The sequence below is a fragment of the Haliotis rufescens genome, unplaced genomic scaffold (assembly GCF_023055435.1).
Source record: "Haliotis rufescens isolate VD_foot unplaced genomic scaffold, xgHalRufe1.0.p SCAF_148, whole genome shotgun sequence".
NCBI lineage: Eukaryota > Metazoa > Mollusca > Gastropoda > Lepetellida > Haliotidae > Haliotis > Haliotis rufescens.
In genome coordinates, this window is record NW_025963833.1 from 1 (window position 1) to 277,968 (window position 277,968).

Below are 277,968 nucleotides of genomic sequence, written 5' to 3' on the forward strand. Positions count from 1 at the left end.
GATCACAACATTGTTTCACTGAAGGTTGATCTCAGTAACATAGAAAAGGGTCCAGGAGTTTGGATTTTTAAGAATCAGCTGTTAGAAGATGGTATGTTTTATAATAAAATTCGTCATATTATTGAGGAAGCAAAAGTATGTCCACTTTTTACATCAGAGCCACTTATGTGGTGGGACAACTTGAAATATCAATTTAAAAAGTTTTCAAAATCTTATTCAAGCAAAAAAAGTAGACGGGCAAAAATGATTATTACAACATTCAAAATAAACTTAGAATTGAATATCAAAAATTAGCTTCAACACCGGGGTATCAATCTACACAACTGTGTGATTTAGAACATAAATTAGAAGAATATGACACCAACACCTGTAGGGGTGCTATCTTGAGATCAAAAGCACAATTTACTCTTGAATCTGACAGATGCACTTCTTATTTCTTAAATTTAGAAAAGTCAAAACACCAAGCTAATTCAATCAAAGAACTTATAACTGAAGATGGAACAACGATACGGAATACAGAGGACATTATAGACGCAGCACAATCATTTTATGCCAAGTTATATACAGATGAGGGATTTGATCAAGTAAAAGAACAAGTAGTTGTAAATATGATTCAGAAATCGATTAATGATGAACAAAAAGTTAAATGCGATCTTCCCATTTCTGAAAAACAGTTGACAGAGGCACTGAAAGGAATGAAACATAACAAGACACCAGGTCCAGATGGTTTAACTGTTGAATTCTTCCTCAAGTTTTGGGAGATTTTATGTCCTCTTTTCCATCATGTTACACAGAGTATCTTTGAAGAGAAGGAATTATCTCGTTCTATGAAAACCAGTATTATCAGCTTATTCTATAAAAATAAAGGTGATAAAAGAGATTTAAAATGTTACAGACCCATTTCACTGATCAATGTTGACTGTAAATTAATATCACGCACATTGTCGCTTAGACTCAAGTCTGTAATGTCAGATATTATCTCCCCCGAACAATCCTGCTGTGTACCAGGGAGAGACATTGCACACAATTTACATTCGGTCAGGGATGTAGTTGATATAGTGGATAGTGAAGATAAAGATGCATTTTTAATTAAAGTAGATCAAGAGAAAGCTTTCGATAGAGTTTCAAATAATTACTTGTTGGATATTTTACAAAAATTCAATTTTGGGAATAATTTTATATCCTGGATTAGAATTTTGTATACAGACATTAAAAGTTCAGTCAAGTGTAATGGACATTTAAGTCCATATTTCAAACTATCCCGTGGAGTAAGGCAAGGGGACCCGATGAGTTCCATGCTGTTTGTGCTTATTTCTGAACCATTAAATTTGTTAATAAAAGAGAACCCACATATTCAAGGCATCAACATTGGCAATGTTTCATCTTTAATATATCAACATGCCGATGACACTACTATTACAGTGTGCAACTCACAGTCAGTGGAAAATACATTTGAAACAATTAAATATTATTGCGAAGCAACTCAAGCCAAGATCAATTTACAAAAGTCGGAGGTGTTACTTCTTGGTAAAGCCAAGTTCAATAAATGTAACATTAGTCTTCCCGTGAAGGTTAAAAAAGATTGTGTTGAACTTCTGGGAATATATCTTGGCTCTGACTTGGCCACTTGTGAGACACTAAATTGGACGAAAAAGATAAATAAAATTCAAACTCTACTTAATTCATGGATTCAACGTCAACTCACACTGCAGGGCAGAGCCACGGTTTTAAACATCCTCATTGCCTCTAGATTATGGTACTCCTTTACAGTGTTACCAGTGCCACACTGGGTAGAAGTAGCCTTTTCCAAAATGTTTTCAAAATTCTTATGGGTAAATAAAAAGCCAAAAATAGCAGCTGTGACATGCATGGGCAAATGTACAGAAGGTGGTTTAAATATACCCAATTTGTGCCTTAAAAAGTATGCTTTAAGATTGAAACTGTTAAAAGCTTTCTTAGATTGTAAATTAGACTCATTATGGAAAGCAACTATGTCTTTCTTCTTTTCAAAATATTTAAATATGGGATTACAATCAAACATACTATGTTTAAAGTTTGACAAAAAAGATATGTTGCATGTAAATCCTTTTTATGCTGAGTTGTTGCTTGCCTGGGAGGACATCAGTAGTGGTAAGAGAAGCAAACCTACCACTTTACCGGATATAATGTGTCAGCCTTTATTCAACAACCCTCTAATTTTGTATATGAACAAAACTTTGTTGTTTAAATCATTCATTGACGGTGGAATCACTTGCATAAAAGATATTTGCTATGAAGTTATACCACAATTTTTGTCACCTGATAATATTGTTGAAATTGTACAAGAAACAATACCTGATGTTGATGTGGCCACAATCAAGAATGGTTATGCTGTTATTTTATATGCGCTTCCAACAGATTGGAAACAGATCATATTGTCTGATGATGTCATAAATCCTCCTTGTAAAGAAATACTTTGTCCTATAGCGAACGAAGATGTATCAGTGCAGCTGTTTACGGTGAAATATTGTTATGAAATTTTCAGAACAAAATATTTAAAAAAAACAGTTGCCATGAATTGGTGGAATAATATATCTCTTGACATCAACTGGAAAGATGTTTGGGTTAATGTGTATCAAAATGACAAATCAGCCGAATGTATACAACTAGATTTTAAGATTGCCCATAACATTATTTACACATATGACAGACTCAGCCAATTTGGTTTGACAGACACAGATATTTGTCCAGTTTGTCAAAATGAAAAAGAAGATGTTCTGCACTTGTTCATCTTCTGTAAAGAGTTATCGTTCTTACAATCACTATTTGTTGACATCCTCACTGATGTGTGTCAAGGTACTGGGTTCACTCTTGGACAATTCTCGCTGTGGTTATTGTTTGGATTTCTTCCTGAGAGAAGTGTGTCGGCAAAACCATTGTTAGATATACTGTTATCAATTTATCGGTTGGCAGTATTTAAGAGAAGAGTTGGTACAGTCTCTTTTCACATTAACACATTTTTCAAATCCTTGGTAAAAAGACATCTCACATTTCTTTTGTATCATTACACAAAAATGAAAAGATTGCATGTCTTTATTCAAAAATACATAATGTCTAATGACCTCATCGAGTTAGATGGGAATGACATTCTTTTGAAACATCCTCTTGATTAGCTCAATTATAAGTTACTTATACTATTTCATTTCACATGAAAGCTTTTTTCAAATCTTTCATAAAGTGTCATTTTAGTTGAATGATTGTTCACTTTTGAAAAATGAATCAATTACAAAGTTGTGTGTACATAATCAAATGTAAAAATCTATTTCTCATATTTCTATCTTTAGAATTAAAATGTTAACCACTGCCACCCAACTTCTGTGATACCCTTTTTATCTTTGTGGTGGCAGTGTCAGCACTGTCTGCGTTTGTATTATATTCCTGTGAATAAATTTTATCAAGAAAAAAAAAAAAAAAAAAAAGGCGTTGGACCATATGACACTTCCGGAAATGGCTCCGAAATGTGTTTGGGACAAACAACACATACTCTTTGCTCTGGGGCGTTTTATCTACTTATTATATTAACCCGACACATGGCTCCACATTTTCATTCCAGAAGGCATCAGCACGGTGGCCGAGTGGTTAAGGCGTTGGACTTAAGATCCAATGGACGTATGTCCGCGTGGGTTCGAACCCCACCCGTGCTATGTTGAATACTTTTAATGTGTGAACATTGACATAATTTACTTGGCGTTTTTTATTGTAAATAAATTTCAGTCACTGGTACAAACGTCCTTCAACGTCTTGTCAGCATTTTATTTATTTTTTTGAAAAATGCTAAAAAGATTTTGCGAGCTTGCCAGGATTCGAACCTGGAATCTTCTGATCCGTAGTCAGACGCGTTATCCGTTGCGCCACACGCCCCATGAAGGAGTGTACTTCTATTTGGACCTTTTCTTGGTGCTACTTCCACAAACCATTGTCTGGCCTCCTGCACGTCACAAATCTCTTATGTGCTATTATTATAGCACGGCTGCAAATACCACCACTTGTCCAAGGCATTTTGCAGAAACAAAAGGCATGTTTATCGTGACAATTCCATTAACGAACAGTTCGATGACAAACAATAAAACGAACGTTCGAGCGTGCCAGGATTCGAACCTGGAATCTTCTGATCCGTAGTCAGACGCGTTATCCGTTGCGCCACACGCCCAAGGTAGTGTTCTTGTGGTTCTTTGTCAGGAGGAGTTCTCAATTTACCAAGGAATTGTAATCACAACACAACTGTTACGAAGAGGCATACGTCATTGGTAAAGAAGCAAATCACAGGAAGAACGAAGAGGTGTTTCCAAAGGTATCTGAGAAAAATAAGAGGTAGTTCATTACTCCAAACGTAAGACAGGGCAGTTGAATTTGCACATTCATAAGTCAACAATGATACAATGCGATTCGACATAGATACTAATTTGTGTACCAGCAGCAGCTGATATCACCAATTTTTGTGAAGATTCCAGTTTAGGGTACATAGTGTCCCAGGACCATATGACACTTCCGGAAATGGCTCCGAAATGTGTTTGGGACAAACAACACATACTCTTTGCTCTGGGGCGTTTTATCTACTTATTATATTAACCCGACACATGGCTCCACATTTTCATTCCAGAAGGCATCAGCACGGTGGCCGAGTGGTTAAGGCGTTGGACTTAAGATCCAATGGACGTATGTCCGCGTGGGTTCGAACCCCACCCGTGCTATGTTGAATACTTTTAATGTGTGAACATTGACATAATTTACTTGGCGTTTTTTATTGTAAATAAATTTCAGTCACTGGTACAAACGTCCTTCAAAGTCTTATCAGCATTTGATTTATTTTTTTGGAAAATGCTAAAAAGATTTTGCGAGCGTGCCAGGATTCGAACCTGGAATCTTCTGATCCGTAGTAAGACGCGTTATCCGTTGCGCCACACGCCCCATGAAGGAGTGTACTTCTATTTGGACCTTTTCTTGGTGCTACTTCCACAAACCATTGTCTGGCCTCCTGCACGTCACAAATCTCTTATGTGCTATTATTATAGCACGGCTGCAAATACCACCACTTGTCCAAGGCATTTTGCAGAAACAAAAGGCATGTTTATCGTGACAATTCCATTAACGAACAGTTCGATGACAAACAATAAAACGAACGTTCGAGCGTGCCAGGATTCGAACCTGGAATCTTCTGATCCGTAGTCAGACGCGTTATCCGTTGCGCCACACGCCCAAGGTAGTGTTCTTGTGGTTCTTTGTCAGGAGGAGTTCTCAATTTACCAAGGAATTGTAATCACAACACAACTGTTACGAAGAGGCATACGTCATTGGTAAAGAAGCAAATCACAGGAAGAACGAAGAGGTGTTTCCAAAGGTATCTGAGAAAAATAAGAGGTAGTTCATTACTCCAAACGTAAGACAGGGCAGTTGAATTTGCACATTCATAAGTCAACAATGATACAATGCGATTCGACATAGATACTAATTTGTGTACCAGCAGCAGCTGATATCACCAATTTTTGTGAAGATTCCAGTTTAGGGTACATAGTGTCCCAGGACCATATGACACTTCCGGAAATGGCTCCGAAATGTGTTTGGGACAAACAACACATACTCTTTGCTCTGGGGCGTTTTATCTACTTATTATATTAACCCGACACATGGCTCCACATTTTCATTCCAGAAGGCATCAGCACGGTGGCCGAGTGGTTAAGGCGTTGGACTTAAGATCCAATGGACGTATGTCCGCGTGGGTTCGAACCCCACCCGTGCTATTTTGAATACTTTTAATGTGTGAACATTGACATAATTTACTTGGCGTTTTTTATTGTAAATAAATTTCAGTCACTGGTACAAACGTCCTTCAAAGTCTTATCAGCATTTTATTTATTTTTTTGGAAAATGCTAAAAAGATTTTGCGAGCGTGCCAGGATTCGAACCTGGAATCTTCTGATCCGTAGTCAGACGCGTTATCCGTTGCGCCACACGCCCCATGAAGGAGTGTACTTCTATTTGGACCTTTTCTTGGTGCTACTTCCACAAACCATTGTCTGGCCTCCTGCACGTCACAAATCTCTTATGTGCTATTATTATAGCACGGCTGCAAATACCACCACTTGTCCAAGGCATTTTGCAGAAACAAAAGGCATGTTTATCGTGACAATTCCATTAACGAACAGTTCGATGACAAACAATAAAACGAACGTTCGAGCGTGCCAGGATTCGAACCTGGAATCTTCTGATCCGTAGTCAGACGCGTTATCCGTTGCGCCACACGCCCAAGGTAGTGTTCTTGTGGTTCTTTGTCAGGAGGAGTTCTCAATTTACCAAGGAATTGTAATCACAACACAACTGTTACGAAGAGGCATACGTCATTGGTAAAGAAGCAAATCACAGGAAGAACGAAGAGGTGTTTCCAAAGGTATCTGAGAAGAATAAGAGGTAGTTCATTACTCCAAACGTAAGACAGGGCAGTTGAATTTGCACATTCATAAGTCAACAATGATACAATGCGATTCGACATAGATACTAATTTGTGTACCAGCAGCAGCTGATATCACCAATTTTTGTGAAGATTCCAGTTTAGGGTACATAGTGTCCCAGGACCATATGACACTTCCGGAAATGGCTCCGAAATGTGTTTGGGACAAACAACACATACTCTTTGCTCTGGGGCGTTTTATCTACTTATTATATTAACCCGACACATGGCTCCACATTTTCATTCCAGAAGGCATCAGCACGGTGGCCGAGTGGTTAAGGCGTTGGACTTAAGATCCAATGGACGTATGTCCGCGTGGGTTCGAACCCCACCCGTGCTATGTTGAATACTTTTAATGTGTGAACATTGACATAATTTACTTGGCGTTTTTTATTGTAAATAAATTTCAGTCACTGGTACAAACGTCCTTCAACGTCTTATCAGCATTTTATTTATTTTTTTGAAAAATGCTAAAAAGATTTTGCGAGCGTGCCAGGATTCGAACCTGGAATCTTCTGATCCGTAGTCAGACGCGTTATCCGTTGCGCCACACGCCCCATGAAGGAGTGTACTTCTATTTGGACCTTTTCTTGGTGCTACTTCCACAAACCATTGTCTGGCCTCCTGCACGTCACAAATCTCTTATGTGCTATTATTATAGCACGGCTGCAAATACCACCACTTGTCCAAGGCATTTTGCAGAAACAAAAGGCATGTTTATCGTGACAATTCCATTAACGAACAGTTCGATGACAAACAATAAAACGAACGTTCGAGCGTGCCAGGATTCGAACCTGGAATCTTCTGATCCGTAGTCAGACGCGTTATCCGTTGCGCCACACGCCCAAGGTAGTGTTCTTGTGGTTCTTTGTCAGGAGGAGTTCTCAATTTACCAAGGAATTGTAATCACAACACAACTGTTACGAAGAGGCATACGTCATTGGTAAAGAAGCAAATCACAGGAAGAACGAAGAGGTGTTTCCAAAGGTATCTGAGAAAAATAAGAGGTAGTTCATTACTCCAAACGTAAGACAGGGCAGTTGAATTTGCACATTCATAAGTCAACAATGATACAATGCGATTCGACATAGATACTAATTTGTGTACCAGCAGCAGCTGATATCACCAATTTTTGTGAAGATTCCAGTTTAGGGTACATAGTGTCCCAGGACCATATGACACTTCCGGAAATGGCTCCGAAATGTGTTTGGGACAAACAACACATACTCTTTGCTCTGGGGCGTTTTATCTACTTATTATATTAACCCGACACATGGCTCCACATTTTCATTCCAGAAGGCATCAGCACGGTGGCCGAGTGGTTAAGGCGTTGGACTTAAGATCCAATGGACGTATGTCCGCGTGGGTTCGAACCCCACCCGTGCTATGTTGAATACTTTTAATGTGTGAACATTGACATAATTTACTTGGCGTTTTTTATTGTAAATAAATTTCAGTCACTGGTACAAACGTCCTTGAAAGTCTTATCAGCATTTTATTTATTTTTTTGGAAAATGCTAAAAAGATTTTGCGACCGTGCCAGGATTCGAACCTGGAATCTTCTGATCCGTAGTCAGACGCGTTATCCGTTGCGCCACACGCCCCATGAAGGAGTGTACTTCTATTTGGACCTTTTCTTGGTGCTACTTCCACAAACCATTGTCTGGCCTCCTGCACGTCACAAATCTCTTATGTGCTATTATTATAGCACGGCTGCAAATACCACCACTTGTCCAAGGCATTTTGCAGAAACAAAAGGCATGTTTATCGTGACAATTCCATTAACGAACAGTTCGATGACAAACAATAAAACGAACGTTCGAGCGTGCCAGGATTCGAACCTGGAATCTTCTGATCCGTAGTCAGACGCGTTATCCGTTGCGCCACACGCCCAAGGTAGTGTTCTTGTGGTTCTTTGTCAGGAGGAGTTCTCAATTTACCAAGGAATTGTAATCACAACACAACTGTTACGAAGAGGCATACGTCATTGGTAAAGAAGCAAATCACAGGAAGAACGAAGAGGTGTTTCCAAAGGTATCTGAGAAGAATAAGAGGTAGTTCATTACTCCAAACGTAAGACAGGGCAGTTGAATTTGCACATTCATAAGTCAACAATGATACAATGCGATTCGACATAGATACTAATTTGTGTACCAGCAGCAGCTGATATCACCAATTTTTGTGAAGATTCCAGTTTAGGGTACATAGTGTCCCAGGACCATATGACACTTCCGGAAATGGCTCCGAAATGTGTTTGGGACAAACAACACATACTCTTTGCTCTGGGGCGTTTTATCTACTTATTATATTAACCCGACACATGGCTCCACATTTTCATTCCAGCAGACATCAGCACGGTGGCCGAGTGGTTAAGGCGTTGGACTTAAGATCCAATGGACGTATGTCCGCGTGGGTTCGAACCCCACCCGTGCTATGTTGAATACTTTTAATGTGTGAACATTGACATAATTTACTTGGCGTTTTTTATTGTAAATAAATTTCAGTCACTGGTACAAACGTCCTTCAACGTCTTATCAGCATTTTATTTATTTTTTTGAAAAATGCTAAAAAGATTTTGCGAGCGTGCCAGGATTCGAACCTGGAATCTTCTGATCCGTAGTCAGACGCGTTATCCGTTGCGCCACACGCCCCATGAAGGAGTGTACTTCTATTTGGACCTTTTCTTGGTGCTACTTCCACAAACCATTGTCTGGCCTCCTGCACGTCACAAATCTCTTATGTGCTATTATTATAGCACGGCTGCAAATACCACCACTTGTCCAAGGCATTTTGCAGAAACAAAAGGCATGTTTATCGTGACAATTCCATTAAGGAACAGTTCGATGACAAACAATAAAACGAACGTTCGAGCGTGCCAGGATTCGAACCTGGAATCTTCTGATCCGTAGTCAGACGCGTTATCCGTTGCGCCACACGCCCAAGGTAGTGTTCTTGTGGTTCTTTGTCAGGAGGAGTTCTCAATTTACCAAGGAATTGTAATCACAACACAACTGTTACGAAGAGGCATACGTCATTGGTAAAGAAGCAAATCACAGGAAGAACGAAGAGGTGTTTCCAAAGGTATCTGAGAAAAATAAGAGGTAGTTCATTACTCCAAACGTAAGACAGGGCAGTTGAATTTGCACATTCATAAGTCAACAATGATACAATGCGATTCGACATAGATACTAATTTGTGTACCAGCAGCAGCTGATATCACCAATTTTTGTGAAGATTCCAGTTTAGGGTACATAGTGTCCCAGGACCATATGACACTTCCGGAAATGGCTCCGAAATGTGTTTGGGACAAACAACACATACTCTTTGCTCTGGGGCGTTTTATCTACTTATTATATTAACCCGACACATGGCTCCACATTTTCATTCCAGCAGACATCAGCACGGTGGCCGAGTGGTTTAAGGCGTTGGACTTAAGATCCAATGGACGTATGTCCGCGTGGGTTCGAACCCCACCCGTGCTATGTTGAATACTTTTAATGTGTGAACATTGACATAATTTACTTGGCGTTTTTTATTGTAAATAAATTTCAGTCACTGGTACAAACGTCCTTCAACGTCTTATCAGCATTTTATTTATTTTTTTGAAAAATGCTAAAAAGATTTTGCGAGCGTGCCAGGATTCGAACCTGGAATCTTCTGATCCGTAGTCAGACGCGTTATCCGTTGCGCCACAAGCCCCATGAAGGAGTGTACTTCTATTTGGACCTTTTCTTGGTGCTACTTCCACAAACCATTGTCTGGCCTCCTGCACGTCACAAATCTCTTATGTGCTATTATTATAGCACGGCTGCAAATACCACCACTTGTCCAAGGCATTTTGCAGAAACAAAAGGCATGTTTATCGTGACAATTCCATTAACGAACAGTTCGATGACAAACAATAAAACGAACGTTCGAGCGTGCCAGGATTCGAACCTGGAATCTTCTGATCCGTAGTCAGACGCGTTATCCGTTGCGCCACACGCCCAAGGTAGTGTTCTTGTGGTTCTTTGTCAGGAGGAGTTCTCAATTTACCAAGGAATTGTAATCACAACACAACTGTTACGAAGAGGCATACGTCATTGGTAAAGAAGCAAATCACAGGAAGAACGAAGAGGCGTTTCCAAAGGTATCTGAGAAAAATAAGAGGTAGTTCATTACTCCAAACGTAAGACAGGGCAGTTGAATTTGCACATTCATAAGTCAACAATGATACAATGCGATTCGACATAGATACTAATTTGTGTACCAGCAGCAGCTGATATCACCAATTTTTGTGAAGATTCCAGTTTAGGGTACATAGTGTCCCAGGACCATATGACACTTCCGGAAATGGCTCCGAAATGTGTTTGGGACAAACAACACATACTCTTTGCTCTGGGGCGTTTTATCTACTTATTATATTAACCCGACACATGGCTCCACATTTTCATTCCAGAAGGCATCAGCACGGTGGCCGAGTGGTTAAGGCGTTGGACTTAAGATCCAATGGACGTATGTCCGCGTGGGTTCGAACCCCACCCGTGCTATGTTGAATACTTTTAATGTGTGAACATTGACATAATTTACTTGGCGTTTTTTATTGTAAATAAATTTCAGTCACTGGTACAAACGTCCTTCAACGTCTTATCAGCATTTTATTTATTTTTTTGAAAAATGCTAAAAAGATTTTGCGAGCGTGCCAGGATTCGAACCTGGAATCTTCTGATCCGTAGTCAGACGCGTTATCCGTTGCGCCACACGCCCCATGAAGGAGTGTACTTCTATTTGGACCTTTTCTTGGTGCTACTTCCACAAACCATTGTCTGGCCTCCTGCACGTCACAAATCTCTTATGTGCTATTATTATAGCACGGCTGCAAATACCACCACTTGTCCAAGGCATTTTGCAGAAACAAAAGGCATGTTTATCGTGACAATTCCATTAAGGAACAGTTCGATGACAAACAATAAAACGAACGTTCGAGCGTGCCAGGATTCGAACCTGGAATCTTCTGATCCGTAGTCAGACGCGTTATCCGTTGCGCCACACGCCCAAGGTAGTGTTCTTGTGGTTCTTTGTCAGGAGGAGTTCTCAATTTACCAAGGAATTGTAATCACAACACAACTGTTACGAAGAGGCATACGTCATTGGTAAAGAAGCAAATCACAGGAAGAACGAAGAGGTGTTTCCAAAGGTATCTGAGAAAAATAAGAGGTAGTTCATTACTCCAAACGTAAGACAGGGCAGTTGAATTTGCACATTCATAAGTCAACAATGATACAATGCGATTCGACATAGATACTAATTTGTGTACCAGCAGCAGCTGATATCACCAATTTTTGTGAAGATTCCAGTTTAGGGTACATAGTGTCCCAGGACCATATGACACTTCCGGAAATGGCTCCGAAATGTGTTTGGGACAAACAACACATACTCTTTGCTCTGGGGCGTTTTATCTACTTATTATATTAACCCGACACATGGCTCCACATTTTCATTCCAGAAGGCATCAGCACGGTGGCCGAGTGGTTAAGGCGTTGGACTTAAGATCCAATGGACGTATGTCCGCGTGGGTTCGAACCCCACCCGTGCTATGTTGAATACTTTTAATGTGTGAACATTGACATAATTTACTTGGCGTTTTTTATTGTAAATAAATTTCAGTCACTGGTACAAACGTCCTTCAACGTCTTATCAGCATTTTATTTATTTTTTTGAAAAATGCTAAAAAGATTTTGCGAGCGTGCCAGAATTCGAACCTGGAATCTTCTGATCCGTAGTCAGACGCGTTATCCGTTGCGCCACACGCCCCATGAAGGAGTGTACTTCTATTTGGACCTTTTCTTGGTGCTACTTCCACAAACCATTGTCTGGCCTCCTGCACGTCACAAATCTCTTATGTGCTATTATTATAGCACGGCTGCAAATACCACCACTTGTCCAAGGCATTTTGCAGAAACAAAAGGCATGTTTATCGTGACAATTCCATTAAGGAACAGTTCGATGACAAACAATAAAACGAACGTTCGAGCGTGCCAGGATTCGAACCTGGAATCTTCTGATCCGTAGTCAGACGCGTTATCCGTTGCGCCACACGCCCAAGGTAGTGTTCTTGTGGTTCTTTGTCAGGAGGAGTTCTCAATTTACCAAGGAATTGTAATCACAACACAACTGTTACGAAGAGGCATACGTCATTGGTAAAGAAGCAAATCACAGGAAGAACGAAGAGGTGTTTCCAAAGGTATCTGAGAAAAATAAGAGGTAGTTCATTACTCCAAACGTAAGACAGGGCAGTTGAATTTGCACATTCATAAGTCAACAGTGATACAATGCGATTCGACATAGATACTAATTTGTGTACCAGCAGCAGCTGATATCACCAATTTTTGTGAAGATTCCAGTTTAGGGTACATAGTGTCCCAGGACCATATGACACTTCCGGAAATGGCTCCGAAATGTGTTTGGGACAAACAACACATACTCTTTGCTCTGGGGCGTTTTATCTACTTATTATATTAACCCGACACATGGCTCCACATTTTCATTCCAGAAGGCATCAGCACGGTGGCCGAGTGGTTAAGGCGTTGGACTTAAGATCCAATGGACGTATGTCCGCGTGGGTTCGAACCCCACCCGTGCTATGTTGAATACTTTTAATGTGTGAACATTGACATAATTTACTTGGCGTTTTTTATTGTAAATAAATTTCAGTCACTGGTACAAACGTCCTTCAACGTCTTATCAGCATTTTATTTATTTTTTTGAAAAATGCTAAAAAGATTTTGCGAGCGTGCCAGAATTCGAACCTGGAATCTTCTGATCCGTAGTCAGACGCGTTATCCGTTGCGCCACACGCCCCATGAAGGAGTGTACTTCTATTTGGACCTTTTCTTGGTGCTACTTCCACAAACCATTGTCTGGCCTCCTGCACGTCACAAATCTCTTATGTGCTATTATTATAGCACGGCTGCAAATACCACCACTTGTCCAAGGCATTTTGCAGAAACAAAAGGCATGTTTATCGTGACAATTCCATTAACGAACAGTTCGATGACAAACAATAAAACGAACGTTCGAGCGTGCCAGGATTCGAACCTGGAATCTTCTGATCCGTAGTCAGACGCGTTATCCGTTGCGCCACACGCCCAAGGTAGTGTTCTTCTGGTTCTTTGTCAGGAGGAGTTCTCAATTTACCAAGGAATTGTAATCACAACACAACTGTTACGAAGAGGCATACGTCATTGGTAAAGAAGCAAATCACAGGAAGAACGAAGAGGTGTTTCCAAAGGTATCTGAGAAAAATAAGAGGTAGTTCATTACTCCAAACGTAAGACAGGGCAGTTGAATTTGCACATTCATAAGTCAACAATGATACAATGCGATTCGACATAGATACTAATTTGTGTACCAGCAGCAGCTGATATCACCAATTTTTGTGAAGATTCCAGTTTAGGGTACATAGTGTCCCAGGACCATATGACACTTCCGGAAATGGCTCCGAAATGTGTTTGGGACAAACAACACATACTCTTTGCTCTGGGGCGTTTTATCTACTTATTATATTAACCCGACACATGGCTCCACATTTTCATTCCAGAAGGCATCAGCACGGTGGCCGAGTGGTTAAGGCGTTGGACTTAAGATCCAATGGACGTATGTCCGCGTGGGTTCGAACCCCACCCGTGCTATGTTGAATACTTTTAATGTGTGAACATTGACATAATTTACTTGGCGTTTTTTATTGTAAATAAATTTCAGTCACTGGTACAAACGTCCTTCAACGTCTTATCAGCATTTTATTTATTTTTTTGAAAAATGCTAAAAAGATTTTGCGAGCGTAGTCAGACGCGTTATCCGTTGCGCCACACGCCCCATGAAGGAGTGTACTTCTATTTGGACCTTTTCTTGGTGCTACTTCCACAAACCATTGTCTGGCCTCCTGCACGTCACAAATCTCTTATGTGCTATTATTATAGCACGGCTGCAAATACCACCACTTGTCCAAGGCATTTTGCAGAAACAAAAGGCATGTTTATCGTGACAATTCCATTAAGGAACAGTTCGATGACAAACAATAAAACGAACGTTCGAGCGTGCCAGGATTCGAACCTGGAATCTTCTGATCCGTAGTCAGACGCGTTATCCGTTGCGCCACACGCCCAAGGTAGTGTTCTTGTGGTTCTTTGTCAGGAGGAGTTCTCAATTTACCAAGGAATTGTAATCACAACACAACTGTTACGAAGAGGCATACGTCATTGGTAAAGAAGCAAATCACAGGAAGAACGAAGAGGTGTTTCCAAAGGTATCTGAGAAAAATAAGAGGTAGTTCATTACTCCAAACGTAAGACAGGGCAGTTGAATTTGCACATTCATAAGTCAACAGTGATACAATGCGATTCGACATAGATACTAATTTGTGTACCAGCAGCAGCTGATATCACCAATTTTTGTGAAGATTCCAGTTTAGGGTACATAGTGTCCCAGGACCATATGACACTTCCGGAAATGGCTCCGAAATGTGTTTGGGACAAACAACACATACTCTTTGCTCTGGGGCGTTTTATCTACTTATTATATTAACCCGACACATGGCTCCACATTTTCATTCCAGAAGGCATCAGCACGGTGGCCGAGTGGTTAAGGCGTTGGACTTAAGATCCAATGGACGTATGTCCGCGTGGGTTCGAACCCCACCCGTGCTATGTTGAATACTTTTAATGTGTGAACATTGACATAATTTACTTGGCGTTTTTTATTGTAAATAAATTTCAGTCACTGGTACAAACGTCCTTCAACGTCTTATCAGCATTTTATTTATTTTTTTGAAAAATGCTAAAAAGATTTTGCGAGCGTGCCAGGATTCGAACCTGGAATCTTCTGATCCGTAGTCAGACGCGTTATCCGTTGCGCCACACGCCCCATGAAGGAGTGTACTTCTATTTGGACCTTTTCTTGGTGCTACTTCCACAAACCATTGTCTGGCCTCCTGCACGTCACAAATCTCTTATGTGCTATTATTATAGCACGGCTGCAAATACCACCACTTGTCCAAGGCATTTTGCAGAAACAAAAGGCATGTTTATCGTGACAATTCCATTAAGGAACAGTTCGATGACAAACAATAAAACGAACGTTCGAGCGTGCCAGGATTCGAACCTGGAATCTTCTGATCCGTAGTCAGACGCGTTATCCGTTGCGCCACACGCCCAAGGTAGTGTTCTTGTGGTTCTTTGTCAGGAGGAGTTCTCAATTTACCAAGGAATTGTAATCACAACACAACTGTTACGAAGAGGCATACGTCATTGGTAAAGAAGCAAATCACAGGAAGAACGAAGAGGTGTTTCCAAAGGTATCTGAGAAAAATAAGAGGTAGTTCATTACTCCAAACGTAAGACAGGGCAGTTGAATTTGCACATTCATAAGTCAACAATGATACAATGCGATTCGACATAGATACTAATTTGTGTACCAGCAGCAGCTGATATCACCAATTTTTGTGAAGATTCCAGTTTAGGGTACATAGTGTCCCAGGACCATATGACACTTCCGGAAATGGCTCCGAAATGTGTTTGGGACAAACAACACATACTCTTTGCTCTGGGGCGTTTTATCTACTTATTATATTAACCCGACACATGGCTCCACATTTTCATTCCAGAAGGCATCAGCACGGTGGCCGAGTGGTTAAGGCGTTGGACTTAAGATCCAATGGACGTATGTCCGCGTGGGTTCGAACCCCACCCGTGCTATGTTGAATACTTTTAATGTGTGAACATTGACATAATTTACTTGGCGTTTTTTATTGTAAATAAATTTCAGTCACTGGTACAAACGTCCTTCAACGTCTTATCAGCATTTTATTTATTTTTTTGAAAAATGCTAAAAAGATTTTGCGAGCGTGCCAGGATTCGAACCTGGAATCTTCTGATCCGTAGTCAGACGCGTTATCCGTTGCGCCACACGCCCCATGAAGGAGTGTACTTCTATTTGGACCTTTTCTTGGTGCTACTTCCACAAACCATTGTCTGGCCTCCTGCACGTCACAAATCTCTTATGTGCTATTATTATAGCACGGCTGCAAATACCACCACTTGTCCAAGGCATTTTGCAGAAACAAAAGGCATGTTTATCGTGACAATTCCATTAACGAACAGTTCGATGACAAACAATAAAACGAACGTTCGAGCGTGCCAGGATTCGAACCTGGAATCTTCTGATCCGTAGTCAGACGCGTTATCCGTTGCGCCACACGCCCAAGGTAGTGTTCTTCTGGTTCTTTGTCAGGAGGAGTTCTCAATTTACCAAGGAATTGTAATCACAACACAACTGTTACGAAGAGGCATACGTCATTGGTAAAGAAGCAAATCACAGGAAGAACGAAGAGGTGTTTCCAAAGGTATCTGAGAAAAATAAGAGGTAGTTCATTACTCCAAACGTAAGACAGGGCAGTTGAATTTGCACATTCATAAGTCAACAATGATACAATGCGATTCGACATAGATACTAATTTGTGTACCAGCAGCAGCTGATATCACCAATTTTTGTGAAGATTCCAGTTTAGGGTACATAGTGTCCCAGGACCATATGACACTTCCGGAAATGGCTCCGAAATGTGTTTGGGACAAACAACACATACTCTTTGCTCTGGGGCGTTTTATCTACTTATTATATTAACCCGACACATGGCTCCACATTTTCATTCCAGAAGGCATCAGCACGGTGGCCGAGTGGTTAAGGCGTTGGACTTAAGATCCAATGGACGTATGTCCGCGTGGGTTCGAACCCCACCCGTGCTATGTTGAATACTTTTAATGTGTGAACATTGACATAATTTACTTGGCGTTTTTTATTGTAAATAAATTTCAGTCACTGGTACAAACGTCCTTCAACGTCTTATCAGCATTTTATTTATTTTTTTGAAAAATGCTAAAAAGATTTTGCGAGCGTAGTCAGACGCGTTATCCGTTGCGCCACACGCCCCATGAAGGAGTGTACTTCTATTTGGACCTTTTCTTGGTGCTACTTCCACAAACCATTGTCTGGCCTCCTGCACGTCACAAATCTCTTATGTGCTATTATTATAGCACGGCTGCAAATACCACCACTTGTCCAAGGCATTTTGCAGAAACAAAAGGCATGTTTATCGTGACAATTCCATTAAGGAACAGTTCGATGACAAACAATAAAACGAACGTTCGAGCGTGCCAGGATTCGAACCTGGAATCTTCTGATCCGTAGTCAGACGCGTTATCCGTTGCGCCACACGCCCAAGGTAGTGTTCTTGTGGTTCTTTGTCAGGAGGAGTTCTCAATTTACCAAGGAATTGTAATCACAACACAACTGTTACGAAGAGGCATACGTCATTGGTAAAGAAGCAAATCACAGGAAGAACGAAGAGGTGTTTCCAAAGGTATCTGAGAAAAATAAGAGGTAGTTCATTACTCCAAACGTAAGACAGGGCAGTTGAATTTGCACATTCATAAGTCAACAGTGATACAATGCGATTCGACATAGATACTAATTTGTGTACCAGCAGCAGCTGATATCACCAATTTTTGTGAAGATTCCAGTTTAGGGTACATAGTGTCCCAGGACCATATGACACTTCCGGAAATGGCTCCGAAATGTGTTTGGGACAAACAACACATACTCTTTGCTCTGGGGCGTTTTATCTACTTATTATATTAACCCGACACATGGCTCCACATTTTCATTCCAGAAGGCATCAGCACGGTGGCCGAGTGGTTAAGGCGTTGGACTTAAGATCCAATGGACGTATGTCCGCGTGGGTTCGAACCCCACCCGTGCTATGTTGAATACTTTTAATGTGTGAACATTGACATAATTTACTTGGCGTTTTTTATTGTAAATAAATTTCAGTCACTGGTACAAACGTCCTTCAACGTCTTATCAGCATTTTATTTATTTTTTTGAAAAATGCTAAAAAGATTTTGCGAGCGTGCCAGGATTCGAACCTGGAATCTTCTGATCCGTAGTCAGACGCGTTATCCGTTGCGCCACACGCCCCATGAAGGAGTGTACTTCTATTTGGACCTTTTCTTGGTGCTACTTCCACAAACCATTGTCTGGCCTCCTGCACGTCACAAATCTCTTATGTGCTATTATTATAGCACGGCTGCAAATACCACCACTTGTCCAAGGCATTTTGCAGAAACAAAAGGCATGTTTATCGTGACAATTCCATTAAGGAACAGTTCGATGACAAACAATAAAACGAACGTTCGAGCGTGCCAGGATTCGAACCTGGAATCTTCTGATCCGTAGTCAGACGCGTTATCCGTTGCGCCACACGCCCAAGGTAGTGTTCTTGTGGTTCTTTGTCAGGAGGAGTTCTCAATTTACCAAGGAATTGTAATCACAACACAACTGTTACGAAGAGGCATACGTCATTGGTAAAGAAGCAAATCACAGGAAGAACGAAGAGGTGTTCCAAAGGTATCTGAGAAAAATAAGAGGTAGTTCATTACTCCAAACGTAAGACAGGGCAGTTGAATTTGCACATTCATAAGTCAACAATGATACAATGCGATTCGACATAGATACTAATTTGTGTACCAGCAGCAGCTGATATCACCAATTTTTGTGAAGATTCCAGTTTAGGGTACATAGTGTCCCAGGACCATATGACACTTCCGGAAATGGCTCCGAAATGTGTTTGGGACAAACAACACATACTCTTTGCTCTGGGGCGTTTTATCTACTTATTATATTAACCCGACACATGGCTCCACATTTTCATTCCAGCAGGCATCAGCACGGTGGCCGAGTGGTTAAGGCGTTGGACTTAAGATCCAATGGACGTATGTCCGCGTGGGTTCGAACCCCACCCGTGCTATGTTGAATACTTTTAATGTGTGAACATTGACATAATTTACTTGGCGTTTTTTATTGTAAATAAATTTCAGTCACTGGTACAAACGTCCTTCAACGTCTTATCAGCATTTTATTTATTTTTTTGAAAAATGCTAAAAAGATTTTGCGAGCGTGCCAGGATTCGAACCTGGAATCTTCTGATCCATAGTCAGACGCGTTATCCGTTGCGCCACACGCCCCATGAAGGAGTGTACTTCTATTTGGACCTTTTCTTGGTGCTACTTCCACAAACCATTGTCTGGCCTCCTGCACGTCACAAATCTCTTATGTGCTATTATTATAGCACGGCTGCAAATACCACCACTTGTCCAAGGCATTTTGCAGAAACAAAAGGCATGTTTATCGTGACAATTCCATTAACGAACAGTTCGATGACAAACAATAAAACGAACGTTCGAGCGTGCCAGGATTCGAACCTGGAATCTTCTGATCCGTAGTCAGACGCGTTATCCGTTGCGCCACACGCCCAAGGTAGTGTTCTTCTGGTTCTTTGTCAGGAGGAGTTCTCAATTTACCAAGGAATTGTAATCACAACACAACTGTTACGAAGAGGCATACGTCATTGGTAAAGAAGCAAATCACAGGAAGAACGAAGAGGTGTTTCCAAAGGTATCTGAGAAAAATAAGAGGTAGTTCATTACTCCAAACGTAAGACAGGGCAGTTGAATTTGCACATTCATAAGTCAACAATGATACAATGCGATTCGACATAGATACTAATTTGTGTACCAGCAGCAGCTGATATCACCAATTTTTGTGAAGATTCCAGTTTAGGGTACATAGTGTCCCAGGACCATATGACACTTCCGGAAATGGCTCCGAAATGTGTTTGGGACAAACAACACATACTCTTTGCTCTGGGGCGTTTTATCTACTTATTATATTAACCCGACACATGGCTCCACATTTTCATTCCAGAAGGCATCAGCACGGTGGCCGAGTGGTTAAGGCGTTGGACTTAAGATCCAATGGACGTATGTCCGCGTGGGTTCGAACCCCACCCGTGCTATGTTGAATACTTTTAATGTGTGAACATTGACATAATTTACTTGGCGTTTTTTATTGTAAATAAATTTCAGTCACTGGTACAAACGTCCTTCAACGTCTTATCAGCATTTTATTTATTTTTTTGAAAAATGCTAAAAAGATTTTGCGAGCGTGCCAGGATTCGAACCTGGAATCTTCTGATCCGTAGTCAGACGCGTTATCCGTTGCGCCACACGCCCCATGAAGGAGTGTACTTCTATTTGGACCTTTTCTTGGTGCTACTTCCACAAACCATTGTCTGGCCTCCTGCACGTCACAAATCTCTTATGTGCTATTATTATAGCACGGCTGCAAATACCACCACTTGTCCAAGGCATTTTGCAGAAACAAAAGGCATGTTTATCGTGACAATTCCATTAAGGAACAGTTCGATGACAAACAATAAAACGAACGTTCGAGCGTGCCAGGATTCGAACCTGGAATCTTCTGATCCGTAGTCAGACGCGTTATCCGTTGCGCCACACGCCCAAGGTAGTGTTCTTGTGGTTCTTTGTCAGGAGGAGTTCTCAATTTACCAAGGAATTGTAATCACAACACAACTGTTACGAAGAGGCATACGTCATTGGTAAAGAAGCAAATCACAGGAAGAACGAAGAGGTGTTTCCAAAGGTATCTGAGAAAAATAAGAGGTAGTTCATTACTCCAAACGTAAGACAGGGCAGTTGAATTTGCACATTCATAAGTCAACAGTGATACAATGCGATTCGACATAGATACTAATTTGTGTACCAGCAGCAGCTGATATCACCAATTTTTGTGAAGATTCCAGTTTAGGGTACATAGTGTCCCAGGACCATATGACACTTCCGGAAATGGCTCCGAAATGTGTTTGGGACAAACAACACATACTCTTTGCTCTGGGGCGTTTTATCTACTTATTATATTAACCCGACACATGGCTCCACATTTTCATTCCAGAAGGCATCAGCACGGAGGCCGAGTGGTTAAGGCGTTGGACTTAAGATCCAATGGACGTATGTCCGCGTGGGTTCGAACCCCACCCGTGCTATGTTGAATACTTTTAATGTGTGAACATTGACATAATTTACTTGGCGTTTTTTATTGTAAATAAATTTCAGTCACTGGTACAAACGTCCTTCAACGTCTTATCAGCATTTTATTTATTTTTTTGAAAAATGCTAAAAAGATTTTGCGAGCGTGCCAGGATTCGAACCTGGAATCTTCTGATCCGTAGTCAGACGCGTTATCCGTTGCGCCACACGCCCCATGAAGGAGTGTACTTCTATTTGGACCTTTTCTTGGTGCTACTTCCACAAACCATTGTCTGGCCTCCTGCACGTCACAAATCTCTTATGTGCTATTATTATAGCACGGCTGCAAATACCACCACTTGTCCAAGGCATTTTGCAGAAACAAAAGGCATGTTTATCGTGACAATTCCATTAACGAACAGTTCGATGACAAACAATAAAACGAACGTTCGAGCGTGCCAGGATTCGAACCTGGAATCTTCTGATCCGTAGTCAGACGCGTTATCCGTTGCGCCACACGCCCAAGGTAGTGTTCTTGTGGTTCTTTGTCAGGAGGAGTTCTCAATTTACCAAGGAATTGTAATCACAACACAACTGTTACGAAGAGGCATACGTCATTGGTAAAGAAGCAAATCACAGGAAGAACGAAGAGGTGTTTCCAAAGGTATCTGAGAAAAATAAGAGGTAGTTCATTACTCCAAACGTAAGACAGGGCAGTTGAATTTGCACATTCATAAGTCAACAGTGATACAATGCGATTCGACATAGATACTAATTTGTGTACCAGCAGCAGCTGATATCACCAATTTTTGTGAAGATTCCAGTTTAGGGTACATAGTGTCCCAGGACCATATGACACTTCCGGAAATGGCTCCGAAATGTGTTTGGGACAAACAACACATACTCTTTGCTCTGGGGCGTTTTATCTACTTATTATATTAACCCGACACATGGCTCCACATTTTCATTCCAGAAGGCATCAGCACGGAGGCCGAGTGGTTAAGGCGTTGGACTTAAGATCCAATGGACGTATGTCCGCGTGGGTTCGAACCCCACCCGTGCTATGTTGAATACTTTTAATGTGTGAACATTGACATAATTTACTTGGCGTTTTTTATTGTAAATAAATTTCAGTCACTGGTACAAACGTCCTTCAACGTCTTATCAGCATTTTATTTATTTTTTTGAAAAATGCTAAAAAGATTTTGCGAGCGTGCCAGGATTCGAACCTGGAATCTTCTGATCCGTAGTCAGACGCGTTATCCGTTGCGCCACACGCCCCATGAAGGAGTGTACTTCTATTTGGACCTTTTCTTGGTGCTACTTCCACAAACCATTGTCTGGCCTCCTGCACGTCACAAATCTCTTATGTGCTATTATTATAGCACGGCTGCAAATACCACCACTTGTCCAAGGCATTTTGCAGAAACAAAAGGCATGTTTATCGTGACAATTCCATTAACGAACAGTTCGATGACAAACAATAAAACGAACGTTCGAGCGTGCCAGGATTCGAACCTGGAATCTTCTGATCCGTAGTCAGACGCGTTATCCGTTGCGCCACACGCCCAAGGTAGTGTTCTTGTGGTTCTTTGTCAGGAGGAGTTCTCAATTTACCAAGGAATTGTAATCACAACACAACTGTTACGAAGAGGCATACGTCATTGGTAAAGAAGCAAATCACAGGAAGAACGAAGAGGTGTTTCCAAAGGTATCTGAGAAAAATAAGAGGTAGTTCATTACTCCAAACGTAAGACAGGGCAGTTGAATTTGCACATTCATAAGTCAACAATGATACAATGCGATTCGACATAGATACTAATTTGTGTACCAGCAGCAGCTGATATCACCAATTTTTGTGAAGATTCCAGTTTAGGGTACATAGTGTCCCAGGACCATATGACACTTCCGGAAATGGCTCCGAAATGTGTTTGGGACAAACAACACATACTCTTTGCTCTGGGGCGTTTTATCTACTTATTATATTAACCCGACACATGGCTCCACATTTTCATTCCAGAAGGCATCAGCACGGTGGCCGAGTGGTTAAGGCGTTGGACGTAAGATCCAATGGACGTATGTCCGCGTGGGTTCGAACCCCACCCGTGCTATGTTGAATACTTTTAATGTGTGAACATTGACATAATTTACTTGGCGTTTTTTATTGTAAATAAATTTCAGTCACTGGTACAAACGTCCTTCAACGTCTTATCAGCATTTTATTTATTTTTTTGAAAAATGCTAAAAAGATTTTGCGAGCGTGCCAGGATTCGAACCTGGAATCTTCTGATCCGTAGTCAGACGCGTTATCCGTTGCGCCACAAGCCCCATGAAGGAGTGTACTTCTATTTGGACCTTTTCTTGGTGCTACTTCCACAAACCATTGTCTGGCCTCCTGCACGTCACAAATCTCTTATGTGCTATTATTATAGCACGGCTGCAAATACCACCACTTGTCCAAGGCATTTTGCAGAAACAAAAGGCATGTTTATCGTGACAATTCCATTAACGAACAGTTCGATGACAAACAATAAAACGAACGTTCGAGCGTGCCAGGATTCGAACCTGGAATCTTCTGATCCGTAGTCAGACGCGTTATCCGTTGCGCCACACGCCCAAGGTAGTGTTCTTGTGGTTCTTTGTCAGGAGGAGTTCTCAATTTACCAAGGAATTGTAATCACAACACAACTGTTACGAAGAGGCATACGTCATTGGTAAAGAAGCAAATCACAGGAAGAACGAAGAGGTGTTTCCAAAGGTATCTGAGAAAAATAAGAGGTAGTTCATTACTCCAAACGTAAGACAGGGCAGTTGAATTTGCACATTCATAAGTCAACAATGATACAATGCGATTCGACATAGATACTAATTTGTGTACCAGCAGCAGCTGATATCACCAATTTTTGTGAAGATTCCAGTTTAGGGTACATAGTGTCCCAGGACCATATGACACTTCCGGAAATGGCTCCGAAATGTGTTTGGGACAAACAACACATACTCTTTGCTCTGGGGCGTTTTATCTACTTATTATATTAACCCGACACATGGCTCCACATTTTCATTCCAGAAGGCATCAGCACGGTGGCCGAGTGGTTAAGGCGTTGGACTTAAGATCCAATGGACGTATGTCCGCGTGGGTTCGAACCCCACCCGTGCTATGTTGAATACTTTTAATGTGTGAACATTGACATAATTTACTTGGCGTTTTTTATTGTAAATAAATTTCAGTCACTGGTACAAACGTCCTTCAACGTCTTATCAGCATTTTATTTATTTTTTTGAAAAATGCTAAAAAGATTTTGCGAGCGTGCCAGGATTCGAACCTGGAATCTTCTGATCCGTAGTCAGACGCGTTATCCGTTGCGCCACACGCCCCATGAAGGAGTGTACTTCTATTTGGACCTTTTCTTGGTGCTACTTCCACAAACCATTGTCTGGCCTCCTGCACGTCACAAATCTCTTATGTGCTATTATTATAGCACGGCTGCAAATACCACCACTTGTCCAAGGCATTTTGCAGAAACAAAAGGCATGTTTATCGTGACAATTCCATTAACGAACAGTTCGATGACAAACAATAAAACGAACGTTCGAGCGTGCCAGGATTCGAACCTGGAATCTTCTGATCCGTAGTCAGACGCGTTATCCGTTGCGCCACACGCCCAAGGTAGTGTTCTTGTGGTTCTTTGTCAGGAGGAGTTCTCAATTTACCAAGGAATTGTAATCACAACACAACTGTTACGAAGAGGCATACGTCATTGGTAAAGAAGCAAATCACAGGAAGAACGAAGAGGTGTTTCCAAAGGTATCTGAGAAAAATAAGAGGTAGTTCATTACTCCAAACGTAAGACAGGGCAGTTGAATTTGCACATTCATAAGTCAACAATGATACAATGCGATTCGACATAGATACTAATTTGTGTACCAGCAGCAGCTGATATCACCAATTTTTGTGAAGATTCCAGTTTAGGGTACATAGTGTCCCAGGACCATATGACACTTCCGGAAATGGCTCCGAAATGTGTTTGGGACAAACAACACATACTCTTTGCTCTGGGGCGTTTTATCTACTTATTATATTAACCCGACACATGGCTCCACATTTTCATTCCAGAAGGCATCAGCACGGTGGCCGAGTGGTTAAGGCGTTGGACGTAAGATCCAATGGACGTATGTCCGCGTGGGTTCGAACCCCACCCGTGCTATGTTGAATACTTTTAATGTGTGAACATTGACATAATTTACTTGGCGTTTTTTATTGTAAATAAATTTCAGTCACTGGTACAAACGTCCTTCAACGTCTTATCAGCATTTTATTTATTTTTTTGAAAAATGCTAAAAAGATTTTGCGAGCGTGCCAGGATTCGAACCTGGAATCTTCTGATCCGTAGTCAGACGCGTTATCCGTTGCGCCACAAGCCCCATGAAGGAGTGTACTTCTATTTGGACCTTTTCTTGGTGCTACTTCCACAAACCATTGTCTGGCCTCCTGCACGTCACAAATCTCTTATGTGCTATTATTATAGCACGGCTGCAAATACCACCACTTGTCCAAGGCATTTTGCAGAAACAAAAGGCATGTTTATCGTGACAATTCCATTAACGAACAGTTCGATGACAAACAATAAAACGAACGTTCGAGCGTGCCAGGATTCGAACCTGGAATCTTCTGATCCGTAGTCAGACGCGTTATCCGTTGCGCCACACGCCCAAGGTAGTGTTCTTGTGGTTCTTTGTCAGGAGGAGTTCTCAATTTACCAAGGAATTGTAATCACAACACAACTGTTACGAAGAGGCATACGTCATTGGTAAAGAAGCAAATCACAGGAAGAACGAAGAGGTGTTTCCAAAGGTATCTGAGAAAAATAAGAGGTAGTTCATTACTCCAAACGTAAGACAGGGCAGTTGAATTTGCACATTCATAAGTCAACAATGATACAATGCGATTCGACATAGATACTAATTTGTGTACCAGCAGCAGCTGATATCACCAATTTTTGTGAAGATTCCAGTTTAGGGTACATAGTGTCCCAGGACCATATGACACTTCCGGAAATGGCTCCGAAATGTGTTTGGGACAAACAACACATACTCTTTGCTCTGGGGCGTTTTATCTACTTATTATATTAACCCGACACATGGCTCCACATTTTCATTCCAGAAGGCATCAGCACGGTGGCCGAGTGGTTAAGGCGTTGGACGTAAGATCCAATGGACGTATGTCCGCGTGGGTTCGAACCCCACCCGTGCTATGTTGAATACTTTTAATGTGTGAACATTGACATAATTTACTTGGCGTTTTTTATTGTAAATAAATTTCAGTCACTGGTACAAACGTCCTTCAACGTCTTATCAGCATTTTATTTATTTTTTTGAAAAATGCTAAAAAGATTTTGCGAGCGTGCCAGGATTCGAACCTGGAATCTTCTGATCCGTAGTCAGACGCGTTATCCGTTGCGCCACAAGCCCCATGAAGGAGTGTACTTCTATTTGGACCTTTTCTTGGTGCTACTTCCACAAACCATTGTCTGGCCTCCTGCACGTCACAAATCTCTTATGTGCTATTATTATAGCACGGCTGCAAATACCACCACTTGTCCAAGGCATTTTGCAGAAACAAAAGGCATGTTTATCGTGACAATTCCATTAACGAACAGTTCGATGACAAACAATAAAACGAACGTTCGAGCGTGCCAGGATTCGAACCTGGAATCTTCTGATCCGTAGTCAGACGCGTTATCCGTTGCGCCACACGCCCAAGGTAGTGTTCTTGTGGTTCTTTGTCAGGAGGAGTTCTCAATTTACCAAGGAATTGTAATCACAACACAACTGTTACGAAGAGGCATACGTCATTGGTAAAGAAGCAAATCACAGGAAGAACGAAGAGGTGTTTCCAAAGGTATCTGAGAAAAATAAGAGGTAGTTCATTACTCCAAACGTAAGACAGGGCAGTTGAATTTGCACATTCATAAGTCAACAATGATACAATGCGATTCGACATAGATACTAATTTGTGTACCAGCAGCAGCTGATATCACCAATTTTTGTGAAGATTCCAGTTTAGGGTACATAGTGTCCCAGGACCATATGACACTTCCGGAAATGGCTCCGAAATGTGTTTGGGACAAACAACACATACTCTTTGCTCTGGGGCGTTTTATCTACTTATTATATTAACCCGACACATGGCTCCACATTTTCATTCCAGAAGGCATCAGCACGGTGGCCGAGTGGTTAAGGCGTTGGACTTAAGATCCAATGGACGTATGTCCGCGTGGGTTCGAACCCCACCCGTGCTATGTTGAATACTTTTAATGTGTGAACATTGACATAATTTACTTGGCGTTTTTTATTGTAAATAAATTTCAGTCACTGGTACAAACGTCCTTCAACGTCTTATCAGCATTTTATTTATTTTTTTGAAAAATGCTAAAAAGATTTTGCGAGCGTGCCAGGATTCGAACCTGGAATCTTCTGATCCGTAGTCAGACGCGTTATCCGTTGCGCCACACGCCCCATGAAGGAGTGTACTTCTATTTGGACCTTTTCTTGGTGCTACTTCCACAAACCATTGTCTGGCCTCCTGCACGTCACAAATCTCTTATGTGCTATTATTATAGCACGGCTGCAAATACCACCACTTGTCCAAGGCATTTTGCAGAAACAAAAGGCATGTTTATCGTGACAATTCCATTAACGAACAGTTCGATGACAAACAATAAAACGAACGTTCGAGCGTGCCAGGATTCGAACCTGGAATCTTCTGATCCGTAGTCAGACGCGTTATCCGTTGCGCCACACGCCCAAGGTAGTGTTCTTGTGGTTCTTTGTCAGGAGGAGTTCTCAATTTACCAAGGAATTGTAATCACAACACAACTGTTACGAAGAGGCATACGTCATTGGTAAAGAAGCAAATCACAGGAAGAACGAAGAGGTGTTTCCAAAGGTATCTGAGAAAAATAAGAGGTAGTTCATTACTCCAAACGTAAGACAGGGCAGTTGAATTTGCACATTCATAAGTCAACAATGATACAATGCGATTCGACATAGATACTAATTTGTGTACCAGCAGCAGCTGATATCACCAATTTTTGTGAAGATTCCAGTTTAGGGTACATAGTGTCCCAGGACCATATGACACTTCCGGAAATGGCTCCGAAATGTGTTTGGGACAAACAACACATACTCTTTGCTCTGGGGCGTTTTATCTACTTATTATATTAACCCGACACATGGCTCCACATTTTCATTCCAGAAGGCATCAGCACGGTGGCCGAGTGGTTAAGGCGTTGGACTTAAGATCCAATGGACGTATGTCCGCGTGGGTTCGAACCCCACCCGTGCTATGTTGAATACTTTTAATGTGTGAACATTGACATAATTTACTTGGCGTTTTTTATTGTAAATAAATTTCAGTCACTGGTACAAACGTCCTTCAACGCCTTATCAGCATTTTATTTATTTTTTTGAAAAATGCTAAAAAGATTTTGCGAGCGTGCCAGGATTCGAACCTGGAATCTTCTGATCCGTAGTCAGACGCGTTATCCGTTGCGCCACACGCCCCATGAAGGAGTGAACTTCTATTTGGACCTTTTCTTGGTGCTACTTCCACAAACCATTGTCTGGCCTCCTGCACGTCACAAATCTCTTATGTGCTATTATTATAGCACGGCTGCAAATACCACCACTTGTCCAAGGCATTTTGCAGAAACAAAAGGCATGTTTATCGTGACAATTCCATTAACGAACAGTTCGATGACAAACAATAAAACGAACGTTCGAGCGTGCCAGGATTCGAACCTGGAATCTTCTGATCCGTAGTCAGACGCGTTATCCGTTGCGCCACACGCCCAAGGTAGTGTTCTTGTGGTTCTTTGTCAGGAGGAGTTCTCAATTTACCAAGGAATTGTAATCACAACACAACTGTTACGAAGAGGCATACGTCATTGGTAAAGAAGCAAATCACAGGAAGAACGAAGAGGTGTTTCCAAAGGTATCTGAGAAAAATAAGAGGTAGTTCATTACTCCAAACGTAAGACAGGGCAGTTGAATTTGCACATTCATAAGTCAACAATGATACAATGCGATTCGACATAGATACTAATTTGTGTACCAGCAGCAGCTGATATCACCAATTTTTGTGAAGATTCCAGTTTAGGGTACATAGTGTCCCAGGACCATATGACACTTCCGGAAATGGCTCCGAAATGTGTTTGGGACAAACAACACATACTCTTTGCTCTGGGGCGTTTTATCTACTTATTATATTAACCCGACACATGGCTCCACATTTTCATTCCAGAAGGCATCAGCACGGTGGCCGAGTGGTTAAGGCGTTGGACTTAAGATCCAATGGACGTATGTCCGCGTGGGTTCGAACCCCACCCGTGCTATGTTGAATACTTTTAATGTGTGAACATTGACATAATTTACTTGGCGTTTTTTATTGTAAATAAATTTCAGTCACTGGTACAAACGTCCTTCAACGTCTTATCAGCATTTTATTTATTTTTTTGAAAAATGCTAAAAAGATTTTGCGAGCGTGCCAGGATTCGAACCTGGAATCTTCTGATCCGTAGTCAGACGCGTTATCCGTTGCGCCACACGCCCCATGAAGGAGTGTGCTTCTACTTGGACCTTTTCTTGGTGCTACTTCCACAAACCATTGTCTGGCCTCCTGCACGTCACAAATCTCTTATGTGCTATTATTATAGCACGGCTGCAAATACCACCACTTGTCCAAGGCATTTTGCAGAAACAAAAGGCATGTTTATCGTGACAATTCCATTAACGAACAGTTCGATGACAAACAATAAAACGAACGTTCGAGCGTGCCAGGATTCGAACCTGGAATCTTCTGATCCGTAGTCAGACGCGTTATCCGTTGCGCCACACGCCCAAGGTAGTGTTCTTGTGGTTCTTTGTCAGGAGGAGTTCTCAATTTACCAAGGAATTGTAATCACAACACAACTGTTACGAAGAGGCATACGTCATTGGTACAGAAGCAAATCACAGGAAGAACGAAGAGGTGTTTCCAAAGGTATCTGAGAAAAATAAGAGGTAGTTCATTACTCCAAACGTAAGACAGGGCAGTTGAATTTGCACATTCATAAGTCAACAATGATACAATGCGATTCGACATAGATACTAATTTGTGTACCAGCAGCAGCTGATATCACCAATTTTTGTGAAGATTCCAGTTTAGGGTACATAGTGTCCCAGGACCATATGACACTTCCGGAAATGGCTCCGAAATGTGTTTGGGACAAACAACACATACTCTTTGCTCTGGGGCGTTTTATCTACTTATTATATTAACCCGACACATGGCTCCACATTTTCATTCCAGAAGGCATCAGCACGGTGGCCGAGTGGTTAAGGCGTTGGACTTAAGATCCAATGGACGTATGTCCGCGTGGGTTCGAACCCCACCCGTGCTATGTTGAATACTTTTAATGTGTGAACATTGACATAATTTACTTGGCGTTTTTTATTGTAAATAAATTTCAGTCACTGGTACAAACGTCCTTCAACGTCTTATCAGCATTTTATTTATTTTTTTGAAAAATGCTAAAAAGATTTTGCGAGCGTGCCAGGATTCGAACCTGGAATCTTCTGATCCGTAGTCAGACGCGTTATCCGTTGCGCCACACGCCCCATGAAGGAGTGTGCTTCTACTTGGACCTTTTCTTGGTGCTACTTCCACAAACCATTGTCTGGCCTCCTGCACGTCACAAATCTCTTATGTGCTATTATTATAGCACGGCTGCAAATACCACCACTTGTCCAAGGCATTTTGCAGAAACAAAAGGCATGTTTATCGTGACAATTCCATTAACGAACAGTTCGATGACAAACAATAAAACGAACGTTCGAGCGTGCCAGGATTCGAACCTGGAATCTTCTGATCCGTAGTCAGACGCGTTATCCGTTGCGCCACACGCCCAAGGTAGTGTTCTTGTGGTTCTTTGTCAGGAGGAGTTCTCAATTTACCAAGGAATTGTAATCACAACACAACTGTTACGAAGAGGCATACGTCATTGGTACAGAAGCAAATCACAGGAAGAACGAAGAGGTGTTTCCAAAGGTATCTGAGAAAAATAAGAGGTAGTTCATTACTCCAAACGTAAGACAGGGCAGTTGAATTTGCACATTCATAAGTCAACAATGATACAATGCGATTCGACATAGATACTAATTTGTGTACCAGCAGCAGCTGATATCACCAATTTTTGTGAAGATTCCAGTTTAGGGTACATAGTGTCCCAGGACCATATGACACTTCCGGAAATGGCTCCGAAATGTGTTTGGGACAAACAACACATACTCTTTGCTCTGGGGCGTTTTATCTACTTATTATATTAACCCGACACATGGCTCCACATTTTCATTCCAGAAGGCATCAGCACGGTGGCCGAGTGGTTAAGGCGTTGGACTTAAGATCCAATGGACGTATGTCCGCGTGGGTTCGAACCCCACCCGTGCTATGGTGAATACTTTTAATGTGTGAACATTGACATAATTTACTTGCCGTTTTTTATTGTAAATAAATTTCAGTCACTGGTACAAACGTCCTTCAACGTCTTATCAGCATTTTATTTATTTTTTTGAAAAATGCTAAAAAGATTTTGCGAGCGTGCCAGGATTCGAACCTGGAATCTTCTGATCCGTAGTCAGACGCGTTATCCGTTGCGCCACACGCCCCATGAAGGAGTGTACTTCTATTTGGACCTTTTCTTGGTGCTACTTCCACAAACCATTGTCTGGCCTCCTGCACGTCACAAATCTCTTATGTGCTATTATTATAGCACGGCTGCAAATACCACCACTTGTCCAGGGCATTTTGCAGAAACAAAAGGCATGTTTATCGTGACAATTCCATTAACGAACAGTTCGATGACAAACAATAAAACGAACGTTCGAGCGTGCCAGGATTCGAACCTGGAATCTTCTGATCCGTAGTCAGACGCGTTATCCGTTGCGCCACACGCCCAAGGTAGTGTTCTTGTGGTTCTTTGTCAGGAGGAGTTCTCAATTTACCAAGGAATTGTAATCACAACACAACTGTTACGAAGAGGCATACGTCATTGGTAAAGAAGCAAATCACAGGAAGAACGAAGAGGTGTTTCCAAAGGTATCTGAGAAAAATAAGAGGTAGTTCATTACTCCAAACGTAAGACAGGGCAGTTGAATTTGCACATTCATAAGTCAACAATGATACAATGCGATTCGACATAGATACTAATTTGTGTACCAGCAGCAGCTGATATCACCAATTTTTGTGAAGATTCCAGTTTAGGGTACATAGTGTCCCAGGACCATATGACACTTCCGGAAATGGCTCCGAAATGTGTTTGGGACAAACAACACATACTCTTTGCTCTGGGGCGTTTTATCTACTTATTATATTAACCCGACACATGGCTCCACATTTTCATTCCAGAAGGCATCAGCACGGTGGCCGAGTGGTTAAGGCGTTGGACTTAAGATCCAATGGACGTATGTCCGCGTGGGTTCGAACCCCACCCGTGCTATGTTGAATACTTTTAATGTGTGAACATTGACATAATTTACTTGGCGTTTTTTATTGTAAATAAATTTCAGTCACTGGTACAAACGTCCTTCAACGTCTTATCAGCATTTTATTTATTTTTTTGAAAAATGCTAAAAAGATTTTGCGAGCGTGCCAGGATTCGAACCTGGAATCTTCTGATCCGTAGTCAGACGCGTTATCCGTTGCGCCACACGCCCCATGAAGGAGTGTACTTCTATTTGGACCTTTTCTTGGTGCTACTTCCACAAACCATTGTCTGGCCTCCTGCACATCACAAATCTCTTATGTGCTATTATTATAGCACGGCTGCAAATACCACCACTTGTCCAAGGCATTTTGCAGAAACAAAAGGCATGTTTATCGTGACAATTCCATTAACGAACAGTTCGATGACAAACAATAAAACGAACGTTCGAGCGTGCCAGGATTCGAACCTGGAATCTTCTGATCCGTAGTCAGACGCGTTATCCGTTGCGCCACACGCCCAAGGTAGTGTTCTTGTGGTTCTTTGTCAGGAGGAGTTCTCAATTTACCAAGGAATTGTAATCACAACACAACTGTTACGAAGAGGCATACGTCATTGGTACAGAAGCAAATCACAGGAAGAACGAAGAGGTGTTTCCAAAGGTATCTGAGAAAAATAAGAGGTAGTTCATTACTCCAAACGTAAGACAGGGCAGTTGAATTTGCACATTCATAAGTCAACAATGATACAATGCGATTCGACATAGATACTAATTTGTGTACCAGCAGCAGCTGATATCACCAATTTTTGTGAAGATTCCAGTTTAGGGTACATAGTGTCCCAGGACCATATGACACTTCCGGAAATGGCTCCGAAATGTGTTTGGGACAAACAACACATACTCTTTGCTCTGGGGCGTTTTATCTACTTATTATATTAACCCGACACATGGCTCCACATTTTCATTCCAGAAGGCATCAGCACGGTGGCCGAGTGGTTAAGGCGTTGGACTTAAGATCCAATGGACGTATGTCCGCGTGGGTTCGAACCCCACCCGTGCTATGTTGAATACTTTTAATGTGTGAACATTGACATAATTTACTTGCCGTTTTTTATTGTAAATAAATTTCAGTCACTGGTACAAACGTCCTTCAACGTCTTATCAGCATTTTATTTATTTTTTTGGAAAATGCTAAAAAGATTTTGCGAGCGTGCCAGGATTCGAACCTGGAATCTTCTGATCCGTAGTCAGACGCGTTATCCGTTGCGCCACACGCCCCATGAAGGAGTGTACTTCTATTTGGACCTTTTCTTGGTGCTACTTCCACAAACCATTGTCTGGCCTCCTGCACGTCACAAATCTCTTATGTGCTATTATTATAGCACGGCTGCAAATACCACCACTTGTCCAAGGCATTTTGCAGAAACAAAAGGCATGTTTATCGTGACAATTCCATTAACGAACAGTTCGATGACAAACAATAAAACGAACGTTCGAGCGTGCCAGGATTCGAACCTGGAATCTTCTGATCCGTAGTCAGACGCGTTATCCGTTGCGCCACACGCCCAAGGTAGTGTTCTTGTGGTTCTTTGTCAGGAGGAGTTCTCAATTTACCAAGGAATTGTAATCACAACACAACTGTTACGAAGAGGCATACGTCATTGGTAAAGAAGCAAATCACAGGAAGAACGAAGAGGTGTTTCCAAAGGTATCTGAGAAAAATAAGAGGTAGTTCATTACTCCAAACGTAAGACAGGGCAGTTGAATTTGCACATTCATAAGTCAACAATGATACAATGCGATTCGACATAGATACTAATTTGTGTACCAGCAGCAGCTGATATCACCAATTTTTGTGAAGATTCCAGTTTAGGGTACATAGTGTCCCAGGACCATATGACACTTCCGGAAATGGCTCCGAAATGTGTTTGGGACAAACAACACATACTCTTTGCTCTGGGGCGTTTTATCTACTTATTATATTAACCCGACACATGGCTCCACATTTTCATTCCAGAAGGCATCAGCACGGTGGCCGAGTGGTTAAGGCGTTGGACTTAAGATCCAATGGACGTATGTCCGCGTGGGTTCGAACCCCACCCGTGCTATGTTGAATACTTTTAATGTGTGAACATTGACATAATTTACTTGGCGTTTTTTATTGTAAATAAATTTCAGTCACTGGTACAAACGTCCTTCAACGTCTTATCAGCATTTTATTTATTTTTTTGAAAAATGCTAAAAAGATTTTGCGAGCGTGCCAGGATTCGAACCTGGAATCTTCTGATCCGTAGTCAGACGCGTTATCCGTTGCGCCACACGCCCCATGAAGGAGTGTACTTCTATTTGGACCTTTTCTTGGTGCTACTTCCACAAACCATTGTCTGGCCTCCTGCACGTCACAAATCTCTTATGTGCTATTATTATAGCACGGCTGCAAATACCACCACTTGTCCAAGGCATTTTGCAGAAACAAAAGGCATGTTTATCGTGACAATTCCATTAACGAACAGTTCGATGACAAACAATAAAACGAACGTTCGAGCGTGCCAGGATTCGAACCTGGAATCTTCTGATCCGTAGTCAGACGCGTTATCCGTTGCGCCACACGCCCAAGGTAGTGTTCTTGTGGTTCTTTGTCAGGAGGAGTTCTCAATTTACCAAGGAATTGTAATCACAACACAACTGTTACGAAGAGGCATACGTCATTGGTACAGAAGCAAATCACAGGAAGAACGAAGAGGTGTTTCCAAAGGTATCTGAGAAAAATAAGAGGTAGTTCATTACTCCAAACGTAAGACAGGGCAGTTGAATTTGCACATTCATAAGTCAACAATGATACAATGCGATTCGACATAGATACTAATTTGTGTACCAGCAGCAGCTGATATCACCAATTTTTGTGAAGATTCCAGTTTAGGGTACATAGTGTCCCAGGACCATATGACACTTCCGGAAATGGCTCCGAAATGTGTTTGGGACAAACAACACATACTCTTTGCTCTGGGGCGTTTTATCTACTTATTATATTAACCCGACACATGGCTCCACATTTTCATTCCAGAAGGCATCAGCACGGTGGCCGAGTGGTTAAGGCGTTGGACTTAAGATCCAATGGACGTATGTCCGCGTGGGTTCGAACCCCACCCGTGCTATGTTGAAGACAGGGCAGTTGAATTTGCACATTCATAAGTCAACAATGATACAATGCGATTCGACATAGATACTAATTTGTGTACCAGCAGCAGCTGATATCACCAATTTTTGTGAAGATTCCAGTTTAGGGTACATAGTGTCCCAGGACCATATGACACTTCCGGAAATGGCTCCGAAATGTGTTTGGGACAAACAACACATACTCTTTGCTCTGGGGCGTTTTATCTACTTATTATATTAACCCGACACATGGCTCCACATTTTCATTCCAGAAGGCATCAGCACGGTGGCCGAGTGGTTAAGGCGTTGGACTTAAGATCCAATGGACGTATGTCCGCGTGGGTTCGAACCCCACCCGTGCTATGTTGAATACTTTTAATGTGTGAACATTGACATAATTTACTTGGCGTTTTTTATTGTAAATAAATTTCAGTCACTGGTACAAACGTCCTTCAACGTCTTATCAGCATTTTATTTATTTTTTTGGAAAATGCTAAAAAGATTTTGCGAGCGTGCCAGGATTCGAACCTGGAATCTTCTGATCCGTAGTCAGACGCGTTATCCGTTGCGCCACACGCCCCATGAAGGAGTGTACTTCTATTTGGACCTTTTCTTGGTGCTACTTCCACAAACCATTGTCTGGCCTCCTGCACGTCACAAATCTCTTATGTGCTATTATTATAGCACGGCTGCAAATACCACCACTTGTCCAAGGCATTTTGCAGAAACAAAAGGCATGTTTATCGTGACAATTCCATTAACGAACAGTTCGATGACAAACAATAAAACGAACGTTCGAGCGTGCCAGGATTCGAACCTGGAATCTTCTGATCCGTAGTCAGACGCGTTATCCGTTGCGCCACACGCCCAAGGTAGTGTTCTTGTGGTTCTTTGTCAGGAGGAGTTCTCAATTTACCAAGGAATTGTAATCACAACACAACTGTTACGAAGAGGCATACGTCATTGGTACAGAAGCAAATCACAGGAAGAACGAAGAGGTGTTTCCAAAGGTATCTGAGAAAAATAAGAGGTAGTTCATTACTCCAAACGTAAGACAGGGCAGTTGAATTTGCACATTCATAAGTCAACAATGATACAATGCGATTCGACATAGATACTAATTTGTGTACCAGCAGCAGCTGATATCACCAATTTTTGTGAAGATTCCAGTTTAGGGTACATAGTGTCCCAGGACCATATGACACTTCCGGAAATGGCTCCGAAATGTGTTTGGGACAAACAACACATACTCTTTGCTCTGGGGCGTTTTATCTACTTATTATATTAACCCGACACATGGCTCCACATTTTCATTCCAGAAGGCATCAGCACGGTGGCCGAGTGGTTAAGGCGTTGGACTTAAGATCCAATGGACGTATGTCCGCGTGGGTTCGAACCCCACCCGTGCTATGTTGAAGACAGGGCAGTTGAATTTGCACATTCATAAGTCAACAATGATACAATGCGATTCGACATAGATACTAATTTGTGTACCAGCAGCAGCTGATATCACCAATTTTTGTGAAGATTCCAGTTTAGGGTACATAGTGTCCCAGGACCATATGACACTTCCGGAAATGGCTCCGAAATGTGTTTGGGACAAACAACACATACTCTTTGCTCTGGGGCGTTTTATCTACTTATTATATTAACCCGACACATGGCTCCACATTTTCATTCCAGAAGGCATCAGCACGGTGGCCGAGTGGTTAAGGCGTTGGACTTAAGATCCAATGGACGTATGTCCGCGTGGGTTCGAACCCCACCCGTGCTATGTTGAATACTTTTAATGTGTGAACATTGACATAATTTACTTGGCGTTTTTTATTGTAAATAAATTTCAGTCACTGGTACAAACGTCCTTCAACGTCTTATCAGCATTTTATTTATTTTTTTGGAAAATGCTAAAAAGATTTTGCGAGCGTGCCAGGATTCGAACCTGGTATCTTCTGATCCGTAGTCAGACGCGTTATCCGTTGCGCCACACGCCCCATGAAGGAGTGTACTTCTATTTGGACCTTTTCTTGGTGCTACTTCCACAAACCATTGTCTGGCCTCCTGCACGTCACAAATCTCTTATGTGCTATTATTATAGCACGGCTGCAAATACCACCACTTGTCCAAGGCATTTTGCAGAAACAAAAGGCATGTTTATCGTGACAATTCCATTAACGAACAGTTCGATGACAAACAATAAAACGAACGTTCGAGCGTGCCAGGATTCGAACCTGGAATCTTCTGATCCGTAGTCAGACGCGTTATCCGTTGCGCCACACGCCCAAGGTAGTGTTCTTGTGGTTCTTTGTCAGGAGGAGTTCTCAATTTACCAAGGAATTGTAATCACAACACAACTGTTACGAAGAGGCATACGTCATTGGTACAGAAGCAAATCACAGGAAGAACGAAGAGGTGTTTCCAAAGGTATCTGAGAAAAATAAGAGGTAGTTCATTACTCCAAACGTAAGACAGGGCAGTTGAATTTGCACATTCATAAGTCAACAATGATACAATGCGATTCGACATAGATACTAATTTGTGTACCAGCAGCAGCTGATATCACCAATTTTTGTGAAGATTCCAGTTTAGGGTACATAGTGTCCCAGGACCATATGACACTTCCGGAAATGGCTCCGAAATGTGTTTGGGACAAACAACACATACTCTTTGCTCTGGGGCGTTTTATCTACTTATTATATTAACCCGACACATGGCTCCACATTTTCATTCCAGAAGGCATCAGCACGGTGGCCGAGTGGTTAAGGCGTTGGACTTAAGATCCAATGGACGTATGTCCGCGTGGGTTCGAACCCCACCCGTGCTATGTTGAATACTTTTAATGTGTGAACATTGACATAATTTACTTGGCGTTTTTTATTGTAAATAAATTTCAGTCACTGGTACAAACGTCCTTCAACGTCTTATCAGCATTTTATTTATTTTTTTGGAAAATGCTAAAAAGATTTTGCGAGCGTGCCAGGATTCGAACCTGGAATCTTCTGATCCGTAGTCAGACGCGTTATCCGTTGCGCCACACGCCCCATGAAGGAGTGTACTTCTATTTGGACCTTTTCTTGGTGCTACTTCCACAAACCATTGTCTGGCCTCCTGCACGTCACAAATCTCTTATGTGCTATTATTATAGCACGGCTGCAAATACCACCACTTGTCCAAGGCATTTTGCAGAAACAAAAGGCATGTTTATCGTGACAATTCCATTAACGAACAGTTCGATGACAAACAATAAAACGAACGTTCGAGCGTGCCAGGATTCGAACCTGGAATCTTCTGATCCGTAGTCAGACGCGTTATCCGTTGCGCCACACGCCCAAGGTAGTGTTCTTGTGGTTCTTTGTCAGGAGGAGTTCTCAATTTACCAAGGAATTGTAATCACAACACAACTGTTACGAAGAGGCATACGTCATTGGTACAGAAGCAAATCACAGGAAGAACGAAGAGGTGTTTCCAAAGGTATCTGAGAAAAATAAGAGGTAGTTCATTACTCCAAACGTAAGACAGGGCAGTTGAATTTGCACATTCATAAGTCAACAATGATACAATGCGATTCGACATAGATACTAATTTGTGTACCAGCAGCAGCTGATATCACCAATTTTTGTGAAGATTCCAGTTTAGGGTACATAGTGTCCCAGGACCATATGACACTTCCGGAAATGGCTCCGAAATGTGTTTGGGACAAACAACACATACTCTTTGCTCTGGGGCGTTTTATCTACTTATTATATTAACCCGACACATGGCTCCACATTTTCATTCCAGAAGGCATCAGCACGGTGGCCGAGTGGTTAAGGCGTTGGACTTAAGATCCAATGGACGTATGTCCGCGTGGGTTCGAACCCCACCCGTGCTATGTTGAAGACAGGGCAGTTGAATTTGCACATTCATAAGTCAACAATGATACAATGCGATTCGACATAGATACTAATTTGTGTACCAGCAGCAGCTGATATCACCAATTTTTGTGAAGATTCCAGTTTAGGGTACATAGTGTCCCAGGACCATATGACACTTCCGGAAATGGCTCCGAAATGTGTTTGGGACAAACAACACATACTCTTTGCTCTGGGGCGTTTTATCTACTTATTATATTAACCCGACACATGGCTCCACATTTTCATTCCAGAAGGCATCAGCACGGTGGCCGAGTGGTTAAGGCGTTGGACTTAAGATCCAATGGACGTATGTCCGCGTGGGTTCGAACCCCACCCGTGCTATGTTGAATACTTTTAATGTGTGAACATTGACATAATTTACTTGGCGTTTTTTATTGTAAATAAATTTCAGTCACTGGTACAAACGTCCTTCAACGTCTTATCAGCATTTTATTTATTTTTTTGAAAAATGCTAAAAAGATTTTGCGAGCGTGCCAGGATTCGAACCTGGAATCTTCTGATCCGTAGTCAGACGCGTTATCCGTTGCGCCACACGCCCCATGAAGGAGTGTACTTCTATTTGGACCTTTTCTTGGTGCTACTTCCACAAACCATTGTCTGGCCTCCTGCACGTCACAAATCTCTTATGTGCTATTATTATAGCACGGCTGCAAATACCACCACTTGTCCAGGGCATTTTGCAGAAACAAAAGGCATGTTTATCGTGACAATTCCATTAACGAACAGTTCGATGACAAACAATAAAACGAACGTTCGAGCGTGCCAGGATTCGAACCTGGAATCTTCTGATCCGTAGTCAGACGCGTTATCCATTGCGCCACACGCCCAAGGTAGTGTTCTTGTGGTTCTTTGTCAGGAGGAGTTCTCAATTTACCAAGGAATTGTAATCACAACACAACTGTTACGAAGAGGCATACGTCATTGGTAAAGAAGCAAATCACAGGAAGAACGAAGAGGTGTTTCCAAAGGTATCTGAGAAAAATAAGAGGTAGTTCATTACTCCAAACGTAAGACAGGGCAGTTGAATTTGCACATTCATAAGTCAACAATGATACAATGCGATTCGACATAGATACTAATTTGTGTACCAGCAGCAGCTGATATCACCAATTTTTGTGAAGATTCCAGTTTAGGGTACATAGTGTCCCAGGACCATATGACACTTCCGGAAATGGCTCCGAAATGTGTTTGGGACAAACAACACATACTCTTTGCTCTGGGGCGTTTTATCTACTTATTATATTAACCCGACACATGGCTCCACATTTTCATTCCAGAAGGCATCAGCACGGTGGCCGAGTGGTTAAGGCGTTGGACTTAAGATCCAATGGACGTATGTCCGCGTGGGTTCGAACCCCACCCGTGCTATGTTGAATACTTTTAATGTGTGAACATTGACATAATTTACTTGCCGTTTTTTATTGTAAATAAATTTCAGTCACTGGTACAAACGTCCTTCAACGTCTTATCAGCATTTTATTTATTTTTTTGAAAAATGCTAAAAAGATTTTGCGAGCGTGCCAGGATTCGAACCTGGAATCTTCTGATCCGTAGTCAGACGCGTTATCCGTTGCGCCACACGCCCCATGAAGGAGTGTACTTCTATTTGGACCTTTTCTTGGTGCTACTTCCACAAACCATTGTCTGGCCTCCTGCACGTCACAAATCTCTTATGTGCTATTATTATAGCACGGCTGCAAATACCACCACTTGTCCAAGGCATTTTGCAGAAACAAAAGGCATGTTTATCGTGACAATTCCATTAACGAACAGTTCGATGACAAACAATAAAACGAACGTTCGAGCGTGCCAGGATTCGAACCTGGAATCTTCTGATCCGTAGTCAGACGCGTTATCCGTTGCGCCACACGCCCAAGGTAGTGTTCTTGTGGTTCTTTGTCAGGAGGAGTTCTCAATTTACCAAGGAATTGTAATCACAACACAACTGTTACGAAGAGGCATACGTCATTGGTAAAGAAGCAAATCACAGGAAGAACGAAGAGGTGTTTCCAAAGGTATCTGAGAAAAATAAGAGGTAGTTCATTACTCCAAACGTAAGACAGGGCAGTTGAATTTGCACATTCATAAGTCAACAATGATACAATGCGATTCGACATAGATACTAATTTGTGTACCAGCAGCAGCTGATATCACCAATTTTTGTGAAGATTCCAGTTTAGGGTACATAGTGTCCCAGGACCATATGACACTTCCGGAAATGGCTCCGAAATGTGTTTGGGACAAACAACACATACTCTTTGCTCTGGGGCGTTTTATCTACTTATTATATTAACCCGACACATGGCTCCACATTTTCATTCCAGAAGGCATCAGCACGGTGGCCGAGTGGTTAAGGCGTTGGACTTAAGATCCAATGGACGTATGTCCGCGTGGGTTCGAACCCCACCCGTGCTATGTTGAATACTTTTAATGTGTGAACATTGACATAATTTACTTGGCGTTTTTTATTGTAAATAAATTTCAGTCACTGGTACAAACGTCCTTCAACGTCTTATCAGCATTTTATTTATTTTTTTGAAAAATGCTAAAAAGATTTTGCGAGCGTGCCAGGATTCGAACCTGGAATCTTCTGATCCGTAGTCAGACGCGTTATCCGTTGCGCCACACGCCCCATGAAGGAGTGTACTTCTATTTGGACCTTTTCTTGGTGCTACTTCCACAAACCATTGTCTGGCCTCCTGCACGTCACAAATCTCTTATGTGCTATTATTATAGCACGGCTGCAAATACCACCACTTGTCCAAGGCATTTTGCAGAAACAAAAGGCATGTTTATCGTGACAATTCCATTAACGAACAGTTCGATGACAAACAATAAAACGAACGTTCGAGCGTGCCAGGATTCGAACCTGGAATCTTCTGATCCGTAGTCAGACGCGTTATCCGTTGCGCCACACGCCCAAGGTAGTGTTCTTGTGGTTCTTTGTCAGGAGGAGTTCTCAATTTACCAAGGAATTGTAATCACAACACAACTGTTACGAAGAGGCATACGTCATTGGTACAGAAGCAAATCACAGGAAGAACGAAGAGGTGTTTCCAAAGGTATCTGAGAAAAATAAGAGGTAGTTCATTACTCCAAACGTAAGACAGGGCAGTTGAATTTGCACATTCATAAGTCAACAATGATACAATGCGATTCGACATAGATACTAATTTGTGTACCAGCAGCAGCTGATATCACCAATTTTTGTGAAGATTCCAGTTTAGGGTACATAGTGTCCCAGGACCATATGACACTTCCGGAAATGGCTCCGAAATGTGTTTGGGACAAACAACACATACTCTTTGCTCTGGGGCGTTTTATCTACTTATTATATTAACCCGACACATGGCTCCACATTTTCATTCCAGAAGGCATCAGCACGGTGGCCGAGTGGTTAAGGCGTTGGACTTAAGATCCAATGGACGTATGTCCGCGTGGGTTCGAACCCCACCCGTGCTATGTTGAATACTTTTAATGTGTGAACATTGACATAATTTACTTGGCGTTTTTTATTGTAAATAAATTTCAGTCACTGGTACAAACGTCCTTCAACGTCTTATCAGCATTTTATTTATTTTTTTGAAAAATGCTAAAAAGATTTTGCGAACGTGCCAGGATTCGAACCTGGAATCTTCTGATCCGTAGTCAGACGCGTTATCCGTTGCGCCACACGCCCCATGAAGGAGTGTACTTCTATTTGGACCTTTTCTTGGTGCTACTTCCACAAACCATTGTCTGGCCTCCTGCACGTCACAAATCTCTTATGTGCTATTATTATAGCACGGCTGCAAATACCACCACTTGTCCAAGGCATTTTGCAGAAACAAAAGGCATGTTTATCGTGACAATTCCATTAACGAACAGTTCGATGACAAACAATAAAACGAACGTTCGAGCGTGCCAGGATTCGAACCTGGAATCTTCTGATCCGTAGTCAGACGCGTTATCCGTTGCGCCACACGCCCAAGGTAGTGTTCTTGTGGTTCTTTGTCAGGAGGAGTTCTCAATTTACCAAGGAATTGTAATCACAACACAACTGTTACGAAGAGGCATACGTCATTGGTAAAGAAGCAAATCACAGGAAGAACGAAGAGGTGTTTCCAAAGGTATCTGAGAAAAATAAGAGGTAGTTCATTACTCCAAACGTAAGACAGGGCAGTTGAATTTGCACATTCATAAGTCAACAATGATACAATGCGATTCGACATAGATACTAATTTGTGTACCAGCAGCAGCTGATATCACCAATTTTTGTGAAGATTCCAGTTTAGGGTACATAGTGTCCCAGGACCATATGACACTTCCGGAAATGGCTCCGAAATGTGTTTGGGACAAACAACACATACTCTTTGCTCTGGGGCGTTTTATCTACTTATTATATTAACCCGACACATGGCTCCACATTTTCATTCCAGAAGGCATCAGCACGGTGGCCGAGTGGTTAAGGCGTTGGACTTAAGATCCAATGGACGTATGTCCGCGTGGGTTCGAACCCCACCCGTGCTATGTTGAATACTTTTAATGTGTGAACATTGACATAATTTACTTGGCGTTTTTTATTGTAAATAAATTTCAGTCACTGGTACAAACGTCCTTCAACGTCTTATCAGCATTTTATTTATTTTTTTGAAAAATGCTAAAAAGATTTTGCGAGCGTGCCAGGATTCGAACCTGGAATCTTCTGATCCGTAGTCAGACGCGTTATCCGTTGCGCCACACGCCCCATGAAGGAGTGTACTTCTATTTGGACCTTTTCTTGGTGCTACTTCCACAAACCATTGTCTGGCCTCCTGCACGTCACAAATCTCTTATGTGCTATTATTATAGCACGGCTGCAAATACCACCACTTGTCCAAGGCATTTTGCAGAAACAAAAGGCATGTTTATCGTGACAATTCCATTAACGAACAGTTCGATGACAAACAATAAAACGAACGTTCGAGCGTGCCAGGATTCGAACCTGGAATCTTCTGATCCGTAGTCAGACGCGTTATCCGTTGCGCCACACGCCCAAGGTAGTGTTCTTGTGGTTCTTTGTCAGGAGGAGTTCTCAATTTACCAAGGAATTGTAATCACAACACAACTGTTACGAAGAGGCATACGTCATTGGTACAGAAGCAAATCACAGGAAGAACGAAGAGGTGTTTCCAAAGGTATCTGAGAAAAATAAGAGGTAGTTCATTACTCCAAACGTAAGACAGGGCAGTTGAATTTGCACATTCATAAGTCAACAATGATACAATGCGATTCGACATAGATACTAATTTGTGTACCAGCAGCAGCTGATATCACCAATTTTTGTGAAGATTCCAGTTTAGGGTACATAGTGTCCCAGGACCATATGACACTTCCGGAAATGGCTCCGAAATGTGTTTGGGACAAACAACACATACTCTTTGCTCTGGGGCGTTTTATCTACTTATTATATTAACCCGACACATGGCTCCACATTTTCATTCCAGAAGGCATCAGCACGGTGGCCGAGTGGTTAAGGCGTTGGACTTAAGATCCAATGGACGTATGTCCGCGTGGGTTCGAACCCCACCCGTGCTATGTTGAATACTTTTAATGTGTGAACATTGACATAATTTACTTGCCGTTTTTTATTGTAAATAAATTTCAGTCACTGGTACAAACGTCCTTCAACGTCTTATCAGCATTTTATTTATTTTTTTGAAAAATGCTAAAAAGATTTTGCGAACGTGCCAGGATTCGAACCTGGAATCTTCTGATCCGTAGTCAGACGCGTTATCCGTTGCGCCACACGCCCCATGAAGGAGTGTACTTCTATTTGGACCTTTTCTTGGTGCTACTTCCACAAACCATTGTCTGGCCTCCTGCACGTCACAAATCTCTTATGTGCTATTATTATAGCACGGCTGCAAATACCACCACTTGTCCAAGGCATTTTGCAGAAACAAAAGGCATGTTTATCGTGACAATTCCATTAACGAACAGTTCGATGACAAACAATAAAACGAACGTTCGAGCGTGCCAGGATTCGAACCTGGAATCTTCTGATCCGTAGTCAGACGCGTTATCCGTTGCGCCACACGCCCAAGGTAGTGTTCTTGTGGTTCTTTGTCAGGAGGAGTTCTCAATTTACCAAGGAATTGTAATCACAACACAACTGTTACGAAGAGGCATACGTCATTGGTAAAGAAGCAAATCACAGGAAGAACGAAGAGGTGTTTCCAAAGGTATCTGAGAAAAATAAGAGGTAGTTCATTACTCCAAACGTAAGACAGGGCAGTTGAATTTGCACATTCATAAGTCAACAATGATACAATGCGATTCGACATAGATACTAATTTGTGTACCAGCAGCAGCTGATATCACCAATTTTTGTGAAGATTCCAGTTTAGGGTACATAGTGTCCCAGGACCATATGACACTTCCGGAAATGGCTCCGAAATGTGTTTGGGACAAACAACACATACTCTTTGCTCTGGGGCGTTTTATCTACTTATTATATTAACCCGACACATGGCTCCACATTTTCATTCCAGAAGGCATCAGCACGGTGGCCGAGTGGTTAAGGCGTTGGACTTAAGATCCAATGGACGTATGTCCGCGTGGGTTCGAACCCCACCCGTGCTATGTTGAATACTTTTAATGTGTGAACATTGACATAATTTACTTGGCGTTTTTTATTGTAAATAAATTTCAGTCACTGGTACAAACGTCCTTCAACGTCTTATCAGCATTTTATTTATTTTTTTGAAAAATGCTAAAAAGATTTTGCGAGCGTGCCAGGATTCGAACCTGGAATCTTCTGATCCGTAGTCAGACGCGTTATCCGTTGCGCCACACGCCCCATGAAGGAGTGAACTTCTATTTGGACCTTTTCTTGGTGCTACTTCCACAAACCATTGTCTGGCCTCCTGCACGTCACAAATCTCTTATGTGCTATTATTATAGCACGGCTGCAAATACCACCACTTGTCCAAGGCATTTTGCAGAAACAAAAGGCATGTTTATCGTGACAATTCCATTAACGAACAGTTCGATGACAAACAATAAAACGAACGTTCGAGCGTGCCAGGATTCGAACCTGGAATCTTCTGATCCGTAGTCAGACGCGTTATCCGTTGCGCCACACGCCCAAGGTAGTGTTCTTGTGGTTCTTTGTCAGGAGGAGTTCTCAATTTACCAAGGAATTGTAATCACAACACAACTGTTACGAAGAGGCATACGTCATTGGTAAAGAAGCAAATCACAGGAAGAACGAAGAGGTGTTTCCAAAGGTATCTGAGAAAAATAAGAGGTAGTTCATTACTCCAAACGTAAGACAGGGCAGTTGAATTTGCACATTCATAAGTCAACAATGATACAATGCGATTCGACATAGATACTAATTTGTGTACCAGCAGCAGCTGATATCACCAATTTTTGTGAAGATTCCAGTTTAGGGTACATAGTGTCCCAGGACCATATGACACTTCCGGAAATGGCTCCGAAATGTGTTTGGGACAAACAACACATACTCTTTGCTCTGGGGCGTTTTATCTACTTATTATATTAACCCGACACATGGCTCCACATTTTCATTCCAGAAGGCATCAGCACGGTGGCCGAGTGGTTAAGGCGTTGGACTTAAGATCCAATGGACGTATGTCCGCGTGGGTTCGAACCCCACCCGTGCTATGTTGAATACTTTTAATGTGTGAACATTGACATAATTTACTTGGCGTTTTTTATTGTAAATAAATTTCAGTCACTGGTACAAACGTCCTTCAACGTCTTATCAGCATTTTATTTATTTTTTTGGAAAATGCTAAAAAGATTTTGCGAGCGTGCCAGGATTCGAACCTGGAATCTTCTGATCCGTAGTCAGACGCGTTATCCGTTGCGCCACACGCCCCATGAAGGAGTGTACTTCTATTTGGACCTTTTCTTGGTGCTACTTCCACAAACCATTGTCTGGCCTCCTGCACGTCACAAATCTCTTATGTGCTATTATTATAGCACGGCTGCAAATACCACCACTTGTCCAAGGCATTTTGCAGAAACAAAAGGCATGTTTATCGTGACAATTCCATTAACGAACAGTTCGATGACAAACAATAAAACGAACGTTCGAGCGTGCCAGGATTCGAACCTGGAATCTTCTGATCCGTAGTCAGACGCGTTATCCGTTGCGCCACACGCCCAAGGTAGTGTTCTTGTGGTTCTTTGTCAGGAGGAGTTCTCAATTTACCAAGGAATTGTAATCACAACACAACTGTTACGAAGAGGCATACGTCATTGGTAAAGAAGCAAATCACAGGAAGAACGAAGAGGTGTTTCCAAAGGTATCTGAGAAAAATAAGAGGTAGTTCATTACTCCAAACGTAAGACAGGGCAGTTGAATTTGCACATTCATAAGTCAACAATGATACAATGCGATTCGACATAGATACTAATTTGTGTACCAGCAGCAGCTGATATCACCAATTTTTGTGAAGATTCCAGTTTAGGGTACATAGTGTCCCAGGACCATATGACACTTCCGGAAATGGCTCCGAAATGTGTTTGGGACAAACAACACATACTCTTTGCTCTGGGGCGTTTTATCTACTTATTATATTAACCCGACACATGGCTCCACATTTTCATTCCAGAAGGCATCAGCACGGTGGCCGAGTGGTTAAGGCGTTGGACTTAAGATCCAATGGACGTATGTCCGCGTGGGTTCGAACCCCACCCGTGCTATGTTGAATACTTTTAATGTGTGAACATTGACATAATTTACTTGGCGTTTTTTATTGTAAATAAATTTCAGTCACTGGTACAAACGTCCTTCAACGTCTTATCAGCATTTTATTTATTTTTTTGAAAAATGCTAAAAAGATTTTGCGAGCGTGCCAGGATTCGAACCTGGAATCTTCTGATCCGTAGTCAGACGCGTTATCCGTTGCGCCACACGCCCCATGAAGGAGTGTACTTCTATTTGGACCTTTTCTTGGTGCTACTTCCACAAACCATTGTCTGGCCTCCTGCACGTCACAAATCTCTTATGTGCTATTATTATAGCACGGCTGCAAATACCACCACTTGTCCAAGGCATTTTGCAGAAACAAAAGGCATGTTTATCGTGACAATTCCATTAACGAACAGTTCGATGACAAACAATAAAACGAACGTTCGAGCGTGCCAGGATTCGAACCTGGAATCTTCTGATCCGTAGTCAGACGCGTTATCCGTTGCGCCACACGCCCAAGGTAGTGTTCTTGTGGTTCTTTGTCAGGAGGAGTTCTCAATTTACCAAGGAATTGTAATCACAACACAACTGTTACGAAGAGGCATACGTCATTGGTACAGAAGCAAATCACAGGAAGAACGAAGAGGTGTTTCCAAAGGTATCTGAGAAAAATAAGAGGTAGTTCATTACTCCAAACGTAAGACAGGGCAGTTGAATTTGCACATTCATAAGTCAACAATGATACAATGCGATTCGACATAGATACTAATTTGTGTACCAGCAGCAGCTGATATCACCAATTTTTGTGAAGATTCCAGTTTAGGGTACATAGTGTCCCAGGACCATATGACACTTCCGGAAATGGCTCCGAAATGTGTTTGGGACAAACAACACATACTCTTTGCTCTGGGGCGTTTTATCTACTTATTATATTAACCCGACACATGGCTCCACATTTTCATTCCAGAAGGCATCAGCACGGTGGCCGAGTGGTTAAGGCGTTGGACTTAAGATCCAATGGACGTATGTCCGCGTGGGTTCGAACCCCACCCGTGCTATGTTGAATACTTTTAATGTGTGAACATTGACATAATTTACTTGGCGTTTTTTATTGTAAATAAATTTCAGTCACTGGTACAAACGTCCTTCAACGTCTTATCAGCATTTTATTTATTTTTTTGGAAAATGCTAAAAAGATTTTGCGAGCGTGCCAGGATTCGAACCTGGAATCTTCTGATCCGTAGTCAGACGCGTTATCCGTTGCGCCACACGCCCCATGAAGGAGTGTACTTCTATTTGGACCTTTTCTTGGTGCTACTTCCACAAACCATTGTCTGGCCTCCTGCACGTCACAAATCTCTTATGTGCTATTATTATAGCACGGCTGCAAATACCACCACTTGTCCAAGGCATTTTGCAGAAACAAAAGGCATGTTTATCGTGACAATTCCATTAACGAACAGTTCGATGACAAACAATAAAACGAACGTTCGAGCGTGCCAGGATTCGAACCTGGAATCTTCTGATCCGTAGTCAGACGCGTTATCCGTTGCGCCACACGCCCAAGGTAGTGTTCTTGTGGTTCTTTGTCAGGAGGAGTTCTCAATTTACCAAGGAATTGTAATCACAACACAACTGTTACGAAGAGGCATACGTCATTGGTACAGAAGCAAATCACAGGAAGAACGAAGAGGTGTTTCCAAAGGTATCTGAGAAAAATAAGAGGTAGTTCATTACTCCAAACGTAAGACAGGGCAGTTGAATTTGCACATTCATAAGTCAACAATGATACAATGCGATTCGACATAGATACTAATTTGTGTACCAGCAGCAGCTGATATCACCAATTTTTGTGAAGATTCCAGTTTAGGGTACATAGTGTCCCAGGACCATATGACACTTCCGGAAATGGCTCCGAAATGTGTTTGGGACAAACAACACATACTCTTTGCTCTGGGGCGTTTTATCTACTTATTATATTAACCCGACACATGGCTCCACATTTTCATTCCAGAAGGCATCAGCACGGTGGCCGAGTGGTTAAGGCGTTGGACTTAAGAACCAATGGACGTATGTCCGCGTGGGTTCGAACCCCACCCGTGCTATGTTGAATACTTTTAATGTGTGAACATTGACATAATTTACTTGGCGTTTTTTATTGTAAATAAATTTCAGTCACTGGTACAAACGTCCTTCAACGTCTTATCAGCATTTTATTTATTTTTTTGGAAAATGCTAAAAAGATTTTGCGAGCGTGCCAGGATTCGAACCTGGAATCTTCTGATCCGTAGTCAGACGCGTTATCCGTTGCGCCACACGCCCCATGAAGGAGTGTACTTCTATTTGGACCTTTTCTTGGTGCTACTTCCACAAACCATTGTCTGGCCTCCTGCACGTCACAAATCTCTTATGTGCTATTATTATAGCACGGCTGCAAATACCACCACTTGTCCAAGGCATTTTGCAGAAACAAAAGGCATGTTTATCGTGACAATTCCATTAACGAACAGTTCGATGACAAACAATAAAACGAACGTTCGAGCGTGCCAGGATTCGAACCTGGAATCTTCTGATCCGTAGTCAGACGCGTTATCCGTTGCGCCACACGCCCAAGGTAGTGTTCTTGTGGTTCTTTGTCAGGAGGAGTTCTCAATTTACCAAGGAATTGTAATCACAACACAACTGTTACGAAGAGGCATACGTCATTGGTACAGAAGCAAATCACAGGAAGAACGAAGAGGTGTTTCCAAAGGTATCTGAGAAAAATAAGAGGTAGTTCATTACTCCAAACGTAAGACAGGGCAGTTGAATTTGCACATTCATAAGTCAACAATGATACAATGCGATTCGACATAGATACTAATTTGTGTACCAGCAGCAGCTGATATCACCAATTTTTGTGAAGATTCCAGTTTAGGGTACATAGTGTCCCAGGACCATATGACACTTCCGGAAATGGCTCCGAAATGTGTTTGGGACAAACAACACATACTCTTTGCTCTGGGGCGTTTTATCTACTTATTATATTAACCCGACACATGGCTCCACATTTTCATTCCAGAAGGCATCAGCACGGTGGCCGAGTGGTTAAGGCGTTGGACTTAAGATCCAATGGACGTATGTCCGCGTGGGTTCGAACCCCACCCGTGCTATGTTGAATACTTTTAATGTGTGAACATTGACATAATTTACTTGGCGTTTTTTATTGTAAATAAATTTCAGTCACTGGTACAAACGTCCTTCAACGTCTTATCAGCATTTTATTTATTTTTTTGAAAAATGCTAAAAAGATTTTGCGAACGTGCCAGGATTCGAACCTGGAATCTTCTGATCCGTAGTCAGACGCGTTATCCGTTGCGCCACACGCCCCATGAAGGAGTGTACTTCTATTTGGACCTTTTCTTGGTGCTACTTCCACAAACCATTGTCTGGCCTCCTGCACGTCACAAATCTCTTATGTGCTATTATTATAGCACGGCTGCAAATACCACCACTTGTCCAAGGCATTTTGCAGAAACAAAAGGCATGTTTATCGTGACAATTCCAGTAACGAACAGTTCGATGACAAACAATAAAACGAACGTTCGAGCGTGCCAGGATTCGAACCTGGAATCTTCTGATCCGTAGTCAGACGCGTTATCCGTTGCGCCACACGCCCAAGGTAGTGTTCTTGTGGTTCTTTGTCAGGAGGAGTTCTCAATTTACCAAGGAATTGTAATCACAACACAACTGTTACGAAGAGGCATACGTCATTGGTAAAGAAGCAAATCACAGGAAGAACGAAGAGGTGTTTCCAAAGGTATCTGAGAAAAATAAGAGGTAGTTCATTACTCCAAACGTAAGACAGGGCAGTTGAATTTGCACATTCATAAGTCAACAATGATACAATGCGATTCGACATAGATACTAATTTGTGTACCAGCAGCAGCTGATATCACCAATTTTTGTGAAGATTCCAGTTTAGGGTACATAGTGTCCCAGGACCATATGACACTTCCGGAAATGGCTCCGAAATGTGTTTGGGACAAACAACACATACTCTTTGCTCTGGGGCGTTTTATCTACTTATTATATTAACCCGACACATGGCTCCACATTTTCATTCCAGAAGGCATCAGCACGGTGGCCGAGTGGTTAAGGCGTTGGACTTAAGATCCAATGGACGTATGTCCGCGTGGGTTCGAACCCCACCCGTGCTATGTTGAATACTTTTAATGTGTGAACATTGACATAATTTACTTGGCGTTTTTTATTGTAAATAAATTTCAGTCACTGGTACAAACGTCCTTCAACGTCTTATCAGCATTTTATTTATTTTTTTGAAAAATGCTAAAAAGATTTTGCGAGCGTGCCAGGATTCGAACCTGGAATCTTCTGATCCGTAGTCAGACGCGTTATCCGTTGCGCCACACGCCCCATGAAGGAGTGAACTTCTATTTGGACCTTTTCTTGGTGCTACTTCCACAAACCATTGTCTGGCCTCCTGCACGTCACAAATCTCTTATGTGCTATTATTATAGCACGGCTGCAAATACCACCACTTGTCCAAGGCATTTTGCAGAAACAAAAGGCATGTTTATCGTGACAATTCCATTAACGAACAGTTCGATGACAAACAATAAAACGAACGTTCGAGCGTGCCAGGATTCGAACCTGGAATCTTCTGATCCGTAGTCAGACGCGTTATCCGTTGCGCCACACGCCCAAGGTAGTGTTCTTGTGGTTCTTTGTCAGGAGGAGTTCTCAATTTACCAAGGAATTGTAATCACAACACAACTGTTACGAAGAGGCATACGTCATTGGTAAAGAAGCAAATCACAGGAAGAACGAAGAGGTGTTTCCAAAGGTATCTGAGAAAAATAAGAGGTAGTTCATTACTCCAAACGTAAGACAGGGCAGTTGAATTTGCACATTCATAAGTCAACAATGATACAATGCGATTCGACATAGATACTAATTTGTGTACCAGCAGCAGCTGATATCACCAATTTTTGTGAAGATTCCAGTGTAGGGTACATAGTGTCCCAGGACCATATGACACTTCCGGAAATGGCTCCGAAATGTGTTTGGGACAAACAACACATACTCTTTGCTCTGGGGCGTTTTATCTACTTATTATATTAACCCGACACATGGCTCCACATTTTCATTCCAGAAGGCATCAGCACGGTGGCCGAGTGGTTAAGGCGTTGGACTTAAGATCCAATGGACGTATGTCCGCGTGGGTTCGAACCCCACCCGTGCTATGTTGAATACTTTTAATGTGTGAACATTGACATAATTTACTTGGCGTTTTTTATTGTAAATAAATTTCAGTCACTGGTACAAACGTCCTTCAACGTCTTATCAGCATTTTATTTATTTTTTTGGAAAATGCTAAAAAGATTTTGCGAGCGTGCCAGGATTCGAACCTGGAATCTTCTGATCCGTAGTCAGACGCGTTATCCGTTGCGCCACACGCCCCATGAAGGAGTGTACTTCTATTTGGACCTTTTCTTGGTGCTACTTCCACAAACCATTGTCTGGCCTCCTGCACGTCACAAATCTCTTATGTGCTATTATTATAGCACGGCTGCAAATACCACCACTTGTCCAAGGCATTTTGCAGAAACAAAAGGCATGTTTATCGTGACAATTCCATTAACGAACAGTTCGATGACAAACAATAAAACGAACGTTCGAGCGTGCCAGGATTCGAACCTGGAATCTTCTGATCCGTAGTCAGACGCGTTATCCGTTGCGCCACACGCCCAAGGTAGTGTTCTTGTGGTTCTTTGTCAGGAGGAGTTCTCAATTTACCAAGGAATTGTAATCACAACACAACTGTTACGAAGAGGCATACGTCATTGGTAAAGAAGCAAATCACAGGAAGAACGAAGAGGTGTTTCCAAAGGTATCTGAGAAAAATAAGAGGTAGTTCATTACTCCAAACGTAAGACAGGGCAGTTGAATTTGCACATTCATAAGTCAACAATGATACAATGCGATTCGACATAGATACTAATTTGTGTACCAGCAGCAGCTGATATCACCAATTTTTGTGAAGATTCCAGTTTAGGGTACATAGTGTCCCAGGACCATATGACACTTCCGGAAATGGCTCCGAAATGTGTTTGGGACAAACAACACATACTCTTTGCTCTGGGGCGTTTTATCTACTTATTATATTAACCCGACACATGGCTCCACATTTTCATTCCAGAAGGCATCAGCACGGTGGCCGAGTGGTTAAGGCGTTGGACTTAAGATCCAATGGACGTATGTCCGCGTGGGTTCGAACCCCACCCGTGCTATGTTGAATACTTTTAATGTGTGAACATTGACATAATTTACTTGGCGTTTTTTATTGTAAATAAATTTCAGTCACTGGTACAAACGTCCTTCAACGTCTTATCAGCATTTTATTTATTTTTTTGAAAAATGCTAAAAAGATTTTGCGAGCGTGCCAGGATTCGAACCTGGAATCTTCTGATCCGTAGTCAGACGCGTTATCCGTTGCGCCACACGCCCCATGAAGGAGTGTACTTCTATTTGGACCTTTTCTTGGTGCTACTTCCACAAACCATTGTCTGGCCTCCTGCACGTCACAAATCTCTTATGTGCTATTATTATAGCACGGCTGCAAATACCACCACTTGTCCAAGGCATTTTGCAGAAACAAAAGGCATGTTTATCGTGACAATTCCATTAACGAACAGTTCGATGACAAACAATAAAACGAACGTTCGAGCGTGCCAGGATTCGAACCTGGAATCTTCTGATCCGTAGTCAGACGCGTTATCCGTTGCGCCACACGCCCAAGGTAGTGTTCTTGTGGTTCTTTGTCAGGAGGAGTTCTCAATTTACCAAGGAATTGTAATCACAACACAACTGTTACGAAGAGGCATACGTCATTGGTAAAGAAGCAAATCACAGGAAGAACGAAGAGGTGTTTCCAAAGGTATCTGAGAAAAATAAGAGGTAGTTCATTACTCCAAACGTAAGACAGGGCAGTTGAATTTGCACATTCATAAGTCAACAATGATACAATGCGATTCGACATAGATACTAATTTGTGTACCAGCAGCAGCTGATATCACCAATTTTTGTGAAGATTCCAGTTTAGGGTACATAGTGTCCCAGGACCATATGACACTTCCGGAAATGGCTCCGAAATGTGTTTGGGACAAACAACACATACTCTTTGCTCTGGGGCGTTTTATCTACTTATTATATTAACCCGACACATGGCTCCACATTTTCATTCCAGAAGGCATCAGCACGGTGGCCGAGTGGTTAAGGCGTTGGACTTAAGATCCAATGGACGTATGTCCGCGTGGGTTCGAACCCCACCCGTGCTATGTTGAATACTTTTAATGTGTGAACATTGACATAATTTACTTGGCGTTTTTTATTGTAAATAAATTTCAGTCACTGGTACAAACGTCCTTCAACGTCTTATCAGCATTTTATTTATTTTTTTGAAAAATGCTAAAAAGATTTTGCGAGCGTGCCAGGATTCGAACCTGGAATCTTCTGATCCGTAGTCAGACGCGTTATCCGTTGCGCCACACGCCCCATGAAGGAGTGTACTTCTATTTGGACCTTTTCTTGGTGCTACTTCCACAAACCATTGTCTGGCCTCCTGCACGTCACAAATCTCTTATGTGCTATTATTATAGCACGGCTGCAAATACCACCACTTGTCCAAGGCATTTTGCAGAAACAAAAGGCATGTTTATCGTGACAATTCCATTAACGAACAGTTCGATGACAAACAATAAAACGAACGTTCGAGCGTGCCAGGATTCGAACCTGGAATCTTCTGATCCGTAGTCAGACGCGTTATCCGTTGCGCCACACGCCCAAGGTAGTGTTCTTGTGGTTCTTTGTCAGGAGGAGTTCTCAATTTACCAAGGAATTGTAATCACAACACAACTGTTACGAAGAGGCATACGTCATTGGTACAGAAGCAAATCACAGGAAGAACGAAGAGGTGTTTGCAAAGGTATCTGAGAAAAATAAGAGGTAGTTCATTACTCCAAACGTAAGACAGGGCAGTTGAATTTGCACATTCATAAGTCAACAATGATACAATGCGATTCGACATAGATACTAATTTGTGTACCAGCAGCAGCTGATATCACCAATTTTTGTGAAGATTCCAGTTTAGGGTACATAGTGTCCCAGGACCATATGACACTTCCGGAAATGGCTCCGAAATGTGTTTGGGACAAACAACACATACTCTTTGCTCTGGGGCGTTTTATCTACTTATTATATTAACCCGACACATGGCTCCACATTTTCATTCCAGAAGGCATCAGCACGGTGGCCGAGTGGTTAAGGCGTTGGACTTAAGATCCAATGGACGTATGTCCGCGTGGGTTCGAACCCCACCCGTGCTATGTTGAATACTTTTAATGTGTGAACATTGACATAATTTACTTGGCGTTTTTTATTGTAAATAAATTTCAGTCACTGGTACAAACGTCCTTCAACGTCTTATCAGCATTTTATTTATTTTTTTGGAAAATGCTAAAAAGATTTTGCGAGCGTGCCAGGATTCGAACCTGGAATCTTCTGATCCGTAGTCAGACGCGTTATCCGTTGCGCCACACGCCCCATGAAGGAGTGTACTTCTATTTGGACCTTTTCTTGGTGCTACTTCCACAAACCATTGTCTGGCCTCCTGCACGTCACAAATCTCTTATGTGCTATTATTATAGCACGGCTGCAAATACCACCACTTGTCCAAGGCATTTTGCAGAAACAAAAGGCATGTTTATCGTGACAATTCCATTAACGAACAGTTCGATGACAAACAATAAAACGAACGTTCGAGCGTGCCAGGATTCGAACCTGGAATCTTCTGATCCGTAGTCAGACGCGTTATCCGTTGCGCCACACGCCCAAGGTAGTGTTCTTGTGGTTCTTTGTCAGGAGGAGTTCTCAATTTACCAAGGAATTGTAATCACAACACAACTGTTACGAAGAGGCATACGTCATTGGTACAGAAGCAAATCACAGGAAGAACGAAGAGGTGTTTCCAAAGGTATCTGAGAAAAATAAGAGGTAGTTCATTACTCCAAACGTAAGACAGGGCAGTTGAATTTGCACATTCATAAGTCAACAATGATACAATGCGATTCGACATAGATACTAATTTGTGTACCAGCAGCAGCTGATATCACCAATTTTTGTGAAGATTCCAGTTTAGGGTACATAGTGTCCCAGGACCATATGACACTTCCGGAAATGGCTCCGAAATGTGTTTGGGACAAACAACACATACTCTTTGCTCTGGGGCGTTTTATCTACTTATTATATTAACCCGACACATGGCTCCACATTTTCATTCCAGAAGGCATCAGCACGGTGGCCGAGTGGTTAAGGCGTTGGACTTAAGATCCAATGGACGTATGTCCGCGTGGGTTCGAACCCCACCCGTGCTATGTTGAATACTTTTAATGTGTGAACATTGACATAATTTACTTGGCGTTTTTTATTGTAAATAAATTTCAGTCACTGGTACAAACGTCCTTCAACGTCTTATCAGCATTTTATTTATTTTTTTGAAAAATGCTAAAAAGATTTTGCGAGCGTGCCAGGATTCGAACCTGGAATCTTCTGATCCGTAGTCAGACGCGTTATCCGTTGCGCCACACGCCCCATGAAGGAGTGTACTTCTATTTGGACCTTTTCTTGGTGCTACTTCCACAAACCATTGTCTGGCCTCCTGCACGTCACAAATCTCTTATGTGCTATTATTATAGCACGGCTGCAAATACCACCACTTGTCCAAGGCATTTTGCAGAAACAAAAGGCATGTTTATCGTGACAATTCCATTAACGAACAGTTCGATGACAAACAATAAAACGAACGTTCGAGCGTGCCAGGATTCGAACCTGGAATCTTCTGATCCGTAGTCAGACGCGTTATCCGTTGCGCCACACGCCCAAGGTAGTGTTCTTGTGGTTCTTTGTCAGGAGGAGTTCTCAATTTACCAAGGAATTGTAATCACAACACAACTGTTACGAAGAGGCATACGTCATTGGTAAAGAAGCAAATCACAGGAAGAACGAAGAGGTGTTTCCAAAGGTATCTGAGAAAAATAAGAGGTAGTTCATTACTCCAAACGTAAGACAGGGCAGTTGAATTTGCACATTCATAAGTCAACAATGATACAATGCGATTCGACATAGATACTAATTTGTGTACCAGCAGCAGCTGATATCACCAATTTTTGTGAAGATTCCAGTTTAGGGTACATAGTGTCCCAGGACCATATGACACTTCCGGAAATGGCTCCGAAATGTGTTTGGGACAAACAACACATACTCTTTGCTCTGGGGCGTTTTATCTACTTATTATATTAACCCGACACATGGCTCCACATTTTCATTCCAGAAGGCATCAGCACGGTGGCCGAGTGGTTAAGGCGTTGGACTTAAGATCCAATGGACGTATGTCCGCGTGGGTTCGAACCCCACCCGTGCTATGTTGAATACTTTTAATGTGTGAACATTGACATAATTTACTTGGCGTTTTTTATTGTAAATAAATTTCAGTCACTGGTACAAACGTCCTTCAACGTCTTATCAGCATTTTATTTATTTTTTTGAAAAATGCTAAAAAGATTTTGCGAGCGTGCCAGGATTCGAACCTGGAATCTTCTGATCCGTAGTCAGACGCGTTATCCGTTGCGCCACACGCCCCATGAAGGAGTGTACTTCTATTTGGACCTTTTCTTGGTGCTACTTCCACAAACCATTGTCTGGCCTCCTGCACGTCACAAATCTCTTATGTGCTATTATTATAGCACGGCTGCAAATACCACCACTTGTCCAAGGCATTTTGCAGAAACAAAAGGCATGTTTATCGTGACAATTCCATTAACGAACAGTTCGATGACAAACAATAAAACGAACGTTCGAGCGTGCCAGGATTCGAACCTGGAATCTTCTGATCCGTAGTCAGACGCGTTATCCGTTGCGCCACACGCCCAAGGTAGTGTTCTTGTGGTTCTTTGTCAGGAGGAGTTCTCAATTTACCAAGGAATTGTAATCACAACACAACTGTTACGAAGAGGCATACGTCATTGGTAAAGAAGCAAATCACAGGAAGAACGAAGAGGTGTTTCCAAAGGTATCTGAGAAAAATAAGAGGTAGTTCATTACTCCAAACGTAAGACAGGGCAGTTGAATTTGCACATTCATAAGTCAACAATGATACAATGCGATTCGACATAGATACTAATTTGTGTACCAGCAGCAGCTGATATCACCAATTTTTGTGAAGATTCCAGTTTAGGGTACATAGTGTCCCAGGACCATATGACACTTCCGGAAATGGCTCCGAAATGTGTTTGGGACAAACAACACATACTCTTTGCTCTGGGGCGTTTTATCTACTTATTATATTAACCCGACACATGGCTCCACATTTTCATTCCAGAAGGCATCAGCACGGTGGCCGAGTGGTTAAGGCGTTGGACTTAAGATCCAATGGACGTATGTCCGCGTGGGTTCGAACCCCACCCGTGCTATGTTGAATACTTTTAATGTGTGAACATTGACATAATTTACTTGGCGTTTTTTATTGTAAATAAATTTCAGTCACTGGTACAAACGTCCTTCAACGTCTTATCAGCATTTTATTTATTTTTTTGAAAAATGCTAAAAAGATTTTGCGAGCGTGCCAGGATTCGAACCTGGAATCTTCTGATCCGTAGTCAGACGCGTTATCCGTTGCGCCACACGCCCCATGAAGGAGTGTACTTCTATTTGGACCTTTTCTTGGTGCTACTTCCACAAACCATTGTCTGGCCTCCTGCACGTCACAAATCTCTTATGTGCTATTATTATAGCACGGCTGCAAATACCACCACTTGTCCAAGGCATTTTGCAGAAACAAAAGGCATGTTTATCGTGACAATTCCATTAACGAACAGTTCGATGACAAACAATAAAACGAACGTTCGAGCGTGCCAGGATTCGAACCTGGAATCTTCTGATCCGTAGTCAGACGCGTTATCCGTTGCGCCACACGCCCAAGGTAGTGTTCTTGTGGTTCTTTGTCAGGAGGAGTTCTCAATTTACCAAGGAATTGTAATCACAACACAACTGTTACGAAGAGGCATACGTCATTGGTAAAGAAGCAAATCACAGGAAGAACGAAGAGGTGTTTCCAAAGGTATCTGAGAAAAATAAGAGGTAGTTCATTACTCCAAACGTAAGACAGGGCAGTTGAATTTGCACATTCATAAGTCAACAATGATACAATGCGATTCGACATAGATACTAATTTGTGTACCAGCAGCAGCTGATATCACCAATTTTTGTGAAGATTCCAGTTTAGGGTACATAGTGTCCCAGGACCATATGACACTTCCGGAAATGGCTCCGAAATGTGTTTGGGACAAACAACACATACTCTTTGCTCTGGGGCGTTTTATCTACTTATTATATTAACCCGACACATGGCTCCACATTTTCATTCCAGAAGGCATCAGCACGGTGGCCGAGTGGTTAAGGCGTTGGACTTAAGATCCAATGGACGTATGTCCGCGTGGGTTCGAACCCCACCCGTGCTATGTTGAATACTTTTAATGTGTGAACATTGACATAATTTACTTGGCGTTTTTTATTGTAAATAAATTTCAGTCACTGGTACAAACGTCCTTCAACGTCTTATCAGCATTTTATTTATTTTTTTGAAAAATGCTAAAAAGATTTTGCGAGCGTGCCAGGATTCGAACCTGGAATCTTCTGATCCGTAGTCAGACGCGTTATCCGTTGCGCCACACGCCCCATGAAGGAGTGTACTTCTATTTGGACCTTTTCTTGGTGCTACTTCCACAAACCATTGTCTGGCCTCCTGCACGTCACAAATCTCTTATGTGCTATTATTATAGCACGGCTGCAAATACCACCACTTGTCCAAGGCATTTTGCAGAAACAAAAGGCATGTTTATCGTGACAATTCCATTAACGAACAGTTCGATGACAAACAATAAAACGAACGTTCGAGCGTGCCAGGATTCGAACCTGGAATCTTCTGATCCGTAGTCAGACGCGTTATCCGTTGCGCCACACGCCCAAGGTAGTGTTCTTGTGGTTCTTTGTCAGGAGGAGTTCTCAATTTACCAAGGAATTGTAATCACAACACAACTGTTACGAAGAGGCATACGTCATTGGTACAGAAGCAAATCACAGGAAGAACGAAGAGGTGTTTGCAAAGGTATCTGAGAAAAATAAGAGGTAGTTCATTACTCCAAACGTAAGACAGGGCAGTTGAATTTGCACATTCATAAGTCAACAATGATACAATGCGATTCGACATAGATACTAATTTGTGTACCAGCAGCAGCTGATATCACCAATTTTTGGGAAGATTCCAGTTTAGGGTACATAGTGTCCCAGGACCATATGACACTTCCGGAAATGGCTCCGAAATGTGTTTGGGACAAACAACACATACTCTTTGCTCTGGGGCGTTTTATCTACTTATTATATTAACCCGACACATGGCTCCACATTTTCATTCCAGAAGGCATCAGCACGGTGGCCGAGTGGTTAAGGCGTTGGACTTAAGATCCAATGGACGTATGTCCGCGTGGGTTCGAACCCCACCCGTGCTATGTTGAATACTTTTAATGTGTGAACATTGACATAATTTACTTGGCGTTTTTTATTGTAAATAAATTTCAGTCACTGGTACAAACGTCCTTCAACGTCTTATCAGCATTTTATTTATTTTTTTGGAAAATGCTAAAAAGATTTTGCGAGCGTGCCAGGATTCGAACCTGGAATCTTCTGATCCGTAGTCAGACGCGTTATCCGTTGCGCCACACGCCCCATGAAGGAGTGTACTTCTATTTGGACCTTTTCTTGGTGCTACTTCCACAAACCATTGTCTGGCCTCCTGCACGTCACAAATCTCTTATGTGCTATTATTATAGCACGGCTGCAAATACCACCACTTGTCCAAGGCATTTTGCAGAAACAAAAGGCATGTTTATCGTGACAATTCCATTAACGAACAGTTCGATGACAAACAATAAAACGAACGTTCGAGCGTGCCAGGATTCGAACCTGGAATCTTCTGATCCGTAGTCAGACGCGTTATCCGTTGCGCCACACGCCCAAGGTAGTGTTCTTGTGGTTCTTTGTCAGGAGGAGTTCTCAATTTACCAAGGAATTGTAATCACAACACAACTGTTACGAAGAGGCATACGTCATTGGTACAGAAGCAAATCACAGGAAGAACGAAGAGGTGTTTCCAAAGGTATCTGAGAAAAATAAGAGGTAGTTCATTACTCCAAACGTAAGACAGGGCAGTTGAATTTGCACATTCATAAGTCAACAATGATACAATGCGATTCGACATAGATACTAATTTGTGTACCAGCAGCAGCTGATATCACCAATTTTTGTGAAGATTCCAGTTTAGGGTACATAGTGTCCCAGGACCATATGACACTTCCGGAAATGGCTCCGAAATGTGTTTGGGACAAACAACACATACTCTTTGCTCTGGGGCGTTTTATCTACTTATTATATTAACCCGACACATGGCTCCACATTTTCATTCCAGAAGGCATCAGCACGGTGGCCGAGTGGTTAAGGCGTTGGACTTAAGATCCAATGGACGTATGTCCGCGTGGGTTCGAACCCCACCCGTGCTATGTTGAATACTTTTAATGTGTGAACATTGACATAATTTACTTGGCGTTTTTTATTGTAAATAAATTTCAGTCACTGGTACAAACGTCCTTCAACGTCTTATCAGCATTTTATTTATTTTTTTGAAAAATGCTAAAAAGATTTTGCGAGCGTGCCAGGATTCGAACCTGGAATCTTCTGATCCGTAGTCAGACGCGTTATCCGTTGCGCCACACGCCCCATGAAGGAGTGTACTTCTATTTGGACCTTTTCTTGGTGCTACTTCCACAAACCATTGTCTGGCCTCCTGCACGTCACAAATCTCTTATGTGCTATTATTATAGCACGGCTGCAAATACCACCACTTGTCCAAGGCATTTTGCAGAAACAAAAGGCATGTTTATCGTGACAATTCCATTAACGAACAGTTCGATGACAAACAATAAAACGAACGTTCGAGCGTGCCAGGATTCGAACCTGGAATCTTCTGATCCGTAGTCAGACGCGTTATCCGTTGCGCCACACGCCCAAGGTAGTGTTCTTGTGGTTCTTTGTCAGGAGGAGTTCTCAATTTACCAAGGAATTGTAATCACAACACAACTGTTACGAAGAGGCATACGTCATTGGTAAAGAAGCAAATCACAGGAAGAACGAAGAGGTGTTTCCAAAGGTATCTGAGAAAAATAAGAGGTAGTTCATTACTCCAAACGTAAGACAGGGCAGTTGAATTTGCACATTCATAAGTCAACAATGATACAATGCGATTCGACATAGATACTAATTTGTGTACCAGCAGCAGCTGATATCACCAATTTTTGTGAAGATTCCAGTTTAGGGTACATAGTGTCCCAGGACCATATGACACTTCCGGAAATGGCTCCGAAATGTGTTTGGGACAAACAACACATACTCTTTGCTCTGGGGCGTTTTATCTACTTATTATATTAACCCGACACATGGCTCCACATTTTCATTCCAGAAGGCATCAGCACGGTGGCCGAGTGGTTAAGGCGTTGGACTTAAGATCCAATGGACGTATGTCCGCGTGGGTTCGAACCCCACCCGTGCTATGTTGAATACTTTTAATGTGTGAACATTGACATAATTTACTTGGCGTTTTTTATTGTAAATAAATTTCAGTCACTGGTACAAACGTCCTTCAACGTCTTATCAGCATTTTATTTATTTTTTTGAAAAATGCTAAAAAGGTTTTGCGAGCATGCCAGGATTCGAACCTGGAATCTTCTGATCCGTAGTCAGACGCGTTATCCGTTGCGCCACACGCCCCATGAAGGAGTGAACTTCTATTTGGACCTTTTCTTGGTGCTACTTCCACAAACCATTGTCTGGCCTCCTGCACGTCACAAATCTCTTATGTGCTATTATTATAGCACGGCTGCAAATACCACCACTTGTCCAAGGCATTTTGCAGAAACAAAAGGCATGTTTATCGTGACAATTCCATTAACGAACAGTTCGATGACAAACAATAAAACGAACGTTCGAGCGTGCCAGGATTCGAACCTGGAATCTTCTGATCCGTAGTCAGACGCGTTATCCGTTGCGCCACACGCCCAAGGTAGTGTTCTTGTGGTTCTTTGTCAGGAGGAGTTCTCAATTTACCAAGGAATTGTAATCACAACACAACTGTTACGAAGAGGCATACGTCATTGGTAAAGAAGCAAATCACAGGAAGAACGAAGAGGTGTTTCCAAAGGTATCTGAGAAAAATAAGAGGTAGTTCATTACTCCAAACGTAAGACAGGGCAGTTGAATTTGCACATTCATAAGTCAACAATGATACAATGCGATTCGACATAGATACTAATTTGTGTACCAGCAGCAGCTGATATCACCAATTTTTGTGAAGATTCCAGTTTAGGGTACATAGTGTCCCAGGACCATATGACACTTCCGGAAATGGCTCCGAAATGTGTTTGGGACAAACAACACATACTCTTTGCTCTGGGGCGTTTTATCTACTTATTATATTAACCCGACACATGGCTCCACATTTTCATTCCAGAAGGCATCAGCACGGTGGCCGAGTGGTTAAGGCGTTGGACTTAAGATCCAATGGACGTATGTCCGCGTGGGTTCGAACCCCACCCGTGCTATGTTGAATACTTTTAATGTGTGAACATTGACATAATTTACTTGGCGTTTTTTATTGTAAATAAATTTCAGTCACTGGTACAAACGTCCTTCAACGTCTTATCAGCATTTTATTTATTTTTTTGGAAAATGCTAAAAAGATTTTGCGAGCGTGCCAGGATTCGAACCTGGAATCTTCTGATCCGTAGTCAGACGCGTTATCCGTTGCGCCACACGCCCCATGAAGGAGTGTACTTCTATTTGGACCTTTTCTTGGTGCTACTTCCACAAACCATTGTCTGGCCTCCTGCACGTCACAAATCTCTTATGTGCTATTATTATAGCACGGCTGCAAATACCACCACTTGTCCAAGGCATTTTGCAGAAACAAAAGGCATGTTTATCGTGACAATTCCATTAACGAACAGTTCGATGACAAACAATAAAACGAACGTTCGAGCGTGCCAGGATTCGAACCTGGAATCTTCTGATCCGTAGTCAGACGCGTTATCCGTTGCGCCACACGCCCAAGGTAGTGTTCTTGTGGTTCTTTGTCAGGAGGAGTTCTCAATTTACCAAGGAATTGTAATCACAACACAACTGTTACGAAGAGGCATACGTCATTGGTAAAGAAGCAAATCACAGGAAGAACGAAGAGGTGTTTCCAAAGGTATCTGAGAAAAATAAGAGGTAGTTCATTACTCCAAACGTAAGACAGGGCAGTTGAATTTGCACATTCATAAGTCAACAATGATACAATGCGATTCGACATAGATACTAATTTGTGTACCAGCAGCAGCTGATATCACCAATTTTTGTGAAGATTCCAGTTTAGGGTACATAGTGTCCCAGGACCATATGACACTTCCGGAAATGGCTCCGAAATGTGTTTGGGACAAACAACACATACTCTTTGCTCTGGGGCGTTTTATCTACTTATTATATTAACCCGACACATGGCTCCACATTTTCATTCCAGAAGGCATCAGCACGGTGGCCGAGTGGTTAAGGCGTTGGACTTAAGATCCAATGGACGTATGTCCGCGTGGGTTCGAACCCCACCCGTGCTATGTTGAATACTTTTAATGTGTGAACATTGACATAATTTACTTGCCGTTTTTTATTGTAAATAAATTTCAGTCACTGGTACAAACGTCCTTCAACGTCTTATCAGCATTTTATTTATTTTTTTGGAAAATGCTAAAAAGATTTTGCGAGCGTGCCAGGATTCGAACCTGGAATCTTCTGATCCGTAGTCAGACGCGTTATCCGTTGCGCCACACGCCCCATGAAGGAGTGTACTTCTATTTGGACCTTTTCTTGGTGCTACTTCCACAAACCATTGTCTGGCCTCCTGCACGTCACAAATCTCTTATGTGCTATTATTATAGCACGGCTGCAAATACCACCACTTGTCCAAGGCATTTTGCAGAAACAAAAGGCATGTTTATCGTGACAATTCCATTAACGAACAGTTCGATGACAAACAATAAAACGAACGTTCGAGCGTGCCAGGATTCGAACCTGGAATCTTCTGATCCGTAGTCAGACGCGTTATCCGTTGCGCCACACGCCCAAGGTAGTGTTCTTGTGGTTCTTTGTCAGGAGGAGTTCTCAATTTACCAAGGAATTGTAATCACAACACAACTGTTACGAAGAGGCATACGTCATTGGTAAAGAAGCAAATCACAGGAAGAACGAAGAGGTGTTTCCAAAGGTATCTGAGAAAAATAAGAGGTAGTTCATTACTCCAAACGTAAGACAGGGCAGTTGAATTTGCACATTCATAAGTCAACAATGATACAATGCGATTCGACATAGATACTAATTTGTGTACCAGCAGCAGCTGATATCACCAATTTTTGTGAAGATTCCAGTTTAGGGTACATAGTGTCCCAGGACCATATGACACTTCCGGAAATGGCTCCGAAATGTGTTTGGGACAAACAACACATACTCTTTGCTCTGGGGCGTTTTATCTACTTATTATATTAACCCGACACATGGCTCCACATTTTCATTCCAGAAGGCATCAGCACGGTGGCCGAGTGGTTAAGGCGTTGGACTTAAGATCCAATGGACGTATGTCCGCGTGGGTTCGAACCCCACCCGTGCTATGTTGAATACTTTTAATGTGTGAACATTGACATAATTTACTTGGCGTTTTTTATTGTAAATAAATTTCAGTCACTGGTACAAACGTCCTTCAACGTCTTATCAGCATTTTATTTATTTTTTTGAAAAATGCTAAAAAGATTTTGCGAGCGTGCCAGGATTCGAACCTGGAATCTTCTGATCCGTAGTCAGACGCGTTATCCGTTGCGCCACACGCCCCATGAAGGAGTGTACTTCTATTTGGACCTTTTCTTGGTGCTACTTCCACAAACCATTGTCTGGCCTCCTGCACGTCACAAATCTCTTATGTGCTATTATTATAGCACGGCTGCAAATACCACCACTTGTCCAAGGCATTTTGCAGAAACAAAAGGCATGTTTATCGTGACAATTCCATTAACGAACAGTTCGATGACAAACAATAAAACGAACGTTCGAGCGTGCCAGGATTCGAACCTGGAATCTTCTGATCCGTAGTCAGACGCGTTATCCGTTGCGCCACACGCCCAAGGTAGTGTTCTTTTGGTTCTTTGTCAGGAGGAGTTCTCAATTTACCAAGGAATTGTAATCACAACACAACTGTTACGAAGAGGCATACGTCATTGGTAAAGAAGCAATTCACAGGAAGAACGAAGAGGTGTTTCCAAAGGTATCTGAGAAAAATAAGAGGTAGTTCATTACTCCAAACGTAAGACAGGGCAGTTGAATTTGCACATTCATAAGTCAACAATGATACAATGCGATTCGACATAGATACTAATTTGTGTACCAGCAGCAGCTGATATCACCAATTTTTGTGAAGATTCCAGTTTAGGGTACATAGTGTCCCAGGACCATATGACACTTCCGGAAATGGCTCCGAAATGTGTTTGGGACAAACAACACATACTCTTTGCTCTGGGGCGTTTTATCTACTTATTATATTAACCCGACACATGGCTCCACATTTTCATTCCAGAAGGCATCAGCACGGTGGCCGAGTGGTTAAGGCGTTGGACTTAAGATCCAATGGACGTATGTCCGCGTGGGTTCGAACCCCACCCGTGCTATGTTGAATACTTTTAATGTGTGAACATTGACATAATTTACTTGGCGTTTTTTATTGTAAATAAATTTCAGTCACTGGTACAAACGTCCTTCAACGTCTTATCAGCATTTTATTTATTTTTTTGAAAAATGCTAAAAAGATTTTGCGAGCGTGCCAGGATTCGAACCTGGAATCTTCTGATCCGTAGTCAGACGCGTTATCCGTTGCGCCACACGCCCCATGAAGGAGTGTACTTCTATTTGGACCTTTTCTTGGTGCTACTTCCACAAACCATTGTCTGGCCTCCTGCACGTCACAAATCTCTTATGTGCTATTATTATAGCACGGCTGCAAATACCACCACTTGTCCAAGGCATTTTGCAGAAACAAAAGGCATGTTTATCGTGACAATTCCATTAACGAACAGTTCGATGACAAACAATAAAACGAACGTTCGAGCGTGCCAGGATTCGAACCTGGAATCTTCTGATCCGTAGTCAGACGCGTTATCCGTTGCGCCACACGCCCAAGGTAGTGTTCTTGTGGTTCTTTGTCAGGAGGAGTTCTCAATTTACCAAGGAATTGTAATCACAACACAACTGTTACGAAGAGGCATACGTCATTGGTAAAGAAGCAAATCACAGGAAGAACGAAGAGGTGTTTCCAAAGGTATCTGAGAAAAATAAGAGGTAGTTCATTACTCCAAACGTAAGACAGGGCAGTTGAATTTGCACATTCATAAGTCAACAATGATACAATGCGATTCGACATAGATACTAATTTGTGTACCAGCAGCAGCTGATATCACCAATTTTTGTGAAGATTCCAGTTTAGGGTACATAGTGTCCCAGGACCATATGACACTTCCGGAAATGGCTCCGAAATGTGTTTGGGACAAACAACACATACTCTTTGCTCTGGGGCGTTTTATCTACTTATTATATTAACCCGACACATGGCTCCACATTTTCATTCCAGAAGGCATCAGCACGGTGGCCGAGTGGTTAAGGCGTTGGACTTAAGATCCAATGGACGTATGTCCGCGTGGGTTCGAACCCCACCCGTGCTATGTTGAATACTTTTAATGTGTGAACATTGACATAATTTACTTGGCGTTTTTTATTGTAAATAAGTTTCAGTCACTGGTACAAACGTCCTTCAACGTCTTATCAGCATTTTATTTATTTTTTTGGAAAATGCTAAAAAGATTTTGCGAGCGTGCCAGGATTCGAACCTGGAATCTTCTGATCCGTAGTCAGACGCGTTATCCGTTGCGCCACACGCCCCATGAAGGAGTGTACTTCTATTTGGACCTTTTCTTGGTGCTACTTCCACAAACCATTGTCTGGCCTCCTGCACGTCACAAATCTCTTATGTGCTATTATTATAGCACGGCTGCAAATACCACCACTTGTCCAAGGCATTTTGCAGAAACAAAAGGCATGTTTATCGTGACAATTCCATTAACGAACAGTTCGATGACAAACAATAAAACGAACGTTCGAGCGTGCCAGGATTCGAACCTGGAATCTTCTGATCCGTAGTCAGACGCGTTATCCGTTGCGCCACACGCCCAAGGTAGTGTTCTTGTGGTTCTTTGTCAGGAGGAGTTCTCAATTTACCAAGGAATTGTAATCACAACACAACTGTTACGAAGAGGCATACGTCATTGGTAAAGAAGCAAATCACAGGAAGAACGAAGAGGTGTTTCCAAAGGTATCTGAGAAAAATAAGAGGTAGTTCATTACTCCAAACGTAAGACAGGGCAGTTGAATTTGCACATTCATAAGTCAACAATGATACAATGCGATTCGACATAGATACTAATTTGTGTACCAGCAGCAGCTGATATCACCAATTTTTGTGAAGATTCCAGTTTAGGGTACATAGTGTCCCAGGACCATATGACACTTCCGGAAATGGCTCCGAAATGTGTTTGGGACAAACAACACATACTCTTTGCTCTGGGGCGTTTTATCTACTTATTATATTAACCCGACACATGGCTCCACATTTTCATTCCAGAAGGCATCAGCACGGTGGCCGAGTGGTTAAGGCGTTGGACTTAAGATCCAATGGACGTATGTCCGCGTGGGTTCGAACCCCACCCGTGCTATGTTGAATACTTTTAATGTGTGAACATTGACATAATTTACTTGGCGTTTTTTATTGTAAATAAATTTCAGTCACTGGTACAAACGTCCTTCAACGTCTTATCAGCATTTTATTTATTTTTTTGGAAAATGCTAAAAAGATTTTGCGAGCGTGCCAGGATTCGAACCTGGAATCTTCTGATCCGTAGTCAGACGCGTTATCCGTTGCGCCACACGCCCCATGAAGGAGTGTACTTCTATTTGGACCTTTTCTTGGTGCTACTTCCACAAACCATTGTCTGGCCTCCTGCACGTCACAAATCTCTTATGTGCTATTATTATAGCACGGCTGCAAATACCACCACTTGTCCAAGGCATTTTGCAGAAACAAAAGGCATGTTTATCGTGACAATTCCATTAACGAACAGTTCGATGACAAACAATAAAACGAACGTTCGAGCGTGCCAGGATTCGAACCTGGAATCTTCTGATCCGTAGTCAGACGCGTTATCCGTTGCGCCACACGCCCAAGGTAGTGTTCTTGTGGTTCTTTGTCAGGAGGAGTTCTCAATTTACCAAGGAATTGTAATCACAACACAACTGTTACGAAGAGGCATACGTCATTGGTAAAGAAGCAATTCACAGGAAGAACGAAGAGGTGTTTCCAAAGGTATCTGAGAAAAATAAGAGGTAGTTCATTACTCCAAACGTAAGACAGGGCAGTTGAATTTGCACATTCATAAGTCAACAATGATACAATGCGATTCGACATAGATACTAATTTGTGTACCAGCAGCAGCTGATATCACCAATTTTTGTGAAGATTCCAGTTTAGGGTACATAGTGTCCCAGGACCATATGACACTTCCGGAAATGGCTCCGAAATGTGTTTGGGACAAACAACACATACTCTTTGCTCTGGGGCGTTTTATCTACTTATTATATTAACCCGACACATGGCTCCACATTTTCATTCCAGAAGGCATCAGCACGGTGGCCGAGTGGTTAAGGCGTTGGACTTAAGATCCAATGGACGTATGTCCGCGTGGGTTCGAACCCCACCCGTGCTATGTTGAATACTTTTAATGTGTGAACATTGACATAATTTACTTGGCGTTTTTTATTGTAAATAAATTTCAGTCACTGGTACAAACGTCCTTCAACGTCTTATCAGCATTTTATTTATTTTTTTGAAAAATGCTAAAAAGATTTTGCGAGCGTGCCAGGATTCGAACCTGGAATCTTCTGATCCGTAGTCAGACGCGTTATCCGTTGCGCCACACGCCCCATGAAGGAGTGTACTTCTATTTGGACCTTTTCTTGGTGCTACTTCCACAAACCATTGTCTGGCCTCCTGCACGTCACAAATCTCTTATGTGCTATTATTATAGCACGGCTGCAAATACCACCACTTGTCCAAGGCATTTTGCAGAAACAAAAGGCATGTTTATCGTGACAATTCCATTAACGAACAGTTCGATGACAAACAATAAAACGAACGTTCGAGCGTGCCAGGATTCGAACCTGGAATCTTCTGATCCGTAGTCAGACGCGTTATCCGTTGCGCCACACGCCCAAGGTAGTGTTCTTGTGGTTCTTTGTCAGGAGGAGTTCTCAATTTACCAAGGAATTGTAATCACAACACAACTGTTACGAAGAGGCATACGTCATTGGTAAAGAAGCAAATCACAGGAAGAACGAAGAGGTGTTTCCAAAGGTATCTGAGAAAAATAAGAGGTAGTTCATTACTCCAAACGTAAGACAGGGCAGTTGAATTTGCACATTCATAAGTCAACAATGATACAATGCGATTCGACATAGATACTAATTTGTGTACCAGCAGCAGCTGATATCACCAATTTTTGTGAAGATTCCAGTTTAGGGTACATAGTGTCCCAGGACCATATGACACTTCCGGAAATGGCTCCGAAATGTGTTTGGGACAAACAACACATACTCTTTGCTCTGGGGCGTTTTATCTACTTATTATATTAACCCGACACATGGCTCCACATTTTCATTCCAGAAGGCATCAGCACGGTGGCCGAGTGGTTAAGGCGTTGGACTTAAGATCCAATGGACGTATGTCCGCGTGGGTTCGAACCCCACCCGTGCTATGTTGAATACTTTTAATGTGTGAACATTGACATAATTTACTTGGCGTTTTTTATTGTAAATAAATTTCAGTCACTGGTACAAACGTCCTTCAACGTCTTATCAGCATTTTATTTATTTTTTTGAAAAATGCTAAAAAGATTTTGCGAGCGTGCCAGGATTCGAACCTGGAATCTTCTGATCCGTAGTCAGACGCGTTATCCGTTGCGCCACACGCCCCATGAAGGAGTGTACTTCTATTTGGACCTTTTCTTGGTGCTACTTCCACAAACCATTGTCTGGCCTCCTGCACGTCACAAATCTCTTATGTGCTATTATTATAGCACGGCTGCAAATACCACCACTTGTCCAAGGCATTTTGCAGAAACAAAAGGCATGTTTATCGTGACAATTCCATTAACGAACAGTTCGATGACAAACAATAAAACGAACGTTCGAGCGTGCCAGGATTCGAACCTGGAATCTTCTGATCCGTAGTCAGACGCGTTATCCGTTGCGCCACACGCCCAAGGTAGTGTTCTTGTGGTTCTTTGTCAGGAGGAGTTCTCAATTTACCAAGGAATTGTAATCACAACACAACTGTTACGAAGAGGCATACGTCATTGGTAAAGAAGCAAATCACAGGAAGAACGAAGAGGTGTTTCCAAAGGTATCTGAGAAAAATAAGAGGTAGTTCATTACTCCAAACGTAAGACAGGGCAGTTGAATTTGCACATTCATAAGTCAACAATGATACAATGCGATTCGACATAGATACTAATTTGTGTACCAGCAGCAGCTGATATCACCAATTTTTGTGAAGATTCCAGTTTAGGGTACATAGTGTCCCAGGACCATATGACACTTCCGGAAATGGCTCCGAAATGTGTTTGGGACAAACAACACATACTCTTTGCTCTGGGGCGTTTTATCTACTTATTATATTAACCCGACACATGGCTCCACATTTTCATTCCAGAAGGCATCAGCACGGTGGCCGAGTGGTTAAGGCGTTGGACTTAAGATCCAATGGACGTATGTCCGCGTGGGTTCGAACCCCACCCGTGCTATGTTGAATACTTTTAATGTGTGAACATTGACATAATTTACTTGGCGTTTTTTATTGTAAATAAATTTCAGTCACTGGTACAAACGTCCTTCAACGTCTTATCAGCATTTTATTTATTTTTTTGGAAAATGCTAAAAAGATTTTGCGAGCGTGCCAGGATTCGAACCTGGAATCTTCTGATCCGTAGTCAGACGCGTTATCCGTTGCGCCACACGCCCCATGAAGGAGTGTACTTCTATTTGGACCTTTTCTTGGTGCTACTTCCACAAACCATTGTCTGGCCTCCTGCACGTCACAAATCTCTTATGTGCTATTATTATAGCACGGCTGCAAATACCACCACTTGTCCAAGGCATTTTGCAGAAACAAAAGGCATGTTTATCGTGACAATTCCATTAACGAACAGTTCGATGACAAACAATAAAACGAACGTTCGAGCGTGCCAGGATTCGAACCTGGAATCTTCTGATCCGTAGTCAGACGCGTTATCCGTTGCGCCACACGCCCAAGGTAGTGTTCTTGTGGTTCTTTGTCAGGAGGAGTTCTCAATTTACCAAGGAATTGTAATCACAACACAACTGTTACGAAGAGGCATACGTTATTTGGTAAAGAAGCAAATCACAGGAAGAACGAAGAGGTGTTTCCAAAGGTATCTGAGAAAAATAAGAGGTAGTTCATTACTCCAAACGTAAGACAGGGCAGTTGAATTTGCACATTCATAAGTCAACAATGATACAATGCGATTCGACATAGATACTAATTTGTGTACCAGCAGCAGCTGATATCACCAATTTTTGTGAAGATTCCAGTTTAGGGTACATAGTGTCCCAGGACCATATGACACTTCCGGAAATGGCTCCGAAATGTGTTTGGGACAAACAACACATACTCTTTGCTCTGGGGCGTTTTATCTACTTATTATATTAACCCGACACATGGCTCCACATTTTCATTCCAGAAGGCATCAGCACGGTGGCCGAGTGGTTAAGGCGTTGGACTTAAGATCCAATGGACGTATGTCCGCGTGGGTTCGAACCCCACCCGTGCTATGTTGAATACTTTTAATGTGTGAACATTGACATAATTTACTTGGCGTTTTTTATTGTAAATAAATTTCAGTCACTGGTACAAACGTCCTTCAACGTCTTATCAGCATTTTATTTATTTTTTTGGAAAATGCTAAAAAGATTTTGCGAGCGTGCCAGGATTCGAACCTGGAATCTTCTGATCCGTAGTCAGACGCGTTATCCGTTGCGCCACACGCCCCATGAAGGAGTGTACTTCTATTTGGACCTTTTCTTGGTGCTACTTCCACAAACCATTGTCTGGCCTCCTGCACGTCACAAATCTCTTATGTGCTATTATTATAGCACGGCTGCAAATACCACCACTTGTCCAAGGCATTTTGCAGAAACAAAAGGCATGTTTATCGTGACAATTCCATTAACGAACAGTTCGATGACAAACAATAAAACGAACGTTCGAGCGTGCCAGGATTCGAACCTGGAATCTTCTGATCCGTAGTCAGACGCGTTATCCGTTGCGCCACACGCCCAAGGTAGTGTTCTTGTGGTTCTTTGTCAGGAGGAGTTCTCAATTTACCAAGGAATTGTAATCACAACACAACTGTTACGAAGAGGCATACGTTATTTGGTAAAGAAGCAAATCACAGGAAGAACGAAGAGGTGTTTCCAAAGGTATCTGAGAAAAATAAGAGGTAGTTCATTACTCCAAACGTAAGACAGGGCAGTTGAATTTGCACATTCATAAGTCAACAATGATACAATGCGATTCGACATAGATACTAATTTGTGTACCAGCAGCAGCTGATATCACCAATTTTTGTGAAGATTCCAGTTTAGGGTACATAGTGTCCCAGGACCATATGACACTTCCGGAAATGGCTCCGAAATGTGTTTGGGACAAACAACACATACTCTTTCCTCTTGGGCGTTTTATCTACTTATTATATTAACCCGACACATGGCTCCACATTTTCATTCCAGAAGGTATCAGCACGGTGGCCGAGTGGTTAAGGCGTTGGACTTAAGATCCAATGGACGTATGTCCGCGTGGGTTCGAACCCCACCCGTGCTATGTTGAATACTTTTAATGTGTGAACATTGACATAATTTACTTGGCGTTTTTTATTGTAAATAAATTTCAGTCACTGGTACAAACGTCCTTCAACGTCTTATCAGCATTTTATTTATTTTTTTGAAAAATGCTAAAAAGATTTTGCTAGAGTGCCAGGATTCGAACCTGGAATCTTCTGATCCGTAGTCAGACGCGTTATCCGTCACGCCCCATAAAACTTACCAGTTTCTTTGTTTATTCTACCTTAAAGTGTTAGTATCTCGTTGAACAGCTGTTGTTTATTCGACCCCCGATCCTTCCCTGAGTCGGTGTTATTGTAATACTGAAACTAAGCTAAGCGAAGTTGAGTTGAGTTGAGTTATTAATATGTCAGATATTTTCAGAGGTTATGAAAATGAATGTCACGAGAAAGAAGTAAGGAAGATAACGCGTGGCTTTAAAGGACTGGCGTTGTTGTAAATAGATTCTAATCGTGTTTCATCTACGAAATGCAAATAATGTTTAGAAATGGTTTTCAAATGAACCATTTTTATCATGGACGACATTGTTTTTATTGAAATTATGTAGAACAAAATAATGTATGAATAACAGTTATCTCCCTTACATAACGTAGATTTTGTAAAACCTGTCTTGAACTTTCACATACATTTGAAGATGAAACGGCAAACACTCGTTTTAATAAAAATGTTGTACAAAACATCTTTATTACCTTAAAACATATTTCAATTTTGTACGTTTACGAGAGTATTTATTTGTCATTTTATTAATTTGTTTCAACAATAAATGATTTATTATTTATTTTCCGATTATTTCAACGCTTTGTCGTGATCGAATATTGGCCAGCCTTCGTCCATAAATAATAATAAATATTTGAGGTCGAATTATTGAAGCCGCGATCAAAGACGTGATCTTAAAAGAGATCCTAAAACATCAAGACAAGAAGATATAATAAATTCAGAAATCATAAACCAGATATTCGTTTAACAGGTTTCTTAGGTTTTACCACATTTATCGTTTGGTTAATTTTTTTTAACGAACTCCTGAAGTTGGGTTCGATGTGTCGCTGTTAGATAGCACCTAGGATGATTTTGTGTGTTTTTCAGGATGTCAACATTGTCACAATTATGTTTTATGGAGGGTTTGTTGGGTATGGCGTTATGTCCAATATTTCAGAAATGAAGTTTACATTTTTATGTACCTGTGTCCTAATCTTACGCGGATAAATTTTGTTAAGGGGAGAAATTATACGTGTACGTTACTCTCTCAGCATGAGTAGCATGAAGAGTGGTAATAAATTATTTAACAACCTGACGCTTCATGTGCACATGTTAATATGTCACTTATGACGTAGAAGGAAAGGTGATCCCATCTTACATGTACTTATGAGAGTCATAAATAATCCATTTTATCAAGTTATTAACATCATCACTATTTAGCCTTAAATAGTGTAAAAAATAATGGCTTCATTGGATCCAATACTACGAAAATAAATGAAATTTTAGAAGTATTTGGATATGTCAGTTTTCTTTTAAGCGTTAAGCTGACAATCTATAGCAGGTTTACACACATTTCTGTTTGGCCCTTTCAAAATAAATCTCAGAGGAATCCGAATTTTTAAAACATTTCAATTATTTAAAACATTCCTCTTTGGTTGTATTATTAGACAGTTTTACTGAACAGCTCATTGCGTACTAGTATAATATAAATTTAAGCTTTGTTTCTTGTTTCACGCCGCACTCGGCAATATTCCAGCTATAAGACCACGGTCTGTAAATAATAGACTCTGGACCAGACGGTTCAATGATTGACATCATGAGCGTCGTTCAACGCAATTGGGATACGATGACATGCACCACCAAGTCAGCGAGCCTGACCACCCAATCACGTTATCCGCCTCTTGCGACAAGTATATATGTTGAAGCAGTGATAGTACAGCGGAATATCTGCAAGTACAGTAAACTACGGTTATAACGAACTCAAAGGGACTACTAATTTTAGTTCGTTATAACCGTAATTCGTTATAAGTATATATACAGCATAACTACAGCATATAGTCGGGACTATAAAGTTAGTTCGTTATATCCGTTAGTTCGTTATAAGCGTGTTCGTTATAACCGTAGTTTACTGTAATTTAATCAAAACGAGTTCAGATAAAAAAAGTAGGCAAACCTAGCTGTCAATATGAACCAGCATGCGAAAAACAATAAAATGACAGAAATATACCATTCAATAGAATTTAAAGAACACTCAATTTTTTCGTATGACTACAGTTAATCTATCAAATAGGCTACATGCATATAATCATATGAAAAAAAAACCCGTGTATTTTGTGTAATATTTTATTTTTTGAGATGTTGTGTTTGTCTTAAACATCCAAGTGCACTTGGTGCAGAATAGATAATGGTTGTTTTACAACTACAAATACATGTGTATATTCAAAACACAACAGCTTGTACCACTCCTTTAGAACCTCACAACATACCGTCGATTTTGAAAAGGGTTGACCTTATGTCAAGTCGCGTAACAGTTCACAGGCGAACAGAGTGCAACACTTCCGGTGTCGCTTTCTAGGTCACGTGACCCTGACTGGGTGGGTGCCCACCAGTGAATCTTGCCTCGGGCGTGAATGCAGCTATCGGGCTTTGTCGCTGAATAGAAACGTGAACGCTTGAAGTTCGTTTAAATTTTTATGGGCGTTTTCACAATGATGAATGATGCGAGTGAGTGTACTCGGAGTTAAATTATTCATGGAGGTGGATTATCAAAATACACGATCTCGCATTATGAATGAGAAATTAGTTGGATTGAAATAGTTTTTGAAAATTCAACCTAATTGTAATACTACTTGGATGACAAGTTTATAAAAATGAGATTTGTGCATATTTCAACTGACCTAGATAACAGATTGTGAACTACAGTGTGCGTACAATCTACAGAGTAAACAACAACTACAACAACAACAACAACAACAACAACAACAACACTTTATAACACTGTATTGTGTAAATTATGAACGGCAACGCCAGAGAATAACCAGTCTCGATTATCTGTCGGGACAGACTCCATCGGGCGTAAAAGGCAAAATAGTTGTGAAAATTGTATGAATGGATCTCGTCAAGTCCCCGGTGACACCAGGCGGTCGTGAAAAGGGTAAACATGTCCTACTCTAGGGGTTATACCCGCCTCTCCTACAACCTGCAGTGTTTGTTTGTGGCCTAACGCAGCACAGAAATATCAAATATTCATGGAACAGGTGATATAAATAGGCAAAATACTGGAAACGAACGAACGAACGAACGAACGAACGAATAGACTTTATAGCGGGTGATCAGAGAATGACAATGACGAAATGAATTAATGGACGGACGGATGAGCGGGCAAACGAAAGATTAAACGATAGAAGAAACATTTGAATGATAGAACGAATGGTAGAACGACAGAACGAAGGCAAGACCGATAGAAAGAATGGATTTACACATTCCAGCCGTGGCTTTGTTTCAGTGTAAATAGTCAATTGGAGTTATATATCCTCAAACAATATGATACTAGTGTACTTTCACGTTATCCTTGCCGCAATGGCGCTCGCAAGCCGTTGGACGTCTGTATAGTGTCTACCACATACCATAATACCAACGTGTCCAAATATATATATGTATATATGTTACAGTCAATGCGTAAAATGTGGTTCACCTGGGCATTTTAAAACCTGCCAAAATATTTCAGTCATCTTACAAATTGACTAAACAATCAGTCCATATATTTGACAGATTGATAAACAAAATATTAAGAGGTTTAAAAGGGCTTAAAAGCATCACAATAGACTAATTATGCTAGGATTAGAAATCACAAAATTAAATAAAAAATATATGTACATTGACTTTCGTTTTTGTTTACCCCTATCATTTCTGGTCACTGGGTGATGAAATTAAACATAAACATGTTTGGAATTCGTTATCATAATGAATTAAATGGACGGTATTTTTAGTAAATTTGTAAAATAATATTGAGGCGTTTTGTAAATTTTACACATTTGACGCTTACTCGTTATACATTTGACCGAAAATGTCTTCCAACTAAATCATCATACTGTTTGTGTATTATTTGATACAATTCGTTAAATAAATAGAAGCAGTAATGTGATAGGAATTAGTTGCAGTTGTTAGGATGATTGTGTGAAAAATATTTAGAACATCCAATTGCGAATTCGCGAGATCGACGTTAGTGGGACGAGTTACCTCCCTTTGTCCACGAAACACTTCTCGGACTCACGTTCAGGTGACGAGTAAACGTATGCCGTTCAGGTCTCCGAGTTTTGATGTAACGGACTCTGTTGGATCTACCCCAATGTAATTTATTTTAAGTTGATTTGTTGTGTGCATGGTAGAGTTTCAAAAGAAGAATATATTTTTATAAGCAATTTTTCGTTTGATTATCATGTGCGGGTTACTTAAAAAGCGAGAATTATAAAACTCAAGTGACACGTCATTCCACAAAACGCATTACACAGATTTCAGAGACGTCTGTCATACAGTCCCTGAAACAAATACATCGAATACAGCCCATGCAGATCTATATTATTTGGCCAGTCTAGCAATATCTGAAAATGGAGAGAGTCTCTTGGAGCCTTTTTAGTATATTTCATAACTATAAACAATTGTTTTTATCTGTAAAATATGTTCATTTCAGAGACAAGATGTTAGTCTAAATAACGGAGGAATATATTGAAAACTTTGCTGATAATAACTAAGTTTACCTCAATACGGACTTATAGAATTGGCAGTTGTGTGTACACGTAACTTTTTTCAAAACATTTATTAAAAATCACTCGAGGTTTAAACGAAATTTGCTATTATTTGTATAATTTGTCTAAAGCGTCGTCCCCCATGTGTTGACGATTATAACCTTAATCAGACATGGTCATGCACAATTTGATGTGAACAAATTGCTACAAATTCAGTTTGGATATACAAGGTTGCATATAACGTTAAAACATACTTAATATGTTTATCATGATTATTTACATAGAAAGAAATAAGCATAAACTGAAATGCGATTATGTATTAATATTTAACTTACACCATAAATTGTGGAAGAGTCTTAAGTCAATTATATACCGCGAAAACCTTAACAAAAAGGTTTTCTTTCCTTCAGCAAACAATATCCATAAAACATTTAAAAATATTAACGAAATAGTAAACTGTTTAACAAAAACAATAGAAATAATTCAACTATTGTATTTGTTCTAATATTGAATGATGCTGTGGACTCTGTAGCGTTTCTTGTGTCACAAGTTTGAACGTAGCATGATCATCTGTATGTCATTGTATTTAGTTCACAAAAAATGTTTAGAAATTCAAAGCATTTGTTTGCCTTTGCGTGTGTTTGTGACGTTGCCATCAGTGGGGCAGGTTACGCTCATCTTTTCACCAAAACAAGGTATCATCACTTTCTTGCAGTGATCCGTAGACACATGTATAATATAGTCGGCCTTTCGCCTTGATTTCTTATGATTATGAAAATGTTTAATTTGAGAGTTGAGATATTATGAGATTTCTTATGATTATGGAAATGGCTTTTATTTACCTGTCCTTTGTGATCAGTTTTTTCGTGTTCTGTTTACATAACTATTCATCGTAGACAGCGCATACATGCAGATATAACAGTAAACTACGGCTCTACCGTGGTCTCAGTGTGAAACTATGGGTTCTACCTTCTATATTCCGATGGGAAGAGTTGGATATTTTGTTTATTTATACTTTGATAAACATTCAGTGTTCTAAACTTTGAATTGGACTTCTGATAATTAAATTTATCTAATGTAAATTTGGACCAGATTTGTAGTGAGTGAGTGAGTATGGTTTTACGCCGCTTTTAGCACTATTCCAGCAATATCACTGCGGGGGACACCAGAAATGGGCTTGACACATTGTACCCATGTCTGGAATCGAACCCGGGTCTTTGGCGTGACGAGCTAACGCTTTAACCACTAGGCTACCCGACCGCCCCTGGACCAGATTTGTAAATCAAGTTAATATCCGATGACAAACACACGCACGCACGCACACACACACACACTCGCGCAAGCATGCACGCACGCACGCACACACACTCGCGCAAGCACGCACATTTATACATTTATATTCATGTATATTTGAAGAATAAAATACGCACGTAGATACAATTTACAGAAAATCGATAATTAACTTAAAACTTCATATTTTGGATAAATATATTTGATATCCAATGTGTATGTCAATGAAAATCGTGTAGTTATCAGAAGTTACACCTTTGTTCACTTGAGGGGAAGGGTGGAAAAAATCACTCATCGCCATGGAGATAACATGGAACTCTACTGACATTATGAGACTTATTTTCTGAGTATATGACGCCTTTTACAATGCAATAAATATTCCGTCTCTATGTCCCCGTTGAATATCTTTTAAAACTCAAAATATTGAGTGATCCAGTAAACTCAAAGACATAGATGAATACAGCATCCATCTTTCCACGACTAAAATGTGGTTTACAATTTCACAGATTATAAAACGTGACGAAAAGTAATGATGAACAAAACCCAAGAACTATATAGATAAATAATGCAGGTTCGTACAGGGACACCATCTTGTAACGAAGGTGTAACCCCCCCCCCCCCCCCACCCCCCACCCCCACACACACACACACACATACACACACCCCGCCCCTTCTCCCCCTTACTCTCTCTCAAACCCTCGCTCCTGTCGCGCTTTCCCTCGCTCCCCCTCTCACTCCCTCCCATTTTCTGTCTATCCCAAGCTCCCCTCTCCCCCCCCCCCCCCCCCCCCCCCATCTCTCTCATCTCATACCCCGCGCCTCCACCCCCATACCCCGCGCCTCCACCCCCATACACCACGCCATGATATAGCTGGACTATTGCTGAATATTGCGCTGTAAATCACACCCACTCACTACGAGATGTCACATACGTGTATTGTCCGTAGTTAACGCGCCGTAAATACCACGAGTGTGGGCTATATCGGTGTGGATGTTGGGAAGGAAATACGGACTTCGTGAATTCCCCACAGCCCGAAGTAGTCTTCAAGAGCCTCTCGACAAGCAAACAAAATATGGTCAATGGTATAATGTTTTGAAAGTACTCATGGTATGTTTATGAAATAATAAGGTTAAAGGTCTGTATGTAACCGAAAGTAGCACCACGTTAATTCAATTATTGTTTATGTGAGCTTTTTAAAGCTCATATGCGATTTGCCAAGACTTAAGAATATTTGTTAAATTCAGCTTTGTTTGAAAAAAAAAATGCTTTCACCCTGTATGTCAACTTTTCTGGAAATTTCATAGTATTTGCCATTCGTTATATATGTATGTTTCTCTGCTAAAATAGACTTTAACTATGGCAACATGTATACGTCTATTTGGGCGAGTACGGTATACATTTACCTGTATCTATATTCTATTATATGACCTACAATTGTCTACAATATAAATTAATCGTTCTTTTCATAATGATATGAATTGATTGTTCTTTGTTTATCATATGAATTGATTGTTCTTTGTTTATCACATGAATTGACCGATCCTGGTTTATCACATGAATTGATTGTTCTTTGTTTATCACATGAATTGACCGTTCTTTGTTTATCACATGAATTGACCTTTCTTTGTTTATCATATGAATTGACCTTTCCTGGTTTATCACATGAATTGACCTTTCTTTGTTTATCATATGAATTGACCGTTCTTTGTTTATCATATATAATTAACAGTTCTTTGTTTATCACATGAATTGACCGTTCTTTGTTTATCATATATAATTAACAGTTCTTTGTTTATCACATGAATTGACCGTTCTTTGTTTATCATATATAATTAACAGTTCTTTGTTTATCATATGAATTGACCGTTCTTTGTTTATCATATATAATTAACAGTTCTTTGTTTATCATATGAATTGACCGTTCTTTGTTTATCATATATAATTAACAGTTCTTTGTTTATCACATGAATTGACCGTTCTTTGTTTATCATATATAATTAACAGTTCTTTGTTTATCACATGAATTGACCGTTCTTTGTTTATCATATATAATTAACAGTTCTTTGTTTATCACATGAATTGACCGTTCTTTGTTTATCATATATAATTAACAGTTCTTTGTTTATCACATGAATTGACCGTTCTTTGTTTATCATATATAATTAACAGTTCTTTGTTTATCATATGAATTGACCGTTCTTTGTTTATCATATATAATTAACAGTTCTTTGTTTATCACATGAATTGACCGTTCTTTGTTTATCATATATAATTAACAGTTCTTTGTTTATCATATGAATTGACCGTTCTTTGTTTATCACATGAATTGACAGTTCTTTGTTTATCATATATAATTAACAGTTCTTTGTTTATCACATGAATTGACCGTTCTTTGTTTATCATATATAATTAACAGTTCTTTGTTTATCATATGAATTGACCGTTCTTTGTTTATCACATATAATGGACAGTTGTTTAACCATTAATACATCCTTGATGTATGTTTAATCATCAATTTTACCCTCATTTCTGTTTCACAAACATCTTAAACCTTCATTTCTGTTTAAATATCAAATTATCCTTTAAAACCTGCTTAACCACCAATTTATCCTTGACATCTGTTCAAACACCAATTTATCCTTGACAACTGTTCAAACACATATTGCTACTTCATGTCAGTTTTCACCACAAATGTACCCTCACTTCTATTCAACCATCAATTTATCCATTTTCCCTGTTCTTTTTGTAACCTTTATTATTCTTTGACCATCGTTTTATCCTTCAGATCTGTGGGTCCACAATCTACCCCTATAACAGGGGTAGCCTAGTGGTCATAGCGTCCTCACGCTGAAGACCCGGGTTCGAATCCCATATGGGTACACTTTGTGAAGCCCATTTCTGGTGTCCCTGCTGTGATATCGCTGGAATATTGCTACAAGCGGCGTAAAACCATACTCACTCACTCACTCATCACTGATTATCCACAAATATATCCTTTATTTCTCTTGTGACCCCAAATCTACCCTCATCACTGTTTAACCACAAATGTATACTCCACTGACGTTGAAACATATATCATATTTATATATATCATATATATATGTCTGAAATTGCCCATTCTCTATTTGCGAATTTATCCTTTTTTTCTGTTTCGCCTGATTATCTCTATAAGCATCTGTTTTTTTCTTTGTCTGTTTGTCTTCAGTTTATTAAATGTCTTTTAGAATCAAAGTAATGTTATTTTCCTATATTAAAACCAAGCGATGTCTACCGAAGAAGGGAAACATAATGACATACAAGAGTGGAAGTGTTCTGTAGCATTGGCCAATGCTAGATAGGTGTGTGAGTGAGTGAGTATGGTTTTACGCCGCTTTTAGCAATATTCCAGCAATAACACGGCGGGGGACACCAGAAATGGGCTTCACACATTGTACCCATGTCGGGAATAATGCTAGATAGGGGCGGTGGGGTAGCCTAGTGGTTAAAGCGTTCGCTTGTCACTCCGAAGACTCGGGTTCAAATGTCCCACAGTCATAAGAAGTGAAACCAATTTCTCGTGTCCCCCGCCGTGACATTGCTGAAGTATTTCTAACAGCGGCGTAAAACCATACTCATTCAGTCCCAAAGGTGGTTATCAAGTAATCGATCCTTCCTATTTATTTTCCCTACCTGTGATGACATTTAATTGTGTCAACGGTTATGATCATGAAATAACAATAATAACATTTTCGATAATGAACGTGATAACATCAGATGTTCACACAGCTGATCATTTTTATGTTTTGAAAAACTAATTTTAAAACACATTGTCGAATGATTTCGCAGGATAGGCGTATTGATTTCAAGAAAAATCGTTAAATATTTAAATATTTAAAGATAAAAAAGGAATAAATACACGGAACGCCGCTCAGAGCACCGTTAGACTAAGTAGATTGATGTTAATGAATGCTATACCCTTGTGAATTATTGTAAACATTTCTTTTCGTCTATCCTTTGATAAATCTATGCTTGAGATGCTTACGATGTAATAAAAATGGGATCCTCATTTCAGCTAACTAATAATAATTAAGCTATACCATTGTATAAACAAATATTTAACGCTATTTTCGTAATTAACAAGAAAAGTTAAAAAGATGAAAATATATTTTATTTAAATTGTTTTATGTCAAATAGTTTCTATTTAGGTGATCGGTTTGTAGGTAGCCATATTAAACAAGAAAATTATTTTTCATGTTCATATATTTCATTTTGAATAAAATAAATTGAAACCAATGTGAAAATCGAAATTTGCGATCCTATGAATTTTTTTAACAACATAAACAGTTCGTAGAGTCTTGTAGAAGACTGTTATACATTTTATTTACAAATAGATAAAAACAAGCGGATTAGATCAACAGCTTTGATATTATCTATCAAATATTTGACCTCTGGGATTTATTTAACCGTAAACCACGAGAAGACCAATTTAACCGTCTGACAGCATTCGAAAATATATTTTAACTGTATTAATTTCATCTGAAATATTTAGAGACGTTCAGGTACTTGCAAGTAGAATATTCAGTCATGATTTCCCAAGCGGAAGTACGCCTTTAAATAGTTCAACCCCTCTGCATTAATTTACCAGCGTGTTTAACAGCCTAATGAAAGCTATCGGAATGTGCAAACACAACCTCGAAAACTATGTCAATCATTACCTCATATGGGTTCCAAAACAATAAACTTCATTAATATTTAAACGATATCAGATCGAGGCTTACTACTCAAGCAATTTATGCCACACAATAAGCATAACACGAACGACATAAAAAAATTGCGCGCGAATTTCTGTGATATCCCCTCTCTCTACCTTGGTAAAGCGATGTGTTACAAGCACTATCACGTGATCTCTCACGACCGAGCTCCCCCGAATGAAAGCGACTGGTGGTGAGTGCTGAATCCCTAGCTCTACCCGTGGGTCACACTAACAGGTAGGTGAGCCTTCGCAGCCTTTCCGGACTGAAGTCGTTCATATCCGACCCGAGATCTCGTTTCCTCAAAGCTGTCACCGGCCATGCAGCATGTGTGTCGTCTGCGTTCTCTCGTTGCTCAATCCAAGATGGCGTCACGATTTCCCTACAGTGGGCTTGCTGTTCAAATTTTACTGCAGACATGTTAATCCGAGGGTTACAGCGTACACATACTGTGTGGTCCCTCTCTATTGTTAATATAGCCTCGACTCCCGGTGAAAAAAATAGTCCATTTGTGCAATTTGAGCCTTCAAAACAGCAAATATCCGAATCGTGTTACTTTACAGTGCGTCGTTCGTTTCATATTTTACGTATCAAAATATACATCACTATACACTATTGACGAACTTGTTTAAAACAATTGCTATTCAACACTGTGAGTTATTTAGTTAATCTTAACCACGAATTCAAACGCCTTGTTTACTCATTCGATATTCAAACATGTCTCTTGCCAAATTTATTTAATAGGCGCTTAATGGCCATATCATAAAATTAACGTTTTCTGTCAAATTTCATGCTTCCCGATCAAAGGTGTTTTCTCTTTGGCCTGTCGCGCATTTGTTATCGCGAGCCAACAGGTCGCATTGCCAAAGACATAGCTCCAGCGAATTTGCACCGGCCGGCCTTTGAAGCATGTTAAGTATTTCCCTAGAAGGGGTCGAATAAAACACTATTGTAAAATACGCAGAGGGCAGTTGAGCGAATGAGAATAAAAACAATACAAAGGAACGAAACACAAACACACTTACAATTGATCTTGTCATATTTCGCACAGGATTAGAGTTGACATTTTAAAAATTAAATTCGGAATGTTCTTACTCAGACACCAACGATGGCCGATAGTCTTCGTCCCTGTCAAGGAACAGCTGAATTAATATCACGCGAGGCGTGCGCAAATGAAATAACTATTCAAGTTGGGTATTTGAACAGAGCTGATTTCTTTGGCGAATATGAGTTGTGCTATGTAACTAAGTATTGATTAAGCATTCATGTTGTTTGGTTAATAATTTACTCTATTAACCTACATGCTTCTAGAAAAACTAATTGTACCTCAATTTCATACCACGCAGTTGATATACTTATATTTCGTTATGGGTTTAGTATGAAACCAATATCAGATAAAAACACACAAAAGTAAACAGATTAACAAGAATTATGGTCACATTCTAAAGAAATAAAAGTGTAGTATTAAAACTAGTTTCAATTCTTTTTGTAGATTAAATTAAGCGAAGGGATCCCCATGGAGAGCGCGAGTTCAATTGGTTTGCAAAAAGTGTATTTCTTGACATGGAATTATTTCTTTTGACAGCAAAAATGACAATGATACCTGTATCATTCAACCCGTATATTTGTATATTTATTTATTTTAAAACGGTAAACGTGATTCACAGTATATTTATTTTTCAGCAATATTTACGCATTGGAAAATTCGTTTAGATGCTTCAATTATTGTTGTCTTTTATATAAAAATCCACGTTTATGCTTCATGTGTTCTGACATACAAGGGGATGATGATGTGACAAGATCTTCAAGTACTATTTGAATTGTCTAATACAGTTCCAAAGTCGTGGTACTTGTTAATCGTTTAATTATAAACAAGAACTGTACATCATATTGCATAAAAAAGCGGTAAAAAAATCTCGTCAACCACATCCATACGAAGAATAGAAGTGAGAAACAAACATATTCATATGAAGAAAGTGTTTATCTTGAATGAAGTATTAATTACACATAAAGTTTTCAGAACACAGAGAGTTGCCTGACAGAAAGTATTCACACCTGTAAACTATCTAGACACAAGTAATAGAAGTGTTATCTTGTGAACATTATTCCCACTCAGAAATTCGGATCTAGCCACCTCACACCAATTCAAACCAAGATCCAGCCACAATTAATCACACCAAGCAGTTCTGATCTAGCCAAAATAATTGACGCCAAGAAAGGTTTTTTTAGTCGAAATTATTCACACCATAAAACTATGATCTAGCCAACGAACTGACACCAGGAAAGGGTTTTCTAGCCAAAAGCATTCGCGACTAATATAATTTCTTGTCAAAAGATACTCACATTAAGAAAGAGGTTTCTAGCCAAGTATTCACACCATATATCTAGCCACAGGTTATAACGTCTAGAAAGAGTAACTATTTACATCTGGACAGTATTGTCTAGCCAAAGGTGTTCACATCAAGCAGGTACATCTATCCAAAATAATGTGCATTCCATGAACAAGATGATGAAACCATGCCATACCTGACTGAACGAGCTGATGTAATCTTATCTATCACCGATACATATACTGATTGCCTCCTTCATATTATGATAGATTTAGAAAATTACGCCTGGCCACGTCTAGTAAGACTTTCAAAAGGGGTAGTTAAATTGTTTGGCCACTTTGGATCTGCTGGCTGCAGAAAATTAGATTTTATCAGCTTCCTCTTAAGGAAAAAAATAATTAAAGGACTAGTTCGCTTTCCGACAAGCCTCGCATGTATATGGCTAACTGAGCGGTTTTGTAACATTCTATCAGTATTTTCCATTAGGAACGTTTAGACAGCAGGGACGAATTTATTTAAAAAAATGTTGATGAAAGCAGCATGAATTACATTGTATTTCTCCCTCAGAACACAGATATTTTTATATTATGGAATGAAATTATTAAATCTTCTGTTTGATGTGGTTGCAATACTTGAATATTGTTACATATATTAGATGGTAATCGTTATTATTAGGCGGAATATTAGTTCTATATTAGAGTAACTTTAGAAATATTTTCCCCCTTTTTTTTCGTTCCAAAGCATGGAAAGTGTTTGCACCCCATATTATAAAAGCTTTTTATGCAATGTTAGACATACTGTGTTTAAGTAGCTAAGCTTAATTATCCAAACGAATCTGTAATCTTTTAACTGCATTTAGATGCGCTATTGCGATACAGTCAAAGCTAAAAGTATTTTGTCGAAGGTCAAGTCGGTCTCTTTTTTCTTCTTCACAAAGCCGTATAGGCGAGAGCAATATCACCCGCGTCGGGGGATATCACGAAATCTTGTAACTGTTAGAGCGAAGTAACATAAAGTAAAAACATGTTTTTGTCGCTGCTAACTAAACATGTATACGTTTTTAACGCAAATACCGCGTTAGCTAAGGACGGCGAGTATCTTGTCCCCATAACGTATCTAAATTCACCTTCAGATTAATTTTGTTTTGCTTTACGATCAAACTTCCGCACGAATGAAGGTAAGCGGTCGGTAAATAACGTGTACGAATGATCAAGTGTGAAAACATCAGGCACAGAGTTCTCGCGACAGTTTACAGAGATCTTGTGAATACATGCATGGACAACAGTCAGCTTGAATAAAACGACCAACATTGGGTTGTATTGCGGGGGAGGGAAGCCTGGAGCAAACGCTTTTCGGCCAACACAGTGTCCTGTGTACGATGGCCGTGCATATGTGTTGTTTGTTTCTTGTTTAACCCCACACACTGTAATATTCCAGTTAAAAGGCCTGTCTGTAATTATTCGACCAGACAATCCAGTGATTGATATATGTATCGATCCACACAATTGGGATACTATGACATGGAATCAACCAAATCACTGATCCAGACCATCGATCCGTTTAGTCGCCTCTTACGACAAGCATAGTCGGCACGTACGACAAGCATGGTTGCTGGGGACCTGTAATCCTATCCGGAATCCCCATGGTACGTATATCAAGAGTGAGTGAGTTAATGTTTTACGTGACATCGGCAATATTGCAGCCATCTGGTCACAAGCGGTAGAGCGGGTAAGGAGAAAATATACAGGTTGAAAAGAAACCCGAATAACAAGTTACATGCATGTAGGTTACACTCGGTATTTCATTTCTCGTTACACAGGGGTGGTGGGTTAGCTAAGTGGTTAGAGCGTCAGCTCGACACGCCGCAGACCGGGTTCGATCCCCACATCGGTTCACGTTGTAAAGCCCATTCCTTGTGTTGCTTAAGCGATCCTGAAAACAGCATTAACGCATTCTCACTCACCTTCCCCCACTGCCCAAACTGGACATAACCTCTTGGTTAATCTGAATTATACGTAGCATGATAAAACATCTCGTACTCCATCAGAACAACTTTAATGGAGGGCAGCATTTAAGCAACCATCCCTTGCATCACCCTAGGTGATGACTTTCTTCAGCTGCCCCTTCGACGGAGAGATAGACTTTCAATAGTATTTTAGTCGTCTCACTGATAGGTGTGATTTTATCATGACCGGCGTAAAGTTTCCATGCGTGTAGTTTGTTTGTTGTTTAACGCCGCACTCAGCAATATTCAAGCTATATGACGGCGGTCTGTAAATAATCGAGTCTGTACCAGACAATCCAGTGATTGACAACATGAGCATCGATCCACGCAATTGGGATACGATGACATGCAGCAACCAAGTCAGCGAGCCTGACCACCCGATCCCGTTAGTCGTCCCTTACGACAAGCATAGTCGCCTTTTACGCCATGCATGGGTTGCTGAAGACCTATTCTACCCCGGATCTTCACGGGCCTCTATGTGTGTAGATGCAATTATGAGTTATGTATATTAATTGACGATGGGAATAATTGTATCAAACGATATGCCATCTGTGTCTGTCACTAATTATAGTTTCCATATATGTAGATGAAACGTGTATTAAATACATGGATATGAATTAAAATTAAGATCATCAAAATTAAGGCTGATTGCGTCCCGTAACTTATTAACTTATTGTGTTGAACCATATGTACATGTACTTTCTTCTTCGTTTGATTTAATTTAATTTAATTTAATTTGATTTAATGAATCGAATGAATTGAATGAATGAAACTATGTCTAGTGTCTACCGCTGCTATAATCGTGCAATATAACTAAAAGCGGCTAAAACTCAAACTCGCTCATGCACTCATGTACTTTTTTATTTTAAAATGTATCTCATTCCTGAATTAACACGACATGGTTCCTCATATTCGATGCTCATTTAATTTGCAAGAAAATGGGAAAGGCCAAATTCTACTAGTTCGTTTCATAGTGAACAGTCCTTTTTGTTTGCAGGCATGTAGAGTTCCGAGTTCGACTCCCGAGTTCGACTCCCAACACCTATTCGTGATATCCCGTCGTAGTTATTGCTACAGGGCTAAACTCGGCGTAAATACATACATCCGGTTCCTCTTTACATAGTGCACTGATTACATGTGTCCGGTTTATTATGGCCAGTTCAGATATATCCGATAGTCGCATGCGACAATATTGCGGGATCATTATGTTAATATACCGTTTTTGTAATTTGTCTCTGCGGATTGCACATATAGACATAATAAATAACGACAAGCCATGATTGTGTTTGTTTTTATAAATTACTTTAATTTTTTGAGAATATGTACAGTATCATGAAAAACACATCTTTCTCTGAGTCGTATTCAATAGTGTTTAAATAAATATTAACGTTCTGATTGAGACTGTTCCTTATACTAATTCTGTGATTGTGATTAAAGGTGGACAATGTGTATTATTATTCTGTCTTTGATTTTAAAGTTTGTATTAACTGGTATATTCTCTTGATGTTTATAATGCTACATTCTTAAAAATTACAATCATAGCAAAGCAAAACTCATATATAAATTATGCTACCAATTTGCGCAACTTCTTTGCTTGGTATCTGGTGTTTTTCCTCTTGGAGAACTTCTGGCCAGATTGATTCTTTACTGCCGGCATACTTATCTGAAGTATCCGTGTCGTCAACTGTTACTAATATTTGGTTAGCCCTTAGTGATGCAGGTCTAAGACGTGCACCACTTTAGTGACAGCCATCAGCACGGTATGGTGCTGACAAACCAAGTTTAGGATCACGGCGAATCTCGGATTCGAACCCACGATCAAAGGATCTGACAAGACTACAGAGTGAGATGAGGCTCATTTGTCGACTAGGCAACCTAAGTTTTTTAAATTAATATTTTATTATATTATTAATTAGCTATTGTCATCAGGAGCAGATATTTAGAGCATTGAAGAGTCAAATGGGTTTGTTGTTCAACCTAATATCAGTTGATGACGTTATATTTGGATTAAATCCCCACAATCTGGATAAAAATAATTTTGTCTCGGGTATAAAACATAATTCAAATAAAATTGGTCGGCTTACCAACCCCACAAAAAATAAATAAATAAATAATAACAATAATAATAAATAAAAATAAATAAATAAATAAATAAAATAACATATAAAAATACAAACAAACAACCCCCTTTGTTTTGTCTCTGTCAAAAATAACCCTACTTACCTTATAATTTTGTAAAAGGAAAAGGGAAACATAATAACGAGCCATCGTCACGTTTGATTCGGGATAAGGGGAAACAACACACTATTTCTGATCAGCATACTTGTGGCATCATCTTAAACGGAGAACTCTCTTTAATATATTTTAAATCGGTTAATAACTTTGAAAACGAATGACACCAGTTTAATAATGCATTTTACTGGCCAAACCAGATAAGACAGCACTTCAACCACATATCGTGGCAACGGGAGAAGACGCGTGCACGCTACAATGAGTATGTTGTATATTTTCCCGCGTTTTCTAGAGTCGTTTATAACCACATCAATCATTATTAAGGGAGAAGTTTCGCGCGCTTTCTGTCCTTGTGGTGATTAATTACTTCTTGAATGTTTTAATTCATGATAACAACTTTTTTTATTTGGGCAATAGATCGTAAAAAAACAGTTAGACGATGCAGCTGAGGCACGGCCGACATGCTGGGGTTATTTCCACGTGAAATGTTTGTGTTTTTTATAGTGTAGGGATCATGTGAACGCATAGCAGAGTAACGAATTTTTGCACATAATTTTTGAAATGTAATATTTAAGATTACATGGGATATTGTAGTTAATTTAGAATTGTTTTTCAAGTCTCTCGTTTGTCCTGTTACATAATTTTTTTTTTAATTCAAGTTTGTTTTTTTCAAAATGATTATAATAAAAATAGCAAATATACAAAACGTTGTTTTCAATATTGAAGTGAGTGAGTTGGATTTTAAGCCGTCTTTTCGTAATATTCTAGCAATATGACGGCGGGAGACACCACAAATTGGCTTCATACCCGGGCCATCGGCGACACGAGCAAACGCAAAACTACCCCACCGCCCCTTCAGTATTTGAGTCTTTGTTTGATGAGAAATAGAAAATTTAATAGATGTTTTCCTCTTCAGTGTACGGGTTAGCCTAGAGTCGTTGTTTTGTCACACGAAAGACATGTATCGAATCCCCACTTGGTCCAATCAATAATGATCGGCTCAGACTTATCCGACCGTCGCATGCGACAATATTGTATGCGATACTGCTTCAGTGTGTTTTTGATGGCAAATTTAAACAGTTAAATTCATCAATTACTAAAGACGACCAAAATGAGGGATCGGATGGTCACAATGCCTTCACGAAAGGTCATGACTTGTCGGAGCGACCTGGTCGACTTTGTGTAGTATCGTACCCTATTAATCAGGATTGGGGACACACGATCAACAATGTGGGATGGCTTACTGGTTTATGAGTTTGCTCTGGTTCGAGTCAACACATGGGTACAATGTGTAAACATGTACAACATCCACACACCAGCAAAAACTACAAAATAAATACTTGCATAAAGAAATATATACTATAACAAAATACACAGAAAATAGGCCTGTCGTCTTTGTTTAAAATATCTGCTCGTTCTTCCGAGAAATTGATCGTTCGCCTTATCTTGTAGAATGACCCGACGACCTCCGACTGTCGGTAATTAATTTAGCAGCACGATGTTGTAGCCAATATGGTTTTAAGTTGTTTTGTTTGAAAACAGACACGGAGATAGATAGTGTATACGTCAACATAGGGTAGTTTTCCATTACAGAATTTTTTTTTCATCTTTCAATTTGGCGTCATTATCATGGACGTGGCCGCATCATGAAGTCAGGGAAGACTAAATGGTGTACGTGTTTCCGATTTGAAGACTAAATAATCTACATGTTTCCCAACGGAAGACTAAATGATAGAAATCTTGTTTCCGAGCTGATGGCTAAATAATGTACGTGTTTCCGAACTGAAGACTAAATGATAGACGTTTTTCCGAACGGAGGATTAAATAATGTATGTTTCCAAACGGAAAACTAAATGATTTTACATGGTTCCGAACGGAAGACTAAATGGTAGAAATGTTTCCGAACGGAAGACTAAATAATGTGCATGTTTCCGAACTGAAGACTAAATTATGGACGTGTTTCCGAACGGAAGACTAAATAATGTATGTTTCCAAACGGAAAACTAAATGATTTTACATGTTTCCGAACGGAAGACTAAAGTGCAGCTAGCAGGAACTGTTTTACCAACACTTTTCGTATACTTTGTAGTTATTATTCCTCTGTTTCCCTCTCTGCTCACTGTTCCCCGAGTGACTTTGCCGTGCATGATATTATGGAGCCAGACAATGTGATGAGCTGATCAGTGGATCCGGGTGAATGTGGAAAATTCGGACAAGTGAAAACTATCAGAGGAACAGGGAGTTAACAAACTGGAGAAGTAAACGATCTCTGGTTAAACAACAACCGTTTACACTGAGCAGGATTAAACGAATATGGGTACGAAATAACAATTGAACGAATAAACGAGTACTACACGAAAATGAGAACGATAGTAACGATTATTCAATTAGACTGACTTGTAGAAACAAATACGTTATTTTTTATTGTGAACTTTCCTGTTTGGGTCTTTTAAATATCTAAGACAGACATTTAATTCTGACCACAACTGTCCGACGGACGACTACTGTGGTCAAGGTGTAATTTTCCTGGGATTAACTTCAGGGTTTCACAGAGGCCTGGGGTTTTGTTTCGACGGATTATTTGCTTTTTTCGTCAGCGCTTCCAAACGTGTAATGTTTTCGCTAAAAGGACCCAAGAATATACCCGTCCCCTCACCCTCCCCGAGCATCAAATGGTCGGCCCCTGTGTTGAAAAATTACTGAACAATACCGAATTTTTGTTTAGTATCGATCTTGTTTGTATGTTTGTTGTTTAACGCCGCACTCAGCAATATACAAGCTTTATGACGGCGGTCTGTAAAATAATCGAGTCTGGACCAGACAATCCAGTGATTAACATTATGAGCATCGGTCCACGCAATTAAGGTCGATGACATGCATCAACCAAGTCAGCGACCCTGACCACCCGATCCCGTTAGTGGATCTAATCCTGTACCTTTATTATATTTTGTTCACAAACACAGTGGCATATTTCTTTATAGAACACCCTTGTACTGTGGGTCCTTCATTTATTCTGTAACTGAAATTGTCTGTATGGAACGAGTGTCTCATGATTTAATAACAACGTATAAATCGCTGCTTTATACTCTTCTTGTTTGCCGTGTTGCATTAGAGTTATCTCCCTTGGCGCCCTTGACCTATGATTCTACCCTATTTGGATTGTTCAGGTTTGCTTTTGCGTAGCTTGAATTTGTATTGACGATATTGGATATTGTATGTAGGATTATGTTTCGTTACCTAATGAATATGATTTATGTTTTTCTCTTGTGAACTTTTGTCTCCACATTTAATTTAGATCTATTAGCTCGGATCTCTTCGGTGTCTGAGAAAACACGTGGTCATTTTGTTGACATTAAGTTTATCAGCGTACTCGGCCACCGTGAGCCATTCTAAGTATACATGCTGTGATCATCATAATTAATTATGCGTATTTGTACGTGAATGATGTCGATGTGACAGATAACGCTGTAAAGTCCTTGCGTTGACCACTGAAGAACATTTACCGTAGAGCATGTAATAGGCTAACAGAGGGAAATGCTTAATATTAATGTTCCTGACAACTATTATGGTAATGTTCGGAAGCGATCCTCTGTACACGTGAGCAGCTCAGAGATTAACTGTCCGTTATAACTGAGTGGGTGAGTATGGTTTTACCCCGCTTTTAGCAATATTCCAGCAATATCACGGCGGGGGACACCAGAAATACTTTTCATACATTGTAACCATGTCGGGAATCGAACCCGGTTCCTCGGCATGACGAGCGAACACTTTAACCCCTAGGCTCCCCCACCGCCTCGCGTTATAAACACAAGCATTGCCGTTGACACATGGGACACATGTGACCACAAAGTAAGTTCGCTATATTTCGTTCTGAGCAGGTTCGTTATATCCATTCGTTTTATATGATAAAATATACAGCATATGCCAGACCGAAGAAATAGTGCGTTATATCCGTCAGTTCGTTACAAGCGTGTTCGTTATAATCGTTGTTTAAGGAATGTTGTTTTGTTATTTGCGTTATTAAAGTGTGTCTTTGAAGTCGGTATAGTAGCATGACAATCACGTACCACTGGAAACCGCGAATGTAAGTGGCTAGTAATAAAATCAAATCCGTCAGATAGGAATTTGTAATTATGTATACACAAATATAAATATCACATTTTATGACCCGTGTCATTGGTAATAAAAATTGATGGTTTTAGTTTTGTATGGCCAATTTCATGGGTAATAAAAACTATATTATTTCTTTTAGGAATTCATGTGACGCAAGTGGGAATCTAAGGATTCATTTAGTTGTGATCTCGATTGTGAGTTCGCGTGCTATACACGATACAATCAAACACGTGGAAAATCGTTACTTGGTAAACTCGACACTTCAGATGTAAATGAGACATTTCCACCGCAATGAGGGTTTGTGGGGTAACCTAGTGGTTAAAGCGGCCGCTCATCACAGGGAAAGTCTGGGTTCGACTCACCACATAGGTACCATATGTGAAGCCCTTTTCTGGTGACCCTGCCGTGATCTTGCTGGAACATTGCTTAAAGCAGCGTAAAACAACACTCACTCCATTTTGAATATCTAGGAGATTTAAGACAATGAATAAAGGCTTGAGACCTCTTGTATACGTAAGCAGACATGTATTATATTATATTATATTATATTATATTATATTATATTATATTATATTATATTATATTATATTATATTATATTATATTATATTATATTATATTATATTATATTATTCTTTCGTTCGTGCACTGGAAAAAATCGTTACACCCGTATTATCTACAGTGATTAGTCTCGTTCAGTTTCTCTAGTTTCTCTAGGTAAGCCTCACATTAAAAGTTTCTTGAAACTTATGATAAACGTTATCCTGTTCTGTATTAGGTCGTGGCAGGATCCGCTGCTGTAGGGTTCGAATCTCGTTTCCCAAGTATGACCGATGGGCTCTCTGTATCACTACCATGCGTGTGAAGTTTACCCAAGATTCCTTGCATTAATGTAATTAACATATTGTAGAGAAATCACTTAGAGGCCAGTGAATTAAGGAAGTGAGTTAGAATGGAAGGCCGCATCGGCAGTATTTATTTAGACCGTACTGCGACTTAAATTCGAATATGCAAATACCAATAGCGTCCAACTAAAACATTTTCTGTGCAAGTGCGGAAATTGATGGGGCGACACAAATTACAATTTTCTTCCACATGAGAAGGTCGTACCTGAGATCGCTTTGTGGGGCTGTCACGCCATGCGTGATGAATTCTATTTTAATATTTGTATCATATACCTTCATTTAACGATATCGAAACTCTGAAAATTCCGAAACGGGTTTAACGGTAATTATGTTTGACGTATTTATTTGATAAATCTGTGAATGTGTTTTGTTTTATTTTAGCCGATTTCCAAACTTAAGAACGAGATAGAATAGTTACTCAACAACAAAAGTAACTGATCATATGAAAATATATTGACAAAACTTGGCAATTCTCCCAACTTCACAACACATGCCGTTTTAATGATTACGCGCGACTAGAAGAAATCACACTTTAAAGTTTCTCTCCCTTCAAATATCGATATATAAATGTGATGGTTATTGACCATAAACAAACAAGTCACCGTGACCGATGTGAAGAACTTTGTAATATTTGTATAAGTTTAATTTTAATTCATTTTAAAATAAATTTAAATCATTTAAAAAAAAATCTAAATCACCTGAGGGAACGTAATTAATCTAAGTCAGTAGAAATCTTCAAAGAAAAAGAGAGTAATTATGCTTTTGAAAAATATCAATATGATGAGTAAGTGGGTGATTTGTGTTTTACAGTGTGTCACGATTCAATGTCCGGTACACGTTGCCATGCTATCAGAAGGTTATCGGTCGTGCATGTATCGATACAAACCGAAACAAAATATACCTGAGGATGACATGTGACATTATTTAAAATACTGTATGTCTGCTTGTAAGGTCTCAAGCCTTTATTCATTGTCCCAAATCTACTTCAAAATGGAGTGAGTGAATATGGTTTTATGCCGCCTTCAGCAATATTCCCGCAATATCACGGCGGGGATACAATTTAGACATTCAAACCCAGGTCTTCGGCGAAACGAGCGAACGCTTTAACCTCCGCCCACAATATGATGAATAAGACAATTATCACGGCAACTATTTATGTTTGAGTACACGTAAGTGTTAAAAGTTCGAGGTCATCATGCAATGACAGTTCACAAGTGAGACAACCATTGTTTTAATGAGTGACTCAGCCACTGCTTTAACCTCGAGGTGTATTCAGGAAATCCTGCCCAAGTCACACAATGAACAATATAAACTGTCATTGAAATATTGCACTCCACTTAACAATCAAATAGATACTAATATTTCAGAGTAATATATTTTTGTTATGGCTTCTTTATCAAACGGATGAAAATTAACTCAATTTTTTTCTGACATAACGTCATATGCATAACAATTTGTCAGAATCGAAATTCGCTAAATATGTTGGTAATTATAAAAAAAAACCCGGATGCAGCGAAACCGGAATATCATCTTGTTGAGCATAAAAAGGTTCCCGTTCGTCATGGAAACGGTTTAAGCGTGTTTCCGGAAAATACAAGTCCGCTCTAATGTCTCAACTTAGTGAAATTCAAGTTGTGGGTTTGGGGGGACAACAAATTAAATGTTTTTTTAAAGGATTTATTCGTCAAAATTCGCGAAGGATATGATTGTTTTATTCATCAAACGCAAAGTTTGTATTTGGGATTTTTATTAATACGACAGATGTAATATGATCATGAGGAACGGAACATTTTTAAACACTTATAGCCTCACTTATAATACCTCTTCCAAAATTGCACATTTACCTGGACAACAAAATCAGTGTCCAAAACATGATTATCGTGAAAATATTTAATAAAGCTTAGTAAGTTAATTATTGCAGTAGCTTATTTAAGATAATGTACAAAAAACATGTGTATTCAGAAACGCACAATGTAATCAAGCCGGAGCATACAGATTGTACACAATTTTGATAACGTCGGTGAAGCTATTTTAGCAGAAAATTTTAAATCAAACTTAGTGAATAGATAATCCACATGCAACTTGCCTAAAGGTCGTCAAACAAAAAAGTCTACTCAAGGGCTCTCATTTTTAAAATTAAAAACAAACATGCAATGATGATGTTATTTTTGCCGAAAACGTTTAAAATATTTCATTGTAAGATTATAGTTTGGGTTCAATTACTGGTTTAAATTAGTCGCTAGTTGCTGGTCGATGACATGAGAAATAGTCCGGGACTAGTGGTAAATTTTGAACACATTCAGTTTATGTCGTGGTTATTTCTAAGTAAGATGGATAAATAACTTAAGCACTTTGCCATAAAATCAGTTTCAGTTCAATCAAGCTTTGTGTGCACGGTCCTCAACTTGCTTGTTAATACTCAACACGACAAATTAGGATACATTAAGTACATGTCTATCTCGTTTACACAATCAAATAATTAAACACTAATTGTGCCTCTCAAAGAATTGCTAAATCTTAACGTGGCACAAATGCACATTTTAACCTAACGCGTCCTTTATTTCGTCCGAAAATGCGGATAACGTTCCTATTTTTTTCTCTTTTTCGAAAGTGCATAACAGAACATGATTGGGCAGACCGTTATTTATTTGGCTCAAACGTTGTACCGCATTTCGTCAGAGACGGTTCGTGTAAACTTCTAAATAAGTCTAAAGAAACGATGTCGGATAGCTCAGCATTTTGTGCATTGAGTTGTTTGATCGAGTGATTGTTCAGACAATGAATCATAACTCGCACACGACTTCAGAACCGTTTTCATGTCTAATGTAACTGGCTGTTTATAAAGAGAATTCGATTGTGTCTGTCTTTATCGGAAATAAAAAAAAACTTGGTTTGTGGACGTTAAAAGAATATTCACACTGGCAGATCAACTCAGTTTCTCATTGGTCATATGGTTCAGATCGTAATAATAATAAAAATAAAAATATTTATTGCAAATGAATACATTCTCCTTATAGAAACTAAAAGTAATTATATATTGAGTAATGAAAGTAATAAACACGTTACAACACTTCAGCATTAATATCTGATAACTCACTTAAAGGTTTAATTATCGTGTCTGAGTAATTTCATCACAGTGTGACCTAGATTAATTTCCTCGTGTATTTAAAAAGCTTCTCCTGCCCCGCCTGCGTTATGCAGGTTTCAGTATAACGATTTAACGTCTCAACCAGCGCGCTCTCATTGGCTGGAAACGAGCACATTTGACCTTTAACCTTAACTGTACAACGGGGTTTGTAAATACGGTTTCGTTTCATTTTAATTCCGTTCCCCGTTTCACTGAAGCTCGTATTGAAATCGAGAGGGTGATATTTGAATTTTATGGACTTATTTTTTACCCCATTTGAAAAGCCGAGTGAGAATAGCGTCGCTTACCAAGAATGTGTTTATCATAGCGCGCCTTGTTTTCATCTTATGACACAGATGTGAAATGTACATTACGATGGCCCTGTACCCTGCTCATCGGTAGTCCATTGCATGCAATTTACAACCTTGTATATCTCATCTTGGATCAACATTGAAATGAACACATGAAGCAGGAAATACGTTCTATTTTTTCTTCGTTGCAGCGTTGTTTCTGGCGAACGGGTTGACATGGAAATTTGAAACGAAATTCCGGAAAAGTGGGGCACTTGAGCGGTTCATTCATACAGTGCCAACAGATGGCGAGATTGACAGAAGGAATTAGCGATGCATAGGACAACGCGAGCTCGTCTTGACGACCTGAACCATCACCTAGTCTGTGTGTTATGTGGAGGGTACTTCATTGATGCCACGTCGATCATCGAGTGCCTTCATTCGTGTGAGTACTCAGACACTGGGGACGCGCTACATGCGGTCTTAAGATGTAATGTTCGCTGTGGACTTTGTAGTAGTATCTAAAACCATAGGGGGTATTTATCAATTAAACGTTTATTCAAACACTTTGGGTGAAGGAACACCTGTTTTCAGATCATTATACATTTATATGAAAAATAGTTCTTCTCGTTTCATCTTAAGGTGATTTATTCGTTTCGTTTTTTCTTTGTTAATATAGTTTATGATACGTGCTATCTCTGCTCTTGGCATGTTAAGATTTTTATCGAACAATTAGCTTTACTGGTGTGTATTCGCGACACCATGTGCATGCATTAAGGGGGCGAGGCTCTGACAAAGGGACAGCCCACGCAAGCTTGTCTCTAGTCATTCACACACCACTTTGCCTGCGAACTCAAATGTTGTGACGAATCAAAATTTAAAATAATTATTGTACGTTAAGCCTCCAGTCAATGTACCGGTTAAGCGCTCATCGTTATCATCTGGCCTAATTACATATGGGCGGTCGGGTAGCCTAGTGGCTAAAGTGTTCGCTCGTCACGCCGAAGACCCGGGTTCGATTCCAGACATGGGTACAATGTGTGAAGCCCATTTCAGGTGCCCTCCGCCGTGATATTGTTGGAATATTGCTAAAAGCGGGGTAAAACCATACTCCCTCACTCACTGATAGATCAAACATGAGTGTCTAGCCCTGGACTAAAGTCGACGGAACAGAGTCCGCCTTTAACAACGGTATTTATTGGTTAGCATGTTAACAGCGAGATAGATGTAACTCTGTTATATGTTGAGGGTATATCGTCTAATTGTTTTATATATACATATATCAACACGGTGGACTTAGATATTTGGTAAAAGTTTAGGAAATGTTATGTATATTTATGACTAATCGAATGGTTTTATTTTCGGTGTAAGCAACGAATGTATATTATCGAAAAGGGACCGTGAGTTTATATAACCGACATGAAAAATAGATTAGACATTGATAAGTCTACATTTGCTTCTAATCCAAGTCGGATAGATACACCTTTCGACAAGGACACCATGACATAGGATAATTATAGAAGGTTTATTTATCGAACCCTGGAGGGCCAGTCCCCATTGGGTATTTTTTAACAACCGCTGCGTGGATGTCCAATTAATAAGCGGTAGAAATAAACCCGGGGTGGATTCTACCCGGATATTGATATCATATTTTGACACCGCTAAATTCCTGTACTATGCTTTCCCTCAGGAAACCCTTAATACCAGAAAACCAAATTCGAACTAGGAGAGTTTGTGCCATTTTATATCCTTTCGTTTTAGGGTATGTGGGTGTGATTAAGAGCTGGACGATTATTACTTTAAATGCATATGTTTAAACGTTTTTGATAGGTTCATCCGATAATGTCATATTGACATGGTGTTGGTTATATGACATGTATCATACTTCAGCTTCAGCGCACTTTGGGTGGCTCGGCCCACGCTTCTCGTTGCGCAAGATCAGAAACAGCCTAGACGTTTACATGATACGTGTGTTTGAGGTCCTGTTAACGTGTCAGACTTTTTCATTGTAACATTGTACTTATGAATGCGTGCTGCATGTTCCGATTATTGCGACGTGGTGTACTTTAGATTCACACACCTTTGGCGTGGGATTTATCTATACATGGGCTCCTCCGGATGTGTCACCCGTGCACCCTCGATATAGCAAACGCACATTCCTTGTGACAAATTATCCTCTCTGTGTATTCCGGAGGCGCAGCTTCATTTCCATAACCGACAAGCTGTATTAAAGCTGCCTGTTTTGAATGATTTCTCCAGCCTTAATCGGGCGGATGATAGCCCAGTGGATGAAGCGTTCGCTTTGTTTGTCTCAGTTACGGGTTCGTTTCCCGACATAAGGACACGCGGGGAGAACATCATGGCTATATTTCCTGAATATTGCTAAGACGGCAGAAAACAGTATTCACCGACGAGTTCAGTCATGTAACGCTTTTTATCAAACCTTTAGAAGCCAATCACGCATGACCCCCGCGGAGTTCTAGCTTCGAATAGGTCCCGAACTACCAAAACTTATCGTGAGAGGCGACTTAATAGCTAGGGTGTTATCAATCACTTGTTTGTCTGTCCCAGACTCGAATATTTACAGGCCATCGTCATACAGCTGGTCGTCTAAGGCGTCGCGATTTTCTGTGCAGAGTTGCGCCAGAAATCTATGATTGTGGATTCGAATCCCGGTTCGCCCCGATTATGTTTCTAGGTTTATCAGCACCATGCCCGTGCTAGTGGGTTTCACCGAAGTGGTAAACGTCTTAGACCTGCATCACTTCGGGCTTTCCTCCCACATTAAGCTGACACGCCGTGAAAAAATTGGAATACTGTTAAAAGCGGCGTTAATCCCATCTCACTCCCTCACTCATGATGATCACGTGCCTTGAACGTGCACCAGACAGCAATGACGCAGTCGTTAGTTTCGTTTAGAAATGAGAAAAAAATGGGCCTCTTCTAATTTTCCTTTTGAACCGTGATATTTAAGGAGTTCTACTGAGTTATGAGGTCTGATCTGCGTTGTCTGTCAATCGACCCTATGTAAATAGACTTTAGATAGCAAATGACACGTTGCCCTTGGTTACAATGGACCCAGCTACCAATCTGACACGTGCTGTAGTGCCGCAATTCCACTTCCGTGTAGACTGGTCACAGATTCGCTTCCTGGTTTAATGATTAAAGATCAGTTTGATTAATGTCAGACCCTTAACTCCGCTACGATATCTCACTGCGTGAGTGAGTGAGTGAGTGAGTATGGTTTTACGCCGCGTTTAGCAATATTCCAGCAATATCACGGCAGGGGACACCAGAAATGGGCTTTACACTTTGTACCCATGTCAGGAATCGAACCCGGGTTTTCGGTGTGACGAGCGAACGCTTTAACCACTAGGCTACCCCACCGCCAGTCTCTCTGCGTGAAGATCTAGGGACACCTCCATAGCAACCCTTGGCGAGCTTTGACAGCCAAATCTAAATGAAGGATTTGTGGGTTCTTGGGCCAGTCACATGTCAGCTTTCTAAAACGATTCGGATATTTCGACCTCACAAAAAGGAAACCCACACATATATCCACAACAATATAACAGCGCGTCTTTATTATTTTGCATTCGGAACTCCCCGATTATATCCATTTTGAATGTGCAGAGATCAGATACGGTTCTGAATGTTTCTCATTTGTACCAAGAATTCAGAAGACTCTACACTGTCAGATTAGAACGTTTGTCATGCGAGACCTTCAATGATCTTCACATAGAGGTGTATAGTGTCAGATTAAAAGATTTGTAATTTGATTGATTAAGGATGTATTTGAGGTGATGGCGTTAGCTTATTGCCAGTTAATACGCTGGACCAGAAGAAAGATAAAAAACCTTGTCATGTGATAGCTGAGTGACTGAGAAACCAACATCTATAGATAGAACAGATTGAAAATAGTTGGCCTTCAATGCGTCTATCACGCGAGTTAACCTTATCATGTGTGTCAAGACAAGTATATACTGATAGGGTGTTGTAGAATGCCCAAACGTTCGTTCGTCTCGCAAGAGACCGGAGTTCGGTTTTCTATGTTGGCACAAGTTTTGTTTTGAAGATAAATACTGAACTGACTTCGTTGCGCCCGTTCAAGCACCGTACAGACTACAACTACATCTTCAACTACAACTACATCTTCAACAACATGTACCACTACAACTACTACTACTACAACCACTATGACTACTACCACTACTACCACCACTACTACTATCACTACTACTACCATCACTACCACTACAACTACTACTGCCACTACCACTACTAATATTTCCATAATTAACAACACGATTCAAACCACACGGGCGGCCCATGGGTCACAACAACTAAACTATCGCGTGACTGATCTATCCAAGGTCATCTTCATCAACAACATTGTGTTTTATCCTCTCTGCGTCATACAGTGGCCGGAAGGAGAGCAAACAGGCCGCGACGGTAGAAGCTTCAGTAGGGATGTGCAGTTGCCAACACAATGAGACGTGTCCCCAAGTAAGGCAAGTGAGCCTGACCCCCCATCTCATTACTTGGGGACATTTCTTCACCCTGGAAACCCCATAGGGTGCTGACTGAAGCATCTGAGTTGTGTGAGTGAGTGAGCCTCCGTGATTTGAGATAAGATAAGATAAGATAAGATAAGATAAGATAAGATAAGATAAGATAATTTTTATTGCAGAAACGTTCCATTACGGGACAGATGCAATTTTAAGAGACAAGACATTATGATTCATATATACATATGTATATACATAATTTACATTCCTGTAGACACATACAAAAACAAAACAATCAATATTACATTTTTTCATGATATTATTATACATAAAATGTCAACGGTTGATTATGAAGGGGTATTTATTGTTTGAAATGATAGATATGGAAACAAATGCAGTTGATATTGACTGCTTCATTATTTGAGAGGATGTAGTGAAATAATTTGTCTTCATGACTGTGAACATTTACATTTACATTTTGTCTGGATAATTTTCCAAAGAGTATATTTCTTTCTTGAGTGTGTTTAATACAGTGAAGTAAGTAGTGTTTTTCGTCATCAATGGTTGAACATGTAGAGCATAGCCTCAAGTTAAATATTTAATTTATGGTTACTTAATCTTAGTTTAGAAAAGTGCACTCGATATTTTCTTACTTTACAGTGACTGAGATAGGGTTCTAATTTTATTTCATTTTTAACTATCCTGTAGGTCCTAAGTTTGTTTCCTGTGCCTCTTGTTACATTTACACCTTGAAGAGATTCCTTGAAGAGGGAGTGAATGAGTGAGTGAGTGAGTTAAGATGTAACGTCACATCGGCAGTATTTCAGCCATGTCGTGACGAAGTGAATGAGTGAAGTGTGTGAGTGAGTGACATGGGTTGCACCGCTTTCATCACGACTCTCTCCGCATCATGATGGGGACACCAGCATCAGCTGCCCTTGAAGATCCGGGTTAGAACTGGTCTACAGCAGCCCACGCTTCTCGTAAAAGGCTTCTGTGCTTGTGGTAAGAGGCAACTAACGGGATCGGGTGTCATGGCCGCTAAAGGAGTTGATAGCATGTCACCGCATCCCAATTACGCAGATCAGAACTACTGATGTCAAACACTGGATTGTCTGGTCCAGTCTCCAGTATTTACAGACCGCCTTCATTTTGATGAAAAATTGCTCAGTGCGGCGTTAAACAACAAACACGCACGTGAGCTTCCCGTGAATTCATGGAAGAAACGAACTGAAAAGAAATTTGATATGAAAACAATTTACGAAAATGAAACAGCTTGTAAACAGAAACGTTATAATATCATATTTGTTATGGAGAAAACGAAATTAAATATTGATATACTGATGGATGGAAATAACGGGACGTATGTGATGGGTTAGACTAACATTTAGTCTCTGAAATCTTATATTACACAATATCCTTCTTGACTCTAAAAATAAAAATAAAATTCCCTATGCTGATTTGTGGAATAGAGCTAGCTTGAGCTGGCTAGACTTGCTTTTGTATGCATTTCTAGATTATGTTTTTTTCATAAAATAAATATATTCCACGGTCATGGTGCAGGACTAGTGATGGGTGTGTGGGCGTGTTTGTTTTGCGATCCGCTCAGACCTGTGTTATTTTGTAAAATATGTCTTCCAGTCACATTAAACTGCCACGCCGTACCGCAAGGCGGCCATTGAACCCAACTCGGTTAAACCTTTCGGTGACCTATCATTTAATGAAATATCAAACTGAATGGAGGTTAAATATGAAAATCATCTGATTTACGATTGACCAAATTTCATCAGCTTTCAAATAGTCATCGAAAAACTGAAATATTAATTAAAAAAACTATTAAAAGTAAGAAAACGCCTTTAAATGGAAGCGCTTTGAAGTGACATCTCGCAATGAAAGCAACACATATTCATTCTTTTTTCACATTTCATAAACATAAAAAAATGGCCGGAGTTAAAGAACATTTAGTACCACGTGACTGACAGGCAGACCCTTAGTTGAAAAAAGCACTATATTTCCTTTCACATGATAACGTATGTTCATGACGTAGAGACGCAAGGTTTAAGTTTACGGCTTCAGCTTGTGGGCGGCTGTCAAGGGGAGCTTCTTTCTCATTACAGGAAACACTTGCCATTTTTTTAATATCGGGGATGCTGTAACGGGAGAAAAAGCCACTTGGACAACCCAGGTTGATGTAAATTCAACACGTGACCTTTACACTCGCTTACATTTCGTAATCACCCAAGTGGTAAACATCTATGACGTGAACGACTTCGGGTTTTCTTCCCACATCAAACTGACACGCCGTGATATAACTGGAATACTGTTTTTCTCTGTGAATTCCTTACTTCAAACTAACGCACTCACTCACGCACCCACACACTTACTACTACTACTACTACTACTACTACTACTACTACTACTACTACTACTGCTACTACAACTACTAATTCTACTACTACTTCCACCACTAGCAACCCCCCAGCCCCACCCTACCCCCGTCAATGCACGGGTTGGAGTTAGAACTGGTCTTAAGCTCCCTATAATGGAAGGTAGATGCATGTGATTGTATACCAATTGCGTGGAATCGATGCTCATGATGTCAATCAATGGATTGTCGTCTTCATCATTTACAAACCGCCGTCTTATAGCGGGAATAATGCTGAAGGCGAACGAACGAACAGACAAACAAGTATATAATATTTGATATAAATTCTTTGTTTATGAACGATTCTTGTAAAGCGCTGTTCACATTTGAAATCCGCGTGAACCAATCTAATTTTTTTCTTTAGGTTTCTGTTACATTGCAGACTTAATAAGAGAGGGTCTGCAAATATAGCATGCACGACAAGGAAGTTAACGGATTAATTAATATCCTGTTGCTAAGGACAAGTGGCGCGGGGGCAATTGGACTACCATGCTAAACAGTGATTAAAAACACGATAAACCCAAGAATGTCGTGTTTCTTGAAAACACGGTGAAAAATACGAGCGTTACGAAATGAGGCAGTGGTGGAGAAGGCCCGGGCGGTTGTTGGAGATTGTAAGCAATACCGTTACATTTCTACGTACGTACTTATGTAGAACTTTCTACAGCGAGTACAAAAGGCGTGCCAGAAATTTATGATAGTTGGTTCGAATCCAAGGTTTATGTGATTATGTTTCTAGGTTTGTCAGCACCGTACCTATACTCGTGGTTTCACCAAAGTTGTAAACGTCTGAGACCTGCATCACTTTGGGCTTTCCTCCCACATTAAGCTGACACGGCGTGATTTAACTGGAATATTCTCAGTACAGATTATGTCGTTATTATTGTTCTTATTATTAGTATGGCTATGTTTTCGTCATAGTCATCAACATGGTTTTCGCTATTATTTACAGTGTTAGGTGACGTGTATTTTCTTGTCTGAATTTCCTTACGTTTTTTAGAATTATTTGTGGTTAGTTCTTAACTAGTTCTGAGTAGTTAAGTTGTGAACGTTGTTTAGAAATATATTTTGATTTTTAATATTAATCAAAGAATGTGTTTTAACATTCATCATTTAATTCATTCATTTTTTTTTTTAAAAGTATTTCGAATATTGAAAAAATATATGCAGCTCAATTATAGAGGTTTATATTTTTTTCCATGTATTTATATAGCAAGGGTACAATGTACAATCCCAGCTGTTAGTAACTAATAAATATGGAACGATTTTAAGTTCATATGTTACGTTTAAAGTCCGAAATTCATAAAGCGCACACGAACACCTTAACCCATTTTAAACTGTTCACTTAAATTTTAAAATTTAAATGCGTCACGAACGTTGCCAAGCTCCAGACGATTCCGTTATATTTTGCTGGTTTGACATTTAAACACGTCACATGATATGTTTGCTAGACGGCGCGACTAATTGTGTAATGTATGCAAGAGAAACGTGTAAGTTTCGCCCACCCCTCTTGGCCCTCACTGCTATTGGCAAGGTACTCGATGACCGCGTGCGGATATCGGTTACATTGTCGACAGTGATGGATGGCAAAACCACCCTCTCACATGACAGTCACGTGATCAGTTTGTGAATGAAGTGCGTGCCTGTGTTTGTGCGTAAGGAATTTAGCCTGACAAACATAAGAAAATCTTGCAAAACGTGAATGACGCCTTTTAAAAAGCACGACAGCGCTGTTTTTTCAGTCTTTGATGTTTCAAGTATTCTAGTTTGAATTTTTTGGGCGAGGTTTCTACAGTTTTAAAAGTTGTTTTCGAAGGAATTATTTTAGTTTTAGGGAGGAAAATTTCAGATCAGCATTTCGCTTTGTTAATATCCTGTCTTGCAGTGTTATACAGTGGGCCACTGTAGCGTGAAGTTGTTTTTTAATTTTGAATTATGCAAAAAATCAATTTATGGGTTGGGGGTTGTTGCGGGAAATATTTGGCTGTTACATAGTAACTAATCAGAATTTATAATGCCCCCAATTCCAATCTACATTATTATTGGTTTTCTTTCTCAGCTTCCTTGGAAGTATACAGACCAAACTGCTGAGAGGCGATAACAGATTAACAGTCACATTACCATCTCATCCCTTGGGGCAGTCGGGTAGCCTAGTGGTTAAAGCGTTCGCTCGTCACGCAGAAGACCCGGGTTCGATTCCCGACATGGGTACAATGTGTGAAGCCCATTTCTGGTGTCCTCCGCCGTGATATTGCGGGATTATTGCTAAAAGCGGCGTAAAACCATACTCACTCACTCACTCACCATCTCATCACTTGATTGTCTGGTCCAGACATGATTATTTACAGACCGCCGTCATATGGCTGGAATATTGCTAAGTGCGGCGTTTAACAACAAACCAACCAACCTACCGGGTACCCATTCACTGCTGAGTGAACAGAGACACATTTTGAACAAAGTCACTTGCTGGAGTGAGTGAGTGAGTTGGGTTTTACGCCGCTTTTAACAGTATTCCAGTTATATCACGGCGTGTCAGCTTAATGTGGGAGGAAAGCCCGAAGTGATGCAGGTCGCAGACGTTTACCACTTCGGTGAAACCCACGAGCACGGGTATGGTGCTGACAAACCTACAAACATAATCGGGGCGAACCGGGATTCGAACCCACAATCATAGGTTTCTGGCGTGCCCAAGGGACGCAACTCTGCACAGCGAATCGCGGCGCCTTAGACGACTGGGCCACCCGTGCCCCCCACTTGCTGGAATATTACTGACGGGGGTTCACATAATTTTATACTTTTTTCAAGTTTTATTCACTTTTAAACAAATGATACACTCAACGAGATAAAGTGCTACTTTTCAGACCCTTATGTTTTTTATCGCCGGCCTTCAGTTTCCTTGTACGAATAATCTTATTTTTTATCCCGCATCTGCACCGATAGCAGGAGTACTGGGGTCGTGGTGGGTGAAGTAACCAGCTATATCTGCCCGGGGTACGGTAAATATTTGCTCTGTCATAAAATGTCCCGTCATCGCAATAGATAGTTACACGGGGCAGAAAGACTCATGAGTGCGCTTGCCGTCTCCTCCTACACAATGACCTTTGAACCAAGATTTACATTATCTGTGTCAAAATTTGAAATCTTGAATAAAATAGTTTCAGATCTGTAGTCGACGCTGATACGAGGATCACGTGACCCCGGTAGCTTGGACTTGATAAATAGCTGTTTTTATCCGTCGAGAGAGTTTTTTGTGTGTGTTCTTATCAGTTATGTTTTAAAAAAATAATCGTGTTTTATAAACACTTTATTTCACATCAAGGAAATGTTTGATATTTGTTTTGGTGTTAAAGTACATATGTCTTATGGATTAACGGTTGCTTGAGGGTGTTGTTGAACGAGTGGAAATGAAACATATTCAGAGCACGACCATTAATTGAGTGAGTGAGTGAGTATTGTTTTACACCGCTTTAAACAAAATTCCAGCGGGGGACACCACATTGTACCCATGCAGGGAATCGAACCCGGTCTCCTGACAAGCGAGCACTTTATCCACGTTGGTGTCACCCGCCGTGATGTTGATGAAATATTGCTTAAAATCTCGTTAAACATAGGGAAAGAAAAGATTCCCACTGAACTAGCTCCCGATTCAGAAGGTCCTGATGCAGGGACAACGGATGGAGACGGTGTTGTGGTACACCCCCAAATTGTTTGTGACCGCCTCCGTGGTCTTGTGGTAGAGCGTCCGCCCGGAGAGCGGAAGGTCCAGGGTTCGATCCCGGGCCGCGTCATACAAAAAGACGTTAAAAGATGGTACTTGTTGTTACCCTGTCTGGCGCTCGGCATTAAGGGGCTATAACAAGGACTGGTCGGCTCGGAGTCAGTATACTGTGTATGAGTGGGGTATTCATGTTAAACTGCGGCATGGTATCTCAGTGAGCTAGCACTATAAATCGGCATCAGTCCGGACTAGTACAAGCAGCCACACACACACATACACGTGCATGCACGTCGCTATATAAGTGCAATAATCTTGGACGCGACGTTAAACCCAATTTCACCTCACTTCACCAAATTGTTTGTGCTCCTTTCAGAGAAATAGTTTTGTATCGCTTGTAAAATAAATATTCTGTCACAAAAATCCCACCCGAAGAGGTTGACGACTATGAACTTGTACAGTCCTGCATACAAATATGTACTATTTAGCATCGGCAGGAAATATGAATCGAAAGCTTGATATCTATTTATATATTATATTTTCATTTATCCCAAACTCATGTATGTTTATGGGACATCTCCATATGATATTTTAATAACTGTATCTGCATCGTAACATGAAAAGATGCAGAGAATACATTGATCGGCCACTGAGTGAAAATTGTGTAAAGTTGGAGACTGCGATTAGACGTGTATGAGTTTGTTCTTGGAGTTCATATTGATGTCAGCGACAGGATATCCTTTTTCGCAAAACCTGTCGCAATTTTTTCAGTATTTTCCAATATTGTTTTCATAGAAAATCCGGGGAGCACGGGTGGCCCAGTCGTCTAAGGCGCCGCGATTCGCTGTGCAGAGTTGCGTCCCTTGGGCAAGCCAGAAACCTATGATTGTGGGTTCGAATCCCGGTTCGCCCCGATTATGTTTCTAGGTTTGTCAGCACCATACCCGTGCTCGTGGGTTTCACCGAAGTGGTAAACGTCTGAGACCTGCATCACTTTGGGCTTTCCTCCCACATTAAGCTGACACGCCGCGATATAACTGGAATACTGTTAAAAGCGGCGTTAAACCCAACTCACTCACTCACTCATTCATAGAAAATCCAAGGCCCTTAGACGCTGGCGATTCGCTGGCGAGCCCGTGTGGCTCAGCGCAAAGTAATATTTCCTTTAATTTCAATGTAATTACCAGGCTAAAGAACTATACACCCATGTCTGATGGTGGCTGAGACGAAACTAACAAGATGTGGTTATTCCATGGTGATGTATTTCATACGAATATCATAGTTGTGTTTTGGACCATGCGTTTGAAGTGTTTCGGCGACTGTTTTCAGTCTAGTAACGTTTCAATAACGTTTGTTATTTTGGGGTCAAATCGAATTTTCAAGTGTATTCTTTCTGTTGCCCGGCAATTTATAATTATCCTCGTGCATTCTGACGGTGTTGTTCCTCGTTGCAGTCTGCCGGACGTGCATTGTGCGGTACCTTGAGTCCAGCAAGTTCTGCCCCATCTGTGATGTCCAGGTGCACAAGACGCGGCCCCTTCTCAACATCAGGTAGCTAGCTACTCTATAACCCAGGGTATTATTTCGCAAATCTATACTCTCGACCCATTCGCCTTCAAACTTTGGGTTGCGTCCTACTCGAAATTCACGACGCTGACAATGACCTTCCAATTAGACTTGCACAAGTCTCTAAGAAACAGATTCTTAATTTCAATCATAATTCCTCGATTACATATTATTTATATACATAAATATAAAATGTTGTCCCTAAAAAAGACAGGGGTCCTTGCACTATCCGCTATCTAGGCCTGCATATTGTAAGCTAGACTTAACATCTAGTCCCTAAATGAACATATTTTATAGATATAAACAGTTGTTAAATTATAGTTTTGAAATATAATCAAAGGGGGCCCAGTTTCAGATACTGCAGTAATCTAGACTTGCCAAATATTATAACTTGCATTGGCTGTATTACAGACTAACTGTAATCTTTTACTTGAGGCAATGCTTCCACCCAGTCACAAAGCGGCGTTAGTGTTAGGTCCAAATTTTTAACTTAGACTTAAGACAATCGTAGTACAACAAAGTCTTTGTGAAACGGGGTTCCACAAGGCGATCGTTGCGCTCGACTGTCTTAAGTCCATGTTAATGTACGGGAGTTGCGATCACCTTAATTAAAGTAGCGCTACGATCGCTTTGATGAACGGGGCGCTGGTGCTTGTGAAGAGAACCAATCAGGTCGTCAGGCTCCGTGAGTGTGTGGACAGGTGCTCATGCTGTCAACCTCTAGTTTAACTGGTCCTGTACGATATCTCACCAGTCGCCGTGACAGCCCTGGAATATAAAGGACTGTGGTGAAAAACGACTTCCCACTTCATTTGTGGCTCGGCTGTTCAGTAACTTATATCCCGGTTTTATTCCAGAGCGGACAAAACTCTCCAGAACCTTGTGTACAAGCTGGTGCCGGGCTTATTCGAAGGTAAGTTCGGCCCCAAACTAGGGTCTAGCTGTGCTGTTGTGTGTTCGAGTCCCTTTGGTGTGCTTGCACGGGTAGCCGAATCGTCTGTGTCGCCTCAATCCTCTGTGCTACGGGGTTCGAATCCCCAAATTAGTCGTGATTATGTTTCTGGTTTGTCAGCAGTTTGGGTTCTGTATTTCCTCTGAAGCTCATAGTGGAATTTGGACTCAAACTTCTCTTTTGTTGGGCTTAATACCATAATAGTGCAATGAGCATTAATTTGGTGAATTATTTGGCGCGTTGTGAATATATATTTGGATTGACGATCAATTTAAAATCAATTAAATATTAAAAAACCCAAAGGTGTTTCAGAAAATATTCGTTATTTCTTTGAGCATATTCAAGATCATATCAAAATTTATTTCCCATCTGAGACCGCCTCCGTGGTTTTGTGGACAGAGCGTCTGCCCGGAGAGAAGGTCGGTGGTAAGATCCCCTGCCGCGTCATACCAAAGGATGTTAAATTGTTTCCCGACCCGCGGTCGGAATTAAGGGGCGGAAACAAGGACTGGTCGGCTCGGGGTCAGTATACTGTGTCTGATTTGGGTATCCATGTTAAACTGCCGCATGGAATCTCAGCGGACCAGCAGGATTAAACCGGCATTCTGGACTAGTACAATCCTGCACACCCACACACGTGCGTGCAAGTCGCCATGTGAGTGCAAGAAGTTTGCGCGCGACGTCAAGCCTTACCTCACTTATTTCCTATAACAAATGCATACATACTTTTCTTACAACAATTTCTTTAGGGAATGAAGTATATATCGAAGAAGCATGCGCGCAAGGGAGTGTCATGAGTGTCATGAGGTAACAATGGTGTCATCCGGGATTGAAGTTCGGGAGATTGGTGGCGTGGGCGCCAGACAACCTGTTTCGACCCCAGAGGATCCGGTTAAAATAGGTCTTCAGTAACCCATGCTTGCCGTAACAGGTGACTATGCTTGTCGCAAGATGCGACTAACAGGATCGGGTGATCAGGCTCGCTGACTTGATTGATGCATGCCATCGTATCCCAATTGCGTGGATCGATGCTCATGATATCAATCACTGTTTTTTGGTCTGATCCAGACTCGATTATTTACAAACCGCCCCCATATAGCTGGAATATTTCAGATTTTGGCGTCAAAAAACAAAACAAACCCAAACAAACAGACAACTTGTTTTTTCTCAAGTGATCGTCAAACTCAGAATTAAGCGACATGCATGTAGGCGTGAACTGCTTCATATATTGACCGTTGAAAAGATAACAGTTCTGGCTATAAAAAATCTAGTTTGCGCGGGAGATCCCACGTGGTGAGCGAATACGTTTGATAAGGCGCGCCCACACACAGCAATTGGATATGTGATATTGGTAAATATTGTGTAATCTGAAAATTGGTTTATCTTTTAGATGAAATGCGGAGACGCAGGCTGTTCTATTCCACCCACCCTGAAGGTATGTACTTAATACATTCTCTTCATCATCGTCACTCATCACGCTTTGCACAGTTGCCTCCCTTTTCTACCAGGATCCGCTTGTGTGTTTGAATCCCAGATTCCCTCCTTTTTCAAAACGGGATCGAGGGGTCAGGCTCGCTGACTTGTTTGACGCCGTCATCGTATCCCAATTGCACGGATCGATGCTCATGATGTCAATCACTTGATTGTCTGGTCCAGACTCGATTATTTTTCAGACCGCCGTAATATAGCTGGAATATTGATGAGTGTGGTGTTAAACAACAAACAAACAAACAAACAAACATTATCATGATGTTTTATCAACTACGTACCGTTCTGGTGGAGTTAACCAACTGGTGTGACCGTTATCTCTTCAGCTTTCCTCTCGCATAAAGGTTAATGCTGAAGAGAGCAGGGGTGGCCCAGTCGTCTAATGCGCAGCAATTCCCTGTACAGAGTTGCGTCCCTTGGCCTCGCGGGAAACCCATTGTTGTGGGTTCGAATCCCGGTTCGCCCCGATTATGTTTGTAGGTTTGTCAGCACCATACCCGTGCTCGTGGGTTTCACCAAAGTGGTATACTCCTGAGACCTGCATCACTGAGGGCTTTCCTCCCACATCAAGGTGACACGCCGTGATCTAACTGAAATATTGTTCAAAGTGGCGTTAAACCCAACTCACTCACTCCCACATCAAGCCGACACGCCGTGATATAACTGAAATATTGTTCAAAGCGGCGTTAAACCAAACTCACTCACTCCCACGTCAAGCTGACAAGCCGTGATATAACTGGACTATTGCCCAAAGCGGCGTTAAACCCAACTCACTCACTCACGCATAAATCTGATACGCTGTGATATAGTCCAATTACCGTTAAGAGCATTGTTTAACCACGTTCAAGGCAAATTTATTTTTTCCTCCCAAGAACCCGTTCCCCAAAGCGATCGTAGCTCTACGACTGTGAAGGGATTTACGATCATCTACAATCGCTTCTTAGAACGGATCCCAGGTCATAAGGTTTATTAGAGCTTCCAGCATGATGCTTGTCCGTTGTCCGTCCGTTGTTCGTCCGTTGTTCGTCCATTAACTTTCCACTGGCTGAAGAAGTTTGTAATGTGGGGCTTTGTTTATGGCATTACTAGCAAAGATTATTTAAAACAATTGTTAAAAAATACAGATTGTGAAAAATAAAGAATCGTATACCAGGACCGGAGGCCCAAAATGAGCTGATAGCGTAGCACGCCGTACCTATTACGTGTGTGTGCTTGTGCGTGCGTGCTTGCGAAAGTGTGCGTTGTTCAAGCAGAACGTATTAATGTGTGTCACGGGTGATATATTCGTTTGCTTAGGGGAGAGGGTGCAGACATATATATCTTAAATAGCAATTACATTAGAGCCCAATTTTGATAATTTACCCACATGTTACGATTTGGAATGAACCAAAAAATGTTCAGAACAGTTATTTTACTTCCTTCACAACGGGGCTCCTCATAATTAATTTCCGTAATGCAGAACGTAGATTAATATGAAATGAGGCAAGAAACTACGCTTGTTAAAATTATATTTTTCTCCATTTCACCCAACCAAGACAACTATGCTACTCCACTTTTGATAGGGAGATTTTTATGATACACAAAACGTACTCTCATTATATGTCAGGCGTATATTTAAAAAGAAACTCATATCTGATTATCCCTTTTGAGTAGTTTTTTTTAGAAATTCCGTAATAATAAATTCTTTTAATTTTATTACTACATTGACAGCTGTCATTACGATTTTGGAGGATAAATATTCGTTAACCATGTAATTAACAAAAGCCGCAATATATCTACTCTGTAATTTATCCACGACGCATTCTGTGATGCGTTAGATCCAGGATTTTAGGGGAGGGGAGGGGCGGTGGGTGGGTGGGGGAGAGATATTTAACAAATCACAAACACAATATGTAAACCATTGTTACTTTTACTTTCTAACAACCATATTAACATGTTATCTTGGAAGATATAATTTTTCTTTTGGGTGTGATGTGTGTGTTTACATTTAATAGGGGGAGGGGGTGCCTCTTATAATTTGAACACAGAAGTGTAGCGGACAGTCAATTTGGGCGCTGCAAGTTGTACAAACGAAATTCTACATCAAATAAAAAAAAATAGGAAATAATAAATTCAACGTTTCAGCATTTTTCTAAATTCACATTACTTTGAAGTAACAAAGATACTTTCGTATCTTTAGCGGTCGTCCAAAACAAGAGCAATTCTCGTTTTGTGTAACTTAAACACGTATCGCTCGGGTATCACATGGACAGATGCAAATTAGAAGTCACCTGAAACAGCTTTTTAAGCAGAATTATGTTTACAAAGGTTCACTGGTTTAAAACTACCTAACAGGCTGGATCCATGGAAGTACAAACATACTGAATGTCCAAATCAATACCGAAAGTGAATGTTTACATGTGAGTAAATACCATGCCGCTCAAACAATTATCAGGAACCGTGGTGTACTTTCATATACAAGTAATAGACCTGGGTAATCAATCGCAGATGTGAAGTTTTTAAAATATATCCATATACAATCATGTGTTTCAGACAGATCGTGTGTCGTGAACCCCGTGAAGATCCGGGTTAGAACAGGTCTTTAGCAAACCATGCTTGTCGTAAGAGGCGACTAACGGGATTGGGTGGTCAGGCTTGTTGACTTGGTTGATGCATGTCATTGTATCCCTTTTGCGTAGATCGATCCTCATGATGTCAGTCACTGGCGTGTCTGGTCCAGACTCGATTATTTACAGACCGCCGTCATATAGCTTGAATATTGCTGAGTGCAGCGTTAAACAAATAAAAGAAACTGTGTCGTTCTGTGTGTGTTCTAGACAGACCAGAACCTGTCTATTCCGGACTGCTATTGCTATGTACGATGTATCGAATATACTATTGGTTCATTATATGTTATACTGTATGATTCTGTTTTGTTGGTAGAGAAATCCATTATTGACTTTATATTGAGTTGTCTGGATTAGGGAAGTTTCAGTGTAGTGTGTTTTCCTGCAGGCCGGAGGGTGGTGTGTCTGGAGGCCCGGGGGGAGGCAGTCATGGAGAAGGAGTTGTGCCGAGAGGACGAAAACATCAGCCTGTGTCTGGATATGAGCAAAAAGTACGTAAATCCATCTTCGGTAGTCTGGGAGAATTAACATGATCCGATTATCAACCACGACGCATTTGCGATTTAAATAGTACATGCAGTAACAAAGGAGGTCAGAATGAGGTCGAAATTTGTTCTGGTTCGTACTTAATTGACATTTCTCAAACATGTAGCTGACACGCCGTGATCTAACTGGAAGACAATAATCACAAAGTACTTTAGCTGAACAGTTACTTCTGCATGTGGCCTTCAGGTGCCATAATTATTTTACTGTACTATCGGCACTCTGGTACAAGGGATTATAAAACCCGGATGTTTACTGCATAATTCTTGAATGTTTTATATTTGATATCTGTAATAGAAGTATATCTGTTTTAGTGGGCTGCCCCCTGACGAGTCAGAAAGTTATCACTTCGATAACAAGGTATTTACCGCCGCATCTTGTTGAAAACATTTAACATGAAAGAAAAAATGACAAAAAATGTAAATAACTTTTTTTACAAAAAAATCAGTGGCAACTGACGAAGTGTAAAACATTCTGACGTTTTGTTACTTTTCACACCCGTGAAGATCCGGGGTACAATAGGTCTTAAGCAACCCATGCTTCCTGTAAAAGGCGACTGCTTGCCATAAGAGGCGACTAACGGGATGGGGTGGTCAGGCTCGCTGACGTGGTTGATGCATGTCCTCGTATCCCAATTGCGTGGAGCGATGCTCCTGATGTCAATCACTGTATTGTCTGGTCCAGACTCGATTATTTACAGACGCCCTCATAAGGTTTGAATATTGCTGAGTATGGCTTTAAACAACAAACAAACAATAATTATGTGATGTAAATAAACGGAGCAATAGAAATAGAGAAATAAAGAAATAAATAAACATTGTATTTGTGTGGAATTGTTTGTGCAGGGGTTGTGATCTGTTGACCGTCTACTTGTAGCCTGCCGACCGCCGTTTCTTGCTGTGTCCTTCCGCTCTGACCATCGCACACCTTAAGAAATTCATCCGCATGAAGTTCTCACTCCCAGAGCATCACAAGGTTAGAAACAAGCTGCGATCAGGTGTTTGTGACCAGTAATGTATACGGGAGGGGCAGCACGTGCGGGTTATATCCCGTGGGCCTGGGTTCGAACCCCAGCTTCAGCACCATCTCCTTCGTCATGGGTTGCGACCGCCTCCGTGGTCTAGTGGTTGAGCGTCCGCCCGGAGAGCGGAAGGTCCGGGGTTCGATCCCCGGCCGCGTCATACCAAAAGACGTTAAAAGATGGTAGTTGTTGTCACCCTGTCTGGCGCTCGGCATTGAGGGGCTAAACCAAGGACTGGTCGGCTCGGAGTCAGTAGCACTACAAAACGGCATCAGTCCGGACTAGTACAAGCAGCCACACACACAAACACACGTGCATGCACGTCGCTGTATAAGTGTAATAATCTTGGACGCGACTTGAAAGCCCATTTCACCTCACCTCCTCATGGGTTGCACCGAACTTGTGAGTCTCCGACCCCCACATGAGGTGGAAGTAAAAACTTTCTAGCGCCCCTAGGCAGATTGGGTTGTATACTCCCCAGGGAGTTGAGAATGATTACTGGAATGCAAACGGATCCACTGGTCGGGGAACAAATAAAACCGCATTTGAGCAGATACTAGTACCGTGATACCTGCGGTATATAAATGTATTTTAAATTATCAGAATTATTGTTATTATGCACAGATTAAAATAGAAAATGCAACACAGAGGGTTTGGGTGATCCTGACACAGTCAGGCTGGTTAGGATCAGCTCAGGGCCCTTGCCCCCTCTACACGCAGCCCAGACAGCGAATGGGTCTTCTCCCAGGAAGCGCTGCGCATGCGTAGTCAAACCCACTCAGAACTTTTTCGGAGAATGTGAAGACTCCCCAACACTGCAGCCTTCTTCATTACCCAGTTTGACAGAAGGGCTGTATTCCTAGTAGCAAACCCGGGTACTCTCCCAAAGTCAGTCAACAGATTTGGGAGGTACCAAACCTAAGGAATACCGAGAATAATGGGGAGTCGGACAACTTGGTACTTGGTATGCAAGTGTGATATTTCGAAAGCGAGGTCTGCATATTTGCCAATCTTTTCCTGAATCTTGTTTATTGTATTATTATTATAATTTTTATCATCATTATTATTATTATTATTTCAGCTCGACATCTTCCACTCTGACGAGTCTCTCACAGATACATTCACCTTGTTAGATATCGCCTACATCTACTCCTGGAGAAGGGTCAGTACTCAGTCTATGGTCGTGTGCAACATTTGTGTGGAGCCGTCAAGAAACAGTGAGACACGCGGGGCGGGGCGAGTCAGTCTCATCCCCATCGGTCGAATATATAGTTAAGAATAAGAAAACTGGCGGTACCCGGAGATTAACAATCTCAAAACAGAGCATTCCAATATTTATTAAGTAGCGGTATTAAGACAAAAAAAGTTAGAATTTCAGCCCTTTTTTATTCCTGACAAGAGTGAGTGAGTGAGTTGGGTTTAACGTCGCTTTTAACAGTATTCCAGTTATATCACGGCGCGTCAGTTTAATGTGGGAGGAAAGCCCGAAGTGATGCAGGTCTCAGACGTTTACCACTTCGGTGAAACCCACGAGCACGGGTATGGTGCTGACAAACCTAGAAACATAATCGGGGCGAACCGGGATTCGAACCCACAATCATAGGTTTCTGGCGTGCCCAAGGGACGCAACTCTGCACAGCGAATCGCGGCGCCTTAGACGACTGGGCCACCCGTGCCCCCCTCCTGACAAGAGAGTAGCTTAATTTCCATGATTCCAACATCGTCAGAAAGTAGTGCCCGGTTCATACCTAGACGCCCAGCACGTCCGCAATGGACTCTGTGTATACCATGGGAGTCTATGTTTTTAAAAAAAATTGGAGTACTGTCTTTACTCGAAAAAGATGTGCAGATAACCCAATCTAATCATTCGATACCAACTCGTGTTATTCCGGGACAAGCCGAATAGCGACTCGTGCCCCGCTCATGACTATTTTTACGACCGGGTTCCGTCTTAGCGCAAACGGGCATACCTAAAACAATTGTCAACTCGTTGCGTAATGGTTCACATATATTTCCCTATACATTATATATATTTCAGATGCAATTTGAAGCACATCGGGACATGCGGAATTATACAGTATGATTGAACACATCCAACTGTGTCTTGGGTGTATTTTAAGATGCAAGACGTATGTAAAATCAAAAATTATTTCTGAGGGATTCTTAGACGAAGAACTTGAAATCATGCGCGCATTCTGATTGGTTTGTCGTATTTTCGCACATAACATTCATCGATAGGGGGACGAGTCCTCTTGCAGGTTACGGAAAGGGGCGAGTGGTGACGAATGCCAATCTAATATGTTCCTGCTAAAGTGGTTGGCACAATGGGGTTGGAAATGTAGTTTATCGTGTTGATTAAAAGAAATAACACTAACAGACCACTTCTCCCCATCGTGGAATAGGTTTCTCCGGTCAAGCTTTAAGAGTAACGAATATTTCTTCCTTTAAAAAGTTGCCTCCTTTCGAAAAATATTTACTTCTCCCAAAAGTGATTGCATATCCCCTACTTAATTTTAGAACCTCAAATCATATTGTACCTGTAGATTCTAGCAGGTGACATGGTATATCCCGGAAGGACAGACCGGGGCATCTTTGCAAGGGACGAATTTCATTCTCTGTTTAAATGTAACGCCTACGAGAATGAAAGATCAATGTATTAAGTAGATACATATTATTATTATTGTCTTGTGTTTTATGTAAAACATCAATGATATGTAGAATATGCTCTTGAATATCATCGAAAACAGGGGGCACGGGTGGCGCGACACCAGAAACCTATGATTGTGGGTTCGAATCCCGGTTCGCCACCATTATGTTTCAAGATTTGACAGCGGCGTTATGTCAACCTCAATCCCATATTAAACTGACACACCGTGATATAACTGAAATTCTGTTCCAAGCTGCGTTATGCCAAACTCACTCCCACATCAAGCTGACACGCCGTGATATAACTGAAATAGTGTTCAAAGTGGCGTTATACCAAACTCACTCACTCCCTCATCAAGCTGACACGCCGTGATATAACTGAAATATTGTTCAAAGCGGCGTTATATCAAACTCACTCACTCCCACATCAAGCTGACACGCCGTGATCTAACTGAAATAGTTTTCAAAGCGGCGTTATGCCAAACTCACTCCCACATCAAGCTGACACGCCGTGATATAACTGAAATATTGTTCAAAGCGGCGTTATACCAAACTCAATCCCACATCAAGCTAACCCGCCGTGATATAACTGAAATATTGTTCAAAGCGGCGTTATACCAAACTCACTCCCACATCAAGCTGACACGCCGTGATATAACTGAAATATTGTTCAAAGCGGCGTTTAGTCAAACTCACTCCCACATCAAGCTGACACGCCGTGATATAACTGAAATATTGTTCAAAGCGGCGTTATGCCAAACTCACTCACGCCCACATCAAGCTGACACGCCGTGATCTAACTGAAATATTGTTCAAAGCGGCGTTATACCAAACTCACTAACTCCCACATCAAGCTGACACGCCGTGATATAACTGAAATATTGTTCAAAGCGGCGTTATACCAAACTCACTCACTCCCACATCAAGCTGACACGCCGTTATATAACTGAAATATTGTTCAAAGCGGCGTTTAGTCAAACTCACTCCCACATCAAGCTGACACGCCGTGATATAACTGAAATATTGTTCAAAGCGGCGTTATGCCAAACTCACTCACGCCCACATCAAGCTGACACGCCGTGATATAACTGAAATATTGTTCAAAGCGGCGTTATACCAAACTCACTAACTCCCACATCAAGCTGACACGCCGTGATATAACTGAAATATTGTTCAAAGCGGCGTTATACCAAACTCACTCACTCCCACATCAAGCTGACACGCCGTTATATAACTGAAATATTGTTCAAAGCGGCGTTTAGTCAAACTCACTCCCACATCAAGCTGACACGCCGTGATATAACTGAAATATTGTTCAAAGCGGCGTTATGCCAAACTCACTCACGCCCACATCAAGCTGACACGCCGTGATATAACTGAAATATTGTTCAAAGCGGCGTTATACCAAACTCACTGCCACATCAAGCTGACACGCCGTGATATAACTGAAATATTGTTCAAAGCGATGTTATACCAAACTCACTCACTCCCACATCAAGCTGACACGCCGTGATATAACTGAAATATTGTTCAAAGCGGCGTTATACCAAACTCACTCCCACATCAAGCTGACACGCCGTGATCTAACTGAAATATTGTCTTAAGCGGCGTTATACCAAACTCACTCACTCCCACATCAAGCTGACACGCCGTGATCTAACTGAAATATTGTCTTAAGCGGCGTTATACCAAACTCACTCACTCCCACATCAAGCTGACACGCCGTGATATAACTGAAATATTGTTCAAAGCGGCATTATGCCAAACTGACTCCCACATCAAGCTAACACGCCGTGATATAACTGAAATATTGTTCAAAGCGGCGTTATGCCAAACTCACTCCCACATCAAGCTGACACGCCGTGATATAACTGAAATATTGTTCAAATCGGCGTTATGCCAAACTCACTCCCACATCAAGCTGACACGCCGTGATATAATTGAAATATTGTTCAAATCGGCGTTATACCATACTCACTCACTCACAGTCGTTATGGTGTTACATACCAACACCGTGACCCGATTGGTCTATCGCAAGAGCACCATTTTCATTTAAAATTCGTACTGTCAGGGGGTTGACGGATATGACAAGTTTTTTTTAAAGTTTTCGTATCCAGAAATTATATTTCCAAACGCACATTTTCATTGCATTGACCCAGTGTATGGGAAGCATTAATGTCACATTACTATATTACACTGGCAGTAGGGGCTTGGGGAAGCCAAGTGGATTCAAGCGCTCGCTCGTCACGCCGAAGACCCGGGTTCAATTCCCCACATGGCTACAATGTGTGAAGCCCATTTCTGGTGTCCCCCGCCGTGATAGCGCTAGAATATTGCAAAATACATCACACTCACTCACTCTCTCACTCACTCACTCACTCACTCACTCACTCACTCACTCACTCACTCACTCACTCAGTTAACTGACATGCGCAAATCGGATTTTGAAATATTTTGGTAAAAGGAGCAACGTCAGGATATGGAATTGAATATTTTTCTTTTTGCACACAAAAAATTATGTTAATATACTTCGACCTGCAAGATTATCATAAAATGTTTTTCTTTCATAGAAAGGCCCACTACGCCTTTTCTACACTGTCGACGACAAACCCAACAACAAGCGGAAACCGTCTGCTGCTGAAAGTGAGATCGAGGCTGATAATGACGTAAAGAGAACAAAAATGGAAGAAGTCGAGCGTGCAGAAGATGATACAATTCCGTGCACGCATATCAAGCAGGAACGCCAAGCGGGGACGCATTCGCAGATAGAAATATGCGATGCCGGTGAAATGTTTAGCGACATAAGTGATTATGAACCGTCTCCATTACCAGACTACTGCCAGCAGATTCACGTGACCAGCGAGGGAAGCGACAGCACGATCACATACGGAAATACGGAGGACAACCAACATGAACCCACAAACAATAGTAACACAGCTACGGACGATACGTCTGTCCAGAGTCTTTGCAGCAGTCGTGTCTGTGATTCCGAGACTGCGATGACTGAAAGCAGCAATTCTGTTATCACCACCGGATATACCAAATTGCCTCCCTTGTCAAACAAAGATCAAACTGTCAGTCATTTTGCCCAAGGCATTGACCATTCACTTGACCGTACGTCCAATACCAAATTGAATGATGAGGGTTGTGTTGCTCAGAAACAATTAAACGGAGTGACGAAAGACAAGCCAATGCCGGAGGCACGTTCCAATGGTGTTGGGTATACTTCCGTTAAAATATGGCAGAAACCGAACGGTATTACCCGCGTTAAGCCCGACAACAACGGTATTAAACAACAAAAAGGTATTGTGTGTACCAAATTCCAGAATACTGAAGACAGAGCAAACAATAACACAATAAACGTGGAAACCAAACTTCAAAATGGACATGAGGTGTCGTTTTCCGTCGACTTGAAATCAGAACCTTTGGATCTTTCGGAGCCTTCTAGGAAAGGTATCTGCGGCCAGAAACCAATCGTCATCGGCGAAATCGATTTTTGATTTCGTAAAAGAAAATATGTTTGGAAGGTTTACTTTGATTATTGTTTACCATATATATAGCCGTCGATGTCAAAGTATCTTCCGTTATTTGACGGTGCTTTATGTCGCCAATGCAGATGTATAATTAACGGCATTGAAGCGGCTTACCCTTATTGTGCTATTGTGCTATGAATGTATCTCCTCATAATTGGTGGTGCTGTCGAAACGAAGTCTTATACAAGCTCATTCTTTGTTTCCTTGAAGTTTTTTCAAGTCGTAGAAAGCCACGAGTCTTTGGGTCAATTCGCCTTCAACATCCCTATACGTACAGGAAGCTATACCTTATATAAAAACCAGATGCGGATTGGGAATAAAGAGGTGATGTATGTAAAGAGAGATAAATGAAATGTTTTGACAAATCATATTCATCACAGCTGGAATTCTTCAAAAATCAAATTGTCAAACCATACAGCAGCATCTATCTACGGTTAAGACATCAATAGGCTGACGGTGGAGGAAACCTCTTTCAAATTACCCTGACTCGCGAAGATGATGTAAGTGTCACAAGCGAGACTCTCCAATCAACGCACGTGTGTAGGACGAAAAGCGAATGTCCTTCTTCTGGTTCTGTATCCGTGTGAAGGAAGAAGTGCCTGGTACATGTTCAGACTTTAAGCAATTATATTATGACTGACTACACGTCTCTGGGGCGGTTACCTTGTTTCCATAGACTGTTATGATTTGTTAGACAGGAAACCTGGTCTCAAACTAATTGCCATCACTGACTGGGGATGACTTTTGTTGTTATAGTTTCATGATTATCATTGTAACACACAGTCATTAAGTGTAAGGTTAGCGATGGCCTGTCTTTCGTGGATGTCGTTGTGGAGACGATTGTTAAGTTTTATCTCTGTGACTGTTTACTGTACATGCACTGTGACGGTTCCTCTTAGGATTCCGGGCACATCGCATGCACTGTGACAGTTCCTGCTAGGATTCCGGGCACTTTGCATGCACTGTGACGATTCCTGCTATGATTCCGGGCACTTTGCATGCACTGTGACGATTCCTCCTAGGATTCCGGGCACTTTGCTTGAACTATGGCGGTTCTTCGTGGGATTCTGGGCACATCGCATGCACTGTAACGGTTCCTCCTAGGATTCCAGGCACTTTGCACGCACTGAACGGTTCCTCCTAGGATTCCGGGCACTTTGCATGCACTGTGACGGTTCCTGTTTGGATTCCGGGCACTTTGCACGCACTGAACGGTTCTTCCTAGGATTCCGGGCATTTTGCATGCACTGTGACGGTTCCTCCTTTGATTCCGGGCACTTTGGATCCACTGTGACGGTTCTTCGTGGGATTCCGGGCACTTTGCACGCACTGTGACGGTTCCTGCTAGGATTCCAAGCACTTTGCCTGTCCTGTCATTGTTCAACAATTATTGAGTTTTGTTTCTTATTTTGTTGTTTTTACTTGTTTAACACAGCTAAAATATTTCAACAAGTGCTAGTATCTCCCTTAACAGCGATCTACAAATATCCTTGATAGGGCCCGTTCCTATACTAAGGCTGTAAATTTAGGGTGGCGGGTATCCTTGATAGGGCCCGTTCTTACGCTAAGGGTATATATTTACGGTGATGGAAGAGGGCAAGCTTTTCGTTCTTTGAATCTTGGTGTAAGGCACTGATATAGTATTGCATCTGCAGCCTGTCAAATTCCTGATTTCATCTTGAACGGTACTTCTTGCATGTACCAGTCGCTTCGGTAGCTGGCTGACAATCTTGCCAAGACAGTATAGTAGGGTTCCGATGATGTTACTGGTGCTACAGTTCTAAATAAAATGGCATGACGTGGGGCATAAGTTTCAACATTTCTTTCAACTTTTGTCAAAGTCGGCAAATATTGGTGAGGTCAAATTGTGATAAATACGTTCAGTAAATAAATATTAATATACAGTCTGTTTGGTTGGACAACTGAATAGGTTTATTAATGTAATCCTCTGAAATAAATAAATAGAAGGGGGGAACAATTTCTGTAATCATAAGACCTTTACTAAGATCAGAGGTCATGTACGATTCCGACTCTATCATAAGCACGTGTTTATGAATCACTATCAAATAGTGTGAATACCTTTATCAATAGGAGGATGCGTATATAATTTCAATTACTTTCTATAACAATGTTTACAATTTAGTATCGACTTTTTCTGTTCAAATCAGGTTTGATAGCATGCTAATATCTCATGATTGGTATACTGTCAGTGACAATTAGTGTGTAGCGGTTTGCAAGGTCATATGTGGCGAGTCCTCGGTTAAAGAGGAAAAGAAAATCATTTCTATCACAGAATAAAGTCGATTAGCGGTCTTAGGTGGGCATCATCAACCTCATATTAATTAAATAATTGCAGAAATAGACCTACATTGCTATTGTCACGTGAAATATTCGTTCCTGTGAACAATCCATCATGTATTATCTAGTATTGATATGAGTTTTCATAAAAATAAATAGAATCTTCTCGAATTGTTAATATTTATATATGATCGTATTTTTTTAAAATTTCACATTTGGTATTTACATTTTTTTTTAAATATAAGCATAGATTGATTTATGACAGTATGAAAAGTATGACTATCTGATAAACACTATGGGCGGCTTCATCAGATTACTTTGTGCTCACAAGATTGTCTGTCGGCACAAACCAGATCGGGAAGCCAGGTGACTTTGTGCATTGCGTTTCATCGTACCCCGATTTCTTGGGGTTTTGCTTATAATATCAACCACCGGCTTATGCCCTAACAGCTGGGATCGTTTGCTGAACATGTTTGTGATATTCTTACAATGCGATAAATGTCTGATTACAGTAGATGAATATCCTTAACCATATTCATCAATGGTGGTCCGTCGGTATTCCATGTACATATTAAGAACAAGCTATATGTTAGAATGTAAAATAATAATATATGAAAATAAATATGCTTAACGTCGAACCAGCAAAATGTTCGTCAGCTACAGAAAAGGCGAATTTGAAGCCTTTGACATCATTTAATCTCGTAGGAAAATTATCAGTAGTAAGGTGAAGCACGCGTCCCTCCCCTGATCTACTTGTAATTATTAATATCAGTATCCGTATGAATCACTGACAAAATTAAAAACAGTATTCCACCGTATTGTAAATAGTGCGTCTCAATGTTATGTTCCAATTGACAGAGGTTATGTTAATTCATCTACATATTCAGCCACAAAATGTCAACCAGGATTACGCAAGTTCAAACATATCTTCAAAGCTCGGTATTAACATATCAGGCCTAGAACAATGTTACGTATTTACCGTTATGATGGTAAACGGTTCCGTTATAATAATTACATAACGTACCGGGACAGCACACCATACAAAAAGTGATATTATCGAAAATAGCATTTTCCTTAAAAAATCGGAATATTAGAGCCATTTGGACTTTAACTATTCAATCCTTTTCCAGGAATTTTACATTGAATACATTATAACGATTATTTATGGTGCATGTATGTTTCGGAGTTACATAATCCAGACTTGCTGGTTTGTGACGGTCAGCTTGGGAGTAACATTATTTTAAAAGATATATTTTGGTTTCGCTAGTGGTAAGATAAGTATTAATAAATATACAAAGTTATTACTGGAATATGTCACTGTAATTATGGATTAATTATGGTTTTAGGACTATGGTCATACATCGAGGGCATCCTTGCTTTTTTGTTTTGTGTATTTTATTTTGAATTTATTTGCATTCACAGGCTGTTGTAGCATGTCTTCGTTGATGCTGTTGAAAACAGCTGTTTGTGTACCTAGTTCCCTGTTGTAGTGTATAGCCCTGTCATGCTGCGATTCCTCTTAAAGAGAATAAAACCATACTGTTAATGTACTCTTGCGTTATCTGTCAGTAATCCCAGTCATATGTCGTAACAGCTGTTTTGCCTTTTACGGCCATTGGGATCTGTTTCGTCGGATAATCAAGACTGGTTATTCTGGTAACTCCTCCTTTTGCCTACAGTGCACTTTGCCTACAGTATTAAAAAAACAACTTTAGGTTCAGGCACTCCATAGCAAACCTTCGTCCCTATACTGTAATGAACTTATCCATGCAATTCCATTGTCAATAAGGTTCGATCCCCGGCCGCGTCATACCAAAAGACGTTAAAAGATGGTACTTGTTGTTACCCTGTCTGGCGCTCGGCATTAAGGGGCTAAAACAAGGACTGGTCGGCTCGGAGTCAGTATACTGTGTCTGAGTGGGGTATTCATATTAAACTGCGGCATGGTATCTCAGTGTGCTAGCACTATAAATCGGCATCAGTCCGGACTAGTACAAGCAGCCACACAAACACACACACACACGTACATGCACGTCGCTATATAAGTGCAATAATCTTGGACGCGACGTTAAACCCAATTTCACCTCACCTCACCCATTGTCAATAAACAAGGAATAAATTTTTACTTGTAGTTTATTGTATATATATCAACACTTAATAATATATATTTGACACTTCTCACAATTTATATCCTTATAATTGACATTTGATAAGAATGACAAGATTTGAGACACACACACACACACACACACACACACGCGTATATATTAAATAAATATTCGATAATGAAATATGAAAAGCAGTTGACATTATTTTGTAAAATCGCTGCAATGAAAATATGAAATACAAATTTAGCAGTGAAAGGTATTTAACATTGTAAACACCTTACAATACTTACTTATCACTGACACTGATAAATATATGATACTGTTGGCAGACGCTGATCACAATATTAAATTTACAGTTTTCATTTAGTCCAGTTTTAGCAGTTTCCACACGCTGACGCTGGGTAATCCTTAGTCATCTTTCTTTGTAATTTCCTATGGGATGAGGAGAGGTGAAATGGGGCTTGACGTCGCGTCCAAGGTTATTGCACTTACATGTCGACAGGCATGCACGTGTGTGTGTGTGTGTGTGTGTGTGTGTGTGTGTGTGTGCGCGTGTGTGGCTGCTTGTACTATTCCTGACTAATGCCGATTTTATAGTGCAAGCCCACTGATATATCTTGCCGCCGTTTAATATGAATACCCCACTCAGACAGTATACTGACTCCGAACCGACCAGTCCTTGTTTTATCCCCTTATGCCGAGGGCAAGGCAGGGTAACAACAAGTACCATCTTTTAACGTCTATGGTATGACGTGGCCGGGGATCGAATCCCGGACCTTCCGCTCTCCGGGCGGACGATCTACCACTAGACCACGGAGGCGGTCTTCTGGCGGATGAATATGTGAAGACTTGTTCCTGACAAATTCACCGACAATAATGCATTTGCCGGGACTTCCATTGGATGCATGTAAGCCGTCTGTTGTTCAGTCTCTAGCTGAAGCTATCAGGTAAGACATGTCTCCCTGCACGCTGTGACTCCGCGAACTCCACACGCTGGGTTAGCCATCATAAGACTACACAACCCTTGATTTACATTTTCCATATCTATATATCTATTACGGGTGTTGTGTAGCTAGTGCCAGTTAAGTCAGTTAATCTATATGTCTTTCATTTGAAAATGTGTTGTTTGTTTCAATCTTTCACAAAATTGATTTGCTCTCTTTTTGTCTGTTATTGGAAAACATGGTGTTTGTATAAATCTTGAAACAACATGTTTCAAAGCAACTCACAGGATTTTCAACAGTGTGTAAAGTAATACTAACATACCAAATACTTTTGACTAGTCCACAATTAATGTAAGAGTGCATTTTTCATAGTGTCGGCAAAGTGCACTAAAAACAGATTTACTGTAGGCTAAATGCATTGTAGGCAAACAGAGGTAGAACCGTTATTCTCGGGGGTTAATGTTAATGAAGTTCAATAATCTTGACCGTTAAACCTCATTTTACATCACCTCACTTCAATAATTCCTCGCAATTTGAAACGAGTAAATTCTTTGTAATTTGGCTTTATTTGTTCTGCAAGTTCATGGACTTTTTGTCCGACTACTGCAAATTCACAATGATATGCCAAGAAAGCTTATTTGAATTAAGACTAGCGTCCCTTAGTCGTTCCCGGATCCTCTGATCGTGAGTTCGAATCCCTGATTCGCTCTGATTATGGTCCGCGCCATACCCGTCGGTTTCCCGTCAAAGACCAGCATAACTTAGGCTGACGCTGTTATAGAACTGAAATAACTGTTCAATGCTGCCTTAAACTAATTTGAATCCCTTTTTATTTTAAAGTTGAACATAAGTTACAACGTCATGAGGCAAACGTAACCATTGACATTATATATATTAGACACGCGTCCAGGGGGGTAACATACACACGAACATTGAGGCCTATCACGGCTGAAACGGTCATACATCTTCACAACTTAGTATCGGAGCAATCATTATATACCGCCAGAAGGCAGTAACGTGTGCTGTTTACAGACAAACAAGGTGGGTGTGAATTATATACCCATACACAGGACTGAAGTATATACGAGTTATACAGAGTCAGTGAAAAGTTCGCGAATTGTTATGAATCAACACAAGGCAGAAACCTACCTGTATTAATAAATGTACACAACACCACGCACAAAATGCAGTATCACAGACTGGTATCCGAATAGTTACATGCCAACGCAAGGTGAGGTATAACATTAAGTTTAAACATACTGTATTCAACTTAACTTGAAAGGGATTGGTAAACAGGCTTAACTGGCTTATGTAAATACCGCTCCCTGTTACATAATTACATTTAATGTTGACATCAAAACGTTAAGGTCAAGAAGCAATACAAATCATATAATAAGGAAACCACTCATGTTACGAACACTACAGCTGTACAGTGATATGCGTTTTAGGGTAACATATATTTATACTTAATATACAAACCTTCCACTATTTTCTACATTATTGTTACCAAACAATGCTGTTTTCTCTCTTGTTACATTCTTGTTACCAAACAATGCTGTTTTCTCTCTTGTTACATTCTTGTTACCATACAATGCTGTTTTCATTTCGTTAAATTCTTGTTACCATACGATGCTGTTTTCTCTCTTGTTAAATTCTTGTTACCATACGATGCTGTTTTCTCTCTTGTTTTGTTACCATACAATGCTGTTTTCATTTCGTTAAATTCTTGTTACCATACGATGCTGTTTTCTCTCTTGTTAAATTCTTGTTACCAAACAATGCTGTTTTCTATCTTGTTAAATTCTTGTTACCATACGATGCTGTTTTCTCTCTTGTTAAATTCTTGTTACCAAACAATGCTGTTTTCTCTCTTGTTAAATTCTTGTTACCATACAATGCTGTTTTCTCTCTTGTTACATTCTTGTTACCAAACAATGCTGTTTTCTCTCTTGTTAAATTCTTGTTACCAAACAATGCTGTTTTCACTCTTGTTAAATTCTTGTTACCATACATTGCTGTTTTCTCTCTTGTTAAATTCTTGTTACCATACGATGCTGTTTTCACTCTTGTTAAATTCTTGTTACCATACAATGCTGTTTTCACTCTTGTTAAATTCTTGTTACCATACGATGCTGTTTTCTCTCTTGTTAAATTCTTGTTACCATACGATGCTGTCTTCACTCTTGTTAAATTCTTGTTACCATACAATGCTGTTTTCACTCTTGTTAAATTATTGTTACCAAACAAAGCTGTTTTCACTCTTGTTAAATTCTTGTTACCATACGATGCTGTTTTCACTCTTGTTAAATTCTTGTTACCAAACAATGCTGTTTTCTCTCTTGTTAAATTCTTGTTACCATACAATGCTGTTTTCACTCTTGTTAAATTCTTGTTACCATACAATGCTGTTTTCACTCTTGTTAAATTCTTGTTACCATACAATGTTGTTTTCACTCTTGTTAAATTCTTGTTACCATACAATGCTGTTTTCTCTCTTGTTAAATTCTTGTTACCATACATTGCTGTTTTCTCTCTTGTTAAATTCTTGTTACCAAACAAAGCTGTTTTCACTCTTGTTAAATTCTTGTTACCATACGATGTTGTTTTCACTCTTGTTAAATTCTTGTTACCATACATTGCTGTTTTCTCTCTTGTTAAATTCTTGTTACCATACGATGCTGTTTTCACTCTTGTTAAATTCTTGTTACCATACAATGCTGTTTTCACTCTTGTTAAATTCTTGTTACCATACAATGTTGTTTTCACTCTTGTTAAATTCTTGTTACCATACATTGCTGTTTTCTCTCTTGTTAAATTCTTGTTACCAAACAAAGCTGTTTTCACTCTTGTTAAATTCTTGTTACCATACGATGCTGTTTTCACTCTTGTTAAATTCTTGTTACCAAACAATGCTGTTTTCTCTCTTGTTAAATTCTTGTTACCATACAATGCTGTTTTCACTCTTGTTAAATTCTTGTTACCATACAATGTTGTTTTCACTCTTGTTAAATTCTTGTTACCATACAATGCTGTTTTCACTCTTGTTAAATTCTTGTTACCATACAATGCTGTTTTCACTCTTGTTAAATTCTTGTTACCATACAATGTTGTTTTCTCTCTTGTTAAATTCTTGTTACCATACGATGCTGTTTTCTCTCTTGTTAAATTCTTGTTACCATACAATGTTGTTTTCACTCTTGTTAAATTCTTGTTACCATACGATGCTGTTTTCTCTCTTGTTAAATTCTTGTTACCAAACAATGCTGTTTTCTCTCTTGTTAAATTCTTGTTACCATACATTGCTGTTTTCTCTCTTGTTAAATTCTTGTTACCAAACAAAGCTGTTTTCACTCTTGTTAAATTCTTGTTACCATACAATGCTGTTTTCACTCTTGTTAAATTCTTAATAGGACAAGTAAAGAGGAAGCGACATGAAGCAATATTTGAAATATGACTTTCAACTCTACGACTATTGAGATCCCTGCATCCAATTCTTAAACGAGCATAGACAATGTAACATTTGTATGGGAGCTGGTGTTTACCGGCAAAAGATGTCATGTGAATGCTACAGCGTACTTATGTTGTGCAGGAAGGAAGCAAGAAGAGCTAAACAAACAACAGAAAGTACCAACATATGTACCATATCACCATAATTAGTATACGAGTTGTTCAAAGCCAAAACAAGATTGTCCTTGTATATATTATTGCAAATGTATCTTAAGTTTGATTTTCAATTGGAAAGTTAGCGAAATTATTTCAAAATGAACTTTCCTTGCGCTTAGTCAGCTCTAAAGGAATATTACTACATGGTTTTATTTTTTTAAATATAATTTGATTTTAAACTTTAAAAAACTAAACTTAAAATCGCATAATACACATGCACGACTGCTGATGAGTATCTTAGACATCTTATCTTTGAAAATGAAAAGATTTGCTTATTTCGGCGAAAATTTACATTTCAAACATGGTAGGGGTCATATGGTTGCAAATTAATTTCGTATCCCAATCTTCATCGAACCACCAATTTACATGTATTTTTACACAAGATGACCCAGCCACATTTTACGTTTTACAAACTGCTGCAGGAATGAGTGATGGTTAAATAGACTTAATGGAATTTAATAACAGTTCTGTCAGTCGTCAATTACTTAAATAACAAACTGGTGTACTTTCGTTTATAATATAACCAAATGACTGTGTGTATGAAGTTAGATCCGAAATACAATATCAATATTTTATTTAATTATGATAATCTGATTTAAAAAATATTTATTCCCCAAAGGAAATATGATTGGCAAACAGGAAAAGCTTATTTGAACACCTCTTCCCATTTAACAATAAAAACAGTAAACTGTACATAAAATAAGAAGTCTTTGAATGACATTTAGAAGTGATACACATAAGGAAGAGAATTTATTATGTCAATTTCTTTATTATGAGGAACACAACATTTCAGAGTCTCCACTTACTCCTTCATTTTTGGTTTGGTTAGTGGTTTGCTGGGCACTTTTTTGGTTTGGCTATTTGAGTTTAGATATAGGTTATGCCATTTTTTGTGATTTTTTGCTTGTTTACACTTTTAATTTCTGATTTTGAGATGGGTAAGTTTAAGCTTATTTCTGGGATTTTGAGGGATAGTTCAGCTGCTTCATCGGCGTTTTCATTACCGTATATTCCTACGTGGGCGGGTATCCAAAAGAAGGTTATTTGTTTGCCTGCCTTAGTTAGGTCGTTGGAGCTTTTAAGTATTTGATTTATTAATTTAGGTCGGTTTTTGGTATTTTTGTTTTGGAGGGCTTGCAGTCCACTTAGGGAGTCGGTAAGTATTAGGATTTTTTTGTGGTTTTTGGATTCTTGATTATGGAGGGCTGAGGCCATGCCCATTAGTTCTGCCGTGAATACTAATGCTATGAAGCTGAGAACATATACCAGCTTATGTAAATGTCAAAACAACAAAGGTAATAAGACAACAAAGGTGGAAATTTAACAAGGTTTAACAAGCCAACAGTTAATCGCCACATACTGGATTAGAAATGGAGAAATGTAAGCCAACACTTAGCAGTTAATTAGCGCTGATTGGGGATAGCACGACTCAAATTATAACTGATTGGCAATAGTCAATGGGCACACTATACGGGAGGTTGGGGGTAATTAGATAGGTAATAACAGCGGACAAATGGAAGCCAGATGGATAAGAAGAACTGGCAATAATCAAAGCAACAAGTCCCCAGCACCACACAGATAGGTTCCGTGGTCACGGGACCGCCTCCGTGGTCTTGTGGTAGAGCGTCCGCCCGGAGAGCCGAAGGTCCAGGCCGCGTCATACAAAAAGACGTTAAAAGATTGTACTTGTTGTTTCCCTGTCTGGCGCTCGGCATTAAGGGGCTAAAACAAGGACTGGTCGGCTCGGAGTCAGTATACTGTGTCTGAGTGGGGTATTCATGTTAAACTGCGGCATGGTATCTCAGTGAGCTAGCACTATAAATCGGCATCAGTCCGGACTAGTAAAAGCAGCCACACACACACATACACGTGCATGCACGTCGCTATATAAGTGCAATAATCTTGGACGCGACGTTAAACCCAATTTCACCTCACCTCACCTCCGTGGTCACGGTTCATGGCTGGCTGGTGTCTCCTGATGTCAATGGCTTCTTGAAGTTTTCTTTCATCAGTGTTGGTTTAAACATATTTATTTTCACAAAAGTGTGAAAATGGATTGGTAAACAAGCGAAGCGCTTATGTTAATACCGCTCCATTACACATAGGACATATTACAATAAATACATAAATGAAGGTTACATGTAACAAATAAATTGTACATGCCAAGCTAGATGTGAATATATGATAAATCTATTTGCAGTTTATTTTTAACAATCATTTAACTGAGTTTTTAATATAAAGTGTTGAATAGAATCTAATATTAGCATTTGCTCTTCCTTACTCAAATCCGAATTTCCGCATAACACTGTTTGTAAAGAATAACCATGTTGGTAAAAATACATTTCATTTCGAAGAGCATAGTAATTTGTACACACAAAAAAGAAGTGTAGAGCATCTTCGGTATGATATCCACAGGAACATGTTTGTGTATGAAAGATATATATATTATACTGATCTGCGTTAAGATCGCTGCAGCCAAGCCTGAGGCGACTGTGAATGATTTGGCATAATCTGCTTCCATAATTTAAATCCCAGTGTATACCGGTACCATTATCTCCCTTTACGTGAAGCAAATTCTTAAATTGTGTAACGGTCTCTGTCCCCGTTAGGTTTTCTGGTAACATATTCCAAAGTTGTATTGTAGCTGGTATAAATGAATCTGCATAAGCTTTTGTTTTACACTTCACTGTTTGAAGATTAGTTTTATCCCTTAAGTCACAATTTGTGTTTTCCGAAACTGTATTAGGAATAAGCCTACAAAGATATTCCGGGGATAATGGTTATTCATTTTGTATTACATTACCAGTTTTAAATTGTATCTTCTGTCTTTTAATGACCTACAATTTGTTTCATTGTAAATCTTCTGATGACTCGCACCCCGGACACCGCCACATATGGTTCTAAGAGCATCTAAGTGTAAGTTTTCCAATACGTCAGCTGGTTCATTAGTACAGTTGCCCCAAACATGACAACGCTAATCACAAATTGGTAAAATAAATTATTTCTACATAGTTTCTAAGGTAGTTCTAAGGTAACTCCTTAAACAGTTTACCAGAGGACAACATTTCCTTACAATATCATCAATGTGCATTTTCCATGTACAATTACTCTTTCAAGTCATACCAAGGTGCTTATGACTCTGTACATCTTTGATTTCTGTGCCATTCATATGTAAGTTAGGTTTGCGTCTAGGGTTTACTTTACGGGTAATTTGAATAGGTTCAGTTTTTTCGGGACTAAATGTAACTTGCCATCTGGCCAACCAAGTCATTATTGAGATGACGAGCCGCTATATCAGGATCTTCTATGATCACATACAATCATCATTGTTGCCATGGTTATCAGCACTAAGACATTAGTCTAAGGCAAATACACCAGGTACATCAACAGAAAGTTTGACACAATATATCCTGTTCTATTCTGTTACGTATTTTTATACACTTTTCTTTAAAATGTAGACTAATCAATATTCTTTTACATGGAAATACAGATAGCTCACGTCTTAGATTTGACATTAAATAAATGTTAAGTAAGGAACGAGTATTTAAATATAGCATATATGCGCGAGTGCATGCAATGTTAATAATTCATAAACTGCTGTGAATGTCAAATGTACAAAAATAATAAGTTCAGGGGATTAAAGACAAAGCATGTTCTTGTTGAACCTGTGCGTGTCAGATGTGGATAAGACCATGTGTTCACCAGCGTGATAAGGGATATCACAAGGAGTTTATTGGAGTGCAGATGCATTTTCAGAGAACGCAAACTGGGAATATATGCAACATCTGTACGTTTTTGGACTTATTCCAGGTAGCAGTAATCCAAATGGTACATATAGTAGTAGTAGTAGTAGTTGTTGTGGTAGTAGTAAAAGTAGAAGTAGTAGAAGTTGTAGTAGATGTTGTAGTAGCTGTGGTAGTAGTGGTAGTAGTAGTAGTAGTAATAGTAGTAGTAGTAGAAGTTGGAGTAGTTGCGGTAGTAGTAGTGGTAGTAGTAGTAGCTGTATCAGTAGTAGTAGCAGTAGTAGTAGTAGTAGTATAAGTAGTTGTGGTAGTAGTAGTTGTGGCGGTAGTGGTAGTTGTGGCGGTAGTAGTAGTTGTGGTGGTGGTAGTAGTAGTAGTAATAGTAGTTATCGTAGTAGTAGTTGTGGCGGTAGTAGTAGTTGTTGTGGTGGTAGTAGTAGTTGTGGTGGTGGTAGTAGTAGAAGTTGTGGTGGTGGTAGTAGTAGTTGTGGTGGTGGTAGTAGTAGTTGTGGTGGTGGTGGTAGTAGTAGTTGTGGTGGTGGTGGTAGTAGTAGTAGTAGTAATAGTAGTAGTAGTTGGAGTAGTTGTGGTAGTGGTAGTGGTTGTAGTAGTAGTAGTAGAAGTTGTGGTGGTGGTAGTAGTAGTTGTGGTGGTGGTGGTAGTAGTAGTAGTAGTAGTAGTAGTAGTAGTTGTGGTGGTGGTAGTAGTAGTAGTAGTAATAGTAGTAGTAGTAGTAGTAGAAGTTGGAGTAGTTGTGGTAGTGGTAGTGGTAGTAGTAGTAGTAGTAGCTGTATTAGTAGTAGTAGCAGTAGTAGTAGTAGTAGTAGTTGTGGTAGTAGTAGTTGTGGCGGTAGTGGTAGTTGTGGCGGTAGTAGTAGTTGTGGTGGTGGTAGTAGTAGAAGTAATAGTAGTTGTCGTAGCAGTAGTAGTAGTTGTGGCGGTAGTAGTAGTTGTTGTGGTGGTAGTAGTAGTAGCAGTAGTAGTTGTGGTGGTGGTAGTAGTAGTAGTTGTCGTGGTGGTAGTAGTTGTGGCGGAAGTAGTAGTAGAAGTTGTGGTGGTGGTAGCAGTAGTTGTGGTGGTGGTAGTAGTAGTAGTAGTTGTGGTGGTGGTAGTAGTAGTAGTAGTTGTGGTGGTGGTAGTAGTAGTAGTTGTGGTGGTGGTAGTAGTAGTTGTGGTGGTGGTAGTAGTAGTAGTTGTGGTGGTGGTAGTAGTAGTTGTGGTGGTGGTAGTAGTAGTTGTGGCGGTAGTAGTAGTTGTGGTGGTGGTAGTAGTAGTAGTTGTGGTGGTGGTAGTAGTTGTGGTGGTGGTAGTAGTTGTGGTGGTGGTAGTAGTAGTAGTTGTGGCGGTAGTAGTAGTTGTGGTGGTGGTAGTAGTAGTAGTTGTGGTAGTAGTAGTAGTGGTAGTAGTAGTAGCTGTATCAGTAGTAGTAGCAGTAGTAGTAGTAGTAGTATAAGTAGTTGTGGTAGTAGTAGTTGTGGCGGTAGTGGTAGTTGTGGCGGTAGTAGTAGTTGTGGTGGTGGTAGTAGTAGTAGTAATAGTAGTTATCGTAGTAGTAGTTGTGGCGGTAGTAGTAGTTGTTGTGGTGGTAGTAGTAGTTGTGGTGGTGGTAGTAGTAGAAGTTGTGGTGGTGGTAGTAGTAGTTGTGGTGGTGGTAGTAGTAGTTGTGGTGGTGGTGGTAGTAGTAGTTGTGGTGGTGGTGGTAGTAGTAGTAGTAGTAATAGTAGTAGTAGTTGGAGTAGTTGTGGTAGTGGTAGTGGTTGTAGTAGTAGTAGTAGAAGTTGTGGTGGTGGTAGTAGTAGTTGTGGTGGTGGTGGTAGTAGTAGTAGTAGTAGTTGTGGTGGTGGTAGTAGTAGTAGTAGTAATAGTAGTAGTAGTAGTAGTAGAAGTTGGAGTAGTTGTGGTAGTGGTAGTGGTAGTAGTAGTAGTAGTAGCTGTATTAGTAGTAGTAGCAGTAGTAGTAGTAGTAGTAGTTGTGGTAGTAGTAGTTGTGGCGGTAGTGGTAGTTGTGGCGGTAGTAGTAGTTGTGGTGGTGGTAGTAGTAGTAGTAATAGTAGTTGTCGTAGCAGTAGTAGTAGTTGTGGCGGTAGTAGTAGTTGTTGTGGTGGTAGTAGTAGTAGCAGTAGTAGTTGTGGTGGTGGTAGTAGTAGTAGTTGTCGTGGTGGTAGTAGTTGTGGCGGAAGTAGTAGTAGAAGTTGTGGTGGTGGTAGCAGTAGTTGTGGTGGTGGTAGTAGTAGTAGTAGTTGTGGTGGTGGTAGTAGTAGTAGTAGTTGTGGTGGTGGTAGTAGTAGTAGTTGTGGTGGTGGTAGTAGTAGTTGTGGTGGTGGTAGTAGTAGTAGTTGTGGTGGTGGTAGTAGTAGTTGTGGTGGTGGTAGTAGTAGTTGTGGCGGTAGTAGTAGTTGTGGTGGTGGTAGTAGTAGTAGTTGTGGTGGTGGTAGTAGTTGTGGTGGTGGTAGTAGTTGTGGTGGTGGTAGTAGTAGTAGTTGTGGCGGTAGTAGTAGTTGTGGTGGTGGTAGTAGTAGTAGTTGTGGTAGTGGTAGTAGTAGTAGTTGTGGTAGTGGTAGTAGTAGTAGTTGTGGTGGTGGTAGTAGTTGTGGTGGTGGTAGTAGTAGTAGTTGTGGTGGTGGTAGTAGTAGTTGTGGCGGTAGTAGTAGTTGTGGTGGTGGTAGTAGTAGTAGTTGTGGTGGTGGTAGTAGTAGTTGTGGTAGTAGTAGTAGTTGTGGTGGTGGTAGTAGTAGTAGTAGTTGTGGTGGTGGTAGTAGTAGTAGTTGTGGTGGTGGTAGTGGTAGTAGTAGTTGTGGTGGTGGTAGTAGTAGTAGTTGTGGTGGTGGTAGTAGTAGTTGTGGTGGTGGTAGTAGTAGTTGTGGCGGTAGTAGTAGTTGTGGTGGTGGTAGTAGTAGTAGTTGTGGTGGTGGTAGTAGTAGTTGTGGTAGTAGTAGTAGTTGTGGTGGTGGTAGTAGTAGTAGTTGTGGTGGTGGTAGTAGTAGTAGTTGTGGTGGTGGTGGTAGTAGTAGTAGTTGTGGTGGCGGTAGTAGTAGTAGTTGTGGTGGTGGTAGTAGTAGTTGTGGTAGTGGTAGTAGTAGTTGTGGCGGTAGTAGTAGTTGTGGTGGTGGTAGTAGTAGTAGTTGTGGTGGTGGTAGTAGTAGTTGTGGTAGTGGTAGTAGTAGTTGTGGCGGTAGTAGTAGTTGTGGTGGTGGTAGTAGTAGTAGTTGTGGTGGTGGTAGTAGTAGTTGTGGTAGTGGTAGTAGTAGTAGTTGTGGTGGTGGTAGTAGTTGTGGTGGTGGTAGTAGTAGTAGTTGTGGTGGTGGTAGTAGTAGTTGTGGCGGTAGTAGTAGTTGTGGTGGTGGTAGTAGTAGTAGTTGTGGTAGTGGTAGTAGTAGTTGTGGCGGTAGTAGTAGTTGTGGTGGTAGTGGTAGTAGTAGTTGTGGCGGTAGTAGTAGTAGTTGTGGTGGTGGTAGTAGTAGTTGTGGCGGTAGTAGTAGTTGTGGTTGTAGTGGTAGTAGTAGTTGTGGCGGTAGTAGTAGTTGTTGTGGTGGTAGTAGTAGTTGTGGTAGTGGTAGTAGTAGTAGTTGTGGTAGTGGTAGTAGTAGTTGTGGTGGTGGTAGTAGTAGTAGTTGTGGTGGTGGTAGTAGTAGTTGTGGTGGTGGTAGTAGTAGTTGTGGCGGTAGTAGTAGTTGTGATGGTAGTGGTAGTAGTAGTTGTGGCGGTAGTAGTAGTTGTTGTGGTGGTAGTAGTAGTTGTGGTAGTGGTAGTAGTAGTAGTTGTGGTAGTGGTAGTAGTAGTTGTGGCGGTAGTAGTAGTTGTGGCGGTAGTAGTAGTTGTGATGGTAGTGGTAGTAGTAGTTGTGGCGGTAGTAGTAGTTGTTGTGGTGGTAGTAGTAGTTGTGGTAGTGGTAGTAGTAGTAGTTGTGGTAGTGGTAGTAGTAGTAGTGGTAGTAGTAGTAGTTGTGGTGGTGGTAGTAGTAGTAGTTGTGGTGGTGGTAGTAGTAGTAGTTGTGGTGGTGGTAGTAGTAGTTGTGGTGGTGGTAGTGGTAGTAGTAGTTGTGGCGGTAGTAGTAGTTGTGGTGGTGGTGGTAGTAGTAGTTGTGGTGGTGGTAGTAGTAGTAGTTGTGGTGGTGGTAGTAGTAGTTGTGGTGGTGGTGGTAGTAGTAGTTGTGGTGGTGGTAGTAGTAGTTGTGGTGGTGGTAGTAGTAGTTGTGGTGGTGGTAGTAGTAGTAGTTGTGGTGGTAGTAGTAGTTGTGGTGGTGGTAGTAGTAGTTGTGGTGGTGGTAGTAGTAGTTGTGGTGGTGGTAGTAGTAGTTGTGGTGGTGGTAGTAGTAGTTGTGGTGGTGGTAGTAGTAGTAGTTGTGGTGGTGGTAGTAGTAGTAGTTGTGGTGGTGGTAGTAGTAGTAGTTGTGGTGGTGGTAGTAGTAGTAGTAGTAGTAAATACAAATTTTTAGATAATTGTTCTCGGTGCCAATTACTCAGGTGATAATTGTTCTCGAAGACAATGATTCAGGTGGTAATTGTTCTCGGTGACAATTATTCAGGTGATAAATGTTCTCGTTGACAATTATTCAGATGATTATTGTTCTCGGTAACATTTATTCAGGCATTAATTGTTCCTGTGATAATTGTTCTCGGTAACAGTTTTTTAGGTGTCAATAGGTGGAAATAACTCAATTTACCAATTATTCAGGTGATAATTGTTCTCGAAGACAATGATTCAGGTGGTAATTGTTCACGGTGACAATTATTCAGGTGATAAATGTTCTCGTTGACAATTATTCAGATGATTATTGTTCTCGGTGACAATTATTCAGATGATAATTGTCCCTGTGATAATTGTTCTCGGTGATAATTAATCAGGTGATAATTGTTCTCGGTGACAATTATTCAGATAATAATTGTTGTCGGTAATATTAATACAGGTGGCAATTGTCCTCGGTGACAATTGTTAACGTGGTAAATGTTCTCGGTGACAATTTTTAACGTGGTAATTGTTCTCGGTGACATGTCCATTGGTAATTGTTTTCCGTAAAAATTGTTCGGGTGGTAAATGTTCTCGGGGACAATTACCGGGATAGTACATAACAGTGCTTGAGCATATGCACCCGTTTCTTGAAAGAATATCATCAATTTCTTCAAGTAAGATCGACAGCCCAGGTATAACACTACACTAACGCATGTCGCTTCACACAATATATCAAGTCAGTATTCAGTCGTGGTGGAATGGAGACACGCATACCTTGGTTCGATCCAATTCAGTCTGTTCAGCGCATGTTAAATCTACAATGCAAATACAGTTCTACGTTTATCTCTTAATTGATCGGATGGTACATGAAATTGTCTTAGGTGGTAATTATCTTCAGTGACAATTGTAGAGGACTGCATTTGCCCCAAAACCTCAATATAATACAGAGGCGATTGTGTAGTCAAGTGGTTAAATCGTTCGCTCGTCACGCCGAACGCCCGTGTTCTATTCACACGTGGTCACATTGTGTGACGCCCATTTCTCATGCACCATGCTGATATAATGTATGGATATTGCGACCCGTGAAGATCCGGGTTAGAATAGGTCTTCATCAACCCATGCATGCCGTAAAAGGCTACTATGCTTGTCGTAAGAGGCGACTAACGGGATCGGGTGATCAGGCTCGCTGACTTGGTTGATGCATGTCATCGTATCCCAATTGCGTGGATCGATGCTCATGTTGTCAATCACTGGATTATCTGGCCCAGACTCGATTATTTACACTCCACCGCCACATAGCTGAGTGGGGCGTTAAACAACAAACAAACAAAGAAAGACACGGGAATATTGCTAAAAGTAGTTTAAACAAACACCGCACGCACGCACGCACGCACGCACGCACGCACGCACGCATATACTACACTGATTCCCCTGACGTTATAAACTCAATAACACATCAACCATAGCAGTGCTCTCTATGAGGAAAACAGTATCGTTCGCCCACACAGAGATAAACAAGCATTGTAAACATATATGTGCCAGGAAATTATCACTATCGGACAGCCGAACAGTCATAAGGCCTCTGTTTTTTCACATCTTTTTCACGTTGGGGAGGACATATGCCGGCACAGATCATATATATTTCAATCAACGATCTCACATTACCGTTCAACTATACAGTCGTAGACCGCTGCTATAACATTAGAACGGTTTCTTGAGAAGGACGTGCTATTTATACACCGGTCAATTACTTCACGATCCACGGCGGCTTCTAAACGGTGTCAGAAAAGCTCAATTATTTAGTGATTTACGATGCGTGTTTGCGCTTGCGAATATGTGCCATTTGCCAACGCTGCTAACCTCCCTTTGATAGTTTTTCGGTCGTGGCGTGATAGAACAGTTTCCGATGCTGTGGTGTTATTCATGCTTTAAAAGGTTGACTTTAATATCATTACGTTTACAGCTGGTGAAATTACTTTTTGTTAAAAAATGTAATAAATTAAGGATTTGCATACGAGTGGTAATTATTAGGTACATGTTCACTGGTAATAGATTTTAATCAAGTTTTGTTTCGCGTGTACGTGTTTCATGAATAGCGGGTAATGAATTTAAGATGTTATTTTTAATTAAATACACGAAGTGTTTACGATATAGAGTATGTTTACGATGTCAGTTCCATTACCGAACTGCATTAGGCTTGACATTCAGGACCAGTGACCTTTCATTGTTTCTAGTTCGTTTAGTTTCTGTATAGTTGATAATAAAATAAATTACATCTGGAAACTACACAAAATAGTTAGGATTACGCCTACTGAAACAAAGCGATTGCGTGACATATAGTGTGCATCTTATTTCATTGATATTTTAATTGTCATTGTAATAGTGAGTGAAATTAAGACATCAAATGGGCTTCAGTAATGTATCGACTAGACTTACACCTAGTCTCTGAAATCAATATATTTAAAGTGAGTGAGTGAGAATGGTTTTACGCCGCTTTTAGCAATACTCCAGCAATATCACGGCGGGGGACACCAGAAATGGGCTTCACACATTGTTCCCATGTCGGAAATCGAACCCGGGTCTTCGGCATGACGAGCGAACGCTCTTACCACTAGGCTACCCGACCGCCCGAATATATTTAAAGAAAAAACAGTTGTTAAATTTTATTAATAATATATAATAATAAAAAGCAGCCCAGAGACTGCTGTAATCTAGACTTACCAAATATAGACTTACATGGGATGTTTTACATAGATTTGCTTCAGGGTCTGTAGGACAGACTGTTCGATAACACAACACGCTAAAACCACGCCAGGACTACTCGATAAATAGCATCAGCACACTCAGATCCACGTGTAAAAAGAAGCGCATGAAAAGAAATTCAGTTTTTTATACAGGGGCGTACCCTAGTGGTAAGATTGTTCGCTCGTCACGCCGAAGATACGGGTTCGATTCCCCATAAGGGTACAATGTGTAAAGCCCATTTTTGGTGTTCCCCGCCGTGATATTGCTGGAATATTGCCTAAACATATACTCTCTCACTCACTTTCCTAAATAGAAACAGACTCGTGAAGATCCGGGGTTGAATTGGTCTTCAGCAACCCATGCTTGCCGTAAAAGGCGACTATGCTTGTCGTAAGAGGCGAATAACGGGATCGGGTGGTCAGGCTTGCTGACTTGGTTGGTGCATGTCATCGTATTCCAGTAGAGTGGATCGATGCTCATGACGTCAATCACTGGATTGTCTGGTCCAGACTCGATTATTTACAGACCGCCGTCAAATAGCTTGAATATTGCTGAGTGCGGCGTTAAACAACAAAACAAACAAACAAACATGCAAACATATACTCTATAACACTTTCACCCCAAACTATAATCATGAATATAATCAGCGTTTGCTCCTATTTCGATAAAACACATTAGCATCACTTCAATCGCAAAAGAAGCTTCTTTATAAATTAAAACCCTATAATATTCATACACGTAGCTCTGTCACATGAAAACAAACAACGCGAGAAAAGTGACAACGAACGGATGAGTCCATCTGAGTCCCGAAGGTCAAGGTCAATACTGAGTTCGCCCGAGGACCCCATCAGGTCTCCCAAACAGGACGGATACTGAAAGCGTAGTAAGTCCCGCAGTTGTAACCTTGGCAGTCACGCACCACAAGTAGTCCAAACATTCTGTGATAATCAAAATATTGTGTGTAGGTCACCAAACGTAATGGGCCACATCCAACACCAACCCTGACAAAAACAGAAACACATGACCAAATCCACCCATCCACATCACCCGCCTACCTCTCCCCAACTAACATCACCCGTCTACCCCACACCAACCGAAATCACTCGTTAACCTCACCTGCACCCACATTACCCGCCTTCCTGTGCCCTCCCTCCCTCCCTATACACTCACGCGCACACGCACTTTCACACACACACACACACACACACACACACACACACACACACACACACACACACACACACACACACACACACACACACACACACACACACAGACACACACACACACACACACACACAGAGACACACACACACAGACAGACACACAGACACACAGACACACACACACAGACACACACACACAAACACACACACAAACACACCCCTACACCATCGCCCACTCACCTCACCCATAGGCGATCACACACACACACGCCACACCTACACCTTCCCCATCGCAGCTGAAGAGGTGACTGACGGGATCGGCTGGTCGCTGACTTGGTTGATGCTTGTCATCGATTCCAATTGCGTGGATCGATGCTCATCATGTCAATCACTGGATTGTCTGGTCCAGACTCGATTATTTAGAGACCGCCGTCATATAGCTGGAATATTGCTGAGTGCGGCGTTAAACAACAAACAAACAAACAAATCACCCTCTGCTATCACACACACGCCACACAAACTACCCCATCACTCACTCACCTCACCCCTCCTTCATCACACACACAAACTACCCCATCACCCACTGACCTCACCCCTACGCCATCACACACACGCCGCACACACTACCCCATCACTCACTCACTCACTCACCCCTCCGTCATCACACACACAAACTACCCCATCACCCACTCACTTCACCCCTACGCCATCACACACACTACCCCATCACTCACTGACCTCACCCCTACGCCATCACACACACTACCCCATCACTCACTCACTCACTCACCCCTCCGTCATCACACACACACACTACCCCATCACCCACTCACCTCACCCCTACGCCATCACACACACTACCCCATCACTCACTCACTCACTCACCCCTCCGCCATCACACACCACTCCTACCTTCCACCCCACCCCCAACACACACACACTACCCCATCACCAGTGTATTATCTAAAATCATTTAATTCCCCAGAGTGTTTCCAGCGATTATGTAATCTCGATTTCACCCACGGGGCACTTTAAGCTTTCATGATTCATTTCAACTTCTGATTGATGGCGTGATATTTCCACGCTATTGACACCACAGCGATACTTTCCGCAATAGATACAAATTCCCCGTCCAGTCCTCCTCAACCTCGCTCAATCTGATCTTGGATACCACAGTTTGTTTCAAGTGCGTGTGTATAAATGGCATTTTGAATCCTTTTAACGGAAACACCCTCATACACAATGCACATGAATCAGAAGGGCATTTTATTCTATAAGGAAGTAGCGTGTGGACCTTCGTCATTGGTCAGTGACGTTGCTACCCGGTAGTGAATACCAATTTGATTTTATCTTTGTCAAAACAGGAATTTAGAACTGTATAGAAATAATTTAGATCTCTTGATTTTTAATCACTGTCCCTTTGTGAACGTCCAGGCAAATCTAAAAAACACTATGTGCATGTATAAAAAACTTTAATGTAAATCTCTATAAACAATTGAGTGACTGAGTATGGTTTTACGCCGCTTTTAGCAATATTCCAGCAATGGGACACCAGAAATGGGCTTCACACATTGTACCCAAGTCGGGAATAGAACCCGGGTCTTCGGCGTGACGAGCGAACGCATTAACCACTAGGCTACCTGACCGCCTCTTGAACAATTGACAATTTCAAGACATGGGTGTCTCCGACGGTAATACTTTCATCTTACGGGTTTAACAGGGAGCCGTTAAAACGTAGATAATTGGAAAGGATATTTCATATTTATTTGTATGTAAGTATACCGTATGTATGTTGAAACATTTGAAATTTTCAAGAGTAGAGTTTTTCTGCAAAATCAATCTTATGAGACTATTTGTAGTGATAACGTTTCAGGTGTTCCTATAAGCTGCGTATGTGCGTAAAATACCAAACATAAATCACCATTACTCAATTAACCTTGTGTTGCTTGCGCACAAATACGCATGAGAAATGAAACCCCCCAATAAAATTACAACACTTTGCGTACTTACCCAATGTATCCTTTTCAAGAAAACATGAGACTTCACAAACTCACACGATGAATCATGTCAGACAATAGATCCCACCACCCTCGTCCTTCCTTCAATCGCTTATATTTACCAATTATAACAGGAGGGCGTGGTTTGATTAACGAGGAGGCCCTTCATGAGAGACATTTATTTGTCTGATGATCCTCTTGTGAAGCATGTCAAGACTCACGATGAAAACAAGGCATTCCTCAATTTTCCTCAAACGAGCCTTGGATGTGGGACATAATCTCAATGTCAATGTTGCTTTTTGTTGATGGTTCTGTACCGCTGGACGGTACAGAAATGAGTGTCAACCAAGCGAAGTGCCATATCAAATCGCCCCAGACTCAGTATTTCAAGGAGAGGCGATCTGAACGACCACTGCAGCAAGTCTATGTGCAACCCTGCAGAGTTCTTCGTTTGGGTGAAGTCGGCTGGCCAGAAAAGTGAAACTGAAGGCTTTCTGTTTGCTGCTCAGGACCAGTCACTGTCCACTCGAAACCGCCAATGTGTGATTTTGCATCAAAATAAGAATATGAAATGTAGATTATGCAATGAATTTAATGAGAATTCAGCGCTTCCTGGGAGAAGTCCCATTCGCTGTCTGGGCTGTGTGTAGAGGGAGCAAGGGCCCTGAGCTGATGATGAGCCTAATAATAACAACACAGTATCTTAAGCGACATGATGGAGCGGCTCGATCATTTTATTACCGTCTTCGCCATGTTTGTGGTTTTGACACAGGTCCTTCCATGGTACGGCCCGGAATATGTAGAGGGCGTCATGGAAAATGATAAATACAAAATCCTTTGGAATAGGCCCTTATACAGCCTCAGACGTATCCAGGCCAACAAACAGATCTTGTCCTTTTTGATAAATCCAAAGAAATAAATCCATTATATTATTGAATTTTCTGTCCCTTTTGACACCAGTGTGATTTACAAGAGTCAGGAAAAACATGGAAAATATGCACACCTTGCGTTCGAAATGTCCCGGATGCATCATAAGTACCAAGTTGTCCGACTCCCCATTGTTCTCGGTGCCTTAGGTTTGGTACCTCCCAATCTGTTGACTGACATTGGGAGAGTACCCGGGTTTGCTGCCAGGAATACAGCCCTTCTGGCTATCTGGGTAATGCAGAAGGCTGCAGTGTTGGGGAGTCTCCACATTCTCCGAAAGGTTCTGGGTGGGTTTGACTAGGCAGCACTTCCTGGGAGAAGTCCCATTCGCTGTCTGGGCTGCGTGTAGAGGGGGCAAGGGCCCTGAGCTGATGATGAGCCAAACCAGCCTGACTGTGCCAGGATCACCCAACCCCTCTTTGCTGCATTTTTATTTTAATCTGTAAATAATAATAATAATAATAATAATAATAATAATAATAATAATAATAATAATCTGATGAAAAATATCCCCAACTAATAAACTTCCTGACAAAAGAAATTACACACTTGAAAATTGGATTTTGACAAAGAAATACAAACGTTGTCAACACGTTACCTGGCTGAAACAGTCGCCGAAACACTGCCAACTTAAGGTCTAAAACCCAACTACGATAACCGCAACAAATACACCATAATCAAATAACCATTTCTTGTTTGTTATATTTTTTGCCACCATCAAACAGGGGTGTACCGGCAGTTTACATATTGTTATACAGAATTAAATGAATGTGCAACGTGCGGAAAATATAATTTGTTTTAAACGAACTTGGCTTACAGGATAACTGTGTCAGCCAAACATCACTCAGGGTGTGTTTTATAATTCTAAAACTTCATTTGTCAGTCTTCGAATGTAATTCATCTATCAAAACTTGCCCCTATCAAGGCAGCATACAATAAACGAAGATTTTAAGAAGTTGAGTGATGAAGAGTATAACGGTCCTGCAGTTCTTGTTGACTTCCCGGCAACCTACGTCTGTCGGAAGAGGCGATTTAATGGATAGGGGGTCAGGTTCGGTAAATTACTTCAGCGTCATCGAATCCTACGTTGTTCATGGTATTAATCATTGGGTTGTCTGGATTCGAGTATTTACACACCTCCGTTGGTTGGTTTGTTGATTAACGCCGGACTCAGCAATATTCCAGCTACATGACAGCGGTCTGTATTTAATCGAGTCTGGACGAGACAATCTAGTGATTAATATCATGAGCATCGATCAACGCAATTGGGATCGATGACATGTATCAACCAAGTCAGCGAGCCTGACCACCCGATCCCGTTAGTCGCCTCTTACGACAAGCATAGTCGCCTTTTACGGCAAGCATGGGTTGCTGAAGACCTATTCTAACCTGGGATCTTCACGGGTCACAAACCTCCGTCATATAGCTGGAATGTGGCGTGTGGCGTTAAATAACAAACAAACAAACAAAGCTTATTCACTTAAATTCATGTTATTTATATATCCTTAAATCAATCAATGTCAAACAGTTGAAAATGGCAGAGTTGGACGTCCATAGAAATAGTAAAGCTGAAGAAACCAATGAAGGTTCAAAGTCCTGTTCCGCGGAAAAAACTATCCTTTCGTTTTTAAACGTTTTTTTAAAATTATCAGTGTTATTTTGTTAGTTGTTTAACGCGGGTCAATAACAGCCAATAACGCCCCATGATGTCAGGGTAGAAGTATGGGTCCTGAACTCCAGATCCCAAGTTTCGCCCGCTCTTACGTCAACATGTTTGTCTGAACGTACACTAATATATATATTCGTATTTAAAAGGATATTTTTTTTATCATGAATACTTAAACAGTTATCTTTTGCGTTGTTGAAAGAGGAAGTTAGAGTACGTCGTTAAAATGCACATTAAATACAAAGTTAGGGTTAACTTCTGTGGTCTGCTGGGAATCTTCGGTTTCAAAGGACTTCCTAATGTAATTTTAAGATTGAGTAATAATTTCAAAAGTTTAATTCTGTCAAAAAGAGGAATTTCCTTTTCTGGTCAATATCTATTTATTCATTACAATGTACGATAAGTGAACGCCTTGTGTCAATGATATGTCATAACAGGACAGTACATGCAGGATGGTACATTGCCGCGTAAAGGTAATGTTTGACAAGTTGTTTTGCTGGGGTTATGTTTGACAAAGATTCCTTTATCTGATGTAATGTTTGACACAAGTTTGTTTAGCAATACAGGTTCCCGAACACGTGTTCCCCAATACGTGTTCCGCAATACGTGTTCCTCAATATGTGTTCCTCAATACGTGTTCCCCAATACGTGTTCCTCAATATGTGTTCCTCAATATGTGTTCCCCAATACGTGTTCCTTAGTACGTGTTCCCCAATACGTGTTCCTCAATATGTGTTCCTCAGTACGTGTTCCCCAATACGTGTTCCTAAATATGTGTTCCTCAGTACGTGTTCATCAATACGTGTTCCCGGATACATGTCCCCAATACGTGTTCCTAAATATGTGTTCCTCAGTACGTGTTCATCAATATGTGTTCCTCAATACGTGTTCCCCAATACGTGTTCCTCAAAACGTGTTCCCCAATACGTGTTCCTCAGTACGTGTTCCCCAATATGTGTTCCCCAATACGTGTTCCTCAATACGTGTTCCTCAATTGTGTTCTTCAATATGTGTTCCTCAATACGTGTTCATCAATTGTGTTCTTCAATACGTGTTCCTCAATATGTGTTCCTCAATATGTGTTCCTCAAAACGTGTTTCACGTGTGACACAAGTTTGTTTAGCAATACAGGTTCCCGAACACGTGTTCCCCAATACGTGTTCCGCAATACGTGTTCCTCAATATGTGTTCCTCAATATGTGTTCCCCAATACGTGTTCCTCAAAACGTGTTCCCCAATACGTGTTCCTCAGTACGTGTTCCCCAATATGTGTTCCCCAATACGTGTTCCTCAATACGTGTTCCTCAATTGTGTTCTTCAATATGTGTTCCTCAATACGTGTTCATCAATTGTGTTCTTCAATACGTGTTCCTCAATATGTGTTCCTCAATATGTGTTCCTCAAAACGTGTTTCACGTGTGACACAAGTTTGTTTAGCAATACAGGTTCCCGAACACGTGTTCCCCAATACGTGTTCCGCAATACGTGTTCCTCAATATGTGTTCCTCAATATGTGTTCCCCAATACGTGTTCCTCAATATGTGTTCCTCAATATGTGTTCCCCAATACGTGTTCCTTAGTACGTGTTCCCCAATACGTGTTCCTAAATATGTGTTCCTCAGTACGTGTTCATCAATACGTGTTCCCGGATACATGTCCCCAATACGTGTTCCTAAATATGTGTTCCTCAGTACGTGTTCATCAATACGTGTTCCCCAATACGTGTTCCTCAATACGTGTTCCCCAATACGTGTTCCTCAATACGTGTTCCCCAATACGTGTTCCCCAATACGTGTTCCTCAATACGTGTTCCTCAATTGTGTTCTTCAATACGTGTTCCTCAATACGTGTTCATCAATTGTGTTCTTCAATACGTTTTCCTCAATATGTGTTCCTCAATATGTGTTCCTCAAAACGTGTTTCGCAATACAGGTTCCCGAATACGTGTTCCCCAATACGTGTTCCGCAATACGTGTTCCTCAATATGTGTTCCTCAATACGTGTTCCCCAATACGTATTCCATAATACGTGTTCCTCAAAACGTGTTCCCAAATACGTGTTCCTCAATACGTGTTCCTCTATACGTGTTCCCGAATTCGTGTTCCTCAATATGTGTTCCTCAATACGTGTTCATCAATATGTGTTCCCCAATACGTGTTCCTCAATACGTGTTCCCCAATACGTGTTCCCCAATACGTGTTCCTCCATATGTGGACCTCAGTACGTGTTCCCCAATACGTATTCCGCAATACGTGTTCCTCAATACGTGTTCCTCAATACGTGTTCCCCAATACGTGTTCCTCAATATGTGTTCCCCAATACGTGTTCTTCAATACATGTTCCCCAATACGTGTGCCCCAATACGTGTTCCTCAATACGTGTTCCTCAATTGTGTTCTTCAATACGTGTTCCCCAATACGTGTTCCTCAATACGTGTTCCCCAATTCGTGTTCCTCAATATGTGTTCCTCAATACGTGTTCCCCAATACGTGTTCCTCAATATGTGTCCCTCAATATGTGTTCCCCAATACGTGTTCCTCAATACGTGTTCCTCAATACGTGTTCCCCAATTCGTGTTCCTCAATATGTGTTCCCCAATACGTGTTCCTCAATATGTGTTCCTCAATACGTGTTCCCAAATACGTGTTCCTCCATATGTGTACCTCAGTACGTGTTCCCCAATACGTGTTCCGCAATACGTGTTCCCCAATACGTGTTCCTCAATACGTGTTCCTCAATATGTGTTCCTCAATACGTGTTCCCCAATACGTGTTCCTCAATACGTGTTCCCCAATACGTGTTCCTCAATACGTTTTCATCAATACGTGTTCCCCAATTCGTGTTCCTCAATATGTGTTTCTCAATACGTGTTCCTCAATACGTGTTCCCCAATACGTGTTCCTCAATACGTGTTCCCCAATACGTGTTCCCCAATACGTGTTCCTCAGTACGTGTTCCCCAATACGTGTTCCTCAATACGTGTTCCTCAATATGTGGTATTCGTATCATAAAATCCAGCAGTAGTTTAAACACCTCTCTACAACAAATAAACACCCCCCAAAATGCATACTCGGAAATTAATCGTGTATATTTTTCCATCTATATTTAATAAAACACTTCAATCATAAATATTTCTCCTATGACAGGGGGCGTGCGCCACTAGCTTATTCGTAATTCTTTAACTCGGTGTATAAAAACCATCACAATTTGATACGCGATTTTAAAACGTAATTTCCTTATTAATAATCTGTTTGTAACAACCGTTATTCCCCTGCAATTAACAAATAAATGTCACATGTTTAACGCTTTCTCTACAATATAAAAACAGGACAAATTATTCTGACAGATGTACTTGTTAATTTCGAAAAATTGCCTCGGGTGTAAGTGCTTTGAGACAATTATCCTTGTAGAGGTATGTTGTTATGCCGATGAAGGCGTTTTCGAATACAGTAAACTACGGTTATAACGAACACGCTTATAACGAACTGACGGATATAACGAACTACTTTTTTGGTCCCGATAATTAGCTGTATTATGCTGTATATATGCTTATAACGAACTACGGTTATAACGAACTAAATTTAGTAGTCCCTTTGAGTTCGTTATAACCGTACTTTACTGTATGTTCAAAATAAAATATCCAGTTATGTGTTTGATCATTTTTACCAATTATGTTGAATCTGACGGTTTAATAAGTGAACATGAATTAAAGATGCGTTGTGACATTTACGCATGATTCAAAGATTAATTCGACACATTAATTTTATATCAGTGATGATTCATATCATGTAAAATCAAATATAGTTAATCAAATACAATGACGTAACGACAAGTTCATTTTAGAAGAAGTTAAATTTATGAGAAATAGTCAAGGAAAACCTTGTGTTCTGAAATTTATACTGCGAAATAAACAAATTAACCGTATTTCATGATAAATTCATGAAAAAAAACGATTTCTAACTGACGACGGGTGATGTGTAGTTATACATTCGATGATCTTGTCATCCAATGAATTAGTTAGATATGTATTTTTTCTTTGCCATAAGAAAAATAATTTATAACGAAAAAAAACCAAAGCATGATGAAACTAAATAAGTATGTAAAAAAAGATGTTTTATTTAAAAGAAATATGACATAATACATACATAATAATGTTGTGAGTCTTGTCGTGTCGAGGATAAGTAGGTATATACGTCTTACAAGGGTTTGAAAATACCTCAATTATTCAAATTTGAAATATACTCGACTTGACTCACAGTGAAATTGTAGGTTAACCTTCCCTGTCTAAGCGTTTATAATAAAACACACCTTATCTCTTTGTGCGCACGCAATCTGACAATGTTCACTTAATGGCGTAAATATGTAAATTACGACGCAGATTTTACTTATATGGCATTCGGTAAATTCTAACGAACGCCTGTTAGAAATCAAACTATTTTAACACAACGTGAGAAATATCGACCTCGTTTCTTTCCAGCGATAATACTTCGCGTGACGTCATCATCGTCTGACTCGGTCATAAAAAACCTGACAAGATAATGTTCAAATTATTGGCTATATTGGCGCTGAGACGGCCCCTGATGCGTCCCTCAGTAATGGCTGTTTTAATCAGACCCTGCATGTGTGCTGTCATTAAACTTGACAAGCAGAACGAATCCTTCGCATCGCCACTAGCAACGGTTTCTAGGACGATGGTCGATCCTATTATTGATGAGGGGTGTCAGGCTGGACACAATTCAAACCCTGTCTGCAAATATTTGAAACTCGTTTGACCTAGATCTCCCCGACTCCGCTATAAAGAAATAAAGGTGAGTGCGTGACTTGTGGGTATTGGGTAGAGCATCATGAACGAAGGATGCGGAGAGATGTGGGAGCTGGCAACGGAAGGCGGAAGCAGGGAGCTCATGTGATGAACAATGAAATGTACATGCATGGGCGTCCACGTGACATGCATGCATGTGTCAAATGAAGCCTTCTCCGTGCGGAGAGGCGGTGAATCCCGACAGGCTGATAAGTTCGGGCAATGTTGACAATGAAAATATTTTCTCAGAATTGTCGATCAATTGTACGATGTCACTTTCTACACCGCAAAGCGTGAATGATTAAAAAATAATATTCACAAACAAATAAACACAAATAAAAACACTGGATATTGCTGAATATTAACAAATTCTATTCGTAACATATGCATATATTTCTTCGTTAAAGACAAACAATCCCTGAGACCTACATTTACCACATACAATCATCGATTTTAAATAAATATATGTAAAGAAATTGCCTTGACAGTTGATATTTTAAATCACAATCATTTTCGGAATATTTAGATATCATATAAACCGTTAAAAGTTACTGATATTTCAGAAGCTAAATTGGGTATTTCCATGTGGTCGTGACATTACGTATATTCGGCCTATGGGTTAAAGCGTTCGACCAGGTTTAGATAGCCATATGGATACACTAAGTTCCCCTACTTCAAACAGGGTGTCAACATCAGATACTGACGTCCTTCAACACTGACAAGGCTGTAATATATATCAGGCATATATCCACATTCACTTTCAACGGCAGGCACATTTGGGAATGAAATAATAATCAGACTTGTAGTTTTCAACACAAAGATAATTTAATTAAATATAGCCAAATAAATTTTCGATTCCGTTCATGAAGGAAGTATGAAATATACTGAACAAAAAAGTTAGGGAGATGAATATTTTTATGAAATTGTGTGCTTAGTCGTCACTACAAAAATATCCCCCAAAATACCCCATCTTTTTTCTTCAGTATAGTATGAAGTGATGAATGTAGGCCGGCTACCACTGTTAACACACAAATACCAAGTAATGTGGCATGTCTGATACCGTTATATTTCTATTCGATGCACTGAGTAATATGTTTGTATGACAAAACGAAGACGTGCCTCGTTTGACATCATTTACAGACACTCTCCATAATATATTAATATGCAAGGGAGTTCAAATTTGAAATTTCGTACAACCGTCTTGATGTTCTGTTGAACGAATTGAAAATGAGACGACTATTTGTTACAGACAGGACTGTACCGTTATCAAGTAACTGTTGGCTGGTGGGAGTGTGTTGTTCATTACAGTTATGTGAGATTAAACAATAAACACATGTTTATGATGGACTCATTCAGTGGACTCTGGTATCATCACCATTTGATAACTGGTTTATAAACACATTCTTATGATATAGTCGGAATTATACACTCGACTCGACAGCGTTGAGATTTTTTATGATTATGGAAATTTTTTTGACGCTTTAAATTATCGGGCACACAGCATTATGAGGTGGAGGTGATCCTCTATAACACATCTGTTTACATATACACATACAAGTGAGTGAGTGAGTGAGTGAGTGAGTGAGTGAAACTGAAATCCTGTGTTATACAGGGCATCTTGTATCAGAGTGTCAGTGGCACAGTTAAATATTAATAGCATGGTTGCAATAAAATTGTGACTAGGTTTATCACACGATCAGAGTGATAAGCGTACTTTCACGCCATTAAACTGGACAAAAAACTCAGTATGATTCATGAATAAACCCTGGTATTCAGTAATTGAAATGGTATTAACAAGACCAGTGAAACGACAGGAGTCATCTTTCTAGATTACAACTTAATATCCAGCTCATGGGGAAATAACGTTCACAAATTATAAAGATAGATGAAAACTGTTTCTTCCTGTTGGCATACTTCAATTCAAAAGGGTATTCCTCAACATCTCTGTAAATAATCTCTGACACATTATCCAGCTCATCGTGAAATAACGTTCACAAATTGTGACGATAGATGAAAACTATTTCTTCCTGTTGGCATACTTCAATTCAAAAGGGTATTCCTCAACATCTCTGTAAATAATCTCTGACACATTATCCAGCTCATCGTGAAATAACGTTCACAAATTATGAAGACAGATGAAAATTATTTCTTCCTGTTGCCATACATTGATTCCAAAGGGTTTTCCTCAAAGGGTTTTCCTCAACATCTTCTAAACAAACATTTCTATCAGTGTTGTAATTGTTTTGTTGTTAATATTCGGATATCAATATCCGTTTGGACACATACTAGATTTTTGGACACTGAATAACTGATCAAGATGGTCAGGAATCGCATTCTTTAAACTCTGTTCCCAGTGGATATAATTTAAATAAAATTAAATAATTTAATTAAATAGAATAATTTCAAGTACAAGGTCAAAACAGTGTTCGACAATTATCTTCGAACAGGTCAGCATTTTGCGTGTGTCAAGTCGAAGCCAGTACAGATCAATTACATGTGTCGTGTCATGTTAAGAATGTTGTATGTGTCGGAGCTGACATGGTTGCCTGGCATGAGTTGACAAGATGGATGTCTCCTTGTCAACAACAGACACCACAACATTCCTACTATTCCCAAGGGTTGGTGGTGTTGAGTAAATCACTGTAAGTTATGAAGACATTTGCAGCACATGCAGGGATATTTACATTAATACTTATTCACAAATACATTAAAATCAAATGTGGATTTAAGATTAAACATATATTGAAAACATCAAGGCCAGAGAGTAACCAGTCTCGACTATCTGCCGAAACAGGATCCAAAGGGCGTAACACAATTATACCAATGGATCACTGAAAATCAGTGACTACACCAGGTGTAAATGGTCAGCATGTCATTAACATATTAAGAAGTAGTCTGTCGTCGATTCCTGGATCTTGTCTGTGAATGAATGAGTTAAAATGTAACGTCGACATTATTCCAGCCATATAGCGACGAGAAGCGTATCTGCAAAGTAAATACGTTAAATACCAAAATTGTGCGAAATACTTTTAGGAGCACCGGTAAACCTAATATTTACAGAAATATTTATTGTGTTGTTGCGATGACAAACCAGAAACTATTAAGGTTAAAATTCACAAGTGATTTCTGATATTATGAACATGTTTGTAAAAATATAGGGGGGAAATCGCTAATACTTTAAACTTACTCAAAAGTATTTCGAAATTCCTATACCGTCTCCTTTATCACCAGTAATTGGGTGTATAGGTGTATAAATATGTCTTATCATCTCCGAAAGTTTCTTCTCAAGTATGCAAGTCGGGTGTGTCATGAGAGCGAGTGAATGAGAATGGTTATAGCAATATGACGGCGGGGGGCACAAGAAATTGGCTTCATACATTGTACCCATGTGGAGAATCGAACCAATACCCTGTCGTGACGAACTGTTGCTTGAACCACTAGACTACTTACCGCAACTAAGTGTCATAAGAATATCTCACGTGTCATGTTATATGTAAACATTTTACAAATGCGATGCAATTCCATTTCGTTTTTTTCTGTTCCTAGAAATACGATCATGCTGCGTGATGTTGATACGTTATGTGCGGTATCAGAAAGTATATGATAATTTCATATACTAATACAATGCACCATACAAATATGCAATAAATAGTAGACTGCAGATAAATCAAACATTTGATATTATTACACGTACATACAAAACATCATCCTAATGTAAATGTGTTCATCTTGCCTGTGTCCTAGTCAACAAAAGTGGGGTATAGTTAGTGAGAACTTGGTTAAATTGTGTTGGGTGACACTTTGTTTCTCAGTGCGATCACGATGAACACTCTAAGGGTTTCGCTATTCCTATTACTCACTGTGAACGGAAGGTTTATGTGGGATCCGTCAAGGAGATTACCTTTAACGCTTATCATCTTCAGCAAATACAGATTTTTTTTTTAAAACTGACTCGTATCACATAAACTTCCCTGTACACTGTTTATATTTATGAAACAGCCTTAAATCCCCCGAACACATTTCAGGGGAATATGAAGTGAAAAAAACACTTACCACTTGCGATATGAAACAGCAAAACTGAGTAATTTGGTTTGGCGTTTTTTTAACGTCCCGATCAGGAAGTATTCCTTCCGGAATATGTTAGTTGGGTTTTCCATTAATATTCATGTAAACAGAGCATTTTAACATACCATCTCAACAAATAAACCCATTGCCGAACGTAAAATGTCGAGATTTTCGATACAATCATGCGATTATAAACATAAGCATTGCGTAATTTTTTCATACATTTTCAACACACCGCCACACAAAACTGCAGATTAATATCCCCCTTATGAGTACCCCCTCCCATTTCCTAGAGAATCTGTTTCGGCAGATATTAGAGACTGACTATTCTCTGGTGTTTTTCGGGGTCGAATATGGTTTCAGCAAGTAACAGTTAGATATTGTACGATCTCAAAATATACTGAACAAAGAATTTAGGGATCATGAATATTTCTGGTGATATTTTGTAAACTTAAGACAAAGCAGACAATTTCATGTACAGTAAACTACGGTTATAACGAACACGCTTATAACGAACTAACGGATATAACGAACTAACTTTTTATTCCCGACTACTTGCTGTAGTTATACTGTATATATGCTTATAACGAATTACGGTTATAACGAACTAAAATTAGTAGTCCCTTTGAGTTCGTTATAACCGTAGTTTACTGTAAATAAAAAAATAGCCATGATTCCAACTTTTTTGAATATATTGTAGGGTCTCTTATTTTTAAAAAAAAAGAGTTTCATAAAGAAATAAATGGTAAACTTAGTAATAGTTTCCAACTTTCATGTTAAGATATGTCTATGGCATTTAGAACATGACTATGAAACTATAGATATTAAACCTCAACGCCAGGGAATAGAACAGTCTTCATTATCCAAGGAAATATATTCCATTGGACGTAAAAGGCAAAATAGCGATGAAAATTTATATGAATGGATCACTGACATCATTGTGGACCGGGTGTTCACGGAAAGGGTAAGCCTGTCCTGCCCCATCGGTAGCAGAACAACATGAAAGAACTAGTGATCACCATGTTTATAACAAGGGCAGTGACGTAAGAGTAATCTACTCGTCGCTACATCTGCAATACAGAAGTTATTCATTTATACACCCGTGAAGATCCGGGGTAGAATAGGTCTTCAGCAACCCATGCTTGCCGTAAAAGGCGTCTATGCTTGTCGCACGAGGCGACTTACGGGATCGGGTGGTCAGACTCGCTGACTTGGTTGATGCATGTCATCGTATCCCAATTGTGCGGATCGATGCTCATGATTTCAATCACTGGATTGTCTGGTTCAGACTCGATTATTTACAGACCGCCGTCATATAGCAGTAATATTGCTTAGTACGGCGGTAAACAACAACAAACCAACAAACATGTATACACGTTGCCCATCTATACTATGTTGTCATGAATTATACTAAAGAACATCAGTAATGATTCAAGATAGGTTAAGTTTACATTTCCAACGTGACGGCACCATCCGTTCGTGCGTCATTGCCATGTATCTTCCCATACAAGTACATCTTCCCTTACAACCAGCACATCTCCCCTTACAACCAGTACATCTTTCCTTACAACCAGCACATCTTCCCTTACAACCAGTACATCTTCCCTTACAACCAGTACATCTTCCCTTACAACCAGTACATCTTCCCTTACAACCAGTACATCTTTCCTTACAACCAGTACATCTTTCCTTACAACCAGTACATCTTTCTTTACAACCAGTACATCTTCCCTTACAACCAGCACATCTTCCCTTACAACCAGTACATCTTCCCTCACAACCAGTACATCTTCCCTTACAACCAGTACATCTTTCCTTACAACCAGTACATCTTTCCTGACAACCAGTACATCTTTCTTTACAACCAGTACATCTTCCCTTACAACCAGCACATCTTCCCTTACAACAAGTACATCTTCCCTTACAACCAGCATATCTTCCCTTACAACCAGTACATCTTCCCTTACAACCAGTACTTCTTTCCTTACAACCAGTGCAACTTTCCTTACAACCAGTACATCTTTCCTTACAACCAGTGCAACTTTCCTTACAACCAGTACATCTTCCCTTACAACTAGTACACCTTCCCTTACAACCAGTACATCTTCCCTTACAACCAGCACATCTTCCCTTACAACCAGTACATCTTTCCTTACAACCAGTACATCTTTCCTGACAACCAGTACATCTTTCTTTACAACCAGTACATCTTCCCTTACAACCAGCACATCTTCCCTTACAACAAGTACATCTTCCCTTACAACCAGCATATCTTCCCTTACAACCAGTAAATCTTCCCTTACAACCAGTACTTCTTTCCTTACAACCAGTGCAACTTTCCTTACAACCAGTACTTCTTTCCTTACAACCAGTACAACTTTCCTTACAACCAGTACATCTTTCCTTACAACCAGTGCAACTTTCCTTACAACCAGTACATCTTCCCTGACAACTAGTACACCTTCCCTTACAACCAGTACATCTTCCCTTACAACCAGCACATCTTCCCTTACAACCAGTACATCTTCCCTTACAACCAGTACATCTTCCCTTACAACCAGCACATCTTTCCTTACAACCAGTACATCTTCCCTTACAACCAGCACATCTTCCCTTACAACCAGTACATCTTCCCTTACAACCAGTACATCTTTCCTTACAACCGGTACATCATTCCTTACAACCAGCACATCTTCCCTTACAACCAACACATCTTCCCTTACAACCAGTACACCTTCCCTTACCACCAACACATCTTCCCTTACAACCAGTACATCTTTCCTTACAACCAGTACATCTTCCCTTACAACCAGTACATCTTCCCTTACAACCAGCACATCTTCCCTTAAAACCAGTTCATCTTCCCTTACAACCAGTACATCTTTCCTTACAACCAGTACATCTTTCCTTACAACCAGTACACCTTCCCTTACAACCAGCACATCTTCCCTTACAACCAGTACATCTTTCCTTACAACCAGTACATCTTTCCTTACAACCAGTACATCTTCCCTTACAACCAGCACATCTTCCCTTACAACCAGTACATCTTCCCTTACAACCAGTACATCTTCCCTTACAACCAGTACATCTTTCCTTACAACCAGCACATCTTCCCATACAAACAGCACATCTTCCCTTACAACCAGTACATCTTTCCTTACAACCAGTACATCTTTCCTTACAACCAGCACATCTTCCCTTACAACCAGTACATCTTCCCTTACAACCAGCACATCTTCCCTTACAACCGGTACATCATTCCTTACAACCAGTACATCTTCCCTTACAACCAGTACAACTTCCCTTACAACCAGTACATCTTCCCTTACAACCAGTACATCTTCCCTTACAACCAGTACATCTTCCCTTACAACCAGTACATATTCCCTTACAACCAGCACATCTTTCCTTACAACCAGTACATCTTCCATTACAACCAGTACATCTTCCCTTACAACCAGTACATCTTCCCTTACAACCAGTACATCTTCCCTTACAACCAGTACACCTTCCCTTACAACCAGTACATCTTCCCTTACAACCTGCACATCTTCCCTTACAACCAGCACATCTTCCCTTACAACCAACACATCTTCCCTTACAACCAGTACATCTTCCCTTACAACCAGTACATCTTCCCTTACAACCAGTACATCTTCCCTTACAACCAGCACATCTTTCCTTACAACCGGTACATCTTCCCTTACAACCAACACATCTTCCCTTACAACCAGTACATCTTCCCTTACAACCAACACATCTTCCCTTACAACCAGTACATCTTTCCTTACAACCAGTACATCTTCCCTTACAACCAGTACATCTTCCCTTACAACCAGCACATCTTCCCTTACAGCCAGTACATCTTCCCTTACAACCAGTACATCTTTCCTTACAACCAGTACATCTTTCCTTACAACCAGTACACCTTCCCTTACAACCAGCACATCTTTCCTTACAACCAGTACATCTTTCCTTACAACCAGTACATCTTTCCTTACAACCAGTACATCTTCCCTTACAACCAGCACATCTTCCCTTACAACCAGTACATCTTCCCTTACAACCAGTACATCTTCCCTTACAACCAGTACATCTTCCCTTACAACCAGCACATCTTTCCTTACAACCAGTACATCTTTCCTTACAACCAGTACATCTTCCCTTACAACCAGTACATCTTCCCTTACAACCAGTACATTATATAACGCGCATGTGGAGTCGGAAAGTCGATACACTGCCATTAACAATGTAGTCTCTGGCTTCTGTTGGATTATTCCGTGTGGTATTGATCCAGAAGACAGTAAACGAACGAAAGTTAGACCGCGTCTATTATGTCGTGACGTCAGTCAACAATACCTGCAGCGGCTTTGTGCAACGCCGACAGTACAGACCTATTCTTGAGAATACATTTCTGTAATGACTTTAGGATTTGTCACAACTCTGATCAGTTTGTCTATGAGACAATAACACCTTTGGCTCAGTAAATTGAAATCAACAAGAAGTAATTAACAAAATGAATATATATTTTTAATAACACAAATCATTTGCCAAACTTTAAAGAAGATGCCGATATAAACGCCTTGTCATGTCTATTGTTATTGTATTTATTATTTTGTTCGCGTTGTAAGATGAGATTAATTTCAGGTCTAGCAACTGTGATAATACACATGTATTTCTTGATTATCAGTGTGGCATTTTTAATGTCCAGTACATGTATACACCTTTCTAGATAATAGAAAGTTTATATCATTTTTAATTATTTCAAGTGTATACATTTTTTAATTATATCGAAATGTATTTTTGTAGATATAAAACATTTACTCTTTTTGGCGATACCAATCATATATCCTACTTTATTAAAACCAAGTTTCTATTTTGCTTAATAATACAGTTAACTACGGTTATAACGAACACGCTTATAACGAACTGACGGATATAACGAACTTACTTTTTGGTCCCGACTACTTGCTGTAGTCATGCTGTATATGTACTAATAAAGAACTACGGTTATAACGAATTAAAATAAGTAGTCCCTTTGGGTTCGTTATAACCGTAGTTTACTGTGCCAAGTATTTCTCGCCATTCAGTTTTAGTTATGAAATATACAATGTAAGATTAAGATAAATTGTTACCATTAAAAGTAGAAACATTGAGAGGAATAATTTCCCGATGTTTTGCACATTTTAGCAACTGTCAGTGCTGATTGATCAGCTGAAACTTCGTTGAGAACAGTACAATATGACGTCATCCATTCTTCATGACGTCACAATTAGGTAACATTTCGTCATCGGAACAACAGCGTGTTGGTTACTCTCTAATTATTGACTCGTCTCTCATGAGCAAGTGCTACTTCTAATATATCTGTAGATAATTATAAACATATACTCTGTATTTCCAAATTAAAATAAGTTTGTCCAAATCTCACAAAACAAATAGACCCGTGAAGATCCGGGGTAGAATAGGTCTTCAGCAACCCATGCTTGCCGTAAAAGGCTACTATGCTTGTCATAAGAGGCGACTTATGGGATCGGGTGGTCAGGCTCACTGACTTGGTTGATGCATGTCATCGTATCCCAATTGCGTAGATAGATGCGCATGATGTCAATGACTCGATTGTTTTGTCCAGACTCGATTATTTACAGACAACCCTTATATAGCTTCAATATTGCCGAGTGCGGCGTTAAGCAACAAACAAACAAACACAGTACAAATAATCAGAATATGTTAAGAGTAATAAAAAATTAGTAATAACGGCGATATGTAAAGTATGCATAGATAGATAAATCTTATCTACGTAATGGCATATGCATAATTATTTGTTCACCGTCTGTTATCGCGAATATATTTCTATGTAAATTCTTTCCTGCACCATGTGAAATGGTGCGTATTGTCATGATTTATTTATTCTTACGAATCATGGTCGAATTTTAACTCTCAAATTAAGAAAAGTTAATTGAATTGAAGTATTTTATCCACAATAATTAAAATCTATCACCGAAGCTGAATTATATGAATTATGTTGTAATCGAATAACCAAAACAGCTAAACATCTAACTACAATTTTTACCTGACATATGTCAGTATTGGACACCATCGTACGATCTATTTTTAATGATTGTTATAAAAACTGAAAGAGAATAATCAGGCTGATGGTTATAAAACAAATAACTTTATAACACTGGTGACACATTTGATGTCATTTTAATGAACGTACTTTTCTTCGCGTACCTTGATAATTGCGAGTTATGGTGAAATAATGTTGTTTTTTCTAATGAAACAATTATATTTCTTCTTAATATCACGTATTTTAAGTTATGTGTGAATGTTATTGAAAGGTTTATTTTATCATGTTATGTTTTACAGACATATGAAAAAATTGTCCTCTGTAGATTGCCGCAATATGTAAAGATATGTAACCTTTCACAATGCACTTGGTACACCGTCTACCTGCTTGTTGCAAAAACACAAGGTTTGTTTGCTGCAAAATTATAATAGTTGTCTCAATGAAGTTTTCAGTTATGCATTTAAACTGCCAGGCAAAAAAACGTACACGCCCTTTGATGGTAGCTAAAATAATACCAACAAGAAATGGGGATGTGGATCTTTCGATGGGGGTGCATGTGATGCGGTATCATAGTTATGTTTTTGGACCTTATGCTTGTTTTGCTGACGTGTTCAGCCTTATAACTTTTTGCAAACTTTTGTATTTTTGGGGTCAAATCCAATTTTCAAGTTTATACTTTCTTGGCACGGCAGTTATATTTTTAACATACGGAAAAGCTCCACTGAACATTGAGGGTACATATCACAACATCAAACCCCTATTCCGTAACTCCTACATGTCTCTTAGTGTTCTTAGAGTATTTAACGAGTAATCAGTGAAAAACAAACATTTATAATTGTGTGCACATTTGTTGAAAATATCTTTGGCAAGTTATTGTGTTTGTCACTAGTAACTAACAAATATAGCATACACTTCTCAAATTATTAACACGTCCGATGAATATATTAAATATTGCTTGTAAATATAAAATGTCATCTCAGGGAATAATCTCGATTAACCGCCGAAACAGATTCAATTGGGCGTGAAAGACAAAATAGTCGTGAAAATTATATTATCATGAATGAAAGTTTGTGATGAAAGTCATTATGATATGATAAATGTATCATTTTGACAATATTAGATTGTTACGTAATAGTCACCATAATTCATATAAAATGTCACTTTCTACTCGTGACTATATTTTCAAAGTTGTCTTGTTTTAATAATGACATTAGAAGACTTTGACTAAATAATGTTGTTTTTATCCTGTAGCTTTAAAACTGTAAACAAATAGGTGCGCTATCACAGTCAAATAAGTAAATAAGCTGTAGCACAGAGTGTTTTGTCTACGAAAGCAGAGACCATAGATTATATAGTCTCTGACGAAAGCTAATGAAGTTGTAATGAATCCTCCAGGTGAATGCATGTATATAGAAACATTCTACATCTACTATGTGAACATGTTCACCATGTTTCTCAGGTTTCTGTGACAACGATACCGTTACTTAAGAAAACATTTCGGGTGTCGCTTTCAACATATTTAATCCCTGTTGTATTTGACGAAAGTCACGTGATTAGGTCGTGCTTAACACACCGAGACAAAACCATACCCTACATGTGCACGGGTTGTGCGAATGCATGTAAATGCGATATTAACAACAATAAATTCGCATCTGTGTCCATTTTCATGTAAATGATACGCTTTTTGTAAACCTAATATTTTTCTCTATGAGCTCAGGGTCTTGTCTAACATAACAGGTAGCGTAGGAGATAGTTTACTGTTATTTTAAGTATGTTCTTAATTTGTACATGTTGTTTAAATAACGCTTGTTGGAATATAATCGAATTAAACTATTTCTGCATGATTATTCCTTAATATTTATAAATTAAATCGCAGCACAAGGCTGCGATTGGCTGATGCAGTGTTGAACAGTATTTGCTCGCCCACTCCTTAAACCTTTAGACAGTTTTATGCTCATCGCTTGAAATGTTTGTTCACGCTTCGGACTTCAAGTTAATGCGGACATTGTTTGAAAAGATGCATCTTTTGGCTTTAAGGACAGAGGGGAGCGTTGGCAGTTTTGTATTTCAGCGAGACTAGTTTATTTAAAAGAGCTTTTTGGTGTTGAAACTGATTAGTGAAAATATCAGTTGTGTAAACAGTGTCCTACTTAGACAAATCAAGGTAGCGATAAACGTTCCGATATATCTCAGACCGAGCAGTGAGCTATCTTTCGTAGATAACACAAGTTGTTTATTTGAAAATAAGATCAGACGAATATTGAAGCGGTGTAGTTTGACATATGGACTAACGGTTTATTACCAAACAGTTATCGCCATTTCTTCATATTCAAACATCGATGCACTCTGGACCACAAAGGAATTTCGTCTCTCATACCTAACCCCCCTTTGCATATTGAAATGGACCCGTCCGTATTGATCGTCTGCTTTTGTCGGAAATAACTCGACTGATAACATTTTTGGCGCGAGTTACCGTGTGGCTTGGCCGGGCGCTTAAAACGTCAACATACCAGTGCTCCCCGCGGAAACGAGGTCGCCATCTCTGTATAAGGGGACTGGGTTCGCTTGAGAATTGATTTACAACCGCAGAGTTCTCCGATGTCGAGTGAGACTGCTTCGCGTTTGCAGATGAAGCAGACGACATTCTGAATGTTCGTTCAGACAAATTCGGACACTCGGCGTATACTGTCGTTTTAGACGGAGCTATTTTAATTGGGCTGCTAATTCATTATTTTTATAGCCTAGGCTATAAAATATTATATCAAAGGATGGTGATTGAATTAGACGAATTTCCTGTCATTTCTTACGCGCCAGTGACGTCACTGCCTTAGAATGGTGGCCAGTATTTATTTCTTAGATGATTGTCTGGTGATTGCGGAAAATCGATAGCGCCTCGTCGGGAGTTTATATTTCTCAGGCAGACCTCCCGTCCGTCATCGTGATGTATTGATAAACGGCTAGCTGGTCCATTATATGTGCCGCGGACCCCAGTAAAGAGACCTGGCATTAGTTCCTGTAGAGAGCGGAGTGCCAATTAGCCCCGAATTTGCTCTGGCGCTCGCAAATTCCCGCTGCCAGTTCTGTCAGTATCTGCACGTATGGTCACATTAATGGTCAGCATTTTGCGGTTGTGACCGGACTGCCAAGACAAAGAACCTAATTTTTTTGTAGATATTGATTCTTGAAGAAATAACATTCTATTGATTAAGCTCTAATTATCATTTGTTCTTGCCGGTCGAATTCTTCCGTTTCCAATGTATGCATCATTTTTTTTAAATTATATAAAATAATTCTCATTTTTTAAAACAATTAATCGATCTTGAATGTTTAATTGCATAATTTTGGTCTAACATAATTATAATTTGGTTATGTTTAAGGGTGAGAAACGAAAGCAATTTTTCAGACGTGTTTATTGTAGTGCAGAGTCTACGTTATATAACGCCGACAGGGGGCTTCCTGCCTCCACATCAGAAGGCCGAATGAAAACAGTCTAAGATTAGCTCAAAACAACATCATGACACGTCACATGCTATGGAATAAGCAATCGAGTTATAACGACCCCGAATTAGCCTGTCACAGTTTCACAAAAACACTACAGAAAGGTCAGGTTGACAATCGAGAAATCGGTCACACACCTTCCACATCTACTATCTCCCATTTCCGCCGCCTCCGCGCATGCGCGGTACAATTTACGCAGGGGCTAAATAATTAGGACAAGCTCATCAACTGCATCGTGATAGATACGTCGCGAACTATCTGTCTAGGGATGGGTCGACCACGGGCTTGAATCAATTAATATGGTTGAATACGACATCACATCCTGTGTATATAATTTAATAAAAACGTTTGGGAAAATCATTTGACAGATATGTATGTTCTTGATGTGATATTGATGGGTTGATGAACGAAATATTTATAAACTGCGGGATATGACTCGCATCAGGGCGAACTATCACGATAAATTCAGTGTGAATTTTTAGGGGTGTTATGAAAATTTCAAATCACAAATTTAATAAAATGTACTGATGATTATTTCTGAATTCTATGCCATCGGTGGAATTAGATCGGAAACTCGATGAACTGGAAATAAGGAAAAAAACATTAACGAAATTTGTTCGACGTTTAACCTGATCTGAACATTGCATGGCCATTGATTAAAGTCACACGAGAAGGATATTGTCGACAGATGTTGAGAATAATGCAACGTGTATGTCCATACACATATATGTTTCAATATTATGTCGGGAAAATAGTTGCGATTGTATATAGTTTGAATATATGATTCACGGCATGTATTGGAACAACGATTGATGTTCGAGACTTATCAGAAACATTCATTACCTAACAGAAACATTTATCATATTATATATATATATATATATATATATATATATATATATATATATATATATATATATATATATATATATATATGGATTCTGGTTCACACATTGTGTGTGATTGTCTGTTGGAGACAAGATATACGAACTGCGAGTAATAATTATTGTCTATCTTCTGGATGTAAATGTCAGTTTCGTATAAACTGCCGGGCAAAAGAAAGTATACACCCATGTTTGATGGTAGCTTAAGATAAAATAAACAAGAAATGTTTTTTTTATGGTGATGTAGTTGATATGGTATCATAGTTGTGTTTTGAACTCATTTTAGCCTTGTAACGTTTTCATAATGTTTTCATTTTTTGGTCAAGTCCAATTTCATGTTTGCTTTCTTTTTGCCCCGCTGTTTATACTCTCTCTCTCACTCTCCCTCTCTCTCTTCTCACACCACGCTGCACACACACACACACACACACACACACACACACACACACACACACACACACACACACACACACACACACACACACACACACACACACACACACACACACACACACAAACACACACACACACACACACAAACACACGCACATTGTAAAAATATATGTGTTTAACTTATTAATACCGCGCATTCGTGCATCAATCAATTTATCCACTCTGGCGCACATACACATTAGTGTTCTATACATGAGTGTGTACAATGATCGCGTTACCGTGATGAATTAATCGTGCTTAAATTTATTTCACATGTGCATAATACTTTGTGTTGGACTTCTAACAATGTCGTCCACATATCTACATATATGTGTAAGTGTATTGGTCATGTAGTGAACACTGGGTCTCCCAAATGCATGCATTTTGTCTATTCCTAATTTCCAAATTTAGCGCATCAGCGACAAATATCAGATCTTCTGTAATTCCCTGTTTTGACTTGTTCCATATATTCCCGTGTTTTTGGAGGCGAACAATTGACGTTTGTTTGTGTTTGTGACGGGTGCCCCCGGTTGGACAGAATACGCTTACCTTTTTGCGAACACCTGGTATCATCACTTTTTGAAAATGAACACATGTTTTTAACACAGACGGAATTCGACAATTGACTCTGCTTTTAACAGCGATTTCTTATGGTTGGGAAAAGGGTTTTGTTGTTTTTATTTACCTGCTGTGCATACAATCATCTTAATTTTAAATAACCAATTGCGTGGATCAATGCTTATGATGTCAATCACTGCATTGTCTGGTCCAGACTCGATTATTTACAGACCACCGTCATAAAGCTGGAATATTACTGAGTGTGACGTTAAAAAAACAAACAAACAAACAAATAATTTTAAATAACATGTGATACAACAATATGCAGCTTAAATCAGTATGTTTTGTGAATAAATATATACGTGTCTTATTACATAGACGGGGAATAATATAATTATAACAAAAATCGTGGATACACACTTTCTCTGGCATACGTGATCGGTCGGGCGGAATAAGGAAGTTTAAATTTAGATAAGTTAGCGTGGACTTGTGTATGGTCACAATATACAGGATAATACTCAATTTATCAGAGAATAACCAGAATATGTATCAGTGATGAATAAATAATAATAATTGTACAAACCACGAACACATAACCATATAACGGATCAGCGTGAACACATCGAGTTACACTCTATCTATACCAGGACACGTTGAGATGTTTTATTCATAACTAGTTTTACTAGAAAATACGTTGCGTAGAAACTAAATAAAAATAGCATCAGAAATTAAAAATATATGCTCAGTAAAGTTTTATGTGTTTGTTGTTCCCGATTCCTGAATTTAATTTTATGTTTGCGTGTGCCGATCACACTGTTTAATTTTAAGTTTAGGCATGTGCAATTCAGAGAGGAGGCATGTGTGATAACGTTTTATTCTCAGTTTGCAACATATTTTATCAGTGTGAGAGGCAACAGTGTTATTACTTGGACGCTTAAGCGGTGAGGTGGAGTCGCTCGAAACTATGGATTCGAATCAACACGTTGTGCAATGTGTGAAGCCGAAATTTGGGCATGTTTGAATATCAATGAAAATATCTTAATACTTTCAGAGGTTAGCGATAATTTAAAAAGACTCTACAGCACTTAGTCAGCACTGAAATTCTTTTTATGCATGGTTATAATTCTTTAAATATTATTTCATTTAGATATGATAATATATATAAAACAAAAATTCTCATAATACACAACTGCTCATGGGTACCCCAGACGTCTTATCGTTACAAAAATAAATAACTTTGCTCTTTTTTGCACAATTTTACAACATTTTAAACGTGGTATGGGTTACGTAACCCATAATTAAGATTGTTTTACAAACTGTTGCAGGAACGAGTAATGCTTATCTAAACATAATCAAATTCAACAATAGTTCTTTCATTTTTCAATTATATAAAAACTCGTAATACTATTTTTTTCCCATGTGTTTTTTAATGGGTAAATATTTTTAAAATCATAGTTAATTAATTATTTCTCCATATGAGGAAACCTCAGGTTATAATTTTACTATCTTGAAGGAATTTTTAGTAAAATATGCAAAACTTTGTTTTTTTTCTACATGACGGACATCCAGTAAAGGTCAAAATTCCCCCAAACCCTTCATATCACACAGAATCATGTTTCATTATTGGTTTTTGAAGTAAAAATATGACTTCTATTTACATGTGCTTGCATGTCAGTACAAACCGTTTTGTTTACTTTAATCGTTTCTTAACATTTTCCCCGTATATTATCTTAATCTCATTTTGTATTTAGGTACATTTTAAATTCTAGGTAGCTATTTTAGTTTTGATAGGATTTCAGCTCTTGCCAAAACTCAGAAAATTACTGGTCTGTGGACAGAGGATGACTTTTGTTGATTGATGACCTGTGTGTATAACACCCGAAAGATGTTACACCTACAATTACGTATTGTGGTGTATGTGAAAAAACTGCATTAAATAATAGAAGCAAAACGGAACATCGATTTATAAAAAATACTCATTTTAGATAAATAATAAGTTTAGAGAACCAGGATGACACAGTAAACAGATTTTTGTTTTATTCGAAATACAATTCGTAATATTTATTCTCATAATTAATAAGTGACAAAACCCTTTCCATATTCATAGGAAATCTCTGCCAAAAGCAGACTTGATTGTACGATTCCGACTCTATCATGAGCATGTGCTTATGAATCGAAAAAAAAGTGATGAAACCAGATGTTCGTGAAAAAGTGAGAGTAAGAAATGTTTTGAAAATAAGAAAATCTGGAGACGAAATATCAGAGGATTAATGAAAACAGTTTGAAGACGCTGAATTAGTTTCAAAGGGAAGATGCAGACGATGCAGATATGTTATTGGATGATGTTGCTGTGTATTGCGTCAAGGAAGTGTATGGTAAAGTTTGCGGCAGATAAGGCATTCCTAGATAGACATACTCACCATCCGCAGCGGAAGCGGAAGCACACCAACATGCCAGAATGTGACAAGGATGGTTGCGGCCGTCGTCATCACCGTTCACGACAACGTGCCATAGATAGCCAGTCAAGAATGTAGCTTGTTTACTGACCATAGGAAAACATTATTTCAAAATATGTGTTTCTATGAATTTTTACAAAATAAGGGAATAGCTTATTTTAGAAGAGGGAGCTCTTTTCATATTTTCTAAATAGGGGAATTCCTTATATTTGATATGAGTGATTCCAAGACATGTTTACTTATTTTGGGGAATACATTATTTATTTGCACAAGTGTAATTTCTATGCATGTTTATACCAACTTGTGTCATCGCTGTTTGATAGTGAATCACAAACGCTTGCTCAGGATAAAGTCGGAATCATACAATGGAATCTGCTTTTAGCAGAGATTCCTTATGAATATGGAAATGGTTCTGTCGCTTTTATTAAATATGGGAATAAGTATTTCAAATATATTTTTTCGACACATATTAACGTAACATAGAATCCATGACATTATCTCCATTGAGATAGTATCGACTTATAAGTATTTGGGGATTCAGTTTTCTTCAACGGGATCTTGGTTTGCAGCTCAAAAGACATTTTCTCAGCAGGCAAATAAGGTCTTGCTGAAGGCGAGAGTGTATAACTTCTATAATTTGTCTGTTGATGTTGTAACTCATATATTCGATGGGGAAATTCTTCCACTTCTGATGTATGGTACAGAGGTTTGGGGATTCCATCCTTCGCCAAACATACACCGTATCCATGACAATTTCTTTAAAGATATATTACACCTTGATAGAAAAGTACCAAACATGGTCACTAGAGGCGAAAATATTCGTCATTCTTTAACAGTTTATCAACATGTCAAAATTATGAAGTATTGGTTAAGACTTTTGTATCAACGGGAGAATAGTCTGGTAAACATGTCTATTTTTATCAGTATAAATTGCCTGAGTAGGGAAAAGATTGTTGGGCATTAAATGTTAGAATTCTTTTGTTTAGTAGAGGATTTCAATCAGTTTGGATTGAGCAAGGTGTGGAACATATTCCACAGTTTATTGCTAGATTTCAACAACGATGTATTGACATTGATCATCAACAGCGGATGGGAATTTTAGAAACGTATCAGAAACCAAAGTTTTGTCCTAATCATGGACTTGTGATTGAGGAGGGTAGAAAGAAAAGTATTCCACCGGATCAGAGATTATGTCCCTTATGTCTGTTATCTGAGCAAGAATCTGAAATTCATTTCATGTTTGAGAGTACCTTCTATGACAACTTAAGAAAAGCACTTCTGCTATCCATCATTCGATAAAATGGTACACCTGTTCACTTCAGAAAATGTATTTGTTTTGAATTGTCCTACCTATTTCTAGGCTAAAAGAAACTTTCAAAATTTCTCCAATGTATTAAACCAATATTTGAAGTGCATTGTGTAATTACTTGTAACGGTGCTCCATAACTGATTTGTATATTGTATCAGCAATATGAGGTAATATGGACGGATGGCCCAATTACCTGAAATATAGCATTAAAGGAATTCTTGACATTATTTCAAAATAGGAACATTTCCATAACAATCTTTAAAAAAATGGAATACAGACTTCCTGTGTTTACAGTAAACTTTAATTACTTTAATTGCTTTTTGAGAATTTGTAGATGTATTATCTTACTTATATTTACTATATACAGAATCACTTTCATTTAAAAATAGGAAAACTTTCTATTACAAATTTTAAAAGTTTGAAAACATTAGTCAAAAGTATAGATTTGTTTTCTATATGTATTTACAAAATATTTGTTACAAAATTTCAAAACAATAAAAAATTACTGGAAAAGGAGCGCTACGACTTTCATTGTGTCGTAAATAGCCACAAAACCCTTTCCATAATCATAAGAAATCTCTGCTAAAAGCAGAGTCCATTGTACGATTCCGACTGTATCATGTGCACGTGTTTCTGAATCACCATCAAATAGTGATGGCACCAGGTGTTCGTGTAAAGGTGTATTCTGTCCCTCCCGTAATACCCGTCACAAACACATGCAAAGGCAAAACACAGAACATGTAGTACAAGTGAAAATAGGGAAATGCATTTGACATAATTTCAGTCACTGATTTGGAAATGTCCTCTACATGTCTAAAACTTAACTTTTAAAAAGTTTTACCGAGGCCTTGAATGTTGTAGCCCTGATCAAACAACTTCTGGGCAAGTCGTATGACATTTCTTGAAATGACGCATACACATACCTCAAGACAAGCTTACGATAGTCTTATAGCAGCAGTCGTGCTGGGACACATGTCTAAGTCTCACACTGTAACAATCTGACCTATTATTGCGATATGGTCGTGGGGCTTATTTTAAACCAATGTACCTGCAAGTTATTTTAAAACAAGTAATTTTAGTAAATAGACTACTTTGGCATAATATATATTTCCAAAACAAAACAGTTTCTAAATTGAAATTATTGTACATTTAAACAATCATAGTTGGATGAATGAGTGAGTGAATTTGGTTTTACGCCGCTTTTAGCAATATTCCAGCAATATCACGGCGGGGGACACCAGAAATGGGCTTCACATATTGTACCCTTCGGCGTGAAATAAATAGGAAGGATCGATTACTTGATAACCACCTTTGGGACTGAATGAATATGGTTTTACGCCGCTGTTAGAAATATTTCAGCAATGTCACGGCGGGGGACACCAGAAATGGGTTTCACTTCTTATGACTGTGGGACATTTGAACCCGAGTCTTCGGAGTGACAAGCGAACGCTTTAACCACTAGGCTACCCCACCGCCCGAATCATAGTTGGAAAAAGTAGCAGAGTCCATGTTTCCCGAGAACAGACCTACAAAAGAGATAATAGTTACAGATTTCCAAACAATTTCCAAATATGTTGTTGCTCATACATTTGTTTGTCTGTTGTTTTACGCTCCGCAGTGTTCCAGCTATGCCACTGAAGCCTCTAAATAATCAAGTCTGGATCAGGCAAACCTGTGGTTGATGTAATGAGCACCGATCCACGCTGACGGGGTTCCTTGACCCACAGTGAAGCAGGTCATCTGACCTCCTGATCCAATAATAATAATTGTTTAATTATTTTTTGAAGCAAACAGTAGAACCCCTGCGATCAAGACACCCCACGGCTCTAAATTTATTCCATATCTTCAGAACATAAAACAGAATGAACAGCAGTCAAAATACATTCTGTTAGCCATAATATAATTGTGTTCCATTAGACAGCAGTACCCAAGAAAAGAAACACGAAGGCAGTTTGTTAAAAAAGCATGTTGTTTTCTCATCAGAAATATCTCCTTCAAATACCTGATTCCTATTCGTGCAAATCTTTCGACCTTCCACAGTTTCACCTTTCAAACGGTTAATCGTCACATGTTTATTCTAAATATGAACATAATCACAAGTAAACATGGAGGTAAAACGAGATGAAATGCAAAAAAGATCGCGCCTGTCCAAAAAACAAATTTTGGTGTGTTGGTGTTGAGCCACAGATTCTGAAGTTTGCTTGAAGTTCCGCCGGTCTGTAAATAATCGAGTCTGGCCTAGACGATAACAATGCTGGACATTATTCTCATCGATCCACGCAACTGGGATAAGATGACATGCCTCAACCAAGTCAGCTTGTCTGACCACCCGGTCCCGTTAGTCGCCTCTTACGACAAGCATAGTCGCCTTTTATGGCAAGCATAGTTGCTGAAGACCTATTCTACCCCGGATCTTTGCGGGTCACTGATTTTAAGATAACAATTATACATCGCTCTTAGGATTTTGTGTTTTTGTTTTTACAGTTATGTTTTAGTGGCGTGGGGTATGTCACAAAACGCAGGGCAACACTTTTTAAGTAACATCGGACTTTTCAACTGTTCCTTAAGAGACCTTGACAATTACTCTTCGGAATACAACAAAATAATTAAGATTTTACTTTGTTAAATTTCTTTTTAAATATAGCATAGAGAAGCCCTGAGAAAGAGAGACTGGAGACTGGAGACTGGAGACTGGAGAGGCTTAGACTTGCCTATATAAACGCCACACTTACCCTTCTGACAGCATCAACGCCAAATACACCCTGTTGACGACGTTAATTATAACGCTACATGAATGTACACCCTGTTGACGACACTGCTTTCGGCCCTGCTTTCGGCGTTGACGTCATATACACCCTATAACGACGCCAACGTCATGCGCACCGTACTAACGGCATCCACGAGACTGACGTCATATAATCTGTTATCTGGTATTAACGTCATGTAACCCTCTAACGGTATCGGGGCGACCGGGTAGCCTTGTGGTTAAAGCGTTCGCTCGTCACGCCGAAGACGCGGGTTCGATTCCCGACATGGGTACAATGTGTGAAGCCTATTTCTGGTGTCCCCCGCCGTGATATTGCTGGAATATTGCTAAAAGCAGCGTACAAACATACTCACTCACTCTAACGGTATCAACACCAAATACACCCCGTTATATCGCAAATGCAGTGCTGGTATCAGAGGAAACAAAGTCCTGCATGAAATTGTGTTCAGCACTTAGGGTCTACGTATAGGTCAATTGTGGCATGCGGATCAAATTAAATATCTGGGGAAAGGTCAACGTATTTGCACAAATCGGAAACTGGTATTTCAAATAGGTATTTGAACAAATTAACTGATTTCGTTTTTCGGCTCTTGAAATGAAATATGTCTATCTGTTTGGGGGCCAATCACGATTGTGTTTACGTCATTAAAATTCCCGCTTGCCCGATAGTCCGAGACGGTCAATTTTGCACGCCCATGGTCGGGAGTTAAAATTGAATACCAAGTTGACAATCCACCAGTTTGTTGTTATTTTCCGAGAACTAACATGAAACAGTATTCTTAGATTTACTATTTTGTTACTTTTGTTCGTTAGCCTAGAAAATTCTGGATTGGCAACATTTTATCTGGTCTTGTAACTTTTGCAATGTTGCCAGTCGCGTTGTCTGACTGAAATTTTGGGAAATTTATAAACTGCTTTAAGTGTCCTTTGACAGCTGTTCAGATGGGTTCTGAAGGCCTTCAAATACTAGTAACTTTGGTTGATGTTTGAATTTACAGGTTGGGGGGATTCCGGATGCGAGTAGGTCCCCATCAATGTGTGCTTATCGTAAGAGTCGGTGACTACATTGGATGGTCAGACTCGGTACCTTAGTTCATCGTGTATCATCGTCATCAGTTGACAGGGGACGTTTCTCATAACATCAATCACCACTTTGTCTGGTCCAGACTCGATTTACAGCCCCCTTAGTTGGTGTATTGCTGAGAGCGGCGTTTAGTAACATTCACGCAATCATGAATTTATTTACTACCAAATACAGTGATAAAAAATTCAAATTGGTAAGTGTGTTTTTTCCTTCAGAGTTTCAGATTAATTCTGCATTGAAGTAAATACCATGATAAAAAAAAATTCAATCGACTCTACCAGAGCCCTATGTGAGTGTAAGTCATGTTACAAAGGTCAGCACTCTAGCGCACACGTCTCCCTTCGGTGGTTAAACACCAACATTTTCGAATTTTATACCAATGATACATATCCGGAAATATATAAATCAGATTTCAATGGAAAGGTACCGTCCAGGATAGCGAGGTCTCGCTGTATAACACCACATGTCTGTTCAACGTGGGAGGATAGTCCTGAATGTTGCAGGTTAGCAACGTTGACATCGCAGCCCATGGGCACGGGTATGGCGCAGAGAGACCAAGGATCATAATCAGAGACACTCTGGGATTCGAACCCACGACCAGCCGATCCTGTCATCTAACGAGACTCTGCACAACGAGTTGATGAGCCTGCTACCACTGGGCCACACCAACCCATGTTGATAGTTGATGTAAATAAGACCGCTTTTGCTTCTAAGATGGGGTGTGAAATGTCGAGGTTTGAATCTTGCCAGAACCACATGACCACTGGCCCATGTCTGTTTGTTGTTTAACGCCGTACTTAGCAGCATCCCAGCTACATGACGGCGGTCTGTAAATAACCGAGTCTGAACCAGACAATCTAGTGATTGACACCACGAGCATCGATCTACGCAACTGGGATACGATGACATGTTTCAACCAAGTCAGCGAGCCTGACCACCCGATCCCGTTAGTCGCCTCTTCCGACGAGCATGGGTTTCTGATTACGGATACCCTCAGTCCTCGAAGATAAAAGTTAATATTTACAATACTCTCTAAACCCTTTGATAGTATTTTACAAATGGTCATATTTTAATATGTATTTTGTAATGAAATACATATTTATCTTCGAAATATTAAATTTATATTTCAAACGACTGAAAAAATACTTTATGCCGGAGCTGCTGTCGGGCTACCTCGGAGACATTACTGTCAGAATAAATTCTGAAAACCATGCACGAATCTACCTACTAAATAGAACATTTGTCTTTCTCTTGTCAAATAACATGTTTATCTCATCTGCAAAGTTGACATTTTTACTCGTGGCAGCAACACCCATGAATTAATAAACTTTTAGGGTCACTAGGTGAGATAAACATATCATTTCACAAGAAACACACACATCTTGTATATAGAAGGATCTAAATCTTACTGCCATTCGAGTCCGTGGTGTAGTGGATAGCGCGGCTGCCCGGAGAGCGGGAGGTTGGTTGTTCGATCCCCGGCCGCGTCCAAAAGACTTTAAAACAATGTACATTGTACATGTTATTACCCTGCCTCGCGCTCGGCGTTAAGGGGCTAAAACAAACACTCGGAGTCAGTATATTGTGTCTGAGTGGGGTATCCGTGTTAAAGTGCAGCATGATATCTCAGAGGGCTAGCACTATAAAACCGGTACAAGTCCTGTCTAGTACAAGCAAGTACATGCATGTCGCTATAAAAAAAAATCCCGATAAAAACAACCCAATTACTAGTCGGACGTTTTGTGACTTGCCTGGTCTGTCATACAGACCCTGAAACAAATATACAATACAGCCCATGGAAGTCTATAATGTTTGGCAAGTCTAGATTACTGCAGTATCAGATAATGAAGAAAGTCTCTGGGCTCCTTTTCGTTATATTTTATAACTATTATTTAATAACTGTCTTTTGTGTGAATATGTTCTTTTCAGAGACAACATGTTGGTCTATGACTTACCCTAAATTATTGATACTTTAGAAGAAGAAATACTGGATACCTACATGTATTTGTATCGGGGACCAGTGAAACGTACCATTGTCGTAAATCATGAGTGAGTGAGTGAGTGAGTAAGTTGGGTTTAACGCCGCTTTTAACAGCATTCCAGTTATATCACGGCGTGTCAGCTTAATGTGGAGGAAAGCCCGAAGTGATGCAGGTCTCAGACGTTTACCACTTCGGTGAAACCCACGAGTACAGGTATGGTGCTGATAAACCTAGAAACATATTCGGGGCGAACCTGGATTTGAATCCACAATCATAGGGTTCTGGCGTGCCCAAGGGACGCAACTCTGTACAGCGAACCGCGGCGCCTTAGACGACTGGGCCACCCGTGCCCCCCGTAAATCACGATTCAACAATATACAAGCATATGTTTCAATACTGAATGAGTGAATAGCGTTTTACGCCGCCTTACTATCGCTGTCATTGTTGCTTCTTTGTGTAGGGGGACACTAGAAGTGGGCGTCACACAGTGTACCGTAGAGGGATTTGAACTCGGGTCTTCGGTGTGACGGGCCAACCTACTCGACTACCCGACCTCTCTTGTTTCACTGCGGACAGTATTATTTTTAGTTTCCTGGTTGACTGTCGATACTGTGGCGTTTTATCGCTACTTAAGACGAGATTGTTAGACCCACGCACACGATCTTACACACAAACGCTTGGTGCGAGTTCAAAGTTCGTTCCTTTCGTGCATTTCCAAGATTAAATTTAACATGTAAGTGTGTGTTTTATACACGCTACAACTCATGACTTTTTCAACTACCAATATGCAAGTCACGTGTGTTACTGCACGAGCTCCAATATCGGTATTGTCTAATCCATTAATTTTGTCTTACATGTTTATATAAATTAATTATATAATAATATACGTTTATTTGGGGGCTCCGGACCGTTTAAGCGAGACGCAATTCCTTGTTTCGTGAAATTGTGTTGGGAACATTTTGGCGAAACAAATGGTATATATATAGGTTATATTGTTTGCATGTTTAGAAGTGTGTCGTGAATAGTTTTAGAGTGAGGCAATTTCTTTTTTGGTTGAATTCATTTTCTAGAGAAACTTATAGTAGTTCAAGGAGATATTCTGATTTCTAGGCTTGTATTTTAGGTATATATTTGTTTGAACAGTATTCATATGTATTTGCTTGAACGTCTCAAAAGAAGATAGTTATTGTGTTGACTTTAGAAAGGCGGAATATGATAGCGTACCCCGTGCCGCACGTGCATTTCATGCTACCATAGCCCTGTAATGAAGTTGGGCCAAAATCAACATTGAAATTGAAACCATAAAAATCAATTTCAAAATGTGTTAATTTCACGGATAATTTACGCTTGACAGAAATCTCTGAAATTGACGCATCAAAACACCAACTTAAACAAGTCGAATAAAAAACACAATTCTGTAATTTATACAAACATTTAAGCAAACACAAGAAACAGCACTGACGAATTAAGGAAGACGAGATTTTAAATTACGCAAACTACGAAATGGAATATTAACTCCGCAAACAATGAACGATTAAATGTGTCGGGGTTGATACAAAAGTCGGAACATTGTGTGACAAGAAAACGGAAGCGGCTCGTTTATGGCTATAGAAAATGGGGAATATGTTATAATTCGCGGAAGTGGTGGAACGAAACGATTAAAATACTTCACCAATAAGGCAACTCCCTGAGAATTTCCGTTCCTAAATTTTGTTTCAAAATGATTGACAGCAAGAGCTAGAGCATCTAATTAGTCTCGCCTGAAATTTGAGCCCGGGTTTAGTATTTCACTGACACTCGATCTGAACTTGCATACGTAAAGCTGAACGCCTCGGATAAAATTCGCCACGCTGATTGTCGTTACTTGGAACGTTGCCATTTTCTTTGATGATGACTGGATGGGTTTTTTAAAAATAAGATTGTTTTGTCAAGTTCAGAATAGTTTCTTTAGTGTTGACAATAAGGAATAAGGGTCCATTATTGTGGAATGAATTCGAAATAAACCCTCTCTAGTTACTCTCCAGGTCAATTAGTGGAATCCCTGTACAAACATTTGCCTAGAATATTATTAGCAGTCGGAACATCTGTAGCCGACTTTGTGTTCTCGGAAAGGGTAGTCCACGATGTTAACAGATTGAAAATTAATCTCATGAAGATATTAAGGAGTGGTGATGATATTACAAAAGTTTTAAATTACGCAGGAAATACTGAGGAGGTTTAAATAGTATTGTGAGATTTAACTTTAAAGGATCAACAGAAATTTAATTTTTGCAAGTCTATTTTGTTAAATTAAAAAGTTTGGTATGTGTTATGCCTTGTGATTCATTACAAGTGATTCAGTTCAATTCAGTTCAATCACTGAATTCTTCATTCGCCAGTCAGTCTCATTTACTGGCGTATGTCTTTAAAGTGAGTGAGTGAGTTTGAGTCTACGCCGCTTTTAGCAACATTACAGCAACACCAGAAATGGGCTTCGAACATTGTACTCATGTTGGGAATAGAACCCGTGACTTCGGCGTGACGAGCAAACGCTTCAACGAGGCCATTGTGTCTTTAAAAAGCTTGTCTTTCTTTCGCATTCCTTCGTGAACGGCTGTTGTTTGAACATATGTGTTTTGACTCCATTAAATTAATCTGCCTTGAAATCATTGAAATTGCTTCCTTTTCCCCATAATGAAGGTATTGTACAATAAACATTAATTAACAAGTCTCATCCAATAAAAGTGATTAAACCGTTTCCATAATCTTACTAAATCTCTCCTGAAAGCACAGGATTTCGACTATATCATGTGTTTATGAATCACTTCCAAATTGTGATAATACCAGGTTTCGCAAAAATCTGAGCGTATCCTGCCCCACCGGTGGTACCCGTTACAAACACATGCAAAGGCAAGTCAATTGTTTACATGAAAAACACGGACACAAGCTAACAATGCACTTCCTAGACTAACATTTACGTCTCTGAAATCTTATATTACACAATATCCTTCTTGACTCTAAAAATATAAAAAATTCCCCATGCTGATTTCCCTATGTGGAATAGAGCTAGCTTGAGCTGGCTAGACTTGCTTTTGTATGCATTTCTAGATTATTATTTTTTCATAAAATAAATATATTCCACGGTCATGGTGCAGGACTATGCACTTCCTAGCCTTGCTTCAAGGCAGCACTGAAATATAAGTCCACGGATGTACAGTAATTCTACCTTTATACCAGTCAGGATAAGCGGACAGTAATCTAAGTACCTTGGTCGTTTGAGGGGCAACGTGTTCTTGATATTTCTATAATCTAGAAAGTATAGAGTAAACTACTAATTAGACTTGTGCAAGTCTATGCACTTCCTCATGTCTGTGTGTGTTGCGGGGCCCACCTGGGCCCACTTGCACAAAGCGATCTTAGCGCTAAGATGATCTTAACTCCCATACTTTAACATGGGCTTACAATAGTCTTAGCGCTAAGATCGTTTTGTGCAAGTGGGCCCTGGTCTGCTGTATCTGAAGCTTGGCTTAAGTGGTGACTTAAAATGGAGGATCGAGTGGTTACAATGTGGCTGGTGATGTTACACAGTTGCTCATGCTATCAACCATTAGGTGTAAGAACGGGATTATTTCCAGACTGCCGTGATATAGTTGCAATTGGAATATTGCTACCTGCGGTGTGAAACAACATCTGTTCTGCTGCTGCCAAGTCGCTCTATCGGTAAAGGTATAAATTAACTTTAACGTTGTTGATATAATTAAACGTGGAATTTCGTAAACCTGAAGGTTGATTTACCATCAGGGAGTGAGTGAGTGGGTATGGGTTTACACAGCGTTTAGATATATTTCCGCAATGTCACTGTCGTAAGTTTGTGTGATTTCAAAGAGCGCCATACGACTCTCGCTCCCAAGTTGTTTAATCAGGTTTTCAACATTCACGACCTTTGTAAAACTTTCAAATGTTGTATGGTAGACATGTTGGGGACATTTGACGCATCAAAGCGACCAAAATTATGTCCAATGCCATTTTCTATTTTAACTTGTACCATATGTTCTGGTGATTTTTCAGGCGGACAATTGACTTGCCTTTGCATGTGTTTGTGACGGGTGCCACCAGTGGAGCAGGATTCGCTTATCATTTCGCGAACACCTGGTATAATCATTATTTGATAATGTTTCATAAACACGCTTATGATATACATGTAGACGGAATTGTGCATTTAGCAGACATTTCTTATGAATAGGGAAAGGGTTTTGTCGCTTTTGTTTCTCGAATTCCTGTCATGATATAATTCTCCTTATCCCGACACATATTATGTGCATATGCTTCAGTGAAACAATGAAAACGCTTGTGCTCCATTAGCAACAAACACTAGACGTTCAACATATTTTAACGAAAAGGTTACAGTTACAGCTTTTTTCCCGAAGCTCGTTATCGTAGTCTGTTTCCACGCGCAGCAAATCACGCGCCAACGATGACGTCACTTCCGTTCCTGCTACAAGGCACCAACACAGTAGCCACCATACTTTTTTGTCTCCACTGTTAATGGTAGTGTGTGTGTGTGTGTGTGTGTGTGTGCGTCTGTGCGTGTGTGTGTGTGTGTGTGTGTGCGTGTGTGTGTGTGTGTGTGTGCGTGTGCGTCTGTGCGTGTGTGTGTGCGTGCGTGCGTGTGTGTGTGTGCGTCTGTGCGTGTGTGTGTGTGCGTCTGTGCGTGTGTGTGTGCGTCTGTGCGTGTGTGTGTGCGTCTGTGCGTGTGTGTGTGCGTCTGTGCGTGTGTGTGTGCGTCTGTGCGTGCGTGTGTGTGTGTGCGTCTGTGCGTGTGTGTGTGTGCGTCTGTGCGTGTGTGTGTGTGTGCGTCTGTGCGTGTGTGTGTGCGTGCGTGTGTGTGTGTGTGTGCGTGTGCGTCTGTGCGTGTGTGTGTGCGTGCGTGTGTGTGTGTGCGTGTGTGTGTGCGTGCGTGTGTGTGTGTGTGTGTGTGCGTGCGTGTGTGTGTGTGTGTGCGTGTGTGTATGTGCACGTGCGTGTGTGTGTGTGTGCGTGCGTGTGTGTGCGTGTGTGCGTGCGTGTGTGTGTGTGCGTGTGTGTGCGTGCGTGTTTGTGTGCGTGCGTGCGTGTGTGTGCGTGCGTGTGTGCGTGCTTGCGTGCGTGCGTGCGTGCGTGAATGAGTGTGTGTATGAGTGAGTGTGAGTGAGTGAGTGAGTGAGTGAGTGTGAGTGAGTGAGTGAGTGAGTGAGTGTGTGTGTGTGTGTGTGTGTGTGTGTGTGTGTGTGTGTGTGTGTGTGTGTGTGTGTGTGTGTGAAGGGGATATATAGGTTCGTTATAACCTCATTATTCGGACATCCCCATGCAAGCTTTGTAGTTAGATCCCCGTTTCCAACAAAACTAAATTGTACCCTCAATACTACAGGCAATATTAGGCGATAGTTAAGTTATGGTGAATAAATACCGTCCTTGCATCGTGACTTTTTTGATGCATTTCTATATCATCCAACTGTTTTGTTGACAGTATAATTTGGAATATTTTCCCGGCTGAATTAACTAAAACGTCAAACAAAAGATGCAACGATGTAAAACCAGTAAAACAATCAACCAGTTGTACATTTAGGAATTTAGTAAAATGACATGAAATTAGTTTAATTTATACCTGTGACAGTTGGATGACAGAGGAGATACGCGATCTGGTCGGCCAGATTTGCGGGGGTTGTTTTAGTTTTTGACGCACTCACTTCCTTTTCAATTTGAATTGAAATGTTCTCGAAAATCTTGCTCTGTTAGACCCTCTTGCTATTAAAAAAATCACGTCAGCAGTGACGTGATCAATCAATGACGTCACATGCTTCCAACCAACTTGGTAAGTGGAATGCAAACCAAAATAGATACATGAATGATTTCTTATAGAAAAACTGGAAAACAGGAAAACTGAATTGTTATTAAGCGTAAAATTCATATTGGTCTGGCGAATTTGTCAAGGTTTGCTAATGAGATAAAATAGAATGCTGCAAAAAAAAGATTGATCTTTTGTCGTGATTGGTCCAGAACATGTCCAGACTTCAAGTCCCATTTTTTAGAACAGATTGGCAAAAGGGATACTCAAAACATATTTTCAGGTTGTGTTTATATCGGCTTATGGGGACGGTTTGGGTTGTGTCTCGACATAAGTGTACTATGTAAAACCTATTATGTATGTACAATGTGATAAGAACGTTTCAGATGGTCTCCGCCGTGATGTAAACTGCGGGGCAAAAGAAAGTATACACCCATGTTTGTGGGAGTCTAAAAATGAAACAAACAAGAAATGGTTAGTCGATGGTGATGCATTTTATACGTGTATCATAGCTATGTTTCGGCGTCTGTTTTCACCCAAGGAACGTGTTGATAACGTTTGTAATTTTTTGGTCAAGTCCAATTTTAAAGCGCATAGTTTCTTTAGCCCGGCAATTTAGTCTGATTATAGCTAATTGCGTTCAAAACCATTCTCTCTTTTCTCTCAAATATATGATGATAGTGTTTATGTTGCCACTATGACAAGCTTATGTTTATAAGCCTTTAGGTAACTCTATTGAGACGGTGGAATAAACGGAACTTTATCCACCGCTGTTTGCGCGTGGTGTACCTATACTAGTTTTAATATCAGAATCGATCTCTGATATTAAACCATGTTTAAATCATAATAAATATATAACATATATTATAATTTCAGCTGTAATAATTTATACAGTAATTTGCACGAAATAAATGAACCAATATTTTGTAAAATTATCCCGCATTTCCCGAAACAAGGCGTTGTTCCCAAGCAACCGCGATTTGAATTTAACTAAAATATTTCAAATGAAATAAAATTTATCAATTCTACGTGACGTACATTAAGATGAGGTCGTAATTCAGCTAGCCATCAAACAGCTAGAACGCCATCGTCATGTTGTGCGCGACTCTGATTTCGGGGTCGAAATAACATAATCAATTATTCACAGCGGCTAACGAGTAGCTTTGTTTCTGTTCAGATAAGAAAATCAATTAAGGTTTGATTTGAAAATCTGACTGTGTCACCATGACCTTTGGAATTATAAGCGATGAGAGACAAGCTTCTTCGACGACTTTTCCTGGCACAGAATAATTGTTACGTTGTGACATGTCAAGTTTGCTTGGGTTTTGTTATATCGTTGGCATATTTTCTTGACTTAAATAAATATTCTTCTGAATGAATTTTATCTAAAGTTCGTTATGGTTGAAAAGAAAACCCGAAATTGTTTTACTTCAAACCAGATTTGAAACAATGCAACCGAGACATGTATTCAGGGGAATCTTCAGGGGAAACATTTATTATAATATTTTCAGTTGCGGATTTTTCATGTTGTTTTTAATACTTTTCAGAATGTACGCCTTTTACAATATTCATGAATATTTGATTCGTAAATTAGAAATTGTGATTGTTATCGAAGGTACAAGTTCATGTTCACGTCGAAATTCGACCGGAAATGTAAACAATACATGGCGACAATGTTGACAAAGAAACATCGTTTATAATTTTCAAATATGAATGTTTACTGAACAGGTAAAAATCCATCCGAATAAAGACACATTACCACAATACTATTTCAGGACAAAACGAACAGATCTACATATTAGACACAGGTTGGAAGCCGCAGCCATGTGTACTCAATAACCATGGTGAAACCTAGATCATTATCAAAGTGCATGAATATAGATGAGTGTAACGACCACATGGTTTACAAATAACAACAGCATTAGTTTAAAACGCTTGATATTTGAATAATTACAATTTGTAACAGAATTTGTTTTGTTTGTGTGAATTAATTGCTATTATTAACCTGAAATCAGATCTTATCTATTCACGGGACATAACATAATTATATAATTATTTTTCATCATATAAGCGCTGAATTAATCTCCTAAATATCGGTATTTGAAATATTTATGGACAAGTATTCATACCGGAAAAAGCATTTTGTTTAAGTATGTATACTATCAATTTTTCTTCGATATACTCCATGATAGATAATGGATTGAACGATTTTTAAGATACCCAGCTAGGTGATGGTGTTATTTAAATATTATGCACGAGACGTTTCTGTTTGGTACAACCCTTAGAGGGCCTCATCGATGAGTCAGAAGGAATCGCTAGCTTATCTCCTTCCTCTGTCAGCTGTTTAGCCAAGCAGCATTCTACATTCAATATTTCATTAGTCCGTTCAGCCTTCAGTCTCTTACGCTTAATCGTCCCCTCGCCCGGCTTATGCGCGCCGAGCGAAAAAATAATTTCGTTCCGCTTTTGTTCCCAAAGAGAAAATTGACAGTTATCTTTTTACCACCAACACGCTAATCCACATGGGATTTCAGAAAGTCGGGAATGGTAATACGCACGGAAAGGCTCTGGGATTTTACGAATAAATGTTTAATTCATTTTGAAAGATAATCACGAAGACGGCGATATGGTTGGCCGCACGGGTTGTGGTATATCGCCGTCGACGTCGTTGTTGTCAGAATCTTCATCGTTGTAAAAACTATGTTCGTCATAATCTTGACAGAAAATTCTAGTTAATCATTCACAAATCAAAATCACTTAACGTTAAAAAGGCTTTGTGTGAAATACATTTCGGTAAATGAAAGACTATTGATAAATCCGATTAATTTTCCAAAAACACATTCGCTATATACATAAATGACAAAAGTATTTGTTATTTCTCACTGACCGGCAGTTATGGAAAATGGTCCCATTTGCCTAATCATAAGCTCTTGTATTTGCAGACAATGTAGAACCAACCTTTATTGAAGCCAGTATCTTCCAAATACTACTGTCATCTGCTTTGTGAACAAACTGCCTGCTTTTAGAAATCAAAACCATATCATGAACACAGTACTCCGCTACAGTGAAACATGCCACATGGTATGGGATGTCAATAAACGGATTTCTTTTCTTTTCAACAAATTAAAAATATACTATATACCCTACCTACTTGGTGCGTTGTTTTTCTTTGCCGCAAATTCAATGATAATTAATCATTTGTTCCCACATTGCCCAGCTTACCTCTTTGGTGTAGATTTGCGACTGTAGCAGATATGATGGGTGATGTGGACGAACTCATATAGACAGCCAATAGTCCATGCATCTTCTTGCCACATTTGTGACAGTGGCATCAGTACAATATAAGTGCCATTATTATTGAAAAAAATTAAAGGATTCGTATTTTCGCAATCCCTTTAAGTAAACATTTCCCATAACATGTATCAAATGTCGAGTATGTTTGTCTTATCACATTACCCCCGTGACAAATGTGTAAATACAAAAATACAAATGTAAATATATATTCTCTCTTGGCATTAACGGGTTATATAAATGTGAATATATATTCTCTTTGGGCATTAACGGGTTATATAAATGTAAATATATATTCTCTTTGGGCATTATCGGGTTTAATAAATGTAAATATATATTCTCTTTGGGCATTATCGGGTTTAATAAATGTTAATATATATTCTCTTTGGGCATTAACGGGTTATATAAATGTAAATATATATTCTCTTTGGACATTAACGGGTTTAATAAATGTTAATATATATTCTCTTTGGGCATTAACGGGTTGTATAAATGTAAATATACTTTTTCTATGGGCATTATCGGGTTTAATAAATGTAAATATATTTATTCTCTTTGGGCATTAACGGGTTATATAAATGTAAATATATATTCTCTTTGGGCATTAACGGGTTTAATAAATGTAAATATATATTCTCTTTGGGCATTAACGGGTTATATAAATGTAAATATATATTCTCTTTGGGCATTAACGGGTTATATAAATGTAAATATACTTTTTCTATGGGCATTATCGGGTTTAATATATACGTTTCTCGATCCGAACTCATGTGCGAATACTTCAGTCGTTTCTTTCCCAATTATTGACACCTGGGTGGTGATCGTTTGTTTAATTAATTTTATTTAAAAACCGTGTGTATTTGACCTTACCCTGGTAACGTCTTCCGTACTCATCTTTCCCCACTGAAAAGTCGTATTCCGTACTCGTATATATGGCGGGAAACATCTTTCTCCCAGTACAATGTCTTAATCCATACTCGAGTATACATATACATATTGGAAAAATAAATTGTCAATGCAAGAGAATAGCAAATCTAGATTATCCACCGAAACAACGCTTTATACAATAAACCAGAAGTTGTTATCCATAAAGTTATACATCTTTCTTACTTAGATTCCATTTGGCTTAAAGGGCGAAAATAGCTGTGAAAACTATATGAATGGACTACAGAAAATGAGTGATGAAAGGAAAACATCTTTTGTCCCCAGTGAAACGTATTATTCCGTACTTGTATATATACTTGTAATGAGAAAAAAATGTTTTCCCCGTGAAACGTATTATTCCGCACTTGTATACATACTAGTAATGAGAACAAAATGTTTCCCCCATGAAACGTATTATTCCGTACTTGTATATATACTAGTAATGAGAACAAAATGTTTCCCCCATGAAACGTATTATTCCGTACTTGTATATATACTAGTAATGAGAACAAAATGTTTTCCTTGTGAAACGTATTATTCCGTACTTGTATATATACTAGTAATGAGAACAAAATGTTTTCCCCTCGAAACGTATTATTCCGTACTTGTATATATAATAAGAAAAAATGTTTTCCCCGTGAAACGTATTATTCCGTACTTGTATATATACTAGCAATGAGAAAAAATGTTTCCCCCGTGAAACGTATTATTCCGTACTTGTATATATACTAGCAATGAGAAAAAATAATATGCCGCACTCGTATATATAAAGAAAAACCGTCTTTTCTCTGTGAAACGTTTTAAGAATGCTAGCATTGTAAAATGCGTGAAAACAAGATATTTCTGTTTAACAGAGGCGCTTATGTATTGTCCACAGCTCAAAACACAACCAGAAATATTTCTTTATGAAAACAATCAGAGAATATATACAAAACTGTACCAGCTGAGGGTGAGCGAACGTCCTTCAGCCTAAGGTATAACAAACATGTAAGATTCTCATACTAGAATATACACTGCTTCAAAGTCATGGTTTTTACAAATATGGACATGTTAATTAATTCAAGAAGTCGTTTACGTAATCTTTTTTATAGCGGTGCGGTAGGGTAGCCTCGTGGTTAAAGCGTTCGCTCGTCACGTCGAACACCTGGGTTCGATTTCCGACATGGGTACAATGTGTGAAGCCAATTTCTGGTGTCCTCCGCCGTGATATTGCAGGAATTTTGCTTAAAACGGCTAAAAACACACTCACTCACTCTTTTTCATAGTTGATGTGTGCGAGGTCACTGTGAGGGAAGGTATGGGAAGTGCTTTTTTCAGCTGATATTTCTACATTTCAAAGAGGAAATAATTTCATTGATTGTAAACGGAAGCTTTCCTAATGTCAGACAACAACATCACCCTGACTTACGGTGCCACCAAGTACCGGAGTATGTACTATTTGCGTGACAACGAGACGCTGTACGAACTTCAGGACGAAGTGAAAAAGCAATGGCAAGGTGAAATAACCTAACGGCACAGACAAAAAATAAGTCCTGGCGCCTACCCGGTGACAACTTATTTTAACTTAATACTTTTTCACAATTTTTATTAAATGACGCCTGTGATACATGTACTTCCCCACACGTAAAAAACAAACATGTTTAAAATGCGCAGTATCAGTCACAAAATAAATTTTGAAATTCGGAAATTGAAAAAAGTTTTGTCCTTTGTGAAAAGGAAGAGGTCAAGCTTTCTGAGTTACAACAGCTTATTAACATATAGCTCATGATGCAATTGCATTCACCGAGTGTTACTATGGACTCAACCGATGATGTTATATATAGGCCCAGCTCACAGACATTTCATTACAGATGTCAATGGAAACTTTCATCACAAAAATTAAATGTTTTCCTTGTTTGAAAATTGATTAATCCAAATGGGCTAATGTGGGTCTGATCGAAACATTAAAAAATATATTGACAAACTTGTTCGTATTTTATCAAAAATACAGTGCAATATAACATTTTTAATATGCTGACGAATTAAAAGGAATCAATATTCGTTGTATGTTGTACTTCAATAATGAAAATAAATACGTCCGCATAAATTGCCAAGTTTATTCTGACGTTTTGTCCCCGATTACCCTTGAGTTTAAGGAAGTTTAACCAAAATTGTGCACTGGCCACTTGATACGATCAAGGATACAAATTACACAATTGAAGTAAGTGATACATATGTATCAACTGTCTCGCATGTATTGTAGAACGAAAACCTCCTTCTCACACAGGGAAGTGTTTAAATTGTGCATATTATTGTAACGTGAGTCAGCGTGACATTGGTTTACCACGGTGACAATATTTCAATGAGAATTCACAGATATTAGAAACAGATCTGCATAAATTACCAGTGTATGGTTTTGAATAAAATCCTTCTAAAACAATATGCCCTTATCCTGTTTTTACAAAATAGGCATTATTCTCTCAGAAATTCGTTGATTCGTTTTTAACGTTATTAGATAGACACATATTGTTATTTAAATAAGCATATGACGAGTTCGTGTAAAGTGACCGCAAAATATACTTTCATGTCAGACATCTTCAATTGGTATTTGAATTTTTTACAAATAAATGTAGGTACAATTTCTCTGTAAAAAGAGTTATAATGTTTGCAGAGACCCGAAACCTATTATTTTTGCAGGAAAAGGGGTGCGTATACGTTGTGATTTCAACCAAGTATTATCTATGAATTAATTAATTTAATCTCGTTGCATCGACTGGTAGGGGTGGTGAAATAGCTCGGGGTGTCATAGGATTTGATGATTGTCTCCGATGTTCATAATACCTAAAAGAATCCACGTTTCTGTTCGATTTGGCAGGAAATACATACAATAAATAAAATGTAAACTTTTTACACCAAATACCATGTTATATACATGTAGTGTCATGCCCTCTTCATACAAAGACATTCTTTCATGGAATAAATACCAAAAATCTGCAGAAGGTGCCTCGAGCCAAGCTAAAAATCTCTTGTGATTGTGAAAGTGTTAAAACCACAGGGTTCTTCATTTCCCACTTTGAATGAGTGAGTCACAATTAAAACTTGCATTCGCAATATTCCAATAAATAGCTGTACTCATCGTCATAGGAAAACACTCCATGTTACAAAATTGTTTATTATCTTATAAACCAGTAACATACAGTTCAAATACACATGCATGTTTAGCATAAAAATGTTGCTGTGATGGATGTCTCGTGATTAACAAGGGCGTTTCAATAGCTTTACGTTTCTACACGTGATCGTTGTATCTGCTATAATTATTAATCTGACACTTATTTATTTAATATCGGTTTGTGTCAATACACGCAGGTGGATGGGCGTCGCTTGATATTAATATTCAATATTTCTATTTTCCTTTAGTTTTCGTTGTTTAAGGGGTTTACCGTTTCTGTCATATACTTTGTTTTCATGGGCTCTAGGATCTGTGACATAGGTCTTCAAAGGAGTTCTTAATGAGAATCTTCACATAACCTCCGTCAATTTGTCATACGAAGCGTGAACCTAACAAAAACCAGTCGATAATGCTAACACAACTACTCTCTGTAGCCACGCATGCGTGGTAAGGGTACCCCATGGCGAGCCTCGTTTTAGCTCTACTGCAAATGCCGCCATATAGAAAGGCGATATTTGTTCCACATCAAAGCCTTCCTTGTTTCGAGGTCAACGTCACTCCGTCTGGACATTCAACGCAGGCTTTGTCACCGACAGGGCACTTTTTTGTCTTGCTCCTGCCTTCAACTCGCTTTTAGTAGCGCTCGGGTCAGCAAGTACTGTATTCCTCCGCGATAGGGGGGTAAAGTTCGAAGATCGTTGATGGCCCGACATGTAGAAATTGCCGTATGTTAGGTTTTGTAGGGTATTTAAGGGTCTGTGGAGGTCTGGAAGGGTCTAGAAAGTGTATGGAGCCCTTAGAATTGCTGTTATTTCAAGGCTTTGTCGGAAGGTTTTGTAAAGGTTTGACATACGTGAGTCTGAATGTTCGTAAAAATTCATTCATCGCTTCTACTGAAACCACTACTTAACATATATGTCGCCCCACCTACAATGAACAAACGTATTCTTAAGCTACAGCCATAAAGACAGGTATATTCCAACTCTTGCCACAAAGGCAGTTTTAGTTAATGGATATTTCGTCTCGTGTTGGATCTCAAGCTCACTAGAAGGTCGAATTTTATCGTTTCGAAATTGAGAAACGTTCTGCTGTAAACGCATTACCTTGAGGCAATCATCGGAACGTCGTCTGTAAGCTTGTTGTTTCTCTGCGCGATGTAAACACTAAACCCGACACTCTTAATTTGTCGGAATGAAATTTAGGCCTGCCACTTGAACGGTCAGATCCATATCGCGAGGAGTTGGTTTCTTCAAAGGGCTGCTCGAGGGACCTCAAGGCAATGCAAGGGGTCTAGTACATAGGGTATTAATACAACCATTCCTTTTGAATAACTTCTTGGCTGCTGTTTCGAATGATTGAATTAATAGTATTTGGCGCGTGGTACATTGCAAATGTCTTTGTTTAGCAGATTATGTTAACGCTATTCAACAATGATGTGCGTCTTGTTGAATTGGACACACATTTCGTTACAGTTGTAATCTTGTTACAGTTCGTACTGATAATATTATTTAAATTGGTTTTGATAACTTTTAAAACTACTGCGCATTGAACAATCATACCAGGTTCGGTAGTTTTCGTGAATATTTCGGTATATTTCGTGAACTAAACACATCTGGTTACATCTGTACAAAACAAACAACTACTTTCCACTCAATAGGTAGTCATGACTACAGAAATATTTCTATCAGCACCGTTCAACACCAGGAAAAACCGTAAAGGCATAAGTAAAAGCTTAACATGACCACCAATTTCTTTTCATTTGCTCACATGTAAATACTCGTGACACAAATACATGAATAAATCTCAAACTAAAAGCAAATGTGCATCAAGTGATGTAAATTTATATGAATAAACGTATTCTGTAGTAACACCCGACTGAGACTAAGCATAAGCCACATTGGCTACATTCAGTGCAGAATAATGTTTATTCGCTATTTACCTCCTACATACACTAATGTTACTACATCCTCACAACGCTACATGGATGCAAAACACTTCTGTACAATGGCAGATGGGCGCAAAAAACCTCTGTATAATGGTAGATGGATGTGTCACAGGGCGGTACAATGGTAGATGGATGTGTCACAGGGCGGTACAATGGTAGACGGATGTGTCACAGGGCGGTACAATGGTAGATGGATGTGTCACAGGGCGGTACAATGGTAGACGGATGTGTCACAGGGCGGTACAATGGTAGACGGATGTGTCACAGGGCGGTACAATGGTAGATGGATGTGTCACAGGGCGGTACAATGGTAGACGGATGTGTCACAGGGCGGTACAATGGTAGACGGATGTGTCACAGGGCGGTACAATGGTAGACGGATGTGTCACAAGGCGGTACAATGGTAGACGGATGTGTCGCAGGGCGGTACAATGTTGCGCAGACGCGCCACACACAGAGTAACAACACTATACGGGCGCGTTCCACAGAAGTGCAACGTTGCACGGACGCGTTACACAAAGTGAGTGAGTGAGTTTGGTTTAACGCCGCTTTTAACAGTATTCCAGTTATATCGCGGCGTGTCAGCTTAATGTGGGAGGAAAGCCCGAAGTGATGCAGGTCTTAGACGTTTTCCACTTGGGTGAAACCCACGAGCACGGGTATGGTGCTGACAAACCTAGAAACATAATCGGGGCGAACCGGGATTCGAACCCACAATCATAGGTTTCTGGCGTGTGTCCGAGCGACGCAACTCTGCACAGCGAATCGCGGCGCCTTAGACGACTGGGCCACCCGTGCCCCCCGTTACACAAAGGTATAGCATCGCACGGAATGCTGCACGCAGAGGTGCAACGGTGCACGGGCGCGTCACACAGAGGTACAACGGTGCACGGACGCGAAACAGAGGTATAGCATCGCACGGAATGCTCCACGCACAGGTGCAACGTTGCACGGACGCGCCACACAGAGGTACAGTGTTACACAATCTACCACACCCGATACGCCCGTGCACGGATACTCCACGCACGAACACAACGCATCGCAAATGTTCGCAGACAACAATACAACGTTGTACGGATGCGCCTTACAAACATATACCGTTGTAACCAACGACACAGGTACAGAGCTCCACAGGTACGCCCCACACCAAGGTACAACATCACGCGTGTGCGCCACACAAAGGTACAAAGCCGCTGCTCTGCTCCATCGCCACACCAATACATATACACTTCATTATATAGGTTCCCCACTGCGTTCAACAGCGTCAACATGGCTGCGGTCTGCGGTCTCCTCTCCCCGTCGCTGTGGTTAGACACCTGATCTTATCCCCCAACACGTTTACTCTGCTGTAGTCTCTCTTTCTCGCCGTGTTTATTTTCTAAGTCGGGCGGGAATGATTTTGTTTATCTCGCACCGGCCCAAATACTTGTTGCTGACCACTGGAATGCTAAACCACGTGGTGTGGCGAAACCTTACACTGTGTTGGAGCAAAGCAAGGTGTTAAGTGTTAGATTGAGGTAAAAAGGCACATGGCAGTCTGGACTCGGAATGTGGTGTAAATTAAAGGTTCGCGGACGATGGTTAGGTTTCTCCGGGTCTCGAAATAAAACACCGGCTTGAACATGCTGAAGTCTCTTCGGCGAAAGAGGTATGGCTGTTTATTGATAAAACGCACGTAAAACCCACTCATTCACGGGGTCATATATTTCTTACTTTACCATCAGTACCTTATACCGATGCGTTAGTCATATTAATTTTTTATCATTTTTTTAACGAATATATTCTATGTAAAATGAAATAAAACAGGAATTGCCATAATCACGAAGACGCCAATTCGCTGCTTGATTAGCATTCTAAAAGTTGGTGAGTAAGAAAACGTCCAACTTTATGGATAACAACTTCTCGTTTATTGCATGTGGCGACGTCTCGATGTAGATTCTTACACCGTCACTGGAGCTTGATAACAGTGTGAAAATCTACATCTACACGTCGTTATGTGCAATAAACAAGAAGTTGCTATCCATAAAGTTGTACGTTTTCTTACGTTCTTACAATAAAAAGTACACGAATATCAGTTTACATGTTTTTAACGAATTTATATGATTACATTTTATAATTGCCAGTGTATACATATTTCAGGCGGTTTTGTTTGCGCCTTCACCTGTTGTTGTTGATAACCCTAACTTCTCATTTAGTTATTTGGTTTTATAATTTTGGTGAACGAATGTAGTCGATTTAATTGCATAAACTGGTCTATATTTGAGCTGGCAAGGCTCGTGGTTAAAAAAATTGTGTTTTTTCTTGAATTAACGTGGACTTCTTGTGTGAGTGAGTGAGTTTGGTATAACGCTGCTTTGATCATGTTAGCTTGGCGTGGGAGGAAGGCCTAAATGAGACTGGTCGTGAATGTTCATCACGTCGGTGAAGATAATGAGAACGGGGATGACACCGACAGATCTAGAAACGTTATCAGGTTTAGTCTGATATTCTCACCCACTTTAGGGGCGGTCGGATAGCCCAGTGGTTAAAGCGTTCGCTCGTCACGTCGAAGACCCGGGTTCAATTCCCGACATGTGTGAAGCCCATTTCTGGCGTCCCCCGCCGTGATATTGCTGGAATATTGCTAAAAGCGGCGTAAAAACCATACTCACTCACTCACTCACTCTCACCCACTTTGATAGGATTCTGACACACATATAGGTCGCAACTCTGCATTGACGAATGGCTACCCGTGCCTCCGTCTACTTGTTGAAGCATTGCTGTATCTCAGTTCAGGTCTATGAAGTGATACACATAAGTAGGAGAATATATGGATGTAACTTCTTTATTATGAGGAACACAACGTTTCGGAGTAAATGCTTACTCCTTCTCAGGTGAATGAATGCCATGAGGCAGAGAGCATATATATGTACATTTTAGGACAAATATACAAGTTCATTGTCGACACAGTTGCCTTCAATAGCGTGTATGACCTCCAGCTGCCTCAATGCATGTTGTGATACGCCGCCTCATCGATGACGTCAGTCTTCTGATGACGTGGTCTGGAATCCGTTGCCACTCGTCTCTCAGGGCCTGCTGCAATTCTTGTCTGTTGACGGGAGGCTGATGGCGTGCTCTAAACTGTCTGTCAAGATGTTCCCACAGATGTTCAATAGGATTCATATCGGGTGAGTGGGCAGGCCAGGGCAAAACGTCAACGTTCTGCTGGTTTAGAAAGTTCCGAGTCAGTCTTGCAGTATGGGGCCTTGCATTGTCGTGTTGAAACAATGTCCCCTGCTGTTGGTTTTGTAAGAACGGAAGCACAACTGGCTGCGACACTTGGTCTCTGTACTGCACAGCGTTCAGGTTTCCTGTATAATCACCAAATCAGTCTTCTGATCTCTACAAATACCGCCCCACACCATGACACCTTCCCCGCCGAATTGATGGACCTCGCGAATACACGCCGGAGTCAAACGTTTCCCTCTGAGTCGATAAACTTGTTCTCTGCCGTCATTTCGAAACAATTTAAACCGACTTTCATCAGTATTCAGCACTCGACGCTAATTTCTCACTTGCCAGCGTCGAAACTGCCTCGCCCATCGCAGTCTCAGGCGTCGATGTTGAGCAGTCAGTACCATTCCTCGGAAAGGACGATACGCTCGGATTCCAGCAGCACCAAGTCGTCGTAGTACTGTACGTTGACTAATGGGATGTCCCAACGCTGTTGTTGCCGTCGCCGTCGCCGTCGCCGTTACGAATCTGTTTCGCAGGAGAATGATCCGTATCTGACCGTCTTCCAGTGGTGTTGTCACTCGGGGTCGTCCGGTTCTAGGCCTGTCCTGTGTCCTCTCTGTCTGCCTGTACCGTTGAATTAGCCTGGCTACTGTCAATGGTGTACAGCCAAACCTTCTGGCAATTTGGACCTGTGTTGCCCCCATTTCGGCCATACCGATGGCTTTCTCTCTCTCTCTGCTCCTGTGACAGTCGTGGCATTTCTTTTGTGTGCTTTCATCACGTGTGGTAATACCCTGCGGACGAACGCATTTATACAGCTAACATGCACGTGCAGTTTATGCCATAGGGGGGAAACCTGTTTCACCATTTTTTGGTCACCGCACGAGCGCCGTCAAAGGTGGCGCGTTCGGGTGAGGTGTTTCTTGGTACCCTGTTCCTGGGCAGTCATATTCCCACTTTCCACTTTCCACTAGTTATCGCTGTTTTTAGGAAAATTACAAATTGCCAACCTATACTTTCTTTTGCCACTTAGTTTTTATATATATATATATATATATATATATACACACACACACACAAAAATGAGGTTAATGTTCACTCGGTGGACTTTATTATTTTATTTTATATATATATAATTATTGGATAAATATTTCGACCTGTTGAAACGCGCTTATATTGTGTCCCAACTGTCGTAGTTCACAGGCAAAGTCTGTATAGACTGGATCGAGATGAACTTGGCCTATTAAACGAAACTCTATTAAGATGAGAAATATTACCAGACTTCTCGCAATGGCGTGATGTTGTCTCCAAGACACGACATAGCGGGGGCGGTGGATGAGTAGCCGCGTGGGTAAGGCGTTCGATCGTCACACCAAAGGCCAAGTTCGATTCTATTCATGAATGAAATGTCCGAAACCCACGCTTTGTTCTCATGGTGGTAGCTATTTGTAGTGACGTCAGTTGTAATGGTAGCGGTACTCGGGGATATGTGTAGCAGCAGCAGCAGTAGTAGAAGTAGTGGTTGTAGTAGTAGTAGTAGCAGAAGCTGTAGTAGCAGTAATATTTATAGTATCAGTAAAAGTAGTTGTTGTTGTAGCAGCAGCAGTAGCAGTAGTAGTAGTAGCAGCAGCAGCAGCAGTAGTAGTATTAGTAGCAGCAGCAGTAATAGAAGTAGTGGTTGTAGTAGTAGTAGAAGTAGTAGTAGTAGCAGAAGTGGTAGTAGCAGTAACAGTAGTTAATGTAGCAGCACTAGTAGTAGTAACAGCAACAGCAGTAGTAGTAGTAACAGCAGCAGCAGTAATAGTAGTAGTAGTAGTAGCAGCTGTAGTAGTAACAGTAAGAGTGGTTGTTGTAGCAGGAGTAGTAGTAGTAGTAGTAGTAGTAGTAGTAGAAGTAGCAGTAATTGTAGCTGTTGTAGCAGTAGTAGCAACCGCAGCAGTAGTAGTAATTGTTGTTGTAGTAGTAGTAATAGTAGTAGTAGTAGTAGTAACCACAGCAGTAGTAGTAACCACAGCAGTAGTAGTAGTAGTAGTAGTAGTACTAGTTGTAACAGTAGTAGTAGTAACCGCAGCAGTAGTAGTAGTAGTACTAGTACTAGTAGTAGTAGTAGTAGTAGTACATGTAGTAGTAGTAGTAGTACATGTTGTAGTAGTAGTAGTAGTAGTAGTAGTAGTAGTAACTAATTGGTAGACCACTCCTGTTCCGTCTGAGATATCCTATCAAGTAGTATGAAGAGCGGTATCAAAGCTCGGCTTCAAAGCAATCCTTGCTTAATATCGTCACTTCATGCAAAGGTGTACATTTCAGATGCCGGATCGATCTCGTGTTCCTCGCGCGTGCTTACTTAACCGTGTCATGTTGATATGTACACCCTAGGGTTAGTGACCTCCCACAGTCGACATAGATTCATTTTCTGATACAAGCCCCTACAGATATACAGGGAGATATATACCCTCGCCGTGTGTGGCTGTCAGCAGACAGGACCAGCTTTTGACAGTTTGCATTCATTCAAAATATTTTTCTTTAAGTGGCCATTCGTACTAGATGTAAGGCAAAAAATCCACTTGAGGACAGAGGGCTATGTGTACAGTCGTTGATTTTCAATAGACGCATGTGAATTATTACTGTTTAAAATCGTATCGTTGTCACCCACTTTGCGTAGGCGTCGAAACTATTTGAAACTGAACCTTACGAATTATATAACAATCAAATTCAGAGCAAAACGAACATCAATATAATTGAAATATCTTTTGAATATAAATTTCAATTATTGAAAGAGAAAAGAGTGTGGATGTAAAGAGGATATATTGAATTTTGACGGAATTGACCTTTACTACCTGAAGTGTTGTTTCGCCCTTCTACTACTCGACTGACAAAAAGTCCCTGAAATTTTTTTTATCTGTAAGGTTAAGTAAAATAATTTCATAAGGGAATCATTTAGTATTAGAGCTGAAACGAGAAGTGCACAGGCTGAGTGGACCTGAACATTTATTACTTATATTCTTCTGGAGTCTGTAAGATAGACTATTTTGCCCCTCCCCTTTCTACCTCTACGATTCATGTTGTAACTGTTAAAAGACACTTTTCATTTTTTATGATCAGCGGCATTGCAATAAAAATATATTCATGTATTCGCAATACGTCATCAAAGATACTGTTACAATTGTGACGTCATCAGAATCAGCTACTGTTACAATTGTGACGTCATCAGAGTATGCTATTGTGACAATTGTGACGTCATCGGAGTATGATCCTGTCACAATTGTGCAGTACTTATGAAGCCATTAATACATGAATGTCAATTTTGTATGACACTACTTATTAATTATAATAATTCTATAATTACAATGGCTATACAGATTAAGGAAATAATGAACCCAGCTTATCGTACTATGTCTAATTAAATTATGTTTTCTTGATTCATTGAAAGTAATTTTCTTCTTTCTTTTGAACATACTGTTATGTACATATAAGGCTTCATTTACACTGAAAAATTAAAATGTTTTTTAATCTTAAATGAATCGGAACTTTTACTCCATTGTTTAACCAATGCAGAATATGTATAAACTAATAATCTCAATATGCAAGTGTGACACTGATTAATTCCAATAAATTGAGTTTAAAGTTTCGACATTTTCTTGCAAATAAAGACCTCATGTCTTCCAATTAATTTCAACCTGATCCAGTTCGACAACAAACACAAGTGACTAAAACCAAAACAACGAATCCTGGAAGGGCGTGGCTTAGAAAGGGTAAAGGTCATCGATATAAGCAGCTCGTGCCGATTTTCAGAGCTGGCAGCTCCATTTGAGGTGAAATGAACAACACATGGAGTTAGGGATCCATGTCGATTGCTTGAGACTATTGTTTGTTTAGCCCGAGGGGTAGAGGCTGCCCGGGAGGGGGTAGGGCAGCTAAGGGTAAGGAATTCCCCCTAAAGCGTTCACATGTGCAGTTAGACGCAGGTCTATTTAGCTTACTGCTGCAGGGCTATCGCATGCACTCTGCCGTTGGTATCGAGTTTCAGCAGTTCTAAATTTGTCAAAAACGCGATCCATATTGTATTTCAGGAAGCAATTTCGATGCGCATAGTTATGGTGCTGGACCTTGTATGGTTAGGAATATAGAAAATACTTTGACTTTCATCGATGTAAATTGAGGTTTATTTATGCTATTGTATTCATTGCATATCGAGCCCACACAAAGTCTAGCCACACCAATGTGAGTATGTGTTCCAGTGCCTTAATGATTTGCATTTCTTACGATATTACTGACAACTACAGTGGGGCTAGAATTGGTTTAGAATATTTCGATGAATCTGAAATCGGCAAATCTCTCTCTCTCTCTCTCTCTGAAATCGGCAAATCTCTCTCTCTCTCTCTCTCTCTCTCTCTCTCTCTCTCTCTCTCTCTCTCTCTCTCTCTCTCTCTCTCTCTGTGCACACTATGCGTATTCTGTCCAAAGATATATTTTTTAAATTTTATTCTTTAGATCTCCTCAAGTTCAAACCAACTGCTTGCATCGCCGCCGTGCGTCGTTATCAGCACCTGGCGGTCTCACAGTCTAATAAGCAGTTTCCTGCCATGTCTCTCACGAGACAAACGTTCAGTTTTCACTTTAAGCGGTCCAGGGCATTCAAGCATGAAAAACAAGAATTATTATTGAATTATTTAAGAAACAGTTTCAGTGATGTGATATAAGAGCATACACCACATGTTACTTATAATCATGCTGTTTATTCGCGCAGTTAGCTAAGTAGTTACATGTATGTGTGATTTATGTCAAAACATGTTCACAAAAATGAAAACAATACTGGTGAATACATCAACCTTTTCACGTAATACATATTTTGTCACTTAACCTTTTGACCTCGCATAAATCAGTGACGTCACCGGGACGTAAGCACTAGAGAAGCACAAGTACATCTGACGATGAAGGATTGCAGTGAGTGTTGCGAGTGACGTCTTTACTCTCAGCTATGAAGGAACGAGTGGAGGGAATATTTCTGCAGTATATCAAACCCACTCTCCTGCATACTTACTCCCCTCAAATAAATGTGTCTTGTAAGGCAGGAATGTTTTGTTGTCAGCGTGTGAAGGGTTAACAACATTTTGTTGTCTGTGAGAATCACATTCACATGATCCATTTTTTCTTTGAAACGAATTCTTGGTGATAGTTGAGGTGATTCAAAATTCAACACATTTTGGGTCTTTGTTAACGTTTAGGAAAATTAGAAGTACAATAAAACCTCGTTAACTCAATCTGCATTAGCTCGATATATATTAAGACGACGAAAGTCGCTTTTTAATCAACGTTTAAGCATTACATTCATTACCCTGACAAATAACTACCCCAATTAACAATTTGGGTATTCTAAATATAACCGATTTCATGATAAAATAAAACCTCGTTAAATCGATGATGTAACTTAAGATGAGGTTCTTTATCAACACCAGCTTACTACCCATGTCACGAAGTGTGGGCTATTCGACATTTATTGATGTTCGAGTTAACTAGGTTTCATGTTAGCCTGCCCCCGTGGAGACTCGAGTTAGATCTATGCGGATCGGGGGGTCAGGCACGGTGACTTGGTTGACGACGTGGGGAGTTGCTCATGATATCAATCACTGGATTGTCTTCCGCGGGCATGAATATACAGGCCGCTGCCATATAGCTGGAATACGGCGTTAAACAACAAACAAACAAAAATATAAACACATAACTGTATCTTGATGGTAATTAAATTATGTCAAATTCATGTTAGATGGCTGTGTGAAAGTATAGTGGTTGAAGCTGTCACTCCTTAAGCTAAAGACCTGATTCGATTCCAACAGAAACACAAGTATAAGCCCACGGTGATGAAGCAAACGGTGATGAAGCACATGGTGATGAAGCACACCCTTAATGTACTTGGCCACAATATACCTGAATATTGCTTCATGCGGCGAAACCCCAGATTAAATTACATTGTATACAAAATAAAGTGATGTGATCTATACAACTTATGCTAATACAATGGTATTCTAAAACTCCAAAGAAAGGATCCGACGTATGATTTACCAGCAGCAAAGACAGATTTTACAAAAACGCTCGTGAAGATTCATTTCCCCTGTCGCCAAGGAGAAGTGGATCTTTCAACATTATGTCCTTCTCGGAAATAAAATATGTTTAAATATTAATATCCAAGAATTGCACCTTCCTCAAGAATGTGTTCAAATATTATTGTATTCCACATTATAGCTTTTATAAATATTTCAGAGTAGATTAATTCCTTTCAGAATTTATACACAGCAAATATAGACGTCCGGATGAATGGACGCGTAGCCACAAATACGAACAAGAACGATAGAGCTCCAGCGATATTTGTTAGCGGTAGTACTTGAATCTGCAGGCGCTGTAAATCGCCCATGGCGGTCCGCGTCCTGCTCCGGAGAAGGGATTTCAACAATTGAACATTCTTGAGCAGTTGGGCACAATACGGCGTTCTCCATCAGACCACTATGGTGTTATTGGACATGCGCAAATACCCCGAGGGCTACCCTCCCTTTGAGTGTTGACTGATAAGGAAACAAAGCGATCACATTTATGCAAATGAAGGAACGTATTTAGCCAGCCGCCAATTCGTACCATCTTTCATTTTTACAATAATTACCGTATAAACTGCTTTTCTACTATCTTCGCGTGGGGTCGGGTTTTTAAAAAATGTGATTTCTTAACGAAAGGGAGTAAGTGTTTACTTTATAATTGCAAAGTGACGTTGACAAAGTTGAAGGCTGATTTTGGGCATGAAAATAAAATTAGATTTTCCCCCGTGACTCAGAAACTCGACAGATTTGTAGTTATGATAACCACGTCTTTTTTATTGTGAAAACATCGCCTAATACTTGAATTAATACAACTTCTAAATTATGTGGATGTATTATAATATTTATTCCACAAGACTGGGGCGTATATTCATGAATAATCGAAGAATAAACTGATTTACACTTCTTTGAGATGCATTTAGAAGTTGGAGTGCTAAGTAAGGATAAGATATATGGAAGTACTTGTTTGATAACGGTTTTAGAACCTGCACCGACACGTCGCTCCTGATTATAATAAAGAAGTTGTTCATCATATATCTTATCCTTACTAATTGTAACATAACTGGAATACTGTTCCAAGCGGCGTTAAACCCACTCACTCACTAAAAGTAATTCACTGTGCAGAGTTGCGTCCCTTTGGCGCGCCAGAAACCTATAATTGTGGGTTCGAATCCCGGTTCGCCCCGATTATGTTTCTAGGTTTGTCAGCACCATACCCGTGCTCGTGGGTTTCACCCAAGTGGTAAACGTCTAAGACCTGCATCACTTCGGGCTTTACTCCCACATTAAGCGGACACGCCGTGATATAACTGGAGTAATGTTAAAAGCGGCGTTAAACCCAACTCACTCACTCACTCACTAACAGACAAAACTTTGTCAACCCGCACACACGTATTTCCTGACCATATTTGAATGTACTGCCGTACCGTTTATCTGACTCCAGAAAGACTAACACACACCGATGGAGCATTCGTCCAGGTGTTTACCTGCTGGTGTCGTCCTGTGTGTTCTAACAGCTGATCACACTGAAAGCTTATCATTTCTACGTGTCCCGTATATTCACCTTCAGATTAAAATTTGTAAAACAAAATAACGTGAACAGCACTCATTCAGCTTGATCTAAAGACACAGTGTTCAATCAATACAAACTTATTACTTTTTAATGCAGTTAAGATTTCACAAAAGAGAATTAAAACAAATTTTAAACAATAAATTAAATAATTTTAGCCAGTTTAACTTCTACTGTGTAATCTCAGTTATATATGGGGCGATACTCACCTATATTAATTCAGCCATCTACTTCCTAATGTAAATATTTCTTATCAATATCAAAGTACAGTGTCTCTATACATTAAGGGTAGGGCGAGCGTTAGTCAGGCAAACTTTTGTATCATCCATTATATTTCTGCCGACGGAATATGTGTAAATATGAAACAGTATTTGCCGGAACAGATTCCCTTTGGGCATAAAAGGCAAATTAGAGGTGAAAAATATATGAATGGATCACTGAAAATCAGTGATGACACCAGGTGTTCGCGAAAAGGGAACAATGTCTTGTCCTACCGGTGCCACTGCCACTCACACAATATGCACAAAAAGTAAGTGTTTTTTGTTGCTTGCCGCCGCACAGCAGTACTCCTGCATACGACAGCGTCCGTTAAACAATTGAGTCTTGACCAGACAATCCAGTGATGGACCAGACAACCCAGTGACACGACAGCGTATTTACTGATTTTGTTGAAACTGAAAACGATTTTGTTTTGAATTACGTATGTCAGGCAGAACAGCATAGCAGTAGTTAAAAAAAATCGCAAATTGCAGGTAACAATCCTATTGGACATATAGAAATATATATCATGTTTGATGTATGTCGGTCGTAGATTACAGTAGAACCACTGGTAAGCTTGTGGTACATGATGGCTATGGGCTTGTATGAGAAGAAGGATTAAATAATGAGGTGTCTCTAGGGGAGGAAACACATGAAAATAATTAATCCTTGATCTTTTATTCCGGGTGCGACCGACTAGCAGGCAGCAAAATCACTTTTTCTGCGATCGAACTTTTTAATGTTTGCCTGCTGCGTTAATCTATTGGGAAAAAACGCGGTGTAATTTATGCAGCCTTCGCCCTGTTTTAGTGTAAATCGGCCTTTATTCCCGAAGACATCAACGATATCTCGAACCCAACAAGGATACATCGGAACGAAATCCTTGGACAAGACAAACTAAAATTAATCTGGACGATTTCACAGAGTCCGGTTTAATTGGGTTGCTCTGTGTACATTTCTATATTAATTACCTCTTGGCCATTCCGATCGAATTTTGGTAAAATCGTTTTCAGATTATGAGACACAAATTTGGAAATCGTTATTCCATTATGGTTTAATGGATTTTCACAATGACGACTAAATAAATTATCGTACATTGTGCTCATAAATCCTTTAGGAAATGTTATTATATATTTCATATTCCACAAGTAGATGATATCAATGAGGATGTTAAACCTGTATCTTTGTAGTACTGTTCTGGCACGGTGTGCAGACCCTCAAAGTTCGTCAGGTCTCCGTAAATGATAAAACTAATACAAATATATTACAGTTAATCTAAATGAACTTTTGTATTACCCATTATTTTCTAGAACGACTGAATCAGATTTTTTCGAATTAATGAAAATGGAATAGACTATCGAAATCGGTCATTTTGTTCTCGTGTGTGAGATATATTATTTTTTATCTGTATTTTTATCGTCACTGTCATTTATATAATTCATATAATTTGTGTCGTTATTAAAGTGTTTGTGATAGTTTAAAACGTCTATTCATGGCAAACTGACAGTATTACACACATTCGTGACCAACTCTTGTTATTCTGGGACAAGCCGAATAGCGACTCGTGCCCCTCTCATGGCCATTTTTGCGACCGGGTTCCGTCTTAGCGCAAACGGGCATCCCTAAAACAATTGTCAACTCGTTGCGTGATAGTTCACATATATTTCCCAATATATTATATATATTTCAGATGCAATTTAAAACACATCTGGACATGCGGAATTTTACAGTATGATTAAACACAACTAACTAGGTCTAGGGTATATTTTTAGATGCAAGACATATGTAAAATCAAAAAATATTTCTGAGGGATTCGTTGACGGGGAATTTGAAATCATACGCGCATTCTGATTGGTTTGTCGTATTTTCGCATATAACATTCATCGATAGGGGGACGAGTCTTCTTGCTGGTTACGGAAAGGGGCGAGTGGTGGCGAATGTATCACATATAGCGACCAACATTTAGAGATTGTGTCCTGAAAATTGTGTGACACGGAAATATTCATTCCCAACTTGACATGCAAACTATACCTAACAATTGTACTTAGGCATTCCACAAATAATAAAAGGTTTGACAAATAAAAGAATTAATGTTAATAATTTTCAGTGACATCTCTCTTGTTAAAAGATATGCCACACGTTGTATCTAGTCACAGTCTTTTTAATGGCCCTAATTCGAAAGAATTGTGAGAAGGTCAGAGGCTGCACAGCAAACTTAGTGATATGACAATTAAAAAATGGAACAAGACGAAACATTAATAACGCGCTTACTTTTTTAACATTTTAATTTTTTTTAAAAACATTTTTGACGCCTGAGAGGGAAGTAGAGTGTACATTAAGCCAACAGCTATACACAGATAAGCAGAACGAGACAATAATTATTCTTATCACCGATAACAAATGTACTGATTCGGGGAAATATGAATTTTAATAAGAGCATGCAGCAGAATGTAGGAGTTATGTTGAAGGAAGAATTTTGAATCGGATGTTGGTTTTGATCGATGACTTTCATCGTCGGCATCATCGTTCTCAATCAAATATTTAGTCAAAATCATTGAGGAATAAACGTCAGAAACAGGGAAGTAAAACATTTGAAACTCCAAATTATAACAGCGGGTATAAATTGCCAAATCACACCCGCAAACCTGATGAGGCGCGATCGTTATCGGTGTTTTAATTTTCTGTCGTACTTTTCTTTGTAATCGAACATCTGTGAGACCGAAATGACGTCTATCCCAATGACATATTTCTGTATTACAATGATTTCACATTCACATGTGACAGAACCAGTACAAAAAACAAACAAAATAATAACGTTTTCCTGACAATGAAGAATCAGATCCAGTAAATGATGAATTTGATATTCAGCCGCTATGCACATTGTTACGAAATTGACACAAAAGTAGATGTTATATCAAGAAAAGTACCATCCACACGTCGTTAACAGTCCAGCAGAATTATAGGTTTCAAATCTGATTTGATAACTATTATTCATCTACATTTACAGCAGGCATTAATCATAATTCAGCACACGGCGTCATCTGAAACATATCTTCAGTACCACCCTAAGACCAAGGCTCTTTCGAAATGCGACTAACGCGAAAACCTCGGACCTGAGGATGGTTTCGAGAACTATGTATCAAGGATGAGACTTACATTTCGAGACATCCGGATTCGCGATAACGTTCTGTTTTTTTACGTAGCTTCAGTTTTGAAATATCACATACTACTAGACTGCGTGGTTCAATGGTATTCCTATCAATTTTTATCAAAGTAATTTAAGCCCTACAATAGAAACATTGAAAGAAAACATTGTATAGTTTATCATGTATTTCAACTGAAAAAGATCTGAATGAATTATTAAATTTAAATTAAAAAATATAACGTTTAATCATTCTCTAAACTACAAAAAATCTAAGATCGAATAAAATCCAAATAAAAAAAGGATAAGAAATAATGTTTTGAATTGTTTATAGTGCAGTACATGCAAAGCAGAGAATATTTATGGATAGTTCATGCAGTATAACAGTACATGAATAAACGCGACAAAACACTTTCCATAATTGTCAATACAAGAGACTAAGGTAAACTACGGTTATAACGCACTCAAAGGGACCACTAATTGTACTTCGTTATAACCGTAGTTCGTTATAAGCATATATACAGCATATATACAAAAATTGCCCTGGACTACAAATAAGTTCGTTATATCGGTCAGTTCGTTATAAGCGTGTTCGTTATAAACGTAGTTTACTTATATAACCAGTCTAGATTATCCACCGAAACAGATTCCATTTTGTGTTTAGGACACACTAGCTGTGAAAATCATATGATTGGGCCACTGAATCATGCATGACACCAGGTGTTCGCGTAAAGGATAGCCTGCTCTACCGGCAGCACCCGCCACTGACACAATTTGCATAAAACAGTAAGTATTTATTGCCTGATGCCCACAGCAGTACTCCTACCACGAGACGCCGCCTGTAAAGAAACCGGACAATCAAGTGATCGATGATCCAGATCAACCAGTGACACGATAGTGCATTTACTGATTTTGTTGACACAAATAAAACACTAATAAGAACTCTCTGCTAAAGTCAATGTTCATTGTACGATTCCGACAATATCATGAGCATGTGTTTATGAATCACCATCAAATATCACTATAAATACAAATGATGGACCCGTGAAGATCCGGGGTAGAATAGGTCTTCAGCAACCTACTCTTGCCGTAAAAGGTGATTATGCTTGTCGTAAGAGGCGACTAACGAGATCGGGTGGTGAGGCTGCTGACTTGGTTGATGCATGTCATCGATCCCAATTGCGTAGATCGATGCCCATGATGTCAATCACTGGATTGTCTGGTCCAGACTCGATTATTTACAGACCTCCGTCATATAGCTGGAATATTGCTGAGTGGGGCGTTAAACAACAAACAAACAAACGAATACTGTGTTATTGTTTACCAACTGGTAATGAAGAAGCATTTATCTTTGTTCTGAAACAAGCTATCCTTGACTGTGCTAAACAAAACTGGCATTCACTTCTCATAGATAAACGATCACTTATATTTTATTCAACCATGAAATCAGAACTTCGGTTTGAATCGCATGTCCAAAATATTAATGTACTTAATTACAGAAAGGTCTGGTTAAAATTGAGAAGTGGATATAAAACCTTTGGTGTTTAAAACGTTCGTACAGGCTCGCACTGTAAATGTCTAGAAGATGAAAACACGTTTGTTTTGTATGTCCTCTGTATACCGACGCACGTACTCATTGTATAGTCTTAACAAACAAACAACCAAGCCAGCGGAATGATGTCTATAATTAATTGTAAAATACTTGAGAATATATTTCATATGTCACAATATATGTATATTGTATTTAAAATTCGAACGGAAATTTAATGTTATCATATACCATGATGCACTTGCAATGTAATATAACTGTATGATACACATGTATGTAATATGGGTCATATGGTCTTGAAAAACAATAAACTGACCGACTGATATTGTTTAAGATACATTTGTGAATGTTTATCGGCATTGCGTCGGTGACTTCAGCAACCAGGGGACCAGCACGTACTACACACACTTGGCATATTTCCAAAGTGTCTCACGATAATTCAGGTGTCCAGACACGCCAAGGTCAAGGCCATATACCCTGAGGGCATTATTTAACTCCCTCGCAAGAAAAAGGATTAACGGAATTTCTTAAGGTGCAATGTAATTCGTTGCATAGCTAACAAGTGTGTCGTGTGTTGTTTGTATGTTGGAGGTAAAGTGATTAAAAATACTTACGGAGTGGTCGATTTGTATATGTCTTTCTCTCATACTGGCCGCCATCTTGTTTACTGCAGTGCGGCGTTAAGCAGCATGCACACACCTGTATATGCACATTGTGGGGCGGGGCTACCGGTAGAGCAGGATGACCCTTTGTGCTATCACCTGGTGTTTTCACTTGTTTTTTTTATGGTTTTTACTGTTTGGCTTTTTGCGTCCAGTTGAATCTGTGTCGTCAGATGATTGAGACTGGTTGTTTGAGACTGGACGTTTCATATTTCGTTCGGTTTGTTTGTTTGTTTGTTTGATTGTTTATTGTTTAACGTCGCATTCAACAATATTCCAGCTATATGACGGCGGTCTGTAAATAATCAAGTCTCGACCAGACAATCCAGTGATTGACATCACCACGCAATTGGCATACGATGCATGCATCAACCAAGTCAGCGAGCCTGACCACCCGATCCCGTTAGTCGCCTCTTACGACAAGCATAGTCGCCTTTTAAGGCAAGGGTGGGTTGCTGAAGACCTATTCTAATCCGGATCTTCACGGGTCTTTTTCGTCCGTTGCTATATTCTGTTATATGTATATGTTATTAAAGATATTTCGATTATGTCTATACTAGTATGACCTGATTTGTCCTGTGATGGTGCGGTTAAAGTGACGATCAAATAATGGTAAGATACGTTGTGATGTCATCTGAATGTAACCAGTCTCGAACACCTGTGGAAACAGATTCCATAGAACGTAAATAGTGATGAGGTGAGGTGAAATGGGGTTCAACGTCGCGTCCAAGATTATTCCACTTATATAGCGACGTGCATGTACGTGTGTGAGTGAGTGAGTGAGTGAGTTGGGTTTAACGCCGCTTTTAACAGTATTCCAGTTATATCACGGCGTGTCAGCTTAATGTGGGAGGAAAGCCCGAAGTGATGCAGGTCTCAGACGTTTACCACTTCGGTGAAACCCACGAGCACGGGTATGGTGCTGACAAACCTAGAAACATAATCGGGGCGAACCGGGATTCGAACCCACAATCATAGGTTTCTGGCGTGTCCAAGGGACGCAACTCTGCACAGCGAATCGCGGCGCCTTAGACGACTGGGCCACCCGTGCCCCCTGTACGTGTGTGTGTTTGTGTGGCTGCTTGTACTAGTCCGGACTGATGCCGATTTATAGTGCTAGCACACTGAGATACCATGCCGCAGTTTAACATGAATACCCCGCTCAGACACAGTATACTGACTCCGAGCCGACCAGTCCTTGTTTTAGCCCCTTAATGCCGAGCGCCAGACAGGGTAACAACAAGTACCATCTTTTAACGTCTTTTGGTATGACGCGGCCGGGGATCGAACCCCGGACCTTCCGCACTCCGGACGGACGCTCTACCATTAGACCACGGAGGCGGTCTGTAAATAGTGATGTATGTCATGGATACATAGAGGATAATATAAAGTTAGCTGGAAACTAGTATTTAGTAGAAATTTACAGAACTTCAGAAGACAAATTCGATATTTGTTTTATCGAGTCAAAAGAGACGTTATCTTCCTTTGGTCTATTTGTTAACTATCATTATCCGAGTGTTTTTAAAATTTACAAATTTGTTTTTCACAACGAACATAGATCTTGTTTCACGAACATACGGGGATCTGACACGTCCGTATCTCTTTCGGAAATCTCCGTAGAAGTTGATTAAATGAGCTATTGTTAATCTAATAATAAAAGTGACAAAATCCTCAGTAATAATAGTTTCCATAATCATGATATATATCTGCTAAAAGGAGTGCGTGAGTATGGTTTTACGCCGCTTTTTATTAATATTCCAGCAATATCACGACAGGGACACCAGAAATGGGCTTCACACATTGTACCAGTGTGAGGAATCGAACACAGACCTTCGGCGTGACGATCGAACGCATTAACCACTAAGCTACCCCACGCCCCTCTGCTAAAAGGAGATCGAGTGAATTGTACAATTCTGACTTAATCATAAGCTTGTGTCACTATCTAACAGTACTGATACCCGGTGTTCGCGAAAAAGTGAGAGAAACTTTTGTTTTGCATGTGTACAGTGAAATCCCGTTAATATGGACGTGGGGGGCACGGGTTGCCCAGTCGTCTAAGGCGTCGCGATTCGCTGTGCAGAGTTGCGTCCCTTGGGCACGCCAGAAACCTATGATTGTGGGTTCGAATCCCGGTTCGCCCCAATTATGTTTCTAGGTTTGTCAGCACCATGACTGTTCTTGTGGGTTTCACCGAAGTGGTAAACGTCTAAGACCTGCATCACTTCGGGCTTTCCTTCCACATTAAGCTGACACGCCGCGATATAACTGGAATACTGTTAAAAGCGGCGTTAAACCCAACACACTCACTCATTAATATGGACGATAACGTTTCCCCTGAAATCGTCCGGAATTACTCCCTTCATCAATAACGGATCACGGGCACGGAGGAGGGTCCTGCTGCATGCAACTGCTGACAGCGGCTACTGTATCTCCACATCCCTCCCTCGTTTAACATCAAGTTGTCCATGTGTCACGACTGGGGCTACAGATTGCCACGTAAGAAACATCTCCAGTCACTTACAATATGATTCACAGCTCACTTCTACATCTCCGATTGGCTTTACAATCTATTTACGAATCTCTTCCTTAATACCACACCTCAAAATACGTATGTTATATGTCATCGAAAGTGAACTTTGAATAAGGATTCCACAGGAATCAACGATTCAGACAGGTTTCGTATGTTACTATATTAAGTCAGATTACATCTACATTCACATTTAGAGCATATTCAAATAGGTGAGTGAGTATTGTTTTACGCCGCTTTTAGAAATATCCCAGCAATATTACGGCGGGGGACATCAGAAATAGGCTTCACACATTGTACCCATGTGGGGATTCGCACCCGGGTCTTCGGCGTGACGAGCGAACAATTTAGCCACTAGGCTACCCGACCGCCCCGGGCATGATTCCTAGTGCGGTAGGGAAGTGTAGCGTTTGCGATTGTGTGAATTCCTGGCTTTGGTGTGGGTGCATGTGTATACGGGTTGTTATATGTATATCAGGGCATGTATATACGACTTGTTATATATGTGTATCAGGGCATGTATATACGACTTGTTATATACATGTATCAGGGCATGTATATACGACTTGTTATATATGTGTATCAGGGCATGTATATACGACTTGTTATATATGTGTATCAGGGCATGTATATACGACTTGTTATATATGTGTATCAGGGCATGTATATACGACTTGTTATATACATGTATCAGGGCATGTATATACGACTTGTTATATATGTGTATCAGGGCATGTATATACGACTTGTTATATATGTGTATCAGGGCATGTATATACGACTTGTTATATACATGTATCAGGGCATGTATATACGACTTGTTGTATATGTGTATCAGGGCATGTATATACGACTTGTTATATACATGTATCAGGGCATGTATATACGACTTGTTGTATATGTGTATCAGGGCATGTATATACGACTTGCTGTATATGTGTATCAGGGCATGTATATACGACTTGTTATATATGTGTATCAGGGCATGTATATACGACTTGTTATATACATGTATCAGGGCATGTATATACGACTTATTATATATGTGTATCAGGGCTTGTATATACGACTTGTTATATACATGTATCAGGGCATGTTTATACGACTTGTTATATATGTGTATCAGGGCAAGTATATACGACTTGTTATATACATGTATCAGGGCATGTATATACGACTTATTATATATGTGTATCAGGGCTTGTATATGCGACTTGTTATATATGTGTATCAGGGCATGTATATACGACTTGTTATATACATGTATCAGGGCATGTATATACGACTTGTTATATATGTGTATCAGGGCATGTATAACCGACTTGTTATATATGTGTATCAGGGCATGTATAACCGACTTGTTATATACATGTATCAGGGCATGTATATACGACTTGTTATATATGTGTATCAGGACATGTATATACGACTTGTTATATATGTGTATCAGGGCAAGTATATACGACTTGTTATATACATGTATCAGGGCATGTATATACGACTTGTTATATACATGTATCAGGGCATGTATATACGACTTGTTATATATGTGTATCAGGGCATGTATATACGACTTATTATATACATGTATCAGGGCATGTATATATCACTTCTTACATGTAACTGTGATATATCTATGTCCATCTATCGTGAGTGTAGATCAACAGTTTCAGGTCACCATCCCATACCAGTGTCAACAAAGGACGCTCGCTAGTCGGCCAGTAATGGTGCAGCTTCGCGTAGCGTTCTGTTCCCGGGGAATTGCCAGGGTGTATAAAGTTTCAGATTAACGAATCCTTGTTATAGAGTATTAAATTTCAGAGATGTTGTGGTGTTGGGGTTTTGCGGTGTTGTGGTGTTGGGGTTTTGGGGTGTTGTGGTGTTGGGGGAGTTTGGTGTTGGGGAGTTAGGGTGTACGGGTGTTGCGGTGTTGCGGTGTTGCGATATTGCGGTGTTGCGATGTTTGGGAGATAACATTGACGACTAATAAACAGATTAAGGGACAAATAATTTACTCTCAAATGTACTACTCGAACATTTCCGAGTTCAATAGGAAAACACAACCAGATTCAACTGAGATTCGTTCAGGTTTAGCATATTTTCATGTGTAAATATTGAGAAACTTAAACCATGAATTCAGGAAGTCACATAGTCATCAATGTCGGATGCACGAGTCGTTGACAGCCCTATGACCATCGTAACTCTACTATTTTAACACACACTTACAAAAGTCCTGGGGGCGTGGGTGGCCCAGTCATCTAAGGCGTCGCGATTCGCTGTTCAGAGTTGCGTCCCTTTGGCGCACCAGAAACCTATGATTGTGGGTTCGAATCCCGGTTCGACCCGATTAGGTTTCTGGGTTTGTCAGCATTGACCCGTGGGTTTCACCGAAGTGGTAAACGCCTGAGACCCGCATCACTTCGGGCTTTCCTCCCACATTAAGCTGACACGCCGTGATATAACTGGAATACTGTTAAAAGCGGAGTTAAACCGTACTCACTCACACACTCACTATAATCCTGGCGCAACGATTGCCTTGTCGAAAGGCGCCCAGACAGTTTTAAAATAAAGCCAACGCTGTTCAAACATAAATAAATGTTCTTGACACCAAAGGGGTGGTCGGGGAGCCTAGTGGTAAAAGCGTTCGCTCGTCACGCCGAAGTCCCGGGTTCGATTCCCGACATGGGTACAATGTGTGAAGCCCATTTCTGATGTCCCCAGCCGTGATATTGCTGGAATATTGCTAAAAGCGGCGTAAATCGAAACTCACTCACTCATTCTTGACACCAACAGGAGGCAAATGACACACTGCAGACATCGAGTAGAACTCATTATCACGCAATCATCCTATAAAGGAATTAAATCCAAGGGATATTTTTCAGTCAGGTTGTTCTACCCCCGATTCGTTCTTAGCACGGATAACATGCTCGGAAATGAGAATTGGTTTCACAATCACCGATTTCGTTGCATACTGAAACACGGATTTGTTTTGAAAGAATCAAATTATCCAGATATACTGGAAAAATAAACTGGCCCCAGATTGTACACACATAATATGTTCACTTGATATTCAGGATGTTGTGATACAGAATTAAAATTGGACTCCGCCTTTAAGAAAAGAAAAGATGTCTAACAGAAGCGTCCAAAAACAATGCCCTGGCCGTCCACGGCTTCGTTTCCCCTTATCATATGAGAGTGATTCTACAAAGACAGCACCACATGCCGATTATATCGCCACAGCCTGCCTCTACGGTGTCTCTTCACCAGCTCCCTATATCCCGAAGTAAAGGAGCAGAGATAAGTTCGAGATAAGGAGATAAATGAGCGAGATAAATACAGGCATGCGCTGTCTGGGTTCTGAGATAAAGGACGCGGTTTGGGGAAATAATGACTTCACCAAATATCTGAGGGCAAGTGCTGGCGTTATTCCTCTCCTGGTATATTGTTGGTATGTGAGTCAGTGCATGTGTATATGTTGCTGTGTGAGTCAGTGCATGTGTATATGTTAGTGTGTGAGTCAGTGCATGTGTATATGTTAGTGTGTGAGTCAGTGCATGTGTATATGTTAGTGTGTGAGTCAGTGCATGTGTATATGTTAGTGTGTGAGTCAGTGCATGTGTATATGTTAGTGTGTGAGTCAGTGCATGTGTATATGTTAGTGTGTGAGTCAGTGCATGTGTATATGTTGGTGTGTGAGTCAGTGCATGTGTATATGTTAGTGTGTGAGTCAGTGCATGTGTATATGTTGGTGTGTGAGTCAGTGCATGTGTATATGTTAGTGTGTGAGTCAGTGCATGTGTATATGTTGGTGTGTGAGTCAGTGCATGTGTATATGTTAGTGTGTGAGTCAGTGCATGTGTATATGTTGGTGTGTGAGTCAGTGCATGTGTATATGTTGGTGTGTGAGTCAGCGCATGTGTATATGTTGGTGTGTGAGTCAGTGCATGTCTATGTGTTGGTGTGTGTATCAGTGTATGTATATGTGTTGGTGTGTGTATCAGTGTATGTATATGTGTTGGTGTGTGTATCAGTGTATGTATATGTGTTGGTGTGTGTATCAGTGTATGTATATGTGTTGGTGTGTGTATCAGTGTATGTATATGTGTTGGTGTGTGTATCAGTGTATGTATATATGTTGGAGTGTGTATCAGTGTATGTATATATGTGTTGGTGTGTGTATCAGTGTATGTATATGTGTTGGTGTGTGTATCAGTGTATGTATATGTGTTGGTGTGTGTATCAGTGTATGTATATATCTTGATGTGTGTATCAGTGTATGTATATGTGTTGGTGTGTGTATCAGTGTATGTATATGTGTTGGAGTGTGTATCAGTGTATGTATATGTGTTGGTGTGTGTATCAGTGTATGTATATGTGTTGGAGTGTGTATCAGTGTATGTATATGTGTTGGTGTGTGTATCAGTGTATGTATATGTGTTGGTGTGTGTATCAGTGTATGTATATATGTTTGTGTGTGTATCAGTGTATGTATATATGTGTTGGTGTGTGTATCAGTGTATGTATATGTGTTGGTGTGTGTATCAGTGTATGTATATATGTGTTGGTGTGTGTATCAGTGTATGTATATGTGTTGGTGTGTGTATCAGTGTATGTATATATGTTGGAGTGTGTATCAGTGTATGTATATATGTGTTGGTGTGTGTATCAGTGTATGTATATGTGTTGGTGTGTGTATCAGTGTATGTATATGTGTTGGTGTGTGTATCAGTGTATGTATATATCTTGATGTGTGTATCAGTGTATGTATATGTGTTTGTGTGTGTATCAGTGCATGTGTATATCTTGGTGTGTGTATCAGTGTATGTATATGTGTTGGTGTGTGTATCAGTGTATGTATATGTGTTGGTGTGTGTATCAGTGTATGTATATGTGTTGGAGTGTGTATCAGTGTATGTATATGTGTTGGTGTGTGTATCAGTGTATGTATATGTGTTGGAGTGTGTATCAGTGTATGTATATGTGTTGGTGTGTGTATCAGTGTATGTATATGTGTTGGTGTGTGTATCAGTGTATGTATATGTGTTGGTGTGTGTATCAGTGTATGTATATGTGTTGGAGTGTGTATCAGTGTATGTATATGTGTTGGTGTGTGTATCAGTGTATGTATATGTGTTGGTGTGTGTATCAGTGTATGTATATGTGTTGGTGTGTGTATCAGTGTATGTATATATGTGTTGGTGTGTGTATCAGTGTATGTATATGTGTTGGTGTGTGTATCAGTGTATGTATATGTGTTGGTGTGTGTATCAGTGTATGTATATATGTTTGTGTGTGTATCAGTGTATGTATATGTGTTGGTGTGTGTATCAGTGTATGTATATGTGTTGGTGTGTGTATCAGTGTATGTATATATGTTTGTGTGTGTATCAGTGTATGTATATGTGTTGGTGTGTGTATCAGTGTATGTATATGTGTTGGTGTGTGTATCAGTGTATGTATATGTGTTGGAGTGTGTATCAGTGTATGTATATATCTTGATGTGTGTATCAGTGTATGTATATGTGTTGGAGTGTGTATCAGTGTATGTATATGTGTTGGTGTGTGTATCAGTGTATGTATATGTGTTGGTGTGTGTATCAGTGTATGTATATGTGTTGGTGTGTGTATCAGTGCTTTTATATGTGTTGGTGTATGTATCAGTGTATGTATATATCTTGGTGTGTGTATCAGTGTATGTATATGTGTTGGTGTGTGTATCAGTGTATGTATATGTGTTGGTGTGTGTATCAGTGTATGTATACATGTTTGTGTGTGTATCAGTGCATGTGTATATCTTGGTGTGTGTATCAGTGTATGTATATGTGTTGGTGTGTGTATCAGTGTATGTATATGTGTTGGTGTGTGTATCAGTGTATGTATATGTGTTGGTGTGTGTGTCAGTGTATGTATATGTGTTGGTGTGTGTATCAGTGTATGTATATGTGTTGGTGTGTGTATCAGTGTATGTATATATGTGTTGGTGTGTGTATCAGTGTATGTATATGTGTTGGTGTGTGTATCAGTGTATGTATATGTGTTGGTGTGTGTATCAGTGTATGTATATGTGTTGGAGTGTGTATCAGTGTATGTATATGTGTTGGTGTGTGTATCAGTGTATGTATATATGTTTGTGTGTGTATCAGTGCATGTGTATATCTTGGTGTGTGTATCAGTGTATGTATATGTGTTGGTGTGTGTATCAGTGTATGTATATGTGTTGGTGTGTGTATCAGTGTATGTATATGTGTTGGTGTGTGTGTCAGTGTATGTATATGTGTTGGTGTGTGTATCAGTGTATGTATATGTGTTGGTGTGTGTATCAGTGCTTTTATATGTGTTGGTGTGTGTATAAGTGCTTTTATATGTGTTGGTGTGTGTATCAGTGCTTTTATATATGTTGGTTAAAAATGTATCATTGCATGTATATATGTTCGTTTGTGTATCAGTGCATGCATATGTGTTGGTGTGCGTGTGTGTATCAGTGCATGCATATGTGTTGGTGTGTGTATCAGTGCATGCATATGTGTTGGTGTGTGTGTATCATTGCATGCATACATGTTGGTGTGTGTGTATCATTGCATGCATATATGTTGGTGTGTGTATCAGCGCATGCATATGTGTTGGTGTGTGTGTATCATTGCATGCATACATGTTGGTGTGTGTGTATCAGTGCATGCATATGTGTTGGTGTGTGTATCAGCGCATGCATATGTGTTGGTGTGTGTGTATCATTGCATGCATACATGTTGGTGTGTGTGTATCAGTGCATGCATATGTGTTGGTGTGTGTATCAGTGCATGCATATGTGTTGGTGTGTGTGTATCATTGCATGCATACATGTTGGTGTGTGTGTATCATTGTATGCATATATGTTGGTGTGTGTAACAGTGCTTTTATATATGCTGGTGTGTGTATCATTGCATGTATATATGTTGGTTTATATGTATGATTGCATGTATATATGTTGGTTTATGTGTATCAGTGCATGTATATATGTTGGTGTGTGTATCAGTGCTGTTATATGTTGGTGTGTGTATCAGTGCTTTTATATATGTTGGTTTATATGTATCATTGCATGTATATGTATTGGTTTATGTGTATCAGTGAATTTATATATGTTGGTTTATATGTATCATTGCATGTATATATGTTGGTGTGTGTATCAGTGCATGTATGTTGGTGTGTGTATCATTGCCTGTATATATGTTGGTGTGTGTATCAGTGAATGTATATATGTTGGTTTATGTGTATCAGTGCATGTATATATGTTGGTTTATGTGTATCAGTGCATGTATATATGTTGGTTTATGTGTATCAGTGCATGTATATATGTTGGTTTATGTGTATCAGTGCATGTATATATGTTGGTGTGTGTGCAAGTGCATGTATATATCTGTGTGTGTGTATCAGTGTATGTATATATGTTAGTGTGTGTATCAGTGTATGTATATATGTAAGTGTGTGTATCAGTGTATGTATATATCTTTGTGTGTGTATCAGTGTATGTATATATGTTAGTGTGTGTATCAGTGTATGTATATATCTTTGTGTGTGTATCAGTGTATGTATATATGTAAGTGTGTGTGCCAGTGCATGTATATATGTTGGCTTATGTGTGCCAGTGCATGTATATATGTTGGTGTGTGTATCAGTGCATGTATATATGTTGGTTTATGTGTATCAGTGCATGTATATATGTTGGTGTGTGTATCAGCGCATGCATATGTGTTGGTGTGTGTGTATCATTGCATGCATACATGTTGGTGTGTGTGTATCAGTGCATGCATATGTGTTGGTGTGTGTATCAGCGCATGCATATGTGTTGGTGTGTGTGTATCATTGCATGCATACATGTTGGTGTGTGTGTATCAGTGCATGCATATGTGTTGGTGTGTGTATCAGTGCATGCATATGTGTTGGTGTGTGTGTATCATTGCATGCATACATGTTGGTGTGTGTGTATCATTGTATGCATATATGTTGGTGTGTGTAACAGTGCTTTTATATATGCTGGTGTGTGTATCATTGCATGTATATATGTTGGTTTATATGTATGATTGCATGTATATATGTTGGTTTATGTGTATCAGTGCATGTATATATGTTGGTGTGTGTATCAGTGCTGTTATATGTTGGTGTGTGTATCAGTGCTTTTATATATGTTGGTTTATATGTATCATTGCATGTATATGTATTGGTTTATGTGTATCAGTGAATTTATATATGTTGGTTTATATGTATCATTGCATGTATATATGTTGGTGTGTGTATCAGTGCATGTATGTTGGTGTGTGTATCATTGCCTGTATATATGTTGGTGTGTGTATCAGTGAATGTATATATGTTGGTTTATGTGTATCAGTGCATGTATATATGTTGGTTTATGTGTATCAGTGCATGTATATATGTTGGTTTATGTGTATCAGTGCATGTATATATGTTGGTTTATGTGTATCAGTGCATGTATATATGTTGGTGTGTGTGCAAGTGCATGTATATATCTGTGTGTGTGTATCAGTGTATGTATATATGTTAGTGTGTGTATCAGTGTATGTATATATGTAAGTGTGTGTATCAGTGTATGTATATATCTTTGTGTGTGTATCAGTGTATGTATATATGTTAGTGTGTGTATCAGTGTATGTATATATCTTTGTGTGTGTATCAGTGTATGTATATATGTAAGTGTGTGTGCCAGTGCATGTATATATGTTGGCTTATGTGTGCCAGTGCATGTATATATGTTGGTGTGTGTATCAGTGCATGTATATATGTTGGTTTATGTGTATCAGTGCATGTATATATGTTGGTTTATGTGTATCAGTGCATGTATATATGTTGGTTTATGTGTATCAGTGCATGTATATATGTTGGTTTATGTGTATCAGTGCATGTATATATGTTGGTTTATGTGTATCAGTGCATGTATATATGTTGGTTTAGGTGTATCAGTGCATGTATATATGTTGGTTTATGTGTATCAGTGCATGTATATATGTTGGTTTATGTGTATCAGTGCATGTATATATGTTGGTTTATGTGTGTCAGTGCATGTATATATCTTTGTGTGTGCATCTGTGCATGTATGTATGTTGGTGTGTATATATAAGTGCATGTTTATGTACGCTGTGTTATAGATATGTCACTGCATGTGTCCATAACAAGTTATATATTCCTATATAAGTGTTTTTATATGTATATATTTGTATGTACGTATGATTTGTTATGTATGTGTATTAATGCATTATATATCAATTATTATAAAGGTGTATTAAATCATGAATATATACCACGTGTTATATGTGTATACGGGCATGTATACATCACTTGCTATAAATATCTGGAATACTAGCAAAAACCGCCCTGATGGACATGCATAACATGGCATATTCACACGTTTTATATGTAATTATTCCCCATAGGGATACCGTGTTCGAGTGGTCCCTAGCAGCCTGGGCTGATAGTGACATCGTAGCTTGACGGGGTGGGTCGTTGGCCACAAGATAATGGTTTGCCTGGTCCAGACCAAAATACTGACCGGCCGTCGACATATTGATGGAAAGGTGCGATGTTAAACAACAAACAACAAACACATATAATGCCTGGCAAAAGAATCTATATTTTTATTGACCAAAAAATGAAAATACAAGAAATGGTTATTCGATGGTGATGTATTTGATACAGGTATCATAGTTGTGTTTTTGGACCTTAAATTTGCAGTGTTTTGGCGATTGTTTTGGTAACGTTTTGATCAATTCCAGTTTTAAAGCGTATACATTCTTTTCCCCGACAGTGTATATAGCGGTATCAAGCATGTATGTATCAGTTGTTATATTTACATTTATGAATGTACATGTATCCCTTGTTTTTTTATATAGCTTCCTAACTACACGTATTTAAACATAGATGTGATAGAATTATAAATGAATGAATACATCGGTTGTTTTATACAGCTTTATCTGCTCATGGTGAATTCTATATATTTTTGTACATAACCTTACCAGTGGATGTAGGTGTCAAGTGTTGCATATAAATACATCGGGTATTGTATCAAACTGTTGGTCACTATTTCCTGCATCAATGCAACCCTTGTAATTATGGTTTATGTAGCTGCATGTAGGATTGTTTTATACAAGTGGATCAGTGAATATGTAAACCTTTGTGTAGTGCTTATTAATAGACACGTGTTATTCTTTGGCGTTGACGTTTTATATTAAAGGATGCATGCCCATATCTATGGTTTATATAACGGCATTAACACATGGCCGTATTAATTGTTTTATTTTAGCATATTATATGCATATAGAATTACTAAACGAGCTCCCGTGTAATACCAAATATGAAACGAATGAATAGTTCGGGTATCTGACGAGAGAATATTCACGAGTTTCATTTTATTGGAATTACACGGGAGCGAGTTTAGTATTTCATGTATTACTTGCCATTGATAACTTTTTTTTAGAATTTCACTGCTGTGTTTGAACAGGTAGACATCTACGCGATCCACAGAATAATCCAACTGAGTGTAACAGAATAGAAATTCAAACACGTCAAAATTGACAGGTATTGATTTACTACAATACAACAGCCCACCTTTAGGATTCAGGGGTCCGTTCGACAAAGCTATCGAAGCACAAGGGTTATCCACAGCTCCCATATACATGATCATACATAGACGTACGACTGTCGCTGCGCTACGATCGCCAGGTGGAATGAAGCCCGGCTCCACAAAGTTTACAATCACTCCACACTACCCTTTGACGTAATTTGTGGAATTGTTTTGCTAGATCCACCGGCGAAACAATGCCATGTGACGTCAGCCTAGCAACAGGGTTGTTGGGGTCATCGGGTGTGCATAAGCTCCTCTCAGTGATCTATCATCTCCACACGCAATATCGTTGAATAAGCCCAGGGATGTTGAGAGTTTTCAATATTTGTTCGTGAAACTTGTTCCCGCAGTACATCAACACTCGCTTTGGTACTACACAATGTGTAATACAGCTGTATGTTTATTAAACGGGTGATCTCCTCACGGTCAAGTAATAAAAGTCTTTATCTATTTCTATTGTCTATTGTCTATATGCCTTTATCTATTTATTGTTTTTCTATTTGGTTATGTATGATATAGTCGGAATAGCACAACTAAACTCTGGCTTGCAGCAGGGATTTCTTATCAATATGAAATTATTATTATTAATAATAATAATAATAATAATAATAATAATAATAATAATAATAAAAGTAGTAGTAGTAGTAGTAGTAGTAGTACGAAGCTTCATCTGTATGAATTTTCGCTCGTCACGCCGTAGAACCGGGTTCGCATCCCCACAAAGGTACAATGTTTGAAGCCCATTTCTGGTGTCCCTCGCCGTGATATTGCTGGAATATTGCTAAAAGCGGCGTAAAACAATACTTAATCACTCTGTATGAAAATATTGTTTATATTGTTTTTGCTTATATCTATATTATATAAGCCTATGCAATCGAAATGTATCAATAAATTAAATTCAATTTCCGATTTAAATTAATGAATTCCCGACAAGAATAACATTTATTGTCGAGAAAACCGTTTCATTGCTGTTATAATAGCTTGCACGCGAATATGTTGATCCTCCCAGAAATGGTACTGCTATTGGCTATGAGGAAACATAATTACACTTTGGTTTCCCAGTTAGTTATGATTAGAATCTGAGAACGTCACAGGGGCATTACAGTAAAATTAATTTGTGAAATGGGTTTGCTTGAAGATGTAGTTTGAGTAGCGTATCATACTCGAACATGTGCACACGGACTGGACGAAGCGCAAGTGCACCCGAGTTCCCAATCCCAACTCCCCTTTCACATGCGTAAAAAAATAATAAAAAATGAATTAATTATACGCATTTCATCATGGAAGAATATTTCAATTTTGATTAATGTGCTTTAATGAAGACAGTAAACAAAATTAGATTTCCGTTGACATGAAAAGACGGCCTCGACTCATCAATAAGCTCAAATTTTCAAAATTGAGAAACCTTTTGAAGTCTTTCAAAGTTTCAGACGAAACGAACCCCTTTCTCGTCGGTGCCAGTTTCGGCTTTCACAAAGAGACTCTTAAAACACCCCTTACCCTTTCGTTTCGTGCGATTTCACAATCCATCTTTTCAATAAGAAATCATAGACAGGCTCACGTGACCTGCATAATACTAAGCTTTGCACATGCATGTAATGGCCAATCAGAAGAAGGGCTCGTGCTCCACGTGCAAGGGAGGTCTCATTACTCATATTGCGAAGAAGGCGCGTTGTGACTCACGCGAAACCATTGTCCAAGTCACGTGACTGGTGTTACGGAATATTAATCAAACGAACAGAGTTGTGATTATAACAAAAATGGGGCCAAATTTAGTGAGGTAATATTTGGCGCAAACAATCTTAGTTTACAACCATGTTTATAGAAAAGCTATGTCGGAGTCGAACATTGCGGAAACTATTGTAGTTTGGAGTGTGTTAATTCGATAAGAAGGTTGTTCGCCTCTTGCTCATTGAATCCAGTATTTATATGTTTCCTGTTCAGTTAATCATCTGTGATGTTATAATATTCTTTCGGGAAATCTGACCTGAAATAATTATAATTTCATGATTCCGCGCCATAGAATTAGACGTCACATCTTTATATACGGGCGTTGGGTGATCAGAGATGTTCCAAAAATTAAAAATGATGCATTAAATATATTCAATACAAAAATATGTAATTGTAATTGCAAGATTACCCTTTAACCCATGTTAACGTGATTGCCGCTGTCGTCTTTGGAATTAAATCTCAGAGTAATCAAAATCCTTTGCCGCGAGCTCCGACACCAGTTTATATCGCAGACATTAAGCTTCCCAGCAAATTTCGGCCACGTAAAAAGCGGTGGCATCTAAATTCTATGACGGAATCAAACCCGAAATTGTAATCTTTGCGAGGAAAAGCAATTTCAAATAAATCACGTCAAGACCGGGACGGTTATTGTGTCGAAAAGGGTGAATTGCGTTGTGTCGGATTATCAGAGAAATATATTTCTTAATGTCATCAGATTATATGGGTCATGGAGTGACCTTGTGGTTGAAGCGTTCACTGGTCGCACGAAAACAATGAGCGAAGCCTTGGTGCCTCCGGATGAAAATTGAAATGTTCTGAGAGCGGTGAAAATATATTTAATAACTTCCTCATCAATAAAAGAAATCACGACAAAAAAGAACAGGTATGAACGAAATATTTTGTAAAACAGATAATTTCAATTTGTCTGTTATTAAAGGACGTACTATTCTTTCTGGAAAGTGAAATATATATACTATCACACAAACATACCTCTTTAATAGGTCATTGGTCAATACACATGCAAATATAATTAAAACTTTGTTTCGTAGATTAAGAGAATAATCGTATCAGCCACGACCTACCAACCCTCTCCACCTACCGCCGTCATATATAAATATGACTTCTCGTTAAGAATTAGTGTCAAAATCTATTTATCATGTGTTAGATTCTTCATTTTCAAAAACGTCGAAAACCTAGCTTTTTATTCAGTGAAACGTTTTACTGTAAGTGATAGTTATTATAATACATGCTTTTAATGCATAAACCCGTCATTGAAAACATAATAAAACAGTAAGGTATGAATTACATGTGTTATTATTCCTGACACACAGCTCACAATGGGAAGCGGAGCAGACACCAAAGCTTGTATGTTCGCATGTAAAGCATGAAAAACATTTCTAAAATAATTTTCATAACACGTGTAGACGATAACAATCATAATGATATTTTAATTTGATTTTAACTCCGCTTTTACCCTAAACATTAGCATTTTGAATTTACGGCTGTTCAAGTTATCACGCTCCAATTTGATTAGGTAACAACAGGGCTGAGCTTCAACAACTTTTCCAAGGCAAGGCATTTCACCCCAGCTGATGAAATCTACAGCTCCAGATATCATGTTCTCATTATAATGTCATGCTTTCAAAGCCAAAATTAGCCTCAATGGTTGCTTTCTGGGATCTCTCACTTCGTTTGAGGTTTTCATTTTTCCATTTTTAACTTTTGAAACGGATAGGGGCTTGGAAACCTGCCAACGATGAATAGATTATTATTGAACTGGTTTGTTATTGATGTTACGGGCCGTTCAAAAGCGTCTGGTTTTTTTCAACATCATCCTGTGAAGAAATAAATTCAAAACATTTGTAAGTGTTATTTGTAAGTTAAATATGAATAGATATGCTTTACATACTCCATAACAGTAACCTAGGGTTAAACCAGGTCCCCGGCAACGCATGCTTGTCGTAAAAGCGATTCTAATGGATCGGATGGACAGCGATTTGACTGATGGCGTGACTTATAACCCTACAGCGTTCATCCTTGATCAGTCACTGGTTTATCTGGTCCAGACTCGCTAATGTACAGGCCGCCGCCATATTGCTACCTTGTTGAATTTAGCGTAAAACAACATTCACTCACCAACGTCCTTATAAGTAATTGTTCAATGACATTCATTTGTCCGTCTCTGAAATGAAGTATAGTGTCGCATGATTAGGTCAAGAACCATTTAATGATATATTAAATAAAATTGGTGTCATTTCTTGTCGTGTTAATTCATACATGAAATCAACATCCCTAAAACGGTGTGTGAAAAGTGTCCCTTGTTTAATAACATTATAAGACCGGCATCCATCTGAAAAATGCTGATGGCAACAAACAAGGCCACATATGGAAACAATGCGGATTAACGTGTACTGCTAGCTGGGAAATACGCTTCCCGTGAACACAACATAGCATACAAAGTTATAAATGTAACTGCTAAATTCTTTTTTCAAATTGCTTTTATATATAACTTGAATTCATCGTGACATGTGGTTTTAATTCCCGAACATGTTCTCTTCTCTTTGTTGCTGACACCATACCGATGCTACGTAACCTTTGACCTGACTCACTCATCAGTGAGTGCAATGATAGTATCTGATTTGTTCATTACAACAATAACAACAACAACAACAATAACAACAATAATAATAATAATTAGAAGAATATAAATAATAACAACAATAATAATAGGGCTCTGTCCTTGTAGGCTTGGAGTAAGAATGATGATGATGATGATGATGATGATGATGATGATGATGATGATGATGATGATTAAAAACGTAAAAATCAATGACCGCGAATTCTTTTAATTTAGCTTACCTTTCGTTGGACTTATAGCATAGTATTCCCCCGTCGCTTCATCTCTCCTGAAATAATAATAATAATGATAATGATAATGATAATGATAATAATAATAACTGATGTTGATATTATGAAATACAAAGAATAAATTAAGAATAATAGAAATAAGGAAGGTGGATTCAATTGATAATGCAACTTACTGACAGAATTTGCCCGTTTTGTGAAAACGATGTAGAAAATGAACATCATTATAATAATTTCTACGATGTCTACATCGTTTAGAAAAAATAAAATATACCTAAATCCATATTTAAGATTCTAAATATATGATGTAATGAATCAATATGTTGACAGGCGTCCTGGAATATGAATACATTTGTCGACGCGTGCATATTAACATCTCAAGGAACGGGCATTTTCTAAATGCATATGACTTACTTGACTTAAGATATCTATCTCGTCGTTCTTATATTGTCGCCGTGGTGTTAGGGATTTGCGGTTGGGACAGGGTGTTCATGAATGGAATTTCAGGGTCTTTTTAAACGAATAAAGGCTAAAGATAATAATACCTAGCGCCGTGACATTAACCTTATATTGCCATAATAAAGGTTGTGTTTAATTCTGTCTATTTCTGTCATACCTTACCGAGCACCTGGTTCTAAACAGACACATGTTTAACAATAAAAGCGTCAAATCCGTTTCCACAATCACAAGCAGAGACCGATGAACGACTTCGAAGACCCCATAAGCACGTGTTCATGAATCACTATTAACCATTGATGATACCAGGTGTTCGAGAGAAGGTGCGCGTATCCTGCCCTACCGTTTGCACCCGCCACAAACACACAGAGAGGCAAGCCAAAGTATTATAATTTTATTCCAAATCATGCTTCTTTATGTGGGTTGCTACACCTAACTTATATTGATTTAGGTACTATTTATATTTAGCCTATTTGGAGGCTGGTATTGAGAAAATTAGCATATTGTTCGTTTTAACAAATACAATGTGACCTAGAACATATCCCTGCAGGATCCCAGTTATGTAAGTTTCCGAAAGTAGGATTAAATCATAAAGGTTTGTTTGTTTGTTTGTTTGTTTGTTTGTTTGTTGTTTAACGCCGCACTCTGCAATATTCCAGCTATATGACGGAGGTCTGTAAATAATCGAGTCTGGACCTGACAATCATGAGCATCGATCCACGCAAATGGGATAAGATGACATGCATCAACCAAGTCAGCGAGCCTGACCACCCGATCCCGTTAGTCGCCTCTTACGACAAGCAAAGTCGCCTTTTACAGCAAGCATGGGTTGCTGAAGACCTATTCTACCCCGGATCTTCACGGGTCAGTTATTAAAGAACACAGTTACGTATATCAATGTCTTTCAAAGGAAGAAGGTCGTGTAAATAAAAGCGACAAAACCGTTTCCATAGTCATAAGAATCTCTGCAAAGAGCATAGTCCTTTGTACGAGTCTGACTATATAATGCCACAGCGGGTACCACAGCAGCACAAGTACGATCACTAGTCTTATCTAGACTAGACTATTGTAACAGTCTGCTGGTGGGGACATACAAAGTCTCGTGTAAGAACACACATAGCCCAGGGTAGCGATCCCTTTGTTTGCTGCCTATTGCAAAGTTGACTTCAATACGCTAGCCCTTACGTACAAGAGTGTACATGGAACAGCTCCATCTTATCTTAACGACCTTGTCCATGCGTACCAGTCATCTAGGAACTTACAGTCTGATGACAAACTTCAGCTGGTCACTCACACATGGAAACTTAAATCATTTGTTGCCCAAACTTTTCAAGTAACTGCTGCTAAAAAATCGAAATATATTCCAACTGCCCTCAGAACAACCCCATCATTTGATATTTGTTTGATAATTTTGCAATTTAACTCTGGTTTACAGGTGTACTTGTATGTGTGTTGTCAGGGCTTTGGGCATGTTTTGCTACTTGGAGGTTAGCGCTTTATAAGAATTCTTCATCTTCTTCTTCACCTTCTCCTTTTTATTATTATTATAAGCATGATTCTTATGGATCACTATCAAATAACGATGATACCAGGCATTCGCTAATTAATGCCGCTTAGTGTGATAGTATTGACCAACGCGATGTACGTGCTGCCACTTCAGTGACCACCTTGTGCCGGTATACAAACTAGGATCCGAACCCATTATCGGCATAGGAGATCTGCGCAGGGATATGCGAAGCCTACAGAAATCAGCTACCAGTGTCGCGCCTTTGAATAATTACTTAATATAATGTCACATATAAAAGCGTTTATTATAGAAGGTTATGTTGTTTTTGAACTTAGTTGTTTTTGAGTATGTGTGTCGAATATAATCTACTGTGCGACATTATCATTGTGAAAAAATACTTCACGACCAGATCGTTGTAAAAATCTACTGTACGTCCCAATCAGTGTAAAAATATAATAAAGGACCAAATCACTGTAAAATATATATACTGTACAAACAAATAACTGAAAATAACGCTGTAATAGACGACCATAATTGCAAAGAAATATTGTAGGCCTAATCATTGTTGAAATATTATTTCCGACTCACAAAATGTGTACCGATCATTGTAAAGATATTTTGTACGGCCAAATCATTGTGATATTGTAAACAAATACTGTACAGCTCAATCATCGTAAATATATTACACGCGACTCAGTGCACAAATTACGATCCAATCAGTGGCAAAAGATTATGTACGTTTCAATCTATGCAAGAATAAACAGGACACATATACAAAGAAAATAACAATGAAAAACTAAAATACGTAAAATATGGCCGCAGACCCTGAACACAAAAAAAATAAATATGTGTACATAAACTGTACATATAATAAAAGCCATATATTAGTCTAAATATATTAAATATATTATATTTTAAAGCAAATGTCCACACATTCGCTAACAATAGGGGGGGGGGGGGGGGGCGTTTTCCGACATTGTCATACAAAGTGGGGATTCCGGGTTAGAATAGGTCCCAAACAACCCATGCTGGTCGTAAGAGGCGACTAAAGCCTTGTTTATACGGCCAAATGTTACTCACATAAGCATATTTATTCCAGGAGTATATTTGCTTATTAGTAAATATACTTTTGCACGACCTCTTGAGGTGAAGTAAATTACTCCTGGAGTATATTTGCTTACGTAAGCAAATGCGTTTACACGACCACTTTTACTTATGTGAGTATATATACTTACGTTAGTATATTCACTTATATAAGTAAACGTGGTCGTGTAAACGGGGCTTAAATGGCTTGGATGACTTGGCTCATTGCGTGTCACCCTTATGGTGTGGACCGTTCCTCACAATAGTAATCACTGGATTGTCTGGTCCAGCCTGGAATATTAACAAGCCGACGTAAAAAAAACTTGGATATATCTGTGTACGGCATTAAAACGATAAACAAAATTTCGAAAATTATAGTTTCAGTTTGTTGTTGAGAGACAATATTTCAAATATTTTTACAAGCAAATATCGTGAATAATTATTTCAGTAAAATAAAATTAAATGAAGTTATCAGCAGCAGCCAAAACATCATGACACCGCTTAATGGATCAGCCCGTCATAATACTTCAGATAGATAGACACGAGAAGAACGGGTTCTTTTCTATCCATCTCATAGGATCAGTGGAAGACACTTCAATACAAATTGTTTGGCATCTGACTTGTAACGGCACAGGCGTTACTCACCGAGTTTAAGCCTATCCTATCTCAAAAGTTGATGTTGAATAATTATTTCATTATAATTTCCATGGTTCTAATATTACGCAACAGCGATTTCGCGAAAATCAAGCAATAAAGGGGCTTTAATAACATAAAATGTCACCGCCAGAGAATATCCGGTCTTCAAAACTTATTCTGTTGGGCGTAAAATGCAGAATAGTTATGAAAATGATGTGTATCACTGAAAATCAGTGATGACACCAGGTGTTCGCGAGAAGGGTAAGCATATTCGGTCCTAAAGGTAGCACCAGCCACTCACACAATTTGCATAATACCCATACATAATATTTGATATACCATAGAGTCAACTGATTCAACTACTGATTGTAACATGAGTATTATAGTCCTCCCCACTTGAAATAGAAACAAGAAATCTCGCGATGATTAATTAACAGAGATAGTTGCATGTGTCCCAATACTTATGAAGCGAAAATAAGTTATTCCGCCGAAAATGAATATTACTTACAGTAATGACAAAAACGACAATGTGTGTTTTTCACGAAAAATCAATTTTGTTAGCGATAAACAACATCGAGTTTTGATTACGTGGTTACAATCCGACTGGGGATCTGCAGTCAGGTGACTATATTTAGGCTAAATTTAGCATGTGTAGCGTGCATACATTACCAGCACGAGCTGAATGAAACGCACGTGCAGATGTAGTATTTAAAGCGCAATTGTCCAAGCTTTCCCGAAACGTGGCAAAGCCCAACTCACTCACTCACTTTCACCTCACATTAACCAAACTCTCCCTGTCAATCGGTTTAGCGTGCAGTGAAGAGATTTAAAAAATCGTTCCACCAAAGCACATATATTTACGAACACATACACATCAAAATATACGTTTCTCTTTACAAACGATTGTTTTAGAACCATTAATCTCCTCATTGTAAATGATAAGTACCCCCACCCTACCCCTCTATGCGTGTCATATACTATTTCTAAGTCCATAGTCAGTTCAATAACTACCCAACGCACGCAGGTCATTCCACAGATATACAAATAGTTCAAAGGTAATAAAATCCCGAAATTATCCCCATAGGCCGAGATACAGCGAGAAAATTAACTACACCGTATTACAGCCCGAGTACTCCGACTGCCATAAAACATCGGTATCTAGAGTCCGACCTCTTGTAGGAGCGTAAAATAAACCCTGGATATAAAAGTACGTTGAAAACACTCAACGCTGACAGAGAAACGTCTGGTTTATCATCTACACCGCGGAGCCAGCAGCTTTATAGCTCTAGAAGACAGCAGGGTCGGAGTAGAACTGCACTGGGAGTCATAAATCAGCTGTTCGTACTGACCATAAGCGGCCAAAGTGGCTAGCCACTAAGGTCATTATCATAAAGGTCGTGAGATGAATTATTACTTTGATAATGACCGTGGTATATTGCTCCCAAGACGATAAGCCCACTTTGATACTTATATGAGACATACTTTATTAATTGGTCATAAGTTTCCGTCAAAGTTCGGGAATGTTCGTTTGTCTCCGTTGTTTTTGTTCCATTCGTGACCAACTCGTGTTATTCCGGGACAAGCCGAATAGCGACTCGTGCCGCTCTCATGGCCATTTTTGCGACCGGGTTCCGTCTTAGCGCAAACGGGCATACCTAAAACAATTGTCAAATCTTTGCGTAGTGGTTCACATATATTTCCCCGTATATTATTTATGTTTCAGATGCAATTTAAAGCACATTGGGACGTGCGACATTATACAGTATAATTGAACACATTTAACTGTGTCATGGGTATATTTTAGATGCAAGACATATGTAAAATCAAAATTATTTCTGAGGGATTCTTTGACGAAGAACTTAAAATCATACGCGTATTCTGATTGGTTTGTCGTATTTTCGCACATAACATCCATCGATAGGGGGACGAGTCTTCTTGTAGGTTACGGAAAGGGGCGAGTGGTGACGAATGGTTTTTGTTCGTGAATCTCGGTTTCGAGTAAAACCTTCGCTTGTTTCTCTCAAGATAAGAATCTACTGGGGTATTTTATTGTCAAATCATAATTATTTTCGAGTGTAATTTGTTATTCAAGTGGTCTTGTTGACTGAAGCGATAAACAATTATTTAAAAAAAAAGAAGAAAAAAGAGGTAATTTTGATTTTGCAAAAAAATAACAAAAACATGAAATTTGCGGATGAAGACATGCAAATATTATGGATAATAAATAACCTGATGAAGGGGCCGGTAGCCCCGAAACGTCGAAAACTGTAAAGAAGTTGTTTTCCCTTACGATTTCAGGTCTTTATATTCTTCCAACTTCTAAATGCCTATCAAAACTGGAATATGATAACTTGCGAAAACGAGACAATCGTCAAAAGTTCTTTTCTTTTTCTATTAAAAAGCCCAGCTATCGTTTATGTCTCGGACATCATTATCCACCGCATTAAAACGCGTCTATCTTATCTAATAGCATTTATTGATAAAAAAAAATCAGTTCAAGAGTTAGAATTACAATAACAGCTGGAAGATATTTCGTCTTTAAAAACACATACTCATATAATGTTCATGTTCAACGAAACCTTGTCGAATAATTGCTATTTAATGTTTAATAAAGACAGTTATTTTTCATATCTGTAGCTCAGCCTACGGTTGCCAATATCACGTGATCTTAACATGATTAGCATACGATATCAAGGACTACTTCGCAACGCTATACAAGGAGGAAATATGTCTATTCTCTCATCTCACTTTATTCAAACATGTATATTGCAGATCAAAGTTAAGGTAAGGTCCGCGAAGATCGAAAAGCCTTTATTCTATCGCAGCTGTATTTTGTCCAATGAACAATTCACGATATTTGACATCATGCAGCACGGGCTATCTGGCTATATATATACGGTCAATATTTTTTGGAAACGCTGTAGCGAAACACACATAATAAATCCTCTAAAAATATACAAATAAATTGCCTCAACAAAATTCATATCATCGGTTTATCTAAAATTGTTTTAATGTTTTAAACGTTGATACATGTATCCATTACGTATAATTGACGAATTACCAAAACGTTCGTCTTCTCTGCCAGTGAGACACACAGATCTATGTTTCATCTATAACCCCAAATACCAATGCTGTGACGTCGTTACGAAATATTCAAGATAGAATTAACTTCATGACGCATTACAAACTTTGGTTTCCTCAAAATCGTAGTCATCTAATTTGGTCTTGCCTCATTTTATTCAATGTATGTTTCAGGAAATAGGATTTAATATAAACAACTGAATTCTTCTGTATTTTATTCAGTTCACCCCCATTAGTCGGATTTCTATCAGTCAGACGGTGGAGTGGAGATTAAAATGACCCACCCATGTCTACAGCGGACTCTATCCTAAACTTGACCTAGTACAGTAAACTACGTTTATAACGAACACGCTTATAACGAAATGACCGATATAACGAACTTATTTTTTAGTCCCGGACATTTGTATGCTGTATATATGCGTATAGCGAAATATGGTTATTACGAACTAAAATTAGTGGTCCCTTTGAGTTCGTTATAACCGTAGTTTACTGTAGATATATTTGACAGCTTGGGAATTAACTTTGCATTCGAAGGTTTTCCATATTTATGTTTTACCTTCATGCTGTTAATGTGAGAGTCCCATACCAATTTAAATATTTCTTTATCTAAAAAAACGAGAACCATATATTTTAACCGGTCTCTATTTGCGCCAAGTGATGATACGTAAGTTGCTTTTATCTATAATTTTGCATATGAAAAAGCATAGCTTACGAATGTGTTTTCACTTACATTAATAAAAGCTAAAGTAACATACTTTTCATCTATATGATAATCTTTCTACTTCTAGAGATTAGAGATGCAACTGAAAATAAACATGTGATCACGTGGTGATAATGATAGCAATATGCACGCTCTCTTCTAAATACATTCTAATGAAGATAGCAACCAAGTATTAAAACATATCTTTTCCACGTGTCCTATTACAATAAAACCCCACATCATGTCGGGCTTTTTAATCCGAGGATTTTGAGTGGATATAATTATGAGCCATTGGCTGTTAAACCCTCTGTCAAAGGAGAACACGATCCATGTATCAAACGCCTGTGAAATTAACACGTTTGGATTTCAAGTCGCTTTGAAACATGACCCGTTCCCCCACACGCCTGTACAGAGTAGCCACTTGGTTTTCGTCCTTAATTGCACAGTGAACAGCTGTTTTCCAGTCCCCCATATGATAAGCAAACTTTATTTGTTTATCTGTTTAATATTATCATAATTAAAAGTATCCAATTCATACTGAAATTAACACTTTGAAACCCATATACCATTTCAAATATACATAAACATAAGTTATTATCTTTAAGAGATTAATTACATTGTATTTATGTAGTAAAATAACCACGTACAAATATTCGATATCATTTTCAAAACAAATTAAAATAAAAGCGACAAAACAATTTCCATAGCTACAAGACATTTCTGTAACAAAATACCACAAAATCGCTGACAGATCTCCCCAAGTGGATATTTTTGTGTTATGTTTGTTGTCTGCAAACGTCTCGATGTTGTTATATTTGTATCTTTGTGGTTTTACATCGTTGACATCCAGCTATACACGACGGTCAGTAAATAATCGATAATGGACCTCACAAACAAGGGGTTGATATAATGAGCAACGCCCTTGCCGTCGGGTTACGATGCTACACAAGCTACCACGTCATCGACTTGACCAACAGAACCAAATTGTAGTCGTTTTTAGTGAATAAACAGTTCTGGGATCATATATGACAAAATGACAAAGATAAAAGACCTATTTTTGAACTGATGAAATGAATCCGCATGATGAAATTAATCTCAGTTGTTATAATACGTGTGGCGACACATGGAGCTCTTATATGAAGGTGTCATGTCAATAAAAACAATTATTCTCACTGCCGAGAAAACATATCAACATCTGTATTTATTTATTTAGATCAATATTTACGTGTCATGAAGTGTTACAATACCTTTATATCAACACATGCTGATACAAAATTATCGATTATTATCATTATTGTTTGTTTTTTTGGTTATTTTACTTAATGACAATTTATACACAGCCACGTATGTGTATTTGTATGACGTATTTGGATTATACATACCTACTGAAAATGCTTCGCCTTCGTAACAGTCATTTTTTGCTGTCTCCATATCGAAACGATTGATAAAAAATTGTTTCCTTTGTTAACCTTAGTTAAACAACACGAGTATTGATGTAATGCATTATCAATCTAATTTCTGAAATATATGTATTGTGAATGTGAATTCGATACCGTTGAAAAACTAAATGTATGCAGGCTCACAATATACGTTGCAGTAGAAAACACATCACATCAGAACACGACAGTGCCTGAATAAAAACGTTGATTTACTCGTCAGCACCTTGCTGTAAAACGTGATAAAAAATGTAATGCAGATTATAACAGTTAAGTCATTCAAATTATAACATGCCTTTAGTATGTATTTAAATTGTTGCGGTTATAAGGGGTCCCGGTGATAGTGTGCAGCAATGGCGAAACGGGGACACTCTACGTGTAATAATGATAAATGACTGTGTCGCGTCAAAATGTTTCAACTATGAGAAAAAATGATAATGTCAATTTCGGATTTAGGGATCTTTCATATTGAACAATGGCGGTAATTCCTCCAGGGGATTAGTTTGGGGTTCGTTAGAGCGATTATCCGGTATAGTCCTCGTGGGTGAGGCGTCTTCCTGGTTGAAGGTGGTGATTGGTTAATTATACATGTACTCAGGTACAATAATTAAGATTCCAAAGTTTTATGAATTTTATGTAAATGTACTTCATTGAAAAAAGGAAATTTTATGACTACACTTTTCGAAACATTTCACGTCGGAAACAGAAATTTACGCGGTTTGTTGTTTTCCGAATTTCACTACATTTTTTAATTAGATTTTCGTGGATGATATTAAATCAAAATCAATATCGTACTTTCTACTGATTGTGTTTTATGTGTTAATAATTTGTTTGAAATAAATTAAATTGAATTACGAGTAGATTCGGTTTGAAAATACGTTTCATCTCCGTTATCTGATCAACGATACATGTGTTATCATAAGCATCTATCCAGTACCGTTTTCACGTGTAAACAGATTGACGATAAGCTTTAAACGAATAAAACCGCAAAGAAATTGAGAGTGGATTCTTACCATACATATTTTCTAAAACGTTTAATAGATTTCATATAACATTTTTTTTATACACGATAACAGAAAATGCAGTCAACGCTTATAAATCTACGGTTTTATTATGTTTAGTTTAAAAGATATCGTCCACATGTTGACGTCTAGATAAAGTCGACATATAAATCTTCCCGCTATTATCAGAAGGGTTTATTGTTTATAAACAGGGGGGTAGACACCCAGTCTGAACGATTTGTAAAGAGTTTTCTTTTCGTGCCTGGCTTCACGTGCTGAAAACCCCCCTGCGCCAAATAAACTTGACCTACTGACCGAATCCCTTCCGCTAAAATACAAGGTCAAAAGAAATTGACAACGCCTGCCGTGGTATTTACCGTGTCGTATTGACTTCGGTATAACGCAACACGATTCACCCAACAAGTCGGTTTATATTTATCACAGCAAGGTTGTATCGAAGTGCGGCGAAGAATTCTGTGGAAATGCCTTGTTGCTATGATAAATCCACAAACAAAGAATGTGTAAGGCTTGTATTAATAACACACCTTAAACTACAAATATCTTTATTATATTATTTATTTCGTTTTGTTTCCGGTAAGATAAATGTATTTTATAAGCGCGGCGTAGAATATATTTCGCTAAAGAAGATATGGTATATAACAAAGTTTACCACGGCATTCGCCGAGAGTGAAGTATACATGTGACCATGTTCGCTAGCATTAACGCAGGTGGATTCAGCTGCAACATTGCTGACTGAAAAATAATATTCATACTCAGGCACACATTCAAATAAAATTTCCAAAATATTATTGATAATTTCGTGCCATCACAACTCACGAGAGTAAATTATTGGATGAACGTACAGGACACGCGTAATCTAACGTCCATGAGATGTGCCTGGCGAGTACATCAGGTTCTCCTGTGACATAACATCCGCTGTTTGGAACAGCGGTTCCAATATAGTTCCTCAGAAATGGTATGATGACTCAGTAAGGCTAGGTAAGTACTGAAAAATATATGGAAGGTTTCCAGAAATCAAAGACAATATGTCCAGATGAATATATACCACTCAACTTTTAATAGGGATAATCAGAAAGGTCCTTCAAATTAAATATATAATTGACATACTATGAGAATCAGATCTGTGTACCCCTATCAAAAGTGGAATAGTATTATATCGATTCTCGTTGTCTGCATATCTGTTGAACTACCTCGTAAAACATGAGGCACATTACTCATTGTGACTATCAGGAACCATAAAATTATATTATGAAAGAAAATCACATCAACTCAATTGTTATAACAAAATATCATTTTTAATTTAATTAAAAATTCGTACAATGTTAATATTACCTATAACTATTACCATGTTCTATAGTCCTATTTAATATAAATGACATAAAAAAAACCAGAAAACGCTTTCAAAAAAGAAATCATTTCAAAGCGTATTTAGTCCAGTCAAGAGACGTTAGTTTTAATAAAAATGCAGATTATTTACAAGAGCTGAATACATTTTGTACCATAACGCGGAATGCGTCTATTCATCTCTCTGCCATTGCATTTCAATGTTTTCAAGCAATCATTACACGCTAACGTTATTACAAACCATCTCAGTTTGACGAAGCCCTTCGCATGGGCGCCATACCCGGAAACCTGCATTATCGGGTCACTTTAAAGACGTTACAATGTAGATGAAGGTCTCTTTGAATCATATTTTCACACCCCTCCGCGGTGAGACAGGCAGTAACAAAGGCGTTCCACCCCCACGCCGATATGAAACGGTCCGTACATACGCAAAATCAATGCAAATCTTCAACACTCATAACAAAAATATAAAACGAAACTATATCAACTGTTATTACCTAGATTATTATCTTAGTATAGTTCAAATCTTTATCTTAACACGGGGTAATCGGAGAAATTAGATTTGATTATTTTTATCGGTTTTCATATTAACATAATAATTTACTGGCCTGCTTGGGTGTTATATTAAGAAACAATAATTTCGGCCAATATTTTGCGAGCTTGAATATGTCGTATTCTATGGAAATTCATATTTCTTTCCAGAGAGATAACTATCATTTTTAACTTTGGGGCTTAATATCGAAGTGACAATACTTTTGGTGTCCTTTAATATTTTGATGCAGTGTTGGGCGATATTCAACAATTCAACAAGTACTACAGCATCGAAGTAGAAAAACAAGGCTTGAACACAAAGTAGAGATCAACCTTTGAGCTTATTTTCATAGATACTGTAAATGCGGAACGTTTTGCGTCACGTAAATATATATACGAATGGCTACAATAGCTTTAACTGCCCCTGCAGAGTTTTGCGACACACTGATAATGAGATTACCAAAGATCAAAGCTGCTTTTGCACGAGTTATTTGTTAAGAGTAGAAAGCAGCGTGATGTATTCATATTAATAAAAATAACAAAAAATCATTCAAAAATTTAATTGAACATTATCTATGTAAATCGTCATAGAATTTCGCTGACGCACGAGACAAATTATTGAATCCATATATTGCGAGGGACCTCCAGCTGAGAAATATTATGAAAGTTTGTTTTTTAACTTGAAGAATTAACATCTAACTTTTAATCACATGCTAATTGTTTATGTTGTCATATACATATAACATTATTTGTGTAAAGACACACGTGCTAACAAAAAAAGGAATTATTCAGCCTTTATTTGATAGGATGTATCGAAAACTCAAACCACTTGCATGTTTATGAATGACACGGACATGTAATCTTCAAACGCAACACATGGGCCCGGGAAGGTAATAAAATCAAATTTGTATTTGTTGTAACAGATGTAGAGTTGCGCGGGGTCCATACTTATTTTTCCTTTATCTTGATCGTCATATCACATCAATTGTCATGATATTTAAACAATAATCTGCGAAGTGATGCGTTGCTTCAAGTTTCAAATTCATTCTTGCACCTGGATAGACAACAGGGTCTGATACTTAGTACTGATACTACAACAGCTCGTACTTATCGTTCTTGATATCGGGGAATAAAGAGTTTTCTATGCATAAAAATAACTACGATACATAATGCCATAAAATTCAAACTTAAGAAAAAGAATTCAAACTGAACGCAATATAGGATTGTCTCATAGTTCAGCGAACGCTGAAATTGGCCAACTGGTTCGTCTAGCTTTTATTTGATACATGAAATAGATATTTATTAATTCTTTTGACTGCCGCTACTAATTTAATAACTACCCGACAACTATATTCTGAATGTTTATTTCAATAGTGTCCCGTTAAATTTGTTCATTTTCATTATGTCCGTTAATTTTACAAATTAAACTAGATAGACAGAAATTATTTGCGTCCTAAAATTGGAGAAAGTGCACAGGAGCTAAATCTCGTACTGTAAATCGGGTAATGACTTGTTTGGGATACGCTGAAAGGTCCATCAAATTTAGAAATACAACATAATCCAAGTTTCGTAAGGAATCAACAAGCAGTTTGTGTGTAAAGAAAATAATTCAATGACGAATGGCTAAATGTTTAATCCCCTGTCACCAGATTTTGATAAAATCAATATCAAATAATCAATGTTTTGTCAATAAACCTTTTCTGTGTAATCTCAAATTGTGTTATGCATTTTGATTATTTTAAGGTTTAGCAGGTTTGTTCCTGGAATAGTATGAACAGAATTTTTGGATTAATACTTAATGTTTTAAACGAAGTTGAAATTGTGTGACTCCTTGTTTATGTTCTTTTAATGCTTGATTATACGTCCTAAAAATGCAGTGTTGAATTTCAAAACAGATGTTAGGTGTCGTAAAGTTAAAGAAATATATAATTTAAATTTTAAAGACCGGTAAATAATTAAAAACGAATCCCGGTAGTTTTATAATCTTTTAAAGGGCGAATTTAATTTAGGTTTAAGTTTCACTTAAATAATCGTATTTCACTGTGGAAATAAATAATGCAGAAAGAAAATATTCTTTGGGGAATTTTAACCAAGCTCTTTGTTCATGGATAAAAGACGTTTTGATTTTATAAAGATCCTATCCTAAATTTAATTGAAGGGTTGGCTAAACACAATTTCTGATCAAAATATTAATGAGAAATCATATTCCGTTCATTAATCATTATGTCATAAAGTATTCTACGTCTTTGTTACATTTCCACCGATATAAGACTAATAACGTCAAGATATTTCACGACACGGCTCTAAGGCGTGGCTTGGGGAATTTATTTCGCGTGAAAATTTGACATAATGGTTATGAAAAATGGCCTTAGTATCTCTCTGAAGCCATTTCCCGTCCGTGTCGTTCATTCTCTCTGATTAAAAATTTATCTTTTTATCGCTACACCCCTGTGTTTTTCAGCACGCGACCCTGGGCCAGCGATTTCGCTCATTGTTCCGTTGTAATCTCACATTCTACGATGTCTGTGCTCCTTTGAGCTCTTGGCCAATCACAGAGCAACATATTCGCGAGCCTATCGGCCAGCTGCGCTCTCATTGGCTGAATTTTTATGAGTCTATAAATAACAAACCAAAGTAAATAATACCGGCTGGCTCTATGACAAGTCACGTGATAAAGTCGATTTGCTGGCCCGGGTGCTACGAGACGAGGCGGATATTTTCAGTGTTTCTGGATAAAAGAAGCAACGAGCAACCGACACAGTAAGTACAACTTGAAGTATGATGCTTCTGCGACAATAATTCGTAAAATCTTAATATTTCACGACGTGTTTGGGGCTCCAGAACGCGCGACAATTCCGAAGCGGTCTGCTTTGCTAACAACTGGCTATCCAACATGGCGTCTCTCTCGACTCGGCAGACGAACGGGCCCCGCTGTCGGGATTGACAATTTAGCTTGGCTATGGCGTCTCCGTGAACGGCATTTGTGTGGAAGGGTCTGCTACTCTCACGGTTGTGTAGTTACCTTAGAAAATATTTTACGTTGTGTGTGTTGATCAGAATATTTTGATACTTTGCCAAATTGACCTATCGCTGTTTAAGCATCGTTTGGTTTTGGATGTGTAGTGATAAGGGCTTAGGACTGGATTTATGGAAAAGCACATGTGCAATGTACTAGATAGCCCGAAGGACCACCGCTAAGGATCGCAGAATGATCCCCTTTGGGGGTAACTCTCATTTCGCGAGAGGCTGTACACTACAATTTCAAAGACAACGTTTTTACAGTGAGTCCAAACAACTCAAGCTCAAAGCTTTAATGCTTGTGTTTACCATTTATCGCTCTAGACTCGTCCAGGGGACACTCTTACCCCTGTCTGAAATTTCCGTCTGTGATATGTGTTTACTGCTAACGCAGAAACCCCCAAATCGAGGAACATATTTCGTAAACTACCGGAATTTTCCGCAATAGAGGATGTAGAATAATTTGACCCAATATCGACGCTCTTGCTCAAGCACGAGAAAAGCGAGAGCGAATAGCGAGCAGACAAAACAAGCTTTTGTTATCATAATAATCCTAGGCAATTCTGCAAGCTAATTTGCCTATCGCTACTCAAGCGTTTCTTGTTATTTAGTGTGAATGTGTATTAGGTCGGTGCAGTTGGGTTGTGAAGGTGCTATTATTTTCCTCAACGTTTCGTGTGTTGGTCTTCTCGTGCAATGATAACACACGGACATTATTGATGAACCATTTATGGTATGTTAATGAGTTTTAAAGTCAATTACAAACATGCACATCTTCTCTCGTCGGCTTTTATGGGCGCTGACGCAATTTATGATCATAATGTCATGTTACGGTGTGTTGACAGATTATCAGGGTGAACAAAAACCGCTGTAGGTAATTATGCAATAAATCGCAACCGTGACTCACTACACTAACATAGGACTTAGCAATCCATGATGTCAAAAAATGGTGCAATTCTTTATCAATATGCTATTTTGATATACTTATATAAGATATTACGATGTTAGCCCATCGACACATAAATCAATTAGGTAAGATAATATTGATAATGGCTATCACGTAGGCAATTTGAAATGGAATATGATTGATATTATCCTGATTTTCATGTTCTCACACTGTGGCTAGAAGGACGTATCACATTAGGTTTATATCATAATAATGATTATCTTCATATTTCATAATCACCTGATTATTATCTTACACAATGTATGATATCTTCCAAGTATTCCTGATGACACTCATCGCCAAAAATAGATTCTGATTATAACGCATATTTTCTTCAGTAACTGCATTGTACACAGCGATAGCCAACGTGTCAGCAAGGCCGGCTTGCGATCAGAGGCTGATGTTTCATTGTCAAACCCATTTCAAAGACCGCAGTTCGATATACAGACTATCAATTTATATGGGCAACCCTCAAAATGTGAAGTTCCAAATACTGCCAGTAATTGGCGACGGAGAGTGGTCATCCATATCAATTGTTGTGCCGAGGAAAGTGTCCAGCTTGTCCAAGAAACGCAATTACATACACGTGGGGCCCCACATGGGGTGACTTGGTAATTGAGGCTATATTCATTATTTATTTTCACTGTCAGTGGCGGATAACTGCACTGGAAATGACGGGTTATTAAATGCTGTGGTTGGTCTTGTTAGAAATGATTTAGAAGAGGAAATTTCACCAGCAACTATTCCTTTTAACTGGATTTGTTTAATGACTACACATTACAGACATTGCACATAGATCGATAGCCATTACATATAAATCGATAATCATGACATATGAATCGGTAAAAGGCTACTATGCTTGTCGTAAGAGGCGACTAACGGGATCGGGTGGTCAGGCTCGCTGACTTGGTTGATACATGTCATCGTATCCCAATTGCGTGGATCAATGCTCATGATGTCAATCACTGGATTGACTGGTCCAGACTCGATTATTTTACAGACCGCCGTCATATAGCTGGGATATTGCTGAGTGCGGCGTTAAACAACAAACAAACAAACTTAAGAATCGATAATCATAACATATAAATCGATACATATTATATATGAATCAATAGCCATTACATATGAACCGATGACTGAATTTAAAGGATGGGCTAGGATGTATGTTGAATGGCATTAGACAAGGTGTTTAAAAAAATCACTATTAACATTTATTCTAACAATGTTGATGATGAGTATAAAAAAAATAATTTAAATAATGGCCACTGCTGAAATCGAAAATATACAATCAGCACAACAGAAAAGAACAAACAGAATATTAGCCCAAGGCCATTAGAAAAAACCATCAACCTAATATGGAGGGTTGTCATGGATAAAACATTGGGCAATGTTACTTCCAAGTACACATAATCTAATTTGTAATTATTATTTTTTTCTAGAATTTCAAAAAAAATAATTTCCTGAAAACTGTTTTTTGCTGAAATCACCCCGGACTCGACATGACGTAGAATGAGTGGTGTTTGCACAAAATGAACGTAAAATTGCAAACAGTTAAGTCAACGTTCTGTGTGGAATAATTACATTTGTCAAGACCGTTTTTGATCCACGTGCCGGGTAGCAAATAACATGTACACCAGTCAGCAAATAAAATGTCTCGGTCGTTTGTAGAGAAAATATTTTGGTTACGCTATCAAAGACTAACCGAAATTGCTGTTAGCCGTCTTGACAGCTCGTCAATCAGTCTGGAAAGGGAGGGGTAAATATTCATTAATTAAAGAAGCCCGATAAAGGGTACCCTCCAACGCTTTTTGTATAGGGGGACCCCAACAGACAAGTCATTATCGTGCATGCGGCTAAGAATTGGAAAGTAAACACGTGATCGTCTGATCAAACTTGAGCAGACGACCGATGACCCCCTGCAAACATCACGTGACCCTGAAATCTTTCACCGACAACAAAATGGCGGAAGGGAATTGTTTCATTTTGCCCTTTCAGAGCGCAAGTTAAAGCAATTTTTGCTTCAATTCGCTGGCTTGTCAGTGCCTATTTGATTGAGGTCACGGGGGAGAAGCCTGGCCGGCTTCAGGGACTGCGAATGCCTGTATCATGCAAATATGCCTTGAACTTGTGACCCTTGTTGGGCGATTCTGATTGGCTAACAGTTACCATAGTGATGTCACAGGATGACGGCATTACTGTATCATCCTTTATCGTGACGTAACAAGGACCTGGAGGACCATAATTTAGCGCGCGAATGGCCATATACAAACAATTAGCCTTCTAACCAGCTGTGTTTTGTACCCGACTTTCCGTCATAGCGACAGCGGATAACTTTAAGGAGCTCTCTCGTCGGTGAAGTGAACGCAAATTGAATTAAAGGAGTCTCTGTAGAACCCTAAACCGTACAGATTGCCGTAATATGTTATTTCTCAAGCTAGTGGTGGTTGAAGACCCAAACTAATAGCATGGTTTCAGTGTCTAGGTGTAGTTAAATAAGTAAAACTGTCCATTTTCATCTGCCGCGGGATTTGATGATTATAATTACTGGCACTTTCCTCATTTTAGGTGAATAAAATAGAATGTGTTCACCTGCATGTTATCAACCGATGCAGCCTATTTGGATTACATTTTTTTTTATTGGTGACGTTTTGTGTCCGATTTCAGTAAAAGAAATAGACACGTGCTACAACAAAATAAAATTCGTTTTGTCCAGTATTGTGCTATTAAATCGCTTAACGCGAAGTGTCCAACTTTTCAGCGTGAGGCAATATACAGTCATGTCGACAAGGTACAAAAGTCACTTTTAAATGTGTAATACATGTTCCTTGAGCGAGTTCTGCGTTTTGTAAAGTGACATCTACAGACCTATTGTGTAATCGTGCCCTGCTGATGTATGCTGATGCTTAGACCAGCCTAACTTTCCAAGAACTCCCAGCCCCACCATGTGACGACAGTAAATGTGTATGAATTAATATGTGTCAGAATTCCGTAAGATTTGAGTGGTTACGTCGGTAAGCGCTTTCTGCTTGTGATTCATTTACCACTGGGGTAGTCTAGTGGTGAAAGTGTTTGCTTGTTCCTCGGTTCGGTTCGATTCCCCACATGGATATTTGTGAAGCCCATTTCTGTGACCCGCGACGTAATATTGCCGTTATTTTGCTCAAACCCAACTCACTCACTCATTTGACCTTTGATACTCGTCACAGAGTTGCCAATAAGATATTTTAACGAACAAGACACCGTTTTGCGGTATGGCATATTGTACATGACAGTTTTTCGCTGGAACTAACCTAGCTGATGGAACTCTGTACGCTTTTCATGACCTCAGCCGAAAGCTAACTGTGTTGATAACAGTATGGTGGTCATGGGATTTTTTATAGTAAACACGGGTACAACCCGAGAATCCGTTGAAGATTTTAAGAAGATTCGGCTGTCCCATATTCTCTGTCATTCTTAACCACTCGTGCCTTTCCGTGATAAGTCGAATGGTTACGGAAAGGGGCGAGTCGTGACGAACGATTCTGGATATCCGACTTTGACATATACGGAAATTACCATTTTTAGTTTCGTGAAATGAATTGCATATCTGAACAATATGTTTTGTCGATAAAACAACTACTCAACCAGCGAGGTTAGATCTAAGGACTGTGATGAACGTCTTCATATTTAGGTGAATGTGTCTGGGCACGGAGCTTAATAATTATTGAGGGTGTCTGGGGGGTGATTATATCGCAAGGGCCCGGTGTCACAAACCAATCTGAACTCCACGACTGTCGTAACATGTTGGGAGTTGCAACATTCGTAGCTATTCAGAGCGCCACTTCAAACGGCATTGTTATGTGTATTTCCTCGTATGACTTACTATTTCCGCTCCTATGGAGCGTCGAACACATGCATGTATACGTTGATATTATGCAATACGCTTTGTCCATGTTTCAATGGAAACTACTTGTGAAATTATTTCTTTGAAAAATAAATCGACAGGCGATTCACGTATATTTAAGTCATTTTTACACTCTTAAGGAAAAGGGGCAAAATTATTTCAAGTTACACGTCTTTCGTATATTGATAATAAATAATACGGCTCTCGTTACAAAACTGAAACCGTTCTTCGAATTAAAACGAATACGAGAAGACCTCTATGCCGACTTTATCGCAGGGTGGTTGGTAATGACATTCCAGACATGTATGTGTATACGGATACCATCACATGTGATACTTATATTAATTATTGATACGACAGTAGCACACAAATACACGCTCAACAACTCAAAACGCACCGGTGGATATTTTATCATTGGGATATTTTCCGTTCCGAAAATCGACTTCTATTTAGCAATAGTGATTATTATAGCTCTTGTGCACCTTGTACTCGGACGGTAATTGTCATTAGTAGCTATCCTGTCCTCGATCAGGGCCTCGGGGCAACGTAACGCTAACAAAGGCGATCGTTAGAGCGATTGGTTGTAGCAGAACGACATGGAGCTCGCTCTTTGGCCCGATTTGATTCTCATTTTGTGTCGGTTCGCTCGACCTGTATGTTGGCGCACGAGCTTCTGCCATTTGACTCGTGTTAAACAGTATTCGATGACATCCATCGCTGCCGAGAGACGTGAATGGCGTTGGGAGTTTCTTTGAAATCGTAGTCTGCGACGGTGATGCTAGCTTCGAGACGAAGACAGGAAATGCGTTGCTCGTTTCCAAGGTGATAACTTTTCTGGCTGCCTTCAATAGATGCTTGTTGAATAACACCTTGTGTATACATTGGCAATATAAATACTGATAATTTATTTTGGTTAAATCGAGGTAAATTCTCACAGGGTTTTCGAAGAATTTATTTCGAGTGGGCGATAAATAAATAAATAATATTCGAAAAAATGTATGTGATATTTGGAGTGAATGAATGAGATTTGAACAGTATTTCCTTTAGATAAGAGTTATCACTGCGTGGCAGCTTTACGTGGGAGGAAAGTCATGCAGGTCTTAGCTTTGACAGCAGAAAGCCGTCACTTGCTTAAAGATACACATACGTCACAAATATTACTGTCCAGTTAAATAAATACAAAGTGCCTATTTTTAGCAGAAATATATTGATGGCACGAATTTATATTATACATGACTTATGTTGATGTTCCACGAATAAACGTGTATACTCAGAAATGCTCTCCATTAAAACAACAAATCACAGACATATACGCCCAGGTGGAAAAAGCTAGCACGTTTAATGTAATTCGAATACCGGTAAATATGCCCATCCCTCGCGAGCCCCAGCGGAAGCCTATCAGCGCTAATACATTTCATTCAGGCATCGCATGGTATTAATTTCATGTGGCGAAATCTTAGGTCCGCATTGCTATTATTTGCCTTCTTATTTCGGCCGTAGTAGCAGGTGTACTCTCGATGCGGGGCTGTATTTGCAACGATCCTCAGCAGAGAGCGCAGACGGGTTTAATCGTCTGACAATCCGCGACTAATAACTGTAATTTATCTCCATTGTTTTGTTCCGTAGGATTTTAATAACGTCAGTCCAGAAGAGTCGTTCGGATTTTATGTTCAGTATGCGACTTTTCGTTTTTGTGTATTTGGATAATACTCGTACGACACGCGATAGTGTAATTAGTCTATACATTTTATAGATACATTCGACTTTGTTCGTTTTAGGAATTTTACAATTTTGTATCACCCGGACCCGGTAACACTTCTAACTGTGGACTTACGCGTTCAGAATTTCGGTAGGGAAACTGCTTAATTTTTCTATGGAGTGCACGTGATTGTTCATAGATATGAACTGCGCTTTGTGCTAACGGTCATTGACTGGGGCAACCAGGGAAAGTTGTGAAGGAGAATTTACAAATGCTTGCGATAGCGGTCCGACAATCGAAGGCAGATAACGTACGGCGTATGCAGCTTTTTTTCCACGTCTTCTGAGTGTGTGACATTTAATTGGGCTTCTTTTAGTTTTTTGTCAAACTATTTATAACACGTTGTTCAATATGCACAACGCGACATATTCGACATTTTGCCATGAACGATCACTGTACGTCTGGAAAGACGTTAAACACCGCCCCTTCTATATTTTCAAATGTCTCGGCCGTCATGTAGGTTTTAGAAACATGCACATACGAACCTGGTTTCATTGGGACAGATGTCCACGGCAGCATTGACACCTTCAGGACAACAGATCCTCTGGTCAAGAACGCTGTTCATCCAGATGGCCACAATGTCACCTCACGTTTTACAAAGAAGCAGGGAATCAACTGAGAGGATAGTCCAGTAACATAGAAAACGGGACTAGATGATTAATTTAGGTTTCTTTATTTCAATATGAGCTTATGACCCTGGTAACAAGAACAAGTGTGTTTTGGCATAAAATAAAACTACGTGTAAGTTTGTTTTTGAAAAATATCTGGGTTTTTTCTGTAATTATATAGTAAGCATTTCCAGATGTAAAAGTGGCGGCGGTAACCTCATGTATGGCGTAACTAAGGCCGGTAGATAGTAAAGTGATGTTAAACTTATAGTGTTTTGTTTGCCTATGGCATTTTAAACCACATTTGCCTTGACACACTGGTACTTTACCATTACTTCTGTTTCTAAGGACAATTTGAAGATTTATATCAGGCTACACTATTTGAAAAACAATCCTTATAATTGAAACAATTATGAGCCTTTTCAACCCTCAGAAAGATTTCATTCAAACTTCGCTGTATATCTTAAAATTAGTCTATAGGGTTATACGACTATCCAAGTCAGACCTATTTAAGTTAAATCAAATCCGCGTAAATAACCTAGTCGGATGAACCAATGATTGATAGCATGAAGATCGATCCATGCCTTCGGCGTGTGATGAACGTAGGCACAGATAGAACTGTATGACGTGAACGTTCGTCTTATCGTCAGGGGGTTCATTAGCTGTTTAAAGCAAGCCAGAACAATATATCATGTTTCGGTCCTCAGGCTCCATACGTCGCATTTCTCTCATCAATGCTGAGAAGCTCAAATGCGGTATTTTCCTGGGCGATTCTGAAAGCCTCCAGCACCCACCTCGTTAAATAATTACGCGTCTTGGATGCTAGATGTTAGCGATACATGGTGTAGACTTCTCGGTCTTCAACATCTCACAATTAACGTGAAATATGCGTCCTCATACTCTTCCGTCTAATGCTATGTTTTTCAATGGCTCGGGTCACGGAATGTCAAAATCGGCACGTGACCAAGTGTCACGTGACGTGCTGGTCACGTGCGAGACAGTTGAGACAAGGCTGACGAACGAGTGCACGTGTCCTCTGCAGTAACTCACAGAAGTCAGCTAATGAAATTTGTAGCCGAAAATGGTAAGGGTGCGACCGAGACATCCCATGCTGCATTGCCATTTCCATATGATTCCAACATGTCAATAATTTGTCAAGATAGTACAACGCTATGCCATTCAAACTATTTAATTTATTTATACAAAAAAAACCCTAAACAAATAAATCTTAGTTTTTTTTCCGAAGTTATTGTTTTGAATAATGAAAAAAACTCGCTTCTCTTTTTGAATAGACAATGAATGCATATGTCTGGTAGCAATGATCTCGTTTGCACTATTTTCTTTTGTTTTCTTATGATAAATAGTCACGTCACGTGGACTGTTTAAGGGTCAGCGTTGAAACTGCAATATGTACCCACCACCTACGATTGTCACTGTTAAGAACTGTGCAAATTAAGCAGGAATAATCGACAGTAAACAGGCTGATACAATATTTCATCACTGATGGATGTTATCAATTAGTTATGATACTGACATCAACTGACGTATATATCAATCTCTATCTATATCTAGATCTATCGTTTACAAAATATTGCAGTTCTACTGATATAAAGGACATGTAACGAAGCTTCGATTTTTATTGTCTAAATTTCGATGTTCGTCGCATTGTCTGTTTATTGAATCTGGAAGATATACAGTCACCCACAGGGGAAAATATCTGGCAGCTGTGCGAACTTAAAGCGATGGAAAAGGAGTATTATCTTCATACCGTGTGTCCGATCTTCTCCGTACTAAGATATAAATACTTACATGAATAGTATTATTTACATCCAAATGCAGATACATTACTTTTTTTTATTATTTTCTATTATGCAAGATACAATGACTAGGTAATAAACAACATTATTTCAAAGTATTTACACTCGTGTGTTCATAATATAAATACAAAAGCGACAAAAACAATTTCTATGATCGCAAGATCTCCATTGTACGATGCCGACTATATCATGAGGATGTATTTATGAATCACTATCAAATATTGATGACACCAGGTGTTCGCGAAATGGTGTATGTACGGAGTAGTGTACATGCCTGTATCATGTTTGTTTGTTTGTTTGTTTGGTTTGTTTGTTGTTTAACGCCGCACTCAGCAATATTCCAGCTATATGACGGCGGTCTGTAAATAATCGAGTCTGGACCAGACAAATCAGTTATTGATATCATGAGCATCGATCCACGCAATTGGAATCGATGACATGTATCAACCAAGTCTGCGAGCCTGACCACCCGATCCCGTTAGTCGCCTTTAACGACAAGCATAGTCACCTTTTACAGCAAGCATGGGTTGCTGAAGACCTATTCTGCCCCGGATCTTCACGGGTCGCCTCTATCATGTATTATATACCTGTGATCTCCATTAAAAAGAAAGAAGATTCATTAACTGATACTATATTATTCCGGAAGGACAAGTTGGTAATATAACTAAATGAACACGAGAGATTACTTCTCAAAATTATTTCCGCTATTATGATCATTATCATAATACGGATCACTTCGAAATACCTCTTTTTAAGGCCGAAATAAACTCGAAATGGGTGATAGCTGTATTTCTGAAATATGCAGCACGCGTATCAGAACCCAACGTTGCATATACTTTCTGATTTCAAGAAGTAAGCTCGTGTGATTCTCATTGGCAACTCGCATCTTAACAACAGCCACATGATGAAAGTTGGAATACTTTGCAATGAAGACCGTCGATAGATTCACATTGGAAGATGGATTTAAGCGCCTGCTTTCGTTGATATTGAATGATATCTTTCCTCATCACGATTTGGACCCAGCGTAATTCTACTCCGGCAGAAACAATAGCCCTCAAGAGGAAATGGCTTTTACCGCAGAAGCAAATGAAAAAAGTCTGTCGCAATTTTCTGTTTTCAACGCCCGCTGAGAGGCGCTATCTGAAACTCCCTATTGCAGGTTGGCTGGCGAAGGGGTACATGATCAATCTTCGTTGCTAGGGTGACGTCATACCTAGCAACCCTTTTCCCTCAATCAGGCTGGTCGCGCAGACGACAGGATCGCACAGCGAGTCTTGACATCAGTCGACTGGGAGGTCGGGGAAAATCGTGGGGGTTCGCGCCACCTCGGCACTTTCCGTGCCCTTCTGGAGATTAGAGTGATGCACGGGGGATTAGAGAAACGTCATTTGTTTTTCTGATGAAGATATTTTTGACTAGCCTAAGGGCGGGAGAGGTTGAGATCTCCCATGAATGTCGCCCCTGCTTCCATTAATTATACACTTGAGGGCCCTAGGCCCGACCCTGCCTCATAGAAATCCAATCCGACCCCATTGAATCAAGCTAAAGGATTACTTTATCTCATCGCTTCTTCAGAGAAAGGGGAGAGAGGCTAAGGCTCCTCGGTATCGATTCATCTTGCGAGATCTCTCCAACCAACCCACTCCCTGTGCCTACCCAGACAAGCACATGACTAGATCTGATCACCACCACCCCTAGTACATGCTTCTACTTCAGATGTAGCCAGAATCCATTTCTTGAAACAATCGGAAATTAGATGCAGCATCTCTTCATCCTTGGAAAGCTTGTACGATGGGCAGAGACCCCCTTACCCCACCCCCACCCCCTAGTGAGTCTCGCCTGGCTTCTTGCTGTTCCGGGGTCGAACCAATTCCATGTGGGGCGGTTTTCTTTTGTTTTCCTCATTTGAAGAAATGGACGGCTTCTTTGATGAACCACTGACACACGGTAAATACCGTCATAGGATGTGAACAACATCAAGTCAAATCAAATGTATGGTGAAGGAAATTAGGCGGACAGGAATATAGCTGTACTGAAAAAAATATACCAGGACTCGTCTGATATATTTATCATTTTTGTAATTCTGTTCAGCTACGTATTCGTATGTGTGGAATAAACTATTCGAATTCAGATTTAACTAAGAAAATGATATGGCAATTTATTCTACCATTTTGACGAATCAGTAATGTTTCTCTCACAAAATTAATTTCACGCCAACGAACACTTTACTGCATGTCAGTGAAGTGGAAACATGGTTGTCGCCACCGACCTGTCCACAACACTACCTTCTTCGCGGCAGCGAAGTTTTCTTTTCGTCGCTTGTTCATGTGTTGTCTGCTAGCCTCCTTCCAAAAATCGATACATGAAGATGAAGATGACGAGAAGACGCGTACACAGTGAATATACTGCCGTTCTGGGCAGGCATTATTTATTAACGGCCTGCTGGTATTCAAAACTCTTCAGCTAATGGAATCGTCTAGATTGCCGCAAGGGTTGTTATCTATCCTAACGCGACAAGATAAATGTTTCAGTTTTATTACAAAGCTTTGAAAAAACCTGACCCACACTAGGGAAGCTTTGGTCAAATGCCAAGCAATCTGTCTCCCTGCCGTATAAATTATCCCCAATTTCTTCTAACCCGTCGTCTTATGAGGGCTGGGCGTCTGGACATGTATGTGTAAGCCAGGACACCGATCCAGCTGAGGTTGGCCCACGGCCGACGTGTATCGCCTGGTCGCGGCGAACCATAGCAAATCTCCCTCTGCCCATTTTGACACGGCGTGAGTGATTTGATGAGAAGTGACTGTGTGACGCCCTCCCCCTCCCCCCTCCCCCGGGCGGTTATCTGTTCTCCAGGCGACACACCGGTCCTACACCCCCCGACTCCCAGTTTTAGCTAATCACATTTGCATACATTTGCATAAACACACTCATCGGTATCACGTCAGCGCAAACCAAGAGTGTATTAGTCCTACCGCGTGTCTTCAAAAGGTTAAGAGACAGTGGGGCGCAGTGTACTAACTAAATTTAAAGACGACATAAAACTATGAATCCGTGTTAGCTTGCAATGCGGTGTTCTTACAAGTATTAAAAAATGTCATCTCTGTGCTTGTTGTACGTGCTCGTGTCTTTCTGAAATATGAAAATATGATATTGTATAAGTTCATTTTAATATTTCTTTAGACCGCATATCATAGATTATGTCACTCGTGCGTCTCAAACATTTTCATTTCTCTAACATAAATTTAATAAATTTCATAAATATCATCTCTTAGATTTAAACATTTAACACCGTAAAAGATTTGAACGCCTATTCACCAGAAAGGGACGCCAAACAAACTCTCCTCTAAACATCATGTTTGCTTTTCATCTGGTAATTCAATTTCTATTGCATGTTAGGTGCCAATTAAAGTTCAACCTTTGACCCCGCTTGTTCCTAAAGCTGTTAACATTATTGAATTTCTACTTTGTGCATCGACCGTGAATGCATAATTGGTGTTAATAAGCCCTATGTGACTAACAGTCGGTACGCTATAATTGGAACGAATACTGAAAAAATACCATAAAAAACGACGATATATAATTATACATGTTTAATGTGTCGCCTGCTGGATTATATTTGACATAAAATATTAACATGGTGGAGCTAATATTTTAGTTACGACATCGTTACATAATTTACTAGTAGCATAAAATTAATGGAAATGTCAGTTCATTTGTTTTTCAAGTGAATTACTTCTCTGTAGACTTGTGTTTGTTGATTATAAATTCCCTCCCTGAATATGTGGGTCCTGGCTTAGGTCTTCATGGTGTATGGTGTTAGTAGTGTCATGATCGCATCATCATCATCATCATCATCATCATCATCATCATCGGGGCGTAGGGCCCCTGGTTTTATTCCAACATGGGTACAATATATTAGGAATTCGTTTATGGTATCCATGACGTGATTTTGCTGATATATAATATCTCAAAGTAGAAGAGTTCCTTATGTAACGTCGTTCAACAATCAGCCGCAATAAGTACAATTTAAAGTTTGCCGCACTGCGTAAAACCACGCACACGCACACATTAATTTTAATTATAATAGCGATTATCTTTATACCTTGTTATTTTAAGGCAATTATAAATCAAGTGTTAATTATTTTTTACATAATATTCCGCTTTTCAGAAACCGGGTTACTTTCATATCAGATTGCGTTTAAAGCGGAAAAGGAATATATAGATAAAATATATTTAGGTTATCTACAGCGTATTTTTTACAACCACGTTTCACCGAGTTAACATACCAACCGCTCGCCCAACGCCATGTACGCGCTCTGTCTGAACAGGAAGGACCACTAACAAGCCTTCCTATGAAGGCCGACTACAATACTTTCTCCCCCCGGCAACGGGGGCTTAATATCACAAAGAAAATACTAGGGGCTAATTCGTCTTGTTTGTTTCAGATGCATCGGACAACCCGCTTGAAGATAACCGACATCAACCCCCACCTCATCTGCGTCCTCTGCGGTGGCTACTTCATCGATGCCGCCACCATTATCGAATGCTTGCATTCTTGTAAGTCATCGCTCTAGACGGCTAAATATAGCAGCGTTTCGATTTTTGCGCCTTTCTCTCGCGGAAGCCAGTAGTAGAATTGTGAACGTTGTGTTGGTCGGTCCTCGCAATTGCTCCTCAGCCCGACGTGTTTAAACTGAAGGAATGTGTTTATAAATCTGCGCAGTTCCAAATGATTTTTAAAGTTGAACAGGGGCTGTCCTGGAGTGCATAAGAGCCCTTTGATGAAGGAATTGTTTCTTGGAATCTGGTGGGATCAACGTCTTGAAGAATTTACGCAGGCGTTCGGTTTGGAACTTTTCATCGAAATTCTACGTCTGTTTTAACGGCTCGCTTGAACGCCAGTTCTGTAACTGTTTTGAGCGTTGGGATGTTGTTGTTGAAATACTATTATCAAGTTGCTAATTTCACGCATATCGTTTTAAAAGTGCTACGAAATCTTCTGAAAGTAAGGTAATTCGACGAATACACTTTTCAGGGAGCGTTAATCACCGTTATTATTACACATGTTCATGTACGTATAATCCCGTTCGAATTCTGCTGTGATGTTCGTGTCATCATTAGCCCTCGTTGTAGTTCTGCGGCTTAAACACAGCCGGTGCGACATTAAAGTCGTTTACCATGATGTTCTCATTGACCAACAAATGCATCCTTTGTTTCCAGTCTGCAAGACGTGCATTCTCCGGTACCTCGAGACGAGCAAGTACTGTCCCATCTGTGACGTCATGGTGCACAAGACCCGTCCCCATCAAAATATTAGGTATGTATTTTGATCTAATATACTGAAACACTTTGAAAACGCATTGTGGATTTTGACTCTTGTTAAGTTCAAGTGACTGGGAGCTGATGTGAATGAGGATTCAGACTCAGAAAACATTATTGCAATGTTGCATTCCTTCAGGCCTCACGACCACAAACCAATTTCTTTGTTTTCTGTCAATTTGCTGAAAATTATTTCTCAAATTTCACTTTGCGTTTTTATAGTGTGTCAGTATATCTGGTTCTTGTGGGAAAGAGATGGCATTTTGTGGAATGCATTAAACCTTATGGCAAATTGAGATTGGTGGTGTTAGTTTTGTTGAAACCGGTTAACCAGATGAGATCGTTATGGTCTTGTAATACGATTACATACATACCAGATTAGCATAATATAGCCACGTGTTTAGTATGCTTCAAACAGCAGGGGTTGGAGAATATAATAAAGACAGTTTGAATTACTTAAGCTGCAAATAGTCCCAGAGCTAGACATCGCTGCACCGGAACTAGAGATCACTACACTGAAACCAGAGATCGCTACACTGAAACCAGAGATCGCTACACTGAAACCAGAGATCGCTACACTGAATCCAGAGATCGCTACACTGAAACCAGAGATCGCTACACTGAAACCAGAGATCGCTACACACAACTTCCTGCCGCAAAGTTACACGTAATGCGAAATGAATTTCCATTTGTAGCGGATTTTTAAATTTTGTGTTGAATTTGATTTTCGATTTTATACAATATGGATGTATCCGAACCCTACTCAATTAATTTTATAAACTGTATCGACAGTGCCTACACAGAAATACAGTTCACAGTTCAGGTGAATATTTACGCGGTGGCTAGTCGGTAAAACCTCTTTCAAAGAGGCTTAGACCGTGAATAGGAACATGCGTCCTGCGTAATTGCTCGCGACTCAGTCAGTAGCGGATAGTCCTATGACGCAAGTACAGAGGTACAGACACCACGGACCTACTTGCAAAATAAATACAAGCGACAACCATAATCATAAGAAAATTCTAACAATTCGAGTGAGACCATTGTACAAGTCCGACTATGTCATAAGCATACGTTTTTGCATCACTTGTAATAATATCAGAAATTCGCGAAACGTATCCTGTTTTTCCTGCGAATCAGTCATAAACACACGCAAGGACAAGTCAATTGCATACCTGCAAAAACATGGAAACATATGGTCAAGTCGAAATAGGTAATTGCATTTGATATACTTGTCGTCATTGATTCGTCAAGCTGCAGTATGGGATTTACGACAGTTTAGCGCCAAGATCGCTTTATACAAGTGAACACAGCTTTTGCCGTATCCGTATTAAAACCAGACGTACGTGAAGACTGAATACGTACGATTACGGAAGTGTTTGTTGGGAATGTAGAGCCGTACTTCTGTACCTTGTGTGACAATACACATGCCTCATCAGGCGATAAGTGCGTGGTAATCAGCGGGCTGGGCGACGGCAGGTGAAGCCGCAGACTGGAAGATACATCAACGTCGTAACATCACACTGAGCCATCGGGCGACGTGATTGTGACCGTCGCGCCTTTCCAGAATCATCCGACACCTTCTCGACCATTTCCGTAATCCGCACGTACTGTCACGAATGTGACCTCGTTACTTTTACATCTGACTCGATATGTTCTTGGTGACAGACCGGTAAATGTTTCCCTAATGTTGTTATTGTCGCTCCATATAAACGTGTTAACGTATTTTCGTTAATAAACGATAACTAATCTGCGACCGTCACCACAACGTGCGTGTGGGCGACTTTTCTAGTCAATCTTTCGGGTGCCAGAGCATATATCTAATCAGACATTCACCCCTATTCCACTCTCATCTCGGGCGGCCTCGCCCAACCCTCTCCATATTCCGAAATTAAGAGATTTAAGGGCTCCTGAATACTCCACAGTTCCTTCATGAAATTATGTTCATTTGTCATTATATATAACCGTTTTTAGAGGATTATAAGTTAGTCTAAGACTCGTCTCGCGTAGCCGTTTTGATGTATTAACTCGAGTTGCGATCTAAACAGTGGACATTGAAAAGAATCAAATATTTCGTTATTGTAAAGTTATTTTGCTTTTGCGTGCAAAATTCTGTTACGGGAGTTTTGTCTGCAGTAGATATTAAATATATGAAGTAGTATTTGTTACCCCGTAAAACATCCAAATACTATTTTATGGATATTTCTTTATCTAACCATGACAAACAAAAACGATTCTCATATTATGTCAATAACTAATAGATTGACATATCTGATTATCCCTAAAAAAAAATGAATGGTATATTATCATTTCAAGACAATTAATAAATCCATTCTTTCCCAATAAGAGCACACACCGTATATATGTACTAAACAAATTCATTTGCGGTTCCAGACTTATTAATTTCAATAAATCATACCATGTGGATGTATTCCTTTTCAAATATTGTATTACTTAATTATCGCTGTGTGTTGAAAGTGCGTATTTTATTATCAAATTACTTTATTGTATATAGTTAATTGGTTTTCAAATATATTAATTAATAAAGCATAAAGTCTGTAGCGTCGCGGCCGGTGGAAGGACGGCATGTAGGGACATCAACGTTCGTCGTACAGAAAACAGTTCCCCATCTGTCTAAAATACTTGTTCATTCCCATTCTAATATTTAAGTGGAACTAATCTATATTAACAACGTTTTTGATTAAACGTCGATGTCTACAGAGAAAAGAAAATCGATTATTTATTACTTGACGAGCCACAAGAGGGAATGACTCGTGCCTGATATTAATATTTCAAACGAATTTCTATATATGTCAATTCTAAACAGACCTTGGCTGGAAAATTGCTGATGCGACGTTAAGCAACACACAAACAAATTATAACATTTCTATATCAATTGATGTGCTTTCAGAGCCGACAAGACTCTTCAGGATCTGGTCTACAAGTTAGTTCCGGGGCTGTACAAGGGTGAGTTAAGTTGTCATATGGTTAAAGCGTTCGTTCATCATGCTATGTACCCAGGTTCGATTTCCAACATGAGTGAGTGAATATGGTTTTACGCCGCTTTTAGCAATATTCCAGCAATATCACGGCGGGGGACAGCAGAAATGGGCTTCACACATTGTACCCATGTCGGGAATCGAACCCGGGTCTTCGGCGTAACGAGCGAACGCTTTAACCACTAGACTACCCGACCGCCCCTTTCCAACATGATCCAAAGAATGTTATCACTATCTTTATCGTGGTGTTGACGGATCCCCATGGGTACTCCAGGTGGGGATAGGTCCCCAGTACGATATGCTTGTTGTAAGAGGCGATTATTTTGAATCGAGAGGTCACGCTCGGTAACTTGGTTGATTTCGTGTCGACGTACTCCAACCGCGTGAGTCGTTGTTCATAATATCAACCACTGGTTTTTCTGGTCCGGACTCTTTCGTTAACAAGCCATCGTTATAAAGCTTTAATATTGCTGAGTACGTAGATGAATATAGAAAAAAACCAATATATTGCTGGAATATTGTTAAAAGCCGCGTACAAAGCTGCTCACTCATATTGTCGAATTTGTGTACCTGAAATTGTGTTAAGTTCGTGTATTTATTGTTCTGTTTTATGAATTTTAAAATAATTTATTAATGTTATCATTTTACAATTACGATAGATATTATGATAACGATACATTTAAAGACATTAATTCACCTATATCACCTTAGATACGGCCTAGACAGTGGTGCATCATTAGTGGTTTGATATTAGAAAATATGACCTCCATCTTGACCTCCCTATTTCAGGAGAGATGAAGCGGCGGAGGGAATACTATGCTATAAGTCCAAAGAAAGGTAAGCTAAATTGAAAGTATTTGCGGACATTGATTTTTACGTTTTTATTATTGTTATCGTTATCATCATCATCATCATCATAATTATTATTATTTTTATTATTATTATTGCTCCAAGCCTACAATGACAGAGCCCTATTATTGTTGTTGTTATTTATATTCTCCTTATTAAACCCCGACCTTTTAGGTCGGGGGTATATAGTTATACCAAGGTTCCATCCGTCCGTCCGTCCGAAAATTTGTCCGCGCGATTTCTCTTAAACTATTCAGTGGATTCATCTCAAACTTAGTACATATAATCTGTGTCATATGGAGGGGTGCAGTCAAAAGAAAAAAAATGTTTTTATTAATTTTCCATTTTTTTATGAATTTTTCAAACCCTAACCCTATCCATTATTTAATTTGAAACTACTGACACACTTGGAGGGTCGGGGGTATTAGTGGGCCACGCTCACTTTTGCCCTTGTTATTATTTGACATAACTGTTCGTTTTGGTTTGTATATCAGCGTCAAGCTTATATGGAGTGCACTAACACGTTACATCGGAGAAGAAATAAATAGCAAATTAATCATCTTATTTATTTTTAAGAAGACGTCAAATAAATCTGACTATTTGCTCAAACATAAATTTGATTCTAGAAGATTTTTAAAAATACGCATGCATGTGAAAATGATTATAACATAACATGAATCTACTGGTCACAAGGGAAAATAACATGGCTGAGGGATTGTGCGACAGATTACACCTCGTAAGTTTCACATAATGATAAACATTTCACGTGGGGCGTTCCTTCCTCGCCAGGCTGACACGTGACGATATAAGTGAAGCACTGTTCAATGCGGCTTTGAACCAAATCACTCACTCACTCACTTAAAGTTGGACACCTGGTGTTGTGAAACTGTTGAGAATTCTCGACCATTCCTGGTGTTTCCAGCCCCACGTGGTGTCAGAGCACGATTAAGAAAGATTTGTAGATACCAATTATGCTGATATATTTTATCTTGTCTCGTCCACAGAAGCGCCGAAAGCCCCGAGCGAGGCCCGAGGGGACGAGATGGCGGAGCGGTTCATATACACGGCCGACGAGAACATCAGTATGTCACTGGCGTATTGTCAAGAGTAAGTATTCACGATGACCAACACCTGTATAGGAAGTAAACTTGACGTCAGTGACCAAATCTCGGATTATTATTTCGACCAGGATTAGTTAGAAGACAGATCAACAAAGGATTATATCACACGTGTGTTGGTCAACCTGCTTGGTCAGTTTGCTAGCTCCACAGTATCGTTCTTGTCAACAATCGTCATGCAGAAACAATGCTGAAATTTCTTTCTCATTCATATCAATCGGGCGTGGGGTAGCCTAGTGGTTAAAGTGTTCGTTTGTCACGCCGGAGGCCTGGGTTCGAGTCTCTACATGGGTACAATGTGTGAAGCCGTATCGGGTGTCCTCTTCCATGTTGCTGGAAAATACCAAAGAACGGCGTAAACACGCACTCGCTCACTCTCAGCGTTTTGTACACAACCTGGTGAATTCTCTTAATTGATTACCCGACCTCATGATACGCATTTATCGTTCGTTCCTGTATTTTTCATTTGGAGTTCGTGTCCGTCAAAAACACCAATTAACTACCAGATTAAGTGATGATGTAACACATGGCTTGGTAGCAATACGTGGTCGGGGTCTACCGGCGATCTACCGATACAGCCAGCGCTAGGAGAGCTTCCGGTTCCTCGGTAGGAAACGGCCAATTACAGCATTAGCTTCTGCGTCCCCACGTCATTCACTTGTCAAAGACAAAATACATGATTAAATAGTTTGCTAGAAACATTTGCGATTAACACAAGGAAATTCCCAATTAGAGAAGTGATTTGTTGAAGGTTGCGAAATTTTATCAGATTGTTAAATGCTGTAGTATTATGAATAGATTTTGTGCCAGTGTATGTGGAATAACTTAACGTCAGATGCACCCGCCTGTCATGAGTTCGAATCCATCATTTGCTAGGCTGTATGGCCTTGCGTCACTGTCAACTCCATCACATGAACTCTCTATCTCTCCCTCCCCACTCTCTCTCTCTCTCCCTCTCACTCCCTCCCCGCCCGCTCTCTCTCTCTTGCTATCCCCCTCTCTCGCTATTCCCTGTCTCTCTCTCTATCTCTCCCTCCCCACTCTCTCTCTCCCTCCCCTCCTGCTCTCTCTTTTCCCTCTCTCTCCCTCCCTCCCTCCCCTCTCTCTCCGTCCCCTCCCGCTCTCTCTCCCTCCCTTCCCGCTCTCTCTATCCCCTCTCTTTTCCATCCCTCCCTCCCTCCCCTCTCTCTCCGTCCCCTGCCCGCTCTCTCTCTATCCCCTCTCTCTTTTCTCTCTCTATCCCCTCTCTCTGTTCCCCCTCTTTCTCTCGCCATCTTGTGTCTCTCTCTCCCCCCCCCCCCCCCCCCCCCTCTCTCTCTCTCCCGACTGACCGGCATAGCTGTTATTAACCCTCCATCATCTGTTCCAATCTTTTCGGCTGTCAATGAGCTTTCTTTCTTTCGCAACTAGTGCAGCAGGTAATTTATTCATGAACCGGCCAGAACCTTGATTTAATAGTTACACCGAACCGTCTAAACGGCATTGGCCTGGATTCCTCCGGGAATTGCTCCCAGATAAACCCAGGAACCCCAACAAGCTGATACGATGCTGAAACAAAGATACTCACAAACAATCAACTCGTACTGCACAAACGTGCTCCTGGTTGAGACGACCCCCCCGTCATTCCTGGAATATTGTAGGAGGGAATACAACCTCGTAGGAATGGGGGACATATTTGGCAGTAATGTACCTCGAGTAGTTATTTTGGGGGTCCAAGTGACGCACTGTCTATATGGTTAAGATAGTCCCCAGTTGCTAATATCGAATACAGCACTCTGTACCAGTGTAGTATTTTAGCTTCTCTTTGGTGTGGTTCTCATAAACTAGAACTAGAAGCGGACAGACACAGTTATCCCCCTACTTCTCCCCCTACTTTTCCTCCTACTTCTCCAATAGAAAGATTGTGTAAATTCTGTACTAATCGTGTCGAAGATGAAAAGCATTTTTCCTACCATATTCATTTCATAATGATATTCACCTGATTGAATTACTCAGTATATTTAATAATCCTGCTTTTGCCAATATTACACAAGATGCAAACATTATTATGTTAATGCAAAATGCCAAAACGCTTTTTAAACGTTGTTTATCCAAGTAAAGTTTTTCTATTCTTTTTACTTACTGCATATTTTATAATAATGTTAAAAAATAGAAGCTATGTAATACTGTAATGTAAAGTTTTAGTGTATACTGTCTCCTAGGCCTATTTTTGCCTTGCATAAAAAATATAAACATATTTTTAGGATGTATATGTATTTTCATGTGTGACCCTTAAATTATACAAACAATTTCTTCATTCATACAATTCTACCACAAGTGACGTGCACATGCCCAGAGACTGTTAGTTAAAAACAGATATGTAATTAAACCGAAATGAAACAAATCTAATAATAATTTAATAAAAAAAATTAAGTGGTGCTAGGTAATCAAATAGCAGCATTTTTGCCTATTTTTTTTGCGACCGATGTTAATTTTTTAATGCGTACAGGATGAATGATTTCGCGTCCGGTAAATCTTATTTGGTCCCCATTTTGTTCAAGAGGCGACTAACAGGATTGGGTGGTCAGGCTCGCTGACTTGGTGATGCATGTCATCGTACCCCAGTTGCATAGATCGATGCTCATGATGTCAGTCACTGGATTGTCTGGTCCAGACTCGTAAATATATTGCAGAGTGCGGCGTTAAACAACAAACAAATAAATAAACAAACAAACAAACCTTCACACGGTCCCCATTCAGCACAGTAACGACAACATAAACTGCGGGGCGAAAGAAAGTGTATATACTTAAAAAATGGATTTGACCAACATATTACAAGCATGATCAAAACGTTACAAGGCTGAAATCAGTCGCCGAAACACTCCAAACCAAAGGTCCATAACACAACTATGGTACCCGTGTCAAATACATCACCATCGAATAACCATTTCTTTTAACAAGCACAACGCAAAGTCAACTTCATGACCCGCGCTTTACTCTTTTAAGGCTCCAGTTGCACAATATTTCTGACTACACAGTCTTACAACTGAAAAATGTCCCCTGCTAATATTTGATACAATTTGTGCATTGTAGAGGAATCCCTGATCCCGAGGTTCTGCGGAGAATGCGACAAGAAAATCTGAAGAAAGGAATCTCCAGTCCCAAGAACGGAGAGGTAAGAACGCGAAGACAGAAGGGCTTTAGCAAAGAACGAAGGAAAACGTGGCCTTCTAGGAACTTAATCAAACTGCAATCTTTCATGGTCACTTAGGGACGGCGTTCACGATCGTGTTCGTTATGCACATGGGTTTAATTTGGGAAGCTAATTCGCGGTGTTCTCGCTTTGATATTGCTGTGGAGAAGCTAAAACGGCTTAAAAACCAACTCGCCTTTATGTATTTTCCAAAATTGTTGAAACTTTTCCCTTGTAAATATTCCTTCTATTCTGAAGTATTTTGTTTTGAGGATGGTATTGTGTAGAATGTTGTTAATTTTATATGAAATAGGTCATACCAGACGCTGCATGGAAACTGCGTATCTGCAGTTTTATTTGCCTTCGGGCAGTGGGGTAGCCTAGTGGTTAAAGCGTTCGCTCGTCATGTTGAAGGCCCGGGTTCGATTCCCACATCGATACGATGCTTTGACCCCATTTTGGTGTACTCTGCAGTGATGTTTCTGGAAAATTGCTAAAAGTTTAAAACTGTCGTTCATTGTTAGATTGCAACAATTTCTATATTGGCAGGCTAATCGTTATTATGCATCTTTAGCGAACTACTTAACAAACTACTACCCGGGGAGATGTTACCGTACATAATGACATGTTATGTAGCTCTCTACTCAATTCTGTGGTACGTTTCATGCACACACAAATATGAATTGTCAAATATTATTTTTCTTTACAGAATCGGGACGTACGGTATCTCCAGTGCCCAGCCGCCGTTACAGTCTCACATCTGAAGAAATTCATCCGACTTAAATACGACTTGCCACTGAATTACCAGGTACAACAAATACAGTTGTCATTCGAATTTCATCATGAAATATGCGAAAGTGTATTTATGATTTTATTACAAAGGTTTTCTATTTATTTTTCTATTAACCGACGTACTTTTGCGAAATGTTTGTTTGTTTAACGCCGCACTCAGCAATATTCCAGGTATATGACGGCTGTATGTAAATAATAGAGTCTGGACCAGACAATAGAGTGATTGACATCATGAGCATCGATCTACGCAATTGTAATACGATGACATGCATCAACCAAGTCAGCGAGCCTGACCACCCGATCCCGTTAGTCACCTCTTACGACAAGCATGGGTTGCTAGAGTCATAGTCTAACCTGGATCTTCACGGGTGTTTTCCGAAATTGGTACGAATAAGTTTACATGACGCTAATCAAGCATACATGAAGCTAATCAAGCATACATTGTGAACCACGGATACAATTACAATATTCTCGTTGTCCTAAACCCACTATAATTATCAAAAGACAAAATAATTATTTTATTGATGTGTCAATCTTTGTGTAGACGTTAAATATTAATATTACTTATGACAGTTGATATGTTTAAGGTAAATTGAAATAGCCGTTTGTCTGAACCGTTTTGATTTCTAAAAACAGGAGAATTATAAATAATTCTAACAATATTTGTTAAAAGAGGTGCACTGACGTATCGCACTGGTGAAACACTTCTTTCAGCGTCAATTCCACACTCATGTCGTCCTTTCACAGACATGCTCACAGAATTCCCCCGAAAACTAAGTTTTGTATTTCGTTCGATTTATATGCATCGTTTCTTTTGGAATCTAAACATCTTTACGGCGGAAGTATGGTTCCTAGGTTTGTCAGCACCCTACCCGTGCTCGTGGATTTCACCAAAGTGGTAAACGTCTGAGACCTGCATCACTTCAGGCTTCCGTTAAGTGATGTAACTGGAATACTGTTCAAAGCAGCTTTTTAACCAAACTCTCTCGTTAACTATTGATATAACTTTATGACGTCACAGTGACATATGCGCGCTTTTTGTAGCATCCCTGGCGAAATTTCTCCGAATGAAGGATAATATTGGTGTGTACCCTATTTCACTGTTATATTCTTTTGGGAGCATTTATACCATTATCCATGGGTCAACAAACGCCACAACTTTCAATTCAATCCTATTGCACTCTAGGTATTACCCTGACGTAAAATATTTTGAAAGTTTATATGTTACTTCATATGGGATGAAATTTAACACTTTTTCATTTGAAAGTAATAAACATTTGTATTTATCTGGATATTTTTTATAAGTTTGTTTTTGCCAACTTAATCAGACCGCTCTACTATATAAGCTTTAACCCGAAATTTAGATACTGTGGTAGTCCCTGGTTAGAACGCTTGTCGTGGAGTCGACTGTGAGATTTCCTGGTTAGAACGCTTGTCGTGGAGTCGACTGTGAGATTTCCTGGTTAGAACGCTTGTCGTGGAGTCGACTGTGAGATTTCCTGGTTAGAACGCTTGTCGTGGAGTCGACTGTGAGATTTCCTGGTTAGAACGCTTGTCGTGGAGGCGACTGTGAGATTTCCTGGTTAGAACGCTTGTTATGGAGCTGAATGTGAGATTTCCTGGTAAGAACACTTGTCATGGAGACCACTGTGAGATTTCCTGGACAGAAAGCTTGTCATGGAGGCGACTGTGAGATTTCCTGGTTAGAACGCTTGTCATGGAGTCGACTGTGAGATTTCCTGGTTAGAACGCTTGTCATGGAACCGACTGTGATATTTCCTGGTTAGAACGCTTGTCATGGAACCGACTGTGATATTTCCTGGTTAGAACGCTTGTCGTGGAGTCGACTGTGAGATTTCCTGGTTAGAACGCTTGTCGTTGAGTCGACTGTGAGATTTCCTGGTTAGAAAGCTTGTCGTGGAGTCGACTGTGAGATTTCCTGGTTAGAACGCTTGTCGTTGAGTCGACTGTGAGATTTCCTGGTGAGAAAGCTTGTCGTGGAGTCGACTGTGAGATTTCCTGGTTAGAACGCTTGTCGTGGAGTCGACTGTGAGATTTCCTGGTTAGAAAGCTTGTCATGGAGTCGACTGTGAGATTTCCTGGTTAGAACGCTTGTCGTGGAGTCGACTGTGATATTTCCTGGTTAGAAAGCTTGTCATGGAGTCGACTGTGAGATTTCCTGGTTAGAACGCTTGTCGTGGAGTCGACTGTGAGATTTCCTGGTTAGAACGCTTGTCGTGGAGGCGACTGTGAGATTTCCTGGTTAGAACGCTTGTTATGGAGCTGAATGTGAGATTTCCTGGTAAGAACACTTGTCATGGAGACCACTGTGAGATTTCCTGGACAGAAAGCTTGTCATGGAGGCGACTGTGAGATTTCCTGGTTAGAACGCTTGTCATGGAGTCGACTGTGAGATTTCCTGGTTAGAACGCTTGTCATGGAACCGACTGTGATATTTCCTGGTTAGAACGCTTGTCATGGAACCGACTGTGATATTTCCTGGTTAGAACGCTTGTCGTGGAGTCGACTGTGAGATTTCCTGGTTAGAACGCTTGTCGTTGAGTCGACTGTGAGATTTCCTGGTTAGAAAGCTTGTCGTGGAGTCGACTGTGAGATTTCCTGGTTAGAACGCTTGTCGTTGAGTCGACTGTGAGATTTCCTGGTGAGAAAGCTTGTCGTGGAGTCGACTGTGAGATTTCCTGGTTAGAACGCTTGTCGTGGAGTCGACTGTGAGATTTCCTGGTTAGAAAGCTTGTCATGGAGTCGACTGTGAGATTTCCTGGTTAGAACGCTTGTCGTGGAGTCGACTGTGATATTTCCTGGTTAGAAAGCTTGTCATGGAGTCGACTGTGAGATTTCCTGGTTAGAACGCTTGTCGTGGAGTCGACTGTGAGATTTCCTGGTTAGAATGCTTGTCATGGAACCGACTGTGAGATTTCCTGGTTAGAACGCTTGTCGTGGAGTCGACTGTGAGATTTCCTGGTTAAAATGCTTGTCGTGGAGGCGACTGTGAGATTTCCTGGTTAGAACGCTTGTCATGGAACCGACTGTGATATTTCCTGGTTAGAACGCTTGTCATGGAACCGACTGTTATATTTCCTGGTTAGAACGCTTGTCATGGAACCGACTGTGATATTTCCTGGTTAGAACGCTTGTCATGGAGGCGACTGTGAGATTTCCTTGTTAGAACGCTTGTCATGGAACCAACTGTGAGATTTCCTGGTTAGAACGCTTGTCGTGGAGTCGACTGTGAGATTTGCTGGTTAGAATGCTTGTCGTGGAGTCGACTGTGAGATTTCCTGGTTAGAACGCTTGTGATGGAGGCGACTGTGAGATTTCCTGGACAGAACGCTTGTCATGGAACCGACTGTGAGATTTCCTTGTTAGAACGCTTGTCATGGAACCGACTGTGAGATTTCCTTGTTAGAACGCTTGTCATGGAACCAACTGTGAGATTTCCTGGTTAGAACGCTTGTCGTGGAGTCGACTGTGAGATTTCCTGGTTAGAACGCTTGTCATGGAACCGACTGTGAGATTTCCTGGTTAGAACGCTTGTCATGGAACCGACTGTGAGATTTCCTGGTTAGAACGCTTGTTATGGAGCTGAATGTGAGATTTCCTGGTAAGAACACTTGTCATGGAGGCCACTGTGAGATTTCCTGGTTAGAAAGCTTGTCATGGAGGCGACTGTGAGATTTCCTGGTTAGAACGCTTGTCATGGAGTCGACTGTGAGATTTCCTGGTTAGAACGCTTGTCATGGAACCGACTGTGAGATTTCCTGGTTAGAACGCTTGTCATGGAACCGACTGTGATATTTCCTAGTTAGAACGCTTGTCGTGGAGTCGACTGTGAGATTTCCTGGTTAGAACGCTTGTCGTTGAGTCGACTGTGAGATTTCCTGGTTAGAAAGCTTGTCGTGGAGTCGACTGTGAGATTTCCTGGTTAGAACGCTTGTCGTGGAGTCGACTGTGAGATTTCCTGGTTAGAAAGCTTGTCGTGGAGTCGACTGTGAGATTTCCTGGTTAGAACGCTTGTCGTGGAGTCGACTGTGAGATTTCCTGGTTAAAAGCTTGTCATGGAGTCGACTGTGAGATTTCCTGGTTAGAACGCTTGTCGTGGAGTCGACTGTGAAATTTCCTGGTTAGAAAGCTTGTCATGGAGTCGACTGTGAGATTTCCTGGTTAGAACGCTTGTCGTGGAGTCGACTGTGAGATTTCCTGGTTAGAATGCTTGTCATGGAACCGACTGTGAGAGTTCCTGGTTAGAACGCTTGTCGTGGAGTCGACTGTGAGATTTCCTGGTTAAAATGCTTGTCGTGGAGGCGACTGTGAGATTTCCTGGTTAGAACGCTTGTCATGGAACCGACTGTGATATTTCCTGGTTAGAACGCTTGTCATGGAACCGACTGTTATATTTCCTGGTTAGAACGCTTGTCATGGAACCGACTGTGATATTTCCTGGTTAGAACGCTTGTCATGGAGGCGACTGTGATATTTCCTTGTTAGAACGCTTGTCATGGAACCAACTGTGAGATTTCCTGGTTAGAACGCTTGTCGTGGAGTCGACTGTGAGATTTGCTGGTTAGAATGCTTGTCGTGGAGTCGACTGTGAGATTTCCTGGTTAGAACGCTTGTGATGGAGGCGACTGTGAGATTTCCTGGACAGAACGCTTGTCATGGAACCGACTGTGAGATTTCCTTGTTAGAACGCTTGTCATGGAACCGACTGTGAGATTTCCTGGTTAGAACGCTAGTCATGGAACCGACTGTGAGATTTCCTTGTTAGAACGCTTGTCATGGAACCAACTGTGAGATTTCCTGGTTAGAACGCTTGTCGTGGAGTCGACTGTGAGATTTCCTGGTTAGAACGCTTGTCATGGAACCGACTGTGAGATTTCCTGGTTAGAACGCTTGTCATGGAGGCGACTGTGAGATTTCCTGGACAGAAAGCTTTGTCATGGAGGCGACTGTGAGATTTCCTGGACAGAAAGCTTGTCATGGAACCAACTGTGAGATTTCCTGGACAGAAAGCTTGTCATGGAGGCGACTGTGAGATTTGCTGGTTAGAACGCTTGTCGTGGAGCCGACTGTGAGATTTCCTGGACAGAAAGTTTGTCATGGAGGCGACTACAATGGGGATTGGGTGGCTAGGTTTTTAGAATCAGCTGATTGCGTCTCTTCGTGTCCCGATTGCGTAGATGGCTTTCAGTCACTGGTTTGCCTGTCCTTGACCGTCATACAGTTTTAATTCCCGATAAATTGCCTTTTAAAAATAACAGAAAAAAGAAGATATGTCCAGAATAAGTATCTATAGTCAATACGTGTGTTCTATTAATCATAAAAAAAACACACACACAAAAAACTGTTAGACGTTTTGTTTCTAAAGTTGTTCTGGTGGAGCCTCCTACGCACGGTTCACGTATGACCATACGCTGTGTAACATTTGACAGGCTGCTTAATGCTGGTCTGGACAAGCTCAGCCCCGACTCTACTGTAGCTGTATTTGGCGGCATTGTGATATCTACAAGGAGACAGGTTTGCTAACGCCCCGGAATCTAGAGCCACGCTGTCGGTAGATTTACTGGTACACTAACGAACCTCGCTCCGACAGTGAAAAATTGCGTTTTATAAATCCAGGGCATGTTTACAGATGACTGGTCGAGCTTATCAACTTCGGATCCGAATTGATTCATGATGCCAATGCGTAATTAGGGCAGTGCTGTTAAGATATCCAGCCCCGATGGAGCATATCGATCATTAATATGTGAGTTGCTCGTCTCCACTGTCTGGAGTTTGGCAAACAGATCACGAGGAACAATTTGTAACTTTTACATTTTCTAGACCTTACTAGTAACTTGAATACACAGCTTGCAGCTCTCGTGGTATTCCGATGATGAAAATATTTACTTATATCAAGTTGAATATTTTGTTACGAATCCCTTGAATGGTATATTGCTCCATTTGGATAGCCAGTATGTCGTTAGTTCTACGATTCGCCAGATTATATTCCTTGGGTTTCACGTGGTTAAGGTGTACGACATTTTCCACTATTGTTCTGAAATGTCGTTCACAGTGGCCACTCACTCACTCACTCACTCCTCTGTTATACTGGTAAACATGTTGTCGTTTCGTGGCCCCGCGCGTTCGCTTGTTGAAACTGCGGTCTGGTCCGCCGTGGAACATGTTTACTAAACAAACTCACCATGACTTGGACCAGCCTGCACTGTACATTATAAAACTGCGACATCGGCAAGTGTAACAACGCCAGACTTGGTCGTTTTCAGTGTTAATCACGCTTGCTTTTGTTTCAGATCGACATTTTCCACACTGACGAAGCCCTGCGGGAATATTACACCCTGATGGATATCGCCTACATATACACGTGGAGGAGGGTACGTATAGCATATAGCCCCATATGACCCTGGTATATATCATATATATGTCCTTATGTCCATATTTCCATATTTCCATATGTCCTTGGTATATACTACTCAAAAGAAATGGCCGTGACAGACAAACGTTAGATATATGAAACTATCGGGTGTTCTTTATGTTCTTTTGAGCAGTATATAAGTCACGTGGTATATAAGGACGCACTCACGGACACTTCATATTTTTTAACAAAAAGGTCAAGAGCCACTGGTATTTCCTGAATTGTAAATGTCATGTGAATATTTCAATAAGGTAACAAAGGTTTTAATAATTAATGCGTTATTAATCATGTTCAAATAATCTGACTAGCATTAATGGTATCGTGAAAATAAACTACCGTGGGCACCAACTGACGGAGAAACATATTTCATATAGTTCTACGTGTCAGGAGGTACTAATCGTGTCAATATTTGTTTCCTTTCGCGTAACGTACTGTTCACACCTGAAATGTGTCTATATCTACGTAGATACAAGACATGATATATCACCAGAGGGATTGGAGCGTGAATGGAATACCCCTCACTGGGGAGGTGCTATTGCTGGAATATTGCTACATGCGGCATAAAACATCACTCACTCATCTCGTGCTCCACAGTCGTCTGAGACCGCCTCCGTGGTCTTGTGGTAGAGCGTCCGCCCGGAGAGCGGAAGGTCCAGGGTTCGATCCCGGGCCGCGTCATACAAAAAGACGTTAAAAGATTGTACTTGTTGTTACCCTGTCTGGCGCTCGGCATTAAGGGGCTAAAACAAGGACTGGTCGGCTCGGAGTCAGTATACTGTGTCTGAGTGGGGTATTCATGTTAAACTGCGGCATGGTATCTCAGTGAGCTAGCACTATAAATCGGCATCAGTCCGGACTAGTACAAGCAGCCACACACACACATACACGTGCATGCACGTCGCTATATAAGTGCAATAATCTTGGACGCGACGTTAAACCCAATTTCACCTCACAGTCGTCTGAAAGTATACCAATACAAGCTTCCTATATTCATGTGTACCTTTATACTCTACGATGCGACATGGGTACATCTCCATCACTCATATCAAGAACAATTGTTTCATTCGCCTCCAACATTATCATTTCCCGGTTAACACATTTTCCATTATTCCAGACCCGTGAAGATCCGTGGTAGAATAGGTCTTCAGCAACCCCTGCTTGCTGTAAAAGGCGACTACGCTAGTCGTAAGAGGCGACTAACGGGATCGGGTGGTCAGGCTAGTTGATTTGGTTGACGCGTGTCATCGATCCCAATTGTGTGGCTCGATGCTTATGGTATCAGTCACTGGATTGTCTGGTCCAGACCCGATTATTTACAGACCGCCATCATATAGCTTGAATATTGCTGAGTGCGGCGTAAAACAACAAACCAACCAACCATTATTCCACTTCATATCGAAATAAGGGAATAAATACGTACACTACATTTTCGTCGCGAACAAATCCCACTTTGAAATACGAGTTATCCTTACTCTCGAAATATATATAATAATCACTCAGTTCAATCATAATCCAAGGGGCGGTCGGGTAATCTCGTGGTTGAAGCGTTCGCTTGTCACGCCGAAGACCCGGGTTCGATTCCCGACATGGGTACAATGTGTGAAGCCCATTTCTGCTGTCCCCCGCCGTGATATTGCTGGAATATTGCTGGAATATTGCTAAAAAGGGCGAAAACCCATACTAACTCAATTATAATCCCGAAAAGCATCAGACAAGGAAGCAGCATGTTGTTTGCTCGGGTTGTTAGGGAAGTATTGCCTTCACATATTGTCCTCACGTGTAGGCGTGTAGCTTCTTCCACTCATTTCCTACCTGCGAACCTTCACCGGGAACACTACGCGAGGCTCATTGTCT

The 277,968-nt window shown here is 39.9% G+C and overlaps 3 protein-coding genes and 206 non-coding genes across 213 annotated transcripts in view; 75 read left to right on the plus strand and 134 right to left on the minus strand.

The window, feature by feature from the left end:
• The first annotated feature begins 3,600 nt into the window (after positions 1-3,600).
• On the plus strand, positions 3,601-3,683 carry Trnal-uaa. The gene has a single exon. It is a non-coding gene; the product is annotated as a tRNA-Leu (tRNA).
• A 144-nt stretch (positions 3,684-3,827) lies between these two features.
• Positions 3,828-3,900, minus strand: Trnar-acg. The gene has a single exon. It is a non-coding gene; the product is annotated as a tRNA-Arg (tRNA).
• Positions 3,901-4,116: 216 nt separating this feature from the next.
• On the minus strand, positions 4,117-4,189 carry Trnar-acg. Its single transcript has one exon. It is a non-coding gene; the product is annotated as a tRNA-Arg (tRNA).
• A 458-nt stretch (positions 4,190-4,647) lies between these two features.
• Positions 4,648-4,730, plus strand: Trnal-uaa. Its single transcript has one exon. It is a non-coding gene; the product is annotated as a tRNA-Leu (tRNA).
• A 144-nt stretch (positions 4,731-4,874) lies between these two features.
• Trnar-acg lies at positions 4,875-4,947 on the minus strand. Its single transcript has one exon. It is a non-coding gene; the product is annotated as a tRNA-Arg (tRNA).
• A 216-nt stretch (positions 4,948-5,163) lies between these two features.
• On the minus strand, positions 5,164-5,236 carry Trnar-acg. Its single transcript has one exon. It is a non-coding gene; the product is annotated as a tRNA-Arg (tRNA).
• Positions 5,237-5,694: 458 nt separating this feature from the next.
• Trnal-uaa lies at positions 5,695-5,777 on the plus strand. The gene has a single exon. It is a non-coding gene; the product is annotated as a tRNA-Leu (tRNA).
• Positions 5,778-5,921: 144 nt separating this feature from the next.
• Positions 5,922-5,994, minus strand: Trnar-acg. Its single transcript has one exon. It is a non-coding gene; the product is annotated as a tRNA-Arg (tRNA).
• A 216-nt stretch (positions 5,995-6,210) lies between these two features.
• Trnar-acg lies at positions 6,211-6,283 on the minus strand. Its single transcript has one exon. It is a non-coding gene; the product is annotated as a tRNA-Arg (tRNA).
• A 458-nt stretch (positions 6,284-6,741) lies between these two features.
• On the plus strand, positions 6,742-6,824 carry Trnal-uaa. Its single transcript has one exon. It is a non-coding gene; the product is annotated as a tRNA-Leu (tRNA).
• Positions 6,825-6,968: 144 nt separating this feature from the next.
• On the minus strand, positions 6,969-7,041 carry Trnar-acg. The gene has a single exon. It is a non-coding gene; the product is annotated as a tRNA-Arg (tRNA).
• A 216-nt stretch (positions 7,042-7,257) lies between these two features.
• Positions 7,258-7,330, minus strand: Trnar-acg. Its single transcript has one exon. It is a non-coding gene; the product is annotated as a tRNA-Arg (tRNA).
• Positions 7,331-7,788: 458 nt separating this feature from the next.
• On the plus strand, positions 7,789-7,871 carry Trnal-uaa. Its single transcript has one exon. It is a non-coding gene; the product is annotated as a tRNA-Leu (tRNA).
• A 144-nt stretch (positions 7,872-8,015) lies between these two features.
• On the minus strand, positions 8,016-8,088 carry Trnar-acg. The gene has a single exon. It is a non-coding gene; the product is annotated as a tRNA-Arg (tRNA).
• A 216-nt stretch (positions 8,089-8,304) lies between these two features.
• Trnar-acg lies at positions 8,305-8,377 on the minus strand. The gene has a single exon. It is a non-coding gene; the product is annotated as a tRNA-Arg (tRNA).
• Positions 8,378-8,835: 458 nt separating this feature from the next.
• Trnal-uaa lies at positions 8,836-8,918 on the plus strand. Its single transcript has one exon. It is a non-coding gene; the product is annotated as a tRNA-Leu (tRNA).
• A 144-nt stretch (positions 8,919-9,062) lies between these two features.
• Trnar-acg lies at positions 9,063-9,135 on the minus strand. Its single transcript has one exon. It is a non-coding gene; the product is annotated as a tRNA-Arg (tRNA).
• Positions 9,136-9,351: 216 nt separating this feature from the next.
• Trnar-acg lies at positions 9,352-9,424 on the minus strand. The gene has a single exon. It is a non-coding gene; the product is annotated as a tRNA-Arg (tRNA).
• A 458-nt stretch (positions 9,425-9,882) lies between these two features.
• Trnal-uaa lies at positions 9,883-9,966 on the plus strand. Its single transcript has one exon. It is a non-coding gene; the product is annotated as a tRNA-Leu (tRNA).
• Positions 9,967-10,110: 144 nt separating this feature from the next.
• Positions 10,111-10,183, minus strand: Trnar-acg. Its single transcript has one exon. It is a non-coding gene; the product is annotated as a tRNA-Arg (tRNA).
• Positions 10,184-10,399: 216 nt separating this feature from the next.
• On the minus strand, positions 10,400-10,472 carry Trnar-acg. The gene has a single exon. It is a non-coding gene; the product is annotated as a tRNA-Arg (tRNA).
• A 458-nt stretch (positions 10,473-10,930) lies between these two features.
• Trnal-uaa lies at positions 10,931-11,013 on the plus strand. Its single transcript has one exon. It is a non-coding gene; the product is annotated as a tRNA-Leu (tRNA).
• Positions 11,014-11,157: 144 nt separating this feature from the next.
• On the minus strand, positions 11,158-11,230 carry Trnar-acg. Its single transcript has one exon. It is a non-coding gene; the product is annotated as a tRNA-Arg (tRNA).
• A 216-nt stretch (positions 11,231-11,446) lies between these two features.
• Trnar-acg lies at positions 11,447-11,519 on the minus strand. The gene has a single exon. It is a non-coding gene; the product is annotated as a tRNA-Arg (tRNA).
• Positions 11,520-11,977: 458 nt separating this feature from the next.
• On the plus strand, positions 11,978-12,060 carry Trnal-uaa. The gene has a single exon. It is a non-coding gene; the product is annotated as a tRNA-Leu (tRNA).
• A 144-nt stretch (positions 12,061-12,204) lies between these two features.
• Positions 12,205-12,277, minus strand: Trnar-acg. Its single transcript has one exon. It is a non-coding gene; the product is annotated as a tRNA-Arg (tRNA).
• Positions 12,278-12,493: 216 nt separating this feature from the next.
• On the minus strand, positions 12,494-12,566 carry Trnar-acg. Its single transcript has one exon. It is a non-coding gene; the product is annotated as a tRNA-Arg (tRNA).
• A 458-nt stretch (positions 12,567-13,024) lies between these two features.
• Positions 13,025-13,107, plus strand: Trnal-uaa. Its single transcript has one exon. It is a non-coding gene; the product is annotated as a tRNA-Leu (tRNA).
• A 144-nt stretch (positions 13,108-13,251) lies between these two features.
• On the minus strand, positions 13,252-13,324 carry Trnar-acg. The gene has a single exon. It is a non-coding gene; the product is annotated as a tRNA-Arg (tRNA).
• A 216-nt stretch (positions 13,325-13,540) lies between these two features.
• Trnar-acg lies at positions 13,541-13,613 on the minus strand. The gene has a single exon. It is a non-coding gene; the product is annotated as a tRNA-Arg (tRNA).
• Positions 13,614-14,071: 458 nt separating this feature from the next.
• Trnal-uaa lies at positions 14,072-14,154 on the plus strand. Its single transcript has one exon. It is a non-coding gene; the product is annotated as a tRNA-Leu (tRNA).
• A 400-nt stretch (positions 14,155-14,554) lies between these two features.
• Trnar-acg lies at positions 14,555-14,627 on the minus strand. The gene has a single exon. It is a non-coding gene; the product is annotated as a tRNA-Arg (tRNA).
• A 458-nt stretch (positions 14,628-15,085) lies between these two features.
• Positions 15,086-15,168, plus strand: Trnal-uaa. Its single transcript has one exon. It is a non-coding gene; the product is annotated as a tRNA-Leu (tRNA).
• Positions 15,169-15,312: 144 nt separating this feature from the next.
• Trnar-acg lies at positions 15,313-15,385 on the minus strand. Its single transcript has one exon. It is a non-coding gene; the product is annotated as a tRNA-Arg (tRNA).
• Positions 15,386-15,601: 216 nt separating this feature from the next.
• On the minus strand, positions 15,602-15,674 carry Trnar-acg. Its single transcript has one exon. It is a non-coding gene; the product is annotated as a tRNA-Arg (tRNA).
• A 458-nt stretch (positions 15,675-16,132) lies between these two features.
• Trnal-uaa lies at positions 16,133-16,215 on the plus strand. The gene has a single exon. It is a non-coding gene; the product is annotated as a tRNA-Leu (tRNA).
• Positions 16,216-16,359: 144 nt separating this feature from the next.
• On the minus strand, positions 16,360-16,432 carry Trnar-acg. The gene has a single exon. It is a non-coding gene; the product is annotated as a tRNA-Arg (tRNA).
• Positions 16,433-16,648: 216 nt separating this feature from the next.
• Positions 16,649-16,721, minus strand: Trnar-acg. The gene has a single exon. It is a non-coding gene; the product is annotated as a tRNA-Arg (tRNA).
• A 458-nt stretch (positions 16,722-17,179) lies between these two features.
• On the plus strand, positions 17,180-17,262 carry Trnal-uaa. Its single transcript has one exon. It is a non-coding gene; the product is annotated as a tRNA-Leu (tRNA).
• A 400-nt stretch (positions 17,263-17,662) lies between these two features.
• Trnar-acg lies at positions 17,663-17,735 on the minus strand. Its single transcript has one exon. It is a non-coding gene; the product is annotated as a tRNA-Arg (tRNA).
• A 458-nt stretch (positions 17,736-18,193) lies between these two features.
• Trnal-uaa lies at positions 18,194-18,276 on the plus strand. Its single transcript has one exon. It is a non-coding gene; the product is annotated as a tRNA-Leu (tRNA).
• A 144-nt stretch (positions 18,277-18,420) lies between these two features.
• Trnar-acg lies at positions 18,421-18,493 on the minus strand. Its single transcript has one exon. It is a non-coding gene; the product is annotated as a tRNA-Arg (tRNA).
• A 216-nt stretch (positions 18,494-18,709) lies between these two features.
• On the minus strand, positions 18,710-18,782 carry Trnar-acg. Its single transcript has one exon. It is a non-coding gene; the product is annotated as a tRNA-Arg (tRNA).
• Positions 18,783-19,239: 457 nt separating this feature from the next.
• Positions 19,240-19,322, plus strand: Trnal-uaa. Its single transcript has one exon. It is a non-coding gene; the product is annotated as a tRNA-Leu (tRNA).
• Positions 19,323-19,466: 144 nt separating this feature from the next.
• Trnah-aug lies at positions 19,467-19,539 on the minus strand. Its single transcript has one exon. It is a non-coding gene; the product is annotated as a tRNA-His (tRNA).
• A 216-nt stretch (positions 19,540-19,755) lies between these two features.
• Positions 19,756-19,828, minus strand: Trnar-acg. The gene has a single exon. It is a non-coding gene; the product is annotated as a tRNA-Arg (tRNA).
• A 458-nt stretch (positions 19,829-20,286) lies between these two features.
• Trnal-uaa lies at positions 20,287-20,369 on the plus strand. The gene has a single exon. It is a non-coding gene; the product is annotated as a tRNA-Leu (tRNA).
• A 144-nt stretch (positions 20,370-20,513) lies between these two features.
• On the minus strand, positions 20,514-20,586 carry Trnar-acg. The gene has a single exon. It is a non-coding gene; the product is annotated as a tRNA-Arg (tRNA).
• A 216-nt stretch (positions 20,587-20,802) lies between these two features.
• On the minus strand, positions 20,803-20,875 carry Trnar-acg. Its single transcript has one exon. It is a non-coding gene; the product is annotated as a tRNA-Arg (tRNA).
• Positions 20,876-21,333: 458 nt separating this feature from the next.
• Trnal-uaa lies at positions 21,334-21,416 on the plus strand. The gene has a single exon. It is a non-coding gene; the product is annotated as a tRNA-Leu (tRNA).
• A 144-nt stretch (positions 21,417-21,560) lies between these two features.
• On the minus strand, positions 21,561-21,633 carry Trnar-acg. The gene has a single exon. It is a non-coding gene; the product is annotated as a tRNA-Arg (tRNA).
• A 216-nt stretch (positions 21,634-21,849) lies between these two features.
• Positions 21,850-21,922, minus strand: Trnar-acg. Its single transcript has one exon. It is a non-coding gene; the product is annotated as a tRNA-Arg (tRNA).
• A 458-nt stretch (positions 21,923-22,380) lies between these two features.
• On the plus strand, positions 22,381-22,463 carry Trnal-uaa. The gene has a single exon. It is a non-coding gene; the product is annotated as a tRNA-Leu (tRNA).
• Positions 22,464-22,607: 144 nt separating this feature from the next.
• Trnar-acg lies at positions 22,608-22,680 on the minus strand. The gene has a single exon. It is a non-coding gene; the product is annotated as a tRNA-Arg (tRNA).
• A 216-nt stretch (positions 22,681-22,896) lies between these two features.
• Trnar-acg lies at positions 22,897-22,969 on the minus strand. The gene has a single exon. It is a non-coding gene; the product is annotated as a tRNA-Arg (tRNA).
• A 458-nt stretch (positions 22,970-23,427) lies between these two features.
• On the plus strand, positions 23,428-23,510 carry Trnal-uaa. The gene has a single exon. It is a non-coding gene; the product is annotated as a tRNA-Leu (tRNA).
• A 144-nt stretch (positions 23,511-23,654) lies between these two features.
• Positions 23,655-23,727, minus strand: Trnar-acg. The gene has a single exon. It is a non-coding gene; the product is annotated as a tRNA-Arg (tRNA).
• A 216-nt stretch (positions 23,728-23,943) lies between these two features.
• On the minus strand, positions 23,944-24,016 carry Trnar-acg. The gene has a single exon. It is a non-coding gene; the product is annotated as a tRNA-Arg (tRNA).
• A 458-nt stretch (positions 24,017-24,474) lies between these two features.
• On the plus strand, positions 24,475-24,557 carry Trnal-uaa. The gene has a single exon. It is a non-coding gene; the product is annotated as a tRNA-Leu (tRNA).
• Positions 24,558-24,701: 144 nt separating this feature from the next.
• Trnar-acg lies at positions 24,702-24,774 on the minus strand. The gene has a single exon. It is a non-coding gene; the product is annotated as a tRNA-Arg (tRNA).
• A 216-nt stretch (positions 24,775-24,990) lies between these two features.
• Trnar-acg lies at positions 24,991-25,063 on the minus strand. Its single transcript has one exon. It is a non-coding gene; the product is annotated as a tRNA-Arg (tRNA).
• A 458-nt stretch (positions 25,064-25,521) lies between these two features.
• Trnal-uaa lies at positions 25,522-25,604 on the plus strand. The gene has a single exon. It is a non-coding gene; the product is annotated as a tRNA-Leu (tRNA).
• A 144-nt stretch (positions 25,605-25,748) lies between these two features.
• On the minus strand, positions 25,749-25,821 carry Trnar-acg. The gene has a single exon. It is a non-coding gene; the product is annotated as a tRNA-Arg (tRNA).
• A 216-nt stretch (positions 25,822-26,037) lies between these two features.
• Positions 26,038-26,110, minus strand: Trnar-acg. Its single transcript has one exon. It is a non-coding gene; the product is annotated as a tRNA-Arg (tRNA).
• Positions 26,111-26,568: 458 nt separating this feature from the next.
• On the plus strand, positions 26,569-26,651 carry Trnal-uaa. The gene has a single exon. It is a non-coding gene; the product is annotated as a tRNA-Leu (tRNA).
• A 144-nt stretch (positions 26,652-26,795) lies between these two features.
• Trnar-acg lies at positions 26,796-26,868 on the minus strand. The gene has a single exon. It is a non-coding gene; the product is annotated as a tRNA-Arg (tRNA).
• A 216-nt stretch (positions 26,869-27,084) lies between these two features.
• Trnar-acg lies at positions 27,085-27,157 on the minus strand. The gene has a single exon. It is a non-coding gene; the product is annotated as a tRNA-Arg (tRNA).
• A 458-nt stretch (positions 27,158-27,615) lies between these two features.
• On the plus strand, positions 27,616-27,698 carry Trnal-uaa. Its single transcript has one exon. It is a non-coding gene; the product is annotated as a tRNA-Leu (tRNA).
• Positions 27,699-27,842: 144 nt separating this feature from the next.
• Positions 27,843-27,915, minus strand: Trnar-acg. Its single transcript has one exon. It is a non-coding gene; the product is annotated as a tRNA-Arg (tRNA).
• Positions 27,916-28,131: 216 nt separating this feature from the next.
• Positions 28,132-28,204, minus strand: Trnar-acg. The gene has a single exon. It is a non-coding gene; the product is annotated as a tRNA-Arg (tRNA).
• A 458-nt stretch (positions 28,205-28,662) lies between these two features.
• On the plus strand, positions 28,663-28,745 carry Trnal-uaa. Its single transcript has one exon. It is a non-coding gene; the product is annotated as a tRNA-Leu (tRNA).
• Positions 28,746-28,889: 144 nt separating this feature from the next.
• Positions 28,890-28,962, minus strand: Trnar-acg. The gene has a single exon. It is a non-coding gene; the product is annotated as a tRNA-Arg (tRNA).
• A 216-nt stretch (positions 28,963-29,178) lies between these two features.
• On the minus strand, positions 29,179-29,251 carry Trnar-acg. Its single transcript has one exon. It is a non-coding gene; the product is annotated as a tRNA-Arg (tRNA).
• Positions 29,252-29,709: 458 nt separating this feature from the next.
• Positions 29,710-29,792, plus strand: Trnal-uaa. Its single transcript has one exon. It is a non-coding gene; the product is annotated as a tRNA-Leu (tRNA).
• A 144-nt stretch (positions 29,793-29,936) lies between these two features.
• Positions 29,937-30,009, minus strand: Trnar-acg. The gene has a single exon. It is a non-coding gene; the product is annotated as a tRNA-Arg (tRNA).
• Positions 30,010-30,225: 216 nt separating this feature from the next.
• Trnar-acg lies at positions 30,226-30,298 on the minus strand. The gene has a single exon. It is a non-coding gene; the product is annotated as a tRNA-Arg (tRNA).
• Positions 30,299-30,756: 458 nt separating this feature from the next.
• Trnal-uaa lies at positions 30,757-30,839 on the plus strand. The gene has a single exon. It is a non-coding gene; the product is annotated as a tRNA-Leu (tRNA).
• Positions 30,840-30,983: 144 nt separating this feature from the next.
• On the minus strand, positions 30,984-31,056 carry Trnar-acg. The gene has a single exon. It is a non-coding gene; the product is annotated as a tRNA-Arg (tRNA).
• Positions 31,057-31,272: 216 nt separating this feature from the next.
• Positions 31,273-31,345, minus strand: Trnar-acg. The gene has a single exon. It is a non-coding gene; the product is annotated as a tRNA-Arg (tRNA).
• Positions 31,346-31,803: 458 nt separating this feature from the next.
• Positions 31,804-31,886, plus strand: Trnal-uaa. Its single transcript has one exon. It is a non-coding gene; the product is annotated as a tRNA-Leu (tRNA).
• Positions 31,887-32,030: 144 nt separating this feature from the next.
• Positions 32,031-32,103, minus strand: Trnar-acg. The gene has a single exon. It is a non-coding gene; the product is annotated as a tRNA-Arg (tRNA).
• A 216-nt stretch (positions 32,104-32,319) lies between these two features.
• Positions 32,320-32,392, minus strand: Trnar-acg. The gene has a single exon. It is a non-coding gene; the product is annotated as a tRNA-Arg (tRNA).
• A 458-nt stretch (positions 32,393-32,850) lies between these two features.
• On the plus strand, positions 32,851-32,933 carry Trnal-uaa. The gene has a single exon. It is a non-coding gene; the product is annotated as a tRNA-Leu (tRNA).
• A 144-nt stretch (positions 32,934-33,077) lies between these two features.
• Positions 33,078-33,150, minus strand: Trnar-acg. Its single transcript has one exon. It is a non-coding gene; the product is annotated as a tRNA-Arg (tRNA).
• A 216-nt stretch (positions 33,151-33,366) lies between these two features.
• Trnar-acg lies at positions 33,367-33,439 on the minus strand. The gene has a single exon. It is a non-coding gene; the product is annotated as a tRNA-Arg (tRNA).
• A 458-nt stretch (positions 33,440-33,897) lies between these two features.
• Trnal-uaa lies at positions 33,898-33,980 on the plus strand. Its single transcript has one exon. It is a non-coding gene; the product is annotated as a tRNA-Leu (tRNA).
• Positions 33,981-34,124: 144 nt separating this feature from the next.
• Trnar-acg lies at positions 34,125-34,197 on the minus strand. Its single transcript has one exon. It is a non-coding gene; the product is annotated as a tRNA-Arg (tRNA).
• Positions 34,198-34,413: 216 nt separating this feature from the next.
• On the minus strand, positions 34,414-34,486 carry Trnar-acg. Its single transcript has one exon. It is a non-coding gene; the product is annotated as a tRNA-Arg (tRNA).
• Positions 34,487-34,944: 458 nt separating this feature from the next.
• Trnal-uaa lies at positions 34,945-35,027 on the plus strand. Its single transcript has one exon. It is a non-coding gene; the product is annotated as a tRNA-Leu (tRNA).
• Positions 35,028-35,171: 144 nt separating this feature from the next.
• Positions 35,172-35,244, minus strand: Trnar-acg. Its single transcript has one exon. It is a non-coding gene; the product is annotated as a tRNA-Arg (tRNA).
• A 216-nt stretch (positions 35,245-35,460) lies between these two features.
• Trnar-acg lies at positions 35,461-35,533 on the minus strand. Its single transcript has one exon. It is a non-coding gene; the product is annotated as a tRNA-Arg (tRNA).
• Positions 35,534-35,991: 458 nt separating this feature from the next.
• Trnal-uaa lies at positions 35,992-36,074 on the plus strand. The gene has a single exon. It is a non-coding gene; the product is annotated as a tRNA-Leu (tRNA).
• A 281-nt stretch (positions 36,075-36,355) lies between these two features.
• Trnal-uaa lies at positions 36,356-36,438 on the plus strand. Its single transcript has one exon. It is a non-coding gene; the product is annotated as a tRNA-Leu (tRNA).
• Positions 36,439-36,582: 144 nt separating this feature from the next.
• Trnar-acg lies at positions 36,583-36,655 on the minus strand. The gene has a single exon. It is a non-coding gene; the product is annotated as a tRNA-Arg (tRNA).
• Positions 36,656-36,871: 216 nt separating this feature from the next.
• On the minus strand, positions 36,872-36,944 carry Trnar-acg. Its single transcript has one exon. It is a non-coding gene; the product is annotated as a tRNA-Arg (tRNA).
• Positions 36,945-37,402: 458 nt separating this feature from the next.
• Positions 37,403-37,485, plus strand: Trnal-uaa. Its single transcript has one exon. It is a non-coding gene; the product is annotated as a tRNA-Leu (tRNA).
• Positions 37,486-37,766: 281 nt separating this feature from the next.
• On the plus strand, positions 37,767-37,849 carry Trnal-uaa. Its single transcript has one exon. It is a non-coding gene; the product is annotated as a tRNA-Leu (tRNA).
• A 144-nt stretch (positions 37,850-37,993) lies between these two features.
• Positions 37,994-38,066, minus strand: Trnar-acg. The gene has a single exon. It is a non-coding gene; the product is annotated as a tRNA-Arg (tRNA).
• Positions 38,067-38,282: 216 nt separating this feature from the next.
• On the minus strand, positions 38,283-38,355 carry Trnar-acg. The gene has a single exon. It is a non-coding gene; the product is annotated as a tRNA-Arg (tRNA).
• A 458-nt stretch (positions 38,356-38,813) lies between these two features.
• On the plus strand, positions 38,814-38,896 carry Trnal-uaa. The gene has a single exon. It is a non-coding gene; the product is annotated as a tRNA-Leu (tRNA).
• Positions 38,897-39,040: 144 nt separating this feature from the next.
• Trnar-acg lies at positions 39,041-39,113 on the minus strand. Its single transcript has one exon. It is a non-coding gene; the product is annotated as a tRNA-Arg (tRNA).
• Positions 39,114-39,329: 216 nt separating this feature from the next.
• Trnar-acg lies at positions 39,330-39,402 on the minus strand. Its single transcript has one exon. It is a non-coding gene; the product is annotated as a tRNA-Arg (tRNA).
• A 458-nt stretch (positions 39,403-39,860) lies between these two features.
• Positions 39,861-39,943, plus strand: Trnal-uaa. The gene has a single exon. It is a non-coding gene; the product is annotated as a tRNA-Leu (tRNA).
• A 281-nt stretch (positions 39,944-40,224) lies between these two features.
• On the plus strand, positions 40,225-40,307 carry Trnal-uaa. Its single transcript has one exon. It is a non-coding gene; the product is annotated as a tRNA-Leu (tRNA).
• Positions 40,308-40,451: 144 nt separating this feature from the next.
• On the minus strand, positions 40,452-40,524 carry Trnar-acg. Its single transcript has one exon. It is a non-coding gene; the product is annotated as a tRNA-Arg (tRNA).
• A 216-nt stretch (positions 40,525-40,740) lies between these two features.
• Positions 40,741-40,813, minus strand: Trnar-acg. The gene has a single exon. It is a non-coding gene; the product is annotated as a tRNA-Arg (tRNA).
• Positions 40,814-41,271: 458 nt separating this feature from the next.
• On the plus strand, positions 41,272-41,354 carry Trnal-uaa. Its single transcript has one exon. It is a non-coding gene; the product is annotated as a tRNA-Leu (tRNA).
• Positions 41,355-41,498: 144 nt separating this feature from the next.
• Trnar-acg lies at positions 41,499-41,571 on the minus strand. Its single transcript has one exon. It is a non-coding gene; the product is annotated as a tRNA-Arg (tRNA).
• A 216-nt stretch (positions 41,572-41,787) lies between these two features.
• Trnar-acg lies at positions 41,788-41,860 on the minus strand. Its single transcript has one exon. It is a non-coding gene; the product is annotated as a tRNA-Arg (tRNA).
• A 458-nt stretch (positions 41,861-42,318) lies between these two features.
• On the plus strand, positions 42,319-42,401 carry Trnal-uaa. Its single transcript has one exon. It is a non-coding gene; the product is annotated as a tRNA-Leu (tRNA).
• A 144-nt stretch (positions 42,402-42,545) lies between these two features.
• Positions 42,546-42,618, minus strand: Trnar-acg. Its single transcript has one exon. It is a non-coding gene; the product is annotated as a tRNA-Arg (tRNA).
• Positions 42,619-42,834: 216 nt separating this feature from the next.
• On the minus strand, positions 42,835-42,907 carry Trnar-acg. Its single transcript has one exon. It is a non-coding gene; the product is annotated as a tRNA-Arg (tRNA).
• Positions 42,908-43,365: 458 nt separating this feature from the next.
• Trnal-uaa lies at positions 43,366-43,448 on the plus strand. Its single transcript has one exon. It is a non-coding gene; the product is annotated as a tRNA-Leu (tRNA).
• A 144-nt stretch (positions 43,449-43,592) lies between these two features.
• Positions 43,593-43,665, minus strand: Trnar-acg. Its single transcript has one exon. It is a non-coding gene; the product is annotated as a tRNA-Arg (tRNA).
• Positions 43,666-43,881: 216 nt separating this feature from the next.
• Trnar-acg lies at positions 43,882-43,954 on the minus strand. Its single transcript has one exon. It is a non-coding gene; the product is annotated as a tRNA-Arg (tRNA).
• A 458-nt stretch (positions 43,955-44,412) lies between these two features.
• Positions 44,413-44,495, plus strand: Trnal-uaa. Its single transcript has one exon. It is a non-coding gene; the product is annotated as a tRNA-Leu (tRNA).
• Positions 44,496-44,639: 144 nt separating this feature from the next.
• Positions 44,640-44,712, minus strand: Trnar-acg. The gene has a single exon. It is a non-coding gene; the product is annotated as a tRNA-Arg (tRNA).
• Positions 44,713-44,928: 216 nt separating this feature from the next.
• Positions 44,929-45,001, minus strand: Trnar-acg. Its single transcript has one exon. It is a non-coding gene; the product is annotated as a tRNA-Arg (tRNA).
• A 458-nt stretch (positions 45,002-45,459) lies between these two features.
• On the plus strand, positions 45,460-45,542 carry Trnal-uaa. Its single transcript has one exon. It is a non-coding gene; the product is annotated as a tRNA-Leu (tRNA).
• Positions 45,543-45,686: 144 nt separating this feature from the next.
• Trnar-acg lies at positions 45,687-45,759 on the minus strand. The gene has a single exon. It is a non-coding gene; the product is annotated as a tRNA-Arg (tRNA).
• Positions 45,760-45,975: 216 nt separating this feature from the next.
• Positions 45,976-46,048, minus strand: Trnar-acg. Its single transcript has one exon. It is a non-coding gene; the product is annotated as a tRNA-Arg (tRNA).
• Positions 46,049-46,506: 458 nt separating this feature from the next.
• Trnal-uaa lies at positions 46,507-46,589 on the plus strand. Its single transcript has one exon. It is a non-coding gene; the product is annotated as a tRNA-Leu (tRNA).
• Positions 46,590-46,733: 144 nt separating this feature from the next.
• Positions 46,734-46,806, minus strand: Trnar-acg. Its single transcript has one exon. It is a non-coding gene; the product is annotated as a tRNA-Arg (tRNA).
• A 216-nt stretch (positions 46,807-47,022) lies between these two features.
• Positions 47,023-47,095, minus strand: Trnar-acg. Its single transcript has one exon. It is a non-coding gene; the product is annotated as a tRNA-Arg (tRNA).
• A 458-nt stretch (positions 47,096-47,553) lies between these two features.
• On the plus strand, positions 47,554-47,636 carry Trnal-uaa. The gene has a single exon. It is a non-coding gene; the product is annotated as a tRNA-Leu (tRNA).
• Positions 47,637-47,780: 144 nt separating this feature from the next.
• On the minus strand, positions 47,781-47,853 carry Trnar-acg. The gene has a single exon. It is a non-coding gene; the product is annotated as a tRNA-Arg (tRNA).
• Positions 47,854-48,069: 216 nt separating this feature from the next.
• Trnar-acg lies at positions 48,070-48,142 on the minus strand. Its single transcript has one exon. It is a non-coding gene; the product is annotated as a tRNA-Arg (tRNA).
• A 458-nt stretch (positions 48,143-48,600) lies between these two features.
• Positions 48,601-48,683, plus strand: Trnal-uaa. Its single transcript has one exon. It is a non-coding gene; the product is annotated as a tRNA-Leu (tRNA).
• A 144-nt stretch (positions 48,684-48,827) lies between these two features.
• Trnar-acg lies at positions 48,828-48,900 on the minus strand. The gene has a single exon. It is a non-coding gene; the product is annotated as a tRNA-Arg (tRNA).
• A 216-nt stretch (positions 48,901-49,116) lies between these two features.
• Trnar-acg lies at positions 49,117-49,189 on the minus strand. The gene has a single exon. It is a non-coding gene; the product is annotated as a tRNA-Arg (tRNA).
• Positions 49,190-49,647: 458 nt separating this feature from the next.
• On the plus strand, positions 49,648-49,730 carry Trnal-uaa. Its single transcript has one exon. It is a non-coding gene; the product is annotated as a tRNA-Leu (tRNA).
• Positions 49,731-49,874: 144 nt separating this feature from the next.
• Positions 49,875-49,947, minus strand: Trnar-acg. Its single transcript has one exon. It is a non-coding gene; the product is annotated as a tRNA-Arg (tRNA).
• Positions 49,948-50,163: 216 nt separating this feature from the next.
• Trnar-acg lies at positions 50,164-50,236 on the minus strand. Its single transcript has one exon. It is a non-coding gene; the product is annotated as a tRNA-Arg (tRNA).
• Positions 50,237-50,694: 458 nt separating this feature from the next.
• Positions 50,695-50,777, plus strand: Trnal-uaa. Its single transcript has one exon. It is a non-coding gene; the product is annotated as a tRNA-Leu (tRNA).
• A 144-nt stretch (positions 50,778-50,921) lies between these two features.
• Trnar-acg lies at positions 50,922-50,994 on the minus strand. The gene has a single exon. It is a non-coding gene; the product is annotated as a tRNA-Arg (tRNA).
• A 216-nt stretch (positions 50,995-51,210) lies between these two features.
• Trnar-acg lies at positions 51,211-51,283 on the minus strand. Its single transcript has one exon. It is a non-coding gene; the product is annotated as a tRNA-Arg (tRNA).
• A 458-nt stretch (positions 51,284-51,741) lies between these two features.
• Trnal-uaa lies at positions 51,742-51,824 on the plus strand. The gene has a single exon. It is a non-coding gene; the product is annotated as a tRNA-Leu (tRNA).
• Positions 51,825-51,968: 144 nt separating this feature from the next.
• Positions 51,969-52,041, minus strand: Trnar-acg. Its single transcript has one exon. It is a non-coding gene; the product is annotated as a tRNA-Arg (tRNA).
• Positions 52,042-52,257: 216 nt separating this feature from the next.
• On the minus strand, positions 52,258-52,330 carry Trnar-acg. The gene has a single exon. It is a non-coding gene; the product is annotated as a tRNA-Arg (tRNA).
• A 458-nt stretch (positions 52,331-52,788) lies between these two features.
• Positions 52,789-52,871, plus strand: Trnal-uaa. Its single transcript has one exon. It is a non-coding gene; the product is annotated as a tRNA-Leu (tRNA).
• Positions 52,872-53,015: 144 nt separating this feature from the next.
• On the minus strand, positions 53,016-53,088 carry Trnar-acg. The gene has a single exon. It is a non-coding gene; the product is annotated as a tRNA-Arg (tRNA).
• Positions 53,089-53,304: 216 nt separating this feature from the next.
• Positions 53,305-53,377, minus strand: Trnar-acg. The gene has a single exon. It is a non-coding gene; the product is annotated as a tRNA-Arg (tRNA).
• A 458-nt stretch (positions 53,378-53,835) lies between these two features.
• Trnal-uaa lies at positions 53,836-53,918 on the plus strand. Its single transcript has one exon. It is a non-coding gene; the product is annotated as a tRNA-Leu (tRNA).
• Positions 53,919-54,062: 144 nt separating this feature from the next.
• Trnar-acg lies at positions 54,063-54,135 on the minus strand. Its single transcript has one exon. It is a non-coding gene; the product is annotated as a tRNA-Arg (tRNA).
• A 216-nt stretch (positions 54,136-54,351) lies between these two features.
• Positions 54,352-54,424, minus strand: Trnar-acg. The gene has a single exon. It is a non-coding gene; the product is annotated as a tRNA-Arg (tRNA).
• A 458-nt stretch (positions 54,425-54,882) lies between these two features.
• Trnal-uaa lies at positions 54,883-54,965 on the plus strand. The gene has a single exon. It is a non-coding gene; the product is annotated as a tRNA-Leu (tRNA).
• A 144-nt stretch (positions 54,966-55,109) lies between these two features.
• Positions 55,110-55,182, minus strand: Trnar-acg. Its single transcript has one exon. It is a non-coding gene; the product is annotated as a tRNA-Arg (tRNA).
• A 216-nt stretch (positions 55,183-55,398) lies between these two features.
• Positions 55,399-55,471, minus strand: Trnar-acg. Its single transcript has one exon. It is a non-coding gene; the product is annotated as a tRNA-Arg (tRNA).
• A 458-nt stretch (positions 55,472-55,929) lies between these two features.
• Positions 55,930-56,012, plus strand: Trnal-uaa. Its single transcript has one exon. It is a non-coding gene; the product is annotated as a tRNA-Leu (tRNA).
• A 144-nt stretch (positions 56,013-56,156) lies between these two features.
• Positions 56,157-56,229, minus strand: Trnar-acg. The gene has a single exon. It is a non-coding gene; the product is annotated as a tRNA-Arg (tRNA).
• Positions 56,230-56,445: 216 nt separating this feature from the next.
• Positions 56,446-56,518, minus strand: Trnar-acg. The gene has a single exon. It is a non-coding gene; the product is annotated as a tRNA-Arg (tRNA).
• Positions 56,519-56,976: 458 nt separating this feature from the next.
• Trnal-uaa lies at positions 56,977-57,059 on the plus strand. Its single transcript has one exon. It is a non-coding gene; the product is annotated as a tRNA-Leu (tRNA).
• A 144-nt stretch (positions 57,060-57,203) lies between these two features.
• Trnar-acg lies at positions 57,204-57,276 on the minus strand. Its single transcript has one exon. It is a non-coding gene; the product is annotated as a tRNA-Arg (tRNA).
• A 216-nt stretch (positions 57,277-57,492) lies between these two features.
• Trnar-acg lies at positions 57,493-57,565 on the minus strand. Its single transcript has one exon. It is a non-coding gene; the product is annotated as a tRNA-Arg (tRNA).
• Positions 57,566-58,023: 458 nt separating this feature from the next.
• On the plus strand, positions 58,024-58,106 carry Trnal-uaa. Its single transcript has one exon. It is a non-coding gene; the product is annotated as a tRNA-Leu (tRNA).
• A 144-nt stretch (positions 58,107-58,250) lies between these two features.
• Trnar-acg lies at positions 58,251-58,323 on the minus strand. Its single transcript has one exon. It is a non-coding gene; the product is annotated as a tRNA-Arg (tRNA).
• A 216-nt stretch (positions 58,324-58,539) lies between these two features.
• On the minus strand, positions 58,540-58,612 carry Trnar-acg. Its single transcript has one exon. It is a non-coding gene; the product is annotated as a tRNA-Arg (tRNA).
• Positions 58,613-59,070: 458 nt separating this feature from the next.
• Trnal-uaa lies at positions 59,071-59,153 on the plus strand. Its single transcript has one exon. It is a non-coding gene; the product is annotated as a tRNA-Leu (tRNA).
• Positions 59,154-59,297: 144 nt separating this feature from the next.
• On the minus strand, positions 59,298-59,370 carry Trnar-acg. Its single transcript has one exon. It is a non-coding gene; the product is annotated as a tRNA-Arg (tRNA).
• A 216-nt stretch (positions 59,371-59,586) lies between these two features.
• Positions 59,587-59,659, minus strand: Trnar-acg. The gene has a single exon. It is a non-coding gene; the product is annotated as a tRNA-Arg (tRNA).
• A 458-nt stretch (positions 59,660-60,117) lies between these two features.
• On the plus strand, positions 60,118-60,200 carry Trnal-uaa. The gene has a single exon. It is a non-coding gene; the product is annotated as a tRNA-Leu (tRNA).
• A 144-nt stretch (positions 60,201-60,344) lies between these two features.
• Positions 60,345-60,417, minus strand: Trnar-acg. Its single transcript has one exon. It is a non-coding gene; the product is annotated as a tRNA-Arg (tRNA).
• Positions 60,418-60,633: 216 nt separating this feature from the next.
• Positions 60,634-60,706, minus strand: Trnar-acg. Its single transcript has one exon. It is a non-coding gene; the product is annotated as a tRNA-Arg (tRNA).
• Positions 60,707-61,164: 458 nt separating this feature from the next.
• On the plus strand, positions 61,165-61,247 carry Trnal-uaa. The gene has a single exon. It is a non-coding gene; the product is annotated as a tRNA-Leu (tRNA).
• Positions 61,248-61,391: 144 nt separating this feature from the next.
• On the minus strand, positions 61,392-61,464 carry Trnar-acg. Its single transcript has one exon. It is a non-coding gene; the product is annotated as a tRNA-Arg (tRNA).
• Positions 61,465-61,680: 216 nt separating this feature from the next.
• Positions 61,681-61,753, minus strand: Trnar-acg. Its single transcript has one exon. It is a non-coding gene; the product is annotated as a tRNA-Arg (tRNA).
• A 458-nt stretch (positions 61,754-62,211) lies between these two features.
• Trnal-uaa lies at positions 62,212-62,294 on the plus strand. Its single transcript has one exon. It is a non-coding gene; the product is annotated as a tRNA-Leu (tRNA).
• Positions 62,295-62,438: 144 nt separating this feature from the next.
• On the minus strand, positions 62,439-62,511 carry Trnar-acg. The gene has a single exon. It is a non-coding gene; the product is annotated as a tRNA-Arg (tRNA).
• Positions 62,512-62,727: 216 nt separating this feature from the next.
• On the minus strand, positions 62,728-62,800 carry Trnar-acg. The gene has a single exon. It is a non-coding gene; the product is annotated as a tRNA-Arg (tRNA).
• A 458-nt stretch (positions 62,801-63,258) lies between these two features.
• Positions 63,259-63,341, plus strand: Trnal-uaa. The gene has a single exon. It is a non-coding gene; the product is annotated as a tRNA-Leu (tRNA).
• Positions 63,342-63,485: 144 nt separating this feature from the next.
• Trnar-acg lies at positions 63,486-63,558 on the minus strand. The gene has a single exon. It is a non-coding gene; the product is annotated as a tRNA-Arg (tRNA).
• A 216-nt stretch (positions 63,559-63,774) lies between these two features.
• Trnar-acg lies at positions 63,775-63,847 on the minus strand. Its single transcript has one exon. It is a non-coding gene; the product is annotated as a tRNA-Arg (tRNA).
• Positions 63,848-64,305: 458 nt separating this feature from the next.
• Trnal-uaa lies at positions 64,306-64,388 on the plus strand. The gene has a single exon. It is a non-coding gene; the product is annotated as a tRNA-Leu (tRNA).
• Positions 64,389-64,532: 144 nt separating this feature from the next.
• Trnar-acg lies at positions 64,533-64,605 on the minus strand. Its single transcript has one exon. It is a non-coding gene; the product is annotated as a tRNA-Arg (tRNA).
• A 216-nt stretch (positions 64,606-64,821) lies between these two features.
• Positions 64,822-64,894, minus strand: Trnar-acg. Its single transcript has one exon. It is a non-coding gene; the product is annotated as a tRNA-Arg (tRNA).
• Positions 64,895-65,352: 458 nt separating this feature from the next.
• Trnal-uaa lies at positions 65,353-65,435 on the plus strand. Its single transcript has one exon. It is a non-coding gene; the product is annotated as a tRNA-Leu (tRNA).
• A 144-nt stretch (positions 65,436-65,579) lies between these two features.
• On the minus strand, positions 65,580-65,652 carry Trnar-acg. The gene has a single exon. It is a non-coding gene; the product is annotated as a tRNA-Arg (tRNA).
• Positions 65,653-65,868: 216 nt separating this feature from the next.
• On the minus strand, positions 65,869-65,941 carry Trnar-acg. The gene has a single exon. It is a non-coding gene; the product is annotated as a tRNA-Arg (tRNA).
• Positions 65,942-66,399: 458 nt separating this feature from the next.
• Trnal-uaa lies at positions 66,400-66,482 on the plus strand. Its single transcript has one exon. It is a non-coding gene; the product is annotated as a tRNA-Leu (tRNA).
• A 144-nt stretch (positions 66,483-66,626) lies between these two features.
• Trnar-acg lies at positions 66,627-66,699 on the minus strand. Its single transcript has one exon. It is a non-coding gene; the product is annotated as a tRNA-Arg (tRNA).
• A 216-nt stretch (positions 66,700-66,915) lies between these two features.
• On the minus strand, positions 66,916-66,988 carry Trnar-acg. The gene has a single exon. It is a non-coding gene; the product is annotated as a tRNA-Arg (tRNA).
• A 458-nt stretch (positions 66,989-67,446) lies between these two features.
• Trnal-uaa lies at positions 67,447-67,529 on the plus strand. The gene has a single exon. It is a non-coding gene; the product is annotated as a tRNA-Leu (tRNA).
• A 144-nt stretch (positions 67,530-67,673) lies between these two features.
• On the minus strand, positions 67,674-67,746 carry Trnar-acg. The gene has a single exon. It is a non-coding gene; the product is annotated as a tRNA-Arg (tRNA).
• A 216-nt stretch (positions 67,747-67,962) lies between these two features.
• On the minus strand, positions 67,963-68,035 carry Trnar-acg. The gene has a single exon. It is a non-coding gene; the product is annotated as a tRNA-Arg (tRNA).
• A 458-nt stretch (positions 68,036-68,493) lies between these two features.
• On the plus strand, positions 68,494-68,576 carry Trnal-uaa. Its single transcript has one exon. It is a non-coding gene; the product is annotated as a tRNA-Leu (tRNA).
• Positions 68,577-68,720: 144 nt separating this feature from the next.
• Trnar-acg lies at positions 68,721-68,793 on the minus strand. The gene has a single exon. It is a non-coding gene; the product is annotated as a tRNA-Arg (tRNA).
• Positions 68,794-69,009: 216 nt separating this feature from the next.
• Positions 69,010-69,082, minus strand: Trnar-acg. The gene has a single exon. It is a non-coding gene; the product is annotated as a tRNA-Arg (tRNA).
• A 458-nt stretch (positions 69,083-69,540) lies between these two features.
• Positions 69,541-69,623, plus strand: Trnal-uaa. The gene has a single exon. It is a non-coding gene; the product is annotated as a tRNA-Leu (tRNA).
• Positions 69,624-69,767: 144 nt separating this feature from the next.
• On the minus strand, positions 69,768-69,840 carry Trnar-acg. Its single transcript has one exon. It is a non-coding gene; the product is annotated as a tRNA-Arg (tRNA).
• A 216-nt stretch (positions 69,841-70,056) lies between these two features.
• Positions 70,057-70,129, minus strand: Trnar-acg. The gene has a single exon. It is a non-coding gene; the product is annotated as a tRNA-Arg (tRNA).
• A 458-nt stretch (positions 70,130-70,587) lies between these two features.
• On the plus strand, positions 70,588-70,670 carry Trnal-uaa. Its single transcript has one exon. It is a non-coding gene; the product is annotated as a tRNA-Leu (tRNA).
• A 144-nt stretch (positions 70,671-70,814) lies between these two features.
• Positions 70,815-70,887, minus strand: Trnar-acg. Its single transcript has one exon. It is a non-coding gene; the product is annotated as a tRNA-Arg (tRNA).
• A 216-nt stretch (positions 70,888-71,103) lies between these two features.
• Positions 71,104-71,176, minus strand: Trnar-acg. Its single transcript has one exon. It is a non-coding gene; the product is annotated as a tRNA-Arg (tRNA).
• A 458-nt stretch (positions 71,177-71,634) lies between these two features.
• Positions 71,635-71,717, plus strand: Trnal-uaa. Its single transcript has one exon. It is a non-coding gene; the product is annotated as a tRNA-Leu (tRNA).
• A 144-nt stretch (positions 71,718-71,861) lies between these two features.
• Trnar-acg lies at positions 71,862-71,934 on the minus strand. The gene has a single exon. It is a non-coding gene; the product is annotated as a tRNA-Arg (tRNA).
• Positions 71,935-72,150: 216 nt separating this feature from the next.
• On the minus strand, positions 72,151-72,223 carry Trnar-acg. The gene has a single exon. It is a non-coding gene; the product is annotated as a tRNA-Arg (tRNA).
• A 458-nt stretch (positions 72,224-72,681) lies between these two features.
• On the plus strand, positions 72,682-72,764 carry Trnal-uaa. Its single transcript has one exon. It is a non-coding gene; the product is annotated as a tRNA-Leu (tRNA).
• Positions 72,765-72,908: 144 nt separating this feature from the next.
• Trnar-acg lies at positions 72,909-72,981 on the minus strand. The gene has a single exon. It is a non-coding gene; the product is annotated as a tRNA-Arg (tRNA).
• Positions 72,982-73,197: 216 nt separating this feature from the next.
• Trnar-acg lies at positions 73,198-73,270 on the minus strand. The gene has a single exon. It is a non-coding gene; the product is annotated as a tRNA-Arg (tRNA).
• A 458-nt stretch (positions 73,271-73,728) lies between these two features.
• Positions 73,729-73,811, plus strand: Trnal-uaa. Its single transcript has one exon. It is a non-coding gene; the product is annotated as a tRNA-Leu (tRNA).
• Positions 73,812-73,955: 144 nt separating this feature from the next.
• Trnar-acg lies at positions 73,956-74,028 on the minus strand. The gene has a single exon. It is a non-coding gene; the product is annotated as a tRNA-Arg (tRNA).
• A 216-nt stretch (positions 74,029-74,244) lies between these two features.
• Trnar-acg lies at positions 74,245-74,317 on the minus strand. The gene has a single exon. It is a non-coding gene; the product is annotated as a tRNA-Arg (tRNA).
• Positions 74,318-74,776: 459 nt separating this feature from the next.
• On the plus strand, positions 74,777-74,859 carry Trnal-uaa. Its single transcript has one exon. It is a non-coding gene; the product is annotated as a tRNA-Leu (tRNA).
• A 144-nt stretch (positions 74,860-75,003) lies between these two features.
• Trnar-acg lies at positions 75,004-75,076 on the minus strand. Its single transcript has one exon. It is a non-coding gene; the product is annotated as a tRNA-Arg (tRNA).
• Positions 75,077-75,292: 216 nt separating this feature from the next.
• Positions 75,293-75,365, minus strand: Trnar-acg. Its single transcript has one exon. It is a non-coding gene; the product is annotated as a tRNA-Arg (tRNA).
• Positions 75,366-75,824: 459 nt separating this feature from the next.
• Trnal-uaa lies at positions 75,825-75,907 on the plus strand. Its single transcript has one exon. It is a non-coding gene; the product is annotated as a tRNA-Leu (tRNA).
• Positions 75,908-86,811: 10,904 nt separating this feature from the next.
• On the plus strand, positions 86,812-130,514 carry LOC124110541 (polycomb group protein Psc-like). Of its 5 annotated transcripts, none has more exons than XM_046469921.2 (10): positions 86,812-86,906; positions 101,883-102,115; positions 113,770-113,866; positions 114,739-114,794; positions 116,224-116,268; positions 119,316-119,418; positions 119,785-119,830; positions 120,347-120,445; positions 121,573-121,653; positions 125,708-130,514. In XM_046469921.2, the coding sequence occupies exons 2-10, from the start codon at positions 102,004-102,006 to the stop codon at positions 126,635-126,637; spliced, it is 1,569 nt and encodes a 522-aa protein (XP_046325877.1). In that variant the 5' UTR covers positions 86,812-86,906; positions 101,883-102,003; the 3' UTR covers positions 126,638-130,514. The 5 variants fall into 5 exon arrangements, with proteins under 5 accessions (XP_046325877.1, XP_048251762.1, XP_046325878.1 ...); XM_046469922.2 differs by having other exon boundaries at positions 86,813-86,910; XM_046469923.2 differs by lacking the exon at positions 86,812-86,906 and adding an exon at positions 101,559-101,618.
• A 26,717-nt stretch (positions 130,515-157,231) lies between these two features.
• Positions 157,232-165,453, plus strand: LOC124110524 (DNA-directed RNA polymerase subunit beta''-like). The gene is made up of 4 exons (XM_048395804.1): positions 157,232-157,282; positions 162,775-163,319; positions 163,615-163,657; positions 164,098-165,453. The coding sequence occupies exons 1-4, from the start codon at positions 157,232-157,234 to the stop codon at positions 165,451-165,453; spliced, it is 1,995 nt and encodes a 664-aa protein (XP_048251761.1).
• An 80,593-nt stretch (positions 165,454-246,046) lies between these two features.
• The window catches only part of LOC124110539 (polycomb group protein Psc-like), a 34,441-nt gene continuing 2,519 nt past the window's right edge, over positions 246,047-277,968 (plus strand). The window contains exons 1-9 of the mRNA XM_046469920.2: positions 246,047-246,161; positions 259,881-259,992; positions 260,656-260,752; positions 263,663-263,718; positions 264,540-264,587; positions 265,604-265,706; positions 268,790-268,871; positions 269,599-269,697; positions 275,993-276,073. Coding sequence (XP_046325876.2) covers positions 259,881-259,992; positions 260,656-260,752; positions 263,663-263,718; positions 264,540-264,587; positions 265,604-265,706; positions 268,790-268,871; positions 269,599-269,697; positions 275,993-276,073 — 678 coding nt within the window. The 5' untranslated portion in view covers positions 246,047-246,161. The remainder of the gene's footprint in view (positions 246,162-259,880; positions 259,993-260,655; positions 260,753-263,662; positions 263,719-264,539; positions 264,588-265,603; positions 265,707-268,789; positions 268,872-269,598; positions 269,698-275,992; positions 276,074-277,968) is intronic.

Excerpts from the sequence above, each read along its gene's own strand:
- LOC124110524 (XM_048395804.1), top strand. The coding sequence starts at position 157,232 with ATGCGGAGAGATGTGGGAGCTGGCAACGGAAGGCGGAAGCAGGGAGCT. Across the intron at positions 157,283-162,774 it reads GGCGGAAGCAGGGAGCTCAT|CACATCTCCCCTTACAACCA; the intron begins GTGATGAACAAT and ends CCTTACAACCAG. Across the intron at positions 163,320-163,614 it reads TACATCTTCCCTTACAACTA|TACAACTTTCCTTACAACCA; the intron begins GTACACCTTCCC and ends CCTTACAACCAG.
- LOC124110541 (XM_046469921.2), top strand. The coding sequence starts at position 102,004 with ATGCATAGGACAACGCGAGCTCGTCTTGACGACCTGAACCATCACCTA. Across the intron at positions 119,419-119,784 it reads TGTCTGGATATGAGCAAAAA|TGGGCTGCCCCCTGACGAGT; the intron begins GTACGTAAATCC and ends TATCTGTTTTAG. Across the intron at positions 120,446-121,572 it reads CACTCCCAGAGCATCACAAG|CTCGACATCTTCCACTCTGA; the intron begins GTTAGAAACAAG and ends TTATTATTTCAG.